The following is a 288,358-nucleotide window of genomic DNA, read 5'->3' on the forward strand; positions in this document are numbered from 1 at the left end:
GGGTGTGGTTGGGAAAGAGACGGGAGTACATGCGCCGTGCGTGCACCTCTTCTCTTCATGCACGTCCCCCACCTACGTGGGTGTGTGTGAGAGGGAATATAGAGATACAAACCTAGACATAATGCACCATCCATCCCCATGCCTCCGCCCAGTCCGACCACCAGTCACCACCACGCCCCACTCCTCACCTTATCTCTCATCTTTCTCCCTCCATTTTTATATACAATGCCACTATCAAAATTACGATTTGCAGATATACAAGGCCACTAACACTAATTGATGCAATATTAGTGGTGTTTGCCTTGTAGTACTACTAGCAAAGGAGGACATTAATTATCCCTTGCATGCATGCGGGAGTGTGAGCATTGGCTTGATGTGCATGAAAGAGAAGAATACCCATTAATTTACACGACAAACAAGGAAACAAGGTGGCTTGCAACATAGAGTTAGAAGACATTAATTTTTGCCTTGGTACCTGTAATATGGGTTTGTGGCCTTGTATACAAAAATGGAGTCTGATAAAATTCTCGAGATACCATTTATCCGATAAAATTCTTGAGCAATCATTAGTTTTTACAAAATGGGATTACTCCTGCATGGGTCAACCAAAACAGGTGTTTTGTAAAAAAATGCATCTTGATGTTCTGTGCAATGCACGGGCATCTTGCTAGTCCATGAAAACAACACATGGCAAAATTCCACGGCGAACGAGGGATTTCAATCTGTTGGAAGGTGCTGTTTGGATCTTGGCCGGGGTAGCCAAAATATAGGCGACCCTTTTGTCCACCGGTGCCTTTACCACCGATGAACGAGGAATGGCTCGAGTTCTCATGCATCCTCCAGCGCGCACGTTGGAGAAGAGCTCGCACGAGCTGTGTTCTTTTTGTCCCACCACGCCGCCCGAGCCGCCCGCAGACCGACTGGCGACCCTCAAATTACGCCATCCAACCGTAGCCGCACACATTATGACAGCAAGTCAACCACCCGGACGAAATTCACGCGAACACGGTGATATTTCATATAAACAACGATGGAAATCATATAAGATACTGGATTTTCATATAAACATGGCGGATTTCATTACATTCAAATGAACTACGTGGTGCTAGTTCTAGACAGCACATGTATATAATACCTAGCCTAAATGGTCGCCCGCCGATCGATTTGTGTTTCTCATGTCCGGCAGCACGATCACCGGACTGCTGGGAGCCCCGGAGGTATATGCGGGGTCGACGAAGGTCCTCGCAACAAAAGGATCCGTCAAGACACCTGCTGTGTACGCCGGCGTCGCCTGCGTGGTGGTCTTCATGGGACCCAAGCGGTGGCGGCCTCCCGTGTTCTACTTCTCCTCGATGATGGCGACAGATGCGGAGGCGCTGGCCACCGACTCGTCGCTCTCCGCACACCTGGCTTCTGTCGCTGCTTGCATGGCGCGGCCGCCGGCATGGGAGTCTCAGCCACAGAAACGGGAGATGCGGTATGAGGCGGCGGCGTGGACGGCAGCAACGACGCCCGTGCGCCGCTCCTCGTCGAGCTGGCCTGGAGCGGCGAGTTGCTGAACCGCGCGCCGGCTTGGGGCGGCAACTGGCTCCATCGGGCGAGGGGAGGGAGGTGGATCAGCGAGCTGCATAGCTTGTATCCGGCGGGCTCAGCGGGCCACCCAGCCGGCTTGGATGCGGAATAACTACTCTTCGTAAGCCATTGTAAGAGTGGACAAAATGGTGAAGGAGGAGATAGGGGAGCGGCGGAGGTGTGCGATTCTTGGCCGGTGTTTGGCCTTGTTTAAATAGGAGATTAAATAGATGGCGGACGGGAGGAGCTCAGCCGGTGCTGCGTTTAATGCCGGCCCGGTCATGAACGGACGTGTGTCCAGAGTGGGTTTCTCGGCTTCCACACGGGTGTCGGTGTCAAAACCGGCGGATCTTGGGTAGGGGGTCCCGAAATGTGCGTCTAAGGCGGATGGTAACAGGAGTCGGGGGACACAATGTTTACCCAGGTTCAGGCCCTCTCGATGGAGGTAATACCCTACTTCCTGCTTGATTGATCTTGATGATATGAGTATTAGAAGAGTTGATCTACCACTAGATCGTAGAGGCTAAGTCCTAGAAGCTACCCTATGGTTATGATTGTTGTTGCCCTATGGACTAAACCCTCAGGTTTATATAGACACCGGAGGGGGCTAGGGTTACACAGAGTCGGTTACAAGGGAGGAGATCTACATATCCGAATTGCCAAGCTTGCCTTCCACGCAAAGGAGAGTCCCATCCGTACACGGGAATATGTCTTCAATCTTGTATCCTCAAAGTCCAATAGTCCGGCCAAAGTATATAGTCCGGCAGTCTGAGGACCCCCTAATCTAGTACTCCCTTAGTAGCCTCTAAACCAGGCTTTAATGACGATGAGTCCGGCGCGCAGATTGTCTTCGGCTTTGCAAGGCGGGTTCTTCCTCCGAATACTCCATAGGACATTTTGAACACAAGGATCGTGTCCGGCTCTGCAAAACAAATTCCCCATACCACCATAGAGAGTATAATATTTCCACAAATCTAATCCGCTGACACATTTCATATCGTGACATCACGCCATGGCCCGGTCATTATTCAAACCGTTTTTCTCAACCAGCTACTGCACATATTGCGTGGTGGTTTCCTTGGCACATCTTGTCAAAGCAGAGATCGTGTCCCCTTATCACGGGATTCTCATCAATACGGGTGTGGGTAACCCAACCGCGCCATCAATTACGGCACTTGGGGAATAAGGGAGTTTACCAGGCAGGTGAGGAGGCGCATAGTTTCCTCCGCCCTTATAAAGGGACAAGGACTCCTTTTTACCCACGCCTTCTTCTTCCCTGCCCATCCATTCCTGCGCGCTCGAGCTCCAGTGCCCAATTTCGCATTTTCTCCACGAAACCACTCCAAACATGTCTGGAGCGGGAGGCAAGTGGATGGTCTCCTCCGTTCCGGAGGAGAACATTACGAAGCTCCGAGAAGCTGGATACCTGGCCGCAGATATCGCGCACCGGCTCCCAGACGCGGGGCAGATCGTCCCCACCCCCGAACCCCACGAAAGGGTTGTATTTCTTACCCATTTCATCCGCGGGCTGGGTTTTGCCCTCCACCAATTTGTCTGCAGGCTCATGTTCTACTACGGGCTGGACTTTCATGATCTGGCCCCCAATTTCATCCTCAACATCTCGACGTTTATCGTCGTGTGCGAGGCCTTCCTCCGCATCAAGCCCCACTTCGGCCTGTGGCTGAAGACCTTCAACGTTAAACCGAAGGTGGTGGTCGGCCAGCAAGCGGAGTGCAGAGGCGCCATGGTGGGCAAGATGCCCAACGTCACCTGGCTCAAAGGCTCCTATGTGGAGACCGTAAAGGGGTGGCAATCGGGGTGGTTCTACATCACCGAGCCGCGCGACACCAACTGGGTGGCGGCCCCCGAATTTCGATCCGGTATCCCCATGCGGCTCACCTCCTAGAAAGAGAAGGGCCTATCCTGGGGTTCATCAATGGAGCTGACCGGACTTCAGAACTGCGTCCAAAACATGATAAGCAAGAAAATCAAGCTTGTCAACGTGGTCCAAGTCATGCTCTTCCACCTGATCCTACCGTGTCAAAGACGGGCATTCAATTTGTGGGAGTTCGGCTCGGCTAAGCACCAGGCGCTGTGAGAGCTTTCGACACAACGCACCAGGACATCTGGAAGGTGCTGTTCAAATCTGCTGAGGTACCTCCTCCCCTTACCGAGGATCGCGGACTCAGCGCAAAGCGCCTCACTAATCTGGTAAGATCCTTATATCACGTAAGATGTTTCTTTCCCCAGTATAATCATGTGAGGGATCTAAGCCTCCACGCCATTTAACAGGACTGGGTCACGACAGCGGAGTGGATCGATTGTCTGGCCCCACTGCCTGAAGATCTAGCAAGGGCTCTCTTAACAGAGATGCTGGTTCCGGCGCCCTATGAGGCACCGGAGAAGAAGGCCACGGGGACCCGGAAAGGTCTCGGCGCAAGGTTATATCGGACTCATCGTCCGATAACACCGAGGCGCCCTCCTCCCACGAAAAGGAGGAGGAGGAAGAGGAAAGTTCTCCCCCCAGCCGGGGGAGACAAGAAAAGGAAGGCCGCCCCGTCAGGGTAGGCCGAAGGGTCCAAGAAGGGAAGGACTCATCTTCCGGACTGCTCCACGGCGGCCGCTTTTAGCGATGAGGAGTGGTTACCCCGGGACAAGCCCCTGGCGAAGTCGTAAGTATCCGAATACCCTAATAGTTCTTGGTGCATTTTATTTTATTGCTTCTTATCATGCCGAACATGATCATGCAGTCCATCCAAAGCCCATATCGACGTATCCTCCTCCGAGGAGTCTTTGGGCCCGTCGGAGTTGAACAGCGATTCACTCCCGATCGCCTCCTCCCCCCGCCCTATGGACGACGTCGAGGTGTTGTCTCAAAGGGCACTGAACCAAGGGGAGATAGTTCCGGAGGCGCCCCAAGGCGACATTCCAGGCGCTGGGCGCACGAGGGGCAAAACTCCCATGGGCCCTAATGCCGGGGGCAGCAAGTCTAGCCTCTAGCCGAATACTGCACCGGAACCTCCAGTGGTTCCGGATTCTGTCAGGCGACCCCTCGCCAAGGGGGGCGAGCCGTCTGTGCCGATGGCCTCTTTCCATCCAGAGGCATCAGACAATTTGTTGGAAGCGCTTCGTGGCGCTTCCATTGACGAAGAGCACCACACTATCATGAGTGCGGTGGTCGAGAAGGTTCGGTCCGCCAAAAGCAGACTGACTGAAGCCTGTGCCTGCCTCCTAACAGGCTTTGAGGTAAGTGATCAAATTATGAGAAAATGTTATAGCATAGACAGTACCCCCTGATGCTCTGTTTGGTGTTCGCGAAGAAAGGCCGAACAAAGGATCAAATAATAATCACAGGAGTCTAATCAGAATATGTCTACGTGAATAAGCAGGCTTCGCTGCTGGCCGCTGCCACTCGCACAGCGGAGGTCGCCGCACTGAAGAGGGACCTTAAGCGGTCCGAAGAAGAGCTCAGCCTTACCAAGAGGCAGCTCGAAGAGAACAAAGGTAAGTAATACCCCGTCTGTTTATTGATAAAGAAGAAGTAAGGTGGTTGTTAGATCACAGGATCATCATGAATTTTGATAGGGCCCATGACTGAAGTGGAGGCCCTGAAGAAGGCGCTATCCGAGGCCGAAGGCAAAGCGGCCAAGGAGCGCGCCGAGCGCGAGAAGCAAGAGGCCCGAGTCGGCGAGGTGCAGCAAGAGCTCGAGGACTTTGTCAAGAAGTACGAGTCCTTGGAGCATGACTCTAAGACGCAAGGGTCCGAGCTTGCAAAGGCCCTCGAGAACGCACAAAATGCCAACGCCGAAGCCCAAAAGGCCCTCCAAGAAATTGAGGCAGTCAAGAAGATAGCGGCGGGTAAGGCATTCATTATGCAAAGCAAGCATGTGAAGGAAACTTTCCTTTTACTTACCCGAATTCGGAGCTCTCCAGGAGCGTTCGCAGATCTACCCAGCAGTGTGTCGGATGCCGCGGAGTTCTACCGGGCCGAGGAAGGGAGCTCGACGGAGAAGTTGTTCTGGTCTCAGTATAGTGGGACCGAACATCCGATGCCCTTGCGCGACCAGTTGAAGCAACTGGTCGAGCTTCACAAGGCGGCCGAACTGGCCATGAAGGGCCTTATAGTCCGGATGTGGCCTGGCGAGCCCCTGCCTGGTAGCTATTTCGGCCTGGTAAGGTGGCTTGTGAACGCCTGCCCATGGTTTGAAGTCATAAAGCGGTCCGTCTGCATTGAGGGTGCGCGCAGGGCTTTTGCCCGGGCGAAAGTGCACTGGGCGAAGATGGACGCTGAAAAGCTGGTGAAGGAGGGGCCGTCGGAGGGCAAGGAGCATCGCCACCCCGAAAATTATTATGACAGTGTCCTGAAGGGTGCTCGCCTTGTGGCAGAGGAATGTGCTAATGATGTAATATTTGAATGAATGTACTCATGTGATCCTGTAATATGAAACGAGTTCGTGAGCGCTATGTAATGCTTGTCAATTTAAAATATTACCTTCTGTGCGGCCGTTTATAAAATTTGAGAGTTGGCGAGTCGTCGGCTTCTACCCCCATGTAACTAGTACTGAGGTGTTCGGGATAAACCTGATCACTCTTTATCCCAGTTTTGGGTCCTTCGAAGGAGGTGTTCAGCACAACGAACCAGGCAATCGGACTATAAAGCTTTATCACTCTCACTTAGCCATAGAAGTCTACAATTTTAAATTTTGGCGAAGCCCCTAGTATTCGGAAGGCCGAGCTTGGGGCGCTATGTAATCCTAAATCAGACAAGGCTGACTCCTCGCCCGAAGCAGAAAAAATCTTTAAGGATTTGAGACCTCTCGAACAGCGACCAGCTCTCGCCTCATCATGACAGTCAGTTTTCGGCTTTCTCTACTGAGGTGTTCGTCTGGTAGAACCGGGACACAATCGCAGTAGTTCTCCTAGCGCTACCTTAGCCGATATAGTGGAACGTAAGGTACCAAAACATGGGAGCCGGGCAAACCCAACTATTGACCCAAGACATGATTCGGAGCTGATTCATATAATGCTATAAGTTTGGGGTGCCGCACTGTCGAAAGTGTTCGGACTTTTCTTGCCGTGTTATGGGGTACCCTGAAGCCCCTGGCGCACTGGACGTATCAGAATGTACGGGTGCAATTTCTCGTAAATAAGAAGACAGGAAAAAAAGATAAAGGAGTGCAATAATGAACTAATGTTGTACGTTTATTAAATGATACGTCAAAGCGTATGCATACATATATTGCAATAAGTAAAAAATAGGACTATTTGACGTGTCCTATCCGAGGGCAAGCTGCGTGTGGGTATGCAAAACAGGTATATCGATCGTTATCAGAGACCACCTGTGGATTCCCTTGTACGTCAAAGCTTCTTGCTTCCTTGGTGTTTCCTTCCTGCGACGGGTCCGATAATCAGACGATCGGAGAGGGCCTTCAAATAATAGGGGCCTGAAAGGAAGAAAATGTTAAAGGTATACGGGTCCTCAGGCGGTTGAGCCGCATTGTGGGCCGTGCCATGGTCGTGCCTCCGCTTATGCCCATGGTATCTTGAGTGCGTAATTATGTACGCGCGGCACAAATTTCGCCGCTTGACTGGGACTAGGACGGAGGCTGGATTGCTAGGCGAGCTCTAAACGTGTCTGGTGATCCTCTTGCAGGGTACTCCGGACTCGCTTGAAGGTGTCTGGGGTCTTTTTCACCGACTTGGCGATTTGCCTAATAAGGCTGCTTTGCGCTTCTGCTGCGAGGGCCGCATTGTGCTCCGTGCGGAGCGAGCGCTCTGTGTTTCCATTAACTGTTATAACCACGCGAGGTCCTGGCATTTTGAGCTTGAGGTATGCACAATGCGGTACCGCATTGAATCTGGCGAATGCGGTTCGCCCGAGCAGTGCGTGGTAGCCATTGCGGAAGGGGACGATATCAAAGATTAAATCCTCGCTTCCGAAGTTATCCGGAGATCCGAAGACCACTTCCAGTGTGATTGAGCCCGTGCAACATGCCTCTACACCTGGGATGACACCTTTAAAGGTGGTTTTGGTGGGTTTGATCCTCGAGGGGTCTATACCCATTTTGCGCACTGTATCCTGATAGAGCAGGTTCAGGCTGCTGCCACCATCCATAAGGACTCGAGTGAGGTGAAATCCATCAATGATGGGGTCCAGGACCAATGCGGCGGAACCGCCATGACGGATACTGGTAGGGTGGTCCCTACGATCGAAGGTGATCGGACAAGAAGACCATGGGTTGAACTTTGGGGTGACTGGCTCCATCGCATAGACGTCCCTCAGTGCACGCTTCCGTTCCCGCTTGGGAATATGGGTTGTGTATATCATGTTTACCGTTTTCACTTGGGGAGGAAATTTCTTCTGTCCTCCTGTGTTCGGCGGCCGGGGCTCCTCCTCATGGTCGCTATGAAGCCCCTTTTCCTTGTTTTTGGCATTCAGCTTGCCGGCCTGTTTGAACACCCAGCACTCTCTGTTGGTATGGTTGGCTGGTTTATCGGGGGTGCCGTGAATTTGACACGAGCGATCGAGTATGCGGTCCAAGCTAGACGGGCCCGGATTGCTTCTTTTGAACGGCTTTTTCCGCTGACCGGATTTAGAGCCGGTGAATCCGGCATTGACTGTCGTACCTTCGGCATTGTCGCCGTTGTTGCGGCGCTTGTGTCTATTGCGCCGTGGCCTACCATTGCTATCTTTGGCATCTGAATTGCCAGGGTTGCTTGCTGTGTTGTTGCTACGGGCCAACCAGCTATCTTCGCCTGCGCAAAAGTGGGTCATGAGTGTTGTGAGGGCTGCCATCGATTTTGGCTTCTCTTGGCCGAGATGTCGGGCGAGCCACTCGTTGCGGATGTTATGTTTAAAGGCTGCTAGGGCTTCGGCATCCGGACAGTCGACGATTTGGTTCTTTTTAGTTAGGAACCGAGTCCAGAATTTCCTGACTGACTCTCCGGGCTGTTGTGTTATGTGACTTAAATTGTCAGCATCCGGTGGCCGCACATAAGTGCTCTGGAAGTTGCCGGCAAGCTATTTTAGCGGGAGATACTTGATGGCGTGTAGATCATCCCCGCGGGCCATGTGAATGTGGAGGAAGAAATCCTCTATCCATACCGCAGGGTCTGTAGTGCCGTCATATGATTCAATGTTTACGAGTTTAAACCCTTATGGGAATTCATGATCCATTACTTCATCAGTGAAGCATAGGGGGTCTGCGGCGCCTCTGTGCCGGGCTATATCATGACGTAGTTCGTACGAGTCTTGTCTGCTGTGTTCGGCCCAGCCGGATTTGCTTGTAGTGTATCCGGCGCGACGGTTGTCGTCACGCGTTGAGGCGCCCCCCCCCCCCGCGATCCATAGATCGATCTTGCATGTCCTGCTTTGTTTTCCAATACGTCTCGCAGGTCCTTCGTATTACCCCGGGCCTTAGTATTTTTGTTGAACTGGCGACAGGGTGCAGGCTGGACTTCGGCCTGATATGCCGCTTTGTGTCGTGCACGAGGTGGCCGGTCAGCCGCATCATACGCTGGAAGCGTAGGCTTTAATGCTTCCTCCTCGAGTTGGGGTAGCAACCTGCGCTTTGGGTAAATTTTGGTTGGGCGCTCGAGTTCGTATTCCTCGACCGCCAGGACCTCAGTCCATCTATCTGCTAGCAGATATTGGTCGGCTTGAAGTTGCTGTTGGTTTTTCTTTAGGCTTTTTGCTGTGGCTATAAGCCGGTGCTTCAAGCGCTCCTGTTCGACGGGATCCTCAGGCACGATAAATTCTTCGTCGCCGAGGCTCACCTCGTCTTCGGAGAGAGGCATGTAATTGTCATCCTCTGATTCTCCGTCTGCTGCCTGTTCCTTAGGGCTAGCTTGCCCATCCTCCCGCTCAAGGTCTGGCTGGAGGGGATTGTCTTCGCCTTCGGCACTATCCGGAGCGTTATTGTCTCTTGTGCCGGTATCGCTGCTTTTGCTATGGCGGGGCTTAGAGCGGCGCCGATGACACCGGTGCTTAGATTGCTTCTCGAGGGGATTATCCTCCATTGCCTTATTGCCATTGTTTTCTTTGGGGGTGTCCACCATGTATATATAATATGACGAGGTGGCAGTCCAGCGCCCTGGGGGCGGTGGTTCCTGTTCTTCTCCTACATCGTCGTCCATACCGTCGATGTCTACGAAGCCAAAATCAAGCATGTCGGTTAAGTCGTCGACAGTGGCTATTAAGTGGGTGGTGGGTGGGGAACGAATTTCTTTGTCGTCCGCTTCCCACTCAAGCTGGACACAGTTCGGCCAAGGGCCTCCTGACAAGGAGAGAGACCTTAATGAATTTAGCACATCGCCCAGGGGCGAGTGCTGAAAGATATCCGCGGAGGAAAACTCCATGATCGGTGCCCAATCAGATTCGATAGGCACTGACATAGGCGGTTTGGAGCCCATGGTCGGGGACGAGTCCAAGAGTCCGGTGACACAGGTTTCATAGGAGGTGAAGTCAGTATTCGGCTCTATCGCCACTGAGTGTGCGGCCTCTGAGGCAGGGTCCATCCACCCGTCCTCGGACGGCGCAATCGGCTCCGGATCGAGGGCTGGAGTAGCCACAGGTGCGATCTCCCGAACACCGTCCGACGGCAGAGCTAAGTCATGCTCGTCGTGACTGTGCGGCGCACCTGACATGGGCTCGAATCCGTCAAAGATCAAGTCTCCGCGGATGTCGGCAGTATAGTTTAAGCTTCCAAACCTGACCTGACGGCCAGGGGCATAGCTTTCGATCTGCTCCAGATGGCCAAGCGAGTTGGCCCGCAGTGTGAAGCCGCCGAATACGAAGATCTATCCGGGGAGAAAAACCTCACCCTGGATCGCATCGTTGCCGATGATCGAGTGAGCCATCAAGCCTTAAGGTGACGGCACAGTGGAACTCTCAATGAAAGCACCAATGTCGATGTCAAAACTGGCGGATCTCGGGTAGGGGGTCCCAAACTGAGCGTCTAAGGCGGATGGTAACAGGAGGCGGGGGACATAATGTTTACCCAGGTTCGGGCCCTCTCAATGGAGGTAATACCCTACTTCCCGCTTGATTGATCTGGATGATATGAGTATTACAAGAGTTGATCTACCACGAGATCGTAGAGGCTAAGCCCTAGAAGCTAGCCTATGGTTATGATTGTTGTTGTCCTACAGACTAAACCCTTAGGTTTATATAGACACCGGAGGGGGTTAGGGTTACACAGAGTCGGTTACAAGGGAGGAGATCTACATATCCGAATTGCCAAGCTTGCCTTCCACGCAAAGGAGAGTCCCATCCAGACACGGGACGAAGTCTTCAATCTTGTATCCTCAAAGTCCAACAGTCCGGCCAAAGTATATAGTCCGGTAGTCCGAGGACCCCCTAATCCAGGACTCCCTCAACGGGCGGGTTTTATGGAGGCGTTTGAATGCGCCAAGGAGGCGTGTTCAGCCGGGCGTGCAGCGAGTGGTGCCCTCGACTCTGACGTAGGACAGCGCGCCGTTCTTCCACTGACGTGTGGGCTCTTTGGGTACATGGCCTGCATGTCAGTGACCCAACGCAGGCAGCGCACATCAGAGGAACCTTTGGTGGGCCAGGGCGGTCAAAACCGGGCATTTCATAAACCGATGAATGTTCATTGAGTGTGACGTCATCCTTTTCATGTAGATAATCCTACTATGTTGATAGCCCGTTCGATACGTTGTGATTCATAAAGACCGCTACAAACATCAATGTTCTGCTTATCACAGATAAGATTGATTAATACCCGTAACAATCCATGTCCTTAACAAAGGGTGCATGCACGTATAGGTTGAGCGTGTGTCTTGCGTCGTGTGCTGTGTGCATGCAGGCGTGCGAGTGTTGCGTGCGTGCAAGGGTACGTTTCAGTGTTGCATGCATGTGTGCGTACGTGCGTGTGTTCGTGAGTGCATGTGTACGCGTCAGTGTTGCACGCCTGCATGCGTGCGTGTGTTCGTTATGTGTACGTGTCAGTGTTGCACGCCTGCATGCGTGCGTGTCTTGCGTGCGTGCATGTGTACGTGCGGGGTGAGGCTACATGTCAGTCGACTGACTTTTTCATCTCTGGTCATTAGATTTTCCAGCCGTTGGATACGAAATCAAGGGCCTGCAGTTTATCATCAAACTCCACCCCCTGAGCCGCCAGCCACCACCGGCCGAACCGCCGGCCCACGCCGCCCGCGGCCGGCCCGCGCCGCCCCGCCCGCCCCCGAAACCACTCCTCACCGCCGGTCCGCCGCCGCACCGGCCATCCCTCTAGCCCCCCCCCGCGCCGAGCTTTTTATCCGGCGATTCCCACCCCACCGCCCAATCAACGTGCCCCCCACCGCCGGCGACTGCCAACCAGAGGTCTCATGACTTCGAGTACCCACAGACCACTAATTTATTACCATTTCTGTCCTTCATATACGCGCTGATGGGTGGGCCCTATGGTAATGTCCGCTGCTGAATGTGGACCGTTTGACTGGTCAATTGATCGTGTCATCAACAAATTACGGAGCTGTATGGTGAGCCAGTGACCGTATGATCACCCTAAAATGTATTTTATTAACACAGTACAGACTCAAACTACCATTTCTTTCTTTCATATACGGGCTGACAGGTGGGCCCCACGGTTACGCGCCCGATGGTGCAACACTAGTTGCGCCACGTGGAACGTTTGACTGGTCAATTGATTGTGTCATCAACAAAATACGGAGTTGTACGGGTGAGCCAGTGACCGTATAATCATGACATGTATTTTTTTAACACGGTACAGACGCAAGGGCTCATATATACGCGCAAGCACTCACCGCTATAAGCGCACACACGCAGACCCTACCCCTATGAGCACCTTCGAGAGAGTGGGCCAGCATATGATCTTGAGATTTTACGAAGTCACCATAGGTGCCTCGTAGTCGAGTGGAACGTCTCCTCCCACTGAACGCACATCGCCGGAAAATACTGAAATTAACCCAGGATAAATGCGAGCACCTGGACTTTAACCCTGGTGGGCTCGAGAAACCACTGTCCTCCTAACCATCCAACCACATGTTGGTTAGCACGACAAAATGTATGTGGTGACCGTGATGAGCTTATTCTGAAGTCCAGTGACCATATCGTGCTTTCGCTTCAAATACAATGACCGTAAGTGTCGTCAACAAAATACGGAGCACGCATCAAATGCAAAGTCCGTCAGTGTCATCAAGAAAATACGGAGACGTATCGTGAGCTAGATACCGTATGATCACCACGAGAATGTATACGGTGACCGTAATGAGCATATTCTGAACTCCAGTGACCGTATAGTGCTTTAGCTTGAAATACAGTGACCGTCATGCGTGAATGTGTCGTGGGCATGCATACTTTTAGAGGGCCGAGAGATAGTTTGTGTGCGTACGTGAAAGTGGTGTAGAAAGAGGGGATGTCCGGTGGAGACAAGGAGAGATATGCCCTTCGTTTCTCTTTCCCGTGACTAATATTTTAGGAGAATATATAAACATTCACAATGCAGAACAAATATTTTTGGATGCACCATGCAATTAACTTTCATGTATAACATTGTACTATTGTATATGCTTATTTTCTTAGTGGCCGATTGCGTGTGTGGTGTGGTGGGCACATCATTTCTAGTTGTGGTGGGTCAACATGAGGACTCATGGGTCGGTTCCATCCTGCGCCACATAGGTTGGATCGAGACGCGTTATACGAAGACCCATGTGGAGGACTCGGCGTACAACACGAAGCTAGCTACCAGAGTCGCGGAGGACTCTATCCCCACTGGTGATAAGCCGACTATATATGATTTGTAACCCTAGGCCCCCAGTATGTTATAGAAGCTTGGGGGCTAGTTCGTCGATAGTATACACACACGCACAATGCCTGGTATTCACGTGTACTTTGTACACACCCCTATCACTAATATACAGTACCAGGAGTAGGCTTTTTCCTCAACTGCAAGGGTCCGAACTAGGGTAAAACTTTGCCTCGTATTACCATCCAGCCTAACAGTCAGGGATATCCTACCGAATGATATGATGGAATCATATCTGCCAACTACTAAGAGAGAGGTGTGTCTGGGGGGGGCAATGTGTGCGAGAGAGGCCTAAAGATAATGTGCGTGCGGGAGACACGTAGGCACATATATGTGCGTATAGAGGGCTAGTAGAGACCGTGCGTGTGTATATATGCATGTGAGAGAAATAGTGTTTTCCAACTGAGATTAGTGAAAAGAGTGGTACATAGTAGTCAGAAAGAGAGAGAGAGAGATACAGAGAGAGCATGTGCGTGAGACTCCCCGACACCCCGAGAGAGATTGTGAGCATGTGTGAAAGAGAAATGCCGATGCATATAAAGTGTGTGCACTTATGCGGTAGATAGAGAGATATATAGCGCGTTTGTGAGAACGGGCCGAGGCATAGTGCATCTACGTGTAAAAGGCGGTTCTACGCATTAAATTAAAATATAAATGGCATTATTATTTTTGGATGAGATCATGAATTTTGCAAATTGCGTATGGACGAAAATCGGTCTATCAGACACCCATACTCTATTGAATTCTAGCATGTGCATGTGTTTATTTCATATTATCGATCCATAGAGTGAGAGCGGTTTGAAATACAGGCAATGGATGCTTTTGCAATTCATATATAAACATTAATTAGTGCACTCCATGTTGTTAGTGTGAAGCACTTTATACATTTGTCACTTGCATGGATACATTCCAAATTGCTAGCTACGAAATAGAATACATGTCGAATTCAACATAAAGGGGGTTTCGAAGATTCGAATTCATAGGAAGTGCATTCATCTATTTGAACCCGAGATAATGGCATTTGTAAATCAGATGTAAAAGGGGGCATCAATCTTTGTTGTGCGTTTGTGAACATGCTATATATATTCATACGCATGTCTAACTTTTTTTTGCAACCAAGGAGATTATATCTGGAACCATGCATGAACTGAGGTAAGTTGCATATTTTTAATATATACTCGTGTACAATGTATATTCAAATGTACCACCTCCATTCCAAAATAATCGTAGCTTTAGGATTTTCAAGAGTAAAGATTTGTGAAGTTTGACAAATCCTGAATGTTCAATTCAAGAGAACCGAAAACGTTAATGCTTCTGCTCCCAAATATTGAACGAAGCGCCAAATAGGCCTCTGGTCACCCGAAACCGCGCGAGACTAATGTTTGGTGGTAGGAAATTACTGTCCTGACTCTGGCCCGTGTAGCCTATCGGCCCGATGTCCAAAGGTCTAAACCGGGGTAGGTTTGTAACTTCACCAAGACGCCAGTCTCAACCGCCTCCGAGAAGCATTCATACGCCGTGGGCGCCTAAACACCCATGCGCTCGGCCGAAATCTATCCCGCCCACATTTGGGACACCTGAGATTACTGTCCTACCCCCAACCCGCAATATGTCCGAAATTTTAGATGGGGGCAAAGTTTGTAACTTTCCCCAAATTTCAAACAAGCGCGTCCCAAACCGAAACATTGTTCCCCCTTAGTTCCCCGCCTCCCTCCGTTTCCCCATTCATACTCCGTGGGCGCCAAAACGCCCTCTCCACCAGCCGCGAAACCCCAGCCTCCTCCGTCCTCCACCCCATAGCGCCCAATCCACCGCCGCCCTCCTCCATCACGCCGGAGCCGCTACCCCGACATCGTCGTCCAACGCAACCGCAACCGCAACGCCCTCAAGGACTTAGCAGCTGAAGCCAAGGTAGAGCTGCCTCCACGACGCCGACGCCGACGTGCGCCGTACCAGAACTACTCCGACCACGCCGTCCTGCGCCTCACTGCTGCCGCTCCACTGTCGCAACCGTCCACCGCACCGGAGCTGTTCCCGCTACGCCGTCGTTCGCCGCCTCGGATCTGCTTCCCCGCCGCCGACAGACGGCCACCGCACCACACTCAACAACTTGGCCATGGGTTCGTCCAAGGCTGCACCGTCCTCCACAACTTCTCGTTTCCAGCGAACCACAAGAAGATCGTTGGAAAAACAGAAGGAGGACACAACACTGCCAGCAGAAAGAGGTACTCCTCTTCCCTTATTCGTGCAAACCTTACGTCTCTGCTCACACCGTATTCATCCCACGAAAGAAACTAGTTGAGCGCTTCTTACTGCATCTTCTTCGTGATACTAAATGCACAAGGTTTCCTCCCTTTACTATTTCACCTTTGCTAGAGGTCAGTAGCCCGCCTGGATTTCAATTCAGGGTCAGTCGAACCGCAATTAAAAGAAGCAGCACCCGCTTAGGCGCGCGGAGCACCTAGTCCGCCTGTTCACCGGGGAAGCGGCGCATCGGTGTCTATCATAGGGGTGTGGGGCGCAGGAGCTGCTTGCGCCCGATCTGGAGGTCGGCGGGGCTTGAATGGATTGGCGGGGGGCGGTGCCAAGCACGGCGGTGCGGTGAGGTCGAGGGGAGGGCGCAGGCAGGGGACTGGGCCGGTGGTCGCTGCCGTTTCGAGGAAGATCGTCAACACTGACTGGCTGGAGGTAGATGAAGGCGATCTGCCCGTTCTTTGTACATCGGACGGTGCAGAAAAAATGGACTGACCTATTTGTTTTCAGTCGAATGTTATTTTCATAGAATCCTGTAGTAATTTAGTGTGCCATGCATGTTGTAGAGCTATCATATGTCTCCCATCATTTATTTCTCACCGACCTGCTATCTGCTACCTTTACACTGTACTAATTGTGCACACACTTCACCCATACTCACACTATTGTTTTTTTATGCATGGGTATTTCAGACTCTGACGCAGTGTTGATGAATGCTGAAAAGAAAAGACAGAAGTCGCTCCAGTGTAATTCGAAGATAAGCACTAAGCGTTTCAGCGCTCTAAAGGATGCAGTGTCAAGCAGTTGGAGACAGTAAACGTAGCTCTGCAGTTGATGATCTCAATTGCCACACACAACCATCCCAGGTGCTTGCTTTAACTTCGCGCTGTCAAATGTGGTTGCATGTTGCATATGGTGTCTAGCTTGTATTGCTTCCAATTTGGTTAAATTGCATCTGCTTACTTTACACATTATACCTTTGATAATGACATGCCTTCCTGTTTTTGATACATACTACATATGTCTATTAACCATGTTCGTACATCAAACTAATGCTCTTTTGTATCCCTCGTCACTCACTTATGATGAGACAGTCACCCGGGTGGGTTACTGTGAGACGCCATACTCGTTTAAAGAGTGCAGTGTCATCCTCCCCACATGATTCTCAAGAAACAGCAAGGCTAAATGAAGATAGTCAACGTAGCTCTCTAGTTGATGACCGCAATTCCCCCACACCACCATCACAGGTGCTTGCTCTAACTTCGCAGTGTGATATGTGGTTGCATGTTGCATACGGTGTCTAGCTTGTAATGCTTCTAATTAGGGTAAATTGCATCTGCTTAGTTTACACATTATACCTGTGAATATGACATGCCTTCCTATTTTTGGTACACACTACATCTATGTGTTAACCTTGTTCTTACATGAAACTACCTCTCTTCTGTATCCTGCATCAATCACTTACGATGAGTCACCTTTATTCGTTGCATATTGCATATTATTTCTAGCCTGTTGCCATGTATTGCTTCTAATTTGGTCAAATACATTTGTTAGGGCACCCTTTTAATTTGGCAGAGTGATATTGGTTTCATCTTTCATATGGTTTCTAGCTTGCATTGATTCTAACAAGTTCAAGCACCTTGTGCTTAGTTTACACTTTATACATCATACATGTCAATATGTCACGCCGTCCTGTTTTTCATACATATTCCATCCTCCTATCATGCGGCTGCCTTACATGAAAGTAGTGTTCGTCAGTATCATGCATCAATGAGTTCTGAAGAGCAAATTTTATTCCTTTTTCTTGTGGGTTTGACTTGACAAGGCAAAATCAAGAAAGAGGAAGGAAAAGAGTAAGGAAGGCGATGATGGTGGTCCTCTGCAGCAACGTAAACGGAGCATCTGTACCGATTCTCCTTGTACTGATAGTGCATTACAAGGTCCAAGTCTCCGCTCCCCTACTCCACCATCCAAGGTGCTTGCTCTAACTTGGCAGTGTGATATCTGGTTGCATGTTGCATATGGTGTCTAGCTTGTATTGCTCCTAATTAGTGTAAACTGCATCTGCTTAGCTTACACATGATACGTGTGAATATGACACGCTTTCCTATTTTTGGTACATACTATATCTGTCTATCACACCATGTTCTTACATGAAACTACTCTTCTTGTGTATCCTGCATCAGTCACTTATGATGGAACACCTTTAAGTTGGCAGTGTGATATTGGTTTGCGTCTTGAATATGATTTCTAGCATGTATTGCTTCTAGTTTGATGAACGCCACCTATGACGAGACAGTTTTAACTTGGCAGAGTGATATTGATTGCACCTTTCATATGGTGTCTAGTTTGTAGTGCTTCTAATTTGTTGAAGTGCCTTCTGCTTAGTTACCACATCATAGGTGTGAATATGTCAAGCCGTCCATTTTTTCGTACATATTCCATCCTCGTATCATGACTTTGCCTTTCATCAGAGTAGTGTTCGTCAGTATCATGCATCAATGAGTTCTGAAGAGCAAATTTTATTCCTTTTTCTTGTGGGTTTGACTTGACAAGGCCAAATCAAGAAAGAGGAAGGAAAAGAGTAAGGAAGGCGATGAGGGTGGTCCTCTGCAGCAACATAAACGGAGCATCTGTACCGATTCTCCTTGTACTGATAGTGCATTACAAGGTCCAAGTCTCCGCTCCCCTACTCCACCATCCAAGGTGCTTGCTATAACTTGGCAGTGTGATATCTGGTTGCATGTTGCATATGGTGTCTAGCTTGTATTGCTCCTAATTAGTGTAAACTGCATCTGCTTAGCTTACACATGATACGTGTGAATATGACACGCTTTCCTGTTTTTGGTTCATACTATATCTGTCTTTTACACCATGTTCTTACATGAAACTACTCTTCTTGTGTATCCTGCATCAGTCACTTATGATGGAACACCTTTAAGTTGGCAGTGTGCTACTGGTTTGCGTCTTGAATATGATTGCTAGCATGTATTGCTTCTAGTTTGATGAACGCCACCTATGACGAGACAGTTTTAACTTGACAGGGTGATATTGATTGCACCTTTCATATGGTGTCTAGTTTGTAGTGCATCTAATTTGTTGAAGTTCCTTGTGCTTAGTTACCACATCATAGGTGTGAATATGTCGAGCCGTCCATTTTTTCGTACATATTCCATCCTCGTATCATGACTTTGCCTTTCATCAGAGTAGTGTTCGTCAGTATCATGCATCAATGAGTTCTGAAGAGCAAATTATATTCCTTTTTCTTGTCGGTTTGACCTCACAATGCAAAATCAATAAAGATGAAGGAAATTGGCAAGGCACTGGATGATGGTGGTCCTTCTGAGCAACTAAAACAGAGGTTCTCTACAGATTCTACTCCGCCATCCTCCCAACAAGATTCGCAAGACAACGCAAGGCTAGACAGTCAACGTAGCTGTATAGATGATGAGCACATCTCCCTTACTCCACCATCACAGGTGCTTGATCTAGCTTGGCACTATTATATGTGGTTGCATCTTGCGTATGATGTCTAGCTTGTATTGCTTCTAACTTTGTTGAATTGCATCTGCTTACTTTACACATAATGCCTGTGAATATGACACGTGTTCCTGTTTCTAGAACATACGTGTACATGATGAGCACATCTCCCCTACTCCACCATCACAGGTGCTTGCTCTAACTTGGCACTATTATATGTGGTTGCATGTTGCATATGATGTCTAGCTTGTATTGCTTCTAACTTTGTTGAATTGCATCTGCTTACTTTACACATAATGCCTGTGAATATGACACGTGTTCCTGTTTCTAGAACATACGTGTACATGATGAGCACATCTCCCCTACTCCACCATCACAGGTGCTTGCTCTAACTTGGCACTATTATATGTGGTTGCATGTTGCATATGATGTCTAGCTTGTATTGCTTCTAACTTTGTTGAATTGCATCTGCTTACTTTACACATAATGCCTGTGAATATGACATGTGTTCCTGTTTCTAGAACATACGTGTACATGATGAGCACATCTCCCCTACTCCACCATCACAGGTGCTTGCTCTAACTTGGCACTATTATATGTGGTTGCATGTTGCGTATGATGTCTAGCTTGTATTGCTTCTAACTTTGTTGAATTGCATCTGCTTACTTTACACATAATGCTTGTGAATATGACACGTGTTCCTGTTTCTAGAACATATGTGTACATGATGAGCACATCTCCCCTACTCCACCATCACAGGTGCTTGCTCTAACTTGGAACTGTTATACGTGGTTGCGTTTTCCGTATGATGTCTAGTTTGTATTGCTTCTGATTATGTTAAATTGCATCTGCGTAGCTTACAACTTATACCTGCAACGATCACTTACCCATAAGACACATTTAACTTGGGACTCTGATGTAGGTTGCATCTTGCATTGCCTTCTAGCTTGTACTGCTTCTAATTTCTTGAAATGGCACTTACGGCGAGACACTTTTTACCTGATAGAGTGATATTGGTTGCATGTTCATATGGTGCCTAGCTTTCGTTTCTTCTAATTTTGTTGAAATGCCTTCCGCTTACTGTTTTTTTATACATATTCCATCCTCCTATCGTACGTGTGAATATGAAACGCTGTCTTTTCTTGTATATATTCCATCCTCCTATCCTGCGCTTGCCTTAGATCAAAGTAGTGTTCGTCTGTATCATGCATCAACCAGTTATGCAGAGCTAATTTTATTCATCTTCTTGTGGTTTTGACTTCATAAGGCCATATCAGACAATAGGAAGGAAAAGAGTAAGTTAGGGGATGTTGGTGGTCCTCCGCACCGATGCAAACAGAGACTCTCTAGATTTGCTACTTCTACTGCTAATGAAGTTGAAGTTCCAAGTCCACATGATGAGTTCATCTCCCGTACTCCACCATCGCAGGTGCTTGCTCTAAGTTGACAGTGTGATAATTGGTTTCATGTTGCATATGTTGTCTAGCCTGTATTTCTTCTATTTTGATTAAATTGCAGCTGCTGAGTTCATACGTTATACATGTGCATATGTCATGGCGTTCTATGTATAGAATACACTACATCTATCTATCATACCATGTTCTTACATCAAAGTACTGCTGTTGTGTATCCCGCATCAGTCACTCATGATTGGACACTTTTAACATGGCAGTTTGATAGTGGTTGCATCTTGCATTGATTTCTACGTTGTACTGCTTCTAATTTTTTGAATTGCCACTTATGACAAGACACTTTTAACTTGGCAGAGTAATATTGGTTGCATCTTTCATATGGTGTCTAGCTTGCATTACTTCTATTTTCTTGAAAATCCTTCTGCTTAGTTTACACATCGCAGCTGTGAATATGTCATGTCGTCCTGTTTTTCTTACATATTCCATCCTCATACGGTTGTCTTACATCAAAGTATTGCTTGTCTGTATCATGCATCAATGAGTTCTGAAGAGCGATTTTATTCTTTTGTGTTGTGGGTACGGCTTGACATGGCAAAGTCAAAAAAGAGCAAGGAAAATAATATAGTAGGGAGTGGTGTTACTCGTCGGGTGAAATGAAAAAGGATCTGCCGTCCAGATTCTGCTGGTACTTATAGTGTAGTAGAAGGTCCAAGTCCACCGGCTATATCTACAAACACAGTATCACCTGCTCCACCAGCTGCAGCATCCGCTTCAACTATACGAGTGTCTCAACGAGTTACTCGTTCGTTTGCTCCGGAACTGGCCAGTTCTCAAGCTGCCTTCACACCTAACACTACTTCCGAAGCACTGCTGACACAACAGGACTTGGCAAGATCAGATGAACCTCATGAGCATCAACACCAAGACGGTACCTGACCGAGTCAAGTTGCAGTTGCATGCTCCTTTATATGTACTCTCACAGTTTGATGTACACTAACACTTTCCATATTCGTTGTTGAACTAGCACCATGACGCAAGCGGAAACAGACATCAGGGATAATGCTTGATAGATTAACACAATCTAAAGGAGGAAGAATGGAGATCCATCAGGGATAATGCTTGACAGATTAACACAATCAAAAAAAGGCCACGTGATGCTACAGAGTGAGCCAAGTTAGTATCAGAGGCAGCCTTTGCTGTTAGGTGTCATGCACGTATCCTCCCAACGTGGATCCAGTTTATCGGTAAGTAATGTTATTCATCGCAATTAGTAATATTGTCTTGCTCTGTCCCATACTTTCTAGCTTCCTCCTAATAAGACTCACATTCTTTTTTCAATAGATGAGGTTCAAGTTGGATCCGAAAGATGATGCAACTAAACAAGCATGCACTCATGTTTTTCAGTCTGGTCTGCGACAGTATCGGTACCACCTTAGAAAATCTCCCTTTGAAGGCAAGGCTAACAATGAAATCGCCCAAACATCTCCAGTGGAATATATTACAGATGAAGACTGGAAAACCCTCGTTAAACACTGGTCTGATCCAAAGTATCAGGTAAGCTATATGTATTTGATCAGACCACATATTGAACTTGTATTTATGTATGTGCCTTACAAGTGTATCTTCTTCTAGGCTAACTGTTTGAAGAACAAGACCAACCGTTCTAAAGTGAAATTCCAACAGACAACAGGATCTCGTAGCTATATTTCACACTGCGAGGCTCTTGTAAATAGCTGCTACTTCCTTCTTTTTCTGTGCCATATTATCGTATCTATATTGACTTGTTCCAAATACAGAGGAAAGCCTGTGCGGACCCAAAAAACCTGAACCGAATGCAGTGCAAATCTTCAAGGATTGCCACACCAGCAAGATGAAGGGCATGCGCACACCAGTTCAAGCCGCTGTTGTAAGTCCTTACTCCTCCTGCCTTTGAACTGATTGGTACTATGATGTGTTCATTTAACTACCTGGTTTGCAACCAATGTCAGTTACTCTGTTCACTTTTATACACAGTTGTCTTAACGTATCATTTCACCTTACATGGTTTGAAAGAGATGAAGGATATTCTTTTGGTCTTGATCTGTATTCTAGTTGTTATGCTCACGTGCGCACGCAATGATAAAATAGCCTGTTTGTTTTATTTCTGTTTGCCCATGATATGAATGATGTCATACTATGTTCACCCTACTTTAAACCATGTCTCTTTATCCTTAGATGTCAAAGAATGTGAGGAAATAGACAATACAGTAGGCATGCTACATGGACTTATGTTCCGAAAGTGATTTTATTATGTAGTAGGCACTACAATACATGCTAATGTATTACAATAGTTCACCAAAATAAGTTATGTATAAACGTGTAACCTACTTTGTTTGTTTTTGTCTCATTAGTAACTTATCTGGTACACTAATCTACAAGTTCAAACTTTCAGGAAGCTATGGAAAAATGATTGAACAGGCACAACCACCTGAAGTTGACGAGGTACCACAGGCACAATGTCACCTCTTGCTGCAGTGCATCAGTATCTCTCCACTAACAGTGCAAAAAGCACCTTCCTGCATAATTCTGGGTTGGTTGTCAAGGTAACCTCGTCCAAATCGCCTACTGAACAAAATCTTCCTGTGAGACAGAGTGATATATCTGTGCTCCAGACACAAGTCCAATCCCTAATGGACGTTGTTTTTGAAACAAGAATAGTGGTTGACAAATGTCTTCAAGATATGAATGGTTTTGAAACCAGACTATCAGACATTCGCTTCGTTGTTCAAGAGAAATGGCAGAAAAAGGTGAAGATCGTGCTGCTCCATCAGATTCTACAGCCTGAACCATTAGCACTCAGGTCAAATGATCTGTGCTTCTATACATCTGATGGTGCTATTATCTGCAAGGACTGTAAACTTTATGCCAACAGGGCTTTTGTTGTGATACATCATTTATGATGCTGCCAAAGGCTGCAATAATTACGACGCTATTTTTGTATAGTGTAGGTTTATCTTAGTAATGTATTCGGCCGAAAGCTTCGTTGGAGCCCAACATGCCAACATTCGTCGGGCCCATTCCAATTGGGCTAAAAACGATTATGGGCCAAAATTTGCATGTAGCCCACTAAAAATACTGAGCCTAAATCAGCATAAGATTTCATATTTTTCTGGTAGGCCTGTGCCCATAGTGGGCCTTTAACAGGCCTAAACATAATTTGGGCCCTCAGTAACAATAGGCCGTTTACATGTGTAAATATCTCAAGCCCATAAAATATGGGCCTTTAAAAGACCGAAAGTGAGATTGGGCCCATTTACGATGCGGATCTTTCACAGGCCGAAATTCGGACGGGCCGTAAATGCACCGACCTAATACACGGGCATTTTACAGGCCGGAAGTTCGGTCGAGCTAGATTATCATCATTTTTATATGGGCCGTTAATGGGCCCGATGTGACGTTGGGCCACATATGGCCAATGGATTTCGTCCGACGTTAACAGGCCGAAAATCACAACAGGCCGAAAGTGGCCCAAATCTATAGTGGGCCTCTAACAGGCCGAATGTCAGACATGGCCGAATATGACCCAAATCCTTCACGGTCGTTTATGGGCCGAACGTTTCAATGGCCTATAAATGGGCCCAAATGAAGCAGGACCTTTAACAGGCCGGAAATACACCGGGTCGTAATTCGGCCCATATACTTAGCGGACTGTAAACGGGCCAGAAGTGACCATGGGCCGCGATGATGACAAGTTTAGGACAGACCGTTGACGGGCCGATTTGACACTAGCCGTACGGGCCTTAACTGAGAATGTTGGGCCTTTAGCTGGCCGGCCCATTATGGTCCTCAAAATTTCGCGGGCCTTTAGCTGGGCTGGCCCATTATGGCCCGCAAAATCACGTGGGCCTTTAGCTGGGCCGGCCCATTATGATACGCAAAATTTCGTGGGCCTTTTGCTGGGCTGGCCGATTATGGACCGCAAAATCTTGTGGGACTTTAGTTGGGACGGCCCATTTAAACTTTATGGGCCACTGTTGGGCCGGTCCACGTGTCAACATATAATAGGCGCATCTCGCCCATTGGATGAGTGACACTGTGCCAACGCGGAGCTGACACGTGCTTCCGTCAGCCAATCAAAATTTTACACGTGGAAAATCCCCATTGGCCCGGGTTGTTAACGGGTTATCGGATCCAAGACCGGACCCGATAGCTTAACGGCGATCCGTTACGGTGGATGCCACATGTCGGTCACCCTTGACGAAAGCACTTCTGTGACGCGTGATTTATCGTCATGGAAGTGGACACTTCCGTGATGATAATTTTGGTAATGTCATGGAACACTTCTACGACAGCACAGGTATGACTATCTTCATTCTGTCATAAATTTGTCATGGATGTAAATGCATGACAGAAAACGTGACCTACTGTGACAAACACGTATCATCACAGAAGTGTATTTTTTTGTAGTGTAGAGTGCAACCCCGTGAAGATCAAAGCCATCGAGAGGATGGAGGTACCCACCCGACTGCTGGACGTGCAAAAATTCAACGGCTGCGTGGCATCCATCAGCCGTTTCATCAGTCGGCTGGGCGAGAAGGCTCTTCCCCTATACCAGCTCATGAAGAAGACCACTTTTTTCGAGTGGAATGAAAAGGCGGACAAAGCTTTTCTCCAGCTCAAGAAGATGTTGACCACTCCGCCTTTCCTGGCGGCTCCGACTGCTAAGGAGCCCATGCTTCTCTACATCGCGGCCACCAGCCGGGTGGTCAGCACAGTCATAGTTGTGGAGCGCAAGCAAGACGGCAAAGCACTACCAGTCCAGAGGCCGGTATATTACCTGAGTGAAGTGTTGTCCGCCTCCAAGCAGAACTACCCCCACTATCAGAAGATGTGCTACGGCGTGCATTTCACCGCCAAGAAGCTGAAGCCATACTTTCAAGAGCACCCAATCACTGTTGTCTGCACTGCTCCACTTGCCGAGATCATTGGAAGACGAGATGCTTCGGGCCGAGTGGCCAAATGGGCCATAGATTTGGCCCCCTACACCATCTACTACCAGCCTCGCACCACCATCAAGTCCCAAGCACTGGCCGACTTCCTTGTCGACTGGGCCGAGACCCAGTACCTGCCGCCAGCGCCGGACTCCACCCATTGGCGGATGCACTTTGATGGTTCCAAGATGCGCACCGGTTTGGGAGCCGGCATTGTCCTCACCTCTCCCAAAGGCGACAAGCTCAGATATGTGTTGCAAATTCACTTTGCCTCCTCCAACAACATAGCTGAATACAAAGCACTCATACACGGGCTCCGGCTTGCCAAGGAACTCGGCATTCTCCGGATCCTCTGCTATGGAGACTCCGACTTGGTGGTCCAGCAGTCATCAGGCAACTGGGACGCCAAGGATGCAAACATGGCAAGCTACCGCTTCCTCGTCCAGCAACTCAGTGGATACTTTGAAGGGTGTGAGTTTGTAACGCCCCGAGTTCGATGCACCAGGTGTCTTCCAGTTATTCGCTGTCATTGACATGTCATTTGCTTGCGTGTTGCATTTTTCCATGTCATCATGTGCATTGCATCATCATGTTTTTCAAACTTGCATCCGTCCCGGTGTCCCAGTTCTCTCCGCTGTCCGTTCTGAGCCCAACCACACACGCACGCGCCCGCGGTACGTCCGAAATATTATTTTTGTAAGTGACCGGAAAATGTTCTCGGAATGGGATGAAAGTTGGCGTGGGCTGTTGTTATGTTGTCAGTAGACCGCCTGCCAAGTTTCATCCCATTGGGAGTTCATTTGATGCCCCAACGGATAACTATAGCGGCAATATAGTCGGTTTATTCGTCGGATGTTTCGGTCTCCGAAACTGCTGTCGGGCCTCTCTCTCTCCTCTCTTCTCAACCCATCTCTTTGTAGCCCAGCCCACTTGCAGCCCACCTAACCCCTCCTCGCATCCGGATCCGTTTGATCGTGATCGGAGGGCTCCGAAACGGCCTCAAACTCCTCTAAACACCTAACCCTAGCCCCCTTTCTATATATAGATGCCTCCCCTGCCATTTTGGCCCCCTACCTACCCCCTCCTCAATTTCCACAGTCAGCCGCCGCCTCCATCCTTGTTTTCAGCGCCGGTGCACTCCCTCGCCACCCCGAGCCACCTGCGCCGCCCGAGCGCCTCGGTGCCGACCCCGGCCATCCTCGCCGCGCCGGCGAGCCGCCGCCGTCCCCAGGCCGGACCCCGTTGCCCTGCTCCTCCTTCTCCTTCGCCTACTCCTTCTCCTTCCTCTCCCCGTACTCATCTCTCTCTCCCGTGGCTGTGCAGAGAACTCCAGGGCGCCGCCGGCCATGGCGCCCCGATCTACGCATCCGCGCCGCCCCAAGCCGCCTTGTCGCCGGGAATCGATTCCCCATGCCCGGATCCACAGATTCCCGGGCTGCCCGACACCTACCGGAGTCCCACGCCACCCCACCGTCGCCGTTGACTTCTGCCGGCGCCATTCTGTAGCAAGATCGAGCTACCCCCGGCGTGGATCCCGTTTCACGCAGGTAGTTTTTCACCAAGTCCCGAGGATTTTCATATTATATGTGCAACTTTGACCTGCCATACGTTCCTGCTCATAGCTCTGTTTTGCATGTATGATATATCAAAATGTTCATGGTGAGATTCTGTACATTTCATTCCATTGTTCCATGCTTTTTTGAGTAAATCTTGATGTCCTAATCTTCATTGCAAGAGTGCTATATGATGTCAACCTGTTGAGACTGTTATAACTTGCTGTTTTGTCTTTTTTGTTGCATTTTGTGTGTGCATCCTTTGAGAATGATGTCTACATGTTTTAGGAGCATATTCATGCCATCTTTACAGGGGTGCAATCCATATATTTTTATATGCCCTGCAGTGAATGCTTCAAGCTTGTGAATTGGGCTACTTGTTGTTCATGTTTTGTCAATGCTGAAACTGCTATATCATGTTGCTATGTTTGATTGACTATACCATCAATTATATGCATAATTTGGAGATGTTCACTAATGATGGTTTGTTATACATGTGATTCTCTATCAAGCCATGCCTTTGGGTGCAATTATAGGGTGCCGTAGATTGTTGTAATCTTGCCCTCAAATTGCTAAATAATGTTGCTGTCAGCCTGTTAACATTAAGTTCAGTTTTGCCATGTGTTTTGCTAGTGGTCCATCCACCCTATGAACTTTCTCTTGCCATGTGTAGCTTCAACATTATGTCATCTTACTGTTGGTTGACTCCACATGCCATGAAATGCTCTTTGGTGAGTTGTACAAGCTCACCAACATGCCTACTTATCGTGTCATATCATTTGCCATGTTTGCATGGATGCTACCATCTTTTCTGTTGATCTTTGGAATAAGTACAGTAAGGGAGTTTTGTTAATTAATTTTAGTACTAGCATGCCATGCCTTTGTTTTCCATGATAAGTTCCCGAAGCATGTTGTTTGATAGCTCTAAACATTGCAACCTGATGTTATCTCTGCCATGTCCAGTGATTTCTACCAAGTCTGTGAACTGTTATTATTTGCAATCTTTCCATGTCCTTTTAAGCATGTTGTAGTGATTTCTGGAGATAGCTCAGTGTTCATGTTTTGTCAGACTTTACCTGTACATCATGTTCATGCATTTTTTTTTCATGTTTAGGTGCTTTGGCATATTGTTTTGATGCTTGCTACATGCCTAGTTGCTGTTTTGGACAGCTTGTCCTTTAAACTTGTTTCATGTGTATGTGTTGAATCGTTGCTCCGTTTTGAGTGTGCTATATATGAAACTTGCTTAGTTTTGCCTGTAGTTTCATGTTACCTTGTTGCATCCATGTTTTGAGTGTGTTTGCTTGATGTTTGAATGCATTTTGCATCAATGCCATGTTTAACTTGTTTTGGTCATATCTTCTAGGCCGTAGCTCCGAATTAAACAAACTTTATATGTAACTTGACTAGAAAACCGTGTAGATCATCTTGATGCATTTTAAACTGATGTTTAACAACTTCAACATTGTGTTCTAATCAGATCTGGACCAATTTCGAAATTTGCATATGAGGACTTACCGAAATTGTTATATGTTGTTTCCGGCCTCATTTAAACTTGCTTTGATGTGTTGTTCTTGTATGCATCATCTCTTGCCTTGAGTAGCTTCATGTAGCCTTGTCATGCATCATACTTGGATGTGCATCAGGTCATGTACCATGTTGTTTGCTTCTTTCCGGTTGTGCTTCTTCTCGATAGTTCCCGTTTCGTTTCTTTGGTTCGTCTTCGTGGCTTCATCTTCTTCATGGACTCGTTCTTCTTCCTAGTGGGATTTCAGGCAAGATGACCGTCACCTTGGATCTCACTACTATCATTGCTATGCTAATTATCTCGATGCTATCGCTATGTCACGCTACCTACCACTTGTTGTCAAGCGTCCCAAATTGCCATGAAAACCTATAACCTTTTCACCCTTCCTAGCAAACCGTTGTTTGGCTATGTTATGCTTTGCTTAGCCCCTCTTATAACGTTGCTAGTTGCAGGTGCAGTTGCAGGTTGTTCCATGTTGGAACATGGATATCATGAACTTTGTTGGGATATCACAATATCTCTTATTCAATTAATGCATCTACATACTTGGTAAAGGGTGGAAGGCTCGGCCTTATGCCTGGTGTTTTGTTCCACTCTTGCCGCCCTAGTTTCCGTCATACCGGTGTTATATTCCTTGATTTTGTGTCCCTAACATGGTGAGGGGTATGGGACCCTCTTGACAGTTCGCTTTGAATAAAACTCTTCCAGCAAGGCCCAACATTGGTTTTCCATTTGCCTACCACCTATACCTTTCCCTTGGGTTCTGGAGACTCAAGGGTCATCTTTATTTTAGCCCCCCCGGGCCAGTGCTCCTCTAAGTGCTGGTCCGAACTAAGTAGACTGCGGGGCCACCTCAGGGAAACTTGAGGGATGGTTCTACTCGTAGGATGTCTCATTCGGATCTGCCCTGAGAACGAGATATGTGCAGCTCCTATCGGGATTTGTCGGCACGTTCGGGCGGTCTTGCTGGTTTTGTTTTACCATTGTCAAAATGTCTTGTGCACCGGGATCCCTAGGTTGATCGGAAATCCCGCGATGGAGGATTGTCTCCATGAATCGTGAGCTTATAATGGGCTATGTTGGGACACCCCTGCAGGGTTTGATCTTTCGAAAGCCATGCCCGCGGTTATGTGGCAGATGGGAATTTTTTAATATCCGGTTGTAGTAAACTTGAAGTAAACTCTTCTAAAATACACCAACCGCGTGCGTAACCGTGATTGTCTCTTTTCGGGGTTGTTCGAGAGGAGAACATGGTTTTTGGGTTATGTTTGACGTAAGTAGGAGTTCAGAATCACTTCTTGATCATTACTAGGTGACGACCGCTTGTTAAGATCCTCTTCTCGCTCTTGTTTCGTAAGTTAGCCACCATACTTTGCTTAGACGCTGCTGCAACCTCAGCACTTTACCCCTTCCTTACCCTTTAAGCTTTGCTAGTCTTGATACCCATGGTAATGGGATTGCTGAGTCCTCGTGGCTTAGAGATTACTACAACCATAGTTGCAGGTACAGGTTATGCGATGATGATGACGTGAGAGCGATGTTTATTTGTGTTGGAGTTCTTCTTCTTCTTCGTCGATCTTGGGTTAGGTTCCTGGTCGGCAGCCTGGGGTAGCAGGGTGGATATTGTTTGAGTTTCTATTTGTGTTTCATCCGTAGTCGGATGTTGATCTCTTGTATGATGTTGATGTAATCTTGTGGCCTTGTAGGCCTTTTGTATGTATCCCGATCTATTATGTAATGTTGATGTAATGATATCCACCTTGCAAAAGCGTGTCAATATGCGGTTCTATCCTTGGTGGGACCTTCGAGTCTATTTAGGATAGTATCGCATATTGGGTGTGACAGAGTTCCTCCATGTGCCACGAAACGACAACGAGCAAGCTGATGCTTTGGCACGGATCGGCTCCACCCGGCAAGCAATACCAGGCGGCGTCGCCCTGCAACACCTCCTCAAGACGTGTGTCAAGCAGTCGGATCCGACTTGGGGACCCCAGCAGCCGGCTCGGGGACTTCGGTAGGCGGCTCGGTGGCTGCAGCAGTCGCACCCGGCCCGGGGACTGCGGCAGTCGGCCTGGGGACTTCATCGACATAGCAAGCGGCAGCCGGCTCCAACCCGCCGCGTCCCAGCGCAACCGCCCTCGTGCAAGTAGCAGTCCTTGCAGTTGAAGAAATAGCAGCACCTTCATGGGTGCAGCCCATCCTCAACTTTCTAGTGAACAAGGAGCTGCCGACCGATGAGATCTCGGCCCAACAAGTGCAACGTCGTGCAACAGCATACACCATTGTCAACAAAGAACTTGTGAGGCGCAGTGTCACTGGTGTGTACCAGCGCTGCCTGGAGCCGAAGAAAGGCCAAGCAATCCTCAAGGATATCCACCAAGGCGAGTGTGGTCACCACGCGGCTTCAAGATCACTTGTTGCCAAAGCTTTCCGCCATGGTTTTTTCTGGCCGACTGCCATAGAAGACGCCAAAGACCTGGTCCAGAAATGTAAGGGATGCAAGAAGTTCCACTCCAAGCCACATTTGCCAGCTTCTGCACACAAGACCATCCCCATTGCCTGTCCCTTTGCCGTCTAGGGGCTGGACATGGTGGGACCATTCAAGACAGCACGCGGCGGCATGACTGATCTGCTTGTCGCCGTGGACAAATTCACCAAGTGGATAGAAGCAAAGCCAATCAACAAGTTGAACTGTCCGACTACTGTGACTTTCATCGCTGACATCACCATTCGGTATGGCATACCACACAACATCATCACAGACAACGACACAAACTTTGCCAAAGGCGCCTTGGCTCGTTTCTGCGTGACGCAGGGCATCCGACTAGACTTAGCGTCTGTTGCCTATCCGTTGTCAAACGGCCAAGTGGAGTGAGAAAACCGCCTCATTTTGTCTGGCATCAAGTCCCGACTAGTCGAGCCTCTGGAACGATCGGCCGGCTGTTGGCTCGATGAGCTGCCGGCCGTCCTCTGGAGCCTGCGCACAACCCCAAACAAGTCAACCGGCTTCACGCCTTTATTCCTCGTCTACGGTGCCGAAGCCGTCATCCCGACGGACATAGAATTCAACTCCCCTCGAGTCACCATGTACACCGTGGAGGAGGCCAAAGAAGCACGAGAAGACGGCGTCGATCTGCTGGAAGAGGGCCGGATGTTGGCACTCAGCTGGTCCACCATCTACCAGCAGAGTCTACGCCGATACTACAATCAGAAGGTCAAGCCAAGATCCTTCCAAGAGGGAGACCTTGTGCTCCGGCTGATCCAGCGAACAGCCGGCCAGCACAAGCTCTCGGCACCTTGGGAAGGCCCCTTCATTATTAGCAAAGTTTTGGGCAACGACTCCTACTACCTGATCGATGCTCAGAAGCCCAGAGCAGGCAAAAGAGACGACTCCAGCAAGGAGACAGAGCGCCCGTGGAATGCAAACCTCCTCCGAAGATTTTACAGTTGAACGAGTATGTACCATGCTACCTTTTATATTAAGTACGAAGACTCCGGGTCCCCCGAGAAGAGCTCGGGGGCTACCCTCTTTTATCTATATGATAAGTATTATGCCCATGAATGTGATATTTCATTATCCCGCGTGGCACCGGGTTCGAACAGTCGGCCCGGGGGCTTGCCGCCTTGTACTATGTGGTGATTCCTGCAGTCGGACAAGTAGTGTGTTGGCACCTAAACCCTCTCCTACCAGTAGCCTCAGCTCGCAGAGCGACTGTCCAGCAGGCAAGAGTTGCAAAAAGGGTGTCCACATGAAAATGGCTAAGGACCCAAAGCATGCAAATAGTCCAGGCCGGTATCCCGCCTCATCGACCGACTGCTGAGCAGCCGGCCGGCCGGCTTCTACTTAACTAGTTAACGCTCTAGTCGGCTAAGTACTTGCTCTCCCGAAAGTAGCTAAGTACTTGACCCAGCCGTAGTCTGCAGAGCGGCTGTTTGGCCAGCAAGACGGCAGCCAAGGGAGGGCGGCAAAGGAAAAAAGCTAAGGAGTAGAAAGCAAGAAAAGTCAGAGCTCGGCAAAAGCACAACTTGTGTGGAAGAATATTTACACGTCAAAAGGCCCTTGGCCAGCATTCAACAGAGTTAGAAATACACCCTGCGGGTGGAATTGTGCAAATTTGACAAAGTTTGTCGAGACTAATAAAACAGGAAAAATAAAGATAAGTCGGCGGCCTAGGGAGCAGCAGAGGAGTCCGGCTTCGTAGGGCGGCAAGTTGATGAAGTCGATTGCCGGATCGATGTTCTCCATGTAAAAATATGATTTCTGCCACAGTTTGACGGACTGTGACAGCTTGATGGCGGGGAAGGCATTCTTCACCGACGGACGGCGCACTGCGACGAAGGCACCGCATTGGGCTGCCTTCTCCCTCGCGGAGGTGCCCAGTTTGGTGTAGAAGAATGCTCCCCACAACTCGATGGTGGGGAGGATGCCAAGATAGCCCTCGCACATCGTGACGAAGGCGGACAACAGCGTCACAGTGTTGGGCGTCAGATGATGCAGCTGAAGATGGTAGAAGTCGAGGAAGGAACGGAAGAATCCACTCGCCGGCAGGCCGAAGCCGCGGAGGAAGTGCGAGCGGAAGATAACCCGCTCGCCTCATTGCGGCACCAGCGAAATCTCCTTCTCCGGCAGCATGCGCACCTTGACGAAGCCCGCGCCGGGCAACCGCCATGTGGCGCGAAGGAAGGCGAGGTGGTCGTCGATCATGACAGAGCCATCCCAATCCCCTCCTCTCTCGCGCGCCATGGAGACCGAGCCGGGCGGAGAAATGGCGCGGCAGCGGAGGCAAAGGCCGTGACAGAGCAAGAGGCTTGGGGCAAAGGAGACTGACGGCGGCGAGCTGCGGCAGCGCCCGGCGGAGAGAGAAGTGCGGCTGCGGCAAGAGGAGGAGAAGGACGAAAATGGCAAAGGGAGAGGAGGGCGCGCGTGCTCTGCCGCTCCCCCTCCTTCCCCTACTTATAGCCCTAGGGCTTCGAAGCCGAGTTGGCGGGGCGCGGGGTCGTGGGATTAACTGCAGCCAGGACCCCATGACCCCGCGATTATTGCACGAATTACTGCGCGCGGTAACTCCGCACGGAATCACAACCATCTGCCTCGGCCGCAGCGGATCCGCCCGCGCGCCGAGGCCCGGTAGTGGCGGGCCCAGCCTGCTTTGCATCCCTTCGCTCGCGTGGGCTGGCTGGCTGGCCCGCCTAGCTGGTGCCCCGTGGCGTGCTTATAGCGGGCGGCGTACCTAGAGGCTTAGCAAGCATGCCACCTAGTTCCCGCTTTGACGTTTCGAAATTATCAGACGAAGCCCGCCTGGTCGCGGCCGACTCCCAGCAGGCGGCACACTAGGAGACGGAAAAAAGCATTCAGCAAGAGCATTCGGAGAAGGAAACTGCTAAGGCTTCTTGACTTATCAGCCGCGATGCCTCACCAGCTTCGGGGACTACTGTCGGAGTAATGGGCCACGGGTAGCCTAACCCGAGTCCTTGAGCATTTCACGACATTGGGTCGGCTGCGCCCCTCAAGCATCAAGGATGGAGCGCCGCCTTCTGGTGGCCGGCTGGCTCATGCGCCGACTGCTAGAAGACTACCAAGCACTAGAAGACGGCCCCAAGACGGGCCGACTCCTAGTAGGTGGCCTCCAGAGAGGCCGGCTCCTAGCAAGTGGCCCACGACGCCCTCAAAGTCTGCGCCCCCATTAAGAGGACAAGACAGGATGTGGCTACAGTGTAGCCCATCGCACCCATATCCAGGGCACAACGCGGCACAGTGCCCCATACAGACGAAGATCTCCGCACGGCGCGGCACTGTTGCCACTCCATCCTTGACGTCACCCCTGTCAGGCAGAGATCTGCTCCCACAACGGCCTGTCGGTACGGCCCCCAGGCGGCGGGCCCTACCAGGTAGCGAGAGCCCGGAGGGCGGCAGAACCTGACCAGTCAGACCCGAGGGAGGCTGGCCTCTAAGCAGGCGGCCCACTCCTCCCTCGGAGTCCACGCACCATTAACCAGATGGGACATGGTGTGGCTACAGCGATCTCCCACTAGACGGCGGGACTGTAGCCATGCCTCCCCGGCCAAGCGTGCGTCGTTAGCATTACGGCTACAGTACCAAGCAGCCGGCAAGACCCGCAATCGGTGGGAGCGGCCTGTCGGCCCCATACCAGACCAGTCGGCGGGGCCCGCTAGGCGGCGGGCCCCAGCAGCTGGCGGAGAAGCTGGCGACCAGAGACGGTGACAGCCGGGTCCTACACCCGGCCTGATTACCATTGTACCCATAGGGGGTAGGCCTATATAAACCCCCCAGGGCACCCATGCAAAGGGTTCCCAACCTGTTAGACCTAGACCCATACATAGAGAAGGGAGAGAGCTAGCCCTACTTTCTTCTACCTCTAGCATACAGCTCGAGGAGCACCATTGTACTCACTAGTGCCTTAGTGATCATGCGGAGACCCCGCAGAGCAGGACTAGGGGTGTTATCTCCTAGGAGAGCCCCGAACCTAGGTAAAGTACGCCGGCGTTCGTGTCTACGCCTCATCCCGCTTCCGGGCACCGGCGACGTTCTACTCACTCCCACCATGATAAGCCATCCCTTGGCATATGTCGCACCCAACCCGCGACACTCTTTGTAGAGGACAAGTTCACGGCATGAACCTGCAGCTTCATGCAGATGGGAGTGATGCAAGATGTGACCTTATCTATATGCATATGCAATGCTCATGGAATGCTTCTGCAATGCTCTTGAAATGCTTATGCATGCATGCAACTCTGTCACCCCCAAGCGCTTCGTTTATTTCTCTGTTACTCAGGGTCTACGCCTGGCTTTGTACAAGGGGTTACATGCAACTGAGGCAAGGACTGTACAAAAGGGTGGCTGCTGGGCAGGGCCGGATAACCGCGCCTTACGGGTAGAACTTGCGGAGATGCTCAATATTCCATGAGTTTTGCAATTGAAAGCCATCTCTGGTCTCCAGACGGACTGCGCTAGGTCTGGTGACTCGAACTACCCGGTAAGGGCCTTCCCACTTCGGCGTTAACTTGTATGTACCCTTGGCGGACTGAACGCGCCTAAGGTCAAGGTCGCCTTCCTCAAAACACCGGGCATGAACCCTGCAGCTGTGATAGCGACGTAGGGCTTGCTGATAGTATGCAGCACGCGTAGCAGCCCGGAGACGGTTCTCCTCGAGTACCACAATGTCATCGTGCCGGTGCTGATCTTGCACTACTTCATCGTAGGCTGGCACTCGAGGCTACCCATAAATGAGTTCCGTGGGGATAACTGCTTCTACCCCATAGATTAGGGAGAAGGGAGTCTGTCCGCTAGCTCGATTTAGTATCATTCTGAGGGACTAGAGAACTACCGGCGACTCATGGATCAACCGCCTACCGTGCTTCTGCAGCGTATCAAAGGTTCTTGTCTTGAGTCCTCGCAGCACTTCAGCGTTCGCCATCTTAGCCTGCCCATTGCTTCTAGGATGTGCAACAGAGGCAAATGAGACCTTGCTTCCGAGGGCATGAACATATTGCATGAAGGCGCGGGTCGTGAACTGGGTGCCGTTGTCGGTAATGATCCATGCCGGGACTCCAAAATGGCCCACCAATTCTTTCAAGAACTTTATAGCTGACTGGGCAGTCACATTTCTCGCGGCAGCTACTTCCGGCCACTTTGTAAACATGTCGATAGCAACGAACAAGAATTCAATGCCCCCGGCAGCACGGGGGAATGGGCCGAGGATATCGAGCCCCCAGACCAAAAACGGCCATGACAAAGGGATTGTCTGAACAGCTTGTGCAGGCAGGTGGATGTTTTTGGAATGTAACTGGCAGGCTTCACATTTGGTGACTAGCTCACACTACTGCAGGATGGTCCAAACGTGACACTACGATCAGAGACCTTCGACAAAACTGTGTGCGATGCCATAATCGCAAACGATGGTGTAAAAAACCGTCAAAAAAGGTGCAAAACGTTTGCGATGACAGATGCATAAAACATGGTTTAGAATTTAGTTGCGTGTGCGATGCAGGGCACACGGTTCAGCTCAATTAACTGTTTGGGATGAGGAGGCACAAAAGAAACGGGTATCCAGATGAAGGCGTGTGCGATATACAGCATACGGTTCACTGGGATGAACTGTGTGTGATTAGGCAACACAATGGAAACGGTTCAACAAAACAAGATGTGCGTGATACATGGCAAACAGGTCCATAATATGAAATGTGTGCAAAGACCAATAATAACACAGACGATTGCTGCTAATAAGCCGTGTGAATTGCTCTATTTACAGTAGAATAACATGTATATATATAACTAAAATAAACATCCAATTACATAAGTGACTATACAGATCATTCGCACACACCTCAATAAACAATTGCATGCATTCTAAAGTAGGAGAAACGATCGTCTAGTCATCTACTTCTTGTGACGCTCCCACCACTGCTATGTGGCTCGATCCCTCGTCTTTGTCAGGAAGAAGACAGTTCCTCATGTCAACGATCCGCCTGTACATCTCGTAGCTTGTGTATGTGTCCATGGCCACGTACTTGACATGTTGTTCATCCAGTCTCTTATGCCACACATTGTGCCAGATGTTCTTGTCCTTGTTGCTCTCTTCCTTCATCTTCGTGTAGTAGGGGTCGATGATGGCCGAGGCAAGGTCAACCAGGGAGTTCAGTTTGTTTTTGTCACTTCCCCAGACCTTGTAATGGTGTTGGATGTTGACAAGATTCGGGCATTTCAAGTCGAAAACCTTGAGAGCTTTTAGATCGTTGGTGGTGTCCACCGTAGCGAAACTGTAGTCGGAGCTGTTGATAAACCTGTAGAAACGCTCGCAAGGCCTTGTGGCAAGGTGGAAGTGGTACACGAGGACGTCATGTCGCGCGCACAACTGAGGGACGGCAAGCTTCTGATCGTGCCCGGCACGACCGATGGTGTACTCGAGGTCGAAGCGGACCACTCGGTACTTGTTCTCGGCAAGGAACTGCTCCATATTTTAGATGGAGCTCTCCACCAAGACCGGATTGTTCGCCACCGAGAGGGCCTTCCCCCTCACGTGGGTGTCCACTACGTGATGCGTGGTGAACTGCCCGCCGTGGTCATCGTCGGCCACTGGGAGCGCCATTGGGGCCATGGGGAGCACCATTGGAACCGCTGGATGTCCTCTCTGTATGTATCCTCGTGGGTGTGCTTATTGTGTCGTGTGAGACGAGAAATGAAGGTAAATGTCCGCAGGAATAAAAGGGGGCCGGGCAGCATGGATTCTCGGCGCGTCTGCATGCAGTTTTTGCAGCGGGTAACTGCATCCTCGCGCCGTGCCCGGCGCAACCGCTTGCACACGAACGTGCGTGATCGTGCGCCGACCCCAAACACTGGCAGTGCACGTGGAGGGACGAGGGCAGAGCACCCGGAGGGAAGCGAGAGCAGAGCGCGCGCAGCGGGACGCAAGCAGAGCGCGCCGCGGCCGCCTGAACCGCAAGCAACCACACACATAGAGCAGTTGAACACGCAGGAAATGGTCTCCTACAAGCCGGCCGACAGTTGCGTTGCTGCGTAGAGAGGGGCCGTGTGGTACCACCCCCGTCTAGTCTATAGTCTCCTTTATATTCTGTGCCATACTTTGCCCTCAAATTTAACCAACAAAATGTTAATGCATGTTTTAAAAATTATATAATTGGAAACTATGTTCAAATACAAATCCAACTATATAATGTTTGGCGACATGCATTCATATTTTATTAGTTAAATCATACTTATAAACCAGGACCATGCTATATTAGGTAATTAAATCGCAAATGTTTTTTTATTAACCGTATGTGTACGTGGCCTTTCGTCCTCCTCTCGCACGTCTTGTCACCCCGCTGCTGCAGACGGCTTACAGCGCAAGCTTGCGCAGCGCGCGGGGGCGTTCTTTTTGCCAAACGGTGGCGCCAATGAATCGTCAGTGAGCCCGTTCCCGCGCAACCTCGCAGGTTCCCGTGCAAGCTTCCCGCCCGACTCGGCTAAATCCTCCAAAATCCCAATACTTACCGGCCTGCTATAAAAACCCTCACGGCTGGCCAGTCCTGCATCGCATTTTCCCCTCCATCCCGGTAGGTTATCTCGTCTGCTTGTCCCACAATCACCAATGGCACCGGTCCGTCATCGTCACTCAGCCACTATGCCGTCATCAGAGGACAGCTCCAGTTGGGAGGCTACACCGCGGCGGCGGCGCAGTCCCCGGCGTAGTGTAGTGCGCGTGGCGTCCCTATTGGGTGTGCGCGGAACACCCACCACACGCTCCGACGCCGGTGCCCGTCGGTAGCTGTTGCCGGCCGCCGTTGCCGCCACGCCACTGTCGAAAGCCAGGGCCAGGGCCATCGCCCGCTCCGCCGCTGCAGCCCGAAGGCGGGAGGTGGCCATCGTGGCCGCAACCCCATTACCGGCCACTCTGGCCATCACCGGCTCCGCCATCGCGGCCCGAAGGCGGGAGGTGGTGGTCGTGGCCGCCACCCTGTCATCGGCCGCCGTGGCCGCCAGGTCACCGTCGACCGCCGGGGTCATCACCCGCTCCACCACCGCGGCCCGAAGGCGGGAGGCGGAGGTGGATGCCCGCACGTGCGTCAGCGACCTTGCGCGCTACACCGAGTTCATGCGGGAGGAGGAGGAGTGCCTCGTCGAGCACCCAAAGAGCCTTACCACCGCCGTGGCTTCGGCACACGCCGCCTCAGAGGCGAGGAATATGGAGATCTATGAGGAGAACCACCGCTTCGAGAGGGGTCGTCTGGAGCGGCAGAGGGCGTTCGAGGTGAGCGTCGCTGAAGCTGCATTAGCGGCAGGCACCGCCTTGCGGTTGCCCAGCTCGTCGGTAGGCTCCTCCTCCTCCGCCTCTTACTGAGCGCGCTCGGCAGAGGAAAGGCAGCCGGAAGTAGTACAAAGCCCCTCCGCAGTAGTAGTAGTATTTAGGGGCTATTTTGTTCAGTTCATCTGACTATAGATGTGGTGGAATTGTACAACGTACTTAAAATTAGCTAGTATATATAGTTGAACTAGCTATTTCTGTACGTGGTTGTCAACAATTGGGGAAAAGTTTGGTCGGTTCAGCTGTCGAGTTGAACTGTTTGTATAAATTAAGAACGACTGCTTAATCTATGAATGAAATCTATGCTTAATTACTGAATTTTAGTTGCAAAAATTAGATACTGCTAGTGATTTTTAGCTTCATATTTTGACAAATCGCAGTGTTACAAGGATTGACAAATCTTACCAAATTGTTTGTACGTGGTTGCACACGGGTCATCCCAAACAACCGTTTGCGTTGAAGGGATGCACAAATCCTGCACTGCTCTCACTTTGCATTCGGGTGTTCTATCTAAAATGTTTGCGATCAAGAGCTGCAGAAATCCTGCTCGACACATTTTCTCTTGGCTTCCTGGGGAAGCTGTCGGTTTGCATACGGGTGTTCTAACTAAAACGTTTGCGATAAGTGTTTTCTATTTAAAAAGCGAATTAAACTACGGCTTGGGCGCCATTAATGGAGAGGATGCGAGCAAGGCGGGCAGCCATGGAAGTCAAAGGGCTCGCTTCCCAGTGAGCTTGCGCAGCGTACAACTCGCACGCTTCCCGGTGAGCCTGCGCAATCGAGGATAGCTTGCACGCCTCACGGTCAGCCTGCGCACGAGACGGCGCTCGCACGCCTCCCGTTCAGTCAAGGTCAAGCAGCTGTCCGCACGGCACCTCCTACAGCCATTAAAACCAAGACACGTGGCGTCACGTGAACGGTTAACAGAATTCTAGATTTACTAGAATTCAAAAGCCAGGCATCTCAATGTTTTACCGGCAATCAACGGTGCCCTGGTGTTTGAAATTCATTCCCATTTCTTGCATGGAGCTAAGCATGCACCCAAGGATACAAATTTGATTTTTCGGCCAATTTATATGCACTGGAGCATGTGCATGTAGTTCCAATTTGAATTATGCATATAAATGCATTGAAAATTAAGTTAATGCACAAAAATGTCCAAACGAACCCCGAAAAATCACAAAAATTCACACAACACTCCTGTTGTTGTACGTTGACACGAGAAAAAAATTGAAAGCAATAAGAGGCAATGGATATCATTTCGTCCCCAAAGGTGGGACGTTCCCTACGGAAAATCATCATGCTTGTTGTTACAAGCTCCGGTTTGTGAGAAGCATATACCCAAACCTGCCCTAAATGGGACAAAATTTGTACCACGACATGTTGATGTCGCTCCATGATAGCACGCCAAGTTTCATGAATTTCAGACGAGTTTTGGATTTACTAGAATTTAAAAACCAGGCATCTCAATGTTTTGACGGCAATCAACGGTATCCTGGTGTTTGAAATTCATTCCCATTTCTTGCATGGGACCTAAGCATGCACACAAGGACACATATTTGATTTTTCGACCAATTTATATGCACTTGAGCATGTGCATGTAGTTCAAATTTAAATTATGCACATAAATGCATTGAAAACTCAGTTACTGCATAAAAATGTCCAAATGAACCACGAAAAATCAAAAAAATTCACACAACACTCCTGTTGTTCTATGTTGACATGAAAAAAAATTTGAAAGCAATAAGAGGCAATGGATATCGTTTCGTCCCCAAAGTTGGGACGTTCCCTACCGAAAACTATCAGGCTTGTTGTGAGAAGCTCCGGTTTGTGAGAAACATATACCCAAACCTGCCCCAAACGGGACAAAATTTGGACCACGACATGTTGATGCTGCTCCATGATAGCATGCCATGTTTTATGAATTTCAGACGAGTTTTGGATTTACTATAATTTAAAAACCAGGCATCTCAATGTTTTGCCTACAATCAACGGTGCCCTGGTGTTTGAAATTCATTCCCATTTCTTGCATGGGACCTAAGCATGCACACAAGGACACATATTTGATTTTTCGACCAATTTATATGCACTCGAGCATGTGCATGTAGGTCAAATTTAAATTATGCGCATAAATGCATTGAAAACTCAGTTAATGCATAAAATGTCCAAACGAACCCCGAAAAATCACAAAAATTCACACAACACTCATGTTGTTCTATGTTGACACGAGAAAAAATTTGAAAGCAATAAGAGGCAATGGATATTGTTTTGTCCCCAAAGGTGGGACGTTCCCTACCGAAAACCATCATGCTTGTTGTGAGAAGTTCCGGTTTGTGAGAAGCATATACCCAAACATGCCCCAAATGGGACAAAATTTGTACCACGACAAGTTGATGCCGCTCCATGATAGCATGCCAAGTTTCTTGAATTTCAGACGAGTTTTGGATTTACTAGAATTCAAAAGCCAGGCATCTCAATGTTTTGCCGGCAATCAACGGTGCCCTGGTGTTTGAAATTCATTCCCATTTCGTGCATGGGACCTAAGCATGCACCCAAGGACACATATTTTATTTTTCGGCCAATTTATATGCACTGGAGCATGTGCATGTAGTTCAAATTTGAATTATGCAAATAAATGCATTGAAAACTCAGTTAATGCATAAAAATGTCCAAACGAACCCCAAAAAATCACAAAAATTCAAACAACACTCCTGTTGTTCTCTGTTGACATGAGAAAAAATTTGAAAGCAATAAGAGGCAATGCATATCGTTTCCTCCCAAAAGGTGGGACGTTCCCTACCGAAAACCATCATGCTTGTTGTGAGAAGCATATACCCAAACCTGCCCCAAATGGGACAAAATTTGTACCACGGCAAGTTGATGCCGCTCCATGATAGCATGCCAAGTTTCTTGAATTTCAGACGAGTTTTGGATTTACTAGAATTTTAAAGCCAGGCATCTCAATGTCTTGCTGGCAATCAACGGTGCCCTGGTGTTTGAAATTCATTCCCATTTCTTGCATGGGACCTAAGCATGCACCCAATGACACATATTTTATTTTTCGGCCAATTTATATGCACTGGAGCATGTGCATGTAGTTCAAATTTGAATTATGCAAATAAATGCATTGAAAACTCAGTTAATGCATAAAAATGTCCAAATGAACCCCGAAAAATCACAAAAATTCAAATAACACTCCTGTTGTTCTCTGTTGACATGAGAAAAAATTTGAAAGCAATAAGAGGCAATGCATATCATTTCCTCCCCAAAGGTGGGACGTTCCCTACCGAAAACCATCATGCTTGTTGTGAGAACCTCAGGTTTGTGAGAAGCATATACCCAAACCTGCCCCATATGGGACAAAAATGTTACCACGGCATGTTGATGCCGCTCCATGATAGCATGCCAAGTTTCATGAATTTCAGACGAGTTTTGGATTTACTAGAATTTAAAAACCAGGCATCTCAATGTTTTGACGGCAATGAACGGTATCCTGGTGTTTGAAATTCATTCCCATTTCTTGCATGGGACCTAAGCATGCACGCAAGGACACAAATTTGATTTTTCGACCAATGTATATGAACTTGAGCATGTGCATGTACTTCAAATTTGAATTATGCACATAAATGCATTGAAAACTCAGTTACTGCATAAAAATGTCCAAATGAACCCCGAAAAATAAAAAAAATCACACAACACTCCTGTTGTTCTATGTTGACATGAGAAAAAAATTAGAAAGCAATATGAGGCAATGGATATTGTTTCGTCCCCAAAGGCAGGACGTTCCCTACCGAAAACCATCATGCTTGTTGTGAGAAGCTCTGGTTTGTGAGAAGCATATACCTAAGCCTGCCCCAAACGGGACAATATTTGTACCGCGACATGTTGATGCCGCTCCATGATAGCATGCCATGTTTAATGAATTTCAGACGAGTTTTGGATTTACTATAATTTGAAAACCAGGCATCTCAATGTTTTGCCTGCAATCAACGGTGCCCTGGTGTTTGAAATTCATTCCCATTTCTTGCATGGGACCTAAGCATGCACACAAGGACACATATTTGATTTTTCGACCAATTTATATGCACTGGAGCATGTGCATGTAGGTCAAATTTAAATTATGCGCATAAATGCATTGAAAACTCAGTTAATGCATAAAAATGTCAAAACGAACCGAGAAAAATCAAAAAAATTCACACAACACTCCTGTTGTTCTATGTTGACACGAGAAAAAAATTGAAAGCAATAAGAGGCAATGGATATTGTTTCGTCCCCAAAGGTGGGACGTTCCGTACTGAAAACCATCATGCTTGTTGTGAGAAGCTCCGGTTTGTGAGAAGCATATACCCAAACATGCCCCAAATGGGACAAAATTTGTACCACGGCAAGTTGATGCCGCTCCATGATAGCATGCCAAGTTTCTTGAATTTCAGACGAGTTTTGGATTTACTAAAATTTAAAAACCAGGCATCTTAATGTTTTGCCGGCAATCAACGGTGCCCTGGTGTTTGAAATTCATTCCCATTTCTTGCATGGGACCAAAGAATGCACCCAAGGACACATATTTGATTTTTCGGCCAATTTATATGCACTGGAGCATGTGCATGTAGTTCAAATTTGAATTATGCAAATAAATGCATTGAAAACTCAGTTAATGCATAAAAATGTCCAAACAAACCCCGAAAAATCAAAAAAATTCAAACAACACTCCTGTTATTCTATGTTGACATGAGAAAAAATTTGAAAGCAATAAGAGGCAATGCATATCGTTTCATCCCCAAAGGTGGGACGTTCCCTACCGAAAACCATCATGCTTGTTGTGAGAAGCTCAGGTTTGTGAGAAGCATATACCCAAACCTGCCCCAAATGGAACAAAAATTTTACCCAGAGTTCGAACCTCAAGGGTTTTGCCGGAACCCGTGATCCGACATTTGGCCCGCTGGTGCACTAAAGCTTTCCTTCCGTCGATCCATGCTCCACCGCTCCACCGCATACATGGCAGACGCGCGTCAAGCTCGCGCCGAGCGTCGGGCCGCCCTCGCCACCTGTGTCACTCAGACAGCCCTGTCGGTGGGCCTCCCCGTCGTTCTCCATCACGCGCCGCCAACGCCGCCACCGGCCCGGTGGAAAACAAGCAGCAAGCATCTTCGCTGCACCCCTCTGTTCGGCGGGACGGACGCACCACCACCCCGTCGCTGACTCCGGCCGGCTCATCGTCCCACGCTCGTCGCGCGCCCACGGACGCGCAGGCCGCGCTGCTCATGGCACGCGAGCTCCTGTGCTACCGCCCGGTCGACGACCTCTACGAGGACTGGCTGGACCGCATCGTCGAGCTCGTCAGCGCCACTGGGGGATCCCCCGCACCGTCCCTTTCGCTGCCTCGCCCTCCTCCAGCTGCGGGCGATGTAGCTCACGGAGCGCCTCCACCGCCTCCGCACCAAGATGGCGCCCCGGCGCCACGACGCGCGGCCCCTCGACGCAACCCGCTGCGCGGGGCACCCGTGCATGAAGAAGGAAGCTACCAAGAAGTTCCCCGATCGCGAGAAGCTGCTCCCGCACTCCCGGCGCCACCACGTCAAGAACGCGTGCCGCCCGCGGTGGCGGTGCGCGGGCATCAGGACCAAGCTCCGCCCCCGCGACGGGCCCCGGAGGCCACAGCAGGCTCCCGCGCCTTCACTCCGGAGCTGCGTAGAGTTGTTTGGCCAGACAAGTTCACGCCAGACCTGCCTCCATGCTACGACGGCACCCCCGACCCTGTGGAGTTCTTGCAGCTCTATGAGCTGAGCATCGAGGTGGCCAACGGCGACGAAAAAGTCATGGTGAACTGGTTTCCCATGGCTCTCAAAGACGGTGCTCGCTCGTGCCTCCTGAATCTGCCCCCAGGATCGATGTCCTCCTGGGGTGAGATGCGCGATCGCTTTGTCGCCAACTTCCAGGGCACTCACGACCGCCCGCCGGCCGCGGGTGACCTACGCCGCATCAAGCAGTAGCCAGGAGAGACCTGTAGAAGTACATCCAGCGCTTCAACAACGTGCGCCTCAAGATCCCCAAGGTGATGGACGAGGCCATCATTTCGGCATTCTCCGATGGCGTCCGCGACGTCACGATGAGGTAGGAGCTCGCCATCCACGAGGAGCTATGCACAGCTCTGGAGATGTTCAACATGGCGACCAAGTGTGCAAGAGCTGAGGAGGGGCGCCTTTCCCTCCTCGAGCTCCCTACTGCCGACCTAGAAGAGAAGAAAGCCAAGGCCAAGGACGTGAAGCGCAAGGGGGTAGCCGTGCTCGCGGCAGAGACAGATACAAAGCGCCGCCGGGACCACTCCGAGTCATCCAAGGGTAGCCGTCCGTTCTGCGCCTTCCACAACGTACACAACCACAACACCAATGAATGCCAAGAGCTCAGGGCCATTCAAGATGGACGCTTCGGTCGACGCCCCGAGCGCAGCGACTGGGGCTATGGCCGAGGAGGAGGACGAAGTGGAGGATGCTGGGACGACCGCAGCCCCCGTCAGGAGTGGCGCGACCGGCCTCGTGAGGACCACTGGCAGGACAAGCCTCGTGAGGGCGCCTAGAGGGACCAGCCTCGTGAGGACCGTCCTCAGGGCAATCCTGGCCTCCCTCCGCTGCCGCCACCGCCAAGAAGGAACGACGACCACCATCAGGACGAGGGGGCTGGAGGCTTCCAGGAGCCGCGCGCTATCGCTTGCATCTTGGGCGGTGCTCGGGCCCCAGCTTCCCAGTGCGTCTTCAAGCAGTTTGCTCGCGAGGTGAACGCGGCCCTTCCCAAGGTCGAGGCCACGCGCCCCCTCAGGTGGTCCAAGTCACCAAGACCCTCATTAACGGCGGCGCAGGGCACAATGTCTTGTCCATCGAGACGTTCGACAACCTCCAGGTGCCATACGATCAGCTACAGCCTACCAAGCCTTTCTCCGGAGCGACCGACGGCTCCACCACCCCGATAGGGCAGGTCCGCCTCCCTATCGCCAGCACGACAACTACCGCACCGAGCTCATTGACTTCGACGTCGCCCACATCCGTCTGCCATACAACACCATCCTTGGGTATCCAGCGTTGGCCAAGTTCATGGCGGTGACCCACCACGACAACAACGTCCTCAAGATGCCAGGGAGTGGTGGCATCATCACGGTTCCGTGTGAAGAAAGAGATGCGGTGTGCTCCCTTGGGCGCGCCTTCCAAGCCGCAGCAATCGAAGACCCCGACAACGAAGGCACACTGTACCCTCCTGAGGCTATCCCCAAGAAGAAGAAGCAGTTACTCCACCCCGCATCTCACGGAAGCAGTGTCTCCAGTGGCACCACCTCAGGATCAGCGCCCGTGGCCGGGGCGCCTCCCTCCCTTGCATAGGAAGGCGCGCCTGGCGCCCTCCTCAGGCTGGGCTCGGGGGCTCTCTTCTAGAGGGCCTCAGACCTAGCCAATGTCACGAGGGAGGCGCTCGGGCACCACGTGGAGGCGTGCTTCGCTGCATGCTTCCCTCAAGAGGGCACAAGGCGAGGGGCGCCTAGTGCTCAGGAGTTCATCACCAAGGCGACCTAGGAGCTTCAGGAAGCAAGAACCATACGCGGCGACCGCCGCCCACCACCCGGCGTAGCTCCCCATCTTGGCGAGGACGGCGGGCTGCGTGTCTGTGTAGACATTCCAGGGCTCAACAAGGCCGCATCTCAGGAGCGCTTATGGCCTTCGAGCATTGGCCGGTGCGAGGGTCCGCCTCATAGCTATGTTTGTATGCCGTTTGGCCTGCCGAACGTGGCTGTCACCTACCAGCGTCACCTATGGAGCATCCTGGCGGCTCAAGAGGCTAGGCATCACGCAGTCCTAGCGAACATGGCAACGGTCCTCAATGAACAGCCCGATCCCCCAGAGCCTCCTGAGGCTCAGGGCCCTGGCGGCTCGTGAGGAGCGGCCTCTCCAGCGCGCACCTTTAGCTACCTCAACACTCCTTCAGCAACGGAACCAGGTGACATTTTCCGGTTTACTCAGCTAGGAGCGCCCCTCGGGCTGCATCATTCCCGGGTCGCGCGGGCCCGTCCCCGCGACGTGTATCTTTTTGCATCTTAGCTTACTCTGTTGGGGGCACCCCTCGGGCTGCGTCATCCCCAGGCCGCTCGGGTCCGTCCTAGTGGCATGTGCCGTTCTTGCATCTACCTAAGCTAGCTTGTCTCCTTGCATAAATTATCTATGGCTATCACCTGCTTATCTGGTACATCGATACCCCACCCGGGACCACCCTCATTGCTACGGGAGCCGCGTGCCGGTCGTTTTCCCTTTGGATTCCTCGCATGAGTAGGCTCATAACAGCTTTTGTGCTCATGTCCGTCCCTACAGCGTCGATAAACCCAATGACTGAGCTTTCTCTGGCAGGCCGGCCCCATTCACGTCACCTCCGGGGGTCGTTGGTGTCTGGCCTTCTCATGGGACCGCCTTAGGAAATTCGTCCGGCGTAGGTTACCTAACCATCTCGCAGGATCACCAAAGCTATCAAGAACCAAGACCAAGCGCAACCCGCCTTGAGGTAGGGCCTCACGAGTCCTGCGCTGGCTCACGAGTGCCCAAACACACCTCATCTAGCCCTACCGTGTAAGCCACGTGTCAGGGCGGGGTTGTACACGCCCCGGGGGCTCCATGCAGAGGGAGCCCTCACCCATGCACCAGTGGAAGCACCATGCTCTGTGCTAGCAGTCGAGACGGTCGAGGAGCGGCTATGCCCATGCAAGTGCGGAAGTGCTACGCTCCGCGCTGGTGATAAACAACTGAGGGCGGCTCCGCGGCCGTACCAACCTCAGGGAGCCACCCGGCTCAGTGTCCAGCCTCACCGCAATGCTTTCCCCTCGGGAGAGTCGCATGAGGGGGCTGGGCACGGGGGCTATGCTTAGGCCCTGCCTAGCATACGCCGCCCTGCCAGGTCCCTCGGACCTGGGCATCACGCGCCACTCCCGAGCGGGACCTCGGCGAGGACAGGTATGAAGGACTGTTAGAGCGTCAAGGGGGACTCCTAAGCATCGTGACTTAGGAGCCTAACTGACCACGTAGCCCCTCACCCCTTGGTCGGTCCTGGTGATCCGGATGGACCAACGGCGGTTGAGGTATGCGTGGGGTCGGGCCCTGCCGACGTAGAACCCTAAGACCTACTTTAGCTGTTTCTTCCCGCAGGACGTTTGTGCGTCAAGGGGACTCCTGAGCATCGCGACTCAGGAGCCTAACTGGCCAGGTATCACGTCACCCCTTGGACCGTCCTGGTGATCCAGATGGCCCGACGGCGGCTGAGGTACGCGAGGGGTCGGGAAGGAAATTGCAGAATCTCAAACAAATATGTCACAGCCCCAGATCAGCCCTTGTTTGACTTTGCTTGTTCCTCATGTCATCATGTTTAATTTTCAAAGAAACTTGAAATGGGGATGTTGAAACCGTAGCACCAAATGCATTCAACTAGGTTCAAATAAACAATATTTTCAATGAACCCAAATGCCCTTTAGAAATGTTCATGATTTTTGATAAAGGTAAAAAAACCTCTGCCAAAAATGATGCACCTATTTCTAGGCCATTCTGGATTTTTGAATTAAGTCTTATTGTATTTAACTTTTGGGCATTTAAATACTATAAATAATTTGAATGTTCAAATAATGTTGGAACTATTTTTGGGCCACTGAAATAATTCAGCAAGTGTCAATGAATATTTTCAGGATTTTAGGAAATGCCTTGGTATTTTTCCTAAGCTCAAAATAGAGGCAAATAATTAGAAAACAAAAAAAATTAGAAAACAGAAGAGAGGGAGAGCTTACCTGGCCTCACCTGTGTAGCCACCAGAGGGGCCAGCCCACCACTGTAGCAGCCCAGCCCACCTCCTCCTCCCCTGTCGCCTTCCTCCCCCTGCCAGGAGGACGGCGCGTGCCCGACGCGCGCACGCACGCGCCCCGGCCACCTCCTGCTTCCTGCCGCTTCCCCCTCGTCGCCCTGGGCCTCCCTCACGACGCCACGCAGCCCTGACCGCTCTCTCCTCTCTCTCACTTTCCCCTCTGGCCCTCTCTCCCGCAAAAACAGAGCGCCACCGAGCGAGCTCGCCGACGCCGATCGCCGTACCCACGGCCACCGCCACCACCTCGCCTCTCCGAGCTGTCCAAGAGCTCCGCCTCATCTGCTTCTTCCTCCTCGACGATCCTCCTGGCCTCGGACGCGCTGCTTCATCGCCACCGTCGCCATTTCCGTCACCGGCCACCGAGGCTCCTCGTCGGTCGATTCGCCGCCGTCTCCGCCTCCCCGAGCCCGCTGAGTCCTTCCTTGAGATCACTGTGAGCCCCTAAACCGTTTCCCCCTACTCCCGTGCTCGATTTCGAGCTCTAGCTAGACTAGCCACCGTGCCCGAAGCTCGCCACCGCATGAGCTCATCGCCGCTGTGGCTCCGGCGACCAAATGGCCCCGCGCGTGCGTCCGTTGCACTCGCGACGTTCCGTAGAGCAACTCTAGCGCGATAGCCCGTTTGTTTGCAAGCCGCAGCGCTAACCCCGCACCCACCCGAACTCCGGCGGCCGCGAAAGAGCTCGCCGCCGTCGACTCCGGTCACCACAGGCCCAGCCACTACCACCATTCGACACGCGCCTGCAAGAGCTCTCCAATGAGCCCAAGAACGGCCTCGTCCGTGCCCTGTGGGCGCTTTCCGAGCCGCGCCGCCGTCTCGGGCCTCGCCGGCGTCGAGTCGCCGGCGGGTTTGACCTTGTTTGACCCGGTTTGACCCTAGTTTGACTCCCCCTGAGTCACTGACGTGTGGGCCCATGCTCCTAACTAAACGAGATTAGTATTAGTTTAGCGCTAATTAATTTGGATTAGTTAGGTTAGTCACTGACAGGCAGGTCCCACGGGTCAGGTTTGACCCTGGCCAGCCCGTTGACTCGCTGACGCAGTGATGACGTCAGGATGACGCAGTAAAGCATTATCTGGATTTAAGTTTATTCAGAAAATTCCAGAAAATAGTATAAACTTCTAAAAATCATATAAAATCAACCGTAGCTCAGAATGAAATAATTTATATATGAAAAATTATCAGAAAAATGCAATCTATCCATCTGTATCATTTTCATGCATGTCAAACTAAGTTATACCTGCTGTATAGGTGAAAACATGATAATGCACTATTTGAATTCATAGTTTGAATTTGAATTTGAATCTTTGGTTCAAATCAACTCAAACCATTCTGTTCTAGCTGGCATTAGCCCAAACACATTCATATTGCCATGTCATAGCATGCATCATATTGTGCATTGCATTGATCGTGCCCTTCTTGTTTGCCGGTAACCGTCCCCTCTCAGTAGCCGATGCTCCGATGACGTGATCGATGACACCGATGAAGAACTATAATATCTTCAGAAGTGCCAGGCAAGCATAACCCCCTTGTTCATTCCGATACAATCCCACTCTCTCGCTCCTGCTCTCTTTTACTACATTAGGACAACAACGATTCAACTGTTACTTGTTGCGGTTAGTTGAACCCCTTATCCTCTGCATGACCTGTCATTGCCACAGTAAATAGATGAAACCCACTAGCATGAGTAGGAGTTGTTTGAGCCCTGATGTGCCTACTCATTCATGCTTGTTTGTCATGCCTGCTATTGCTTAGAGTTGTGTCAGGTCTGATTCATCGGGGATGAATTGGAAAGTTGTGAACATGTCCTACTGTGTGTGAGCTAAGTGTGTGAACACGATTTGGTAAAGGTAGCGGTGAGAGGCCATGTAGGAGTACATGGTGGGTTGTCTCATTGCAGCCGTCCTCAGGAACTGAGTTCTGTGTTTGTGATCCATGATACAGTTACTACCACGCATTGGGCCCGAAACCAATGGACCCTCTCGGCTTCTTAATCACCCTTGTCCTCTGTCCAGGAGTTGCAAGTAGTTTCTGGTGTTTGTAGTATGCTGGAGGCCGTGGGCAGCGCTGACCGGAGGGGTGGGCTGTGATGCGGTAGGCACGTGGCCGGGCATGCCGGGCGCCCGTTTGGTGTCTCGGAACCCCGCACACATCGTTCGGGGCCGTATGTGGAAACCTCGGCCGGACTCCCTGCGGATGGAACCTGAATAGGCGATAAACCTGGACTAGAGACTTGAGTGTTTAGGTAGGCTGTGGCCGACACCCTCGCTGGGCTTCCGCTTGAAGGTTGCCGAGTACATGTCGTGTAAACGGCGGTAAGTGGTGAGAGCGTGTGTGTCGAAGTACACCCCTGCAGGGTTAACATCATCTATTCGAATAGCCGTGTCCGCGGAAATGGACTTCTGGGTTGCCTATAACAGTTCATAGACAAGTGAAAGTGGATACTCTAAAATGCGCAAGATAAGCGTGAGTGCTATGGATGGCGTTCTCGTAGGGAGACGGGAGCGGATCCATAGTGGAGTATTGGTATGGTGAATTTGTGGACTCGTGTGCGCCACCTCAAAAGAGTTACTTGCAGTCGTAGTTCAGGATAGCCACCGAGTCAAAGCTGGCTTGCTGCAGTCAAACTCCACCACCCCCTTTGTTGATACCGATGCATATGTAGCTAGTTCTGATGTAAGTCTTGCTGGGTACATTTGTACTCACGTTTGCCTATTTTATGTTTTGCAGAGAGACGTCAGTCTCGCTAGTAGTTCCGTGTGGACTTCGACGTTTAGCTTGATACCTCAGCTACGATCTTGTGCCCTCGGCAGGATCTAGTAGATAGTCAGGCTTCTCAGCCTTTTTCATTTGTAGATGTCTGTACTCAGACATGTAAAGCTTCCGCATGTGTTTGACTTGTATGCTCTGAATGTTGGGTCATGAGACCCATGTTTGTAATATCTGGCTCTTCGGAGCCTAATGAATAAATACTCTGAGTCGTAGAGTCTTGTTGTGATGCCATGTTGTATTTGCACATATCGAGCATATTGTGTGTATGATTGAAATGCTTGGTATGTGTGGGATCCGACAACCTAGTTGTGTATCCTTGGTAGCCTCTCTTATGGGGAAATGTAGTCTTGTGCTCCATGAGCCATAGTAGTCCGCTACAGCCCGGTTCACCGGAGTCCTGCTAGCCCAGCACTACTGCTCCGGAACACTTGACTGGCCGGCATGTGATTCACTCGTTCCTGTGTCTGTCCCTTCGGGGAAATGTCACGCGGTGACATCCGGAGTCCTGCCTAGCCTGCTACAGCCCGGGTTCCCGGAGTCCTGTTAGCCCAGTGCTACAGCCCGGATTCACACGCTGCTGACCGACATGCTCGATGTTGATTCATGTTTGCCTGTCCCCGTAAGTTAGTGCCACTTTGGGTTCACGACTAGTCATGTCGGCCCGGGTTCTCTGTCATATGGATGCTAGCGACATTATCATATACGTGAGCCAAAAGGCGCAAACGGTCCCGGGCCATGGTAAGGCGACACCCGTGGGAATACCGTGCGTGAGGCCGCAAAGGGATATGAGGTGTTACAGGCTAGATCAGTGTGACTTAGAATCGGGGTCCCGACAGCGTTGGTATCAGAGCCTGACTGCCTGTAGGATTACCAAGCCAAACTGGTCGAAGTTGAGTCTAGAAATGCTTTAGTTATGTAAGGGAATTGATTGTGGAAGGGAACGTAAGGCTCTTTTTACTCCTTTACCTTATGCCCTCTAATCTGAGTCACCCTCTTCTCATTCTACGGGGATTAAGAACTAGGCTTCTCATCTTTCTATCAGGATCACGTGTTACTAATCCGTAGACTCGTAGGATTGTTGGTCTCAAGCCTCAGTTCAGTTTCTACCACTACAGTGTGTTGTTAGTTGGACTTGGAACCTTGATATGATGTTGTTGAGTGGTTATGCCACCATTTTGTAGGATGTCTCAAATCCTTTGAGCATTTACAGCCGTTATGCTGTCCGAGCCATCCCAGGCTTCTAAATAATCTGACGCAGTTGCAAATCCCTTCTTTCCGTTCTCGATGTTCCCTTTGGGCCAGATTAACCACACTAATCGTTGAGTTGAGGTACTCTGCTGCCTTGACATATATGTTGTAGTTATTATTATGACCCTAGGTGTCTTAGAGGACCACTTAGTAATCTAGCAATGCTTGCATCCCCAGTGTGATGATTCTGGCCACTATTCTTGAAAGCATCCCGTGATGCCATTTAGTTAGTAGGCATTCTATTTCTGGGTTCTTGAACCCAAGATTCACTCTACTTAACTCGTGTAGCTAGTGTTTGCTAGTTCCCTTAAGATATTAGTAACCTTTGCATTAGTCCTCGAGGTCCGTGGTATTTCATTCTTCCAATACCATGAACCATCATGGCAGAAGTTCTTTTAACCAAAAGATCACAACCAGGGCGCTCTTGAGGAGTACTCCATTCATATTGTGACTCTGCCAGTCCTACCTTTCTGCATGGGTTATCTAGAAGAAACTTGTTGGACTTGGTTCGACATACTAATCTATGCATCCACAACTCAGAAAAACATATGTTCCTTTGAGTTGTCTCTCTTTAGTTATTTTCTGGCCCTCGTCTATCAATTGATAGTCAGGAGTAATTGTGCATTTGTGTTATCGATGCCTATTATTCTTGTGGTCTGTCAAGCCATTCTAATCCGGAATGACTAGGAGAAACAAACTCCAGTACCTCGTCCATCTCTGGGATTGGGTCAAAGTAGTTGTATTCCGCAGATCAAATGCCTAACCAGCTTTTGTTCTGTTCTACCTACGAGTATTACCCTCTTTATGTCAGGAATCTCATGAGGATTGCACCAACCCTCATGAATTCTTGTTGCAGTGATACTTCTGGCCATCGTTATTCATTCCTCGGTCTCCGTGTTATTGTAACCGGAATACTGACAAGTGAATCGTGGTGTGTGAAATCTATACTCCTAGCAACTCCGTTGCTTGGTAGTTAAAGGACAATAATTTCATCCTTAGCGTGTTGGTTATCGAATCACCATTCTGAGGTTGATCGTGCTACCTAGTCCTTATTTTTGGTGCACTCTTCAATCAATGAGTTAGGATTTTTGTCAACCCTTGCTCAGTTGATCATATCGTCTTGCCCTGAAAAGCAAGATTGTTCTCGATCTTAATAACAAGTCGGTGGATCGTGATTTTCCAAATATCTTCTTGGAAGTACCACCAGGTTGTCCCTGACCGATATGTTGAGTTTGTGAACAAGTTGGTTTTCCAATAAACCACCCCTTCTCCAAGAATCTGTGTTGGATACCCCTGAGCTAGTTGGTCAAGATAAACAACAACTTGGAGAGTTGGAAGATAAAAGGTTGTCTAACTTAGTTCATTTCCAAAGGGGTATCTTATGTCTGTGTGTGTGTTGAAGAAAGATGATATCTTCATTGATTGATCCTCGTGATCAATTGTTGGATCTATTGTCTTACCCAAATCTTTGATTTGAGTATGGGCTATCATCAAGTCAAATCAGAACCAACGATGTTCATAATGTTGTCTTACTCGTGGTTGATCCCTCGAGCATACACCAATATATCTTTTGGGTCTGACCAATGCTATCACTTGTTCACATAATTATGGAATTCCATCTCCATGGAAACCTGGATGAATTGTTGTTGAGCCCATCAGCAACACTGCTACCTTCTCCATGACTCGTGTTGAACATCCAGCTAGTATTGGAAACTTTATAAGCATTATCTTCGTGATCCGTTCATGAAGCCTATGTTTGGATGAAAGGAGTGACTTCCTCTAATTCATGTGCATTTGATGCAAGTTGCCGCCGTGAATCTGAGAAAGCATGTTTCTACCTCCTCTGGAATCGTCCCAAGTCAGTTATGCACGTGCGAAGTATTCCGTGGTCTGTTAGACTGATCATCTTCATTCCATATGAATTCTCTAGCACACCAAGCCACTGATTGATTTGTTCAAGGAGAAGGAGTTCCTTCATAAGAGCTAATCCGGACTTATGAAAGAACTTCGATATCCTCGTTGATGGTTCCCAACCAGAACTCGGTAGTGTTTTATTATAAGACTACCATATGATCATGCTTGTCTGGGACAACGTGCTCACATGTTTGTAGCAGAACCAGCTCATGTTTTGGAGCTTACTACCGTAATCCATCTCCCGAGAATCTTGCAACGTCTTCTCGTCGATTTGTGTTGCAAACCTTAATTTTCTTTCTAGACTTGACGAGTCTGGAATATTCTGACACCAACCAGATCTAAATCTCAGGCAGACATGATGGTTGGAACATTCCCAAGAACTACAATATTGGTCTCTCGTTAATCGGTAAAGTGGATGTCGTGGCCAACACACCCAGCCGGAAGACCTATTATTGTAGTATCTTGATTAAGGAAGTTGGCCACCTCCCCATAAGGATTTCGTAGGATTTACTTCCGTAGTTATTCCTTATGGATTCTTGTGCTCCTGAAGTCCGACCTTTTACTTGATGTTCTAGATACCAAACCATATCAATAAATGGGTTACGCTAGCACATCAAGGAGAACATTAGAAGTGGAGTGCTAAATGTCTCTCGGTCGATCATCCAGATTGCTTCTTTGGCATTGCTAAGGAAAAATCTGAGAAAGTGTTGTCCTCCTTTGCACCTGCATCCTCCATCACTAATCATCATGGTAGTATGATGTGTTGCCAGGATCCTCGACACGGATGTTGGTAAAACCTTGATGAATATGGAAATGCTCAAGTTCTTGAGAGCACGCACAAGCACTAGGTGTTATCATCGGCACTAACTGGAATTGCTCCCAGTTTCCTTCGGTTATGCTAAACCTTTCAAACAGTGGATTCACTCTCTACTGTTGAGCTTCTCCCCTGTTACTAAAATCATTCCAGCATTTGCATTATGTTCCCAGTTTGCACCGTCATTGTGCCATCCTACCTTGGATTACCCTTCCCAGTAATTACTGATAAGGACCATCTTCAAAAGTGGTCCCACCAGGGGTTCCGACCATTTCCGGTGATAAGCAAATCACCCCTTGTGTTGTCTTCAACAAGGTAGTCCACATCGTCCATCCTAGCCCGAGTGTGTCGTTCTCCCGAACTCCCTCGAACGATCGTTTGTGATTGCCTTAGGCTGGCATAAAGAGTTTCAATGATATTTATATCAAAAGTAATTCCTTTTGCCACTTAAGGGAATATTTCTACAAGTCACCTTCCCTAAGGTGCCTCTATGGAATCATGGCAATTATCTCCTCGCTACTTTGAAACCATGCACCATCTTATTCAGCGTGGAATTGTGCTTATCAACTTGAATCTTCGTTCTCTGTTTCACTTCATCCCTCTCTCGATGTATGTGTTGAGTCTCAGCTCAAGAGATACTCAACATCTCATTCCGTGAGTTGATCGTGAGTTGCTCGATCTTTAAGGAGATCGATTTCTATAGAGTTTTCCCTTGTCGTCATCGTGTCGGATGAAGATCTCGAAAGCAAAGACGTCAACGTTAATTGAAGCAACGGATCAACATCTTCGCGAAGAGCAATTGGATCATGAAGATCGTGTTAGCTTTGTGTACCCTCTGTCTTCTTACCTCACGTCTTGAATCTCGGGACGAGATTCTTGTTTAGTGGGGGTGAGCTGTCACAGCCCCAGATCAGCCCTTGTCTGACTTTGCTTGTTCCTCATGTCATCATGTTTAATTTTCAAAGAAACTTGAAATGGGGATGTTGAAACCCTAGCACCAAATGCATTCAACTAGGTTCAAATAAACAATATTTTCAATGAACCCAAATGCCCTTTAGAAATGTTCATGATTTTTGATAAAGGTAAAAAACCTCTGCCAAAAATGATGCACCTATTTCTAGGCCATTCTGGATTTTTGAATTAAGTCTTATTGTATTTAACTTTTGGGCATTTAAATACTATAAATAATTTGAATGTTCAAATAATGTTGGAACTATTTTTGGGCCACTGAAATAATTCAGCAAGTGTCCATGAATATTTTCAGGATTTTAGGAAATGCCTTGGTATTTTTCCTAAGCTCAAAACAGAGGCAAATAATTAGAAAACAAAAAAAATTAGAAAACAGAAGAGAGGGAGAGCTTACCTGGCCTCACCTGTGTAGCCACCAGAGGGGCCAGCCCACCACTGTAGCAGCCGAGCCCACCTCCTCCTCCCCTGTCGCCTTCCTCTCCCTGCCAGGAGGACGGCGCGTGCCCGACGCGCGCACGCACGCGCCCCGGCCACCTCCTGCTTCCTGCCGCTTCCCCCTCGTCGCCCTGGGCCTCCCTCGCGACGCCACGCAGCCCCGACCGCTCTCTCCACTCTCTCACTTTCCCCTCCGGCCCTCTCTCCCGCAAAAACAGAGCGCCACCAAGCGAGCTCGCCGACGCCGATCGCCGTACCCACGGCCACCGCCACCACCTCGCCTCTCCGAGCTGTCCAAGAGCTCCGCCTCATCTGCTTCTTCCTCCTCGACGATCCTCCTGGCCTCGGACGCGCTGCTTCATCGCCACCGTCGCCATTTCCGTCACCGGCCACCGAGGCTCCTCGTCGGTCGATTCGCCGCCGTCTCCGCCTCCCCGAGCCCGCTGAGTCCTTCCTTGAGATCACTGTGAGCCCCTGAACCGTTTCCCCCTACTCCCGTGCTCGATTTAGAGCTCTAGCTAGACTAGCCACCGTGCCCGAAGATCGCCGCCGCATGAGCTCATCACCGCCGTGGCTCCGGCGACCAAATGGCCCCGCGCGTGCGTCCGTTGCACTCGCGACGTTCCGTAGAGCAACTCTAGCGCGATAGCCCGTTTGTTTGCAAGCCGCAGCGCTAACCCCGCACCCACCCGAACTCCGGCGGCCGCGAAAGAGCTCGCCGCCGTCGACTCCGGTCACCACAGGCCCAGCCACTACCACCATTCGACGCGCGCCTGCAAGAGCTCTCCAATGATCCCAAGAACGGCCTCGTCCGTGCCCTCTGGGCGCTTTCCGAGCCGCGCCGCCGTCTCGGGCCTCGCCGGTGTCGAGTCGCCGGCGGGTTTGACCTTGTTTGACCCGGTTTTACCCCAGTTTGACTCCCCCTGAGTCACTGACGTGTGGGCCCATGCTCCTAACTAAACTAGATTAGTATTAGTTTAGCGCTAATTAATTTGGATTAGTTAGGTTAGTCACTGACAGGCAGGTCCCACGGGTCAGGTTTGACCCTGGCCAGCCCGTTGACTCGCTGACGCAGTGATGACGTCAGGCTGACGCAGTAAAGCATTATCTGGATTTAAGTTTATTCAGAAAATTCCAGAAAATAGTATAAACTTCTAAAAATCATATAAAATCAACCGTAGCTCAGAATGAAATAATTTATATATGAAAAATTATCAGAAAAATGCAATCTATCCATCTGTATCATTTTCATGCATGTCAAACTAAGTTATACCTGCTGTATAGGTGAAAACATGATAATGCACTATTTGAATTCATAGTTTGAATTTGAATTTGAATCTTTGGTTCAAATCAACTCAAACCATTCTGTTCTAGCTGGCATTAGCCCAAACACATTCATATTGCCATGTCATAGCATGCATCATATTGTGCATTGCATTGATCGTGCCCTTCTTTGTTTGCCGGTAACCGTCCCCTCTCAGTAGCCGATGCTCCGATGACGTGATCGATGACACCGATGAAGAACTATAATATCTTCAGAAGTGCCAGGCAAGCATAACCCCCTTGTTCATTCCGATACAATCCCACTCTCTCGCTCCTGCTCTCTTTTACTACATTAGGACAACAACGATTCAACTGTTACTTGTTGCGGTAGTTGAACCCCTTATCCTCTGCATGACCTGTCATTGCCACAGTAAATAGATGAAACCCACTAGCATGAGTAGGAGTTGTTTGAGCCCTGATGTGCCTACTCATTCATGCTTGTTTGTCATGCCTGCTATTGCTTAGAGTTGTGTCAGGTCTGATTCATCGGGGATGAATTGGAATGGTGATGAACATGTCCTACTGTGTGTGAGCTAAGTGTGTGAACACGATTTGGTAAAGGTAGCGGTGAGAGGCCATGTAGGAGTACATGGTGGGTTGTCTCATTGCAGCCGTCCTCAGGAACTGAGTTCTGTGTTTGTGATCCATGATACAGTTACTACCACGCATTGGGCCCGAAACCAATGGACCCTCTCGGCTTCTTAATCACCCTTGTCCTCTGTCCAGGAGTTGCAAGTAGTTTCTGTCCGTGGGCAGCGCTGACCGGAGGGGTGGGCTGTGATGCGGTAGGCACGTGGCCGGGCATGCCGGGCGCCCGTTTGGTGTCCCGGAACCCCGCACACATCGTTCGGGGCCGTATGTGGAAACCTCGGCCGGACTCCCTGCGGATGGAACCTGAATAGGCGATAAACCTAGACTAGAGACTTGAGTGTTTAGGTAGGCTGTGGCCGACACCCTCGCTGGGCTTCCGCTTGAAGGTTGCCGAGTACATGTCGTGTAAACGGCGGTAAGTGGTGAGAGCGTGTGTGTCGAAGTACACCCCTGCAGGGTTAACATCATCTATTCGAATAGCCGTGTCCGCGGAAATGGACTTCTGGGTTGCCTATAACAGTTCATAGACAAGTGAAAGTGGATACTCTAAAATGCGCAAGGTAAGCGTGAGTGCTATGGATGGCGTTCTCGTAGGGAGACGGGAGCGGATCCATAGTGGAGTATTGGTATGGTGAATTTGTGGACTCGTGTGCGCCACCTCAAAAGAGTTACTTGCAGTCGTAGTTCAGGATAGCCACCGAGTCAAAGCTGGCTTGCTGCAGTCAAACTCCACCACCCCCCTTTTGTTGATACCGATGCATATGTAGCTAGTTCTGATGTAAGTCTTGCTGGGTACATTTGTACTCACGTTTGCCTATTTTATGTTTTTGCAGAGAGACTTCAGTCTCGCTAGTAGTACCGCTTGGACTTCGACGTTTAGCTTGTTACCTCAGCTACGATCTTGTGCCCTCGGCAGGATCTGGTAGATAGTCGGGCTTCTCAGCCTTTTCATTTGTAGATGTCTGTACTCAGACATGTTAAGCTTCCGCATGTGTTTGACTTGTATGCTCTGAATGTTGGGTCATGAGACCCATGTTTGTAATATCTGGCTCTTCGGAGCCTAATGAATAAATACTCTGAGTCGTAGAGTCTTGTTGTGATGCCATGTTGTATTTGCACATATCGAGCATATTGTGTGTATGATTGAAATGCTTGGTATGTGTGGGATCCGACAACCTAGTTGTGTATCCTTGGTAGCCTCTCTTATGGGGAAATGTAGTCTTGTGCTCCATGAGCCATAGTAGTCCGCTACAGCCCGGTTCACCGGAGTCCTGCTAGCCCAGCACTACTGCTCCGGAACACTTGACTGGCCGGCATGTGATTCACTCCGTTCCTGTGTCTGTCCCTTCGGGGAAATGTCACGCGGTGACATCCGGAGTCCTGCCTAGCCTGCTACAGCCCGGGTTCCCGGAGTCCTGTTAGCCCAGTGCTACAGCCCGGATTCACACGCTGCTGACCGACATGCTCGATGTTGATTCATGTTTGCCTGTCCCCGTAAGTTAGTGCCACTTTGGGTTCACGACTAGTCATGTCGGCCCGGGTTCTCTGTCATATGGATGCTAGCGACATTATCATATACGTGAGCCAAAAGGCGCAAACGGTCCCGGGCCATGGTAGGCGACACCCGTGGGAATACCGTGCGTGAGGCCGCAAAGGGATATGAGGTGTTACAGGCTAGATCAGTGTGACTTAGAATCGGGGTCCCGACAAAATATTACAAAATATACTGTTCTTCAAATACCAAACACAAGTTCAAACACCTCCACGAGGCATGGTGCATGTTGCAGAGGCAAAGCAGGAAAAGGAGCCGTCACCAAGCCATCCCGTCATCCTTGGACACCGCTGTCACTTGCAAGGGGTGCCCCTTTGAGGGCGACGTTGCCCTCACCTGTGCCGCCCGCCGGAGTCGCAGGTTCGGCAGCACCACCGGGCGAGGGAGCAGGGTCGATGGTGCGGAACTTCTTCAGCAAGGCCTCCACCCGGCTCTTCACGGCTTCAGCAGCGGTTGCGCAGTGCTCATCATCCACGGGCTCGAGTAGCTCGTCAAGGTCGGCGTCAGGATCCCGAAGATGGAGGTGGCTGAAGACGCGCGTCAGCGCAGATGAGGAGAGCGCACGTGCTTCCTCCTCCACCAAGGGGCCGATCCCGTTGACGACGTCCTCGAGCACCGCGACAAGATGAGGGAGCAGCTGGGTGGGGCCCTCGTCATCTGTCGCCAGCGGCTCCTCCAAGCCCTTCTCGTAGAGTGCCCGCAGCGCCACGCGGGACTTCTCCTCAAGGGACTTGAAGGCCACACGGTCCTCAGCCAGGACCTTCACATTGGCTTCCAGCTCGGCCTTCTCTGCCTTCATCTCCTACTCCAGCTTCTCCAGCCGGCTGTGCTCCATGGCCTGTGCCCTCGCAAACTTCTCCAGCTCGGCGTCGCGACCTATGACAGCGTCCTCTTGGGCCTTCATCCTCCCCTCCTCCGCCTTGCGGTCTCGAGCCTCGTCTGCGCGCTCATTCCGCATGGTCTCCAGCTCGGCCTCCAGCGACCGGCATCGATCCTGGGCGGCCCTGGCGTCCTTCAGCGCCGCCACGCGAGCACCCGCGGCTTGGGCAGCGGCCTGCTTGTCCTTCTCGAAAGCTTCCACGGCCTAGCTCAGCGCCTCCCAAATGGATGCATCAGAGTGCAACCAGCCAGAGATCAGCTCCAGGCGCCCGGCCACTAGGCGACGGTCGGTGCCTTGAAGGTCACCCCGCAGTCGGGTCAGCGCAGAAAGGGCGTGCTCCAGGGCGTCAGGCGAGGCAGAAGGATCGCGAACTTGCAGTGGGGTGGAAGGAGAAGCAGCGTCATCGCCAAGACCTGTAGGTTAACGGCGGCGGAAGAAGAAGCTGGGAGCTCCGGAGCCTGCGGGGCCTCGGCCAGCGAGCTGGGGACAAGCGCCTCGGGAGTCGACGTAGCATCAGGGGCCGCTGTCCCCTGGAGACGCTCCTTCGGGCCTCGCGAGGAAGACCAGGCCAGAGAGGGGCAGGCGCCATCACTGCCCTTTTGCGCCGGAGGAGGGGCGGCCATGCCAGGCTGCTGGGTCCCCGAGGATGTGGCTGCCCCCTCCTTCTTCTTCTTCTTCGATGATGACGTCGGCCTAGAAGCTCAATGAGGAGGCATCAGGAAGCTACAACGGAAGCAGGAGCAAGGGAAAGGTCAGGGCAGGATACTCACTGGTCGACGGCGATGTAGTCCCGGTGCTTCTTCAGAAGTGTGGAGCTTACGGGCCTCACAGCCTAGGGCACAGATGCGCAGGCCCTAGGAGTCTACGAGGCCGCGGTGGCCCCGGGCGGCGGTGAGGCAGGGGCGTCAACCCGAGAGATCAGCGACGATCTGCTCTTCGTCTGGACACCGGACGGCAGCTTCCCCGAGGGGGAGACCCTGGACCTCGTAGTGACCCCAGTAGTGTGCTGGACTTCCCTCGCTGGGTGGTCACTGGTAGCGTCGTCGTCAGGCAAGGCGCGGAGGAGGTCGGCCTTGCGCGGAGGGGAGGTTTCCCCAGACCCCTCCGGGGTGGCCGCCGAGTCCTGCTCCTCCTCCTCGCCGGACTCGTCGGAGGACACCACCACCGGGACCGTCACCACCGAGGCCTCAGAGGGCGCCGGCGGCACAAGACCATGTCCATCAAAGACAGGCATGGCGGCAGCAATCTTTGCCCCGTCCGGGCGGCGGTACAAGGGAACGAAGCTGTCCTGCGGGTACCCTTGGTCGTCCCCAACCATGGAGCGGAGGGCCGTGCCCAGCTCTTCGTCAGACAGGGCCTCCAGACTAGGCGGAGGTCGTCCCCTTCATCCCCGAGCTTCCACAAGGGGTGCACGGGCGCCTGGAGGGGAGCCACGCACTGCGCCATGAACTCCTTGACGATCATGGCTCCCGTCAGCTTCGCCGCCCTTGGGTCATTAGGCTTCAGGTCGGCGGTCATCCTCTCTAGCACCAACTCCGCCCGAGGGTCGGTGAGCTTCGCGCGGAACAACCCGTCATGACACACGGGCATCTCAGTCGGCAGCACCAGCCGGGGGTGGGAGCACTTGGCATCCATCAGGACCCACTTGCCCCTAAAGCCCTCAGCTTTCTTTCCTGGCCTTCGAGATTGCGTTGGTCTTGTTGGCCGCGACGAAGTTGACGCACCCCGAGCAGAGGTCGTCCTTGACTGGGAGATAGAAGAAGTGGCGCAGCAATGCCACGGACGGCATCACCCTAGCATACGCCTCGCAATAAAAGGCGAAGATCGACAGAAGGAGGATGGAGTTGGGATGAAGATGGAGGGCGTGAAGCTTGTAATGGCTAAGGACGGAATAGAAGAAGCCGGAGAAGGGAGGAACCAACCCCGCTACGATGCTGCTCATGAAGAAGGGATAGAAGGTGCTACCCAAGGCCTCTGGCTCGGCGGAGCCGGCCCAGAGTATAGTCTTCCTCTTCTCATCGCCCTCTGCCATCATCAGGAGCATGGAGGCGAGGTTCTTCTCCGAGACGCTTGGCGCATTCAGCACAGGCTCGTACCAGGATGGCGGAGGGGCGGCCCGAGCTTTGTTGGGTGCCATTGGCTGCAGGCTCAGAGGAGGATTTGGGCGGATCTGGAGTCTTTGGGAACGAGGAGCAAGAAAGGGGATCTGGAGCAAGACGAAGGAAAGCAATGAAGGCAGCGCCGCCCATGCCAGCCTTTTGTCAATCGGGCAGTTGCCGAGGCAGCGTGGGGAAGCGGAGACGCCCATGTCCCGTCAATCGCCACGCGTCAATCAAGGCCGCAGGCGGTTGGGCCCGCGGTGCTCCGCACTTGCCCCTTGGCTTCGCCTCGAAGCCAAGTCCGAGCGCGCCTTGGGCCCGGGGGCTACTGTCGGCGTTCAGGGAACGGGGGTCCCCAGACTTGCCTGCCTGCGGCCCACGGCGTGGCTCCACTAGCGGCCCTATACGACCCTTCTTTACCAGCAAACACTCAAGACCCTCGTGAGGGACCAAGCCTCGCGAGGCGGGCGACACAAGACCTCCTCAGGGGCGGCCTCGCTAGGCTGGCTTGCGAGGAGCGGAGAGATCAAGGCGAGGGGCACCTCGTCAGGTTCCCGTGACGTGAGCCGTGACGACCAAGGCCAAGCGGGCGCTAGGGGGCGCAGAGTACTGGTTTCCTCTTTGGAGCTAAAGGAGTAGGCGCAGGCGAGGAGTCCCGAGGCGTCGGGCAAAGGTTTTCATATCGGTGCAACAAGACCAAGACCAGCGGGATGGCAGGACGGAGGTCATCGCGGAGCCCACGACGGCGTCACCACCATAGCCTTTGGCAGGCAAACACCACCTTTTGTCAAGATAGCTTGTACTAGCTGTCCGCCTTCAAATTGGCCGTTGTGGGATCCCTTCCCGCCTAATATTTGGGGAGAGGACCCAGGCCTCTATAAATAGGACTAGCCACCACGCTAGCAAGGGGACGGATCATTTAGATCATCCTCAACCACACAACCTCACCGAGCTCAAGAACGCCTCTCCTTAGGAGGTAGTTCTTCCCTTGTACTTGTTCATCCCGTCCTACAAGGCAATCCACCACACCACACAGGAGTAGGGTATTACACCACATCGGTGGCCCAAACCAGTATAAACTCTTGTGTCCCTTGTTCTTCGAGTTCGACGAGCTGAGCTTTGAGATCGTGGTGAGAGAGTGAGCTAGGGGGCGAGAGAGATCTTCGTGCGCACCCTAGAGTTTGAACCTCAAGGGTTTTGCCGGAACCCGTGATCCGACACAGTTAATGCATAAAAATGTCCAAACGAACCCCGAAAAATCACAAAAATTCACACAACACTCCTGTTGTTCTATGTTGACACGAGAAAAAAATTAAAAGCAATAAGAGGCAATGGATATCGTTTCGTCCCCAAAGGTGGGACGTTCCCTACCAAAAACCATCATGCTTGCTGTGAGAAGCTCCGGTTTGTGAGAAGCATATACCCAAACCTGCCCCAAATGGGACAAATTTTTTACCAGGGCATGTTGATGCCATTTCATGATAGCATGCCAAGTTTCACGAATTTCAGACGAGTTTTTGATTTACTAGAATTTAAAAACCAGGCATCTCAATGTTTTTCCGGCAATCAACGGTGCCCTGGTGTTTGAAATTCATTCCCATTTCTTGCATGGGACCTAAGCATGCACCCAAGGACACATATTTGATTTTTTAACAAATTTATATGCACTGGAGCATGTGCATGTAGTTCAAATTTGAATTGTTCACCTGAAATGGCTAGAAAACCAATTTAATGTATAAAATGTTCAAACGAACCCTGAATAATTCCAATTCTTTTAAGAAACACATATAGTTGCATGTTCACTCCAGATAAAAGGTCTAGCAATTCAAACACCGTGCATTGCCGATGTGACCCCATTATGTAATTCAAATCAAGAAGAAAAATCAAGTAGATCGCACGCAGTTTATTATCAGCAACCGTGTGAGATGCAGCACAAAATATCGTGGAGCACTGTCGGTGTATAGTACGCCTATGGCTTACGCGAGAAGGTGCGTCGTCTATAGTCCACAGGCGGCGTCTCAAGCACACTAGCTCGCTCCCCAAATATCATTTCACTGTTCAATCGTCGCCGGTCAAAGATGGGCACGTGGACCCGCGTTGTGAGGGCAACTTCGGTGGCCCACTCCGGCGAGAGCGCGACCACAGCCACCATGCGCGTGCTAACAAGGTGCATGAGCGCTGCCCCAATCTATGACCGGGCGGCAAAGGCAGCCCAATCGGCCGCTGTTGCTTCTCAAGTGGCGGCAGCAACATCTGCCTCGGGGATAGCAAGTGGCGAGAGCGGCACACCAGCTGTCCGTTCTGCGGCGGCGGCCTTAGCCCAGATGGAGTCTGCCCACGATGATGGCGGGGCCGCCCACGCCTAGCTCCTGGCGGTCACCGCACAAATCAAACGAAGCTTCTCCGACAACGGTCGGCAACCCACGGCCGAAGAGCTGGTAATCGCCAAGAGCGTTCGAGCAGCCGTCCGTTCCTCTGCCGCATACCTTGCGAAGACGGAGCCCGTCCAAGCCCAGATCGCGTCTGCCCACGCCCAGCTCATGGCGGCCTTTTCCAAAGAGATGGCGGACGCAGATGGCGAGATGCTTGCCGAGTATGGTGCGATGGATGCCATGGAGCCCCTTCCTGAGGAGACTGTCGGGCGCGAGATGGACATGGAGGTGGCGGCAGAGATCGACGAGCACTAGCCGTTGTAGTACTCTTTGTTTTGTTTAATTAAGAGCGCCGGTCTTTAATTTGTTAGAGTAATGTTTAGGTCAGCTAGCTCTGTTTAATTGCTGAACTTGCTCGATTAAGAAGTGTGGGTGTGATGTAGTCTCCCTTGTGTACCCAAATTATGCAATGACGTGGATGACCACTGTAACCATGGAAATTCGAACCAAAACTTTTGACGTTCAAACTCATCACACACGGGTTAAGCTATCTGAATCGTTTGTGATGTCCACATATTGTACACAGTTCTGAATAAGGGATCGGGTCTGATGACACTTTGCGCGCCAGTTTTTCCGCTGCAGCGATTCAAAATTTTCGGCTTCCGCAGAAATATCTACCTCCCTGCACCCTTACCAAAAGCCACATTTCCCCTCTTTCCGCCTTCCTTTCGAAGTTGAAACCTTCACTCCTTGCTTGCAGCGCTGCCTCCTCATCGGTGACCCTCCTTCGCGCTACTCAGCCTCCTCTATCCAAGCAGGTAATCCACACCCGACCCCCATCCTCATCCTCCTTCCACATCCCACATGCCCCGACCGCTGGCGCGAGTGCGACACCTTCCACCCAAATCACCGACCCCTCCACCAAATAAGTGCCGGCCTAAGCCATGGTGCACGTAGTATAGCCAGGACCTCAAGGAGAATTTGGCAGCATAGAAGCAAATTGCGGCCACACACGCGGATGAGGTCGCGATGGCTGCCATTTGTGCCGACCCCCAGATCTTGAAGGAGCACCTTGCCATTTTCTAGCTATGCTAGTTAAGCATGCTCGGTTTACCCGTTGCGTGTGCTGCTCCTGCCTTTCCTTCACAAATTCTACCGAATTGTGCTATCTATTTTACCATGCAATCTGTTGCTCTAGTGCATATGTTTTATATGTCGTGCAGTGTGGTGCTCACTTATTAACTGTTTTGTTAATTAGTTGTCGTCTTGAGTTAACTGTTTGGTTCAATTCTGTAAATATGATGTTCAATTCTTTAGGCTGCAATTTTGTATTGTCTTCCATGTGAGAAATAAATCGAATTTATCTCTACAAAATTGTGGGTGCATTCTGTTATTGTATACCATGTGAGGAATAAATTGAATTTGGCTGTACTAAATACATGAGAAACAAATACAATTGCTACAATTGGCTGTAGTTAACTGTTTGGTTAACTGTCTGATCTTTTATTAGGAGTATGTTATATTGTGCAATGTGGTGCTCAGTTAATGTTTGGTTCATTTTTTGTGGTGCTTAGTTAACCGCTTGGTTCAATTCTGCAATGCAATGTCCAATTGTCGTGGGTAGAATTTTGTATTGTTGTGCATGTGAGGAATAAATCGAATTTGGTTGCACTTAATACATGAGAAACATATACAAGTGCTATATTTCCTAGTTCTTAATCATGCTTAGTTTGGGTAAATGGGTTTTCCGTGTGGCTTGAATTAATCTGATGAATCTGCAATGTGCTTATTTTTCATCAACATATTTTACTGATAGCATGCGAACCCTTACTTAACCTGATGACTAACTACCTTATAGGTGTTGCATGGAAACAATGGGAAGCACTGAGGTTTACAATCAACGTTAGCACGTGTATGGTCCGTTGTCTAATAGCACATTATTGTGCAATTGGATGAACCATTCTAATATTTTGCTTTTTAACAATTTGGTCTTGCACATGTGGGTCCTCCTGTCAGAGGTTTTGACCCACTATTCGACCGTTTTTGCATATGGGGAAACGAGTTGTGCATGAATATCAATCAAATCAAGAAACTCAGAAAGATTGTTAGGATAAAGAAATTAGCGACAAAAAACAACAAGATCTTTGTCTGCACAATGAAGAAGACATCAGTTCACTACAAGATGGTACTAACTATTATACCTTGCCTTTTTTTATTCCTTTGCCCCATTTCCAATATGGAGAAGATATTTATGCACATCCTTGTTTTCAGGCCTTTCCAAAGCAGTTCATTGATGATTACCTCTCAAACCACCTCTAAGGTCAGGAGGCGAGGAAGGTTTTCATACAACACCCACGGTTCAATATTGAAGTGTTCCTAAAGAGGACGAATGATGGACGGTCAATCATCCACAGGCACTGGCCTAAAGTTGCAAAGACCTTCAACATGAATGAAGGCTCAATATTCGCCTTCCGCTTCAGCAGTTTTCCAGATGAGATGCATCTGTCTATATACCGTCTATGATGCTAATTTCGAATGGTTCTACATGTTGCATGTGGAACTTGCTGCTGGTGCAGTTATGTAATGGGGTAGCTGAGTGCTGAAGCTATATCATGTTGTACTCTGATGTATTTCAATTATGAAATTCCGCTTCCTTAATATGGAAATGAAATATATTGTGTGCTTAATACGAAATTTTAATTAGATTAATAAATGGATTATGAATAATCGGATAATTAGCCTGCTAATGGCGAATTTGCCTGCTAATTGGGTTTTGCTATTGCAAACGGTTGTTGAAAAAATACCGTGGGCGATGACCTTAGGCAACGCACACAGTTTCTAGGAATAAACCGTGTTGGATCAATGAAAAATCACACATGACTTTATCTTTAAAACTGTTTGCGTTAGGCCACCTTGTGCAAACGTTTACCACATAAAAACTATGTGTGATGGACAGCCTTTGCCACACAGTTTCTTCTATAGACCGTGTGTGATACATTCAATAACACAAACGATTTAACGGGAAAAATTGTGTGTGATGTACCTGTGAACGGAAACGTTTTCCTTGGAGCGACTGTGTGGGATATGTTTATGAACAGAAACATTTAGCGGGGACTAACTGTGTGGGATATACTTGCGACCGGAACCAATTTCGTTGTATAATTGTAATTTTTTTTAGCTCTAATGTGCGTATTTCCTTATTTGAGCGCTCACCGGTCGCACACGACCTCATTTTGTTGAACGTGTGTGCCAGGAGGGCATATCCCCGACGGTTTCTGGGTCGTGTGGGAAGGACCCCCCTATCGCCCACACTCACTTGGCGACGGTTCCAAATGCTGTCACGGAAAGGGGTTAAAAACCGTTTGTTTAGGACCGACGCGGACCAGTGTCAACCGCATCTTGGAGGGCTATGGGCCAATAGAATCATTGACATAATGCTTTCCCAACTAATGCCCTTGATCCAATGTGGGAGCCGCACATGCCTTTGTGTATCTCAACCAGCAGTTCCTTTCCATCGTCCCAGCTGATGCACTTCAATTTCACTCCGTTGGGCCTCCTTCTGTATAGTGTGTCATTGACAAACTGATACATACTGGCCCTTCGAGCTACTCTTTCCACCTCATCATGGTCATCGGGAAGTTCTTCGATTTGGAGGAAATGGACTATGTGCCTTGCCCAAGTTGGAGCTCGGGGCTCGGCAACAAGGACTAGCGGCACCTGCTCAATTGCGAGGGCATGTTCCTCGTTCGCAGGGACCATGGGCCAGCTAGAGGGTGCGGTCCGGCAAGTGGTGAGGAGTTGTTTCCGGAAGGGTCCCTACCAGGAGCGGAAGGCTCTATCGGGAGAGGCTTACCGGAGTCCATTGTTGGTGGGGATACTGAGGGCTGAGTAAGATGGAGAACAAAACTTCCCGGTTCCACAGGAAGCTTCTGCGCAAACACACTTTGACAGATGATCAGCTATGCTGTTTTCTGCACGGGGTACGTGTTCTGGTTGCAATCCGTCAAAGTGCTCCTCCAATCTTCTCACTTCCTCAACGTATTCCTCCATTAATGGACTTCGGTAATCCTTGTTGACTTGTCTCACCACAAGTTGTGAATATCCTCGAATGATCAGCTTCTTGATTCCCAATTCCGCGACAATCCTCAGCCCGGCAAGGAGCCCTTCATACTCTACCGTAATGTTGGTCGCCTCTTCCCGGGCAAAATGCATCTGGACGACGTACTTCAAGTGCTCCCTGGAGGGGTCAACGAGAAGCATGCCAGCCCCTGCACCTTTTAGGGTAAAGGCACCATCAAAATACATGATCCATTCTTGGGGTGCCTCCTTGTAGGGGATGACTGTTTCTGGTACTTCCTCATCAGGGGTTGGCGTCCATTATGCAGTAAACTCTGCCAATGCCCTGCTCTGGATTGTTGATGTGCTCTCAAACTTCAAGCCAAAACTGGATAACTCCAAAGCCCATTCCACTATTCTGCCGGTAGCCTCAGGGTTTCGGAGTATCCTTTGCAACGGGAAGCGAGTGACAACCGTGATATCATGGGCTTAGAAGTAGTGGTGCAGTTTCCTTGATCTAGCCCCTCGCAGCAGGGAGCTGATGAAGTACACTAGGCGCTGCACCACTTTCTTCTTTGCCGTGTCCTGGGGGTTGCCATCGCTGCCGTGCTCATTTCTATCCTGATCATTATTTAATTCTACTGGACCATGCTCACTTTTTGCTTCTTCCACTTCCCACTACGCCACTAAGGCAGCACTGACCACTTGATTGGTTGCCGCCAAGTATAGCAGCAAGGGTTCTTGTGGTTTGGGGGCAACCAAGGTGGGCAGAGAGGACAAGTAGGCCTTCAACTCTTGCAAAGCCGCATATGCTTCTGGGGTCCACTTCATGGGTCCTGCCTTCTTCAGGATTTTGAAGAACGGTAGGGCGCGCTCGGCAGACTTATAAATGAATCTGCTTAGCGCGGCAACACACCCTGTCCGACGGCTCACATCCTTAACTGTCCTTGGCGCCTGGGATCTGCTCGATAGCCTTGATCTTGTCGGGGTTGGCTTCGATCCCCCGATAGGATACGAAGAACCCAAGTAGCTTGCCAGAGGAAACGCCAAACACACACTTCTCCGGGTTGAGCTTCAAGTTGATCTTGAGTAGATTAGCAAATGTCTCCTCCAAGTCTGGGATGAGGGTTGGTCTGTCCTTGGTCTTGTCCACAATATCATCCATATAAGCCTATATGTTTCTATGTAGCTGTGGCTCAAAACCAATCTGGACTGTCCTTGCAAAAGTAGACCCAACACTCTTTAATCGGAATGGCATGTGGATGAAACATTATGTACCACATGGAGTGATGAACGAAGTCTTCTCTTCGTCTTCTTTGGACATGTGATACGTCTCCAATGTATCTATAATTTTTGATTGTTCCATGTTGTTTTATTATCAATCTTGGATGTTTTATAATCATTTTATAGTCATTTTATATCATTTTTCGGTACTAACCTATTGACATAGTCCCAAGCGCCAGTTGCTATTTTTTCCATGTTTTTTACATCACAGGAAATCAATATCAAATGAAGTCCAAATGCCACGAAACTCCACGATGATTTTTTATGGGCCAGAGGGAAGGCAATGTGCCCTGGTTGCACCTGGGGGTGCCCCGAGGGGGGCACAACCCGCCAGGGCGTGCCAAGAGGCCCAGGCGCGCCCTAGTGGGTTGTGCCCACCTCGGGTGCCCCCCGGACCGCCTCTTTGCTATATAAATACCACAATATTCTAGAAACCCTAGAAGGGGCGTCAAAATATTCATCCAGCCGCCACAGAGTCCAGAACTACCAGATCCAATCTAGACACCATAACGGAGGGGTTCACCACTTCCATTGGTGCCTCTCCGATGATGCGTGAGTAGTTCTTTGTAGACCTTTGGGGTCGTAGTTAGTAGCTAAATTTGATTCTCTTCTTTGACTCGCAATAGCATCGATTCTTGGAACAAGTGTAAAGATGCTTTTATCACTAAGTATTTTCCTCCCGCAAAAATTATTTCCCTTAGAACCCAGATCATGAATTTCAAGCAACTTGAACATGAACATGTTGCACAATCTTGGGAAAGGATGAAAATGATGCTAAGGAATTACCCAACTCATGGGTTAAATCTTTGGATGATCATACAAAATTGTTATGCGGGATTGAATTTTGTTTCTCGTAATCTTTTAGATTCCGCCGAGGGTGGTACTTTTATGGAAATTACTTTGGGAGAAGCCACCAAATTGCTTGATAATATCATGGCAAATTATTCACAATGACATACCGAAAGAGCTCCTACTAGTAAAAAAGTTAATTCCGTTGAAGAAATTTCTTCTTTGAGTGATAAATTGATGATCTTATGAAATTGGTTTCTAGTAAAAGTGCTCCTATTGATTTTAATGATATGCCTTTGTCTAGTTTGATTGAGCAAAATAGTGATGCCATTGATGTGAATTTTATCTCTAGAAATATTTTCAACAACAATTCTTATAGAGGTAATTTTAATCCTAGGCCTTTTCCTAGTAATTCCTCTAAAAATTATGGTAATTCCTATGGAAATCAATCTTACCATAATAATAGGAACACCACTGATCTTGAGAAAAATATTAAAGAATTTATCAACACCCAAAAAGTTTAATAAGAAATGTTGAATAAGATTGATGATTTGTCTAGAAGTGTTGATAGAATTGCTCATGATGTGGAAAATCTCAAGATGAAAATTTTTGTGCCTAAATTAGATGAATAAATTAAAGCTCTTTATGTTTCTATGGATGAAAGTAAGAAAAGAACTGCTATGCTTAGAGCTAAAATAGAATTGTTAGAGAAAGTTTTTTCTAGTGATTATTCCTACAAAAATGATGAAGATCTTAAAATGATTGGTGTTTCTTCTATTGATTCCTTGTGTAGTAAAATTAAGAATGATGAATAAGTGACTGGAGAAGAGTCAACTTTCGGTAGAAGGCGTCCCAATGATGAAGATCTTAAAATGATTGGTGTTTCTTCTATTGATTCCTTGTTGAGAAAATTGATAAAAGTGGGTTTGGAGAGGTCAAAACTTTAGCTAGTGATGTGCCCACTCTTTTGGATTACAAAGACTTTAATTATGATATTTTATCTTTGATTGATTGTATTTCTTTGTTGCAATCCATGATAAATTCACCCCATGCTTATGAACAAAACAAAGCTTTTACTAAACATATTGTTGATGCTATGATGAAAGCTCTTGAAGAAAATTTGGAATTAGAAGTGTCAATTCCTAGAAAATTGCATGATGAATGGGAACCTACTATCAAAGTCAAGATAAAAAATTATGAGTGTTTTGCTTTATGTTACGTGGGTGCTAGTGTTTCTACAATTCCGAAATCCTTATATGATGTGCTTGGTCTTACTAATCTTGAAGAATGTTCTTTGAATTTGCACTTGGCGGATTCTACTATTAAAAAGCCTATGGGAAGAATTAATGATGTTCTTATTCTTGCAAATAGGAATTATGTGCCCATATATTTTATCGTTCTTGATAATGATTGCAATCCGTCTTGTCCAATTATTCTTGGTAGACCGTTCTTACGCACTATCCGTGCCATGATTGATATGAAAGAAGGCTATATTAAGTTCCAATTTCCTTTGAGGAAAGGGATGGAACACTTTACTAGAACTAGAATTAAGCCACCTTATGAATCAATCATGAGGGCATCTTATGGATCTCGAACCAAAGATGACAAAACTTAGATCCTTGCTTTATGCCTAGCTAAGGGCGTAAAACTATAGCGCTTGTTGGGAGGCAACCCAATGAATAAAATTTATTTTTGCTTTTTTCTTCCTGTTCTTGAGTGTTAGAACAATTATTCTACTGTTATGATTGTGTTTTTTGTGTTTTATTTAGTGTTCGTGCCAAGTAGAACCAATAGGGTCTTCTTGGGTTATAGTTGTTTGATCTTGCTGAAAAAGACAGAAACCTTGTGCTCACGAAAATAATTTTCATAAATCACATAAAATAGCTTTTGCTCTGATTCTTTTTGCAGAAGATTAATATGCAAATTACCCTAGTCCTCCTATTTTAGTAGAAATTTTGGAGTTCTAGAAGTATTCGTTTAAATCAGATTGCTATAGACTGTTCTGTTTTGACAGATTCTGTTTTCTTTGTGTTGTGTGCTTATTTTTATGGCTCTATGGTTTTCTTTGATAAGTTTTTGCCGTAGAAAAGTTGGAATACAGTATATATAAGACAAAAACAAAATATGAATTGGTTTGATACAACACTTATAGTAGTGGATTATTTTTCTTACACTAATGGATCTCACGAAGGTTTTGTTGAGTTTTGTGTGATTGAAGTTTTCAAGTTTTGGGTTATCTTATGATGGATGAAGGAAGGATGTAAGAGCCTAAGCTTGGGGATGCCCCGGCATCCCAAGCTATTATGCAAGAATGAGCAACCAACTAAGCTTGGGGATGCCCCCAAGTGGCATCCCCGCTTTCTTCCAACAACTATTGATATTTTACTCGAGGCTATATTTTTATTCGTCACATGATATGTGTTTTGCTTGGAGCGTCTTGTATGATATGTGTCTTTGCTTGTTTTATTTTCTTTTTAAGTCATCAATCCTTGCTGGACACACCTATTTTAGAGAGCCAAAATTATATCATGACTTGTTAGAATTGCTCTCTATGCTTCACTTAAATCTTTTATGAACTAGGACTTGCTCTAGTGCTTCACTTATATCTTTTTGAGCATGGTGTGCTTTGTTATTTTTGAAGAAGTGCTCTCTTGCTTCACTTAGATTTATATGAGAGTTAGTAAAATTTTGAAGAAATTCTCTCTTGCTTCACTTCAATTATTTTGAGAGAAAGAAAATTTGTTATGCTCATGATCTTCACTTATACTTGTTTGAGCTTATGAAAAGCAACACATGAAAATTAGTCCCAAGGTGATAGATATCCAAGAAGGATAAAGTAAAAGAAAACATCATGAAGATCATTGGACAAAATAAACTTGATTCTTAGTAATAGTTTTGAGATATGATGACGTGATATGTGAGTTATGTTGATGAGTAATTGTGCTCTAGTAAGAATATTGGTGTTAAGGTTTTTGATTCCCTATGCATGCACGAAAGTTAATAATCATGCAATGAAAATTATATCCTACTTCTGGTGCATTATTCGGTGTTAATTATGCTTAATGCTTGCTTATGAGATTATTCGTTTCTTGGTTGGTCGCTTCCCAATCCTTTGCTAGCCTTCATTTTGCACTAAGTATGACCTCTACTTGTGCATCCAAAATCCTTTAAACTAGTTTTGCCATATGAGTCCACTATATCTACCTATATGCGATATTCTTTTGCCGTTCTAAGCAAATTTGCATGTGCCATCTCTAATTTTCAAAATAAACTTCACTTTTGTGTGTTTGTTTTGCTTGCGGAACGGTAACGGGTGGCTAACATTTTCCATGCTAGATGTGTTATTCTCACGATGAGTGTTTATTCACTTGTCATTGCACGAGAGTAAGGCAAAGGTCTTAGGTATGTCCAGTCCCGAAATGCAAAACTGAATTTACTTTATGTTGTCAAATAATAAATTCCTTGGAAAGTGTTGGTATGGAGGGCACCCGTGGATACGGCTAGCCATGGAAAGTGAAAGAATGGTGGAAAAAGGAATAAACTTTATTTTCTATTTGGGAACCACTTATGGCATATCTAGCATGGAAAGTGTTCGTAGCTCTAAGTCGTTTTCGTTGGTGGGATGGATACACCTCCCAAAATGTTTTCATCTCTAATTTTTTGCTTTGAGCTCTGGCACCTCTACAAATCCCTACTTCCCTCTGCAAAGGGCATTTCTTTCACTTTATGCAATTTTTATTTTTGTAATTTGAGTCTCCATCTTCTCTCATGAAAAGCACCAACTAGGAGGCAATATGATCGTGCTCAAGTATTGGGTGTAGTTAATATTCGAGTGTGTTTCATGAATGGATCAATGTTTGAGCATGATGGGCTAGGGATAACTTATTTTAGCATTGATATTTTGAAAGACATGGTTTCTTGTTGATATGCTTGAGTATCTAAATTATTATGTCAAAACTAGACTATTGCTTTGAATCACATAAAAGTCCAAATGTCCATGCTATAAAGAAAAGAATATGTTATGACTTGATGAACAACACTCCACATCAAAAATTATGTTTTTATCACTTACCTACTCGGGGACGAGTAGGAGTTAAGCTTGGGGAAGCTGATATGTCTCCAATGTATCTATAATTTTTCATTGTTCCATGCTATTTTATTATCAATCTTGGATGTTTTATAATCATTTTATAGTCATTTTATATCATTTTTTGGTACTAACCTATTGACATAGTGCCAAGTGCCAGTTGCTATTTTTTCCATGTTTTTCACATCGCAGGAAAGCAATATCAAACGAAGTCAAAATGCCACAAAACTCCACATTGATTTTTTATGGGACAGAAGGAAGGCAATGGGCCCTAGTTGCACCTGGGGGTGCCCCGAGGGGGGCACAACCCACCAGTCCGCGCCAGGAGGCCCAGGCGCACCCTGGTGGGTTGTGCCCACCTCGGGTGCCCCCCGGACCTCCTCTTTGCTATATAAATACCACAATATTCCATAAACTCTAGAAGAGGCGTCGAAATATTCATCTAGCCGCCGCAGAGTCCAGAACCACCAGATCCAATCTAGACACCATCACGGAGGGGTTCACCCCTTCATTGGTGCCTCTCCGATGATGCGTGAGTAGTTCTTTGTAGACCTTCGGGGTCCGTAGTTAGTAGCTAGATGGCTTTCTCTCTCTCTCTCTCTCTCTCTCTCTCTCTCTCTCTCTCTCTCTCTCTCTCGCTGGATTCTCAATACAATGGTCTCTTGGAGATCCATATGATGTAACTCTTTTGCGGTGTGTTTGTTGGGATCTGATGAACTTTGAGTTTATGACCAGTCATATCTTTTTATATCCATGAAAGTTATTTGAGTTTCTTTGATCTCTTATATGCATGATCTCTTATAGCCTCATATTTCTTCTCCGGTATTTGGGTTTTGTTTGGCCAACTTGATCTATTTATCTTGCAATGGGAAGAGGTGCCCGGTAGTGGGTTCGATCTTACGGTGCTCGATCCCAGTGACAGAAGGGGAAACGACACGTACGTATCGTTGTTACTAAGGATAAAAAGACGAGATCTATATCTACCGCCATATAGATAAACGGATCTTGTCTACATCATGTCATCATTCTTATTGCATTACTCCGTTTTTCCATGAACTTAATACACTAGATGCATGCTGGATAGCGGTCGATGTGTGGAGTAATAGTAGTAGATGCAGGCAGGAGTTGGTCTGCTAATCTTGGACGTGATGCCTATGTAATGATCATTGCCTGGATATCGTGATAATTATCTGAAGTTCTATCAATTGCCCAACAGTAATTTGTTTACCCACCATTTGCTATTTTTCTCGAGAGAAGCCACTAGTGAAACCTACAGCCACCGGGTCTTCTTTCTCATATATTTGCCTTGCGATCTACTTTTCCTTTGCATTTTTATTCAGATCTATTAAACAATAAGATACAAAAATACCTTGCTGCACTTTATTTATTTGCGATCTATTATTTCAATCTATTACAATTTACCTCATGTCTGCTTGCCAATTTCTGGCGCCATTACCCGAAAGGGATTGACAACCCCTTTAACACGTCGGGTTGCGAGGTGTTGTTATTTGTGTGCAGGTGCTGTTTACGTTGTGTTGCTTAGTTCTCCTACTGGTTCGATACCTTGGTTTCATAACTGAGGGAAAATACTCTATCGTCGTTGTGCTACATTGTCCCTCCCTCTCCGGGGAAATACCGACGTAGTTCTAGCTACCACCAACATGAAGATTTGATGATACCCAGAATATGCATCCAAAAAGGAAAGGAAATCGCAGCCTGAAGTGGAATCCACAATGTTATCGATGTGCGTCAAGGGAAATGGATCCTTCGGGCAATCCTTGTTGAGATCTGTGAAATCTATGCAAAGCCTCCACTCCCCGTTAGGCTTGCGAACAACCACCGGATTTGCTAGCCACGTTGGATTCAGTACTCCTCTGACCAAACAAGCTGCCTCAAGCTTCTTAATCTCTTCTACAATAAATTGTTGCCTCTCCAAGGCCTATTTCCGAACTTTCTGCTTGATAGGTCGGGCATGTGGGCAGACAGCAAGGTGGTGCTCGATTACCTCCCTGGGAACACCAGGGATATTAGATGGTTGCCAGGCAAACACATCGATATTCGCCGGCAGGACGGCAACGAGCGCGCTTGCCTATTTGTCATCAAGGGTGGCGCTGATCATGAAGGTACCATCAACGCCAGCCAGCCCTGCTGAGACCTTCTTCACTTGTGGTGAAGCAACCTTGGATCTCTTGCCGTTGGAGATCTCCGGCAAGTCATCAACGGGCCCAGCACGCTCCAGAGAGGTGCGCTTCCCGGATTCCTTGCTAGCGTCCCTTCTGTCCTTCTTTCCTTTGTTCTCCTTGGCAGGAACTGCTGCTGCCGCTGCCTCTGCCGTGACCGCGTCCCGGTACATCTTGTCCACGCAAATGATTGCGTCCTTCTCGTCTGATGGGATGGAGATGACTCCTACTAGCCCAGGCATCTTTAAGGTGTTGTAGTCATAGTGGGATGCCGCCATGAATTTAGTCAGGGCTGGTCGTCCAAGGATCCCATTGTATGGCAAGGGCAGGTCGACCACATCAAACACAATCTTCTTAGTCTGATAGTTCAGCTCTCCTCCAAACGTCACCGGCAAGGTGATCTTTCCCTTAGGATGACTCCTGCCACGATTAACTCCTTGAAATGCCCCGGTAACCTTCAGCTCTTCCTCTGCTATTTGAAGTTTGCTGATGACCTTTGGGGAAATCAGATTCAACCCAGCCCCGCCGTCAACCAACATCTTTGTGACCTTGAGGTTGCGAATTGTTGGAGAGACAACCAATGGCAAACATCCTACCACAGTAGTACGGTCAGGATGGTCCTCTTCGTCAAAGGTGATGGGCGTGCGCGACCATTTGAGCGACTCTCGGGCCTCTGGCGCTGGTTCCACAACATTGACCTCACGCGCCCACCATTTGAGTTGGCGGTGAGAGGAGTGCCGGGACGCACCCCAGTCAAGGCACAAGGCATTAGTGGCCTTCTGGAACTCCTGCTCACTGGTTTCCTCTTCATCCCCTCCATCACTCTCATCATTGCAAGCTTCCTTCTCCCGACCCCTGGTGTGTTTTCCTTGGTTCCGGAAGGGTTTGCCGGGGCGATTTGCTTCACCGCCTCGGCCCTTCCCACTAGCGGTATTCAGACCTTTTCCCTATCACACTTCTCAAATTCTGCTCTCTGTCTCTTGACAAGCTGCTCAGCAGATGACACTCTTGAAGATCGTGGCCCTTGGTCCGATGAATTTTGCAGTACGGTCCCTCGCCTTTCCCGGCTTTCTCGGCAGCCATAGCTTCCCGGTAGTTAGCGCACATGGCAGCTTCCTTGCCGGGGGCTTCGGCTTTAGCATTCTTGCCGGTACTAGGTGTACCCGATCCTTCAACAGTCATCACTGCCTTATCCTTGCACCTCTTGCTATGCTTCTTGCTCTGCTTCTGACTGGTGGATTCGTCGTCATCCTTTGAGTCGACGTTGATGCAATCCTCCTCTCCATCTAGCCTCCCCTCCTCCATCTGAGCACGCTTGTCCACCAAGGTGTAAAGCTCCTTCATAGTCTTGGGCAACCGCACGTTCATCTTGGAGCGGATCCTGCGGTTGCGCAGATTGGATTGGAAGGCAACTATCACAGCTGCTGGATCGATATTCGGGATGTTCCTGTGCACTCTGCTGAACCTCTGCAAGTACTTTCGAAGAGTCTCTCCTTCTTTCTGCTGGATGAGCTGCAAGTCACTAGGCCGCCCTGGTTCTTGATGGTCGCCAGTGAAGGCGCCAATGAACTCATGGCACAGGCCTGCCCACGACGAGATGGAGTTCTCTGGCAGGTGCATCAGCCAAGACCTCACATTGGATTTGAGCGCCAAACGGGATTGTTGGCAAACACCTTCTCATCCCTTCCCGCGGCAGCTTGAATAGTGATGGTGTAGATGCTTAGAAACTCTGCCGGGTTTAGCCTCCCATCTTATTTCTTGGGTATCTCTAGCTTGAACGTGCGAACGGACGGCCAACGGACTTGCCGCAGCTCACGAGTAAAGGCAGGGCAGCCAACCTTGAAAGGTAGGTAGCCGCCAATCTCGAGCGCAGGCTCATCAACGTCGGGACCATCGTGCCCATTGGCCCAACGGTGGTCATTGCGGCATCGCTCAACGATGACGCATGCGTCCCCCCCCCCCCCCCCGCCGGTCCTCCGGGGCTCGCTGTTGGCCTGGACGTGCTCGACTGTTGGAAGAGGCCATCGATACATCATCAGGTTCTTGATTCTGCCGTGGTTGCGCTGGTTGCCGTGGCGAGGACTGAACCGTGGGGGTGCCCCCTTCCGTACGACCAGCAGCGCGAGCTATCGTTGTCGCTTGGGGAGGCCGTGCCAGGCCAGCTTGTTGTGAGCCCCTAGCCTCGGCAAAACCGAGCAGACTCTGGATGGTGGCACTCTGAAAGTGCAACTATCCCTGGCTGGTTTTGGTAATGATTAACAAGATATAGCTCATTGAGCTAACACTGTTTCAAGATAAATATTTCAGGAAAGCTCAATGATTGGCATGGATTAGAAAGTGGACCCCTCAAAATGCTAAGGACAAAAGATTGGCTCAAGCTCAAAGCACAAGACTCTACATTTTATTTTTAGTGATCCAAGATCACATTGAGTCCATAGGAAAAGCCAATACTATCAAAAGGGGGTGAGGTGTTGCTTAATGAGTTTCTTGCTCAAAATGCTTAGTGATATGCTCCAAAAACCCTCAACTACTTTCTCATATCCACAGATGTCCCAAACCAAAAGTCAAACTCGGCCCCACCGAAACTTTCTATCCGGCGCCACCGACTTCACTTGACATAGCCACTGCCAAAAACCCTAATCAATTCGGTCTCACCGATGGGATCTCGGTCTCACCGAGATTGCCTTGCAAACTCTCTGTTGTCTATTGCATTAATTTTGGTCTCACCGAAATATGAAATCGATACCATCGAGTTTGCTTGGCCAACTGTCTGTTGTGCTTATTACCCAAATCGGTCCCACCGAGTTTGTGTAATCGGTCCAACTGAGATAAGGTTTTACCCTAACCCTAGCACATCGGTCCCACCGAGTTGACATATCGGTCCCACCAAAATGCCTAACGGTCACATTATGAACCAAATCGGTCCGACCGAGTTTTCTGATTCGGTCCCACCGAGTTTGGTGATTTGTGTGTAACGGTTAGATTTTGTGTGGAGGCTATATATACCCCTCCACCCACTCTTCATTCGTGGAGAGAGCCATCAGAACATGCCTACACTTCCAACATACATTTTCTGAGAGAGAACCACCTACACTTGTGTTGAGGTCAAGATATTCCATTCCAACCACATAAATCTTGATCTATAGCCTTCCTCAAGTTGCTTTCCACTCAAATCATCTTTCTACCAAATCCAATCCTATGAGAGAGAGAGCTGAGTGTTGTGGAGACTATGATTTGAAGCACAAGAGCAAGGAGTTCATCATCAACACACCATCTATTACCTTTTGGAGAGTGGTGTCTCCTAGATTGGCTAGGTGTCACTTGGGAGCCTCCGTCAAGATTGTGGAGTTGAACCAAGGAGTTTGTACGGGCAAGGAGATCGCCTACTTCGTGAAGATATGCCCTAGTGAGGCAAGTCCTTCGTGGGCGATGGCCATGGTTGGATAGACAAGGTTGCTTCTTCGTGGACCCTTCGTGGGTGGAGCCCTCCGTGGACTCGCGCAACCGTTACCCTTCATGGGTTGAAGTCTCCATCAACATGGATGTACGATAGCACCACCTATCGGAACCATGGATAAAAATCTCCGTGTCTACATTGCGTTTGGTCCCTCCAAACTCCTCCCTTTACCTTCATATGCAATTGTTTTACATTCCGCTGCTATACTCTTAGAATTGCATGTGTAGGTTGATTACTTGATCTGTGCTAAGTTGCTAAAATCTGCCAAGACTTAAAATTGGGAAAAGGCTAGATTTTTATTTGGTCAAGTAGTCTAATCACCCCCCCTCTAGACATACTTTCGATCCTACACGCTCCACTCATCCATCTGTTCGGCCGCCGGCGGAAACCTTAGCAGCAGCTGGGCCCGTGCCACGACCCCTGTGGCCGTACTTCGCATGGGTGATGATGATGTGGACCGCACCGTCGCTCGGCTTCTGACAGTGCCAACAGCGACATGACCATGTCCTCGCTGTTGCAAGGTAGCCATCTGGATGGCATGGTGACGTGGAGAAGGCGCTCGAGGGCCAATGGCTCTGTTGGGCGTAGCGACCTGGTTGACTCGTCCCGGGGGAGGTGCATGCGGTTCGGTCAATCCCATGGCGGGGGAAGCCGGAAGGCGGCGATTCGCCCTGGACCGAGCACCATCAATGTAGTTGTGCCTGTTGGTGAGAGGAAGGGACATAGATGGAACAATCCCTTCACCCGTACCTCATGGAGGATGGCCGTCAGGATGTTGCTAATGCTACTCTCCTCCGGTGTTTCCTGCTCCTGTTCGGCTGCGTGGGAGGTGGTGATGGTGCTGCTTGCTCGACCACATCCCCAGCAGCGTTCACATCCTTGTGTGCCTCCGCATCCCCTGCGGCGTTGGTGGTTGCGGGCGGCGGAGCCTTCGAGGTCGACGGGTGAGTTGAAGCACCGGATATCTTCTTGGGCGCCATGGTCGATGGCTCCATCGAAGATGAAGATAGCAATGAAAATGACGCGCTGCTCACGCTTTCAGGATCACGCAAGTGATCCCCCTACCTTGCATGCCAAAGATGTCATAGGAAACCACGGCCACCTATGGGACAAAAGGTCCCTTGCTGGTTCAGCGGGGGGATGGCACGTTGCATAAAGAGTAGAAGACCGTGGGGCAGCATGGTAGAAATCACATGGGCAGTTTTGCCACCGCGAGGCGTAAAACCCTACTCCTGCTTTGGTGGATTGATGGTGGAAGAATGGTGGTGGAGCGCAGTACACTTGCCCGGCAGGGTTGCCTTGGGGCGACAGTGGCTACGCGCGTATAAGTGTGTGGGTATCCAACCTTCTAACCCTTTCTACGGTTGCCATGGGCCTCCTTTTATAGATTAACGGGTCGCCACAATGGCAAATTAGTCATTATGCAATGATAAGATAGCGAACAATGCTATCATACCTAACGCTGCAGGCTGATAGAGTGCATTAAATGCGCCGCTCAACGTCACACCGTCGCTTGCCCGACAAGCCTTGCCGGGTTGTTTCGCCAGCTTCGCACATGCTCACTCGACACATCGCAGGACGGGTGTCGTCGAATTGTCACGACAGATGACCTAGTGTGAGGACTTAGTCGTGAGGCCAATGCATCTATGTAGTAGCTTGAGAGGGGTTGATCGGGATGAGAGACGCGAGGCGGATCAACACACAAGACAAGGATTTAGACAGCTTTGGGCCCCGGGAAACATCATCCGGTAACAACCCAACATGCTGTTTGTGGCTAGGTCTCATTATGATCATGAGGGAGTCGCTGTAAACTGGCTCTCCTAGTTGTGTCTAGCCTTAACCATTATTTTCCTCCTCTCTTGGGGTGCCCTGCCCCTCCTTATATAAGTTGAAGGGGCGGGTTACATGTAGAGTCCATCTCGGACTAAGACTTAAACTATTCTGACTTCTCTTCATGGGCTTCTTAACATCTTGGGCTTCTTAACGTCTCGGGCTTATTAAACCCAGGCGACTCTGTCTACTGGGTTATGACTGTCTGCCGGTTTACCATCTGACTTACCATCTGGCTTAACATCTATCGGCTTACCATTTGCCGGGTTACCATTTGACTTAACATCTGCTGGCTTATGATCTGACTTAACATCTGCCGGGTTACCATCTGACTTAACATCTGCCTTATCTTCTGGCTTATCATCTGCCGGCTTACCATATGACTTAACATCTGCTGGCTTACCAATGAAACACCAAGTCCCGGCCGGGTCATATCTCTGGCCGGGTCATACCGCGGGGTATATCCACGACAACAGGTGTCCTCTGTAGGTATTTCCAGCAGAAAGAGGCAGCCATGTGGCAAATGTCTGCCAGTCATTCACTTTGCGGCTTGACACCGCGTCAAACGATGATGTGCGTTATGGCGAAGTGGTCTGGTGAGGTGGCCCTGCCTCCGCAAGTCCCGGCAGGCCCTGCCGGGACGTCTTGGATGTTTTCTTCCGGGGGCGCCCCCGTCCTTGCCAGGCTCGCCTGCCCGGCAAGGGAGGCTCTTCTCCTCGTGGTTTCTTACTTCTCTGGCTTGTCCTTGGTCCTCTCGATCTGCATGTTGGTACTTTGAAGATCTTGATCTCTTGTATCTTGGCCTGATCTTGGTGCCGTAATCTGGCTCCCGTGCCTGTGCACAGTCTGGGCAACGGACCCAGGGTTTGTTGCACCGACACCATCCTTCTTGATGAAGAGGACAGGGCAAGCCCAAGGAGAAGAACTAGGACGAATGAAACCCTTTTGCAATGACTCATCAAGTTTTTTTGGAGTGGTTCCTGTGATAAGGTCTATGACAAACTCTACATCTCTGCCAGGTGGAATGCCTGGTAGTTCCTCTGGAAAGACATTCAGAAAGTCACGGACTGCTGGGATATCTTCAAGGTCTGGGAGAGCGCTGGCATTAAGGGAATAGAGTTGTCGCTTTGCAACTATAGTAGAGATAGTGACTATCTTGCCAGATGGGTGTAAGCTGAACTGACCTAGTGTAACAATCAATCTTCGCATGATGAGCTATCATACATTCCATACCCAAGATGATGTTTATATTTGAAGACTTGAGAGCTATTAGTGAGGCAAGGAATACAAGTCTGTCAACAAGGATTTCATTGCCATAGCTTATTCTGGTAGTTTGCCATCTACACCCTGGAGTTTGGGTTCCAAGTGGAGTTGGCATATCACAGAATGGCATGTCGTGCAAATGAGCATAGCCTTCAGAGATGAAGGAGTGAGATGCTCCAGTATCGAATAGAACTTATGTTGGATGGCAATTGACCAGGAGTGTACCAAGAACGACATTCGGATTATCATGAGTATCTTTAGTTGAGATGTGATGCACACATCCATGTTCAGGGGAAGCTGAATTGGCACTGATCATCTTGCCTGATGGCTTACCATGGCTATTAAACTTCTCAGACTGGGTGGAGCATAACTGGCCTGAGGGCAGTCGCGTGCATAGTGTCCCGGCTCTCCGCATGTGAAGCAAGTTCCTGAACTAGGACATGGACCCGCGTTGGCAGGCGGTCCACCAGTAGACCTAGGTGGAGCATATAGCTGAACTGGTTAAGGCGCCACATAGGATGACCTCGGTGAATATCCGGGTGGAAGAGCAGAGTTCCGAACCCAAATATGACGCTTTTGAGAGCTGGAGCCAGAGTAAGAACCCAATTCACGAGTGTGCTTGCGAGACTCCTTGTAAGTGAACTGAGCTGTCTCTGGATTAATGGCCTTGTTCACAAGAGCCTGGAATGTATCACAATGGTGCAAGTGGAGATCACGATGCAACTTTGGGTTGAGACCCTTACGGAACCTAGCCTGCTTCTTGGCGTCCGTGGGCACCTCCTCTGTGGCATAGCGGGCGAGGTTCTCAACTCTCTAATGTAAGCATCAACAACCATCTTACCCTCGGCAAAACTGTCGGCGTTCTGGAACTGGGGTACCCAGACATGCCTGCCTGCGACCCATGTCTTGGCCCCATCAATGGCCTGGTATGGCCCATCTTCAGCACCAGCAGCACAAGACCCTCGCGAGGGGCCAAGCCTCATGAGGCGCACGACGTCAAGACCTCCAGAAGGAACGACCTCCTGAGGATGGCTCCTGAGGAGCGGACATTTTTATGCAAGCCCTCACCTCGTGAGTTTCAGATGACGCAAGCCATGATGACCAAGGCCAGGCGGGCGCCATCGGGCGCAATACAGCAGGTTTCCTCTTTGGTGCTAAGGAGACAAGCGCAGGCGCGGATTCCCGAGGAATCAATCCAAGGTTTCCATTTCCACGTTACAAGACCAAGACTGCCAGGACGGCAGGAAGGAGGTCATCGCCGAGCCCACCACGGCGTCACGACCAGAAGCTTTGCAGGCGAAGACCACCTTTCTTCAGGATAATATGTACTAGTTGTCTCCCTTCGAATTTGGCTGTTGTGGGATCCCTTCCCGCCTTCATTTTGGGAAGAGGACCAAGGCCACTATAGATAGAGCCTAGCCACCATCGTAGAGAGGGATCCTGGGATCAGATCCAGTCCATCCTCACACCCACCAGCTCACCCAAGAACACACCTCCTGAGGTTGTTCTTCCATTGTACTAGTTCATCCTCAGGCCACATCGAGGCTAATCCACCACAAAGCAAGAGTAGGGTTTTACACCGCAAGGTGGCCTGAGCCTTAGTAAACTGCCGTGTCCCGTTTCCTTCCAGTTCATCGAGCTAGGCCATGGGATCGACGAGTTTGCAGACTGGGGAGGTTGAGTTCTTCCCACACACCCAGAGTTCGAATCTATCCAGGGTCTGTGGAGCCCTGAATCCGACATTTGGCGTGCCAGGTATGGGTGCATGTCGAAGGGTTGCCTTCCCGTCGGCCGCGCTCCGTTCACGCACTTAAGCTTCCATGGCCAACGCCGCTCCACCTGTCGCCTCATTCGGCGCGTCTGGAGACGCTCCGGGCCTTCGGGCCTTCTTCCCCACCCTCCAGCGAGTGCAGTGGCCACCGAAGTTCAGGCCGGACTTGGCGCCGCGGAACGACGGCCCGGCGGACCCCGTGGGGTTGCTCCAGGCATACGAAGGGGCGGTTTGGGCAGCAGGCGGCGATGACAAGGTCGCAGCAAACTGGCTACCCATGGCCCTTACGGGCATGCCACGCGCCTAGCTCCCGGGCTTACCGGAGTCCTCAGTGGCCTCCTGAGAGGAGCTGCGCGACCATTTCATTGCGCGCTTTGCGGCGCCAGCACCCCACGCCGCCACGGCACTCCTTGGCGGCTCGTGGGCGCCAACCTCGGATCGCCACGTCAAGCAGTTCTTTTGCCAGATGGGCGCCGCCCACGTGCAGTGGGGAGCTCCTATGGGCTGGGCGGCGCCTAAGGCTGACCTCACCATTGACTCCAGGGACCACACCACGAATGCGACCAGCGCCGGCGCGCTCCCGATGCTCTACACCTCCACCATCTGCAACTTGGTTGTCACCAGGACCCTCGTCGACGGCGGCGCCGGCCGGTGGCCATGGTTTCCCGTGACATCTTTGGGGTGCCAGGTTGGGGGGTCACTTGCGTGGACCTGAAAGCGTGAGCCGCGCGTCATCTTCACCACCATCTTCATCATCTACGGCTCCATCGACTATGGCGCCCAAGAAGAAACCCGATGCTTCGGCTCACCCATCCAGCTCAAAGGCTCCACCGCCCATGGCCGCCGACGCCGTGGGGGACGCGGAGGCCCACGAGGATGTGGGTGCTGCGGGGGACGCGATCGACACAGGCGGCATCGTCACTACCTCCCCCGCGGCCGAAACAGGAGCGGGAGTCACCGGACGAGAGCAGCATCAGCAACACACCGGTGGTCATGCTCCACGAGGTACAAGCGAAGGGGTTATCCCATCTATACCTCTTCCCCTCGCCGAAGGGCACAACAACAGCTGTGGCGCCTGGTCTGGGGAAAATTGCCGCCTTCCGGCCACCCCCGCCACAGGAGCGATCGCAGCGCGCGCGCCTCCCCCGGAGCGGGTCGACCCAGCCACTGTATCCAATGGAGCCACTGGCCCTCAAGCACCTTCACCATGTCACCGTGCCATCCAAATCGCTGGCTCGCAACAGCGAGGGCGTGACGCCGTCGCCACTGGCACCGTCAAAAGCCGGGCGACGGTACGATCTACATCATCATCACCAATGCCAAGCACTGCTACGGAGTCCATGGCGCGGGCCCAGCTACTGTTAAGGTTCCCGCCAGCGGTCGATCAGATGGATGAGTGGAGAGCCACCATTCAGAGTCTAATTGTTTTCGCTGAGGCTGGGGGCTCATAGCGAGCTGGCCCACCATGGCCTCCTCAAGCAACGACAACCGCCCGCGCTGCTGTCCGTACAGAAGGGGCCACTGGTACGTCCATTTCGCATCATGTTTTCCTACTATTATTTATGATCTTTTTATGCATAATAATGCTTTTTGGAGTAATTCTACTGCCTTTTTCTCTCATAATATGAAAGGTACACACAAAGAGGGAGAATTCCTTCAGCTGGAAATCTGGACCTGGAAAAGCTACGTCAGGCTACCTATTCTGCACAACTCCAAACAAGCTGAAACTTCATGAAGAATGTTGATGGAATATATGATGAATATTAGAGCAAATAAGTACTATAGGGGGCCCACCAGGTGGGCACAACCCACCTGGGCGTGCTAGGGAGCCCAGGCGCGCCCTGATCGGTTGTGCTCACCCAGGACCACCTCCGGTCCCCATCTTCTGGTATATAGGTCATTTTGACCTAGAAAAAAATAAGGAGAGGACTTTCGGGATGGAGGGCCGCCGTCTCGAGGCAGAACTTGGGCAGGAGCACTTTTGCCCTCCAGCGGAGCGATTCCGCCGGAGGAACTTCCCTCCCGAAGGGGGAAATAATTGTCATCATCATCAACAACTCTCCCATCTTGGGGAGGGCAATCTCCATCAACATCTTCAACAACACCATCTCATCTCAAAACCTAGTTCATCTCTTGTATTTTATCTTGTTGCTGGAACTATAGAGTGGTGCTTGTGGGTGACTAGTAGTGTTGATTACATCTTGTAGTTGATTACTATATGGTTTATTTGGTGGAAGATTATATGTTCAGATCCAATATGCTATTTAATAACCCTTTGTTCCTGAGCATGATTATCATTTGTGAGTAGTTACTTTTGTTCTTGAGGTCACGGGAGAAATGATGTTGCTAGTAAACATGTGAACTTGATATGTGTTTGATATTTTGATCGTATGTATGTTGTGATTCCCTTACTGGTGTCATGTGAACGTCGACTACATGACACTTCACCATATTTGGGCCTAAGGTAATGCATTGTGGAGTATCAATTAGATGATGGGTTGCGAGAGTGACAGAAGCTTAAACCCCAGTTTATGCACAATTCTGTAAGGGACCGATTGGATCCAAAAGTTTTATGCTATGGTTACACTACTAGGGAAATGTTTATACACAGAAGCTCAGTAGTAGCACTTTTTATAAGAAAGCGCTGCTGCTAAAGAACAGTAGCGCTTGTCACTGAAGAGCGCTGCTACTATTCATGTAGTAGTAGCGCTTTTGTTATAAAAAAACGCTACAACTATAGTTTCCAACGGTTGCATGGCAGTGTACTAATAGAAAAGCTACTAAGTAGCGCTCGTAATTAAAAAGCGCTACCGCTATTGTACATAGCAATAGAGTTGTCCTTTGACGAGCGCTACTACTAAATAGCAGTAGCGTTTATTCCTAAACAGCGCTACTACTACGCTTACCTTATCCACACCCGGCGCCCCGCGCGCGTCCCTCACTCTCCCTCACACACTCTCACTCGCCGCACGTCGCCTGCCGTTGCCGCCGATGCACTGCCAAGGTATCTGCCTCCCTCCCTCACTCCTCCTCTCGCCGCCCTCCCCTCCCAACCTCCTCCTCCTCTCGCTGCCCTCCTCTCTCCCTCCTCCCACGGCCCTCTTCTCTCCTCCCTCTCCGCCGGCGGCCCCCTCCGATCCTCCTCCTCCCTCTCCGGCAGCCCCCTTCGATCCAAGTCCTCCCTCTCCGGCGGCCCCCTCCTCCTCCTCCTTCGTCCTCCCTCTCCTGCTCTCTCCTCCTCCTCCCTCCTCCTCCTCCTCCTTCCTCCTCCTCCTGGCCTCCTCCCACCTCCTCCTCCCCCTTTCTGTAAATAGGTTTTAGTTTTTGTTAAATGTAGGTTTTTGTTTTTAGTAAATGTAGGTTTTTAGTATATTTTATTTTTAGAAAATTTGAATAAGTAATTTGAAAAGAATAAGTAAATGTAGGTTTTTCGAATAGAATAGGAAATTTTTAGAAATTTTAAATAAGTAAATTTGAATAGAATAAATTATGAAATTGAAAAAAATAAGTAAATGTAGGTCTTTTGAATACAATAGGAAATTTTTAGAAAATTTGAATAAGTAAATTTGAATAGAATAGGAAATTATATGTAAATTTGAATAGAATAATTAAATGTAGCTTATGGAGTTTCACTAAGTCCTAAGATGACAATAATAATGTTTTTGTTTATATTTAATTTTTGCATAAATCAAGGAGCCCCTGCATCATCCCCGCCGTCGTCCCCGCCACCGACCCCCTCCGACCTCGATCGAGGTGAGACCAGCCACCCCATGTTGTTAATTTAATTTAGGTACTTTAGGTGTTTAATCTTTGAATAATGTAGTATGAACCCTAGTTATGATCGAATCATGTTAAAAATATAGGTGTTTAATTAGGTGTAGTTAATAGAATTTAGGTGTTTTAGGTGTCACATTTGTTGTTATTTTTTTAGTTAAAGAAATTATTCCCGCATCGACATCAAGGATGCTTATCCCACATCCTCGTCGTTGACTCGGCGGACGAGGCCTGCCTGATCAGAGGGGCCATATCCGGGATTGGGCTCCGCAAGGCTCGTACTGGGAGGTGCTACCTTTCGGGGGCGCAGCTTGGTGAGGAGCCAGCCCATCATTGACCCGAACCTTCTTTGGTGGCGGCCGCGTGGGCCAATGACGGTGCGGAGGCTTGAGGACCCCGCGGAGGTGGTACGTCACCGTGTCAGCGAGGAGGACGAGCACGTCCGTCGCTACATGGCTGCGTTGGAGGGCAGGTTCTTCAGGGATCTCGCTGGAGCTATGATCCTACGATGGTTCCTTCTCTTTGGGTGTATACCGCCCGCGCCGATACCCATCGTTCGCTAGGGTTTTAGCTGTATTAGTGATGTTATATGTATGATACTATTCGAGATGTATTAGTCATAATATTCGACGATGTACGGACGAAAAAGATGATTTAGTTTTTCTTATTGAGTGAATGCTAATTTGAATACTAATTTATTTTACGATTTGGTTTTGCTTATTGAATGCTCAAATTGGAAAACTACTCCATCAAGTTTGAATGCTCATATGATGTAGATATAAACATGTTTATCTTGTGTTGCTCAAATAGGATATGTGCTTGCCCAAGTGGCCGGCCATGTTTGCAGGTTACACCTCCTATAGTGGCCTATGTTTTGCCGGAGTGTTGATTAATTTCCGTTCCGGCAAATTTTTAGGCGCTCGATATGTCCTTTTTTAGCAAAGGTCATGCCGGATTTTTCCATGAATTCTGGCATGACTTGTGCGAGAATATGTCGGAAATATCGAGTGGCCTGGATTTTCTAGAAAAATAATTAAACGACAATTCGGGTTGACTTTAAGTTTGTGGAGGCTCCATCACCGACGGTCGAAAAATCAGTGAGGGAGTGTATCCACCATATATGAGAGAGGATGAAGAATCCCGACTGTTGTCGTGGGGGTCGTTTCTCCTTCTCCGGGTGCTAGACCTTTGTTATGCACTAGGGGAAGGAGGAGTATGACCATCACCGACGGTCGCAAATGTCAGGGAGGGATCAGTGAGTGAGAGTCTCCACTACATATGAGAGGACGAAAAATCCCGACTGTTGTCGTGGGGGTCGCTTCTCCCTCGTTCCCGTGTGCTAGACATTTTGGTGTTATGCGCTCGGGGACGAAAGGAGGAGCGATCATCACCAACGGTCGAATGTGTACACTGATAGTCAAGAAAAAGACTCGGCAGACCGATAGTCAACCCGTGATGAATAATAATGATCTAATTTAATTTTTTAGTACATATATTGAATTGTACAAGCTTAATCTTTGAATTATGAACCTAGGACATGTCGTACTCGGACAACGTAAGTCTTCCAGGGGAGTGCGACTAGTGCAACGACGACCGGGGTCTGTGCGACAGGCCTCACCTGGACGAAGGTCGGCGCTTCAGCATTAAGCTCCAGGCGACCTTCGATGTTGAAACGGTACGCAACGACGTCAAGTGCCTTTTTTCATAATTAAGCACGACCTCAACTATTTCAACGTGTCATTTTCATCTTTTACAATTCGACTAGATCATCCCATGCCATGCAAGACGCTATGTCTTGGAGAGGATGGGTTTTGAAGACCATGAAAGTTTCGAAAAAAAAAGAAAATTCAGGTACGGACCCATCATGGTATGGATTTTGAAGTAAATATGTACAATTCTAAGAGCGTAACCCATTTTGGTTGCAGAAATTGGGAAGCACTTTGCAAGATGTATGGTTTTTATGAGGGTATGCTTGTCACCATGAATCATGGTGATCCTGAGATCGAGCAAGACAATATGGACATTTGGGTCCTTGTTGATATGCTTCCAATTCTACCGCTATGTGAGTTTCTCAAACATAGTTATTAACTAATTTATATTGTTTATTTCAAAATAATTGATAGCTTATTTCCATTGATAGCTTATTTTCATTCTTCAAACAATGTGTGGAAGATGGTAGACAGAACCTACTACACCGATGGCTCCGAATTAACCTATCAGGAGAAAAATCATATGATCGCATTTTGTACTGAACTTGAGAATTACAATGTGTATTATCAAACTCCTCAACATTATGGTCAATACGTGCCACTAGTGCACGTGTTGAACCACGGTAACATCCATGGAGATGCCATGGTAAGATTTTTTACTATTAAGACATATGTGCATCTTGTGCAGACATCTAAAACTGAACTACATTGCTAACTATGAAGTTATTACTATGTTTTTCAACAGAAAATCCTGAAGGATTGTGTGCCTCATCTGATGTTTCAGAATGGTCGCCTTGATGTTTTGAACATACAGCTAGGTCATCCTACGAATCTCACCTATCCATATCGGATTTCTAAAACCGGTGAACACATGGTAATCAAAGAATGGAAAAAATGTATGGACAGTCGTAAGGAGGTTCTTGGAAGGAACATTGTGCGAAAGGCAAGAATCGGAGACAGGATAATCTCCATTCTCCATAACGGAGAGTCAGGGGCTATCTTGATTTATGCTATTTTACCAAAGAGAAGGTAGTAGGTCCTAGCTAATACTCATGATCATGTGCTAAGAACAACTAAGTAGGATTGGTTAGATGACTATGATGATGATGAGGTATCGAGTAGAAGTTGTATGATCGATGATGATGAGTAGGACTTGTTATTATGATACCAATGATGAGTTATTTATTATTATGATCGATGATGCATGATGCTAAGTTGTTATATGAGCATGATGAGTAATTATATATATCAATAGGTGAAATGAACATGGATTAGATTCAAGTGGAGGCAACATGTGGTGCACATCGAAAGTACTACTAATCCAAACTAGATCAAGTTTGGATTAAAAGTACTTTCGACATGCACCACACATGTTGCCTCCACTTGAATCTACTCCACGTTCATTTCACCCACTGTTATATATAATAACTAATCATGGTCATAAAGTCATATGATGAAATTACTGTATATAAAACCACTATGAAAATATGCTGTATTTCCAAAAATACAGGAAAAGTTAGCAGCAACGCTTTTCTAAAGAAATGCTACTCCTACTTACACTTATCTGTAGCGCTTTCACAAAGAAAGCTCTACTGCTAACTAGGTATAGCAGTAGCGCTGGCATTCCAGCGCTACTGCTAAAAGTTAGATGTAGCGCCTTAGTGGTAGCGCTTGTACAAGCGCTATGGCTAGCTACAAAACAAGCGCTACTACTAGGGTTTTCCCTAGTAGTGTTAGAATTTATTCTTAATACTTTTCTCGTAGTTGCGGATGCTTGCGGGAGGGTTAATCATAAGTAGGAGGCTTGTTCAAGTAAGAACAACACCTAAGTACTGGTCCACCCTAATGTCTACTACACAACCTTCTTCCTGTAGACATTGTTGGGCCTCCAAGTGCAGAGGTTTGTAGGATAGTAGAAAATTTCCCTCCAGTGGATGACCTAAGGTTTATCAATCTATGGGAGGCGTAGGATGAAGATGGTCTCTTTCAAACAACCCTGCAAATAAGTAACAAAGAGTCTCTTGTGTCCCCAACACACCGAATACAATGGTAAATTGTATAGGTGCACTAGTTCGGCGAAGAGATGGTGATACAAGTGCAATATGGATGGTAGATATAGGTTTTTGTAATCTGAAAATATAAAAACAGCAAGGTAGCAAGTGGTAAAAGTGAGTGTAAACGGTATTGCAATGCTAGGAAACAAGGCCTAGGGTTCATACTTTAACTAGTGCAAGTTCTCTTAACAATAATAACATAATTGGATCATATAACTATCCCTCAACATGCAACAAAGAGTCAGTCCAAAGTTTCTAATAGCGGAGAACAAACGAAGAGATTATTGTACGGTACGAAACCACCTCAAAGTTATCCTTTCTGATCGATCTATTCAAGAGTCTGTAGTGAAATAACACGAAGCTATTCTTTCCGTTCGATCTATCCTAGAGTTCGTACTAGAATAACACCTTAAGACACAAATCAACCAAAACCCTAATGTCACCTAGATACTCCAATGTGACCTCAAGTATCCGTGGGTATGATTATACAATATGCATCACACAATCTCAGATTCATCTATTCAACCAACACAAAGAACTTCAAAGAGTGCCCCAAAATTTCTACCGGAGAGTCAAGATGAAAACGTGTGCCAACCCCTATGCATAAGTTCACAAGGTCACTGAACCCACAAGTTGATCACCAAAACATACATCAAGTAGATCACGTGAATATCCCATTGTCACCACAGATAAGCACATGCAAGACATACATCAAGTGTTCTCAAATCCTTAAAGACTCAATCCGATAAGATAACTTCAAAGGGAAAACTCAATCCATTACAAGAGAGTAGAGGGGGAGAAACATCATAAGATCCAACAATAATAGCAAAGCTCGCGGTACATCAAGATCGTGCCAAATCAAGAACATGAGAGAGAGAGAGAGAGATCAAACACATAGCTACTTGTACATACCCTCAGCCCTGAGGGTGAACTACTCCCTCTTTGTCATGGAGAGCACCGAGATGATGAAGATTGCCACCGGTTATGGATCCCCCCTTGGCAGGGTGCCGGAACAGGGTCCCGATCGGTTTTTGGTGGCTACAGGGGCTTGCGGCGGCGAAACTCCCGATCTAGGTTTCTTTTTGGGGGTTTGTGTATTTATAGGAATTTTTGGCATCGTTCTCACGTCAGGGGGGTCTCCAAGTCCATGAGATAGGGGGCGCGCCCGGGGGGTAGGGCGCGCCCTCCACCCTCGTGGACGGCTCGGGACTCTTCTAGCCCAACTCTTTTACTCCGGGGGCTTCTTTTGGTCCATAAAAAATCCACAAAAATTGGCAGGTCAATTGGACTCCGTTTGGTATTCCTTTTCTGTAAAACTCAAAAACAAGGAAAATACAGAAACTGGTACTGGGCTCTAGGTTAATAGGTTAGTCCCAAAAATCATATAAAATAGCATATAAATGCATATAAAACATCCAAGATAGATAATATAATAGCATGGAACAATAAAAAATTATAGATACGTTGCAGACATATCACACCCACATATCAAATTATCAAAGTAACGAACACAAATCGAAAAAACATGATGAAAGTGACTAGATGAAATTCCCGTGTACCCTCAAGAACGCTTTGCTTATCATAAGAGACCGTTTTGGCCTGTCCTTTGCCTCAAAAGGATTGGGCTACCTTGCTGCACTTTTGTTACTACTATCGTTACTTGCTTGTTCAAATTATCTTGCTATCAAACTAGTCTGCGACTTACAATTTCAACACTTGCAGACATTACCTTGCTGAAAACCACTTGTCATTTCCTTCTGCTCCTCGTTAGGTTAGACACTCTTACTTATCGAAAAGTGCTACAATTGATCCCCTATACTTGTGGGTCATCAAGGCTATTTTCTGGCGCCGTTGCCGGGGAGTGAAGCGCCTTTGGTAAGTGGAATTTGGTAAGGAAACATTTATATAGTGTGCTAACATTTATTGCCACTTGTTACTATGGAAAACAATCCTTTGAGGGGTTTGTTCAGGGTATCTTCACCTCGACCGGAACCACAATTATCTACCCCTCAACCTACTGCACCTACTGAAAATATTGAATATGAAATTCCTTCGAGTATGATAGAACAACTGCTAGCTAATCCTTATGCAGGAGATGGAACCGAACATCCTGATATGCACTTGATATATGTGGAACAAATTTGTGGATTGTTTAAGCTTCTAGGTTTACCCGGAGATGAAGTTATGAAAAAGGTTTTCCCTTTATCTTTGAACGGAAAAGCATTGGCATGGTATAGGCAATGCGATGATATTGGATCATGGAATTGGAATCGATTGAAATTGGAGTTCCACCAAAAAAATTATCCTATGCATCTAGTTCATCGTGATCGGAATGACATATATAATTTTTGGCCTCGTGAAGGAGAAAGTATCGCTCTAGCTTGGGGGAGGCTTAAGTTAATGTTATATTCATGCCCCAATCATGAGCTCTCAAGAGAAATTATTATTCAGAATTTTTATGCTCTGCTTTCTCGTGATGATCAATCCATGCTTGATACTTCTTGTACTGGTTCCTTTATGAAGAAGACTATTAAATTCCGGTGGGATATTTTGGAAAGAATTAAAAGCAACTCTGAAGATTGAGAACTCAACGAAGGTAAAGAGTCAGGTATTAAGCTTAAGTATGATTGTGTTAAATCTTTTATGAATACCGAAGCTATTCAAAAGTCTAGCACTAAATATGGACTTGACTCTGAGATAGTAGCCTCCTTTTGTGAATCATTTGCTACTCATGTTGATCTCCCTAAGGAGAAGTGGTTCAATATCACCCACCTATTAAAGAAGAAATTAAAGAACCGGTACCAATTAAAGAAGAAACCATAATTTATAATGTTGATTCAATTGTTCCTACTACTTATATTGAGAAACCACCTTTCCCTATAGGATTAAGGAACATGTTAAATTTTCAACTGTAGTTAACAAAAGCTATATTAGAACACCGAAACCTCATGCACAAATCAACATAGAACGTAGCATTGCTATGGTTAAAGATCTCTTGCAAGAAGATAAGGATGGGCATGTTATTTCCTTCTGTAATGAAGCCACTAGAATTGCCAAACCTAATAAAGAGGATAAACATAGACCTGTTGTTGGCATGCCTGTTGTCTCAGTTAAAATAGGAGATCACTAATGAAGCTATGTACCTAGGGTAGGGTCATAGGCCTGACTTAGACACCCTCCCCTAGGACATCACCTTAAAGTCAGAACTATTCAAAGGATAACAGCATCCACTCGACCAGAAGCATTCCACTCGGAAGGTTCTATGTCACTCGACCGTAACAGAAACCACTCGACAGACATAAGATCTAAAGTCACTCTACACAGCAACGGTCGGGCGTTACTCATAGACTTAATGATGATTTATATCACTTTATTACGGACGTTACCTGTAACGCTCCCTCTTTATGTAAATTGAACTCCTTGTAACGTGGGTTGGCTGGGGTCCTGGCGCACTCTATATAAGCCACCCCCTCCACTGGCACAAGGGTTCGCACCCCTTGTAACACATGACGAGGAGTCTCGAAATGGCCGAGACGTAAAAATCGATATATTGGACGACTATGTTCGGACTTCGGAAAGATTCCGAGTGATTCGGGTATTTTTCGGAGTACCGGAGAGTTACGGGAATTCGTATTGGGCCTTAATGGGCCATACGGGAAAGGAGAGAAAGGCCTCAAAAGGTGGCCGCGCCCCTCCCCATGATCTGGTCCGAATTGGACTAGGGAAGGGGGGCGCCCCCTTCCTTCTTTCTCCTTCTCCCTTCCCTTCTCCTATTCCAACAAGGAAAGGAGGAGTCCTACTCCCGGTGGGAGTAGGACTCCCCCTTCTGGCACGCCTCTCCTCCCTAGGCCGGCGGCCTCCCCCTTGCTCCTTTATATACGGGGGCAGGGGGGCACCCCATGGACACACTTGATATACGATATTTTAGCCGTGTGCGGTGCCCCCCTCCACCATATTACACCTCGATAATACCGTTGCGGAGCTTAGGCAAAGCCCTGCGTCGGTGGAACATCATCATCGTCACCACGCCGTCGTGCTGACGAAACTCTCCCTCAACACTCGGCTAGATCGGAGTTCGAGGGATGTCATCGAGCTGAACGTGTGTAGAACTCGGAGGTGCCGTGTGTTCGGTACTTGATCGGTCGGATCGTGAAGACGTACGACTACATCAACCGCGTTGTGATAACGCTTCCGCTGTCGGTCTACGAGGGTACGTGGACAACACTCTCCCCTCTCGTTGCTATGCATCACCATGATCTTGCGTGTGCGTAGGAATTTTTTTGAAATTACTACGTTCCCCAACAGTGGTATCAGAGCCTGGTTTATGCATTGATGCTATGCACGAATAGAACACAAGTGAGTTGTGGGCGATATAAGTCATACTGCTTACCAGCATATCATACTTTGGTTCAGCGGTATTGTGAGATGAAGCGGCCCGGACCGACATTACGCGTACGCTTACGCGAGACTGGTTTCACCGTTGCGAGCACTCGTTGCTTAAAGGTTACTGGCGGGTGTCTGTCTCTCTCACTTTAGTAGAACCGAGTGTGGCTATGCCCGGTCCTTGCGAAGGTTAAAACAGCACCAACTTGACAAACTATCGTTGTGGTTTTGATGCGTAGGTAAGAACGGTTCTTGCTAAGCCCGTAGCAGCCACGTAAAACTTGTAACAACAAAGTAGAGGACGTCTAACTTGTTTTTGCAGGGCATGTTGTGATGTGATATGGTCAAGACATGATGTGATATAATTTGTTGTATGAGATGATCATGTTTTGTAACCGAGTTATCGGCAACTGGCAGGAGCCATATGGTTGTCGCTTTATTGTATGAAATGCAATCGCCATGTAATAGTTTTACTTTATCACTAAGCGGTAGCGATAGTCGTAAAAGCAATAAGTTGGTGAGACGACAACGATACTACGATGGAGATCAAGTTGTCGCGCCGGTGACGATGGTGATCATGACGGTGCTTCGGAGATGGAGATCACGAGCACGGTGCTTCGGAGATGGAGATCACAAGCACAAGATGATGATGGCCATATCATATCACTTATATTGATTGCATGTGATGTTAATCCTTTATGCATCTTATCTTGCTTTGATTGACGGTAGCATTATAAGATGATCTCTCACTAAAATTTCAAGATAAAAGTGTTCTCCCTGAGTATGCACCATTGCGAAAGTTCTTCGTGCTGAGACACCACGTGATGATCGGGTGTGATAGGCTCTATGTTCAAATACAACGGGTGCAAAACAGTTGCACACGCGGAATACTCAGGTTAAACTTGATGAGCCTAGCATATACAGATATGGCCTCGGAACACAGAGACCGAAAAGTCGAGCGTGAATCATATAGTAGATATGATCAACATAGTGATGTTCACCATTGAAACTACTCCATCTCACGTGTTAATCAGACATGGTTTAGTTGATTTGGATCACGTAATCACTTAGATGATTAGAGGGATATCTATCTAAGTGGGAGTTCTTAAGTAATATGATTAATTGAACTTAAATTTATCATGAACTTAGTCCTGATAGTATTTTTGCAAATTATGTTGTAGATCAATAGCTCGCGTTGTTGCTTCCCTGTATTTATTTTTTATATGTTCCTAGAGAAAATTATGTTGAAAGATGTTAGTAGCAAAGATGCGGATTGGATCCGTGATCTGAGGATTATCCTCATTGCTGCACAGAATAATTATGTCCTTAATGCACCGCTAGGTGACAGACTGATTGCAGGAGCAGATGCAGACGTTATGAACGTTTGGCTAGCTCAATATGATGACTACTTGATAGTTTAGTGCACCATGCTTAACGGCTTAGAATTTGGACTTCAAAGATGTTTTGAACGTCATGGACCATATGAGATGTTCGAGGAGTTGAAGTTAATATTTCAAGCAAATACCCGAGTTGAGAGATATGAAGTCTCCAACAAGTTCTATAGCTAAAAGATGGGGGAGAATCGCTCAACTAGTGAGCATGTGCTCAGATTGTCTGGGTACTACAATCGCTTGAATCAAGTGGGAGTTAGTCTTCCAGATAAAATAGTGATTGACAGAATTCTCTAGTCACCATCACCAAGTTAGTAGAACTTCGTGATGAACTACAGTATGCAAGGGATGACGAAAGTAATTCCCGAGCTCTTCGTGATGCTGAAATCGACGAAGGTAGAAATCAAGAAAAACATCAAGTGTTGATGGTTGACGAGACCACTAGTTTCAAGAAAAGGGCAAAGGGAAGAAGGGAAACTTCAAGAAGAACGGCAAGCAAGTTGCTGCTCAAGTGAAGAAGCCTAAGTCTGGTCCTAAGCCTGAGACTAAGTGCTTCTACTGCAAAGGGACTGGTCACTGGAAGCGGAACTACCCCAACTATTTGGTGGATAAGAAGGATGGCAAAGTGAACAAAGGTATATTGGATATACATGTTATTGATGTGTACTTTACTAGTGTTTATAGCAACCCCTCGATATTTGATACTGGTTCAGTTGCTAAGAGAAGTAACTCGAAACGGGAGTTGCAGAATAAACAGAGACTAGTAAAAAGGTGAGGTGACGATGTGTGTTGGAAGTAGTTCCAAGATTGATATGATCATCATCGCACACTCCCTGTACTTTCGGGATTAGTGTTGAAACTAAATAAGTGTTATTTGGTGTTTGCGTTGAGCATGATATGATTTGATCATGTTTATTGCAATATGGTTATTCATTTAAGTTAGAGAACAATTGTTGTTCTGTTTACATGAATAAAAACCTTCTATGGTCATACACACCAACGAAAATGGTTTGTTGGATCTCGATCGTAGTGATACACATATTCATAATATTGAAGAAAAAAGATGCGAGGTTAATAATGATAGTGCAACTTATTTGTGGCACTGCCGTTTAGGTCATATTGGTGTAAAGCGCATGAAGAAACTCCATACTGATGGGATTTTGGAATCACTTGATGCTTGCGATCCGTGCCTCATGGGCAAGATGACTAAAACGCCGTTCTCCGGAACTATGGAGAGAGCAACAGATTTGTTGGAAATCATACATACAGATGTATGTGGCCCGATGAATATTGAGGCTCGTAGCAGGTATCATTATTTTCTGACCTTCACAGATGATTTGAGCAGATATGGGTATATCTACTTGATGAAACACAAGTCTGAAACATTTGAAAAGTTCAAAGAATTTCAGAGTGAAGTGGAGAATCATCGTAACAAGAAAATAAAAGTTTCTACGATATGATCGCAGAGGTAAAATATTTGAGTTACGAGTTTGGCCTTCAGTTAAAACAATGTGAAATAGTTTCACTACTCACACCACCTGGAACACCATAGTGTAATGGTGTGTCCGAACATCGTAACTGTACTTTATTAGATATGGTGCGATATATGATGTCTCTTACCGATCTACCACTATCGTTTTTGGGGTTATGCATTAGAGACAGCTGCATTCACGTTAAATAGGGTACCATCTAAATCCGTTGAGACGACATCTTATGAACTGTGGTTTGGCAAGAAACCAAAGTTGTCATTTCTTAAAGTTTAGGGTTGCGATGCTTATGTGAAAAGGTTTCATCCTGATAAGCTCAAACCCAAATCGGAGAAATGTGTCTTCATAGGATACCCAAAGGAGACAGTTGGGTACACCTTCTATCACAGATCCGAAGGCAAGACATTAATTGCTAAGAATGGATCCTTTCTAGAGAAGGAGTTTCTCTCGAAAGAAGTGAGTGGGAGGAAAGTAGAACTTGATGAGGTAACTGTACCTGCTTCCTTATTGGAAAGTAGCTCATCACAGAAACCAGTTTCTGCGACACCTACACCAATTAGTGAGGAAGTTAATGATAATGATCATGAAACTTCAGATCAAGTTATTACTGAACCTCGTAGGTCAACCATATTAAGATCCGCACCAGAGTGGTACGGTAATCCTATTCTGGAGGTTATGTTACTAGACCATGACGAACCTACTAACTATGAGGAAGCGATGATGAGCCCAGATTCCGCAAAATGGCTTGAAGCCATGAAATCTGAGATGAGATCCATATATGAGAACAAAGTATGGACTTTGATTGACTTGCCCAATGATCGGCGAGCCATTGGGATTAAATGGATCTTCAAGAGGAAGACAGACAGTGATAGTAGTGTTACTATCTACAAAGCTAGAATTGCGCAAAAAGGTTTTCGACAAGTTCAAGGTGTTGACTACGATGAGAGTTTCTCACTCGTATCTATGCTTAAATCTGTCCGAATCATGTTAGCAATTGCCGCATTTTATGAAATATGGCAAAGGGATAAACAAAACTGCATTCCTTAATGGATTTATTAAAGAAGAGTTGTATATGATGCAACCAGAAGGTTGTGTCAATCCTAAAGGTGCTAACAAAATATGCAAGCTCCAGCGATCCATCAATGGACTGGTGCAAGCATCTCGGAGTTGGAATATACGCTTTGATAAGTTGATCAAAGCATATAGTTATATACAGACTTGCGGTGAAGCCTGTATTTACAAGAAAGTGAGTGGGAGCACTACAGCATTTCTGATAAGTATATGTGAATGACATATTGTTAATCAGAAATAATGTAGAATTATTCTGCAAGCATAAAGGAGTGTTTGAAAGGAGTTTTTCAAAGATGGACCTCGGTGAAGCTGCTTACATATTGAGCATCAAGATCTATAGAGATAGATGAAGATGCTTGATAAGTTTTTCAATGAGTACATACCTTAACAAGATTTTGAAGTAGTTCAAAATAGAACAGTCAAAGAAAGAGTTCTTGCCTGTGTTACAAGGTGTGAAATTGAGTAAAGACTCAAAGCCCGACCACGGCAGAAGATAGAAAGAGAATGAAAGTCATTCCCTATGCCTTGGCCATAGGTTCTATAAAGTATGCCATGCTGTGTACCAGATCTATTGTATACCCTACACTGATTTTGGCAAGGGAGTACAATAGTGATCTAGGAGTAGATCACTGGACAGCGGTCAAAATTATCCTTAGTGGAATAAGGAAATGTTTCTCGATTATGGAAGTGACAAAAGGTTCGTCGTAAAGGGTTACGTCGATGAAAGTTTTGACACTAAATCTAGATGACTCTAAGTCTCGGTCTAGATACATATTGAAAGTGGGAGCAATTAGCTAGAGTAGCTCCGTGCAGAGCATTGTAGACATAGGAATTTGCAAAATCCTTACGGATCTGAATGTGACAGACCCGTTGACTAAAATTATCTCACAATCAAAACATGATCACACCTTAGTACTCTTTGGGTGTTAATCACATAGCGATGTGAACTAGATTATTGACTCTAGTAAACCCTTTGAGTGTTGGTCACATAGAGATGTGAACTATGGGTGTTAATCACATGGTGATGTGAATTATTGATGTTAAATCACATGGCGATGTGAACTAGATTATTGACTCTAGTGCAAGTGGGAGACTGAAGGAAATAATGCCCTATAGGCAATAATAAAGTATTATATATTTCCTTATATCATGATAAATGTTTATTATTCATGCTAGAATTGTATTAACCGAAAACATAATACATGTGTGAATACATAGACAAACAGAGTGTCACTAGTATGCCTCTACTTGACTAGCTCGTTAATCAAAGATGGTTATGTTTCCTAGCCATAGACATGAGTTGTCATTTGATTAACGAGATCACCTCATTAGGAGAATGACGTGATTTACTTGACCCATTCGGTTAGCTTAGCACCCGATCGTTTAGTATGTTGCTATTGCTTTCTTCATGACTTATACATGTTCCTCTGACTATGAGATTATGCAACTCCCGTTTACCGGAGGAACACTTTGTGTGCTACCAAACGTCACAACGTAAATGGGTGATTATAAAGGTGCTCTACAGGTGTCTCCAAAGGTACTTGTTGGGTTGGCGTATTTCGAGATTAGGATTTGTCACTCCGATTGTCGGAGAGGTATCTCTGGGCCCACTCGGTAATGCACATCACTATAAGCCTTGCAAGCATTGTGACTAATGAGTTAGTTGGGGGATGATGTATTACGGAATGAGTAAAGAGACTTGGCAGTAACGAGATTGAACTAGGTATCGAGATACCGACGATCGAATCTCGGGCAAGTAACATACCGATGACAAAGAGAACAACGTATGTTGTTATGCGGTCTGACAGATAAAGATCTTCGTAGAATATGTGGGAGCCAATATGGGCATCCAGGTCCCGCTATTGGTTATTGACCGAAGAGGTGTCTCGGTCATGTCTACATAGTTCTCGAACCCGAAGGGTCCGCACGCTTAACGTTACGATGACAGTTTTATTGAGTTTTGATGTACCGAAGGAGTTCGGAGTCTCGGATGAGATCGGGGACATGACGAGGAGTCTCGAAATGGCCGAGACGTAAAAATCGATATATTGGACGACTATATTCAGACTTCGGAAAGGTTCCGAGTGATTCGGGTATTTTTCGGAGTACCGGAGAGTTACGGGAATTCGTATTGGGCCTTAATGGGCCATACGGGAAAGGACAGAAAGGCCTCAAAAGGTGGCCGCGCCCCTCCCCATGATCTGGTACGAATTGGACTAGGGAAGGGGGGCGCCCCCTTCCTTCTTTCTCCTTCTCCCTTCCCTTCTCCTATTCCAACAATGAAAGGAGGAGTCCTACTCGGACTCCCCCTTCTGGCGCGCCTCTTCTCCCTAGGCCAGCGGCCTCCCCCTTGCTCCTTTATATACGGGAGAAGGGGGGCACCCCATGGACACACTTGATATACGATATTTTAGCCGTGTGCTGTGCCCCCTCCACCATATTACACCTCGATAATACCGTTGCGGAGCTTAGGCGAAGCCCTGCGTCGGTGGAACATCATCATTGTCACCACGCCGTCGTGCTGACGAAACTCTCCCTCAACACTCGGCTGGATCGGAGTTCGAGGGACGTCATCGAGCTGAACGTGTGTAGAACTCGAAGGTGCCGTGCGTTCGGTACTTGATCGGTCGGATCGTGAAGACGTACGACTACATCAACCGCGTTGTGATAACGCTTCCACTGTCGGTCTACGAGGGTACGTGGACAACACTCTCCCCTCTCGTTGCTATGCATCACCATGATCTTGCGTGTGCGTAGGAATTTTTTTGAAATTACTACGTTCCCCAACAGGAAGTGGCCCCGGATAGTTACGGGGAGCTTTTCCTTTCTCTTCGGCGGAAAACCTTCTGATGGGCGCCATTGTTGTCAGCAGTGGAGCAAGGAGGAAGAAGCAAGCGAGGAAGAGATGGGCAACGGGGGTCCCCCCCCCCCGTTTATAGCAAGAGAAGGCCAACCGGCGTCTCCCACGATCGTAGGTAATGATGGTGTTCCTTGCATGTCGTAGGGACATGTCAAGTCAAGCAGTTGTCGAGGCAACGTGGGGAAGCGGAGACGCCCACGTCCAATCAACCGCCACGCGTCAACCGAGGCCGCTGGCCTGTTGGGGCCCGCGGTGCTCCGAACTTGACCCTTGGCTTCGCCGCGAAGCCAAGCCCGAGCGCACCTTGAGCCCGGGGGCTACTGACGGCGTTCTGGGAATGGGGGTCCCCAGACTTGCCTACCTATGGCCCAGAGTGTGGCCAAGCAGCAGGCCGTACGGCCCATCTTCGTCAACAAGGCACCCAAGACCCTTGCGAGGGTCCAAGCCTCACAAGGCGGACAATGCAAGACCTCCTCTGGAGTGTCCTAACCAAGAAGGCTCACAAGGAGCGGAGATATCAAGGCGAGGTAAACCTCACGAGGCTCTCATGACGTGAGCCATGACAAACGATACCAGGCGGGTGCCAGGTGGGCGCCAGTGTGCGCAGGGTCCCTATTTCCTCTTTGGTGCTAAGGAGGCCAGCGCAGGCGAAGAGTACTGAGGCATTGGGCAAAGGTTGCCATATTGGTGCAACGAGACCGAGACCAGGAGGATGGCAAGGCGGAGGTCATCTTGGAGCCCAAGACGACGTCACCCCAGAGCTTTTCGCATGCGAAGACCGCTTTTGTCAGGATAGCTTGTACTAGCTGTCCCCCTTCAAATTTGCCCACCGTTGTTGGCTCCCTTCCCGCTCGATATTTGGGAAGAGGACCAGGGCCTCTATAAATAGGACTAGCCACCACAGTAGGAGGCAACTGATCGTGAACTGGTTCGGATCATCCTCATCTACACAAGCACAAGAACACCTCAACCACAGGAGGCTGTTCTTCCCTTGTACTGTTCATCATCAGCCCAAGAGGCAATCCACCACCACCACACTGGAGTAGGGTATTACACCACAACGGTGGCCCGAACCAGTATAAACCTCGTGTCTTTGTGTGTTGCGAGTTCGTCCGCGAGATCTTAGCGAGCTAGAGTGTAGATCGGTAAGAGGGAGAGACTTCGCGCGCACCCCAGTGTTCGAACCTTAAGGGTTTGCCGGAACCCCACACCCGACAAAAGCCTATAAAGTTCAGCGCCTAGTATGCTATGTTTCTGAAGTTCTGACTCCATCCAAGCAAAGATATCCACATTATCAGAAGCTTGTTTATGGGATTTACATGACCACGAAGAAGGTTGCACATTACTTGTCTGATCACTCCATTACAGTCATCAGCGACGCACCATTGTGAGAGATCCTGAACAACAGAGATGCAACTGGTCGAGTGGCAAACTGGGCGATTGAACTCCTTCCCTTGGATATCAAGTTTGAGGCAAAGAAAGCTATCAAGTCCCAAGCAATAGCAGATTACCTCGCCGAGTGGGTCGAACAACAACTGCCGACTCAGATTCACTCGGAGCATTGGACCATGTTCTTCGATGGAGCCAAGATCCTGAATGGTTCCAGTGCTGGGGTGGTACTAGTATCCCTCCAAGGTGACAAACTCAGTTATGTTCTCCAGATTCATTTTGACTCCTCCAACAACGAAGCTGAATATGAAGCACTTCTGTATGGGTTGCGCATGGCCATTTCACCCGGCGTCCGTCGCCTTATGGTCTATGGCGACTCGGATTTAGTGGTTAATCAAGTGATGAAGCAGTGGGACATCATAAGCCTAGCTATGACTGGCTATTGTAATGTAGTGAGAAAGTTAGAGAAGAAGTTTGAGGGGTTAGAGCTCCATCACATACCCCGACTGAAAAATCAAGCAGCCGATGATCTGGCAAAGATAGGTTCCAAGAGGGAGGCCATTCCCAGCAATGTGTTCTTGGAACATATTCATACACCTTCAGTTCAAGAAGATCCTTTCACTAAAGAGCCCCCGCAACCAAAGAGTGCCACAGATCCGACTGAAGTCGAAGACCCAGCCGTGGTCGACTTGATCATGGAGGTTTTGGTCATCTCTCCCGACTGGACAGTACCGTACATCGCGTACATTCTTAGGAAGGAACTCCTAGAGGATGAAGAAGAGGCCCGACCCGTCGATCCAAAGCCTTTACTGTGATAAGAGGACAGTTGTTCAGATAAAGTGTGACTGGAGTCTGCCAGAAATGCATAACACCAGAAGAAGGTCGAGTGATCCTCAATGACATCCACTTGGGGACCTGTGGTCACCATGCATCCTCTCGGACCATCGTGGCTAAAGCATACCGAGCGGGGTTTTATTGGCCATGAGCAAATGAAATGGCAAAAGAAATAGTCGACATATGTGAAGGTTGCCAGTTTTACTCCAATATGTCTCACAAGCCTGCATCAGCCCTGAAGACCATTCCACTCATCTGGCCCTTTGCTGTTTGGGGATTGGATATGGTCGGGCCTCTGAGGACTGGTAGGAGCGGCTTCACTCATGTGCTCGTGGCAGTCGACAAGTTTACCAAATGGATTGAAGCCAAGCCTATCAAAAATCTTGAAGCCAGTACTGCTGTCAGCTTCATCAGAGAGTTAACATTCAGATATGGTGTTCCGCACAGCATCATCACTGACAATGGGTCGAACTTAGATTCTAATGAGCTCAGAGCCTTCTGTGCTTCCCAAGGCACTCGAGTCGACTATGCTTCAGTCGCCCACCCCCAGTCGAATGGACAAGCTGAAAGAGCAAACGAGTTGATTCTCAAAGGACTGAAACCCCGACTGATGCATGATCTCAAGCACGCAGCAGGCGCCTGGGTCGATGAACTTCCATCAGTGCTTTGGGGATTGAGGACAACTCCCAATCGGTCGACTGACCGAACTCCATTCTTCTTGGTCTATGGAGCTGAGGCTGTACTTCCTAGTGACTTGCTTCACAATGCACGCCGAGTCGAGCTTTTCTCAGAAGATAAAGCAGAACAGGCACAGCAAGACGCGGTAGATCTCCTGGAAGAGGAAAGAGAGATGGCCTTGATCTGGTCGACCATCTATCAGCAAGACCTGCGTCTATTCCATGCCAGAAACGTGAGGGGTCGAGCATTTCAAGAGGGAGACTTGGTTCTTTGATTGGATCAGCAGAAACGACACAAGCTTGCTCCTGGTTGGGAAGGCCCCTTCATTGTCACCAGAGTGCTCCACAACGGAGTGTACCACCTTTACAACGTCGAGCACAAGAAAGAGGAGCCACGCGCTTGGAATGCGGAGCTGCTCCGCCCCTTTTACACTTAAGCATTCAGACTGTTGAGATGTAATAAGAAATACCTTCTAGTTTGATTATCAAAGACAGAGTTTTACAGTCTCCTAAATGATTCCTGTTTCTTTTTTATATGTTTCAAATCCCCAGTGGGTGCCTTAGATGTGAATCCGTTTCGCCTAAGTTTGAAAAAAAATCCTGTTGAGTGAAAAGCAAGCCTCTCACTCGGAGGCTTAGCTACGATTCCGTTTCGCCTAAGTTTAAAGAACCTACCGAGTGGTGAGCAAGCCTCTCACTCGGAGGCTTAGCTGCGAATCCGTTTCGCCTACTTTTAAAAAATCCTACCGAGTGGTGAGCAAGCCTCTCACTCGGGGGCTTAGCTGCAGTCCAGTACTCGCCTAAGTTTGTAGAATCCTACCAAGTGGAGAGCAACCCTCCCACTCGGGGGCTTAGCTGCAGTCCAGTACTCGCCTAAGTTTGTAAAATCCTACCGAGTGGAGAGCAACCCTCTCACTCGGGGGCTTAGTTGTAGTCCAGTACTCGCCTAAGTTACAAAAATCCTACCGAGTGGTGAGCAAGCCTCTCACTCCGAGGCTTAGCTGCAGTCCAGTACTCGCCTAAGTTCAAAAAATCCTGTTGAGTGAAGAGCAAGCCTCTCACTTGGAGGCTTAGCTGCGAATCCGTTTCGCATATATTTGAAAAATCCTACCGAGTGGTGAGCAAGCCTCTCACTCGGAGGCTTAGCTATGAATCCATTTCGCCTAAGTTTAAAAAATCCTACCGAGTGGTGAGCAAGCCTCTCACTCGGAGTCTTAGCTGCAGTCCTGTACTCGCCTAAGCTCAAAAAATCCTACCAAGTGGTGAACAATCCTCTCACTCGGGGGCTTAGCTGCAGTCCAGTACTCGCCTAAGTTTGAAAAATCCAATCGAGTGGTGAGCAATCCTCTCACTCGGAGGCTTAGCTGCAGTCCAGTACTCGCCTAAGTTTAAAAAATCCTACCGAGTGGTGAGCAATCCTCTCACTTGGAGGCTTAGCTGCAGTCCAGTACTCGCCTAAGTTCAAAAAATCCTACCGAGTGGTGAGCAATCCTCTCACTCAGAGGCTTAGCTGCAGTCCAGTACTCACCTAAGTTTGAAAAATCCTACCGAGTGGTGAGCAATCCTCTACCTCGGAGGCTTAGTTGCAGTCCAGTACTCGCCTACGTTTGAAAAATCCTACCAAGTGGTGAGCAATCCTCTCACTCGGAGGCTTAGCTGCAATCCAGTACTCGCCTAAGTTCAAAAAACCCTACAGAGTGGTGAGCAATCCTCTCACTCGGAGGCTTAGCTGCAGTCCAGTACTCGCCGAAGTTCAAAAAACCCTACCGAGTGGTTAGCAAGCCTCTCACTCGGGGGCTTAGCTGCAGTCCAGTACTCGCCTATGTTTGAAACACGTCCTGATCTGCAAGGACGACGAGGCGCAGGTCGACTGCAACCTTCTCTTCGGAGCTGCGCCACAAGTATAACATGCGCTCCATCCTGATCTGCAAGGACGACGAGGTACCGATCGACTACAACCTTCTCTTCAGAGCTGCGTCACAAGTATAACGTGCGCTCCATCCTGATCTGCAAGGACGACGAGGTGCAGGTCGACTACAACCTTCTCTTCGGAGCTGCGTCACAAGTATAACGTGCGCTCCATCCCGATCCGCAAGGACGACGAGATGCAGGTCGACTGCAACCTTCTCTTCGGAGCTGCGTCACAAGTATAACGTGCTCTCCATCCTGATCCGCAAGGACGACAAGGTGCAGGTCGACTGCAACCTTCTCTTTGGAGCTGCGCCACAAGTATAACGTGCGCTCCATCTCGATCCGCAAGGACGACGAGGTGCAGGTGGACTGGGACCTTCTCCTCAGAGCTGCATCTCAAGTACAAAGACTATTCCGAGTGAAGGACAAGTTCCACTCGAAAGCAAACACAAGCATATCCGGATAAATCCTAAGGTTCCGGACCGCGGTTTAAGTACTCGGGCATCAAGCCCGAAGGAGTTTAACAGTTACAAAATCACTCGGCATTCCGAGGTAAATTTAAGGTGAGGCATAAAAGTCCGTTCACTCTGGAGGAGGAGGGCTAGCAGGCTCGATGAATTCATCCAGGTCGATTCCGTCAGCAATCCGAGTGGCAGCAACAATAAAGGTCTCCATGAAAGATTGGAAGTCGTGCCTCTTGGTATTGGCAACCTTGATCGCCGCTAGCTTCTCTTGTGCTTCCTTGCAGTGGACAGGAACCAAGGACAGAGCCACATCAGCGCCGCACCGAGCAGAAGACTTCTTCCATTCTTGCACTCGACCGGCAACCTCATTAAGTCGATTCATCAAAGACTTGAGGTCATTCTGGAGCGTCGCCCTTGGCCAGAGTGCTATGTCGATCCGCGACATTGCGAGTTTCAGTCGAGCAAGATAGTCGACAACACTAGCAACGCGAGATTCCAGTCGGAGTACGTTCATGGCAGCTTCGTCCTTCACTAGAGAGTGGATGGGGTCCAAGCTTGTCTCAACTCGCCCAGTCTCTTCCTCGAAGTTCTGGCAAAATTCTGCACGCACAATTCAAAGATGAGTCTGTGGTTGTATGTCGAGTCGATAGTAACAAGTTAGTCGGGCCGAAGAAAATACCTTCAAGCATGACGAATAGCTTCTTGGCAAGACATCCTAGATAGTTCTCCAGATTGTCCCTCTTGCGAGCAATGCCTTCCATCTTCTCGTTCAGATTGTTCTTGTCCTTCTTCAGGCGAGTCGCTTCCTTATTGGCTTCATCAAGGGCAGTTTTCAGCTTGGCGTTTTCTTCTTCCAGTTTGCCGACTGAAGCTAGCTTCTGTTCAGCAAGTGTAGTTTTCTCATCAGTTGTTTTGTGTGTGGCTGCAAGGTCTTGATCCTTTTACGCCAGAGCTTGGTTCAGGTTCTCTGAAAGAAATAACGCTCGGTTCAGAAAGAGCAAATAACATCCAGTTCAGAGACAAATCAGTCGACAAGTTTTCTCTTACCAGCGGCTTCATCCTTGGCCTTCTGCAGATTTGTCTTGGCCAGCTCCAGATCGAGGCTGAGCTGAATTTGCTTCTTCTCCAGGTCAGCAAAACAAGCTCCAAGTTCACAAGATTTCTGTAATCAAAAGACAGTCAATCAACATATGGAACGATTGGTTACTTCCGAGTAATGATCTGATAAATTCAACATGTTCTAAGACTACTGCCGAATCAAACTTCCAACAGTAGTCTCGAGACTACACCCAGTGGGTGCACTTAGTGTGCCCCCACTGGTCCAGTTTCCACTCGACGTGGTCTATCCAGGTCGAGTGTAAAAAAAGAGGCAAGTTGTTCTCAGACCGTAGCCGACTGCCCGCAGTCGACCACGGTCTCGGGGACTACACCCAGTGGGTGCACTTAGCGTGCCCCCACTAGTTCAGGTTCCATCGACACGGTCCGTCCAGGCCGAGTGGAAAATTTAGCTTCTCAGACCACAGTCGACTGCCCGCAGTCAACTATGGTCTCGGGGACTACACCAAGTGGGTGCACTCAGCGTGCCCCCACTACTTCAAAGATCCAATCGACACAACCTAGTCGACTCAAGATACAAGTTTTCTCAGTGGCAAATCAAAACACCCAGTAGATGTGAAACGCAGACAGATGAAAAGGTTCTTCAAACAAAGTTTTCAGGTAGCATATCCTAACAGAACAAGCGACAAGCTAAAGAGTCAGTCGGTGATCAACCAACCTGGACGTTGCTCTGAAGGGCTGAGCTGGTGTCATAAGCCGCTTGGCTGGCTTCCCGGACCACCTTCATCTGCTCCATCATGATGACCGCCTGGCGTATGGCTTCCTTGGCAGCACCCACTTGGTCCTCTGCGACGTGATGCGCAGTAAAGAGCGAAGATGGATCGGCTGGAGACCGAGCAGTCGACGCTGAAGGCTGAGCACTTGTCAGTGGTACGGCGAAATTTACAGAAGTCCGATTGGCATTGCCACCTTCCTGGATCGCCGTTTCGGTCGCCGATGCTGACAGAGGTGTCTTTCCAGCTGACGCCTTCCTGTTTCTTCTCCCCTGGGACCTCAGTGGCACGTCTTCGTCATCATCTGGAAGATCAATGACATTTGGAGGAGCTGCAAAAAGAATCAATTGCCAGAAATTCAATCGACCAATAAAACAACTAGGTAAATAAGGACAAGATTACGAGAATCGTACCTGGATTGGAGGTGACTGCATCTTCCATTTCTTCGTCTTCATTCTTGTAAGCGGAAGTCTCGGAGGTAGCAGCACTGCAAATTTCAAGATCCAGTCGGTCATATCTATAACAGTGAGTCGACCAAGACCCAGTTCGTACTAAACAAAGAATTCAAGTCCAACTATTACCCGGAAACAGTGGGAATGGTCACTTTGATCTTGGGCAAGGCTTTCTGCGGTTTTGACGGCGCAGCTTTCGGTTGCTTCGGTGCCTTCTCAGTCAGCGCTGGAGAAGACATCCGAGGGCGCTTTGACGACCGCCCGGTTTGCGCGGTCGCTTTGCCGCGGATGCTTGCCAGATCATGAGTGTTCTTGGATCGCCTTTCCCTACGGGGAGGTGAGTCGACCTCTTCTTCATCACTTGGGTCATCACTTGGATCAAAAGTACCAAAGGGGGCCCACCAGGTGGGCACAACACACCTGGGCGCGCCAGGGAACCCAAGCGTACCCTGGTGGGTTGTGCTCACGTAGGCCCACCTCTGTTGCCCATCTTCTGGTATATAGGTCATTTTGACATAGAAAAAATAAGGAGAGGACTTTAGGGACGGAGCGCGGCCGTCTCGAGGCGGAACTTGGGCAGGAGCACTTTTGCCCTCCGGCGGAGCGATTTCGCCGGGGGAACTTCCCTCCCGGAGGGGGAAATCATCGTCATCATCATCATCAACAAATCTCTCATCTTGGGGAGGGAAATCTCCATCAACATCTTCAACAGCACCATCTCATCTCAAACCCTAGTTCATCTCTTGTATTCAATCTTGTTACCGGGACTACAGATTGGTCCTTGTGGGTGACTAGTAGTGTTGATTACATCTTGTAGTTGATTACTATATGGTTTATTTGGTGGAAGATTATTTTTTCAGATCCAATATGCTATTTAATACCCCTCTGATCTTGAGCAAGATTATCATTTGTGAGTAGTTACTTTTGTTCTTGAGGTCACGGGAGAAATCATGTTGCAAGTAATCATGTGAACTTGATATGTGTTTGATATTTTGATAGTATGTATGTTGTGATTCCCTTAGTGGTGTCATGTGAATGTCGACTACATGACACTTCACCATATTTGGGCCTAAGGGAATGCATTGTGGAGTAGCAATTAGATGATGGGTTGCGAGAGTGACAGAAGCTTAAACCCCAGTTTATGCGCTATTCCGTAAGGGACCGATTGGATCCAAAAGTTTTATGCTACGGTTAGAATTTATTCTTAATACTTCTCTCGTAGTTGCGGATGCTTGTGGGATGGTTAATCATAAGTAGGAGGCTTGTTCAAGTAAGAACAACACCTAAGCACCTGTCCACCCAAATATCAAATTATGAAAGTAGCGAACACAAATCGAACCAACATGATGAAAGTGACTAGATGAAATACCCGTGTACCCTCAAGAACGCTTTGCTTATCATGAGAGACCATTTTGGCCTGTCCTTTGCCTCAAAAGGATTGGGCTACCTTGCTGCACTTTTGTTACGAACATCGTTACTTGCTGGTTACAAATTATCTTGCTATCAAACTACTCTGCTACTTACAATTTCAGCACTTGCAGACATTACCTTGCTGAAAACCACTTGTCATTTCCTTCTGCTCCTTGTTGGGTTCGACACTCTTACTTATAAAAAAGAGCTACAATTGATCCCCTATACTTCTGGGTCATCAGCCACCCCCACTGTGCAGTCCCCGCCACGGCAGCCAGTTCGGGCGCAGCAGAATCAAGAACACGATGACATCTCGATGGCCTCTTCCGACCCTCAAGCACATCCAGGCCAACGGCAAGCCCCGGAGGACAGACGGAGGGGAGACGCGCGCCTTGTCATCGAGCAACACCGCGACGACCACCGTCAGACCAATGGGTGCGATGGTACCAACGTCGACGAGCCTGCCCTCGAGGATAGTTGGTGCCTACCTTTTGAGGTTGGGTGCCCTGCCTTTACTCATGAGCTTCGGCTAGTCCGTTGGCCATCCGTTTGCACATTTAAGCCAGAGATACCCGTGAAGTACGATGGAAGGCTGAACCCGGCAGAGTTCTTGAGCATCTACACCATCATTGTTCAAGCTGCTGGATGAAGAGGTGAGAAGGTGTTTGCCAACTACTTCCCTTTGGCACTCAAGTCAATGTGAGGTCTTGGCTGATGCACCTGTCGGAGAACTCCATTTCGTCATTGGCTGACCTGTGCCATGTGTTCATTGGCGCCTTCATGGGTGGCCATCTAGAACCAGGACAGGCAGCGATTTCCAGCTTCTCCAACAGAAAGAAGGAGAAAGTCTCCACAAGTATTTGAAGAGTTTCAGTAGAGTCCAGAGGAATATCACAAATATCCATCCAGCGGCTGTGATAGCTGCCTTCCAGTCCAATGTGCGCAACTGTATGATACATTCTAAGATGAATGTGCGGCTGCCCAAGACTGTGAAGGAGCTTTACACTTTGGAGGATAAGTGTGCCCGGATAGAGGAGGGAAGAAAACTCCCTGGAGAAGAAGATTGCATCGACATCGACTCAGAGGATGATGATGAATCCACCAGTCAGAAGAAGAAGAGCAAGAAGCGCAACAAGAGGCGCAAGGATAAGGCAGTGATGACCGTCAAAGGACCATACTGCAAAATCCATCAGACCAAAGGCCATGATCTTCAAGAGTGTCATCAGGTTGAGCAGCTCGTCTAGAGGCAGAGGACTAAATATGAGAAGCGAGATAAGGAAAAAGGTCAGAATGGCACTAGCGGGAAGAGCTAAGGCGGTGAAGCAAATCGTTTTGGAAAGGCTTTTCGGAACCAAGGAAAACCCTCTAAAGGCCGAGGGAAGGAAGTTAGCAATGATGAGAGTGATGGAGGGGACGAAGAGGAAACCAGCGAGCAGGAATTCCAGAAGGCTACTAACGCCTTGTGCATTGACGGGGGTGCATCTCTGCACTCCTCTCACTGCCAACTTAAACGATGGGCACGTGAGGTCAATCCCGTGGAGCCAGCGGTAGAGTCTCGGAAGCGGCTCAAGTGGTCACGCATGCCATCATTTTTGACGAAGAGGACCATCCTGACCGCACCACCGTAGTAGGATGTTTTCCATTGTTGGTCTCTCCAACGATTCGCAACCTCAAAGTCACAAAGATGTTGGTTGACGGCGGGGCCGGGTTGAATCTAATTTCTCCAAAGGTTATCAGCAAGCTTTAGATATCAGAGGAAGAACTAAAGGTCAGAGGCACGTTTCAACGGATTAACCCCGGCAGGAGTCATCCTAAGGGAAAGATCACGTTGCTAGTGATGTTTGGGGGAGAACTGAACTATCAGACTAAGAAGGTTGTATTTGATGTGGTCGACCTCCCCTTGCCGTACAATGGGATTCTTGGATGCCCAGCTCTGGCAAAATCGATGGCGGCATCCCACTATGCCTATAACACTCTGAAGATGCCAGGGCCAGTAGGAGACATTTCCATCCCGTCAGATGAGAAGGACACAATCATTTGCATGGATAAGATGTACCGGGACGCAGTTGCGGCAGAGGCCATGGCAGTAGCAGTTCCCGCCAAGGAAAACTGAAGAAAGAAGAAGGACAGTAGGGACACTAGCAAGGAATCCAGGAAGGGTACCTCTCCGGAGTGCGCTGCGCATGTTGATGACTTGCCGGAGAGTTCCAACAGCAAGAAATCCAAGGTTGCTGCACCACATGTAAAGAAGGTCCCGGCAGGGCTGGCTGGCATTGAAGGTACTTTCACTATCAGCGCCACCCTTGATGACAAATAGGAAACCGAGCTCGTTACCTTCCCGCGGGCGAATATCAATGTGTTTCTCTGGCAACCATCTGATATCCCCAGCGTTCCCAGGGAGGTAATCGAGCGCCACCTAGCTGTCTGCCCACATGCCTGACCCGTCAAGCAGAAGGTTCGAAAGCAGGCCTTGGAGAGGCAGCAGTTCATTGCCAAAGATATTAAGAAGCTTGAGGTAGCTGGTCTGGTCAGAGGAGTGCTACATCTAACATGGTTAGCAAACCCAGTGGTCGTGCACAGGGCTCACGGGAAATGGAGGCTTTGCATTGATTTCACAGATCTCAACAAAGCTTGCCCGAAGGTCCCATTCCCCTTGACGCGCATCGACCAGATTGTGGATGTCACGCCCCAATATGCGATCCTTTCTGAGAGGAACTCGAAGGTCTCACCATGGACAGAGCCGCATATTGAGGACGCTTTTGCAAGGTGGATATCATTACATCGTACCATTACATATGAGATGGGGATACATACAAAGGCATACAAATGCCACATGAATACATCAAACATCATACATGAGAACAACATCCAACTATGGATGAAACACAAACAGAAACTCAAATGACATCGACCCTGCTAGCCCAGGCTGCCGACCTGGAACCTATCCCTGATCGAAGAAGAATAAGAAGAAGAAGAACTCAAAAACAAGCAAACATCGCTCTCCCATTGGATCATCACATTACCTATAACTGCAACTGCTGTTGTAGTAATCTGTGAGCCACGAGGACTCAGCAATCCCATTACCATGGGTATCAAGACTAGCAAAGCTTAATGTGTATGGAATGGATAGTTGGTGAGGTTGCAACAGCACTAAGCATTGTATGGTGCCTAACTTACAAGTATTAGAGTAAGATGAGAAACTACGCAAGCGGTCGCAAACTAGTAATGATCAATAAGTGATCCTGAGCTACTTGCGTTCAAACATAACCCCACCGTGTTCTCTTATCGACTCACTCAAAAAGAGACGGTCACGGTTACGCACGCGGTTGATGTATTTTATTTCAGATCTGGTGTCAAATTCTCTACAACCGGATATAAAAATTGCCATCAGACACAAAACCGCGGGCACGGCTCTCGAACGTTTAAACCCTGCAGGGGTGTCCCAACTTAGCCCATGACAAGCTCATGATCCGTAGAGACAAACCTCCATCTCGGGACCCTTCGATCAGACTTGGAATCGTGGTGCACAGGACATTTCGGCAATGGTAAAACAAGTCCAGCAAGACCTCCCAACGTGCCGACACCCTGCTAGTAGCCGCGTGTATCTCGTCTCAGGCCACGATCGAATGGGTCAAGATACGAGTAAAACCAGCCCTCGAGTTTCCCCGAGGTGGCCCCGCGGGCTGCCTGTTTGGGACCCACACCATCAGCACTGGCCCCCCATGTATGATATGGAATTAAGAATCCTAGGGTTCATGACGCCCTATGCCAATTAATTATTTAGTTCAATATTATTATGTTGGCAAATGTTAAAACCAATGTTGGGCCTTGCTGGAAGTGTTTTATTCAAAGTGAATTGTCACGAGGGGCCCATGAACCCTCACCGTGTTAGGGACGCAAAATCAAGGAACATAATAGGAGATAAGAGTGGAACAAAATACTAGGCAAAAGGTCGAGCCTTCCACCCTTTACCATATATATAGATGCATTAATTAAATAAGAGATATTGTGATATCCCATAATATCCATGTCCCAACATGGAACAAACTGCAACTGCAACTAGCAACGCTATAAGAGGGGCTGAGAAAAGCGGTAACATAGCCAAACAACGGTCTGCTAGGATGGTGAAAAAGGTTAGAGGCTATCATGGCAATTTGGGAGGCTTGATAAACAAGTGGTATGTAGCGCGACATAGCGATAGCATCGAGACAACTAGGATAGCAAAGAAAGTAGTTGTATCCAGGGTAACGGTCATCTTGCCTGAAATCCCGCTAGGAAGAACATCGAGTCCATGAAGAAGACGAACCAACATAGTCGAACAAATCCTCACTATCGCAATGCATCAGGAACTATCGAGAAGAAGCACAACTGGAAAGAAGTAAACAACACGGTAAACAACCATCACATAAACATGGCATGATGCACAACCAAATATGATGCATGTCTAGTTTAAGTAGGCATGGCAAAGATAGTAGTGAGATCCAAGGTGACGGTCATCTTGCCAAAATGATAGAAAGAAGAAGGAAGGAGGAGGTGATGATGCATGATCATACATGGAGCATTCAACAAACATAATGTATGGGCAATGCACATGATGGACTTGGAAACAACAAGGATGACACAATGCTATAATATGATGCATCAGGCAAAGGATGGCATAATGCAAAATGACAAGAGGCTCAATGCAACAAAATGAAATGGCACAATGCAATATAATAAAAGATGAACATGATGCAATAAACAAAATATGGCAATGGCACTCATCATGATCATTGCATAAACACATCGGAATGAAATAGGCAAAACAATTATGATAATGCAAGAAAACACAATAAACACACGACAACAACTAAAATAAAGGAAGGCATCTGGAGCATCGGTCTCGGGGCGTTGCAACTCTCCTCCACTAACAGAAGATCTCGTCCCGAGATCTTAGGAACGAGACGGATGAGAAAAAGGGTAAGATAAACAAGAGCGCCAGAGAGAAGATTAAGGAAGTCGAGAGCACTCGGGTAGAAAAGAGGAACGGCGATTAAGACGAGAATCAAAAGCTCAAGTCATAAGATAGACTCTGAAACCATTCCGGTTAGAATAAGATAGAAAAGGAATAAGAATGAAACAATTGGGATAGCACCCTGGTATAAGAGAAAAGGCAAGGTAGACAAGATCAAGGATTCGAAAAGAGGACAGCACGCTCCGGTAAAATGGATTAGCAAGGAAAAGAACAAGGTCTTAGTGAAATGAGATGATGGGCGGAAAGAGCAACATCCCAATGCCTTCGGAACGAAAGAATAGAAGCTAAAACATTGAAAGGAAAAGAAGGGGAGAAAGACAACTTCCATCATAATTGAATTAAGGAGCGTCCTTGCAAGGAAGGATTGAACAGAGTTGTTGGAAATTCAACAACGAAAAGAATAAGCTTGTTGTGGGCTTATGGAAAAACATCTCAAAATTATGAGGTGACAACCGACCACAACCAAATGCCTGAATAGCCGAGAAGAACGAAGAAATGCAAAACTCCACTTCAAAAGAATACAAAGAATTAATTGCACTTCGAGATGCAAGAAGAAAAGATACTTGAGATCCTTCAACAAGAATCTTGATGAACACTTGAAGAATGAATTAAATCCTTAACGAACCATCGTGAGGAACTCCGGTAACAAAAGGATGATGAGATAGAACTGAAGGATGAAAAGAACAAGATTAAGCCTTGTAGTTATTTAGATGAAGGTTCCAACGAGAGGGCCGAGGAAATTTTGAACTCCGGAAAAGAAAAGATGAACAACATAGCAACGAGAGATTGTTCATCATGAACAACCTCCAAAAGAAGGAATATTTGACCATGAAGAAATGAGAATAACAATTACGTTATGCTTATCCTCATCACTTAAGTTTATGAAAAGCAATGGATTTGCATACTAATTATTCGCGTTGAAATGATTAAAAGAGATATAGCACGAACTTGGAAAGGTCTTCAACGAACCACCGTAAGAAATGAAAACGAAAGAAGGAAAGAGAATGAATCGCCTGGAAGAATTAGAAGAACAAATATGCTTGAGGGTATTTAGATACAAGAGAATGAAGAGATCACGAGTTGATTAAAGAAAACTTGAACGAAGCACTGGAAGAATTTGAGAACGTTGAAAGAATGTCGTGAATAATGAATTCTTCTGAAGTGACGGGCTCCGTAGAATCGAAAAGGAAAGAACTCATGAAATGCTGCGGATGAGTATGAAATAATTCTCACAATCGAAAACAATTTGAGGATGGCAAGAAGCTAGAACCATGAACCTTCACGTGAACGGACAAGATTTAAGAGAGATTTTTCTTCGGTCTTCAAAGCTGAGAACGATGATGAGGAACACCACCATGAATAGTTGAGATACTCCGGAAGAATGAACAGAGGAAAGGTTGAACCAAGATGAAAAGAATTCGATAGCAATCTTGGAGAAGGAAATTGACTGATGAAAATTCATTCTTACGTCAAACTTGAAAAGAATTGGGAGTAAATCTAGAAAAATTAGAAGAGCCAGGTAAGATCCTGGGGATAAACATGTGGGTTAGGGCCCACTCAAAGAGACACCGTTAAGAATGATCGGTTGAGAGAGAGATTATGCACCGAAACGATTGAAGGACTTGAATGAGATGACAACTTTGAATGAATTGAATGCAAACACGAATCTTCTGAGATGTCTTGAGCACTCCGGAAGAATAAATTGGTGAGAGGCAAACGATCAGGGGGAACATTTGAGCTAAGGGAAAGAATATGATCAATAACGAAAAACTTTAATTGGATCCACCTGAAAAGAAAACGAGACGAATACTGATGAAGTAGACGAGAATTTACCTATTGAAATAATTGAGGAAAGACTGAAGAGGCTCCGCACTAATGAAATTTATGCTCGAATAGAGGCTCAGACTCTAGGAAGAAAAGGGGTGGGAGGGCAGGAAAAACAAAGGCAACTTGGAACAAGGAACCAACGAATAACTTGAAGAGGAAAGCACAGATTGAAATAATTGAGGAAATAATGCGAAGGCTTCGCACGAGTAGGATGGATACTCGATTACGGACTTTGGCTCCGAGAAGAAAAAAAGGGTGGGCGGGTGGGAAAAAGAAAGACAACTTCGAACGACATTGGTTATCTTCGGACGGCATTGTTTATCTTAGGACGACATTGTTTTTCTTCGGACAACATTGCTTCCCCGTCCGAGAAAGAACTGAGGATTGATCTCGCAAAAGGTGAAGATGATCGAATAAACTTGACGAGAAATGCACCGGATAAAAAGAGCGGACATCGCAACGAACGAAAACTAACTGCGTGATCCTAAAAAAATTGAAGGGGAAGAGGAGTATATCAAAACACCTACATCAAGATTCCTTTCCAGAGCAACGAAGGGGCTGAGGAGTAAAAAGAAGTCCTACACTCCGATATAACTAGACTCCGAAAAAGGTTATCTTCTAGACTTGACAACGGCCAACTACGATCAATCAAGAGGGCTCCTAAGGTCGGTCGAGGCTCTGATACCAACTTGTCACGCCCAATATGCGATCCTATTCGAGAGGAACTCGAAGGTCCCACCAAGGATACAGCCGCATATTGAAAACGCTTTTGCAAGGTGGATATCATTACATCGTACCATTACATAATAGCTTGGGATACATACAAAGGCATACAAATGCCACATGAATACATCAAACATCATACATGAGAACAACATACGACTAAGGATAAAAACACAAACAGAAAACTCAAACGACATCCACCCTGCTAGCCCAGGCTGCTGACCCGGAACCTATCCCCTGATCGAAGAAGAACTCCAAAACAAGCAAACATCGCTCTCACATCGGATCATTGCATTACCTGTACCTGCAACTGTTATTGTAGTAATCCGTGAGCCACGAGGACTCAACAATCCCATTACCATGGGTATCAAGACTAGCAAAGCTTAATGGGTATGGAATGCATAAGTGGTGAGGTTGCAACCGCACTAAGCATTGTATGGTGGCTAACTTATGAGTACGAGAGTAAGATGAGAAACTACGCAAGCGATCGCAATCTAGTAATGATCAATAAGTGATCCTGGACTACTTGAGTTCAAACATAACCCCACCGTGTTCAATTCTCGACTCACTCGAAAAGAGACGGTCACGGTTATGCACGCGGTTGATGTATTTTATTTCAGATCTGGTGTCAAATTCTCTACAACCGGATATTAAAAATTCCCATCTACCACATAACCGCCATGACTCTCGAAAGTTTAAACACTGCAGGTGTGTCCCAACTTAGCCCATGACAAGCTCACGATCCGCTGAGACAATCCTCCATCTCGGGACCCTCCGATCAGACTCGGAATCCCGGTGCACAAGACATTTCGACAATGGTAAAACAAGTCCAGGAAAACCTCCCGACGTGCCGACACCCTGATAGTAGATGCGCGTATCTCGTCTCAGGCCACGATCGGATGGGTCAAGCTATGAGTAAAACCAGCCCTCGACTTTCCCCGAGGTGGCCCCGCAGGATGCCCATTTGGGACCCACACCATCAGCACAGGCCCGCTCTATATTATGTGGAATTAAGAATCCTCGGGTTCATGACGCCCTATGCAAATTAATTATGTAGTTCAATATTATTATGTTGGCAAATGTTAAAACCAATGTTGGGCCTTGCTGGAAGATTTTTATTCAAAGCGAACTGTCAAGCGGTGCCCATAAACCCTCACCATGTTAGGGATGCAAAATCAAGGAACATAACACCGTTCTGACAGAAACTAGGGCGGCAAGAGAGGAAAAAAACACTAGGAAAAAGGACGAGCGTTCCACCCTTTACCAGGTATATAGATGCATTAATTAAATAAGAGATATTGTGATATCCCATAATATCCATGTCCCAACATGGAACAAACTGCAGCTGCACCTACAACTAGCAACGCTAGAAGAGGGGCTAAGCAAAGCGGTAACATAGCCAAACAACGGTTTGCTAGGATGGTGAAAAAGGTTAGAGGCTATCATGACAATTTGGGAGGCTTGATAAAAAAGTGGTAGGTAGCGCGACATAGTGATAGCATCGAGACAACTATCATACCAAAGATAGTAGTTGTATCCAGGGTAACGGTCTTCTTGCCTGAAACCCCGCTAGGAAGCAGATCGAGTCCATGAAGAAGACGAACCAACGTAGTTGAACGGATCCTCAGTATCGCAACGAAACAGGAAGTGTCGAGAAGAAGCACAACCGGAAAGAAGCAAACAACACAGTAAACAACCATACCATAGACATGGCATGATGCACAACCAAATATGATGCGTGTCCGGTTTAAATAGGCATGGCAAAGATAGTAGTGAGATCCAAGGTGACGGTCATCTTGCCAAAATGAAAGAAAGAACAAGGAAGGGGGAGGTGATGATGCATGATCATACATGGAGCATTCAACAAACATAATGTATGGGAAATGGACATGATGGACTTAGAAACAAGATGGATGACACAATGTTATAGTATGATGCATCAGGCAAAGGATGGCATAATGCAAAATGACAAGAGGCTCAATGCAGCAAAATGAAATGGCACAATGCAATATAATAAAAGATGAACATGATGCAATAAACAAAATATGGCAATGGCACTCATCATGATCATGGCATAAGCACATCAGAATGAAATATGCAAAACAATTATGATAATGCAACAAACACAATAAAAACATGACAACAACTAAACTAGGAAGGCAGCTGGAGCATCGGTCTCAGGGCGTTACATCTCGCTAGCCCTTTCTCAGACCACAAAACATAAATGCAGAGCACTTCCAAAGTTCAAGCAGCGACTAAACATTGTTATTCATGGTAGAAAAGATCAATTCATGATGCACCTAACATTATCTACACACAATGCATGAGGATGAAAATAGTGCTCTCAGGATCTGGCACTTATTTGAGAAGCTGATGACACAACATAAAAGTAAATAGATAGTCCCTTCCCAGAGGGAAACAGTGATTTGCAGCGGTGCCAGAGCTCAAGTTTTTAAAACACAGGTACATGAAATTTTGAGAAATGCACCCTTATTGTTTACTTCGCGACCATTAGTTATCGATATCTTCCATGCTAAACACATTAGTGGTGGTTCCAAAGCGATAAAAGTAAAGGTTTACTCCCCCTCCACCAACAAACACACACCACGGCTGATCCGAATCCACGGGTACTGTCCATACCAACAACAGTCCTGGGGGAGTTTTGTTTAATTATTTGCAATTTGAATTCGGGACTCGGAATCCCTATTACCACCCCCTCGTGCAAGGACGCGTGAATAAACACTAATCATGAGAATAACCCGCTTAGCATGGACGATACTGACTACCTCCTGTCGCTCTATGAACAATCCGGGCACACAAAAAGGATATTTATTTGATGTTTCTAGACGGCAGGGTAATACTGCATATATCTAGGAATGGTGGACTCATCTGAAATAACTTGGGTTTCAGGATTTTGATGCACAAGCAGTAATTCCGCTTAGTACAGGCAAAGGCTAGCAAATAGGTTGGGAAGTGGCCAGCTAGAGAGCAAAAAAGGTCATGAACATGCACATGCATAAGTAACATTAGATACTTAGTATATGAACACCATGAACATAATCATAGAGGCTATGTTGGTTTTGATTCAACTACATGCATGAACATGTGCCAAGTCAAGACACTCGAACATTTAGAGGAGGATACCATATCATCATACCACATCAGAATCATTTTAACGCAATGTTAACATCCAAGATAAATCATTATCCACTCCTAGCTACTTAAGCATGGCATGAGAAACTATAATCTCTAATCGTCACTGCAAACATGTTCGATCATTATAGGCTGAATCATAGATACTAGGTTAAGCATATTTACAAAAATAGAACAAGTTGAGTTCATACCCGTTTCTCCCTGCCATAGCCAGTTCATCAAATATCGTCATTATTGCCTTTCACTTGCATGACCGAATGATGAGAGAATAATAATGGTGCAAGAGTGTCGTGGACTAAGCTAGAATCTGCAAACATTTTATTCAAAATGAGTAGTCATGGTAATATGGTCTCTTTGTTAGGTCAACAATAATGCATATGAGAGCCACTCAACATTTTCCTCGTGGCATTCTCCTCAGTACGACTCAATAAATAGAAAAGAAATTCAGAGAAACACACTGAAATATTTTTGGAGTTTTTTGGGTATTTTCTAGAAGAAAGCAAATTAAAGGGGAAAACAAAAACGAGAAAAACTATTTACACGGGAAAGCTCCCAACAAGCAAAAGAAGAACCGAGAAATCTTTTTGGGTTTTGTTTTTAACACTACAACTAACTATGCTAGAAAGTAAAACCGAAAAGAAGAAGGAAATATTTTTGGATTTTCTCTAAGATTTTCAAACACACAAGAAGAAGGCGAGAAAAAAAATCTAACATGGATAATACAATGAAAAAGTATGAACACCGACAACTGTAATGAAATGTGTGAACATGAATATAATGTCGGTGGAAATACGTACTCCCCCAAGCTTAGGCTTTTGTCCTAACTTGGTAATCACCACTTGAAAAAGCCATCAGGTCCCACGTTGAAGTGGTGGGTGCGGGCACCTGAGGGTCCCACTCCTGAGGTTCCTCCTCTACTGCTACCTAGGCATTCTGGTAGGCAATGATATCCTCTGTCATGATCCTATATCTGCCCCTTGCAACATGATCAAACAAAGTAGGTGCAGGCAATTGAATAATATCTCGAGTGTTCTCACTGAAAACCAGGTTGTTGGGCGCAGGAATGTCAGTGTTCTCACTATCAATAAACTGATGATGTACCATAGCATGACGATCTAGGTAAACCATGGCTAAGGCATAATCATGTTGGCGTATCTGAACATTAAAGTGACTCACTAAGCGAGTAGCATAAATACCGCCATGAATTTTACCCTTGGACCTATTGATGTGGAGGCGACGTGCCACAATAGCTCCCAAGCTATAAGTGTTATCGCTGTAAAGTGCATGGCGTAAGACAGCGAAATCTGGGGCACTGAGTGCACCTACCTTCTCTCTAGCAAGTAAACACTTCGCAATGAATATAGCAAAATAATGCACAAAAGGAAACTGCAAGCTAGTGGCGGCGACACTCGACACCCTTCTATCATCCCCCACTTTCAAAGTGCTGTAAAAACCATCAAACTCTATGGGCCTAGGATCTATTAAATCCCCGTCAGAAGGGATCAAGCATATGTCACAAAATTCAGTGAGTGGTATCTCATGGGTTTCATCATATAAATTAAACTGTACCTCAGGAGGATTATTCCTACTCCAGAAATGAAAACTTTGCACAAAGGAATTTGTGAGGAGATGATACTGTTCACACTCAGCTGCAATGAAGTCAGTGAGGCCAGCATGAGCAGCAAATTGTGCAAACTCTTGGCGGATCCGGCTCCATCCATGTATCGGTTATGCGGACATTTGCACCGTCGTACCTCCGCCATTCTCTGGGTGTGGAGGTCATTGTCCGACAACTGCCTAATAACTCCCTTGGAGCTCTTCTTGGAAGCAAATTTCCTAAAGAAACTCATATTTTTCCTATGAACAAAATGCTGAAATTTTTAGTCGACAAATTTTTTTCTCAACAAAACTTCGCAAAATCGATAGCAACTACTCATAGGGATGCATAGAGGCCATATCAAGCATTCAAACTACTTAGAACTCTAAGAATTCAACATGCAAGCTCATCTATAGCAGCACAAAGAGTAACTAATTATTCAAAATATAAATCACTAAAGCAAAAACTAATTGGACCAATGGAGGAGTCACATACCAAGCAATAATCCTCCGAAATAGTGTCGTAAACGGAGCTTCGAGCAAAGAGATTGAAATCCGCGGGTTTGAGAGCAAGAACACGAGAGAGAGATAGCAATGGTGTTTTTTTTTCTGGAGGTACGTGCTGACATGGGCTAAAGAGATTAGTGAGGGGGGCCACGTGGAGACCACAACTCACCAGGGCGCGCCTGGGGTGCTGTAGCGCCCAGGTGGGTTGTGCCCACCTGGTGCACCCCCGTCTGAAGTTAGTTGCATCAAAAATTCAAAAATATTAAAAAAACATATTAAATATTCAGAGCGTTCTGAGAACTTTTATGGGTCATTTTTTTATTGCACGGGAAATTCAGAAACAGACAAAACATGGCATTTTATTTTATTTAACTAATAAAAACAGAAAACAAAATGTAAGGACAGAAGGTAGTGCTCACTAAATTCATCAACTTCATACCTCTCAAAAATGATTCATTAATAAGGTTGATCAAGTCTTATTAACAACAACTTCCGGCTAGCATGAAGCCGAAGAACTTTCGTAAAACACTAAGTTACCTCAACAGGGATATGAATGTCCCCAACAATAAGCATATCATATTTCTTTTTGCCAGTAGGTAGAGGTAGTTGAAAACTTCCAATAGTGATAGTCAGAGATTTTTCAATAACATTAATACCATTCACTTGGAATTGTTTCTTCGGAAAGTGCACCGTATGCTCATTACCATTGATATGAAAAGTGACCTTGCTTTTTATTGCAATCGATAACAGCCCCTGCAGTATTCAGAAAGGGTCTACCAAGGATAATCGACATGTTATCGTCCTCGGGCATCTCAAGTATAACAAAGTCGGTTAAGATAGTAACGTTTGCAACAACAATGGCCACATCCTCACAAATACCGATAGGTATGGCAGTTGATTTGTCAGCCTTGTGCAAAGATATTTCGGTAGGTGTGAGTTTATTCAAATCAAGTCTTTTGTATAAAGAGAAATGCATAACACTAACACCACCTCCTAAATCACATAAAGCAGTTTTCACATAGTTTCTTTTGATGGAGCAAGGTATAGTTGGTATTCCCGGATCTCCAAGTTTTTTAGGTACTCCATCCTTAAAAGAATAATTAGCAAGCATGGTGGAGATTTCAGCTTCCGGTATTTTTCTCTTTTTGGTGATGATGTCTTTCATGTACTTTGCATAAGGGGCCATTTTTAAGATATCAGTAAAGCGGGTACGCAAAAAGACTGGCCTAATCATTTCAGCAAACCATTCAAATTCATCATCATCCTTCTTCTTACTTGAATTAGGTGGAAAGGGCATAGGTTTTTTAACCCATGGTTCTCTTTCCTTACCATGTTTTCTAGCAACAAAGTTACTTTTGTCATATCTTTTATTCTTGATGTCGGTGTACAAAAGTAGGGGCTCTCCTTTTGACCCCTTTACATGTGCACGGGCAGTCAGAGCCGCGCCAGCGGACACACTTAGCAGGGCAAAGGAGGGAAGCCGGAGCACAAGACAACCAAGGCAACGCCAAGAACAGAAACACAAAAGAGCAAAGGGGCAAGGTGGACTCCCCCGGCAAGACCCTTGCCAGGGCGACCTCCGCAGCCCCGGCAAGAGCCTTGCCGGGGCAACTTGCCCGACGCCAGCGGGGGGCGCCACCCTTGAGCCCAAGGGTTTCCAACAACCACATTGGGACCAGGGCTCGGGGGGCACCTCCGTGGTGGCATGCAGATCTTCGCCAAGATCATAAACACACAAGATCAAATGAAGACCAGAAGACAACGATCCTCGGCAGGATCCTAGCCGAGGAAATCCACAAGACCCCCGGCAAGACCGTTGTCGGGGACGACCACGGTGCCGCGTTAAGACCCTTGCTGGGGCCCTGGCAAGGCCCTTGCCGAGGACACCTACGAGGCCACAGCAGGGCTCGCGTCTACCAAGGCTCCACCACCGTCCCCATGCAGCTGCCAGCTCAACCAGCTGAGCAGGCTCCTGCGTGGCAATGAGCGGCCTCCACGACCAACCCAGCAAGCACCTGCGTGGTGGCATGCAGATCTTCGTGAAGGCTCCACCACCGCGCCAGCCCAGCAGCCAGCCAAAATGGTGCCACGACACCTTGTCAGCTCGGATGCGTGTTGAAACCAAGTGAGGCGGCGACAGCTGGGACGTGCTTCCTTGCCGTCCCCGATAAAGCGAGAGGGCCACGTCGGCAGCGCATTAAATGCGTTTGTCCGACGGTGCCAGAGGATAGACTCATCCACTGTACACCTTTCCACCTCCTGTGTGCCACTGTGGCAACCGCTTTTGTCTATAAAAGGAGGCCCGAGGCGACCAGGAGAAGGATTCGGATCTTTTGGGCAAGTTACACCCTCTATCTAGCTCAAGAACACAAGAACACTCAAATACATCCACGAAAGGAGGACTAGGGTATTACACATCTCCGTGGCCCGAACCTGGGTAAACGATCTGTGTGCTTCCTGTCAGACCCGCTCTTTGCACAACCTCGCGCCCACCAACCGTAGAAGGGATCCAAGTGATTCCATAGGTGTCGATTTCCCCCGACATCTTTGGCGCGCCAGGTAGGGGGCGCAGTTGTGGAAATCTGGTCTGATTGGAGTAGCGGCTTCATCATGGCCATCATTCCAAGGAAGAAGACGACCAAACTTGACGGCACCATCTGCAGATGCGGTGGACGCCCGTGCAATGACAGAAAAGCTAAGTCATGCGAAACTTTAAGCAATTTCTTTTTATATATAAGGTTATTGTCCTCGACGGTCCTTCCCTATGTATGGAATACCTGCACGCAAAGGGGCCCTTCCACTATTGGCAACGCCCTTGCTCTGTTTCGAGTTCGCTCAACAGCTCAAGCGGCCGCGTCAAGAATGGCGGGGTAGCCTTCCGCAATTGGCAACGCTCTCGATTCTGACTCGAGTCAAGCTCGACAGTTCAAGCGGCCGCGTTGAGAGCGGTAAGGTGGTTCGCCTGGCAGCAAGCACACCCGGCAGGCCATTGGGGATCCGTCCTCAAGGTGTTGCGGCCTGGGTTTACGCGCCAGAAATCCTACCCGATTAATGTAGGGTGAACATACAAGGGGAGATCTAACGGGAAGATAGCATGCATAATATCAAAAGTGCTGCAGAGTTATATTACATCAATTGTTGTTGCGGTTCTAACTAAAGATAAAAATTGTCTTGGTCACGAACCTGCAGCAGCGGTGAGAGACGGGGTGCCTAATCCCGGCGCAGGCCCTCTATCCTCTGAATTCCATCGATGCGGCTGATGATGGGCTCCTTGAGCACCGTGAGGTCCGCATCCTCCAGCAAGCTCTCCCGCGCGGTGTCGAAGTCGAGGTTGGGATTCCAGTGCACCACCTTGGTGAGGACCTTGGTCATGGCACCCCGGCAAAGCCTCCGGGCCTCATCGGCCAGAGAGGCCGCCCGATTGGAGTGGGGCTGCTCCAAGGCCCCGAAGACACCCTTGAAGAATAGAGTCAGCTTGGCGTTGGGACTCACGTTGCGCTCCAGGGTGTACCTCACATTTGGCATCCCCATGGCAGCCAGCTTCGTGGTGATCCTGCCGGCGACGTCTTCGAGGCGTCTGATCCAGCGGTTCTCGCCCTCCACAAAATCCATGTGGTTGGCGGCTTTGTTCTTCCGCAGCTGCTTCTCGGCCTCCAAATCCTTCGCCAGGGTCTCCTCCCGGGCCTTGGTCTCCGAGAGCGTCTCCTCAAGAACCTCCAGATTCAGCTTCAGGTATTTGATGGAGTCGTTAGCCTTGGAGAGCTGCTCAGCCTTGCCAAGGACTGCGCGCTACACCTCCACCAGGGCACCGTTGAGCGTGTCCTTCTCCTTGGCCAGCTTCAGGGCCTGATCCTTCAGCCCGCCCCGCTCCACCTCCAGGTCTTTCACCTTGCCGGCGTGAACCAGAGCCTGGGCATTGAGTGCCTCCTTGTGCCTCTGCTCCAGCTCCTGGGTACGCCGCACGACGAGCTTCTCCACCTCCTCGTCCTTGCCGCGGAGCGTTGCGGCGAGCTTCTCCTCATGTGCTGCAAGGTCCTCCTCCTGGGAGTTCACCGTGGCCTGGTGCTGGGACCGAGCGGCCTCGTCCTTGGCGGCCTGGTTCATCGCCGTCTCCTGGGCCTTCTCGATGTCGGCCTGCTTCATGACGAGCTCCACCTTGCGCTTGGCCAGCTCGTTCGGGGCGATCTTCAGATCCTCACAGGCCTGGCGGAACCAAGCCTGCGTCTGGACAATGCGCCCCTCGAGGTCCGCCTCCGCCTTGTCCACCGCTGCCATCCTAGACTTGGCCTTGTCCAGGTGGGCGCGGTGGAGCGCCTAGAGCTTCCGAAAGCTGGCGCCCATGGCCGGGAGGAGCCGCTCTTCCTGGGAATCGCCACCATGGGCGCTCGGCTCGTGAACGACTCCAAGCCCGACGGCGGCAAGCACCTACTCGTCGAACACCTCTCCCTCGGTGGGCACCCTGGTGCTCGCCGTCCATGGGAGGTGGACGAACAGGTCGTCACTCACCTTCAGGTACTTGCCCGAGCCAGAGGCAGCGGAGGAGGAAGGTTGGTCGTCAACCACCTCCTCCTCGGCAGCAGCCTTGCCGGCCTCCCCGGCAGGTCCCTTGCCGGCCTCCTCGGCAGCAGCCTTGCCAGGCTACCCGGCAGGCCCCTTGGCGGCGTGCTCAGCAGCATCCTTGGTGGCCTCCTCGGCAACGATCTTGTCGGCCTCTGCCGCGGCGTCCTTGGCAACATCCTCGATGACGGTGTCTATGTCCTCCCGGTCCGCCGAGGGAGGATCTGGATATCGAGAAGGGGATGAGGCGAAGCCAAGACTAAGATTTGAAAAGAAAAAGAACAGGGACGGAAGGCGAGTGACTTACCCATGCCAGGATGGGATGAAGTAGCCCCTTCCCCGCCAACATCTGGTGCTGGGACGGAGCCACCAGCGCCCGGGTTTGCCTCCTCCTCCTCCGTGCGCATGGGCTCGACGCTCGGCGCCCTTGCCGGGGATGCCCCTCGGGGCGGCGTGGTTGATGGGGGCGGCGTGTTGGGGGTAGCCCTCAATGGCTCCTCCAGCTGCTGTCCTCCTCCTGCAACCCCGGCAAGGTCAGCATCGAAGGGTCGTGCCCCGACACACGTTGAGGAGGGGCAGCTGGTGAACTTACGCTGGGGCAGCGCCGGGGGCTGCTGTCCGGGCTACTCACTACCACCAGCGGCGTCCTCGAAGTGCCCGCCGGGGACTGGCCGTCCTCCGAGGACCTGGCCCTCTTCACCCTCTGGGCCAGCGTCTCCGCGACCCTATAAAGATGAAAACAAATCAAGATAAGCGGCACATTCCGAGGAGACGGAGATGACCAAAAGGAACAAGACACTTAATCATCCTCCACCTCCTCTTCTGCTACCTTCCTCTTCCTCCTTGGGCTGAGGGACCCAAAGTCGAAGACGACCTCCGCGTCAACATCTGCCAGAGGTGGGGAAGAAGGTGGACTCTGGCCATGCTTGGACGAAGAAGAGGTAGTTGCTTTCTTCTTCGCCACCGCGGCCTTCAGCAACTTCCTCGCCGCCGCGGCCCTTGTCTGGTGCACGGACCCCTCCTGGCTCTGCTATGGCTGCACAGTCCTGCTGGGCCGGACCGGCTCGCCGGAGCTGGCCCGCCGCAGAAATCGCCCTCTCCCCGTGACCGTAGGGTCGACAGTCTCGACTGTAAGGACCCCGATCCTAAGTCACACCGATCTAGCATGTAACACGTCATATCACTTTGCGGCCTCATGCACGGTATTCCCACGGGTGCCACCTTACCTGGACAGGGACCGTTTGCACCTTTTGGCTCACGTATATGATAGTGTCGCTAGCATCCATATGATAGAGAACCCGGGCCGACATGACTAGTCGTAAACCCAAAGTGGCACTAACTTACAGGGATAGGCATACATGACCCAGCAACGAATGTGTCGGTCATCAGCGAGTGAATTCGGGCTGTAGCAACTGGACTAGCAGGACTCCGGGAATCTGGGCTGTAGCAGGCTAACAGGACTCCGAAAGACACCGCGTGACATTTCCCCGAAGGGACAGACACAGGATCAAAGAATGACACATGCCGGCCAGTCTAAGTGTTCCGGAGCAGTAGGAACTAGGATAACAGGACTCCGGGAATCCGGGCTGTAGCAGGCTACCATGGCTCACTAGAAGCACTAGACTACATTTCCCCATAAGAGAGGCTACCAAGGATAGAAAACTAGGTTGTTGGATCCCACACATACCATGCATTTCAATCATACACACAATATGCTCGATATGTGTAAATACAACATGGCATCACAACAAAACTCTACGACTCAAGTATTTATTCATAAGGCTACGAAGAGTCAGATATTACAAACAAGGGTCTCATGACCCAACATACAGAGCATACAAGCAACAAGCACATGCGGAAGCTTAACTTGTCTGAGTACAGACAACTACAAATGAAGAAGGATGAGAAGCCTGACTATCTACAAGACCCTCCCAAGGGTACAAGATCATAGCTGAGGTAACAAGCTAAACATCGAAGTCCACGCGGAACTATTAGTGAGACTGAAGTATCTCTACAAAACATAAATTAAGCAAACGTGAGTACAAATGTACCCAGCAAGACTTACATCTGAACTGTCTACATATGCATCAGTATCAACTAAGGGGGTGGGGAGTTTAACTGCAGCAAGCCAGCTTTGACTCGGTGGCTATCCTAAACTACGACAGCAAGTAACTCTTTTGAGGTGGCGCACACGAGTCCACATATTCACCATATCAATACACCACTATGGATCCGCTCCCGTCTCCCTACGAGAACGCCATCCATAGCACTCACGCTTATCTTGCGCATTTTAGAGTATCCATTTTACAGGCAACCCAGAAGTCCTTTTTCGAGGACACGACTATTCGAATAGATGATGTTAACCCTGATGGGGTGTACTTCTTCACACACGCTCTCGCCACTTACCACCATGTACACGTCGTGTATCTCGGCAACCTTCAAGCGGAAGCCTGGCGAGGGAGTCGGCCATGACCTGACTAACCACACAAGTCTCTAGCCTAGGTTTATCGCCTATTCGGGTTCCATCCGCAAGGAGATCCGGCCGGGGTGTCGCTCACGGCCCCAAACGATGTGAGCAGGGTTCCCAAGCCCAGCATCCGGGTGCCACTTGGTACACCGTGCCACTGTGCCTAGCACTGTGCCTAGTCTGTCCCAAGCCCACTTGTACCGGGTGCCACTTGGTAGACTACTAACACTACCTACAAACACCAGAAACTAGTTGCAACACCTTGACAGAGATCATGTTGATTAATAAGTCGAGAGGGGCCGAGTTACCGGAACCCAATGTGTGGTAGTAGCTGTTCATGGATCACAAACACACAACTCAGTTCCTGAGGACGGCTACATGGCCTCTCACCGCTACCATTACCAAATCGTGTTCACACACCTAGCTCTCAACAGTAGGACATGTTCACCACATTCCAATTCATCCCCAATGAATCAAACCTGACTCAACTCTAAGCAGTAGCAGGCATGACAAACAAGCATGAATGAGTAGGCACATCAGGGCTCAGACAACTCCTACTCATGCTAGTGGGTTACATCTATTTACTGTGGCAATGACAGGTCATGCAGAGGAAAGGGGTTCAACTACCGCAGCATGTAACAGTTGAATCCTTATTGTCCTAATGCAGTAAAAGAGAACATGAGCGAGAGAGTGGGATTGTATCGGAATGAACAAGGGGGTTTTGCTTGCCTGGCACTTCTGAAGATAATATAGCTCTTCATCGGTGTCATCGATCTCATCGTCGGAACCACGTCTACTGTGGGGGAACAGTTACCGGCAACAGAGAGGAAACACAATCAATGCAATGCAACAATATGATGCATGATCATGACATCACAATATGCTGTGATTTGAGCTAATCCAACTAACAACAGGTTAAATGAAGTTGGTTTGAATCCAAGATTCAAATTCAAACTCCATATGTGGATATTCAAATGCCAGTTATATGATTTGTCCTAAACAGCAGCTATAAGTTATTCTAACATGCATTAAAATGGTACAGATGGATATATTGGATTTTTCTGATCATTTTTCATATATAAATTATTTTATTTGGAGTTACGGTTGATTTTATATGATTTTTAGAAGTTTTAACAATTTCCGGAATTTTCCTGAATTATAAATAATTCAGAAAAACACTTATTGCGTTAGGGTGACGTCACTGTGATGTCAGCAGTCAACAGGGCCGGTCCAGGTCAAACCTGACTAGTGGGGTCCACTGGTGAGTGACTCAGTCAACTAACAGGGTTAATTAGCACTAATTAAAAGTTAATCTAAGCTAATTAGTCCCTGGACCCACACGTCAGTGGCTGTGGGTTTAAACTTAAGTTAATGTAACACTTAACTATTTAACAGGGGCCAGGGCCCACTTGTCAGCGGCTAGCCTAACTAACCTAAATAGGATTAGCCCTAACTAACTTAGTTAGCCGGGCAGGGCCCGCGTGTCAGTGAGAGAGAGGGGTCAAACCCCTGGTGAGACAGGGTCAAACCCGGTGGGTTTGGGTCAAACCCACCGGCGGTTAGCCGCCCGTGACCAAAGGCCAGGGCGGAGGGCTTCGGGAGCTGCCGTCCGGCGGCGGTTTGGTGCGCGGGAGGCACCGGTGAGGAGCTCATGCTCTCGCGCATCTTACGGACCGGGCAGGAGATCACGGGGTGGCCGGAATCCATGCCGGCGACGAGCTTTAGCGGTGGCCGTGTTTCGGCTAGTGCGAGCGTGGGGTTGCTGTGGTCTTCGGAGCTAGCTGAGGGTCTCGTCGACCTCCTAGGAGTTCCAGGAGCTCGTCTACGTGCGCGGTTCGGTCAGGCAGAGGCTGCAGCGACGACGGCTACGCGGCGGCGGCGGCGATTGCTCGGATGTGGTGACAGCGCTAGCTAGGTGACACGCTAGAGTGAGGGGGCAAGGGCATAGACAGAGGAGCTCACGTCGGAGTTGTCAGAGGCAACGGCAAGGCTGGGGAGTCCCTCACGGCGACGAAATCAACAGCGGCATTTGGCAGCCGAAGGTGGGAGATGATGGCGAACCCGTCGTTGCAGCGCTTCCCTGCTCGTGTCCGTTGATGAGGCTACTCGGAGGAGCTCGGCTGAGTCGAGGGACATGGTAGTTGGGCGAGTGGACGACGGGTAGCGTGGTAGTAGCGAACGGCGGCGAGGCAGGGCTCTCGGTTCTCTTGGGGACGGGCGCTAGGGAGCGGGAGGCGTCCCGAGGAGAGAGGGGAGAGGGAGAGAGAGCTCTGGGCATCTCCCTGGCGAGGGGAGAGGGATGGGGACGCGCGGGACAGCGCAAAGCAGGAGGTGGCGTCGACGCTCGCGCGTCCAGCACACAGCAGCTTCGGTCGGCGGGGGTTGAAGATGACTGGAAAGCTACTAGTGGGCTGCGCCAGCCAGCTGGGCCGCGAGATGGGTTGCCCGCGTGAGTTCCCTGCCTCTCTCTGTTTTGCTATTTAAGTTGCTGTTTTCTATTGCTTTAACTCTGTTTTGATTTAGTATAATACTAAACCACATCTAAAAATCCTGAAATAAATTGTGGGGACATTTTGAATTATTTCAACAACCCACATTTAGTTTCAGAATAATTTGAGAATTTAAAATAATTATAGCAATTAAATGCCCAAATTCAAATACATAATGATTTAATTCAAATGTCCAGAAATGACCTAAAAATATGTTCATCATTTTTGGCAGAGGTTTTCACCTTTAACAGAAATCATGAACATTTTCAAAGGCATTTTGGGTTCATTGAAAATGATTTTATGTTGAACCTATTTGATTTGACTGGTGCTAGGGTTTGATCAATCCCCATTTCAAATTGAAAATAATTTAAACATGATGCAACACATGACTAGCTAGCTCATAGCATACTAGTACTGGGGATGTGACAACTCACCCCGACTAAACAAGAATCTCGTCCTGAGATTCAAGACGTGAAGTAAGAAGACAGAGGGAACACAAGGCTAACACGATTTCCATGATCCAATTGTCCTTCTCGAAGATGTTGATTCATTGCATCATCTTGATCTCGACGTATTGCTTTGAGAACTTCATCCGACATGACAAGGAGAAGAAAAGGGATAATTTTAGAAAAATCGATCTTCTTGAGGTTCGAGCAACTTAGGATCATCTCAATGATCACAAGATCAACTCACGGAATGAGACGTAGAAACATCTCTGGAGATGAGAGGTAGAACATGCATCAGGAGGGACGGAAGAAACAATTTTACGGGGGTTTCAAAGTAGCGAGGAAACAATTACCATGATCACATAACGGGGCACCTTGGGAGAGGTGACTCGTAGAATTATTCCCTTAAGTAGCGAGGAAACAATTAATTTTGATCCATAGATCATTGAAACTCTTCATACCAGCCTATGGCAAAACACAAGCGATCATTTGAAGGAGTTCGAAAGAATGACATACTCTTACTAGGATGGATGATGTGGACTACCTTGTTGAAGACAACGTAATGGATGACTGTCCTTATCACCGAAAATGGATGGGACCCATGGTAGGACCACTTTTGAAGATGATCATGGACAACAAGAAATTGGCACAACGGTGGTGCAAGCTGGGAACAAAATGCAAATGTTGGGAATGTTCCAACCATCATATCTGCCTGAGATTCAGATCCGATTGGTGACAAGATACTTCAGACTCAGCATGTCTGAAGAGAAAGGTTGCAACACAAATCGACGAGATAACGTTGCGACATTCTCGGGAAATGAACTACGATAGCACGCTCCAAAACATGGGCTGTTTCTGCAACATACATGTGAACACGGTGTCCAAGACAAGCATGACCATGTAGAAGTCTTACAACAAAACACTACCAAGTTCAGGTGGGGAACCATCAACGAGGATATTGGAATCTTGTGCATGAACTAGTATTCGCACAACAACTCCTTTTCCTCGAGCAAATAAGTCAGTGGCTTGGTGTGCTAGGAACACATATGGAGTGGAGGCAGCCAACCTATCAAACCGTAGAGCAATTCGCACGTGCATGACTAACTTGGGATGACTCCAGAAGAGGCAAAAACAAGCTTTCTCGGATTCACGGCGGCAACTTGCACCAAATGCACGTGAATCAAAGGAAGTCACTTCTCTCATCCAAACATATACCTCATGAACTTGCATGAAGAAATGCTTTCAAAAGTTCCCAACACTAGCTTAATGTTCAACATGAATCATGGAGAAGATAAAATGCTGCTGATGGGCTCAACAACAAGTCATCAAGGCTCCCATATAGACGGAATTTAACAATTAAGTGAACACGGTGTTAGCATTGGTCTGACCAAAAGATGTAATGCTGTACGCTCGAGGGATCAACCACGAGTAAGACAACATTACGAACATCGTTGGTTCTGATTTGATTTGACGATAGCCCACACTCAAATCAAGGATTGGATAAGACAATAGCACCGACAATTGATCATGAGGATCAATTGATGAGGATATCATCTTTCTTCAATGCGCGCACACACACACACACAAGGATATCCCTTAGTGATGAACTAAGTTGGACAAGCTTTCATCTTCCAAGTCTCCAAGTTGTTGTTCAGCTTAACCAACCAGTTCAGGGTATCCAACACAAAATCTTGGAAAATGGGTGGTTTATAAGAAAACCAACATGATCACGAGCTCAACATAATAGGAGAACAACCCGGTAATACCTCCAAGAAGATATTCAGAATATCACGAACCACCGGTATGTTATTAAGCTCGAGAACAATCTTGCTTTGAGGGCAAGATGATATGACCAAAAGAGTGAGGAATTAGCACAATCCTAACCCATTGATCGAGGAGTGCACCAGGGAAAATGGACTAGGTAGCACGATCAATCTTAGAATGATAATTCAATACCAACATGCTAAGAATGAGATTATTGTCCATTAACTATCAAGCAACGGGGTTGCTAGGAGTATTGATTTTGCACATCACAGTACACTTGTCAGCATTCCGGTTACAATAACACGGGAACCGATAAATGAATAATGATGGTAAGAAGTATCACTACGGCAAGAATCCATAAGAATTGGTGCAATTCTCACATCATTCTTGATAAGAAAGAGGGTGAAAGCTGGATCGGCATTTGTTCTGCAGAATACAACTACTTTGACCCAATCCCAGAAATGGACGAGGCACTGGAGTTTATTTCTCCTAGTCATTCTGGAATAAAATGGCTTGACAGACCACAAGAATAATAGGCATCGATGAACGAATGCACGCATACTGTTGACTATCAAATGATAGACGGAGGTCAAAATACAATTAAAGAGGAACAACTCAAAGGGACATATAATTTCTTTAAGTTGCAGATGCATAGATTAGTATGTCGAACCAAGTTCAACAGGTTTCTTCCGGATAATTCATGTAGAGAGGTAGGATTGGCAGAGTCACGAACATAACAGAGAACTCATCAAGAGTACTCTGGTTGTGAGCATTGGTTCAAAGAACTCCTGCCATATTGGTTCATGGTATTTGGAAGAAGGAAATACCACAGACCTCGAGGACTATCGCAAAGGTTACTAATATCCTAAAGGAACAACCAACACTATCAACATGAAGTAAGTAGGGTGAATCTTGGGTTCAAGAACCCAGAAATGGAATACCTATTAACTAATAACATCACAGGATGCTTTCGATAATGATGGCTAGAATCATCACACTGGGAACACAAAACATGGCTAGATTACTAGGTGATCCTCTAGGACACCTAGGGTCATAACAATAGCTCCAACATATATGTCGAGGCCACAGAGTACCTCAACTCACCGATTAGTGTAATTAAACTGGCCCAATGAAACATCGGGAACAGGAAGGAAGAATTTGCAAATGCATCAGATTGTTTAGAAACCTGGGATGACTTAGACAACATAACGGCTGTAATTGCTCAAAAAGATTTGAGACATCCGGCAAAATGGTGGCATAACGACTCAACATCATAATATCAAGGTTCTGAGGCCAGCTATGAACATACGGCACTAGTAGAACTGAATTGAGGCTTGAATCCATCAATCCTATGAGTCTACGAATTAGTAACACGTGATTCTGATAGAAAGATGAGAAATCCTAGTTCTTAATCCTCGTAGAAGAGAAGAGGATGATTCAGATCAGAAGGCCATAAGGTAAAGGAGTAAAAAGAGCCTTACGTTCCCTTCCACAATCAATTCCCTTATATAACTAAAGCATTTCTAGACACGAGTTCGACCAGTTTGTCTTGGCAATCCTACAGGCAGTCAGGCTCTGATGCCAAAGCTGTCAGGACCTCGATCCTAAGTCACACCGATCTAGCATGTAACACATCATTACACTTTGCAGCCTCACGCACGATATTCCCACAGGTGCCACCTTACCTGGACCGGGACCGTTTGCACCTTTTGGCTCACGTATATGATACTGTCGCTAGCATCCATATGACAGAGAACCCGGGCCGACATGACTAGTCGTAAACCCAAAGTGGCACTAACTTACAGGGACAAGCATACATGACCCAGCAACGAACATGTCGGTCATCAGCGAGTGAATTCGTGCTGTAGGAACTGGACTAGCAGGTCTCTGGGAATCCGGGCTGTAGCAGGCTAACAGGACTCTGAAAGACACCGCGTGACATTTCCCCGAAGGGACAGACACAGGATCGAAGAAGGACACATGCTGGCCAGTCTAAGTGTTCCGGAGCAGTAGCAACCAGGCTAACAGGACTCCGGGAATCCGGGCTGTAGCAAGCTACCATGGCTCAGTGGAAGTACTAGACTACATTTCCCCATAAGAGAGGCTACCAAGGATAGACAACTAGGTTGTCGGATCCCACACATACCAAGCATTTCAATCATACACACAATATGCTCGATATGTGTAAATACAACATGGCATCACAACAAAACTCTACGACTCAAGTATTTATTCATAAGGCTCCGAAGAGTCAGATATTACAAACGAGGGTCTCATGACCCAACATACAGAGCATACAAGCAACAAGCACATGCGGAAGCTTAACTTGTCTGAGTACAGACAACTACAAATGAAGAAGGCTGAGAAACCTGACAATCTACAAGACCCTCCCAAGGGTACAAGATCGTAGCTGAGGTAACAAGCTAAACGTCGAAGTCCACGCGCAACTATTAGTGAGACTGAAGTCTCTCTACAAAACATAAATTAAGCAAACATGAGTACAAATGTACCCAGCAAGACATACGTCAGAACTATCTACATATGCATCAGTATCAACTAAGGGGGTGGGGAGTTTAACTGCAGCAAGCCAGCTTTGACTCGGTGGCTATCCTAAACTACGACTGCAAGTAACTCTTTTGAGGTGGTGCACACGAGTCCACATATTGACCATATCAATACACCAATATGGATCCGCTCCCATCTCCCTACGAGAACGCCATCCATAGCACTCATGCTTATCTTGCACATTTTAGAGTATCCACTTTTCACTTGTCTATGAATTGTACAGGCAACCCAGAAGTCCTTTTCCGAGGACAGGGCTATTCGAATAGATGATGTTAACCCTGCAGGGGTGTACTTCTTCACACACGCTCTCGCCACTTACCACCGTGTACACGTCGTGTATCTCGGCAACCTTCAAGCGGAAGCCTGGCGAGGGAGTCGGCCACGACCTAACTAACCACACAAGTCTCTAGTCCAGGTTTATCGCCTATTCGGGTTCCATCCGCAAGGAGATCCGGCCGGGCTGTCGCTCACGGCCCCAAACGATGGGAGCAGGGTTCCCAAGCCCACCATCCGGGTGCCACATGGTACACCGTGCCACTGTGCCTAGTCTGTCCCAAGCCCACTTGTACCGGGTGCCACTTGGTAGACTACTAACACTACCTACAAACACCAGAAACTAGTTGCAACTCCTGGACAGAGAGCTGTTCATGGAACCCAATGTGTGGTAGTAGCTGTTCATGGATCACAAACACAGAACTCAGTTGCTGAGGACGTCTGCAATGAGACAACCCACCATGTACTCCTACATGGCCTCTCACCGCTACCTTTACCAAATCGTGTTCACACACCTAGCTCTCAACAGTAGGAGATGTTCACCACATTCCAATTCATCCTCCATGAATCAGACCTGACTCAACTCTAAGCAGTAGCAGGCATGACAAACAAGCATGAATGAGTAGGCACATCAGGGCTCAAACAACTCCTACTCATGCTAGTGGGTTACATCTATTTACTGTGGCAATGACAGGTCATGCAGAGGAAAGGGGTTCAACTACCGCAGCATGTAACAGTTGAATCCTTGTTGTCCTAATATAGTAAAAGAGAGCAGGAGCGAGATAGTGGGATTGTATCGGAATGAACAAGGGGGTTTTGCTTGCCTGGCACTTCTGAAGATAATATAGCTCTTCATCGGTGTCATTGATCTCATCGTCGGAACCACGTCTACTGAGGGGGAACAGTTACCGGCAACAAAGAGGAAGCACAATCAATGCAATGCAACAATATGATGCATGATCATGACATGGCAATATGCTGTGATTTGAGCTAATGCAACTAGCAACAGGTTAAATGAAGTTGGTTTGAATCCAAGATTCAAACTCAAACTCCATCTGTGGATATTCAAATGCCATTTATATGATTTGTCCTAAACAGCAGCTATAAGTTGTTCTAACATGTATGAACATGGTACAAATGTGATTGGATTTTTCTGATCATTTTTAAATATAAATTATTTCCTTTGGAGTTACGGTTGATTTTATATGATTTTTAGAAGTTTTAACAATTTCTGGAATTTTCCTGAATTATAAATAATTTAGAAATACACTTATTGCGTTAGGGTGACGTCACTGTGGTGTCAGCAGTCAACAGGGCCGGTCCAGGTCAAACCTGACCAGTGGGGTCCACTGGTCAGTGACTCAGTCAACTAACAGGGTTAATTAGCACTAACTAAAAGTTAATCTAAGCTAATTAGTCCCTGGACCCACACGTCAGTGGCTGTGGGTTTAAACTTAAGTTAATGTAACACTAGCTACTTAACATGGGCCAGGGCCCACTTGTCAGCGGCTAGCCTAACTAACCTAAATAGGATTAGCCCTAACTAACTTAGTTAGCCGGGCGGGGCGCGCGTGTCAGTGAGAGAGAGGGGTCAAACCCCTGGTCAGACGGGGTAAAACACGGTGGGTTTGGGTCAAACCCACCAGCGGTTAGCCGCCGGTGACCAACGGCCAGGGCGGAGGGCTTCGGGAACCTCCGTCCGGCGGCGGTTTGGCGCGCGGGAGGCACCGAGGAGGAGCTCATGCTCTCGCGCATCTTACGGACCGGGCAGGAGATCACGGGGTGGCCGGAATCCATGCCGGCGACGAGCTTTAGCGGCGATCGTAGTTCGGCTAGCGCGAGCGTGGGGTTGCAGTGGTCTTCGGAGCTAGCTGAGGGTCTCGTCGACCTACTAGGAGTTCCAGGAGCTCGTCTGCGTGCGCGGTTCGGTCAGGCAGAGGCTGCAGCGACGACGGCTATGCGGCGGCGGCGGCGAGCGCTCGGACGTGGTGGCAGGGCTAGCTAGGGGACGCGCTAGAGCGAGGGGGTAGGGGGATAGACAGAGGAGCTCACGTCGGGGTTGTCAGAGGCAGCGGCAAGGCCGGGGAGTCCCTCATGGCGACGAAATCAACGGCGGCATCTAGCGGTCGAAGGTGGGAGATGATGGCGAACCCGGCGTTGCACGCTTCCATGCTCATGTCCATTGATGAGGCGACTCGGAGGAGCTCGGCGGAGTCGAGGGACATGGTAGTTGGGCGAGTGGACGACGGGGAGCAAGGTAGCAGCAAACGGCGGCGAGGCGGGGCTCTCGGTTCTCTTGGGGACGGGCGCTAGGGAGAGGGAGGCGTCCAGAGGAGAGAGGGGAGAGGGAGAGAGAGCTCTGGGCATCTACCTGTCGAGGGGAGAGGGATGGGGACGCGCGCGACAGCGGGAAGCAGGAGGTGGCGTCGACGCTTGCGTGTCCACCACGCAGCTGCTTCGGTCGGCGGGGGTTGAAGATAACTGGCAAGCTACTAGTGGGCTGGGCCAGCCAGCTGGGCCGCGAGATGGGTTGCACGGGTGAGTTCTCTGCCTCTCTCTGTTTTTCTATTTAAGTTTCTGTTTTCTATTGCTTTAATTCTGTTTTGATTTAGTATAATACTAAACCACATCGAAAAATCCTGAAATAAATTGTGGGGACCTTTTGAATTATTTCCAACAACCCACATTTAGTTTCAGAATTATTTGAGCATTTAAAATAATTATAGCAATTAAATGCCCAAATTCAAATACATAATGATTTAATTCAAATGTCGAGAAAAGACCTAAAAATATATTCATCATTTTTGGCAGAGGTTTCCACCTTTAACAAAAATCATGAACATTTTAAAAGGCAATTTGGGTTCATTGAAAATGATTTTATGTTGAAACTATTTGATTTGATCTGGTGCTAGGGTTTGATCAATCCCCATTTCAAATTCAAAAGAATTTAAACATGATGCAACACATGACTAGCTAGCTCAGAGCATACCAGAACTAGGGATGTGACAACGACCTCCGACGACGATGACTCGTCGACCACATCTTTCATGAGAGGGGCCCCGGTGCCGGCGCTGCTGGCCTCCCCAGCGGACACCGCCCACTGGGCGAGCTCCTTTTCCTCCGCTGTCGCTGCGGCCTTGTCCTCCACGCCGCTGGTGCTGCCGGCCTCCCTGGCGAGCTCCGCCTCCGCCGCCCTGGTGGCGATATAGTCTAGCTCCGCCTGGGTGGTGTCCTGGACGAGCAGCGGCTCGTCGCGGACGTACTTCTCCTCCAAGGTATCGAAGAACTCCTGCACCTGATCCGCCAGCGGCTCGGCCCAATTTGGGACGAGGCCGTGCGCGTTGAACTCCGGTATCATGGCGATGATGTTGTTTCGGCGCGAGTTATTGCTCAATGGGACCACCCCCGCCGGCAACCCGAACAAGGGCCCCTTGGCGACCTTGCCGGCCTTCGCAGCCTTGCCGGACCGCTCGACCTTGCCGTTGCAGTTCACGTCGAGCTGGAAGAGCCGCTGGTAGAAGCGGGCATACCCCATCACCGTGAGGTTGTGGTCCAAGCCGGGGCGAAGCCTCATGATGTCGGCCGCATTCGTGAAGAGCCAGGCCGGCCTCCCCTTGTTGTGAAGCGGAGCGATTCGGCGGCGGATGAAATCCGCCCCGGTCATCTCAAGGTTGAGCCTGGCCTCGGTGAGGCAAAAAATCCTGGTGGTGGCTACCGTGAGCTTCACATCGTCAGCATCAACATCACCCCAGTCGTTTCTGCGAAACGGCGGCGCCTGGCGAAACGGCGGTGCCGGTCCTCCTCCTCAATCCAGCACCACCGGCCCCACCACTCCTCCCACCTCTCCTTCTGAGCGCCCTCCGGGTATGTCCCTTTGGTCCTTGGGATCCAGGCGACACAACCAGAGATGGCGCCTCCCTTTTGGATTCCAGGATAAAAGTAGTGGCGGAAGAGCGTCGTGTTGGGGAACACTCCGGGGAAGCCCTCGCAGAGATGGGCAAAGAGAGCCATGCACGCCACAGCGTTTGGAGTGAAATCCAGAAGGTGAAAGCCGTAGGTGTGCATGACGTCATTGAAGAAATCAGAGAAGGGGGTGCAAAGGCCGCAGGAAAAGTAGTCGACGAAGAATGGGTACCGATTCGGGCCGGGATCGGTGAAAGCGGCAGGGATGACGCGCGTGGCCGGGTGCCGCGTCGTCTCCCCCCCCCCCGTCTTGCACCCCCATAGGTGCTTGAAGTAGTCCCGGAGATGGACCGCGTCGACCTTCATGGGGAAGTAGGCGGACTGCGTCCGCCGCGCCGCCAACTCGCTCTCCGGTGGCTCCTTCGCCCTAGCGTCCTTGGCCACTCCCTTGCCTTTACTGGTTTTGGGTACCATGGCGGCTGCAAGAGGCAAAGGGGGAAGGACGACGAAGACACGGCGGCGGCAAGCAAAGGCAAGAGCTTGAGAAGGAGGAAGAAGGGGACGGCGGTTCCGAGATAGGAGAAAGCACAGAGGGTAAAATATCAGCGCACCTGCGGTTATTCCTTTTTATGGGGAATGCGCGGGCCGCCTCTTTACCATTTACTGTGTTGTGACGGATGCGTGCGGAGACTGCCCCACGCATGACCCCCACGTCACGCACGACCCTCCACATCGCGCGTTCAACGAGGGTCGTGGGGAAGAGCAGCGGACGTAAAAGTTACTACGGTAAAAAGATCTGCCCCACCTACCCGCACACCGTTCTGGGCCTCGCCCAACAACGCGTCGCGCTTATGTGTGGCCGAGGCTCGGGGGCTCCTGTCGGTGTACAAAACTAGGGGCTCTCCTTTTGACCCCTTTACTTGTGCACGGGCAGTCAGAGCCGCGCCCGCGGCCACACTTAGCAGGGCAGAGAAGGGAAGCAGGAGGGAAGCCGGAGCACACGACAACCAAGGCAACACCAAGACCAGAAACACAAAAGAGCAAAGGGGCAAGGTGCACTCCCCCGGCAATACCCTTGCCGTGGCGACCTCTACAGCCCCGGCAAGAGCCTTGTCGGGGCAACTTGCCCGACGCCAGCGGGGCGTGCCACCCTTGAGCCCAAGGGTTTCCAAGAACCATATTGGGACCAGGGCTCGCGAGGCAACTCCGTGGTGGCATGCAGATCTTCCTCAAGATCACAAACACACAAGATCAAATGAAGACCAAAAGACGACGCTCCTCGGCAGGATCCTAGCTGAGGAAATCCACAAGCCCCCGGGAAGACCCTTGTCGGGGACGATGACGGTGCCGCGGCAAGACCCTTGCCGGGGCCCCGGCAAGGCCCTTGCCGAGGACACCTACGGGGCCGCAGCACGGCCCGCGTCTGCCAAGGCTCCACCGCCGTCCCCATGTAGCTGCCAGCTCAACCAGCTCAGCAGGCACCTGCGTGGCGACGAGCGGCCTCCACCACCAACCCAGCAAGCACCTGCGTGGTAGCATTCAGATCTTCGTGAAGGCTCCACCACCACGCCAGCCCAGCAGCCAGCCAACGTGGCGCCACGACGCCTCGTCAGCTCGGACGCGTGTCGAAACGAAGCGAGGTGGCGACAGCTGGGACGTGCCTCCTTGCCGTCCCCGATAAAGCAAGAGGGGCACGTCGGCAGCGCATTAAATGCGTTTGTCCGATGGTGCCAGAGGACAAACTCATCCACTGTACACCTTTCCGCCTCCCGTGTGCCAATGTGGCAACCCCTTTTGTCTATAAAAGGAGGCCCGAGGCAACCAGGAGAAGGATTCAGATCTTTTGGGAAGTGACACCCTGTAGCTAGCTCAGGAACACAAGAACACTCAAATACATCCACCAAAGCAGGACTAGAGTATTACGCATCTCCGCGGCCTGAACCTGGCTAAATGAACTGTGTGCTTCCTGTCAGACCCGCTCTTTGCACAACCTCGCGCCCGCCAACCATAGAAGGGATCCCAGTGATTCCATAGGTGTCGATTTCCCCCGACACTTGGGTTGTGGGTTTTCAAGATTAACAGCTGGTTCAATTTCAACATCATTGTCTGGTTCTTTATTATTTGTTTCAGTGTCTTCATGAACCTCATCATTATTATCAGAAGGTGAGTTCATTACCAGATTGAGTTTTAGCATCAGAAATAGAAACATCATTATTATTATCAGGAGGTTTTTCGATTTCAGGTTCACTAATGGCATGCAAAGTCCTATCATTTTTCTTCTTTGTTTTCCTTTTAGAAGGACTAGGTGCATCAGTGTTAAATCTTTGAGAATCTTCTTGAAATCTTTTGGGGTGTCCCTCAAGGTAGAGAGGTTCCTGAGTCATTCTACCTCCTCTAGTCATTACTCTAACAACATGATCATTGATATTATTGTGCATTTCATCAAGCAATTCTCTTTGAGATTTAGCAACTTGTTTTAGTTGAGTTTGCGCCATAGAGGCATGTTTTCCTACACCTCTGACATCATTGGTAATTCTAAATAACAAGTCACTCAAGGGAGCAATCATATCAGAATTGTATTTCAATTGTTTCATAACATGCATTGAAGTGATCTTGCTTTCTAATGTAATTATCAAACTCATAAAGTCACTGACTAGGATGCATATTATAAGGATTGTCATTGTCATTGAATTTCATTAAAGAATTTACCTCTACCACCTTAGGTAGTGGTGGTGTTTCAAACCTATGTATTTCTTCAATAGGAGGTACATTTTTGACATCCTCTGCTTTAATACCTTTTTCCTTCATAGATTTCTTTGCCTCTTGCATATCTTCAGGACTGAGATATAAGATACCCCTCTTCTTCAGAGTAGGTTTAAGCGCTGGTTCGGGAAGAGTCCAATTATCGTAATTTTTCAACATGTTATTCAATAATTCTTCAGCTTGTTCAAAAGTTCGTTCCCTGAAAACACAACCAGCACAACTATCTAGGAAATCCCTAGAAGCATGGGTTACTCCATTATAGAAGATATCAAGTATTTCGTTTCTATCAAGAGGATGATCAGGAAAAGCATTAAGTAATTGGAGAAGCCTCTCCCAAGCTTGTGGGAGACTCTCTTCTTCAATTTGCACAAAGATAAATATTTCTTATAAGGCAGCTTGTTTCTTATGAGCAGGAAAATATTTTTCTGAGAAGTAGTAAATCATATCCTGGGGACTATGCATAGAACCAGGAGCAAGAGTATTATACCAAGTCTTAGAATCACCCTTTACTGAGAATGTAAATAATTTGAGAATATAATAATAGTGAATTTTCTCATCAAGAGCAAAAAGGGTGGCTATGTCATTTAACTTAGTAAGGTGTGCCTCAATTGTTTTAGTTTCATAACCATGGAAGGGATCAGATTCAACCAAAGTAATCAACTCTGGGTCGACAGAGAATTCATAATCCTTGTCATCAACTAAGATAGGTGAAGTCGCAAACTTAGGATCACATTTCATACTAGCATTCAAAGATTATTGTTTTGGTTTGCATAATAATTTCTTAAGACCATCCCTATCATTGCAAGCAAGAAAGTCTCTAGTTGTCTCCTCATCCATAACATAACCTTCTGGTATCTTAGGCAATTCATATCTGGAAGAACTTGATCTAATAGGTGTTTCAAGATTTTCAGTTTCAAGCTCTTCATCAGTTTCAATAATTTCTTCAGTTTCAGCATTCTCAAAAGCTTTAGTTCTAGCAAGTTGTTCATCAGGAAATTCACCTAGTGGTACATTATCATCAAGTAGTTCATCAAGAAATTTGGATTCCCCTTCAATCTCGATGATTTCCCCCTCGAAAGATGAAACTTCCTCGGTGATGGTTCGACTTATGAAGGGCATGCATGACGATATAAGCCAAACCTTCTCAATTTTTTTATGAGGGCACGATGAGGCCATACCATGGCACCATGCCAAGCGTCATGTTTTTCAAGCATGTGTTTCATTTTTCTAGAGTTGAAAAACCAATAAATGAACATTTGTGGTTGACTATTGCCACACATTTCCTTGAAATCTCTGCCCATTCCTTGTAAAAGGTATGAGAATTTACTAAATAGCACAAGCATGGTTTTCCAGATTGTTCTTGTGCACCTTTTCATGCACCGATTGTTTGAATTTAAATTATGTGCTTTAATGCCTAGAAAATGCACATAATCCCCTAAATATGGTAAATGAACCTGGAAAAGTGCCCAATTTGAACACGGTGATTTGAAGGGTGTATGTTCATCGTAGAAAAAAATCGTGGACAAACTAGGGAACGGAATTTGGATTCCCCTTTAGTCTCGGTGATTTCCCCCTAGAAACCATGAAAGTTCCTCGGTGATGGTTCGATTTATGAAGGGCGTGCATGACGACATAAGCCAAACCTTCTCAATTTTTTACAAGGGCGTCGTGAGGCCATACCATGGCAACATGCCAGGTGTCATGCTTTTCAAGCATGTGTTTCATTTTTCTATCGTTGAAAAATCAATAAATGATGCGTTCGTGGTTGACTATTCCCACACATTTCCTTGAAATCTCTGCCCATTCCTTGTAAAAGGCATGAGAATTCACTAAATAACATGAGCATGGTTTTCCGGACCGTTCTTGTGCACCTTTTCATGCACCGATTGTTTGAATTTAAATTATGTGCTTTAATGCCTAGAAAATGCACATAATCACCTAAATATGGTAAATGAACCCGGAGAAGTGCCCAATTTGAACACGGTGATTTGAAGGGTGTATGTTCATCATAGAAAAAAATCATGGACAAACTAGGAACGGAATTTGGATTCCCCTTCAGTCTCGGTGATTTCCGCCTAGAAACCATGAAAGTTCCTCGGTGATGGTTCGATTTATGAAGGGCATGCATGACGACATAAGCCAAACCTTCTCAATTTTTTACAAGGGCATGGTGAGGCCATACCATGGCAACATGCCAGGTGTCATGTTTTTCAAGCATGTGTTTCATTTTTCTATAGTTGAAAAATCAATAAATGACGCGTTCGTGGTTGACTATTCCCACACATTTCCTTGAAATCTCTGCCCATTCCTTGTAAAAGGCATGAGAATTCACTAAATAACATGAGCATGGTTTTCCAGACCGTTCTTGTGTACCTTTTCATGCACCTATTGTTTGAATTTGAATTATGTGCATTAATCCCTAGAAAAAGGCACATAATCACCTAAATATGGTAAATGAGCCCAAAAAAATTCCAAATTTGAACACATTGCATTGGAGGGGGTATGTCGATCGTAGAAGAAAACTTAATGACACACTAGGAAGAAAATTTGGATTCCCCTTCAATCTAGGTGATTTACTATCTCACACGATTCATCTCCACCACCTCTGTGAACCATGTGTGTTCACCCACACATGTAGAAGGAAAAAGAAAACCCTCGCCCGCCCTGCCCACTTCGTCCCCACCGACTCACAGCGGACTCCTCCGCAACTTTGCACCTCATCAAATTCTAACGCGACGGCCACCCTAAGCTCGACGACTGTCATCGTCGGGCGGAGGTCACGCTCCAAACGGCATGGGATTTCGCCCGTACCGCTTGCCGCTGCCTATCTACTTGATTAGGGTTGATTTGGGTTTTCTGCGGGACTGAGCTGGGGATTTTTTCTAATGCAGAAGGTAATCAATTTAGCGAATTTTTCACTCATTTCTAATCGTAGTCCGTCCGTCGTTGTTAGTCAACCGGCGGAAATCACTGTGGATTCATATTTCCTTTACCTGATTTGAGGGTTTTCATTCAAATGTCCACAATGCGAGCACAAATCGGGAAAGTGTGGTCGCGGCCAATCGGAAACAAAGTTATATCTCACCATTCTGGATGACTTCAGGGAGCGCTCAGTATGTTCAATCTCACCCTACCACGGTCGGCATGGCCTAAATTTGTGAAAATATACCGTCTATTGCTACATTTGGATAAAAGGTACGGTACCACATGCAGCCTAGATGTTGAAGCCGATTTTTCCCTATATTAGGAAAATTAATGATGTATTGTTCATTCAGTTACTCTCATATTTGCATCCAATCTTTGTTACATTATGTATTTTTAATTATATATTTTTGTACTTTGCTTTCAGCTATATATAGTTCTGTTCTCTCAGTTACTCCCATATTTGCATATTTCTCTGTTATTTCAATATATCTAATTTACGGTTTTAATTTTCATTTCAAGCAATACATCCCTTGCTTTTTAAGAACACTAGTAGAAGGAAATCTTGGCCTTTATTTTGTTGATGACTCCATGGATGTCATATTAATAATGCAGTGTGGATTTACAATGACAGTTAGCGTAAAACTTGATAAAGATGGTCAATCCTATTTTGTTGCGGACCTTTGGAGAAAAATTTCTAAGTTTTATGAATTGAAAGCTCGCAATAAAATTCTAGTGTGTGCTCCACATGCTAGTATAATTAACATGGATGTTTACTTCCCCCACATCATCAGCTGATCAAAGTCTGATCGAGGTTAATGTTCTTTCAACTTTCTCCATGCTGGCATATTACTTAGCAAAATCGGGGTATTTGTCGTGACTAACTGATCACTATTTAAGCAACCAATTGTGATTTCGTTTTTTGACTCCGTTCCGAGGCAGTAAAAAATAATATTTACCAATTTATGCGCACTATATATTCTTCTGCCATGTTCTGAATAAATAATAACTTTCCACCATTTAAGCATGATTTGGTGGATGCATTGTTTATGATCTGTAGGTTACTCAGCCTACCAAATTTCACTAGAAAGACTTGAAGCATGTCATAAAATTTGTTGATAATCTGAAAGAGGTAGCACAGCGTATGAACACTTGATTTTGGATGGTTTTAATTCTAATTATGGTGCACACATCGAACAAGACCATTTGTGTGCACAAAACTCTGGTACAGTCTTTTTTATGTTGGTGTTCATTAACTATATATATATCTTCAACGATATGTTACAATTGGTTTTGATTCTACATTTCAAAATCAATTGCCTGCTGCAGCTATTCCTGAATTGATTTCCCGGCGTGGTCGAATTACACTTGTGCCTGCTAATAATGCCAAAGAGAATGCAAGGTACTGCATTTCCTGTAGAAATGGAACCATTCAATTTAACAAGTTCTCGCTTGTCGTGGCAATCCATCCACATTGGAAAATTGGATACACTGTTCAACTCATGCTCTACGAAGGCACAAGAGAGTTCTTCCTTTTGAGTGATGAGATGCCGAGTTGCCATGATCAAGCCACTTCTAGTGGGTAGTTGTGGTTGTTGGCCGTCAAAACCATGTTACCAAGATCAACCTTTTGTCGAATAGTGTCACCACTATATATATGTTACACAAATGTTGTTAGCCAAGTTCTTAAATTTTCATGCAAATTATTAGTATCATACACAGTTCATTCAGTTTAAGTGTGTGCCTGGTAGAGTAGAGGATGTCCATGTTTTCGACATGGCGATCAACACCGATGTCCAGAAGGCATTTGCATATTAATTGTCCATATTGCAAATTCAGATAATATACAGATTGGCCAGCCCATACAATTGACATATTTGATATGCATGAAGAAATCAATTGAACGGAGGCAGCCCATAAATATATCGCTAATTTACAAGAATATAAGGAACTGCGCACGCACAAAAGAGCTACACTGTGCACCTGACGCTGACCCAGCACACACATCAGCCATCGTCCAGTCCATCAGCGTGTCGATCATTGGCTTAGTGGGAGCAGAGGCTGCCAAGTCGATAACTTACAAACCCTACTCGATCAAGGCTGGGACAGACTCGGCATCGGGAATCGCCGGTACTGCCTCGGGCCAGCGCTCGCCAGGGCTACCGCGACCGTCGGGTCTGCCCTGACGACTTCCAGCGAGACGATGTTGGTTCTTGCCAGGGCTGCTGTGACGGCCCCCACGAATGCCCCGGCGACGTTCGGTGCTGCGCCCTCCTCCATCTGGAACATAAGATGCGCCTCATGCGGCGTCCGCCACTGCCACAGTTATCCTTTCGTCGTCGCGGTTCCTCCTTCGCTGCCTGCACCATCCGCCGCACTCTACATTGAGCCAGCAGTATCGCCCACTGGCGATCCCTGCTGCCTTTGGTACGACCCTGGCTAACCTGACGGCTTGCTCATACCATGTTTCTTGTTTCCTCTGGCCGTCATCGGGAGAGGCGGCGGCATGGCTGTCAACCGCCAAGCCGACCATAGTTCCTTTAGGCTCGATTCCGCCGTCGCGCGACTCCATCCCATCGTCGGCTATTGGGGGTATGCCTGTATGTGTGGGTAACTAGCTATCAACTGGGTTAGTAGTGAGTCGCTGCTGCCGGCCATTGTTGTGGTTATTTATAGCTAGTAGCCGGCTAGGGGATTGGGGATCTTACAATTCACCCATGTGGAGCGCGGGAAGACTAAGTGGAGCACACAACCGGACAAACCATATGTAGTGTCATGTGTTATTGGACACGTGTTACCATAAGGAAACATACGTGTAACTTACTAATCATCGCACACGAGTACTCGCACACACATCATGTCCGATACTCCTAATCATCGCAAGCAACTAGTTTGTAGTTTTCCAAGTTTTTTCTACACATAGGACCGCACATGAATTAACTCTTTTAACTGTCTGTGTTATATATTCTCATCGCATACAGTTCTTCCGAGTGGGCTGTTTGCCGTGTATCACACACATCTTGTTTACACGGATTGTCTGTGTTCTTTTAGCTCATCGCAAGTAGTTCATCTATGTGAATGGTATGCCGCATATCACACACATCTTGTTAAACTGAACCGTTTCTGTTGTGTTCCCTAATTGAAAACAGATCATCCGAGTGAACCATATGCCATATATCACACACACCCTGATCTGGCTGATCGTTTCCGTTGCATTGCCTAATAGCAAACAGTTCATCTGAGCGAAATGTATGCCGTGTATTGCACACACCTTGATATAGCAGCCCGTTTCTGTTGTTCTGTCTGATCGCAAACAGTTCTTATTGATTAACCGTATGCCACGCATCACAAACATAATTAGAATATGAACTATGTTTGATGTATCTGCCATCGCAAACGTTTTGCATCTTTTTGACAGTTTTTTCCATCATCGTTTGCGATTAATGCATCACACATAGTTTCGTCAAAGGGTCTCTGATTCTAGTGTCGCATTAGCAGCATCCTGCAGTAGTGTAACTGAGGCACTGGAGGCAGAGGCCTGCACAAAAATAAAAACGTAAACATAGAACCCATTGAGGGAGTCCTGTACTAAGGGGTCCTCGGGCGTCTGGCATGTTAGACATGGGTCGGACTGATGGGCTATGAAGATACAATGACCGAAGACTCTACCCGTGTCCGCGTGGGACTCTCCTTGGCGTGGAAGGCAAGCTTGGCGACCAAATATGAAGATTCCCTTCTCTGTAACCGGCTTTATGTAACCCTAGATCCCTCTGGTGTCTATATAAACCGGAGGGCTAGGTCCATAGAGGACAACAATCATAATCATAGTCATAGAGGCTAGACTTCTGGGGTTGTAGACATTACGATCTCGTGGTAGTTAAACTATTGTAATACTCTTATTCATCAAGATCAATCAAGCAGGAAGTAGGGTATTACCTCCATAGAGAGGGCCCGAACCTGGGTAAACATTGTGTCCCCTGTCTCCTGTTACCATCGACCTTAGACGCATAGTTCGGGACCCCCTACACGAGATCCGTCGGTTTTGACACTGACATTGGTTCTTTCATTAAGAGTTCCACTGTGCTGTCCTCAAAAAGTTTGATGGCCCCTTCAACCATCTACAACAATGCTGTCCAAGGAGAAGTCTTCCACTCCGGACAGATCTTCGTGTTCGGCGGCTTCGCCCTGCGGGCCAACTCGCTTGGCCATCTGGAGCAGATCGACAGCTACGCTCCTGGCTGTCAGGTCAGATTCGGGAGCTTGAACTACGTCGTGGATATCCGCGGAGACTTGATCTTCGACGGATTCGAGACCACAGTAGTCGCTCCCTGTCACCACGATGAACATGACTTAAATCTGTCACTAGACCGTACCCAGGAGATAGCACATGTAACTACTCTGGCCTTCGATCCGGAGCAGATCGCGCCATCCGAAGATGGGAAGCTCAACCCCGCCACAGATGACGCAGTCTCAGCGGCGTCGGAGCCACACACAGACCCAACTTTGAGTGGAATCTGTGTCACCGGAGCCTCGGACTCGTTTCCGGCTACAGGTTCCGAACCATGTGCGTCCACGTGCGTCGAGCCCGATCAGTCATCGATCGTCGAATTCAGCTCCGCGGACATTTTTTGGCACTCGCCTTTGGGCGACGTGTTAAACTCGTTAAAAGCACCATCCTTAGCGGGGGGCTCACAACTGAATTATATCTGGTTTGAACTGGAGGCTGATGACAGAGAATTTCGCTTCCCACCCACCGCCCACTTCATAGCCACTGTCGAAGACTTAACCAACATGCTCGATTAAGGCTCCGAAGACATCGACGGTATAGACGACGATGCTGATGAGGAGCAGGGCCAAAACCCGCCGTTTACTGGACGCTGGACGGCCACCTCTTCTTACGACGTGTACATGGTGGATACACCTAAAAGAACTAACGATGATGACAAAGCAGATCCAGTCGAGGATAAACCTCCTGAGATGCAGCCAAAGCGCCGGCGTCAGTGGCACCGCTCTAAGTCACGTCGTGGAAAAGATAGCAATATCGGCACGGGAGAAAACAATACTCCGGAAGATGCCGAAGATAATGAAGACCCCGTTGAGATAACTTCCGAATAGGAGGAACCGAAAAACACGCAAGTTAGCCCTGATGAACAGGCCATACATGACGACTCGGAGGACAGTAATTATCTTCCACTCTCCGAGGATGAGGTGAGCCTCGGCAACGAGGATTTTATCGTGCCTGAGGAGCCTCTCGAGCAGGAGCGCTTTAAGTGCCGACTAATAGCCACTTCAAGGAGCCTGAATAAGAAGCAGCAACAGCTTCAAGCTGACCAGGATCTGCTCAACGATAGATGGACTGATGTCCTAGCAGCCGAAGAATACGGCCTCAAGCGCCCAGCCAAAAGCTACCCGTAGCGCAAATTGCTACATCAGTTCGATGATGAGGCGCTGGAGCCCGTACCATCATCGCGCAATGCGGCTGACCGACCACCACGCTGTCAGGATAAAATGGCAACTCAAGCCAGACACCAGCCTGCCCCACCTCATCGTAAAGACAGAGTTAAAACAGCTCGTGGTTATACATATGATCTTCGGCAGGAACTGGACAATAGAGCAGGGCATACCAGATCGATCTACTGATCGCGAGGACGTGCCCCGACACATGACGACGGCTATCTATTCAGACGTGACAAGGCTAGTCACGCCCGGGCCGAAAACCACAGACGGACTCCATCGGAGCTATGTCGCGATGTGGCCCGATATAGAGGCGCCGCACACCCTCTTTGCTTCACTGACGAAGTAATGGAGCACGAATTCCCAGAAGGGTTTAAACCCGTGAATATTGAATCATACGATGGAACAACTGATCCCGCGGTGTGGATCGAGGATTTTCTTCTCCATATCCATATGGCCCGTGGAGATGACCTCCACTCCATCAAATACCTCCCGTTAAAACTCAAAGGGCCACCTCGGCACTGGTTAAACAGTCTACATGAAAACTGTATTGCCAGCTGGGAGGATTTGGAAGATGCCTTCCACGACAACTTCCAAGGTATATATGTTCGGCCACCAGATGCCGATGACTTAAGCCACATAGTTCAACAGCCCGGAGAGTCAGCCAGGAAATTCTGGACTAAGTTCTTAACTAAAACGAACCAGATCGTCGACAGTCCAGATGCCAAAGCCCTAGCGGCCTTTAAACACAGCATCCGCGACGAATGGTTCACCCGCCACCTCGGCCAAGAGAAGCCAAAGTCCATGGCAGCCCTCACGGCCCTCATGACCCGCTTTTGTGCGGGTGAGGATAGCTGGCTGGCCCGTCGTAAAAACACGGCAAGCAAAGCTGGCACCTCCGAGGTCAAAAACGGCAACAACAAGCTCCGACGCAACAGGCACAAACGTCGAAGCAATGGTGACAACACCGATGACACTACAGTCAACGCCGGATTCAGTGGCTCCAAGTCCGGTCAGCAAAAGAAGCCATATAAAAGAAACAACTCGGGACCATCTAGTTTGGATCGCATACTCGATCGTCCATGCCAGATCCATGGCACCCTAGAAAAACCAGCAAACCATACCAATAGGGAGTGTTGGGTTTTTAAACAGGCCGGCAAGTTAAATGCCGAAAACAAGGAGAGGGGATCACAAAGCGAGGACGAAGATGAGGAGCCCCGGCCACCGAACATAGGGGGATAGAAGAAGTTTCCCCCTCAGGTCAAAACGGTGAACATGATATACGCTACCCACATCCCCAAGAGGGAGCGCAAGCGCGCACTCAGAGACGTCTATGCGATAGAGCCAGTCGCACCAAAATTTAATCCATGGTCGTCATGCCCGATCACCTTTGATCGTCGGGATCATTCGACCAGTATCCGTCACGGCATTTCGATCGCACTGGTCCTTGACCCAATAATTGATGGATTCCACCTGACGCGACTCCTCATGGACGGCGGCAGCTGCCTGAACCAGCTCTATCAGGACACAGTGCCCCAAACGGGCATTAATCCATCACGGATCAAGCCCACAAAGACTACCTTTAAAGGAGTCATACCAGGTGTAGAGGCCTGTTGTACGGGCTCACTCACACTAGAGGTTGTCTTCGGATCTCCGGACAACTTCCGAAGCGAAGAGTTAATCTTCGATGTCGTCCCCTTTTGCAGCGGCTATCATGCACTGCTTGGACGAACCACATTTGCTCGATTCAATGCGGTGCCACACTATGCTTATCTCAAGCTCAAGATGCCCGGGCCACGTGGCGTCATAACAGTTAATGGAAACATGGAACGCTCCCTCCGTACCGAAGAGCACAACGCTGCCTTAGCAGCAGAAGTACAGAGCGGCCTTTTCAAGCAGAACCTTAATTCGGAGGCCGAGCTCCCGGACACTGTCAAGAGAGTTCGGACTATTCTGCAGCAGGACAGCTCGGCTCGTCAAGAGCTCGATTAGCAATTTGGCCTTCGTCCTAATCCCGATCAAGTGGTGGCATTCGTACCGCGCGTACATAACTACGCACTCAAAATACCATGGGCATAGAAGGAGGCATAACTAGCTTGTGATCCACAATACGGCTCGACCGCCCCTGGACACACATACTTTCACTGTTTCCTTTTTCTCCTTTTCAGGTCTCTTTTCCACAGGTCTTCCCTGATGGCCTAATCACCGGTCCTTTCGAAGGACAAATACACCAAGATGGCAGTAAGCATGGTCGTATAGGGGAATTTCTAGGTGGTCTCTTAACGATCACTCTACCTGTTTGTACGACCCACACGCAGCTCTCCCTTGGTTGTGGCATATTAAATATCCTGTTGCTTATTGCACTACTTGTAAAAATGCGCTTTGACGTATTAATCAAATTATAATGGAAACAGTTTGCGGCCAAAATTCTACGACTCTAGCTTACTACCCTTTCTTCTTTCCTTTTTTGATAACTTTATTAAATAGCACCCGTACACTTTGGTAAGTTTCAATTTGCCAGGGGCTTCATAGCACCCCGCAATACGGCAACAAAGTCCGAACAACTTTTACAGTATAGTTTGGCACCCCGAATTTAGCACTATATGCATTGGCTCCGAATCATGTCTTTGGTCAATAGTTGGGTTTCTCAGCTCCTGTGCTTGCTACCTTACGTTCCGTTATATCGGCTAGGGTAGTAAAGGGAGAACTACTACGATTGTGCTCTGGTTTACCCGGATGAGCACCTCAGTAGAGAAAGCCGAAAACTGACTGTCATGATGCGGCGAGAGCCGGTCTGCTCTTCGGAGGTCTCAAATCTTTAGGGATATTTCTGCGCATTACGCGAGGGATCGGTACTTACCCGATCAGGTGTTTACAGCATCCTAGTTCGGATACTAGGGGTTGCGCCTATATTTTTATTGTCGAACTCTTATGGCCAAGTGAGGGTGCTAAAGCCGCAGAGTCCGATTGCCTGGTTTATTGCGCTAAACACATCCTTCAAGGACCAAACAATTGGGTCAAGAGTGTTTAGATTACATCCCGAACACCCGCATACTAGCTACGTGGGGGCAGAAGCCGGCGACTGGCCAACCCTTAGATTTTGCACAACACGGCCGCACAGGAGGTGAATTTTTTAAAAACAAACATTATATTACATAACAACTTTGTTTCATCATACAAGGCAGAAACAACATGAATGTATTCATTCGAAAATATTGTCTTGCACACATTGTGTCGCCACAATACGAGATCCTTCCAGGACGTCTTCAAAATACTGCTCGGGCGTGTGGTGCTCCTTGCCCTCAGGCGGACCCTTGGTCGCAAGCTTGACGGTGTCCATCTTCGCCCACCACACCTTGACGCGGGCAAAGGCCATGCGCGCGCCCTCGATGCAGAACGACTGCTTGACAACGTCCAGCCGAGGGCAGACATCCACCAGCCGCTTCACGAGGCCGAAGTAGCTGCTGGGTATAGCTTCGGTAGGCCACATCCAGATTATTAAATCCTTCATGGCCAGTTCGGCCACCCTATGTAGCTCGACCAGCTCTTTTAGCTGATCGCTAAGCACCGGATGTTCTAGCGCAAGGTATTGCGACCAGAACAGCTTCTCCATTGAGCTCCCTTCCCAGGCTTGGAAGAAGTCCGCAGCATCAGAAACACTGCGCGGTAGATCCGCTAACGTCCCTGGAGAACTCCAAATCTGGGTTAGTAAGAAATACTTCTTCTTTACATACTTGCTTTGCATACTAAACGCCTTACCCGCCGCGATTTTCTTGGCCTCCTTCATCTCCTGGAGGGCGGCCTGGGCTTCAACTCGGGCCTCTTCTACGCTTTGGCGAGCCTTGGCGAGTTCGGAATCTTGAGCCGAAGCATCGCGCTCCAAGGTCTTGCACTTTTTCACGGCATCCTGGAACTCTTGCTGGACCTCATTAAGCCTGGCCTTGAGCTTCGTACGAGCGGCTTGTTCCTTGGTAGCTTTCTCCTCGGCTTCGGCCAGGGCCTTTTTAAGGACCTCCACCTCGGTCGTCGCTCCTACAAGGCCGAGCTGCCTTTTTACAAGGCCGAGCTCTTCTTCAGCCTGCTCTAGACTCTGCTTTAGTCCGGAGACCTCTGCAGCATGAGAGGTTGCGGCCAGGAATGGCGCCTACTCATGCAGATATCTTTAGTTAGTTTCCTGCGAAAATAAATTGATCCTCTGTCCGGCTTTTCTTTCCGAACACCGGACAGTGTCTCAGGGGCTACTTTCTATACTAGGACTTTTTCTTTTGCATCACTTACCTCAAAGCCTGTTAGCAGGCTGCCGCAGGCTTCGGTCAGTCCACTCTTGACGGACTGAACACTCTCAATCACCGTACCCATAAGGATACGGTGTTCTTCCACAATGGAAGCGCCTCGTAGTGCTTCCAGCAGATTATCTGGTGCCTCTGGTTGGACAGAGGTCACCGGCGGGATAGGAACACCTCCTTCTCTCGAAGGAGGCTGCACGCCGGATTCAGGAGCCGTATAGGTCTCCGGAACCGTATCCGGTTGGGGGCCGAACTGAACATGGCCCCCATCGCTAGTCTCCATGGGGACCTGCTCCCCCAGGTGTTCGGCGACCGAGGTTTCACCCTCCGGCGCCACCCTGATGGCCTCCTGAACCTCTCCCTGGCCTGGGAAGGTCCTTTGGGACAGCACCTCGTCATCACCCTTGGCCTTGGTAGAGTTAGCGGCCGACGGTGACTCGCTGGCCATCGCCTTTGAATCCAGCGAACCTCTTGATGAGGATCGTGGGGAGCTGTCGTGGGCCGGACTGCAATAAGATAATTAACCAGGTTTATACCATGAAGAGGAGAGGCCGGATACATGGATGGCTATGGGCTTTTAGTACTTACGATGCGACCAGGGGTTTGCTTCGGGGGCGTCGTTCTGGGCTGCTGTCGACGTCCCACGTGGAGTTATCCGCGAGGGGGCCCTTCCCCCTCTTGGGCGCCCCCGCCTCCACATTTGTGGAGGCCGCCTTGTTCTTCCTCCCCCATCAGGGGAGAGTTGCTTTCTTCCTCCTCGTCCTCGTCGTCTTCGGCGGCAGAGGAGTGAGTCTTGTCTTCGGACGTCACGTTCAAAGCGCCCTTGCGGCGAGGGCCACTTTTGGCCCCCTTGGCCTTCTTCTCCGGCGCCTTGTAGGGCAAAAAAACCAGCATCTTCGCCAGGAGCGGGATGACTGGTTCCTCGGGCAGCGGAGCCGGACACCGAATGCACTCCGCTTTCCCTGTCCATACCTTAAAAAAATGGTGAAGTTTTAGCTATCTTCCTTGAACAAGCAAGTAGAGGATGTACCTTTAGACGAGAAATACTTACCGCACTGGCAGGATGGGCAAGATCGTGCCCGCGGTCCGAGTCTATGGCCGGCGTCGTCTCATTGCCCTTAAAGAGCAACTTCCAGACATCTTCGTGAGTGGTTCCGAACGGTCTTTCCAAGGTTTGGTGCTTCTCCGGATCAAATTCCCATCAAGGGCATGTTCGGCTCTGGCATGGAAGGATCCGGCGAACTAGCATCACCTGGATCACGTGGACGAGCTTGATGGTTTTATCCACCATGCTTTGGATGCGCGTTTGCAGTGCTATCAGCTCGTCCGACGAACACCAATTTGGGCCCTTCTCTATCCAGAAGGTGAGCCGCATTGGAGCTCCGGATTTCAACTCGGGAGCTGCGGCCCAGGTGGCATCGCGAGGCTCTGTGATATAGAACCACAACTTCTGCCACTCCTTGATAGTCTCCACGAAAGTACCTTTGGGCCATGTGACATTGGGCATCTTGCTCACCATGGCACCTCTGCACTCCGTGTGTTGGCCATCCACCACCTTCGGCTTCACATTGAAGAGCTTGAGCCATAGTCCGAAGTGGGGAGGAATGCGGAGGAAGGCCTCGCACACGACAATAAATGCCGAGATGTTGAGGAAGGAGTTTGGGGCTAGATCATGGAAATCTAGCCCATAGTAGAACATAAGTCCGCGGACGAAAGGGTGGAGAGCAAACCCTAACCCGCAGATGAAATGAGGGATGAACACCACCCTCTCGTTGGGCTTCAGGGTGGGGACGACTTGCCCCTTTGCCGGAAGCCGGTGGGCGATTTCTTTCGCCAGATACCCGACCTCCCGAAGCTCAGTGATGTCCTTCTCCTTGACGGAGGAGGTCACCCACTTGCCTTGCCCTCTAGATCCGGACATGGTTGAGTGTTTGCTTGAGGTGGAAAAGATGAGGACTTGGGCGCTGGAGCACGAGAATGGAAGGGCAAAGAGAGAGAAGGCGTGGGTGAAGAAGAGGAATCCTTATCTCCTTATAAAGGCAGTGAATATCAAGCGCCTCCCCACTCGCCTTAAAACTCGCCTGTTTCCAAGGGCTGTGCAAACGGCACAGTTGGATTACCCATGCCCGTAATGATGATAATCCCGCAATAAGGGGACACGATCTCTGCTTTGACAAGACGTGCCAATGAAAACCGCATCTCGAAACATGGAACGACAGATGAAAACAGTTCGAAGTAATGACCGGTCGGACATGATGTCACATTGCAAAAAGTTGTCAGCGGATTGGACTCGTGAAATATAATACTCTCCGCGGTTGTGTGTGTGGTACTTGTGTTGCAGATCTGGACATGTTTGTTGCGTCCGAAGACTATCCTGGACTATTCGGAAAGGGGAACCCGCCTTGCAATGCCGAAGACAATCTGCGCGCCAGACACCTCGTCATTGAAGCCTGGTTCAGGGGCTACTGAGGGAGTTCTGGACTAAGGGGTCCTCGGGCATCTGGCCTGTTAGCCATGGGCTGGACTGATGGGCTGTGAAAATACAAAGACCAAAGACTCTACCCGTGTCCGGGTGGAACTCTCTTTGGCGTGGAAGGCAAGCTTGGCGACCAAATATGAAGATTCCCTTCTATGTGACCGGCTTTATGTAACCCCAGATCCCTCCGGTGTCTATATAAACCAGAGGGCTAGGTCCGTTGAGGACAACAATCATAATCATAGTCATACAGGCTAGACTTCTAGGGTTTTAGCCATTACGATCTCGTGGTAGATCAATTCTTGTAATACTAATATTCATCAAGATCAATCAAGCAGGAAGTAGGGTATTACCTCCATAGAGAGGGCCCGAACCTGGGTAAACATTGTGTCCCCTGTCTCTTGTTACCATCGACCTTAGACGCACAGTTCGGGACCCCCTACCCGAGATCTGCTGGTTTTGACACCGACACCCATGTCCAACTTGATTCGATCCCATGTTAGTTCCTTTGAGAACTAACACGATTCTCAGGGGCTACTTGTAGGATTGAAAGTATGTCCAGAGGGCGGTGATTAGACTACTTGACCAAATAAAACCTAAGTTTTTCCCAATTTTAGTTGTAGATAGATTTTTGCAATTATAACAAGTGAAGTATCACCCTACACATGCAATTCTAAGAGTGTAGCAGCGTTAAGTAAAACATTGCACATGTAAGTAAAGGAGGGGTTTGCAGATTTCAAACACAATGAAGACATGCTGATTCTTGGCATGGTTCCAATAGGTGGTGCTATCATACGTCCACATTGATGGAGACTTCAACCCACGGAGTGTAACGGTTGCACGAGTCCACGGAGGGCTCCACCCTCAAAGGGTCCACGAAGAAGCAACCTTGTCTATTCTAGCATAGCTTATGTCCACGAAGGACTAGGCTCACTCGGGTAGATCTTTACGAAGTAGGCCATCTCATTGCCCTTACAAACTTATTGGTTCAACTCCACATCATGTCGGAGGCTCCCAAGAGACACCTAACCAATCTTGGAGAAACCACTCTTCGAAAGGTAATAGATGTTGTGTTGGTGACGACTCCTTACTCTTGTGCTTCAAATGATAGTCTCATCAACGTTGTATCTCTCTCTCTCTCATAGACATATTTGGCTTGGGTAGGAAAAGGATTGGACCGGAAAGCAACTTGAAGAGGCTAGAAATCAAGGTTCAAATGGAAGGAATGGAATCTTTTGATCTCAAAACATGAGTAGGCAATTCTCTCTTTTAGAAAATGAATGGTGGATGTTATGTTTTGTTCTGATGGATCTCTTTGAGAGTAACCGGTGGTGGAGGGGTATAAATAGGCATCACCAAAAATCCAACCGTTTTAAGCTTTTGACCTAACTCGGTGGAACCGATGTGATAAACTCGGTGAGAGCGACTGGTGCAAAAGACTTGACCGTTAGAGTTTTTGGTGAGACCGATTATACCATCTCGGTGGGACTGAAATGGATTGTACCGATGGGATCGAAATAATGAATTAGGGTTTTGTACAGATGTGTTATGAGAAGGTGACTAAGGGTTTTTGGAACAATATCACGTAGCATTTTGAGCAACAACTTCATCAACAATACCTCACCCACTTTTAATAGTATTGGCTTTCCTAAGGGACTCAATGTGATCTTGGATCACTAAACCAAAAATGTAGTCTTGGGGTAGCCAAATTTGTTCTTCAGATTTTGAGGGGTCCACATCCATTAGTCCATGCCATGCCAATCCACTACAAAAAAACCACTACCGTGATAATACTGTTTGCTGCAGTAGGTCACGTTTTCTGTCATGCATGTACATCCATGATGATTTTATGACAGAATCAAGATAGTCATACCTATGCTGTCATAGAAGTCTTCCATGACAATACCAAAATTTTCATCACGGAAGTGTCCACTTCCATGATGATAAATGGCGCGTCATGGAAGTCCTTTAGTAAAGGGTAACCGACACATGACATCCACCATAACGGGTCACCGTTAAGCTATCGGGTTTCGTTTTTGATCCGGTAACCCATTAACAGCTGGGATGTGACGCTCCCGATTCAATCGTACACTAATCATACACTTAAATGTGTACTATAAAGATTAGGGACTCACGGGAATATATCCCAACACAACTCTAGACACAAATAAAATTAATCAAAGCTTCATATTACAAGCCAGGGGCCTCGAGGGCTCGAATACAAGCTCGATACCAAAGCGTCAGCGGAAGCAACAATATCTGAGTACAGACATAAGGTTAGACAAGACTGCCTTAAGAAGGCAAGCACACAACAAGCATCGATCGAAGAGGCAAGGACTCCTGCCTAGGACCTCCTAACTACTCCTGGTCGTCGGCGGTCTCCATGTAGTAGACGTTGGCGGTGGCATCTGGCTCCTGGGATCCACCAACTGGTTGCAACAACCGAAAAGAAGAAAGAAGGGGGGAAAGGGGTAGCAAAGCAAACGTGAGTACTCATCCAATGCACTCGCAAGCATCAGATCTATACTAAGTATGCATTGGTATCAAAGGAAGGTATGTATCTGTGGACTGAACTTTAGAATGCCAGAATAGAGGGGAAGGCCTAGCCTATTAAATACTAGCATGTTCAACCAGCTCCAAGCATCTTGCAGCAGGTAGAAACGTATAGAATAGCATTTTATAATTAACAAACCTGTTGTAGTATTAACGCCCAGAGATCCTTCCTGGACTCCTGCAAGAAAGCAATCCTGGAGTCACATATCCATCACATGTCTCAAGTAACCAGTTCTAGTTGTAATAGATAGAGATACAAGTCTGAACGCCCATTACTGTGGACACGGTATTCGAATAGATAACTTCCGTGCAGGGGTGCACCACATTACCCAACTTGCTTGATTACTCTTGCCGTACACACTTTTCTGAGTCAATGCAAGGCCTCAGAAGATCAACACGTCGCAGCCTTACCTAGGCTCTGCAGAGAGGTCCCTACCGGTCTACTCCAAAGCACTCCGGGGTCTTGGGCCCCTCGCCCGTTGCACTTCGGGTCGTTGCGTGCAGGGCGATATAGGCCAACTCCACTGGGGCGCCGACCAGGCCGTGCCGCAATGCTGAACTGGATGTGTGATAAAGCTTCAGCTGAAACTGCGACGTCGAGGCCCATAACTATTCTCGCATGGTGGTTAGTGCGTAAAGGCGTGAGGCCAACTCAGAACAAATACCCAAACCAGTTAGTGCACGGGGGGCTCGCACAGAAGAGTAGATACTCACGATAATGTGACCCCATTGCCCCGTCTCATGGACTTACGACAAGGGCCCAGAATGCCCGTTCGTGCCACATAGAAAACTCACGGGTGCTCTATGGGCCCGCCCGACTTTCACATCAACTCGAAGGTACCCCTTAGGGCTGACCCGACTTCCACAATGGTCTCAAGTAAAGATCAGGTAACCGTGTGTCCATAACATCATGGGGGAATCTGAGGCATCACCCTTGATGGATTCCACTCGATGTAATCATCAAGGTGACCATATGAGGAACGACCGTCGAGGTTCACACTTGAGGTGTTGCACAATAGAGCTGTATCGGGAATGGTGAAGGAGGAATCACCCATGTTGACCATGACCGAATAGCTACACTACAGAATTATCATCAAGAGTGCGTTACGAGGTATCACCCTCGGCACTCGATAGTAGCTCTGCAGAGTCCAGCAACAAAAGGGGAGTGCTGTGATGTGAGGTGTCGGGCTCTGGTCGTCGATCATGTTGATCGAGTCGTCGATGATGAAGCAGGGGCAAGAAGGACAAGGTGGGGGTCACTGATGGATCACTAACCAAGCTATACTAAGCAATTTAGGATAAGCAGGTAAGGTACAATTAGTAGGTTACAAAAGTGGGCTATGCATGAGAATAGGAGCAAACAATAATAGTAGCAAAATCTAATGCAAGCATGAGAGAGAATGGAATGGGCAATATCGGAGTGATCAGGGGGGGCTTGCCTGGAAGCTCTGCTGAAAGGGAAGAAGGGTCGCGGCGACATAGTCGATCAAGGGGCATCTTGAGCGGTCTCGGGGTCTACCGGAGAGAAGAGGGGGAAGAAACAATAAATACAGAGCAAACAAGTGCAATACTATGCATGAAAAGACAAAAATCAGCGCTAGTGGTGTTCTAATGTAGTGCAGCACGATACCGGAGAAGGAGGAAAACATCCGGGAATGTTTTCCCGAATTTTGGCATGTTTGGACAGGTGAAACGGAGGGGAACGGTTGCATGCGCTATGCTAGGGGCGTGTGATAGGAAAATGGAGGTCGTATTCGGATTCATCTCGTTTTTCTGAGTAACTTTCATGTATGAAGCATTTTCATCCGATATACAGTTTATTTTATATTAATTTTAGAAGTTTATTTTTCATTTTCAGGAACTAACAGATTAACAAAAAACAATTATTGCATCAGCAAGAGGTCATGCAGATATTAGCAGGGTAAGCAATCAACTCCGACTGGGTTGACTGGTCAAATGGGGCAGTGGGGCCCATCTGTCATTGTCACAGTTTTATCCAAACAGAGCTAAATAGTTTAGTTACTTAATTAAGTTAACTAACATTAATTAGTTTAATTAATCTGGATTAATTAAGTTAATTATGTCACTAATTAACTCGATAATTCATTAATATATTTTTTAATTTCAATTTTCTTTTAAACAAACGTTTTTCATTTTACAAGTGCGGGGCCCAGTTGTCATTAGCCCATAGGGCCAACGGGCGCGGGCGAATAACGGGCACAGGCGCCGGTCCGACCGGGCACTGGCTCAGGCCAGCTGCGGTTGGGCATGTCCAGCACGGCTGCCGGCGAGCGAAGGCCAGGGGCGGGAGCGAGGAAGGGGCGGCCAGGCGTGGTGGAGTGGTGAGCGGCAGCGAGGCGGGGGCACACGAGGGTGCCGCGGTAGGGAGGCGACAGCGCCTGGCAGCGGGGCAGCAGTAGCACGTAGCGGTGTCGCGTGGCTGTGGACGAACAGCGGCAAAAGCAGGCGAGCCACGGGAACGGTCGCGTGCGGCGAGGCACGCACGCGGGGCGTGAGCAAGACAAGCCGGGCCGCGCGGGACGCACGGTGAGCACGGGGCGCGTCCAGGTGTAGTGTTGCGGACGACGTCTATTGGGGGTCGGAAGGTGAGGCGAGGGGGGTTGCTCACCCCCGTTGCAGGGGAGCTGGGCAGCGAGGCGTGATGGCGCCGGTGGGGAGGAGGACAAGGCAGACGGCGGCGAGGACTGGGGTCGGTCGGGATGAAGAGGCGGGGTGGGGCAGTCCGGCAACGTGGCGTCGAGGAGGCGTGGTCGAAGTAGCTACGAGCGGGGTTCAGCTAAGGCGCGGTCGTGGACTTGGCTGCAAGGTGGCGGGGCGCCGGCGTGGCGACAGGCTGCGGCGTCGAACGATGGGGGCGCCGGCTGCCGTCGGGGCAGAGGCGAGGTCGGGGGGTCGTGTCGGGGCGGCGGGTTCGGGTTCCCCCGATCGCGATCTAGATCGGGAGGGAGGCAGAGGGAGGAGTGGGACGTGGGGGAGAGGGGGTCGGGTGGGGGTTAGGGTTTGGGGAGGTGGCCTTGTAGGCCAGAGAGGGGCGGCTGGGCCGGCTGGTTGGCCCAGCGTGGGGGGAGGTTGTTTCTTTCTTTTTCTTTTAAAAAGTTTTCTCTTTAACCTTTCCTACTTCTTTTAGTTCATTTATATTAGTTTTGTTATATATGAAACTAGTTCCATAATTAGTGTTGCCAACGAACCCACTGTGACAACAAGTTTGGCACATCAATAAATAGTATAATTTTGTTTATTAATTAAAAAGAATTTAGGTAAATGTTTTAGCCCCCGTTTCATTCATTAAAGAGCATTTAAAAACTTTATAAAAGTGTGGTTTCAACATGAAAAATATCCAGGGATCATTTGCCACACTTTGAACATTTTAGATTGAATGTTTGAAAACTTTGGCGTTGACTTGATTTTGAATTTTGAAATCGAACGGGATTGAACCATCATAAGATTAACAACAGTAATCATGGTGAAGTGGCACCACTAGCAGAGGGTTACTATAGCTTAATTATTCGGGCGTCACAATTCTCCTCCACTACAAGAAATCTCGTCTCGAGATTTAGAAGGGGAGTAAGGGGTAAAGACTCGGGAAGGACGGAGCTCAACAAAAGATAGGTACCGGGGGGAATATCTTAATGAACATGGCATAGAGGCATCTCTCAAGTTGAAATTCAAGAAAGTCATTGAGAGCAAGGTAAGAAGGTGCAATAAGAAGCTTCAAGCGGGTAGGAAACTGTCCGATGTGTGAAACAGGGTGTGAAAAGGGGTTCAGAGTGACGCGAATAAGTATTGCATCTGATAACATAATATATCGTCTCTCGGAAGGTGGCTCGTGATTAAATACAAAGCCAAGCGCGAGGAACAATTTTGGTAAATAGGGATTTACAGGAGAGTCAGGTTTCAATCCCGTGGAACTGTGGGTTATGGGCCCATCGTGTGTGTTAAATGTAGGGAAAGCGGTGACATCTCGCACGGTCAGGCTAGAAAGGTTTGTCAGAGGATAGCCTGTCACTTATGTTGGTAGCAACGTTGGTACCTAGGGAGAGGGACGGAGAGAACCATTTTCCTGCTCGTTGAGACGAGGCGGACCAGTAGGCAAAGTTCTCGTCCATCGGTGGCTACCGGAATGTCATCAACAATAGTAACAAGTTCTTACTGATGGAGTTTGTACACTGATGTGTTTACATAAGCAGGGAATTATCACTGCTCAGGTATGTTAGGTTACAAGAAAGGTTAAACAAAACAGAAAGAAAAGTGTAGACATGAATCAGTTATCAGTGTTCTCGATTGTCTAAGAACTCAGAACCCATGGAAAATTGGAATTAGCGAGAATTTATAGTTGATGAAGAACTCATAAAAAGTTTTGTAGTTCCGTGACATTCTCAAGGTACCAAAGGGTCATACTCGAAGGTAGAACAGGATAGAGGTTGGACAGGTGCAAAGCTCTGTAGAAGACAAGTATTTTAACTTGTCCGAGCAATGGGATCAAAGAGGAACAATATGGTCGGAACTACAGTTTCAAAGGGCCAAATATAGATACAATATGAACTTATCACAAGGGGATTATTATTATAACAAGAAGCTTCAATGATAAGTTCCACATCGGGTCCACGGGCATGAACAAAAAGGTTCAAGGTTGACTCCCACTTCCCTAATGCACAACCTTCCATTCACTTCTCGCATTCGAAGAAGAAATTTTACCCGACGAAAAGCTAGTAGAGTATAACCCGCATAACAATTGAGTTCACACGAATAGAGGGAAGACATAGATTCAACCCATCGGGCATCTTAGGAACATATAACGCAAACTTCAGGAGTAATTTATACGATCTTGAAAGTAGAACATGGTTGAGAAACCAGAGGATACAATTTACCAATGGCGTTACGTATCCGAGGAAAGGATCACAAGGCTATTGAAAATGAAAGAAGTTGTCGGATAAAATCCCACAAAGGATCTAGTGGTCCACAAGGGATATGATGTGAGCATCGGTACTCAACCAGAAGAAGAAAGAATGCAAGGAGATCTGATTATAGAAACAACTGGCTAATTCAAAGAAGCATTCACAAACATATCGAATCAAATGCTCGAAACATTACGATGACAAAGGATGCTAATGAGTATTGTTAGACATATGGAAGTAACCTTAATGCAAGCACATAAGGAGAACCAGAGCGATAGGCTACTGAGGATTGAATAGTATTCCAAAGAATTTTGTGAAACACGTGAACAACTGTGGTCGAACGGATACTCCACAAGCATGAGTAATTATTTGCAGGGTTATTCATGTGGTAAAGGACTGCAAGGTATTAAGTATAAAGGATCCTCGGAGCATTGGAGAGCATTTCATGACATCTTGCAATAACAAGAGCAACTGGGGATGAAGGTATGAACGATCATCTAGGTAGTTACCCATAATGATTTATCAGAGGTAGGGATGACAACGGCAGAGGGCACAAGTGTCTCGGGAAAACATCAGAGAGTATCTTTAGAATCTTCGGGTGCACCAAGCAATCATCTGGAGTGAGGGGGTTCTCCGGAACAAAGTATTTACGAGAGCCTAGGGTTAGAGTTAGCAAAATCATTGAACCCGAATAGAAGAGAGATCAGAGTCCCAGAGTATAGACGAGGACTAAAAGGTCCTAATACCACCCAATGGCGACGTGGGCCCATAAGCCACACAGCCATGTTAGTAAAACCGTTTTCCAAAGACTGGACTCAACTTCGGCCAAGGAGTTGGAAAGGGGGTTCCTACAAGTAGTCGGTTCTGATACCAACTTGTGACGCCCCCGATTCAATCATACACTAATCCTACACGCAAATGTGTATGATAAAGATCAGGGACTCACGGGAAGATATCACAACACAACTCTAGACACAAATAAAATTAGTACAAGCTTCATATTACAAGCCAGGGGTCTCGAGGGCTCGAATACAAGCTCGATACACAAGCGACAGTGGAAGCGACAATATCTGAGTACAGACATAAGGTTAGACAAGACTGCCTTAAGAAGGCAAGCACAAAACAAGCAACAATCGAAGTGGCAATGCCTCCTGCCTGGGACCTCCTAACTACTCCTGGTCGTCGGCTATTTCCATGTAGTAGTAGGCTCCATCGGGGTAGTACCAGAAGTTGGAGGTGGCATCTGGCTCCTGGGATCCACCAACTGGTTGCAACAATCGGAAAGATGAAAGAAGGGGAAAAGGGGTACCAAAGCAACCGTGGGTACTCATCCAAAGTACTCCCAAGCATCAGATCAATACTAAGTATGCATTGGTATCAAAGTAAGGTATGTATCTGTGGACTGAACTGCAGAATGCCAGAATAGAGGGGAAGACCTAGCCTATCAAAGACTAGCATCTTCAAGCATCTCCAAGCAGCTTGCAGCATGTAGAAGAGTATAGAATAGCAGTTTATAATTAACAAACATGTTGTAGTATTAATGCCCATAGATCCTTCCTCGACTCCGTGTAAGAAAGCAATCCCGGAGCCACATATCCATCACATGTCTCAAGTAACCAGTTCTAGTTGTAACAGATCGGGATACAAGTCTGAACATCCATTAATGTCAACACGGTATTCGAATAGATAACTTCCTTGCAGGGGTGCACCACATTACCCAACACACTTGATTACTCTGGCCGGACACACTTTTCTGTGTCAATACCCAGCCTCGGAAGATCAACACGTCGCAGCCCTACCTAGGCTCAGTAGCGAGGTCCCCGCTGGTGTACATTGTAAGCAATCCGGGGTCTTGGGCCCATCGCCCATTGCACTCCGTGTCGTTGCATGGAGGGTGATACAGGCCACCACCACTTGGGCGCCGACCAGGCCGTGCCGCAATGCTGAGCTGGACATCTGATAAAGCTTCGGCTGATACTACGACATCGAGTCCCATAACTATTCTCACGTGGTGGTTAGTGCATAAAGGCCAGAGGCCAACTCAGAACAAATACCCAAACCTGTTTGTGCATTGGGGGCTCGCGGAGACGAGCAGAGACTCACGATAAGGTGACCTCATCGCCCCGTCTCATAGACTTACGGCAAGGGCCCAGAATGCCCGGCTGTGCCACATAGAAAACTCGCGGGTTCTCTACGGGCCCGCCTGACTTTCACATCAACTCGTAGGAACCCCTCAGGGCCGACCCAACTTCCATAGTGGCCTCAAGTAAAGTTCAGGTAACCGTGTGTCCATAACGTCAAGGGGGAATCCGAGGCATCACCCTCGATGGATTCCACTCGATGTAATCATCAAGGTGAACATATGAGGAACCACCCTCACGGTTCACACTTGAGGTGTTGCACGACACAGCCGTATCGGGAATGGTGAAGGAGGAATCACCCTCGTTGACCACAACCGAATAGCTGCACTACGGAATTATCATCAGGAGTGTGTTACGAGGTATCATCCTCGGCACTCGATAGTAGCTCTGCAGAGTCCAGCAACAAAAGGGGCGCGATGTGCTGTGAGGTGTCGGGCTCTGGTCGTCGACCACGTTCATCAATTTATCAATGATGAAGCAGGGGCAACAAGGACAAGGTGGGGGTCACTGATGGATCACTAACCAACCAATACTAAGCAGTTTTGGATAAGCAGGTAAGGTACAATGAGCAGGTTACAAAATAAGGCTATGCATCAGAATAGGAGCAAACAATAACAGTAGCAAAATCTAATGCAAGCATGAGAGAGAATGGAATGGGCGATATCAGAGTGATCGAGGGGGGGGGGACTTGCCTGGAAGCTCTGCTGAAAGGGAAGAAGGGTCGTCAGTGACGTAGTCGATCACAGGGACATCATCAGTGGTCTCGGGGTCTACCGGAGAGAAGAGGGGAAGAAACAATAAATACAGAGCAAAAAAGTGCAATGCTATGCATGACAATCCAAGTAGCACCGCTAGGGGTGTTCTAATGCAGTGCAACACGATACCGGTAAAGAAGGAAAACATCCGGGAATGTTTTCCCGAAGTTTGGCATTTTCGGATAGGTTAAACAAAGGGGAAGGTTGCATGTTCGCTATGCTAGGGGCGTGTGAGAGGCGAACGGAGGGCGTATTCGGATTCGTCTTGTTTTTTCAGTAACTTTCATGTATAAAGTATTTTCATCTGATATACACTTTATTTTATATTAATTTTAGAAGTTTATTTTTCATTTTCATGAATTAACAGATTAACAAAAAAACAATTATTGCATCAGCAAGACGTCATGCTGATGTCAGCAGGGTCAACAGTCAACTCCGACTGGGATGACTGGTCAAAAGGGGTAGTGGGGCCCATCTGTCATTGTCACAGTTTTATCTAAAGAGAGCTAATAGTTTAGTTACTTAATTAAGTTAACTAACTTTAATTAGTTTAGTTAATAAGAATTAATTAAGTTAATTATATCACTAATTAACTAATTAATTAATATATTTTTATTTCAATTTTCTTAAAAAACGTTTTTCGTTTACAAGGGCGGGGCCGAGTTGTCATTTGCCCATAGGGCCAACAGTTGCGGGCGAATGACGGGCGCAGGCGCCGGGCCGACCGGGCACTGGCTCAGGCCAACTGCGGTTGGGCAAGGCCAGTGTGGCCACCGGCGAGCGAAGGCCAGGGGCGGGCGCGAGGAAGGGGGCGGCCAGGGGCGGCGGAGTGGTGAGAGGCAGCGAGGCGGGGCCGCACCAGGGTGCCGTTGCAGGGAGGTGACGACGCCTGGCAGTGGGGCAGCTGTTGGTGTCAAAACTGGCAGATCTCAGGTAGGGGATCCCGAACTGTGTGTCGGAGGATCCATGGTAACAAGGGACAAGGGGGACATGATGTTTACCAGGTTCGGGCCCTCTTAAAGGAGGTAAAACCCTATGTGCTGCTTGATTATATTCGATGAGGATAGGGGTTACATGAGTTGATCTACGTCAAGATCGTAATGGCTAAAACCTAGTTGTCTAGCCAATGATAATTCTGATGGTCTCGGCAGACTAAACCCTCCGGTTTATATACACACCGGAGGGGCCAAGGGTTGTACAAAGTCGGTTTTCAGAAGAAGGAAATAGCATATCCAGACACCAAACTTGCCGTCCACGCATATAGGAGTCCAACCCAGACACGAGGTATAGTCTTTAGCTTTATCTTCAAGGCCCATCAATCGGGCCCATATCAAATAGTCTAGACACCAGAGGACCCCCTAATCCAGGACTCCCTCAATAGCCCCTGAGCCAGTCTTCGAGGATGATGTGTTCGGCACGCGGATTATCTTTGGCATCGCAAGGCGGGTTCCTTCACTTGAATACTTCAAATTAACTTGCTACACAATGGAATTGTATCCGGCTCTGCACAACCCTTAGCCACGAAGGCAAGATGTCAAAATCGAAACAGTGTCTTTTACTGACAACTTTTTCGGTGAAGCGTCACACTTGACTCTTTAACATTTTGAACCGTTTTCACGTTCCCGTTTCGTGTTTCGAGGCCTAGCCCTCGTTGGCACGTCTTTTCAAAGCAGAGATCGTGCCCGCCTATTATGGGATTCACATAAATGTTGTTTGGGTAGCCCAAACGTGCCATACGCACGATCTCGTTGGGAATAGGCAAGATTTATGGCTTGAGAGGGGACGTTTGGTATTTGTACTATCTATAAGAGGATAAAGATCCCTCCTTTTTCCCCATGCCTTCTTCTAGCTCCTGCCTTCCCACCTCTAAGCTCTAGCGCCCAAAACTTCAATCTTTCCCAACGTGCCGCCCTCCCCAGCAATGGCCAGGTCCGGCTGCAAGGGCAAGTTCGAGGCCTCCTCCGTCACCGAGAAGGACATCAAGGATCTCCGTAGCGTGGGCTATCTGTCCGCGGATATCGCGCATAGGCTCCCTGACAAAGATCAGGTGATCCCTACTCCGGAGCCTGGTGAGAGGGTCGTATTCATCCCTCATTTCCTTCGGGGGCTAGGGTTTCCCCTCCACCCCTACGTCCGTGGTCTCTTGTTCTACTACGGGCTAGATTTCCATGATCTAATCCCAAATTCCTTCCTCCACATATCGGCGTTTATCGTCATGTGTGAGGCTCTTCTTCGCATCGCCCCACACTTCGGCATACGGCTCAAGGTCTTCAATCTGAAGCCGAAGGTGGTCGACAGTTAGCATTTGGACTACGGCGGGGCTATGGTAAGAAAGCTCCCCAACGCCAGCTGGCCCAAAGGTGCATTTGTGGAGACTATCAAGGTGTGGCAGCAAGAGTGGTTCTACATCACCGAACCCCGTGATGCCAAGTGGGCGGCCACACCTGACTTCAGATCCGAACCCCCCACGAGACTCACCTCATGGACCACCAAGGGCCTTGATTGGGGGTCCCAACCAGAGGTGATGATGCTGCAGAAGCGCATCTCCAACATGTTGGGTAAAAAAACTGTTCTCAAAAACGTGATTCAAGTGATGCTCTTCCGCCGTGTCCTTCCCTGCCAACTCCGGGCCTCAGGAATGTGGGAGTTCAATTCGGAAGAACCACAGACCTTGAAGCGCTTCTTTGGCACCTGTGACACCCAAAAAATTTAATTGGCTTTTCCAAACTTCTATTTGATTTGAGGGATGTTATTTAAAATTTTCTTCTAACTCTCCCTCTCAAAAATTTTCTTTTATGACAAATGTTTTGTTTGGATTCACCCAAAAATTGATTTTGGTCTCGGAGGTTTTCCCTTCTTATTTGGACTCAAAACCAAATGCTTTTCATTTGGGAAATTACCTTTGAAAATCTTTTAAATAGCCCTATGGCATTTGGAGTGATCTTTTCCCCTTTCAAAAAATCCCTCTTGCCATGACCCAAGTGGAAATCCCCTCCCAAAAGCCTTTCCCATCTTTGGATCATGATATACTTCAAATCCCGCAGTTTGAACCTCCCCATAAATTTTCTTCCATTTAATTCTTATCAAAAATAATTTCTGCCCTCTACTTTGGCTCTTGGAGATTTACAAAGGAGCTACCCTTTCTACTTTGAGTTCTGCCTCCAAACCAATTTCCCTAGCTAGTCCTCAGAGCCCTCAACCAAGATCCATGAAGATCCACTGGTCTCCAGTTCAAATATTTCAAATTGTACTTGCTGCAAGTTTGGACCTTATTTGCCAAATTTGATGAAATTCATTTGTTTTCTCCTCCCAAAAATCTGAGAAAATTCAGGCAGCCTCTGGATGCATTGAGAGGTCACCTCACTAAGTCCCAGCTCCAGAAAAAAATTTCTTCATGCCAAATCATTTCGTCGAACACCTGATGGACACTGTTGCTGTCAATGTTCAGAGTTCAGTTAAACAGTTTCAGTAACCATTGTCGTTTTCTTCAGAGCTCGTTCTCGATCTCGCCAGTACCCCGGTGGCGCCTTGCTCCCTGTTCCCTCCTTCTTATCCCCTGCGCCGCACGATCGCCTGGAGGTTTGTGGGCGTCGGCGACGAGCAGGAGGAGGTGCGCCACCCGTGAGCGATGGCAGCAGCGGCTTTGCGGCTGCCAGAGAGAGGCGCAGCGTTGCACGGCGCCGTCCAGCGCCGCCCAAGCCACCGGAGGCCGCCGCGTGGCCATCCACTCACCCGTGCACGCTGCCATCCGTCGTCGTGAACTGCTAGGCGCGGAGCGCGCTCTCTACCGCCGCCGTGCCCGTACGGCCGCCCCGTCGAGGACCAGCGCATTACGGCAAGCCCGACCGAGGTTTAGCGCGGGAACGGCACCAGTGATCCTCCCTGATGGTGCCCAGCCTCCTAAATCCCCTGCCCAACCCCTGCCTCGCCGTAATCGCTCACCGGAGCTACCCCGTTCACGGCCACCCCCTCGGATCGCCTATAAAAGGAGGCCCCGAGCTCGAACTCGAACCCACACCACCTCTGCACACCACCAATACCACGCCAAGCCACTTGGAGAGCCACGAGGGAGCCTTCTTCCCCAACTCCGGCCGCCTCGACCCGCCACGGGATCCAGCTCGATTCACCCCCGTGCGTGCACCTCTACCTCTCAGCTCTTGCCAGTAGCTTCCTAATGCATCCACTCTTCTGACCCGCGCTTCAATTTGGAGTTTGCAGCGCCCACCGGAGTTCTCCACCATCGCCCGAACCACCGTCCGCCGGAGAAAGTGTCGCCGTCAACGTGGTGCTCTCCACCGGCCAAGTCCACCACCCACCAACGCGGAAGGACACCCTGAAACTCTTGGTACCCTCCGATCTCCCTGCCTCGCCGTGGTTTGACGCCGGCGACCACCGCAGCCTTCGGGCGCCGGCGAGCCCCATTAGAGTTTTAAACCTGACGGGTGGACCCCCCCGTCAGCCTCTCTTCTTTCCCCCCTCGAACCGTTTTCTGTTGGCGCCTTCAGGCAAATGCGCTTTCTCTTTGGGCTGGCGCATTTCTTTCCGAACTGTTTTCTGGTTTTTCAAACAAGTCCCTGGTTCTTTTCTGTTTCACCACAGATCAGTCCCTGGACTAAAACCCTTATAACTTTTTAATAAAAGATGATTTTTGATTGATTCTTTTGCTGACAATATTTTATTTTTGTCTAGTTTTTCATAGTATTTATTTGTAAAAATTTTGGAACAATTTTTATGCACACTACGATGTTCAGGTTAGTATACGGTTTCGTTATACCGTAGGTTCCGGAGGAGGTGACGGAGCCGCGAACTTCGCCGAGCTAGACTCCGACTTCTCCGAACCAGGCAAGCATGTTTGAACCTTTGATATGATAGGTGTTTTGCATGTTTGCTTGAATGGTTTGTGCATGGCATATGAGCATCGTTGAGTATTGCGTTGCATGCAAGGCAACTATCCGTGTGTTCCGAAGTTACTGTGATCTTGTATGAGAGATGACCTGATCATGTGGTGACATGAAAGGTAGTAAGATGGTATTGTTGTAGCATGCCAGTCTTACATCATCCGATAAACTCCGACGTTAACGTGGACTGAGCCACGTTACCGTTCTTCCCCTTTCGTGCTGCCACATGTTTTCTGCAAAGAATACGGTTTAGTAAGTCGTTAACCTCTTTCCGTGTACACACCAAATAGAGGGGCCGGGATGAGGGTTCCATGGCCCAGGATTAAAGCCAGTCATCCGGTCAGGGGGCATGGGTGTTTCCGGTTGGGACCGAGAGGGGGGCACCCCTTAGAGCGCGCGTATATAAATTTGATCCCATGCTACGCGAGGTTGTAGCCTCCCCATCTCAAAGTTTTTCTTGAACGTTGCCGAGGGTGATTCCTAGCATCGGAATGTTGAATGGGTGTGTACTGGTTAGATGTGTTTCTCCTAAAACACTGTAAACGGAACTATTCCCTGTGACTACTGAAATCCGTTGGCTGTGGTTAAAGTACAAACTCTGCAGAGTCAAATCCTTCCGAGTCATCGTGTCCATGGTCAAGGACCATGGCCAGCATATCCATATCTATGTCAGTCCTCGTGGTAAATATCCGGTGAACAAGCTTGAGTAGTATACCCGTTGAATTGTTATTCCTATGGATGGACTAACCTTTTGTTTATCTCGTACTTGAATATTCCCTTGAAATGAATTAAATTCATGAGCTACTGAAATATTAAGTTGTGAGATATAAGCCCCTTATGTGATGTGGCTCAGACGTCCGACTGTGGCACTCCCGTTATTTACTTTATATATAAGCCCTTTATGTGATGTCGCTCAGACGTCCGACTGTGGCACTCTCGTCTTTTACTTTCAATATAAGCCCTTTATGTGATGTCGCTCAGACGTCCGACTGTGGCACGCCCATTATTTACTTTTGATATAAGCCCTTTATGTGATGTCGCTCAGACGTCCGACTGTGGCACGCCCGTTATTTACTTTTGATACAAGCCCTTTATGTGATGTCGCTTCAGACGTCCGACTGTGGCACGCACTGTTATTTATTTTTCCATTATAAGCCCTTTATGTGGTGTCGCCTTGACGCCCGACTGCGGCATTGTTATTTCATTTGTATCCTTTCGAGGAGTCATTCAGACACTCGATTGGCCTTCAGTATTACTATGGGATTTCTGGAGGACTACCGCCCGACTCCCCTTTTATTTTCCATGCATTGCTATCTCGTTGTTTGACTGCGCTCTATTAATCTGATCATATGCATCATGTTTACATTTGTTATATCTTATGTTCGAACTGTCTTGCGAGTACTTTCATAGTACTCACCTGGCTTGTTGATTTGGCCAGATATTGACGAAGGCGATCTCATGGATGAAGAGTTTGATAGTGAGTCCGACGCCTAGAGGAATCCCAGTCAGTCCCGTGCGATCCTAGATATTGGTCACTTGTATTATATACGCTTCCGCCACCCACAATAAGTATCCTCGAGCCTCACTCCGACGCTCGAAGAGCTGTTAGATTCAGGAGTCATGTCACCCACTTCGCTGTGACATATCCACCACCGCTTTTATCGTGAGTTAGTAGTTATGCCACCCTATCCGCTTTATGTGTAATATCGGCGTGTTTGTAATAAATTATTGAGCAGTCTCCGCTCAACCTTGTATTATATTTAGTACTCCTGGTTTTCCTTCTGTGATCAAGATTTTGTCTACCAGTGAAAAGGATTCTTCTCTACTGGTCCGTAAACGGGATCGATTTCTCAATAAATATTTTTATTGGAAAACCGGTCGTGACAAGCTTGGTATCAGAGCCAGGCTGACTGTAGGAAGCCACTAGGTGCGATCGCTAATCGGTTATTAGCGTCTTTGGTGCTTTTTTAGCTTTTTTGCAAATGTAGATATTTTCTGTTGGTCATCATAAATTTATGATATGACTACTCAGAATTTTTGCCTACTTTTGTAGATGCCTGGCAGCAACTGCGAGACTCGCGTGTTCACTAATGTGCCCGAGGGGTTTGTCAAACTCCTCGTCTCCATCACCAAGCTCGCGATCGGGCCAGCGACTCGTCCGGAGTTCACGCTTTACCAGCACAAGCTCAGCGACGACGTGTCTATGCACCAGGCCGTGGTGCAATTCAAGGGAGGACGTTCTGCGTCTCGCCACTTCCGTTTTGTGGGAAGGGCCATGCCTACGGAGAGGCATGCCATGCACATGGCTGCCCGTGAGGCGATAGCTCGCCTTCGGGACATTCTTCCTTCGATGAAGATTCGTCGCTACCGCTACCTCCCATGCCATGTGCCATATACTTGTCACTATGCATTCGCCTGCCATTGGGGAGAGCGAGATGAAGCTATCGAGATGCTTGTTGAGTATCTCAAAGCTCTGGAGGAAGATTTCGACAACCTCGTGGACGATCTTGTGGCTGCCCGCATGGACTTAGTTCGGGGCGGTTCTGGCAGCAGGAAGGAGCTTCTCCACATGGCACCGCCACTGACGTTCGTCTCGTCCTCAGCGTCCTATTCACCTGCCATTTTGGCCACTGCTCGCCGTCTGCCTACCACTGAGGAGTTCGACCGGGTCATTGCTCCTACTGAAGGAAATATGCCCTAGAGGCAATAATAAAGTATTATATATTTCCTTATATCATGATAAATGTTTATTATTCATGCTAGAATTGTATTAACCGGAAACATAATACATGTGTGAATACATAGACAAACAGAGTGTCACTAGTATGCCTCTGCTTGACTAGCTCGTTAATCAAAGATGGTTATGTTTCCTAGCCATAGACATGAGTTGTCATTTGATTAACGGGATCACCTCATTAGGAGAATGACGTGATTGACATGACCCATTACGTTAGCTTAGCACCCGATCGTTTAGTATGTTGCTATTGCTTTCTTCATGACTTATACATGTTCCTATGACTATGAGATTATGCAACTCCCGTTTACCGGAGGAACACTTTGTGTGCTACCAAACGTCACAACGTAACTGGGTGATTATAAAGGTGCTCTACAGGTGTCTCCAAAGGTACTTGTTGGGTTGGCGTATTTCGAGATTAGGATTTGTCACTCCGATTGTCGGAGAGGAATCTCTGGGCCCACTCGGTAATGCACATCACTATAAGCCTTGCAAGCATTGTGACTAATGAGTTAGTTGCGGGATGATGTATTATGGAACGAGTAAAGAGACTTGCCGGTAACGAGATTGAACTAGGTATCGAGATACCGACGATCGAATCTCGGGCAAGTAACATACCGATGACAAAGGGAACAACGTATGTTGTTATGCGGTCTGACCGATAAAGATCTTCATAGAATATGTGGGAGCCAATATGGGCATCCAGGTCCCGCTATTGGTTATTGACCGAAGAGGTGTCTCGGTCATGTCTACATAGTTCTCGAACCCAAAGGGTCCGCACGCTTAAAGTTACGATGACAGTTTTATTATGAGTTTATATGTTTTGATGTACCGAAGGTTGTTCGGAGTCCCGGATGTGATCACGGACATGACAAGGAGTCTCGAAATGGTCGAGACGTAAAGATTGATATATTGGACGACTATATTCGGACACCGGAAGTGTTCCGGAGAAGTTTCGGATTAAACCGGAGTGCCGGAGGGTTACCGGAACCCCTCGGGGAAGTATTGGGCCTTAGTGGGCCTTGAGGGGAGAGAGAGGGCAGCAGCCAGGAGGTGGTGCGCCCCCTCCCAGGAGGAGTCCTAGTTGGACTAGGAGAGGGGGGCGCAGCCCTCTTTCCCTCTCCCTCTCCCTCTCTTTCCTTTCCCCTTCTTTTCCTAGTAGGACTAGGAAAGGGGAGTCCTACTCCTACTAGGAGGAGGACTCCCCCCTCTCCTTGGCGCGCCCATAGGCAGCCGGCCTCCCCCTTGCTCCTTTATATACGGGGGCAGGGGGCACCTCTAGACACACTTGATATACGATATTTTAGCCGTGTGCGGTGCCCCCCTCCACCAGATTACACCTCGATAATACCGTCGCAGAGCTTAGGCGAAGCCCTGCGTCGGTGGAACATCATCATCGTCACCACGCCGTCGTGCTGACAAAACTCTCCCTCAACACTCGGCTGGATCAGAGTTCGAGGGACGTCATCGAGCTGAACGTGTGTAGAACTTGGAGGTGCCGTACGTTCGGTACTTGATCGGTCAGATCGTGAAGACGTACGACTACACAACCGCGTTGTGATAACGCTTCCGCTGTCGGTCTACGAGGGTACGTGGACAACACTCTCCCCTCTCCTTTGCTATGCATCACCATGATCTTGCGTGTGCGTAGGAATTTTTTTTGAAATTACTACGTTCCCCTACAGTGGCATCCGAGCCTGGTTTTATGCGTTGATGCTATGCACGAGTAGAACACAAGTGAGTTGTGGGCGATATAAGTCATACTGCTTACCAGCATGTCATACTTTGGTTCAGCGGTATTGTGAGATGAAGCGGCCCGGACCGACATTACGCGTATGCTTACGCGAGACTGGTTTCACCGTTCGGAGCACTCGTTGCTTAAAGGTGACTGGCGGGTGTCTGTCTCTCTCACTTTAGTTGAACCGAGTGTGGCTACGCCCGGTCCTTGCGAAGGATAAAACAGAACCAACTTGACAAACTATCGTTGTGGATTTGATGCGTAGGTAAGAACGGTTCTTGCTAAGCCCGTAGCAGCCACGTAAAATATGCAACAACAAAGTAGAGGTCGTCTAACTTGTTTTTGCAGGGCATGTTGTGATGTGATATGGTCAAGACATGATGTGATATAATGTGTTGTATGAGATGATCATGTTTTGTAACCGAGTTATCGGCAACTGGCAGGAGCCATATGGTTGTCGCTTTATTGTATGAGATGCAATCGCCATGTAATAGTTTTACTTTATCACTAAGCGGTAGCGATAGTCGTAAAAGCAATAAGTTGGCGAGACGACAACGATACTACGATGGAGATCAAGGTGTCGAGCCGGTGACGATGGTGATCATGATGGTGCTTCGGAGATGGAGATCACAAGCACGGTGCTTCGGAGATGGAGATCACAAGCACAAGATGAAGATGGCCATATCATATCACTTATATTGATTGCATGTGATGTTAATCCTTTATGCATCTTATCTTGCTTTGATTGACGGTAGCATTATAAGATGATCTCTCACTAAAATTTCAAGATAAAAGTGTTCTCCCTGAGTATGCACCGTTGCAAAAGTTCTTCGTGCTGAGACACCACGTGTTAATCGGGTGTGATAGGCTCTACGTTCAAATACAACGGGTGCAAAACAGTTGCACACGCGGAATACTAAGGTTAAACTTGACGAGCCTAGCATATGTACAGATATGGCCTTGGAACACAGAGACCGAAAGGTCGAGCGTGAATCATATAGTAGATATGATCAACATAGTGATGTTCACCATTGAAACTACTCCATCTCACGTGTTAATCGGACATGGTTTAGTTGCTTTGGATCACGTAATCACTTAGATGATTAGAGAGATGTCTATCTAAGTGGGAGTTCTTAAGTAATATGATTAATTGAACTTAAATTTATCATGAACTTAGTACCTGATAGTATCTTGCTTGTCTACGTTAATGGTAGATATATGGCCCGTGCTGTTGTGCCGTTGAATTTTAATGCGTTCCTTGAGAAAGCTAAGTTGAAAGATGATGGTAGCAATTACACGGACTGGGTCCATAACTTGAGGATTATCCTCATTGCTGCACAGAAGAATTACGTCCTAGAAGCACCGCTAGGTGCCAGGCCTCCTGCAAGAGCTACGCCAGAAGTTATGAACGTCTGGCAAAGCAAAGCTGATGACTACTCAATAGTTCAGTGTGCCATGCTTTACGGCTTAGAACCGGGACTTCAACGACGTTTTGAACGTCATGGAGCATATGAGATGTTCCAGGAGTTGAAGTTAATATTTCAAGCAAATGCCCGGATTGAGAGATATGAAGTCTCCAATAAGTTCTATAGCTGCAAGATGGTAGAAAATAGTTCTGTCAGTGAGCATATACTCAGAATGTCTGGGTATAATAATCACTTGATCCAACTCGGAGTTCAACTTCCGGATGATTGCGTCATTGACAGAATTCTTCAATCACTGCCACCAAGCTACAAGAGCTTCGTGATGAACTATAACATGCAAGGGATGGATAAGACGATTCCCGAGCTCTTCGCAATGCTAAAGGCAGCGGAGGTAGAAATCAAAAAGGAGCATCAAGTGTTGATGGTCAGTAAAACCACTAGTTTCAAGAAAAAGGGCAAAGGGAAGAAGAAAGGGAACTTCAAGAAGAACAGCAAGCAAGTTGTTGTTCAGGAGAAGAAATCCAAGTCTGGACCTAAGCCTGAAACAGAGTGCTTCTACTGTAAGCAGACTGGCCACTGGAAGCGGAACTGCCCCAAGTATTTGGCGGATAAGAAGGATGGCAAGGTTAACAAAGGTATATGTGATATACATGTTATTGATGTGTACCTTACTAATACTCGCAGTAGCACCTGGGTATTTGATACTGGTTCTGTTGCTAATATTTGCAACTCGAAACAGGGGCTATGGATTAAGCGAAGTTTGGCTAAGGACGAGGTGACGATGCGCGTGGGAAATGGTTCCAAAGTCGATGGGATCGCCGTCGGCACGCTACCTCTACATCTACCTTCGGGATTAGTTTTAGACCTAAATAATTGTTATTTGGTGCCAGCGTTGAGCATGAACATTATATCTGGATCTTGTTTAATGCGAGACGGTTATTCATTTAAATCAGCGAATAATGGTTGTTCTATTTATATGAATAATATCTTTTATGGTCATGCACCCTTGAAGAGTGGTCTATTTTTAATGAATCTCGATAGTAGTGATACACATATTCATAATGTTGAAGCCAAAAGATGCAGAGTTAATAATGACAGTGCAACTTATTTGTGGCACTGCCGTTTGGGTCATATCAGTGTAAAGCGCATGAAGAAACTCCATACTGATGGAATTTTGGAATCACTTGATTTTGAATCACTTGGTACTTGCGAACCGTGCCTTATGGGCAAGATGACCAAAACACCATTCTCCGGAACTATGAAGAGAGCAACAGATTTGTTGGAAATCATACATATAGATGTATGTGGTCCGATGAATATTGAAGCTCATGGCGGATATCGTTATTTTCTCACCTTCACAGATGATTTGAGCAGATATGGGTATATCTTCTTAATGAAACATAAGTCTGAAACATTTGAAAAGTTCAAAGAATTTCAGAGTGAAGTTGAAAATCATCGTAACAAGAAAATAAAATTCCTACGATCTGATCGTGGAGGAGAATATTTGAGTTACGAGTTTGGTCTACATTTGAAACAATGCAGAATAGTTTCACAACTCACGCCACCCGGAACACCACAGCGTAATGGTGTGTCTGAACGTCGTAATCGTACTTTATTAGATATGGTGCGAACTATGATGTCTCTTACTGATTTACCGCTATTGTTTTGGGGTTATGCTTTAGAGACGGCTGCATTCACTCTAAATAGGACACCATCGAAATCCGTTGAGACGACGCCTTTTGAACTATGGTTTGGCAAGAAACCGAAGTTGTCGTATCTTAAAGTTTGGGGTTGCGATGCTTATGTGAAGAAACTTCAACCTGATAAGCTCGAGCCTAAATCGGAGAAATGTGTCTTCATAGGATACCCAAAGGAGACCGTTGGGTACACCTTCTATCACAGATCCGAAGGCAAGATATTAGTTGCTAGAAATGGATCCTTTCTAGAGAAGGAGTTTCTCTCGAAAGATGTGAGTGGGAGGAAAGTAGAACTTGATGAGGTAACTGTACCTGTTCCCTTATTGGAAAGTAGATCATCGCAGAAATCAGTTTCTGTGACACCTACACCAAGAAGTGAGGAAGTTAATGATAATGATCATGAAACTTCAGATCAAGTTATTACTGAACTTCGTAGGTCAACTAGATCAAGATCCGCACCAGAGTGGTACGGTAATCCTATTCTGGAGGTCATGTTACTAGACCATGGCGAACCTACGAACTATGAAGAAGCGATGGTGAGCCCAGATTCCGCAAAATGGCTTGAAGCCATGAAATCCGAGATGGGATCCATGTATGAGAACAAAGTATGGAATTTGGTTGACTTGCCCGATGGTCGGCAAGCCATTGAAAATAAATGGATCTTCAAGAAGAAGACTGACGCAGATGGTAATGTTACTGTCTATAAAGCTCGACTTGTTGCGAAAGGTTTTCGACAAGTTCAAGGAATTGACTACGATGAGACCTTCTCACCCGTAGCGATGCTTAAGTCTGTCCGAATCATGTTAGCAATTGCCGCATTTTATGATTATGAAATTTGGCAAATGGATGTCAAAACTGCATTCCTGAATGGATTTCTGGAAGAAGAGTTGTATATGATGCAACCGGAAGGTTTTGTCGACCCAAAGGGAGCTAACAAAGTGTGCAAGCTCCAGCGATCCATTTATGGACTGGTGCAAGCCTCTCGGAGTTGGAATAAACGCTTTGATAGTGTGATCAAAGCATTTGGTTTTATACAGACTTTTGGAGAAGCCTGTATTTACAAGAAAGTGAGTGGGAGCTCGATAGCATTTCTGATATTATATGTGGATGACATATTACTGATTGGAAATGATATAGAATTTCTGGATAGCATAAAGGGATACTTGAATAAGAGTTTTTCAATGAAAGACCTTGGTGAAGCTGCATAAATATTAGGCATTAAGATCTATAGAGATAGATCAAGACGCTTAATTGGACTTTCACAAAGCACATACCTTGACAAAGTTTTGAAGAAGTTCAAAATGGATCAAGCAAAGAAAGGGTTCTTGCCTGTACTACAAGAAATGAGATTGAGTAAGACTCAATGCCCGACCACTGCAGAAGATAGAGAGAAAATGAAAGATGTTCCCTATGCTTCAGCCATAGGCTCTATCATGTATGCAATGCTGTGTACCAGACCTAATGTGTCCCTAGCTATAAGTTTAGCAGGGAGGTACCAAAGTAATCCAGGAGTGGATCACTGGACAGCGGTCAAGAACATCCTGAAATACCTGAAAAGGACTAAGGATATGTTTCTCGTATATGGAGGTGACAAAGAGCTCATCGTAAGGGGTTACGTTGATGCAAGCTTCGACACTGATCCGGACGATTCGAAATCGCAAACCGGATACGTATTTACATTGAACGGTGGAGCTGTCAGTTGGTGCAGTTCCAAGCAAAGTGCCGTGGCGGGATCTACGTGTGAAGCGGAATACATAGCTGCTTCAGAAGCAGCGAATGAAGGAGTCTGGATGAAGGAGTTCATATCCGATCTAGGTGTCATACCTAGTACATCGGGACCAATGAAAATCTTTTGTGATAATACTGGTGCAATTGCATTAGCAAAGGAATCCAGATTTCACAAGAGAACCAAGCACATCAGAAGACGCTTCAATTCCATCCGGGATTTAGTCCAGGTGGGAGACATAGAAATTTGCAAGATACATACGGATCTGAATGTAGCAGATCCGTTGACTAAGCCTCTTCCACGAGCAAAACATGATCAGCACCAAGACTCCATGGGTGTAAGAATCATTACTATGTAATCTAGATTATTGACTCTAGTGCAAGTGGGAGACTGAAGGAAATATGCCCTAGAGGCAATAATAAAGTATTATATATTTCCTTATATCATGATAAATGTTTATTATTCATGCTAGAATTGTATTAACCGGAAACATAATACATGTGTGAATACATAGACAAACAGAGTGTCACTAGTATGCCTCTGCTTGACTAGCTCGTTAATCAAAGATGGCTATGTTTCCTAGCCATAGACATGAGTTGTCATTTGATTAACGGGATCACCTCATTAGGAGAATGACGTGATTGACATGACCCATTACGTTAGCTTAACACCCGATCGTTTAGTATGTTGCTATTGCTTTCTTCATGACTTATACATGTTCCTATGACTATGAGATTATGCAACTCCTGTTTACCGGAGGAACACTTTGTGTGCTACCAAACGTCACAACGTAACTGGGTGATTATAAAGGTGCTCTACAGGTGTCTCCAAAGGTACTTGTTGGGTTGGCGTATTTCGAGATTAGGATTTGTCACTCCGATTGTCGGAGAGGTATCTCTGGGCCCACTCAGTAATGCACATCACTATAAGCCTTGCAAGCATTGTGACTAATGAGTTAGTTGCGGGATGATGTATTACGGAACGAGTAAAGAGACTTGCCGGTAACGAGATTGAACTAGGTATCGAGATACCGACGATCGAATCTCGGGCAAGTAACATACCGATGACAAAGGGAACAACGTATGTTGTTATGCGGTCTGACCAATAAAGATCTTCATAGAATATGTGGGAGCCAATATGGGCATCCAGGTCCCGCTATTGGTTATTGACCAAAGAGGTGTCTCGGTCATGTCTACATAGTTCTCGAACCCAAAGGGTCCGCACGCTTAAAGTTACGATGACAGTTTTATTATGAGTTTATATGTTTTGATGTACCGAAGGTTGTTCGGAGTCCCGGATGTGATCACGGACATGACGAGGAGTCTCGAAATGGTCGAGACGTAAAGATTGATATATTGGACGACTATATTCGGACACCGGAAGTGTTCCGGAGAAGTTTCGGATTAAACCGGAGTGCCGGAGGGTTACCGGAACCCCCTGGGGAAGTATTGGGCCTTAGTGGGCCTTGAGGGGAGAGAGAGGGCAGCAGCCAGGAGGTGGTGCGCCCCCTCCCAGGAGGAGTCCTAGTTGGACTAGGAGAGGGGGTGCAGCCCCCTTTCCCTCTCCCTCTCCCTCTCTTTCCTTCCCCCCCTTCTTTTCCTAGTAGGACTAGGAAAGGGGAGTCCTACTCCTACTAGGAGGAGGACTCCCCCCCTCTCCTTGGCGCGCCCATAGGCAGCCGGCCTCCCCCTTGCTCCTTTATATACGGGGGCAGGGGGGCACCTCTAGACACACTTGATATACGATATTTTAGCCGTGTGCGGTGCCCCCCTCCACCAGATTACACCTCGATAATACCGTCGCAGAGCTTAGGCGAAGCCCTGCGTCGGTGGAACATCATCGTCGTCACCACGCCGTCGTGCTGACGAAACTCTCCCTCAACACTCGGCTGGATCGGAGTTCGAGGGACGTCATCAAGCTGAACGTGTGTAGAACTTGGAGGTGCCGTACGTTCGGTACTTGATTGGTTAGATCGTGAAGACGTACGACTACATCAACCGCGTTGTGATAACGCTTCCGCTGTCGGTCTACGAGGGTACGTGGACAACACTCTCCCCTCTTGTTTGCTATGCATCACCATGATCTTGCGTGTGCATAGGAATTTTTTTTTAAATTACTACGTTCCCCTACACCTACTCCAGTCAGAGCTGCACCGCCTGCCGCACCCGCACTACCGCCTGTCGCACCCGCGCCATCACCTCAGCGCAGTGCTACGCGCCTGGAGCCTTTTAAGGAGGAGGTGGAGGTTGAGTCTCCTGCACCGCTGGGTCTTACCCTCAGCAAGGGGAAGGACATCTTCACCATCTCCGACTGAGTGCGCCTAGTCGCCGCGCGATGTGCCTGCATGTATGATATGTTTTTATGTACGTTAGTTTGTAGTATTTGTGTGCGCGTCATGTAGTATCCCGGAGGAGTGTGCTAGCCTAATAACATGTCAGGAGTGTGTGTGCACATCCTGAGTGATGTATCGTGTGTTTGCGTGTCGCGTGTAAGTTATGTGCTAAGCAGTCCTTCTCCGTGCGCAGTCAAATGTTTTCTTGAAAAATCTTGAGGTCTTTTAAATTTTTGCCTTTGCAAGATTTTCCTTGTGCCACACAGTTCTTCTCATGAGTTTTGCAAAATAATACCCCAAAGTGGAAAATGTCTCGTCCGTGGACTCGTTCCATGCCAAATCCACCAGAAGAAGTTTATGGAACACAGACAAGCAACAACTTCACTCAGGGACAGTCTAGTCAACAGGACAGTGAGGCAGCCTTATCTCAAGTATGCCGTCTTTTCGAACAGAGCCAACAGCAACACCAAGAAATGATGAATCACGTCATCAATATGGGAAATCACCGTGAGCCATACCAACCGCAGTCCAAGTTGTCTGAACTGCAGAAGTCATGCCCTCCAACGTTTGCTCACACTGATAGGCCGTTTGAAGCCGATGATTGGCTTCGTGACATCGAAAGAAAGTTGATTATTGCTCAATGTTCTGATCATGAGAAGGTGCTTTATGCACCTCACTACCTCACTGGAGCAGCTGCAGCATGGTGGGAGAACTTCCTACACATGCATCCCAGTGAACACAACATCACCTGGGAAGAGTTTAAGGAAGGTTTTCGTGGGGCACACATCCCCAGGAGCATCATAAAAATCAAGAAAAGAGAATTTGATGACCTCAAGCAGAGAGGCATGTCAGTGACGGAATACAACAGTCAGTTTACCCAGCTATCTCGTTATGCCTACGACGAGCATATGACTGAGAACAAGAGGATGGAAAAATTCTTGGACGGCCTGGCACCGGCACTAAGATGCCAACTGGTCGTACACACTTTCCCAGATTTCAAAACTCTGGTTGACAAGGCCATTACTTTGTAGAATGAGCGCCGCAGTCTGGAGGATATTCGTAAGCGAAAGAGGGACAAGACAACTCTTGCTCGCAACAACCGAAGTAAGAATGATGTTCAGAGGAATGAAGCGAGAAAATCCACGACTACTGCTCTAAGGCCAACCAGTCAGTTTCATTCAAGGGACAAGGACTTTACATACCGTCCAGGGGTCACTTGCTATGCTTGTGGTGAAGAAGGGCACTATGCCAAACAGTTCCCAAAGCGAAGGAACTCGGCCCCCAAGCCGAACAATGGTGGGAATAATCCAGCCCCCAAGCGCAACAATTTCAATCCCAACAACAACCACAGGAAGGGTCACCTGAACCATGTGACCAGGGAAGAAGCGCAGAATGCCCCAGACATCGTGCTCGGTACGTTCCCTGTCAACACAGTACCTGTCACGGTTTTGTTTGATTCTGGAGCTTCTCACTCGTTCATTTCGAAGAGTTTTGTTTTGCAACATGGTTTTTCGATACTTCCTTTGGAAAAATCTATGATCATCAAGTCCCCCGGAAATAAGGAGATCACTCAGAGTTACTGCCAAGGAGTGATTATTGAATTCGAAGGACTAAAGTTTCAGGCTAATCTCATCGTGTTGGAAAATAAAGGACTGGATGTTATCCTAGGGGTGGACTGGTTGACCACCAACAAAGGATTTATTGGCTGTTTCAATCGGACTGTAATCCTCACTCATCATCACGGCAAGACAATAAAATTTACAACTCAAGAGCGACCACGGTCACGACAACCAAAGCTGAACAAAGTAGACATTTCAGAATTGAGAAAAGTTCCAGTGGTGTGCGAATTTCCCGACGTATTTCCAGAAGAACTACGAGGCATGCCACCAGACCGAGAGATAGAGTTCAGCATTGAACTAGCACCTGGCACCACCCCCATTTATAAGAAGCCTTATAGAATGGCACCATCCGAGTTGGTAGAATTGAAGAAGCAAATAAAGGAATTACTGGACAAGGGATTTATTCGAGCCAGCTCCTCACCATGGGGTTCACCAGTGTTATTCGCCAAGAAAAAGGATGGGACACTGAGATTGTGTATGGACTATCGAGCTCTCAATATGGTCACCATCAAAAACAAATATCCGATGCCACGGATAAATGATTTGTTTGACCAGCTCGCGCAAGCCAAGGTGTTCTCAAAAATTGATTTAAGATCGGGATATCATCAATTGAAAGTACGGACAGAAGATATCCCTAAGACAGCATCCACCTCCAGATACGGATTATATGAGCTCACAGTAATGCCGTTTGGACTGATGAACGCCCCCGCATATTTCGTCCACCTCATGAACAAAGTGTTTATGAAATTCATGGACAAATTTGTTGTGGTGTTCATTGATGACATTCTGGTATATTCAAGGACACCAGAAGAGCATGCTGAACATCTCAGAATTGTTTTGGGAGAATTAAGGAAACATCAATTGTACGCCAAATTTATCAAGTGTGAATTTTGGCTAAGGCAAGTTGGTTTCCTAGGCCATATATTAACCCAAGAAGGCGTGGCCGTAGACCCAGAAAAAGTCAAAGCCATACTTGACTGGAAACCACCAGCCAACGTGACAGATGCGCGGAGTTTCCTGGGAATGGCCGGATATTACAGAAGATTTATTGAAGGATTCTCCACTATGGCAAAACCAATTACACAGTTGCTCAAGAAAGACAAGAAGTTTGTATGGACGGAAGCGTGCGAGAAAAGCTTCCAAGAACTCAAGAAGAAACTAACAACAGCACCAGTTTTGATCGTGCCAGACATACACAAGAGTTTTGAAGTGTATTGTGACGCATCCAGGAAGGGCCTCGGGTGCGTGCTAATGCAGGATGGCAAAGTTGTCGCATATGCTTTCAGGCAACTACGGAAGCATGAGGAAAATTATCCAACTCATGACTTGGAGCTAGCAGCAGTCATCCATGCTCTCAAAGAGTGGAGGCACTTTCTGTTGGGAAATCGTTGTGAAATATATACGGACCATAAGAGCCTTAAATATATTTTCACACAACCAGAGCTAAATTTACGCCAACGACGCTGGTTGGAATTGGTCAAGGACTATGATGTCGGCATTCACTACCATCCAGGGAAAGCAAATGTAGTGGCAGATGCTCTTAGTCAGAACCCCAGCCCGGGCAACGACAGTCCACAGAAATTGAGGCCTGAGTTTCAGCAGGAGTTCGCTAGACTCAACATGGTGTTAGTATCTGAGGGCAATGTATCAAATCTGGAGATACATCCCACCCTAATGGAACAAATTAAGAAGGCACAGCAGGGACATCCCAGCATCGAAGGTATAAAGAGGAAGATGAGCCTTGGCAAGGCTTCAGAGTTCGTCACAGACAATGAAGGAATATTATGGTACGGGGACAGACTTTGCGTACCAAACATTGAGGAACTCTAGCAACAAATCCTAACCGAAAGCCACACCGCTCCATACTCGATCCACCCTGGAGGAACCAAAATGTACAAAGACATACAGGAAAGATTTTGGTGGCACGGTATGAAAAGGGACATAGCCGCATTCATTGCCTATTGCGATTCTTGTCAGCGCATAAAAGTCGAGCATCAAAAGCCAGCAGGGCTACTACAGCCAAACAGGATACCTGAGTGGAAATGGGATGAAATTGAAATGGACTTCATCGTCGGACTACCTCGATCGCAACGCGAAAATGATGCCATATGGGTCATCACAGATAGGCTAACCAAGGTAGCACATTTCATTCCCGTGAAGACGACCTACTCCACTCAAAGGCTAGCCAAGCTTTATCTCTCCCGTATAGTTTGTTTGCATGGAGTCCCAAAGACTATAATATCCGACCGAGGCACTCAATTTGTCTCTAAATTTTGGGATCACTTACAACAAGCTCTGGGCACGCAACTAGCCTTCAGTACAGCGTACCACCCTCAGACTGATGGACAGACGGAACGCGTGAACCAAATCCTAGAGGACATGCTGAGAGCCTGTGTGCTCACCTATGGATCCAGTTGGGAAGAAAGTCTGCCGTATGCCGAGTTTGCTTACAACAAAAGTTACCAAGCCAACCTACAAATGGCACCTTTTGAAGCATTGTACGGGCGGAGATGTCGTACCCCACTAAATTGGTCAGAGACAGGTGACAGTCGTATCTTCGGCCCAGACATGCTCAAGGAAGCCGAGGACAAAGTTAAACAGATCCGGGACAGACTCAAGACAGCCCAAAGCCGACAGAAGAGCTATTACGATCAAAAACATCGCGAGGTCAGCTTTGAACCCGGTGATTACGTATACCTACGAGTATCTCCTATGCGAGGCCTGCAACGGTTCAAAATTAAGGGGAAGCTAGCCCCGAGATTTATTGGACCCTTCTGTATAGTTGCACAGAGAGGCACAGTAGCCTACCAGATAGACCTACCCAAAGAGCTGTCAGACGTCCACGACGTGTTCCACGTCTCACAGTTGAGGAAATGTGTGAGCAACCCGGAAAAGCATGTATCTCATGAAAGCATTGATGTGCAACCAGACCTCACCTACAGAGAGCGGCCAGTAAAGATATTGGAAGAGTCTGAAAGGAGGACCCGTCAGAAGACAACAAAACTTTTCAAGGTTCAGTGGAGCAATCACTCTGAGGATGAAGCAACATGGGAAAGAGAAGATTTTCTTTGGGCAGAATACCCACATCTATTTGAGGATTAGCTGAAATCTCGGGGACGAGATTTTTCCTAAGGGGGTAGGTGTTGTGACACCCAAAAATTTTAATTGGTTTTTCCAAACTTCTATTTGATTTGAGGGATGTTATTTAAAATTTTCTTCTAACTCTCCCTCTCAAAATTTTTCTTTTATGACAAATGTTTTGTTTGGATTCACCCAAAACTTGATTTTGGTCTTGGAGGTTTTCCCTTCTTATTTGGACTCAAAACCAAATGCTTTTCATTTGGGAAATTTCCTTTGAAAATCTTTTAAATAGCCCTATGGCATTTGGAGTGATCTTTTCCCCTTTCAAAAAATCCCTCTTGCCATGACCCAAGTTGAAATCCCCTCCCAAAAGCCTTTCCCCATCTTTGGATCATGATATACTTCAAATCCAGCAGTTTGAACCTCCCCATAAATTTTCTTCCATTTAATTCTTATCAAAAATAATTTCTGCCCTCTACTTTGGCTCTTGGAGATTTACAAAGGAGCTACCCTTTCTACTTTGAGTTCTGCCTCCAAACCAATTTCCCTAGCTAGTCCTTAGAGCCCTCAACCAAGATCCATGAAGATCCACTGGTCTCCAGTTCAAATATTTCAAATTGTACTTGCTGCAAGTTTGGACCTTATTTGCCAAATTTGATGAAATTCATTTGTTTTCTCCTCCCAAAAATCTAAGAAAATTCAGGCAGCCTCTGGATGCATTGAGAGGTCACCTCACCATGTCCCAGCTCCAGAAAAAAATTTCTTCATGCCAAATCATTTCGTCGAACACCTGATGGACACTGTTGCTGTCAATGTTCAGAGTTCAGTTAAACAGTTTCAGTAACCACTGTCGTTTTCTTCAGAGCTCGTTCTCGATCTCGCCAGTACCCCGGTGGCGCCTTGCTCCCTGTTCCCTCCTTCTTATCCCCTGCGCCGCACAATCACCTGGAGGTTTGCGGGCGTCGGCGACGAGCAGGAGGGGGTGCGCCACCCGTGAGCGATGGCAGCAGCGGCTTTGCGGCTGCTAGAGAGAGGCGCAGCGTTGCACGGCACCGTCCAGCGCCGCCCAAGCCACCGGAGGCCGCCGCGTGGCCATCCACTCACCCGTGCACGCTGCCATCCGTCGTCGTGAACTGCTAGGCGCGGAGCGCTCTCTCTGCCACCGCCGTGCCCGTACGGCTGCCCCATCGAGGCCCAGCGCATTACACCCAGCCCGACCGAGGTTTAGCGGGGGAACGGCACCAGTGATCCTCCCTGATGGTGCCCAGCCTCCTAAATCCCCTGCCCAATCCCTGCCTCGCCGTAATCGCTCGCTGGAGCTACCCCGTTCACGGCCACCCCCTCGGATCGCCTATAAAAGGAGGCCTCGAGCTCGAACTCGAACCCACACCACCTCTGCACACCACCAATACCACGCCAAGCCACTGGGAGAGCCACGAGGGAGCCTTCTTCCCCAACTCCGGCCGCCTCGACCCGCCACGGGATCCAGCTCGATTCACCCCCGTGCTTGCACCTCTACCTCTCAGCTCTTGCCAGTAGCTTCCTAATGCATCCACTCTTCTGACCTGCGCTTCAATTTGGAGTTTGCAGCGCCCACCGGAGTTCTCCACCATCGCCCGAACCACCGTCCGCCGGAGAAAGTGTCGTCGTCGACGTGGTGCTCTCCGCCGGCCAAGTCCACCACCCACCGACGCGGAAGGACACCCTGAAACTCTTGGTACCCTCCGATCTCCTTGCCTCGCCGTAGTTCGACGCCGGCAACCACCGCAGCCTTCGGGCGCCGGCGAGCCCCATTGGAGTTTTAAACCTGACGGGTGGACCCCCCCGTCAGCCTCTCTTCTTTCCGCCCTCAAACCGTTTTCTGTTGGCGCCTTCAGGCAAATGCGCTTTCTCTTTGGGCTGGCGCATTTCTTTCCGAACCCCTTTTGTGGTTTTTCAAACAAGTGCCTGGTTCTTTTCTGTTTCATCACAGATCAGTCCCTGGACTAAAACCCTTCTAACTTTTTAATAAAAGATGATTTTTGATTGATTTTTTTCTGACAGTCTTGTATTTTTGTCTAGTTTTTTATAGTATTTATTTGGAAAATTTTGGAACAATTTTTATGCACGCTACGATGTTCACGTTAGTATACGGTTTCGTTATACCGTAGGTTCCGGAGGAGGTGACGGAGCCGCAAACTTCGCCGAGCTAGACTCCAACTTCTCTGAACCAGGCAAGCATGTTTGAACCTTTGATATGATAGGTGTTTTGCTTGTTTGCTTGAATGGTTTGTGCATGGCATATGAGCATCGGTGAGTATTGCGTTGCATGCAAGGCAACTATCCGTGTGTTCCGAAGTTACTGTGATCTTGTATGAGAGATGACCTGATCATGTAGTGACATGAAAGGTAGTAAGATGGTATTGTTGTAGCATGCCAGTCTTATGTCATCCGATAAACTCCGACGTTAACGTGGACTGAGCCACGTTACCGTTCTTCCCCTTTCGTGCTGCCACATGTTTTCTGCAAAGAATACGGTTTAGTAAGTCGTTAACCTCTTTCCGTGTACACACCAAATAGAGGGGCCGGGATGAGGGTTCCATGGCCCTGGATTAAAGCCAGTCATCCGGTCAGGGGGCATGGGTGTTTCCGGTAGGGACCGAGAGGGGGGCACCCCTTAGAGCGCGCGTATATAAATTTGATCCCATGCTACGCGAGGTTGTAGCCTCCCCATCTCAAAGTTTTTCTTGAACGTTGCCGAGGGTGATTCCGAGCATCGGAATGTTGAATGGGTGTGTACTGGTTAGATGTGTTTCTCCTAAAACACCGTAAACGGAACTAGTCCCTGTGACTACTGAAATCCGTTGGCTGTGGTTAAAGTACAAACTCGGCAGAGTCAAATCCTTCCGAGTCATCGTGTCCATGGTCAAGGACCATGGCCAGCATATCCATATCTATGTCAGTCCTCGTGGTAAATCCCCGGTGAACAAGCTTGAGTAGTATACCCGTTGAATTGTTATTCCTATGTGATGTCGCTCAGACGTCCGACTGTGGCACGCCCGTTATTTACTTTTGATATAAGCCCTTTATATGATGTCACTCAGACGTCCGACTGTGGCACGCCCGTTATTTACTTTGATACAAGCCCTTTATGTGATGTCGCTTCAGACGTCCGACTGTGGCACGCACTGTTATTTATTTTTCCATTATAAGCCCTTTATGTGGTGTCGCCTTGACGCCCGACTGCGGCATTGTTATTTCATTTGTATCCTTTCGAGGAGTCATTCAGACACTCGATTGGCCTTCAGTATTACTTTGGGATTTCGGGAGGACTACCGCCCGACTCCCCTTTTTTATTCCATGCATTGCTATCTCGTTGTTTGAGTGCGCTCTATTAATCTGATCATATGCATCATGTTTACATTTGTTATATCTTATGTCCGAACTGTCTTGCGAGTACTTTCATAGTACTCACCTGGCTTGTTGATTTGGCCAGATATTGACGAAGGCGATCTCATGGATGAATAGTTTGATAGTGAGTCCGACGCCTAGAGGAATCCCAGTCAGTCCCGTGCGATCCTGGATATTGGTCACTTGTATTATATACACTTCCGCCACCCACAATAAGTATCCTCGAGCCTCACTCCGACGCTCGAAGAGCTGTTAGATTCAGGAGTCATGTCACCCACTTCGCTGTGACATATCCACCACCGCTTTTATCATGAGTTAGTAGTTAAGCCACCCTATCCGCCTTTATGTGTAATATCGGCGTGTTTGTAATAAATTGTTGAGCAGTCTCCGCTCAACCTTGTATTATATTTAGTACTCCTGGTTTTTCCTTCTGTGATCAAGATTTTGTCTACCAGTGAGAAGGATTCTTCTCTACTGGTCCGTAAAAGGGATCGATTTCTCAATAAATATTTTTATTGGAAAACCGGTCGTGACAGCACCACGCACGAAGATATATGGAACCAGCTCTTAAAGGGCCAGAAGAGTTGGCCGATGAAGACCGAGGACATCGGACTCGATAGCGAGAACCCAGCAGCGGTAAGCATAACCCTTCTAAAGACTTATTCGGCCAACACTTCAGATGCGATGAAGAGTATATTATCCGCTTTCCGTACAGGGCTGGACGTCCAAGGAAGAGCGGATCAACTGTCTGGCGCCACTACCGGAGAACCTAGCCACCCCCTAGCTAACAGAGATGCTGGTCCCGGTGCCGTATAAGGCGCTGAAGAAGAAGGCCAGGAAGAAGAAGGGCAAGGAGGCCAAGGGCGGCCACCACCACAAAGGCCCTTCGGACACAGTATCCGGAGAGACCGAAGCTCTCTCCTCCCAGGAGGTAGACGAGGAAGAAGAGGAGGAGGAGGTGGAAAGTGACTCCCCTCGTAAGGGGAGGAAGAAGAAGAGGGTGGGCTCCGAAAACCCGGAGGGGGAGGCGCCCAAGAGAGGAAAGGTGATCCTACAGGATAGTTCGGACACAGATGCCAAACTAGTCCAAAAAAAACTTCCCAGGGTGAAGCCCCTAGCTGAATTGTAAGTATTCAAAAACGCACTGTTAATCTTCGGTCTTCCCTTTTCCATTATATAAGTTATTTTGCTAAGTGCCTTTCAGCCCTCAACGCGAGCTCCCGCACACTCCGTTATCGGAGGGGAACTCTCTGCCGCCCGAGATGGCAGAGAGTGAGACGCCGCCATGATCCCTCTCGCCTATCACCATGGAGGATACTGAGGTGACATCCTGAAGGACCACTCCGAACCGAGGGGGCGGGCGAGGCCGTCGAGAAGGCGCTCGAGGTTAATACCTTGGTCGCCGAAGAGCTAGGGGATGCGACCCCTATGACCACCAAAGGCGAGGAGCCCCAACAATACTGGCCCCAGCCGAACACCATTCCGAAGACCAATGTGGCTCCGGGATCGGATATGCAACCCCCTTCCAAAGAGGGGGAGGAGCATCAGCTCCCTCGGCGACCTCCACCAATCCGGAGGCACCCAACACTCTGGAGGAAGGACTGCAACGTGCTTCCATCATGGAGGAGCACCGCACCCTAATGGGTGCGTTTGTGGAGAAGGTTCAATCTTCTAAGAGCGGACGAAACGAAGCCTTCCACAGCCTACTAACATGCTTTGAGGTATGTGATGTAATGTTCTAAAAACTTTTCATATAGAGGAACATACCTGTGTACAGACAGTAGCCCCTGAGGCTCTGTCCGGTTTGAAAGAAACCAGACAGAGGATCCACATAGTATTCGGGGGAGTAACATGATGTGTTGTTATTGTAATAGGCTTCCCTGTTGGCGGCAACCGCCCAGGTCGCAGAAGTTTCCGAACTCAATCGGAAGCTTAAGGTGGCCAATGAGGAAATCAACCACATTAATAAGCGGTTTGACAAAACGTAAGGTATGCGTATAATATGTAGAAAGGTGTGTGATTTTATGTCAGAAATATGTATATTTAGAGGTTAACTCATGGGATGCACACGTGGCCGAGGTCGAGACCCTCAAAGGCGCTCTCGCCCAGGCCAAGAAAGAGGTGGAGGCGAATAAGGCAGCCGCTGATAAAGCGGCTGCTGAACTGGAGGCCGAGCAGGTTGCCCGCTGTCGACATGAAGCTCGGGTGGCCAAAGTCAAGCAAGAGTTGAAGGATGCCATCAGCAAGTGCGAGACTTTGGAGGAGAAGACTTCGGGCCAGTCCTCTAAGCTTCCCAAGGCTCTCCGTGATGCCAAAGAGGCGGGAAGCGAGTCCCGGAGCGCTCGCGAAGAGATCCAGCAAAGCGAGGCAGATAGCGGCTAGTAAGGCCTTTCTTTTGCAAAGTATGTTTCGGGGTCAGAGGTACACTTTTCACACACGAGTATGGAGTTCTTCAGGCGCGTTTGTGGATCTTCCGTAGAGTGTCGCCGATGCCGCACAGTTCTTTCGAGCCCAGGAGGGGAAATCGATGGAGAAGCAGTTCTGGTCGCAATATCTCGCGCCGGCACACCCGCCACTTCTGAACAACCATCTGAAGCAGCTGATGCAGCTTCATAGAGTGGCTGGCCTGGCCATGAAGGACTTAATAGTCCAACTCTGGCCGGCCGAGCCGATTCCTAGCAGCTACTTCGGCCTGGTTAAGCGGTTTGTCGACGCGCGGCCTCAGATTGATGCTGTAAAGCGCTCATCCTGCATAGAGGGTGCCCGGATGGCCTTCGCCCACGTCAAGATGCAGTGGGCGAAGATGAAGGCCACCGAAGTGGTGAACGCAGGCCCGCCCGAAGGCAAAGTTCATCGGAAGCTGGAGAGGTACTTCGACGACGTCCTAGAAGGGGCCCGAATAGTACAGGGCCAATGTTCTAAGGACGTAATATTTGATTAAGTGTGTTCGGGTTGTACAAACTGTGTGATGAACCCATGCTATGATATATTTATGCTTGCGCCTTTTGTTTCAAGCAATTTTTCCTTCTGTGCGGCCATTTATTATTGTATTTCTGAAAGTTGCCAGTCGTTGGCTTCAGCCCCCATGTAGATGCTACAGGGGTGTTCGGTATGACGCGTGACCATGCTTTATCCAACGTCTTGGTCTGTAAAGGAGGTGTCCGCGAGGTGAACCTGGTAATAGGACTACGCGGCTTTATTACTTTCACTTAGCCATAGGAGTTTGACTGTGGAGCTAAGTACTAGCCCCTCGTGCGTGTGCAGCTATCCGGATTACGGTGCCTTTTCCACGCGGCCGGACGAAGACCAGCCCCTCGTATAACACGGGGTGAATCGCTAACAATACGTAGTATAATACTAAGTCACTGAATTGCCGACCATCGCTCGCCTATCATGACAATAAGTTTTTGGCTTTATCTACTGAGGTACTTGACCGGATGAACCAGAAATACAATCGCAGTAGTTCTCCCTTTACAACCATTGCTGAACGAGCGGAACGTAAGGTGGTAAGCATAGGAGGCGGGCAACCCAACTATGGACCAAAGACATGATTCGGAGCCAATGCACATAATGCAAAATCCGGGACACCGAAGAGTTCCCTATAGGTGTTCGGACTTTGAGGTGTGCAGGGCCGAATACAGCCCCCGGTGTGAAGGCCAGACTAAAGCACGTGTGGCAACCTGAATCAGGGAGGGAATACAGATGATAATATAAAAATGAAGCGAAGTCCAAACAAAAGTGGAGATCACCTGTTTCCTTCATACCCTGATTAATACGTCGAACCGTGTTTTTATAGAGAATGCCATGAATATCGAGGCCATTTTACATTTCGAGAGTTTACACAAGGGAAAGTTTTACACAGGGCTTAAAAGTAATGGTTTGAAGATACCAATGGTGCCCTGCCGCACGTCTGCGTCATTTCTCCTTGGTGAGAAATCCTTTGAGAGGAGGAGTCAATGGTCGTCTGCAAGGAAGAAGGACCTAGAAAAGACCCCTTGTACTATCGTAGAGTAGGCAGGTTTTTAACGAACCTGCGATTGGAAAAATATTAAGGTACGAATAGGGTCAATCCATACAATAGACCTTTTCCGCGGTGTGCCTCCAACGCTGGCCAAGGTATTTTAAGTGCGTAATTATGTACGCACGGTACATATGCACCGACCTTATGGGGCGATCGGCGGAGGCTCTTCCATTTAAGCTCCGGATCCGCCGAGCTATCACTCTGTAATGCGGATCAGACTCGCTTAGCGGTGTCATGGGTCTTGATGACCGATGAGCTATTCGGCTTAATGAGGCTGCCCTGTACCTCGGCTGCTTGGGCCGTGGTGTGCTCCTCAGTACGGAGGGAGTGCTCCATATTTCCATTTACTGTGATGACGCCATGCGGCCCGGGCATTTTGAGCTTCAAATAAGCATAGTGCGGGACTGCATTAAAGTGGGCGAAAGTAGTTTGTCCAAGCAGTCCATGATAGCCACTGCGGAAAGGGACGATGACGAAGATCAAATCTTCACTTCGGAAGTTGTCTAGAGAGGCGAATACTACTTCCATTTGTTAAGGAACCCATGTAGCGGGCCTCCATGCTGGGTATCCTCCTTTAAAGGTAGTGCCCTGGAATTGTCACGTCAGATGTCCTCGTGCTAGGACTTAGTCGTGGAGCCATCGCAGCTAGGAAGCTTAAAGGGGTTAAGCGGGACAAGGAACACGAGGGTTATACTGGTTCGGCCCCTTACGGTGAAGGTAAAAGCCTACGTCCAGTTTGAGATTGTATTGCTTAGGGTTTCGACCACCAGGAGCTAAACCGTCCTGCCTGGTTATTGATCTTGTCTTTCTTGTCCCCAAACCGCCGCCGGGTCGTCCCTTTATATAGAGAGGTTGACGCCCAGCGGCTCTCAGAGTCCCGGCCGGCTCATAACAGTGTCCGGCTCGGACTCTTAGCTATTCTTGCCTTACACTACAAGTCTTGCCATACGGCCGTTTATCACTATGGGCCTTAAGCCATCTACGGGTTTTAAGCCCATTATCGACCCGCCGTCTTCAAGCTTGGTACTGGGCTTCGCGTGATGACCATTATGACGTAACCCGGCCCCTCCTGGGCGGGTGACTCTAATGGTTATATCCTCAACATTAGGCCCCAGATTGATTTGAACCGGTTCATGTCAATCTTCAATTCCTTTGAGAGAAAAAATCTTCCGGCTTATGGTCGTGCGAAGGTTATAACCCGCCGTGACGTCATCTTCTGGATTCCTGGTAACCCGCCATGACGTCATCTTCCATTAAGTCCATTTTTTATTCTGTTATACTCCAACGGATCTTATCTTTAATGGCCATCCCGGAAATCGAGGCGCTTCTGCGGTGAGATAATCACACCGTGGTCTCCTCGTTTCTCGCGCCCACTTACTAGCCGCACCTTATAAATAAGCCCGGCCCATGAGCCTTCCTTCACCTGTCGCCTCCATCGTCTTCCTCCTCTCGCTACTGTACTGCCGCTCCAGCTCCGCCGCCGCCGCCGCTCTCCTGGCCTTCGTGAACCTCGGCCGCTGCATCACCCTGACCTGTCCAGAGAAACGGCGGCGACCTCCGCCACTCCTCAGCACCGGTAAGTCCCTGCACCTCTCCATCGTAGATCCGCATTTAGGGTTCTGCTGTTCTTCTCGAGTTCCTTGTAGTTCTTCCACTACAGTCATGTTTGATCCAAAAGTAGTACGGAGCTCCTGTGGTAGTTGTTGCGCATCCATTTTTATGCTAGTAGATCCCCTTTGTCTGCAATAAGATCTCGTTCTGAATCCATGAACTTCTTAGTATCAGCTTTCTAGGTCTAGAAATTTTTCCTTTCTAAACGATCGTCTGATCCAAAATAATTACTGCGATCTGTGAAACTTGTTTGTGCCACACTTAGTCAAAAATTGCATATGTTTAGCTATGGCGGCTCATATCTCCGGCTTAAAAGAGGCCACGCGCTATAAAATTTCCGGCTCATTTATGATCAAACTGTAGACAACTTGAATTACTCACGACGCCCACAGCGGCTTAGATAACCCGATGCAATTAGCCATATGTCATTAGGCCCCTTCATAAGCCGCCATTTTGAGTGTTGAACTGTAAATTTCTTCCGGCTTATAATTGAACCGGACATTTCCCTTTTGTCATAGGCTTCATCTTTCACAATGCCACCCAAAGCTCCCAAGGCACCCATCACGTGCAACTGGATGAGATCCAATGTTACTGATGACACTTTAGCCAATTTCGTGAAGACGGGTTACCTGCCCAAGAAGGAGGTCATGTCTTATCGTGCTCCTGACCCGTCAGAGAAAAGACCTCAACCTAGAGATGGCGAGGTGGTGATATTTGCTGATCACATGAGCCGGGGCTTCGCACCGACCGGCTCAAAATTCTTTAGAGAGGTTCTGAACTTCTTTGATCTGCGGCCACAAGACATAGGACCCAATTCCGTGTCGAATATTTGCAATTTTCAAGTATTCTGCGAAGTCTATCTTGGAGAAGAGCCTAGCCTACTGCTCTTTAGGGAGCTGTTTTATCTGAACTGCCAGAACGAGTGCACCAACGGGCCGAGCTTGGAACTTGGTGGAATCTCCATTCAACGACGGAGAGATTGCCTCTTTCCTTACTCTGAGCCGCCAAGCCATCCAAAGGACTGGAACCAGACATGGTTCTACTGCCAGGATACTTCTCCAGCTGACGAGAGCCCTCTGCCCGGCTTTCGTGCCCTGCATCTGGAGCCAAATCACCCCTGCCAGACAAACTATCTCAAGCTGAGCGTCAACCTCTGATCCCCACCATCAATAAGATCAAGGCTCTCCTGGGAAATGGCCTCAACGGCATTGATCTGGTCCGGGTCTAGATCTCTTGGCGGGTGATCCCCTTGAGCCGCCGCCCCGGCTTAATGTGTGATTACACGGGCCAGAAGGATGACCCTCTGCGGCACAGCCCCAACGATCTTCCTGAGGACGTCGTGGACGACATGACCAAGTCTCTCCTGAATGAGAGCTTAGCCGACTGTGGGAGGACCGGCTTAAACCCCTTCTGCCAAGCTAACCCGGCTCCGGCGGTAAGCCACTGACCTGAACACCTTGGTTTTCCTTTTAATAGTTTTCATCTGAACTTTAAGAAATCTTTGTTGTATTTTTCAGGCTAATGACAAGTTCTGGAAGGTCAAATATGACCATGAGGCGGCTAAAAAAGCCAGGAAGGCTAAGAAAGCCGCCAGGAGAGCCGCTCCCCGCAAGAAGGGAAGCAGGCCTACTGCCTCAGAGCTGCTTCAGCTAAGTGATAGCTCCAAGTCAGAGGTAACCCTTGATGCTTTAGGCTCTTCTTTTGTTTCTTATTTATTCCTATCCGCCTTATCGATACTGATTATCAGCAGGAGGACACCGGAGCGAGTAACCCGGTGACTGAAGAGGTAACTACACTTTCCTCTGACTCGGAGCCCTTGCCAAGGCTGAAAGCTCGAAGAGTAACCCGAAAAGTAAGATTTTCACATCCTTTAGCTTATCAAGATCCTCAATTTCTTTTGAAGCGATAGATTCATGAGAGCCGGCGGCACACCCAGACCAACAAGGATGCAGACCTCTCCTCCGGCTTACCTGAAGCATCAAGGAAGCGCCGGACCGAGGTTATCTCCAACTTATATCCTTTTCATCCTTTGGCGGGCGTTACTCGTCAACCGCTCAATTCTTCTGATTCAAATTATCAGGAAACTTCACCTTCCTCTGGTGATTCTATGCAATCTAACCTGCCGGCTTTCAAGACCGCACCCGGGTAATGATGATCATCTTATGTTGTGCTTATCTTTACTCATGCTTTTTTACTAACCTTTTGTCCTTTCAGTGCTCAAGCAAAGCTCAGCAAGAGGGCGAAGAAGAATAAACCGGTCGAAGAACCGGTCCTGACTGAACCAGAAGCTTCAGCTCAAGAACCGCCATCTGCCTCAGCTCCTGAGGCCACCGCTCCAACTGACGAGCCAGTCATAGAGGCTCCAACTAACCCGGAGATCCCCATCCCAGCTCAGCCGGCCGATGACCCGGACGTTGTAATCACCCGGACAGAGTTTGTCGAGCCGGGAAGACCCACTGCGCTGGCCAAATGCTCTGCCAAAGAAGAACTGTTGGAGCGCCACAGGGCCAAGCTGGATATCACCAACTATGCTAACTTGAGCATTGGAGATATCGTCTCCGGCTATGTCAACCAGGTGCACAACAGCCGGGACCTGGAGATTGACATGGTAAAGCAGATACAGCAAAAATCTGAGGTACAACTCTCTTGCTTACTCCATAGCCATCCTTACCATGCTAGCCCCCAAGTCTATTACTTATGATTGAGTACGTTGTAGACTTAGCTTCCGGCTTACCTTCATGACCCGGCAATCTTCAATTGAATCTTTCAGCATACATTAGCCCCCAAGTGCCAAGTGCCTTTGCTTGTAAAGTGCTTGGGACTTTAATGTTGCATAATAGTCACTCATACTGTAACCTGGAATTTGTACAGGCTGCCTGCAAGACATTTGAATCTGAAATCTCTGAGCTAAAGAACCGCCTGAAGACTCAGGAAACTGAGACCCGGAAGGCCAATGCTAAATTCGAGTTCAGTGTTGCTGCACAGGAAAAACTGAAGAAGAAATTTGAAACAGAAAGAAAGACTTGGGCCGAGGAGAGAACCGCCTTGCTGAGCCGGGCCGAAAAAGCAGAGGCTGCTCTAACTGAGAGAACCGCCAAACTGGCCAGCTTAAAGCGCCATGTGTCACAGATGGTCTCCGCAATCTTCGGTAAGTCATTCTGCAAGCTTTTACCAAGTTTTCATTCTTTATGTCTCATAAGTCCCCTACTGTCTCCGGCTTACCTGACCTTGTTTAAACAGGTCCCAGAAGCTCCAATCTTAACCAGAATGTTCTTACTAAGCTAAAGGCCGTGTACACCTTGGTGGAGCAACTCTATACCGGGTCACAGCGTGCGTTAGCCATTGTGGCCATGTCCAACGAGGTTCCGACTCACCTGGCAGATGTACTCAGGCGGCTTGCCGTTCTTCCTCAGCGCTTCCAAGAACTAAGACAGGCCTCTGCAAGAGCCGGAGCGATAGCTGCTTTGAACCGGGCCAAGGCTTTTCTTCCGGAGCTAGACCCGGCCGACATCGCTCTTGGATACCCCAGCCTGAAGGAAGACGGCACCCCCTTCGACCAAAAAGACTTTGCTGCCTGTGTGAAGAGCGTGCGCCTGGTGGCCACCCTGATTGGGAATGACACTGACCTTACCAAGTACCAGCCGGGCTACGACGCGGAAAATCAGAGGATCCCCACTCCACGTTATGAAGCCCGCAGCTTGATCCCGCCGACCCGTAAGCACAACTTTGCCCCAGAAGTTGACTCGGCCGGGTTAATTGATGACGAGGCTCAATTTGAGGCTTTGAGCGGCATTGATTGGAAATCATCAACCTTCCATGTCACGGAATCAGCCGGAGGAGCGGAGAGGGATGAGCCGGAAGCTTCAACTCAACAAGCACCTTGACTTTTAGGCGGCTCATGGTTACACCTTAAAACAATTCCTCACCTTTTGGACTCGGGGAGTCTTGTAATAGAGTAGGACAAACACTTAATTTTGTCGTGCCATCGTGCATGTGTTAAATTCTTAACTCCATTGAAGCTGCTTCTTCTTATTCCTCCGGGTTATAATTGATCAGTTATTTTCCTTAAGCTCGAATAGTTGTATTTAACCGTCCTGCATAGAAAACAAGTCACAAGTCTCTAGGCGGCTTACCGCACTGAGAATCATAAACCTTATATATATAACCCGGAATATGAACAAAAGTCACCAAAGACTGGCCCTCAATTATATCTTTGATGTAACCATAATAGCATACTTACAAGCCTTCAAGTATACGTCCGGGTTATGTAACCCGAATAATGAGTTGAAGATCTAAACTCCGGTTTACCAGCATCAAGAATACTTACTATGTGTTATCATTGTGAATCAAATTTAAGCCTGCGAAGTAAAGCCGCCCTTGCACTCTGTTGATGTGACCAAAAGAACTTGTTGTAAGTCAGAAGATCAAAACTTAGGGGCTTCCGGTTCGAATACGACCAGAGAACCGTCCCAAAGGGGTTAAGCTAAGATTCGAATGCGATCATATAGCCCCCAGTGGCTTTGTCGATGCCGATCAAGAGGGTACCGACACCTATGTTCTCTTTGGTTTGAATACGACCCATGTTTGAACAGGAAGCCCCCAAATGACCTTAAGAGTTGTTTAACAACGCTGATTCGAATACGATCCACGTCGGTTCCCAAAGGGGGTTGAGCTATGATTCAAATATGATCAAAGAAAACTCCCCAATGAGCTCGGCAATTTGCCAATCAAGTGGGTATCGACAGCTATGTTCTCTTTGGTTCGAATACGACCTATGTTTGAACAGGAAGCCCCCAAATGATCATATTGTTTACGGCTAGATTGGAATACGATCACAAGCCGGATCCGCCTCCAAGGGACCATGTGATATTGTAATGGAAATAACACATTTACCTTTGAAGGAGAAAAGGACAGAGGTCCTGCTTTATTATTTATCATAATATATACATGGCTATAGAAATATGTACATTATGAGAGCCGGTGACTCTAATGGTTATATCCTCAACGGGTAGTGTTACTACGCTTTATTCTTGTCGGGTCGATACCCATCTTACGGACAGTGTCTTGATAGATCAAATTGAGGCTGTTGCCACCGTCCATAAGGACTCTAGTGAGATGGTATCCGTCGATGATGGGGTCGAGCACAAGGGCCGCCGAACCTCCGTGACGGATACTGGTTGGGGTTCCCTGCGATCAAAGGTGATCGGACAAGCCGACCATGGGTTGAATTATGGGACGACAGGCTCTACGGCATAGACATCCCTTAATGTGGATTTGTGCTCCCTCTTGGTGATGTGGGTGACATATATCATGTTCACCGTTTTCACCTTAGTGGGAAACTTCTCCTGTCCCCCAGTGTTCGAAGGGCGAGACTCATCATCGTCCTCGCTTTGAGGTCCTTTCCCCTTATGTTCGGTATTTAATTTACCGGCCTGTTTAAAAACCCAGCAGTTTCTGTTGGTGTGGTTGGCAGGCTTGTCAGGGGTGCCATGAATCTAGCAAGGACTATCCTGTATTTTTTCCAAATTGGATGGACCGTCCCTATTTCCTTTGAACGGCTTCTTCCGCTGACCGGGTTTAGATTCACTGATTCCGGGGTTTACTGCCGTATACTCTATTTCATCGTTGTTATTCTGATGCTTGTTTTTACTGCGTCGTAGCCTTCCATTGCTATCCCTGGCCTCAGAAGTGCCGGGGTCGCTGGTACTGTTGCTTCTACAAGCCAACCAGCTATCTTCTCCCGCACAGAAGCGGGTCATGAGTGCAGTAAGAGCTGCCATAGTCTTCGGCTTTTCCTGACCGAGGTGTCGAGCAAGCCATTCGTCACGGACGCTGTGCTTAAATTCCGCTAAGGTTTCGGCGTCCGGACAGTCAACAATTTGGTTATTTTTAGTTAAGAAGTGATTCCAAAGTTTGCGGGCTGACTCTCTGGGTTGCTGGACTATGTGACTCGGGTCATCACCATCCGGTGGCCGGACATAAGTGCCCTGAAAGTTGTCCCGAAAAGCGTCCTCTAGTACTTCCCAACTTCCAATGGAGTTCTCTGGGAGGCTGTTCAACCACTGCCGTGCTGGTCCTTTTAGCTTTAGAGGGAGGTATTTGATGGCGTGGAGATCATCTCCGCGAGCCATGTGAATGTGGAGAAGAAAATCTTCAATCCATATAGCGGGGTCTGTCGTTCCATCGAAAGGCTCGATGTTTATGGGTTTAAACCCTTCCGAAAACTGGTACTGCATTACCTCATCGGTAAAGCACATGGGGTGTGTGGCACCTCTATACCGGGCGACATCACGATGGAGTTCGGATGACATCTGTGTTCGGTGCTGATCCCGTACTTGATTGTGTTTGTCGCGCCAGGCTTGATGGTGGTCGTCTCGTGTTGGGGCACATCCTCTTGATCCGTAGATTGATCTAGTCTGGTCGACTCTATTGGTCAAGTCCTGACGTAGGTCGTACGTGTAGCCCGGAGCCGCTGTCTCCATGCCTCTTAGGCGAGGGGAGCAGGCTAGTATTCTGCATAATTGGTCGTTTTATCTCGTCCACGTGGTGGTCTATCCGGTTGATCAGCATGATTGTATTTTGACGGTGTTGGCTCAAGGGCCTAGTCGTAGAATTGTGGCAGCAACCTGCGTTTGGGGTAACTTTTTGTTTGGCGCTCAAAGCCATATCCTTCTTCAGCGACCAGGACCTGTGTCCATCTGTCATTGAGGGTATCCTGTTCGGCTTGGAGCTACTGTTGTTTCTTTTTCAGACTCCACGCGGTGGCGATGAGCTGTCGCTTAAAGAGTTCTTGTTCAAGGGGTTCCCCTGGACGATGAATTCTTTGTTACCGAGGCTAACATCCTCTTTGGTGACAGGTAAGTAGTTGCTATCTTCCGAATCCTCATGATCGGCGAGTTCGTTAGGGTTGACTTGACCCTCTTCCATCTCATCCTGCTCGAACGCAGGCTCCATGGGGTGGTCGGAGTCTTCGGCGTTGTCCGGAGTGTTATTATCTCCGGTGCTGGTGTTACTTTCCCTTCCCCGACACGATTGTGAGCGGCGCCGCTGACGCCAGCGCTTTGCTGCATCATCGACGAGCTTATCCTCATCTGGGTCTTGAGTGCCATCGTCGTCCTTCTTCTCAGGTGTGTCGACCATGTATATGTCGTAAGTAGAACTGGCCGTCCACCGCGCTGTGATGGGCGGGTTTTGACCTAGTTCGGCCTCTACATCATCGTCCATGGCGTCAATATCATTGGAGGCGTAGTCTAGCTTGTCAGTTAGGTCCTCGACAGTGGCTATCAAGTGGGTGGTGGGTGGGACGTAAAATTCCCTACTCTCAGCCCCCAGTTTAGGATGGGCATAGTATGGAGGTGATATTCCGTGATGGCGAGAGATTGTATTAAGTCCAGTGCTTCGTCTAAGAGCGAAAGCTGGATAGGGGTTGGAGGATCTGTGGAGCTAGGCTTGGAGACGACCACTTGATCGAGCCCGATGGATGCAAACATTAAGAGTTCGGAGTTGACGTCCAGAGGCGAGTCCGGCTTCCCGATGACGGGGAGAGTCCCGTTTGACTCCGGGTCCGCCGACGGCATGGTCGCATCTGGGTCTTTGGCAAGAACCTCCGTAATGGGAGAGAATCCGGCAGAGTTTATCCTCCCGTCTTCAGATGAAGTGGTCCGCCCCAGATCTAAGGCCGAGGTGGGCGTGAGCGTCGACCCCTAGAAGAAAGTTGGTAGTGGGTCCGAATGGCTTCTTTCGTATGGGTGGGGAGAGGCAATCGAGGTCGTGAACCCCTCGAAGATTAGGTCTCCTCGGACATTGGCGATGTAATTCAAGCTTCCAAACCAGATCTAGTGACCAGGGGCGTAGACGTCGACCTGCTCGAGGCGACCGGTCGAGTTGGCACGCAGCATGATGCCGCCAAACACAAAGAGTTGGCCAGGGGAAAGGTCTCCCGGAAACAGCGTCATCATTGATGACGAGGCGAGCCATCGATTCTACTGTTGATAACACTACCGAACTTTCAAAGAAAGCACCAATGTCGGTGTCAAAATCGGCAAATCTCAGGTAGGGGGTCCCGAACTGTGTGTCTGAGGATAAATGGTAACAAGGTACGAGGGGGACACGATGTTTACCCAGGTTCGGGCCCTCTTAAAGGAGGTAAAACCCTACGTCCTGCTTAATTATATTGGATGAGAATAGGGGTTACAAGAGTTGATCTACCTCGAGATCGTCATGGCTAAAACCTAGCTGTCTAGCCTATCATAATTTTGATGCTCTCTACAGACTAAACCCTCCGGTTTATATACACACCTGAGGGGCCTAGGGTTGTACAGAGTCGGTTTGCAAAAGAAGGAAGTAGCATATCCGGACACCAAACTTGTCGTCCACGCATATAGGAGTCCTACCCGGACACGGGAGATAGTCTTTAGCTTTATCTTCACGGCCCATCGGTCCGAACCATATCAAATAGTCCGGACACCCAAGGACCGCCTAATCCAGGCCCCCCTCAACAGCAGCAGCACGCAGCGGCGTCGCGCTGCTGCGGACGAACGGCGGCAGAAGCAGGCGAGCCATGGGGACAGCCGCGTGTGGTGCGGCACGAGCACGGAGCTTGAGGAGGACCAGCCGGGGCGCACGGGACACACGGTGAGCGCGGGGCGCGTCCGGGTGCGGTGCGGCGGACGACGTCTACCGGGGGGGTCGGAAGGTGAGGCAACGGGGGGTTGCTCACCCCCGTTGCAGGTGAGTTAGGCGGCGAGGCACGATGGCACCGGCGGGAAGGAGGACGAGGCGGACGGTGGCGAGGTCCAGGGTCGACCAGCGATGGAGAGGCGGGGTAGGGCAGTCTGGCGACACGACATCGGGCAGGCGGGTCGAAGTAGCTCCGGGCGGGCTCCAGCTACGGCGTGGTGGTGGATGGGACGGCGAGGTGGCAAGGCGCCGGCGGGGCGACGGGCTTCGGCGTCCAGCAACGGGGGTGCCGGCTACCGTCGGGGCAGAGGCAAGGTCAGGGAGGTCGCGACGGGGCGGTGGGCTCGGGTACCCCGATCCCGATCTGGATCGGGCAGGGAGGCAGAGGTTGAAGTGGGACGTGGGGGGAAAGTGGGAGTCAGTTGGGGGTTAGGGTTTGGGGAGGTGGCCTTGTAGGCCAAAGAGGGGCGGCTTGGCCGGCCGGTTGCCTAGCTAGGCCAGTTGGCCTAGTGTGGGGGAGGTTGTTTCTTTCTTTTTCTTTTAGAAAGTTTTCTCTTTAACCTTCCCTATTTCTTTTAGTTCATTTATATTAGTTTTGTTATATATGAAACTAGTTCCATAATTAGTGTTGCCAACGAACCCTCTGTGACAAAAAGTTTTAGGCCTTGTTTTTATTAATTAAAAAGCATTTAGGTAAATGTTTAAGCCCTATTTCATTCATTTAAGAGCATATAGAAACATTATAAAAATGTGGTTTCAACATGACAAATATCCAGGGATCATATGCCACACTTTGAACATTTTAGTTTGAATGTTTGAAAACTTTGGCGTTGCCTTGATTTTGCATTTTAAAATCAAACGGTATTGATCCATCGTGACATTAACAACAGTAATCATGGTGACATGGCATCACTAGCAGAGGGTTACTATAGCTTAATTATCCGGGTGTCACATGGGACCAATGAGGATTTTCCACGTGTAAAATTCTCATTGGCTATAGCAACCACATGTGAGCACCATGAAAGGATAGATGTCAACCGCCTAATGGGCAGGAGGCGCATATGATACATCGACACGTGGCAAGGCCCAACAGCAGCCCATTTAGGTTAAAAAGGCTGGGCCAGTCCAAATTAGCGGGTTGGCCCATTAACGGTCTGCATGTAGACGGCCCATTCACAGTTAAGGCCTATACGACTAGTGTCAAATCGGGCCATCAACGGATCGTTCTAGAGTTGTCATCATAGAGGTCCATTGTCACTTCTGGCCCGTTAACAATCTGCTAAGTATTTGGGCCGAATTATGGTCCGGTGTGTTTCCGGCCTGTTAAAGATCCTGCTTCATTTGGGCCCATTTAATGGCCATTGAAATTTAGGCCCATAAACGACTGTGAAGGAATTGGGTCATATTCAGCCATGTTTGACATTCAGCCTGTTAGAGGCCCACTGTAGATTTGGGCCACTTCCAGAGTGTTGAATTTTTCGGCCTGTTAACGTCGGACGAAATCCATGGGCCATATGTGGCCCAACAACACATCGAGCCTATTAACGACCCATACAAAAATGATACTAATCAAGCCCAACTGCACTTCTGGCCTGGTAAAGGCACGTGTAGTAGGTTGGCGCATTTACGGCCGTTCTGAATTTCAGCCTATGAACGATCCGCATTGTAAATGGGCCACCACGAGCTGAGATACATTTCGACCTGCTAATGACCAATGGATTATTTGGCACAATCAGGGGCCAATCTCACTTTTGTCCTATTAAAGTCCTATGTTATTTATGGTCTCGAGATAATTACACATGTTAGCGACCTGTTGTTACTGAGGGCCCAAATTAAGTTTAGGCCTGTTAAAGGCCCACTGTGGGCACAAGCCTACCAAAAATAAGAAAGCTTATGCTGATTTAGTCCCAGATATTTTTAGTGGACTACATGCAAATTACGTCCCATAATCGTTTTAGCCCAATTGGAATTGTGGTACCGATGAATGTTGGCACATTGGGCTCCTACGAAGCTTTCGGCCGAATACATTACTAAGATAAACCTACACTATACAAAAATAGAGTCGTAATTTCTACAGCCTTTGGCATCACGATAAATGTTTTATCACAACAACATAAATTCCAACCATACAACAAAAGGCCTATTGTCATAAAGTTTACAGTCCTTGCAGATAAAAGCACCATCAGATGTATAGAAGCACAGATCATTTGACCTGAGTGCTAACGTTTCAGGCTATAGAATCTGATGGAGCAGCATGATCTTCCCTTTTTTCCACCATTGCTCTTGAACAACAAAGCAAATGTCTGATAGTCTGGTTCCAAAACCATTCATATCTTGACAACATTTGTCACCACTATTCTTGTTTCCGAAACGGCCACCATTAGGGATTGGACTTATGTCTAGAGCACAGATATATCACTCTATCTAGCCGGAAGATTTTGTTCAGCAGGCGATTTGGACAAGGTTACGTTGACAACCAACCCAGAATTACGCAGGAAGGTGCTTTTTGCACTGTTAGTGGAGAGATACTGACGCACTGCAACAAGAGGTGACATTGTGCCTGTGGTAGCCTCGTCACCTTCAGGTGGTTGTGGCTATTCAATCATTTGTTCCATAGCTTGCTGAAAGTTTGAAATTGTAGATTAGTGTACCAGATAAGTTACTAATGAGATAAAAACAAACAAAGTAGGTTTCACGTTTATACATAACTTATTTTGGTGAACTACTGTAATACATTAGCATGTATTGTAGTTCCAACTACATAATAAAATCACTTTCGAAACATATGTCCATGTAGCATGCCTACTGTATTGTCTATTTCCTCACATTCATTGACATCTAAGGATAAAGAGACATGGTTTAAAGTAGAATGAACATAGTATGACATCATTCATATCATGGGCAAACAGATATCAAACAAATAGGCTATTAAATCATTGGGTGGGCACGTGAACATCACAACTAGATTACAGATCAAGATCAAAAGAATATCCTTCCTCTCTTTTAAACCATGTAAGGTGAAATGGTATGTTAAGACAACTGTGCATAAAAGTGAACAGAGTAGCTGACACTAGCTGCAAACAAAGCAGTTAAATGAACACCTCATAGTGACAAGCAGTTCAAAGGCAGGAGGAGTAAGGACTTACAGCAACGGCTTGGAATGGTGTGCTCATGCCCTTCATCTTGCTGGTGTGGCAATCCTTGAATATTTGCCTGGCATTCGGTTCAGGTTCTTTTTGGTCTACACGGGCTTTCCTCTGTATTTGGAACAAGTCAATATAGATACGATAATATGGGACAGAAAAAATAAGGAACTAGCAGCTATTTACAAGAGCCTCGCAGTGTGCAATATAGCTACGTGATCCTGTTTTCTGTTGGAATTTCACTTTCGAACATTTGGTCTTGTTCGTCAAATAGTTAGCCTAGAAGAAAATAAACTTGTAAGGCACATACGTAAATACGAGTTCTCTAAGTGCATCTAGTGCCACCCCTAGTTGGTTTTGGAGTGTTGATGACAAATGTGGTTGAGGGACTAATGTGTTTGTGAGAATTGCAGGATAACACAGGTAGTAGTCCCTCTTTGATTCGACTTACCTACCAGAGATGACCCCTAAAAATGTATGAAGACATTGAAGACAATAGTGGTTCATGAAGACATTCACATTGAAGATAATGGCGTTTGAAGACATTCACTTGAAGACTATGGAGTGCAAAGACATAGTTTCTTTCGTAGTTTCCTTTTCTTCTTTATTGAGTCATAGAACCACCGAACTGCTAAGGGGTCCAAGTGAATAAAGTCAGAAGACTAACGTGATGCTCAACCCAAATCCTATGTCTTCGTGCAAAGACAATGAGAGAAAATCTTATCCAGAGTTGGATGAGTCAACTTTGCTTGTAGCCCAAGCCAAGCTACCGCGTGTGTTCGAAATCCGACCGTTGGACACGTGTCGGTTCCTTAGTGACCCCGGGTCATTTCAGACATATCATGCCGGGTTGCCTCCTGGCTATAAATAGCCCACCCCCTACTCCATAAATTGGTGGCTGCTCTGAGTTAGTGCACGGTTTTTGTCGTTTGAGAGCAACCCACCTCCGAAGCCTTTGAGAGAGAGGTCCTTGTGAGGACAAAGCCCAAAACACCCAGAGCCAAAGAGTGTTAGGCATCACTGAAGTCTTTCTGTCCACGTGACCTGAAGACTTTTTACACTTGAGGAATGTGTATCCTCTAGCCGGTTAGGCATCATGTTCGGAGGATCCAAGAGTCATTGTGGATTACCGGTGAACGGAGTCTATGAAGGTTTGGAAGTCTACCTTGAAGACTTACCAGAGTGATTGAGCGAGTATTGGGTGTCCTTAGCTGAAGGGGAATAAGGTGAAGACATGGTCTTCTGAGTTCAATCTCAGCCTCCCTAACCAGACGTACAATTGTCACAACAACTGGAACTAGTCTACCAAATCCTTGTCTTCATCAAGCTACAGGTTCTATCCCCCTACTCCTTTATATTCATTTTGTCTTCATGAAGTCACTGCTTGCTTGCCTGATATGTTTGACTTCACTGTGTGAAAACTATCACCTGTTTGGCTTCATACTGTCTTCCATTCCGATCTGTTCTACCTAGTTATCATTAGTCTTTGTGCTTTTACTATATTGCTTACTTGACTATAGTCTGTCTAGAGTATTTTATCTTCCGCTTCATATCATATAGGTTCAACTTGATTGTTCGTCTTCAAAGACCTCGTGTTTTGAAGACTTTCATAAAAAATCACCTATTCACCCCCCTCTAGTCGATAACTAGCACCTTCAATTGGTATTAGAGCAAGGTGCTCCCTTGTTCTATGTGATTCGGTTTAACCACCTGGAGTTTTAGCTATGATGACTGCAATGATAATCAAGGTCTCCATTGCATGCCCCGTCTTCGATGGTACTGATTACCCCTACTGGAAGAAAAAGATGCGCATGCATATTGAAGCCATTGACATCGACCTCTGTTATGTCGTCAAGATAGGCGTTCCCAAGGTCGGTGAAGGTGTCACCGCTACTGAGGTCAAGAGGTTCACACAACTGGATTCAACCGCCAAGAACATCATCTGTGGTCATCTAACGAAAGGACAGTATGGGCCATGCGAGTGCTCTAGAAACTGGAAAGCTAGTCTGGGACTAGCTGTCCAAGGTCGACGAAGGCGTCTCAACTCAGAGAGACTCAAGGATTGATGTACTTTGCAATATCTTCATATGCTTAAAGAGAAATGACAATGAGAATGTCCAGCTCATGTTCGATCGCCTCACTGATATCACCAATGAGCTTCGTGCACTCGGCGCCACTGAGATCACCAAGCATGAAATTATGAAGAAGCTACTCAGATCACCTGACAGGTCATTTGACACTTTGGCCCTAATGATTCAAGAACACCCTAACCTCAGAGATCTCGATCCGTATGACATACTTGAGAGGCTCTACACACATCAGTTCCACCTATCTGAGAAGACAGATATCTATGGCCCCAACTATGGTCGATCCCGTGCTGTCACAGCCCTAGAATCTGATTGCAAATAGTTGCACAAGCATCCATGCATCATGTCTAGATTTAGTTGAAACTTGAAATGAGGATGACCAAACCCTAGCACCAATTTATTTCAAACAAGATCAACCTAAAATAATTCTCAATGATTCCAAAGTGCCCTTCAAAAATGTTCATGATTATGCGAAGTGATTAAAAGCTCCTCCATAAATATTGTACATTTTTCCATGACATTTGTGGACTTTGAGTCAACTCCTAAATATTTGAATTGGGGTTATAAATTCCTATAAATATATTTATAACTCCAATAATTCTGAAAAGTAATGTGGGGCTTTGGATTGGTTCATCTTACACCCACAAGAATTTCCAGAAGCAACTAAAATGATTTAGTGCTGGAACTAAATCAAAACAAACAGAACAAATTAGAAAACAAAACAGAAATAGGAAAAGACAGAGACGAGAGGAATGTCACCGGGGCCTTACCTGGCAGAAGTGGCCCAGCCCACCACCGCTTCCCCCTCTGTCGTCTTCGTCCCCGCGCCAGTCGGACACCGCACGTGGCCGACGCGTGCGAGCACGCGCCCGGCCACCTCCTGCTTGCTTACCGCTAGTGGAGACGGCCCCGAGCACCACGCACCGACCCTGGAAACCCCTCTACCCTCTCTCGCACTCCCAGTGTCCCTCCCCCTCGCTCCTCTGCTTTCTCTTCCCATGGCCGAGCATGCCACCGCCATCGACGCCGTTCGCCGCGGCCAGAGCCACTGCCCCGCCTCTCCGTCATGTCTAGAAGGACCGCCTCGTTCCCCATCCTCACCAAGCCACGATTCGCCGGAAGCTCTGCATTGCCTTCATGCCGTCGTCTTCGTCCTTGGATCGCCGGAGATCGCCGTTGTTGATGCACCACCTCCAGAGCTGCCCCGACCATGCCGCGCCTTCCGTTGCAAGCGCCATGAGCTACTCCCCCTTCCACCCCTGCTCTCGTTGTCGTTTGCATGTCGTAGCGCCGTTCTCGCCGTGACCGGAGCTCACCGCCGCCCGGCTTCGTCGCCGCCGTGGCCTGAGCTCGAACCACCCGCGCCCTTGCACCGCATCGCACTTCTGGTGCCTCCAGGAGGCCGCCTAACCCCTCTACGTGCTCGTCTGCTTGCTCTAGCGCCACGCTTGCACGAAGCCGAGCTCCGGCCGCCGCCTCGCTCGCCGTCGTCGCCAACTCCGGCCACCCCAGCACCCGCCGTTGCCACTGTCTGACGCGCCGGCGGCAAATTGTCATTTAGCCGACGTGGCCGTCAGTAGATTAGGGGCTAACTAACCCTTTTGGATTAACTTTAGGCACTGACAGTGGGACCCACTTTGTTAGGTTACTGGTTAACCAAAATAATTAGGTTAATTAATAAAATAAGTGGACCCACGCGTCAGCATTGACCGTGCTGACGTGGCCTTTGACCGGGGCCACATGTCTGTGAGCCAAGCCATCACTATGAGACTGACTAGTGGGACCCACTGGTCAGGTTTGACCTGGACCTGGCGTGTTGACCTGCTGATGTCATACTGATGTCATGCCGACGCAATAAGCTATTTTCTGGATTTAATTTAATTCAGGAAATTTCAGAAAATGTCCTAAACTTCTAAAAATCATAGAAATTCAACCGTAGCTCAGAATGAAATAATTTATATATGAAAAATTATTAGAAAAATGCAATCTATCTATTTGTGCCATTTTCATGCATATTGGGACAACTTATAGTTTCTGAATAGGGCAAATCATATGTTTGGCATTTAAATAATCACATATGGAGTTTGAATTTGAACCTTCGGTTCAAACCAACTCCATTTAACTTTGTTGCTAGTTGCATTAGCTCAAAACACCAGCATGTTGCCATGTCATGATCATGCATCATATTGTTGCATTGCATTGATTGTGTTTCTTCTCTGTTGCCGGTATTTGTTCCCCCTCAGTAGACGTGGTTCCCACGATGAGTTCGATAACACCGATGAAGAACTATACTATCTTCAGAAGTGCCAGGCAAGCAAACCCCCTTGTTCATTCCGGTACAATACCACTCTCTCGTTCCTGCTCTCTTTTACTGCATTAGGACAACAACGATTCAACTGTTACATGTTGCGGTAGTTGAACCCCTTTCCTCTGCATGACCTGTCATTGCCACAGTAAATAGATGAAACCCACTAGCATGAGTAGGACTTGTTTGAGCCCTGATGTGCCTACTCATTCATGCTTGTTGTCATGCCTGCTATTGATTAGAGTTGAGTCAGGTTTGATTCATCGGGAATGAATTGGAATCTGGTGAACATGTCCTACTGTTGAGAGCTAAGTGTGTGAACACGATTTGGTAAAGGTAGCGGTGAGAGGCCATGTAGGAGTACATGGTGGGTTGTATCATTGCAGTCGTCGTCTGGAACTGAGTTATGTTTTTGTGATCCATGAATAGTTACTACCACACAATGGGTTCCGGTAACTCGACCCCTCTCAGCTTATTAATCGCCTCGATCTCTGTCCAGGAGTTGCAACTAGTTTCTGGTGTTTGTAGGATATGTGTTGGGGGCCGTGCGTAGCGCTGACCCTAGGGGTGGGCTATGATGTAGTAGAGACATGAGGCACGGTGTACCGAGACGCCCGTTTGGTGCCTCGGGAACCTTGCTCTCATCGTTTGGGGCCGTGAGCGAGACCCCGGCCGGATCTCCTCGCAGATGGAACCCGAATAGGCGATAAACCTGGACTAGAGGCTTGTGTGGTTAGTGAGGTCGTGGCCGACTCCCTCGCCAGGATTCCTCTTGAAGGTTGCCGAGATACACGACGTGTACATGGTGGTAAGTGGCGAGACCGTGTGTGAAGAAGTACACCCCTGCAGGGTTAACATCATCTATTCGAATAGCCGCGTCCGCGGTAAAGGACTTCTGGGTTGCCTGTACAGTTCATAGACAAGTGAAAGTGGATACTCTAAAATGCGCAAGATAAGCGTGAGTGCTATGGATGGCATTCTCGTAGGGAGACGGGAGCGGATCCATAGTGTTGTATTGATATGGTGAATATGTGGACTCGTGTGCGCCACCTCAAAAGAGTTACTTGCGGTCGTAGTTCAGGATAGCCAATGAGTCAAAGTTGGCTTGCTGCAGTTAAACTCCACCACCACCTTTGTTGATACCGATGCATGTGTAGTTAGTTCTGATGTAAGTCTTGCTGGGTACATTTGTACTCACGTTTGCTTAATTTATGTTTTGCAGAGAGACTTCCGCCTCGCTAGTAGTTCCGCGTGGACTTCGACGTTTAGCTTGTTACCTCAGCTATGATCTTGTGCCCTCGGCAGGGTCTTGTAGATAGTCAGGCTTCTCAGCCTTCTTCATTTGTAGTTGTCTGTACTCAGACAAGTTAAGCTTCCGCATGTGCTTGTTGCTTGTATGCTATATATGTTGGGTCATGAGACCCATGATTGTAATACTTGGTTCCTCGGAGCCTAATGAATAAATACTTTGAGTCGTAGAGTTTTGTTGTGATGCCATGTTGTATTTACACATATCGAGCATATTGTGTGTATGATTGAAATGCTTGGTATGTGTGGGATCCGACAACCTAGTTGTCTATCCTTGGTAGCCTCTCTTATGGGGAAATGTAGTCTGGTGCTTCCACTGAGCCATGGTAGTCTGCTACAGCCCGGTTTACCGGAGTCCTGTTAGCCTAGTTGCTACTGCTCCGGAACACTTAGACTGTCCGGCATGTGTCCTTCTTCGATCCTGTTTCTGTCCCTTCGGCGAAATGTCACGCGGTGTCTTTCGGAGTCCTGTTAGCCTGCTACAGCCTGGATTCTCGGAGTCCTGCTAGCCCAGTTGCTACAGCCCGGTGTATGCCTGTCCCTGTAAGTTAGTGCCACTTTGGGTTCACAACTAGTCATGTCGGCCAGGGTTCTCTGTCATATGGATGCTAGCGACACTATCATATACGTGAGCCAAAAGGCGCAAATGGTCCCGGGCCAGGTAAGGTGGCACCCGTGGGGATACCGTGCGTGAGGCCGCAAAGTGATATGATGTGTTACATGCTAGATCAATGTGGCTTAGGATCGGGGTCCTGACACGTGCTTTGAAGGCAAAAGTTGTTTCCTCATTTGAATAAGAATTTGATTGCAGTTCTGGTGATCGTGAGGACATTGGCAAAGAGCTAGCAATGCTTGTGACAAACTTCCAAAAGTTCTTCAAGAAGAATCGCTCCAGAAAGTCTTCAAGATCCAGCTCAAGAAATGACGAGGCTTCCTCTCGTGACTACAAGAAGAGAACATGCCAGAATGCAAGAAGCCAGGCCACTACATATCTGAATGTCCTCAATGGGACAAGGAATCTAAGAAAAAGAAGAAGAGCAAGGAATATGATTCTGATGACAAGAAGAAGAAGAAATCCTCAAAGTCTTCTTCGAAGTCTTCATCATACAAGAAGAGATCATCTGGCAAGGCTCATGCATTCACTGGCAAGGAGATGGATTCAGAGGAGGAGTCTGCATCTGAGGAGGCAGAGGTGGAGTCTGAGGAGGATTATGATTCAGGTGTGACAAGCATGGCTCTAGCTTCGGCATTTGTCGCCAAGTCCATCTTCAACACTGAAGATAATGGTCGCGCATCGACGCTGAAGCAAATGATGAGGAAGACTCTGCTCCAACGTACTGCTTCATGGGACAAGGTGCCAAGGTAAACTCATGCGATGCTTACTTTCAAACCTCCAGTGAAGATAACTCTGAATGTGAATCCAAACCTAGCTATAAGATTCTTGCTAAAATTGCAACTGAACAACAAACTGCTATGGAACACATTAAAAAATTGCTAGACAAAAGCTATGACCTGTTGGACGAGGAAATGAATCAAACTCAGTCCTTAATCGAAGACATCAAAAATCTTCAAGTTAAGTACAAAGAACTTGAATGTCATCATGAAACCCTCTCAGCCACTCATGAGAAGCTCTCCTATGATTATCTTCAAAGGAAACAAGATCTAGAGAACCTGAGAGCGTCTCATGAAGATCTTCAAAAAGAGAATGATTCACTACTCGCTCAACAGATCAATTTCGCTTAGGAAGATTTTGTGCCACCATGTTTAAAATGCCTTGAGCGTGACAATGATGTCTCTATTGCTGAATGCTCTACTGCCTCTAATGTTGCAATATCTTCAACTGTCGATGTGGTAACTAACCCCTCTTCTGAGGATACCACTACTATTGTTGATGAGAATGCCAGGTTGAAAACATTGCTTTTAACAGGCATGTACAAAAGCCTCAAAGGGCATCAGACACTATGTGATGTCCTCAAGAAAAAGATTACGAACCGCAACCCTAGGAAAGAGGGTGTTGGGTTCGAGAGGAAAATGGATGTTGGTGGTTCATACTGGAAGCCTGAGCAGTACCCCAAATCCACATGGGTTGCTACAAAGGGCCCTTCAGTGGACCCATCCACCTTATCTGGCTTCACTTGTGTTAACCGCATTATCATTGATGAGTCCTTTGACGTCAATTATAAGTTGTTTAAGAATCAAAATGGTGAAGTGTTTGCCAGGTTTATTGGTACTAACTACAGGAATGTGACACCTTTGAAGAAGATCTGGGTTCCTGAAAGTTGTCTTGAGAAGCTTCCTGTGAATTTCATCATGACACAACCAGGGAACAAGACAAACCCCAAACCAAAGGTTTCATCACATGGCCCAAAGGCTTCATACTAATAGAGGACCTCACAAGGTCACCCTAACGCCAACATTTTGCAGGGAAATTATCATCAGACTCACGAATATGAGCGTGTTTCATCTAACCGCTATGTTCACATATCAAAGGACTTCTCTACATATTCTTTTGAGTATTATTCACCTCCTGCAGAACTATTTGCTAGGGCTCCAAAGCCAAAGTTCTCAGATGCTACACTTAGACTTATTGCTTCTAAGCTACCCATGAAGATGTGGGTGGTTAAGAAGAATTAACTTCTATTGCAGGAAAAGGTCTCCAACCGGAAATCACAGTCTTCTGATGATAATGCTGGGGACCTAAAACATCTTGTGGGACGCAAGATAAAGTGCCAAAATGGTCTTACCATGTATTTGATCCCAGGGTTTCTTGATGAGCATCCTATCTTACCATCCAAGAATCTTAACTTTGATATTATGCTTGCTCATTATATGTTTGTGCTTCACAATACTCTTGGTGAAGCCTATCCTGCTAACTGCACCGTTGGGTATGACTCCAAAAGCTACTGAATGGATAATGGACAGTGTATGCACTAATCACATGACAGGCAATCAAAGTCTTCTCATGGATTCAACCCTACATTCATCTACTAAAAGCCACATCACGTTCGCTGACGCTGGTAAAAGCAAGGTATTGGGCTTAGGTAGAGTTGTTATCTCAAAGGATCAATTCATGGATAAAGTGATGCTTGTTGAATCCCTCGGATACAACTTAATGTCTGTCTCAATACTTTGTAATCTGAACATGATTGTGATATTTGGAAAATATCGTTGCCTTGTGCTTATGGAATCTAACAAATCTCTAGTCTTCAAAGGTTATCGAAGAGGTGATCTGTATATGGTAGATTTCTCCACGGGACCACAGCTTGCCGTATGTCTTCTAGCAAAAGCTTCAGAGTGTTGGCTTTGGCATCAAAGGCTAGGACATGCATGCATGAGGAACATTCACACTCTCGTGAAGAAGAAGCATATCATTTGCATCGAGGATGTCAAGTTCAAGAAAGATCATCTATGTGGTGCTTATGAAGCCAGGTAAATGACTAGGGCCAAGCATCCCTCGAAGAGAATCATGACTAGATCATGCCCCTTCGAGCTGCTACACGAGGAGTAATTCGGTCCTACTCACTACTCTACCCTTACTACCACTTCTCATCTTTATGGCTTCGTTATTGTTGGTGATTATTCAAGATACACCTGGGTGCACATAATTCTCTATAAGACTGAAGTGCTGGATGTCTTCAGCTGATTCGCCAATCGTGCCATGACCAACTATGGCATCAAGATCAAGTACATCAGGAGTGACAATGGCACGGAATTCAAGAACACTGGCCTCGACACTTATCTTGATACACTCGGCATCACTCATGATCTCTCCGCTCCGTACACACCTCAGCAGAATGGCGTCGTGGAGCGCAAGAACAGGATGCTCATTGAGATGGCTCGTACGGTGCTTAAGTACAAGACTCCAAGAAAGTTCTGGCCTGAAACCATTGACACTGCTTGCCATATCATCAGCAGAGTTTATCTTCACAAATTCCTTCAGAAGACATCCTATGAACTGATCACTGGTAAGAAGCCAAACGTTAGCTATTTCAAAGTCTTTGGTGCCAGGTGCTGGATCAAGGATCCATATCACACTTCAAAATTTGCACCGAAAGCACATGAAGGTTTTACGCTTGGTTACGGAAAGGATTCACACACCATAGAGTGTTCAACCTCTTTCATTATAAAGTGGTTGAAACTGTAGATGTGCGGTTCGATGAGACTAATGGGTCACACAGAGAGCACATGCCAAATGTGCTAGATGAGGCTTCCCCTAGTGAATCTATCAAGCTGATGGGTACTGGAGAAATCATACCCACCGAGGAACATGCAGAAGAGGAAATTCTCGTTCCAGCACCCACTACACGTGAAGACAATGCTTAGCCTGAAGATAATGCTGAAGATGAAGATAGCAATCAACAAGACCAAAGTCTTCGCCCTGTTCATCGCCGAGTTGCCAATGAAGTTCAGATTGAGAAAATCATCGATAGTATCAATCCACCTGGTCCTCTCACTCGATCAAGAGCAACACACCTAGCAAATTTTTGTGGGCACTTTGCATTTATCTCTATATCTGAACCCAAGAAAGTTGATAAAGCCTTCATGGAACCTGAATGGATTCAAGCTACGCAAGAAGAGCTTCAACAATTTGAGCTAAACAATGTCTGGGAGCTAGTCAAACGTCCTGATCCTCGCAAGCACAATATTATTGGCACCAAATGGATCTGTCGCAACAAGCAAGATGAACATGGTGAGGTCGTCAGAAACAAGGCTCGTCTCGTTGCCCAAGGTTACACACAAGTGGAAGGAATTGACTTCGATGAAACCTTTTCTCCCGTGGCAAGGCTTGAAGCCATTCGCATACTACTAGCCTATGCTAACCACAACAACATTCTTCTGTATCAAATGGATGTGAAGAGTGCTTTCCTCAAGGGAAAATTGAAGAAGAATTGTATGTATCTCAACCAACTCGTTTGGGAGATCCAAAGCGTCCTGATACATCTCCAACGTATCTACTTTTCCTAGCGCTTTTCCTCTTGTTTTGAACTCTAATTTGCATGATTTGAATGAAACTAACCTCGGACTGACGCTGTTTTAAGCACAACTACCATGGTGTTGTTTTTGTGCAGAAATAAAAGTTCTCAGAATGGAACGAAACTTTGCGAGGATTTTTTATACAATAAAAGAGAATTTTTGGAGGCAAGAGCCACCGGAGGGGGGGGGGCACCTGGGTGGGCACAACCCACCAGGGTGCGCCAGCCCTCCTAGGCGCGCCCAAGTGGGTTCTCCCCACCTGGTGGCCCCGCAGACCCTGAAACCGAAGCTATAAAATCCAATTTTTCCAGAAAAATTAGGGAGAAAGAATTATCTCCTTCCACGAGACGGAGCCTTCGTTACCTCCTGTTCTTCATTGGGAGGCCAGATCTGTAGTCTATTTGGGGCTCCAGAGAGGGGGATCTTCGTTCTTTGTCATCACCAACCCTTCTCCATCGCCAATTCCATGATGCTCCCCAGCGGGAGTGAGTAATTCCTTCGTAGGCTCGCTGGTCGGTGAGGAGTTGGATGAGATTGATGTAATCGAGTTAGTTTTGTTAGGGCTTGATCCCTACTATCCACTATGTTCTAAGCTTGATGTTGCTATGACTTTGCTATGCTTAATGCTTGTCACTTTGGGCCCGGTTGCCATGAACTCAAAGCTGAACCGTTTATGTTATCACCATTATATCCATGTTCTACATCCGATCTTGCAAGTTATACTCACCTACTACGTGTTATGATCCGGTAACCCCGGAGTGATATAGTCGGGACCACTCCCGGTGATGACCGTAGTTTGAGGAGTTCATGTATTCAACGTGTCTTAATGCTTTGTTCCGGTTCTCTATTAAAAGGAGGCCTTAATATCCCTTAGTTTCCAATATGGACCCCGCTGCCACGGCAAGGTAGGAGAAAAGATGTCATGCAGGTTCTTTCCATAAGCACGTATGACTATTTACGGAATACATGCCTACATTATATTTATGAACTGGACCTAGAGCTGTATCGCCCTAGGTTATGACTGTCACATGATGAATATCATCCAACAAATTACTGATCCAATGCCTACGAATTTATCTTATATTGTTCTTGCTAAGTTACTACTACTATCGTTACTGTTGCAATTGCTACAAAAATACTGCTATCAATGTTACCGTTACTATTGCTATTATCACTACTATCAGAACTTCATATTACTTTGCTACTGACCACGTTGCTATAGATAATTAATCTCCAGGTGTGGTTGAATTGACAACTCAGCTGCTAATACCTTCAAATATTCTTTGGCTCCCCTTGTGTTGAATCTATAAATTTGGGTTGAATACTCTACCCTCCAAAACTATTGCGATCACCAATACTTGTGGGTTATCAAGACCTTTTTCTGGCGCCGTTGCTGGGGAGCATAGCTATATTTGTTGAGTAACTTGGGATTATTATCAATTTATCACTATGAAGAATCTAAAGGATGCTAAGACTAAGATTTATCCCTCTAAGACGAGGGGAGGTAAGAAACTGCCATCCAGTTCTGCTTTAGATTCACCTTCTGTTATAAGTAACTTGCAACACCACCACATGCTATTAATCCTGATATGTCGCAAGTTATTGATGATGCTACTTCTACTCTGAATGATACTTATGATGATGCTAGTACCTTGCTTGATGATAATGATGTGCCACTTGGTGAATTTCTTGATGAACAAATTGCTAGAGTAAAACAACATGATGTTGTCGAATCTGATGATGAGCTTGAAACTGAAACTCCTAAAACACCTGCTAGAACTAGCCTTCCTAGATATGAATTGCCTAAGGTACTGGAAGGTTATGTTATGAATGAGGAGACAACTAGAGATATTCTTGCTTGTACGGATAGATATGATCTAGAGAAATTATTATGCAAGTATAAAGAAAAATCTTTGAATGCTAGAATGCAATATGATCCTAAATTTGTTACCTCACCTATCTTTATTGCTGATAAGGATTATGAATTCTCTGCCGACCGAGAGGTAATTACTTTGAATCTGATCCTTTTCATGGTTATGAAACGGAAACTGTTGTGGCACATCTTACTAAGTAGAATGACATAACCACCCTTTTTACCCATGATGAGAAAACTAGCTATTACTTTATTCTCAAACTATTTCCGTTCTCATTAAAGGGTGATGCTAAAGCTTGGTACAATACTCTTGCTCCTGGTTGTGTGTGTAGTCCCCAGGATATGATTTATTACTTCTCTGAAAAATATTTTCCTGCTCATAAGAAACAAGCTGCCTTACATGAAATATTTAACTTTGTGCAAACTAAAGAAGAGAGTCTCCCACAAGCTTGGGGGAGGCTTTGCCTGATCATCCTCTTAAGAAAAATGAAATACTTGATATCTTCTATAATGGACTAACCGATGCTTCTAGGGACTTCCTGGATAGTTGTGCTGGCTGTGTTTTCAGGGAACGATCTATTGGACAAGCTGAGGAATTATTGAACAACATATTGAAAAATTATGATGATTGGACTCTTCCAAAACCACCGCCTAAGCCCACTCCAAAGAAGAGGGGTATATTATATCTCAGTCCTGAAGATATGCAAGAGGCAAAGAAATCTATGAAGGAAAAAGGTATTAAAGCTGAGGATGTTAAAAATTTTACCACCCATTGAAGAAATACATGGGCTTAATACACCACCACTGCCTAAGGTGGTAAAGGTAAATTCTTTGATGAAATTCAATGATAATGATAATGATAATCCTCACCATATGCAACCTAGTCAATGCCTTTAAGAGTTTCAGAATTATATTAGAAAACAAGATCACTTCAATGCAAATGTTATGAAACAATTGAAATACAATTCTGATATGATTGCTCGCTTGAGTGACTTGTTATTTGGAATGTCAAATGATGTTAGAGGTGTTGGAAAACATGCTTGTATGGTACAAACCCAGTTAGAACAAGTTGATAAATCACAAAGAGAATTGCTTGATGAATAACAACATACATGACTTTGCTGTTAGAGTTGCAACTAGAGGGACACCCAAAAATAATTGAACAAGATTCACAACAAATTGAACTAGAGTTGCAACATACATGACTCAGGAACCACTTTATCCTGAGGGACACCCAAAAAGAATTGAACAAGATTCACAAAGGAACAACACCACTGCACCTAGTCCTTCTAAAAAGAAGAAGAAAAAGAAAAATGATAGGACTTTGCATGCTTCGAGTGAACCTGAAGTAGAAAAACCTCCTGATAATGATAATGATGTTTCTATTTCTAATGCTGAAACTCAGTCTGGTAATGAACATTCACCTAGTGATAATGAAAAATATAATGCTGATGTTCATGAAGATACTCAACCAAATAATGAAAAAGAATCAGATAATGATGTTGAGATAGAACCACCAGTTGATCTTGATAACCCACAACCTAAGAATACACGATATGATAAAAGAGACTTCATTGCTAGGAAACACAGTAAAGAAAGAGAACCGTGGGTTCAAAAACCTATGCCTTTTCCACCCAAGTCAACTAAAAAGAAAGCTGATGAAGAATTTGAACGCTTTGCTGAAATGCTGAGGCCGGTCTTTTTGCGTACTCGCTTGACTGATATCTTGAAAATGCGTCCTTATGCAAAGTATATGAAAGACATCATCACCAATAAGAGAAAAATACCAGAAGCTAAAATCTCCACCGTGCTTGCTAATTATACTTTTAAGGATGGAGTACCTAGAAAACATGGAGACCCAGGAATACCAACTATACCAGAATTATGTGAAAACTGCTTTATGTGATTAAGGAGCTGATGTTAGTGTTATGCCTTTCTCTTTATATAAAAGACTTGATTTGAATAAACTCACACCTACCGAAATATCTTTGCAAATGGTTGATAAATCAACTGCCATACATATCGGTATTTGTGAGGATGTGCCCATTGTTGTTGCTAATGTTACTCTTTTGACTAACTTTGTTATACTTGAGATGCCCGAGGATGACATGTCGATTATCCTTGGTAGACCCTTCTTGAATACTGCAGGGGCAGTTATTGATTGCAATAAAAGCATGGTCACTTTTCAGATCAATGGTAATGAGCATACGGTGCTTTCCGAAGAAACATTTCCAAGTGAATGGCATTAATGTTATTGAAAAATCTCCGACAATCACTATTGGAAGTTTTCATCTACCTCTACCCACTGTTAAAAAGAAATATGAATGTAACATCCCAAATTTTAATTTTGGAATGTTATACATAGGTCATTCATGCATATCATATTCTATTGCATTTCGTTTCGCGATCCTGAAAATTCTTAGCAACTCAAGGACCCTCGGAGAGAGTTGGGGATTTCACGTTTTTCATATTTGATTTTTTATCAAATATTGAAAGAAGGATCACTTTGGTTTTAATTTATTTACTCTCCGAAAATATTTCATATTAAAATATATGAGAGGAGATAATATGACTTCTCCAAAATAAATGAAATATTGGAGGAAAATATTAAAATCAAATATTTGATGTTATTCGGATTTTATTGCTATTTATTTGAATTAGGAAAAATAGGCGTTTTTCTAAATTGCATTATAAGCCCAAATAAATGTTCACCTTGTCTGGCATATTTTTAGAGGACGGGGAAAATTTATTTCGGGATTTTTGGAGTCAGTTTATTATTCTGTTTCTTTCTTTTTCTGCACGTCAGAATTATTAAAAAAAAGGTCAAACCTACTTGGGCCGCCGTGGGCGACCCGGACTCCACCTCGCCCAGCCTTTATAAGCCGCCGCCCCACCGCAGCCCACCCCAGCCCGCACCGCCCCTAAACCGCCGGAGTTTGCCGGAGTTGCCGCGTTTTTTTCGTTCATTTTTTTAGGTAAACCCTAGATCTGTATTTTTAATAGACCGGTTCGGGTTTTTTTCGGTTTAGTTATTTAGCGAACGCCCGTTCGTACATTCGTTGAAGCGAACGCCGTTCACCCGTTAGTCACAGACAGCGAACGTTCCTTCGTTAGCCTATTCGTCAGTTTTTTTCTTTTTCTCGGGTTTTTCGCGATTATTTTCGATCGCGATTTATCCGATTTTCGTTCTAGTATAACTTTTCGCTCGTTTATCGGAATCAGGCAATACAAGCGCCTAGATCTTCGTCTCGAAGCCCTCTTTCTGTTTAACCAACTTGCACAAGATTTTGGTACTGTAAAAATTGACTTTAGTCCAGATTAGTAAACGGACCTTGTTTCTTTCGCAGTTTGAGTTTTGTTGCTCCATTTTATTTGATTCTTTTTGCAAACCGGAGTTCTTAAGTTGAACTTTCTGGTTAGATCTTCTTATTTGAGATTTACCTGTGCACCTTTGCTTGGTTGCTTATGTATGCTATTGTTTGTTTGCGATAGAATTCCCAGAGTGCGAAGCGTGCTACTACGAGTCTCTAGGTTTTGCGGATCGTCAGCAAGGCAAGTAACACTTTGATCATATCCCTTTATTACCTAGTTTTTATGCATTAGTTACAATCCTCACACATTGCATGAGTAGGATCTCTTAACATGTGGGTTTGGGAAGTATAGAACCTATTACCTGTTTTAATATCAAACCCTTGGGAGTTACTTCTACGTTACGCTTATATTGCTATGCTGTGCTCGTAGACGGGGATTGGGTTTGAGTGTATTCCATGACAGATGTGAGATTGTTAATTAATGGTTCAACTTAAGGTGGCAACTTTAATACACATCTGGGTGGATTGCTTGTTTGGGCACCTGGAGAATCCAGTGTTGTCCTAGGATATCCCGGAGTACCCGTGTGATCATCCTATGGTCCGCCACCCAGGCTCAAAGGGATCATAAGATTATATGCTAGAAACTTTCATGTGCAGCCACAAGCCATTATGGGCTCTGGCATAGTTGAGTATGTTGCATGACCTCTTTCAGTGGTGGGCTAGCAGATGTAGAGGGAAAGTAGGTGTAACTGTCCACCCAGAGTAAAGAGTTGGTGCTTCTGAAAGACCGTGTCTCGGTCATTCGTTTCTCAAACATCATGTAGTGCGAGAAATCCAACGGAGGTGATCGAGTCTTGTGGGGAAAAGTGCGCAAACCTTTGCAGAGTGTACAAACTAATCATGGTTAGCCGTGTCCCCGGTTATGGACATCTTGAGTATCTAGTACTTGGATTATCCTATTGTATCTCATCACTCTAATTTAATTTGTTGGGTTGATAATTACCTTTAATTGGGTTTGAGTTGGAGGAACCTTCTCAATGATGTTTCAACTACCATGATAGTTAAATAAAACTTATTCCTTTGTTGTAGGGAAAAATTGGCTTTTCGCAAAAACATATAATCATAGAGCCTCCACCAGCCATATATGCATGTAGTGATAGCATTTATTTGTTCATTGCTCTACTGTGTTATATTGCCAGCATATTCCATGTGCTGACCCGTTTTCGGGCTGCAACGTATTATGTTGCAGACTTTTCAGACGAGGAGTAAGGTTCGCTAGGCCGTTGTCTTTCACTCAGCTATGCCGTTGGAGTTGATGGACTCACTTTATCTTCCAAGCCTCCCGCTGTTATCGTATTAGATGGCCTTAAGCCATATTTATTGTAATAAGTTCTGTTATGACACATTCGATGTAATAAGTGTGTGATTGCTACTCTGTTATAAATCCTTGTGTGTCAGCATTACCGATCCAGGGATGACACTGAAGCATAGAGACTTGACCGTTTGAGGTCGGGTCGCTACAATGAAATGCTTATTGTTGGGGACGTTCAGATCCCAGTTGAGGTAACTTAGTGATTTATGTAAGTTCATCGGTTTCATGCTAATCGAAAATGGTTGTTAATAAGACTTGATCAAGCTTATTAATGGATCATTCTTGAGAGGTATGAAGTTGATGAATTTAGTAAGCAGTATCTTCTGTCCCCACCTTTTATTTTCTGTTTTTATTAGTTAAATAAAATAAAACGCCATGTTTTGTCTGTTTTTTGAATTTCCCGTGCAATAAAAAAATGACCCAAAAATAAAAGTTCTCGGAATGCTCTAAAATTTTAATACGATTTTTTTCTAAAGATTTAAGAATTTCTATTGCAAATAATATCAGAGGGAGGTGCACCAGGTGAGCGCAACCCACCTGGGCGCGCTAGGACCCCCAGGCGCGCCTGGTAGGTTGTGGTCCCCATGTGGGCCCCTCACTTATCCCTTCACACCACATCATCACTTACCTCCAGAAAAAATTCTGCATTGCTCTCTCTCCCGTGTTCTTGCTCTCAAACCCTCGGATTTTCATCTCTTTGCTCAAAGCTCCGTTTCCAAAACTGTTTTGGGGGATTGTTTTTGGTACGTGACTCCATCGTTTGTCCAATTAGTTTTTGTTTTAGTGGTTTATATTTTGAATGATTAGCTACTCTTGGTGTTGCTGTAGATGAGCTTGCATGTTGAATTATTAGAGTTCAAAGTAGTTTGAATGCTTGCTATGGCCTCTGCGTATCCCTATGAGTAGTTGCTATCAATTGTATGAAGTTTTGTTGATAAATTTTTGTCACCTAAAAAATTTCAGAAAATTGTACGCGAACATGATGAACCTATTTGGAAGGAGTTCTTCGAGGAGGAAATCCTTGGGGGCATCTTCTAGTGACAATTCCGCTCGCCGGTCTTATGTTGAACCAAGTGAAAGTTCCCTTCGAGATGCAGCTACCAAAACATGCTTATGGCCTTGCGATGATTATATGGTGTGTGTGGGCATTAGGGAGGAATTTGAGCAATATGTTCACAATGCCGGTCTCGGTCCCTACATTGCAGATAAGTGCGAACAACACAACACTCTCACTGAATCTTTTGTCAAAGGATTTAAATTCCATCCCCGTGAGTCTAGGATGTCATTTAAACTTTATGAAAATTCATTTACCATTTCACTAGAGAGTTTTGCTCACCACTGCAAACTCCCATTCTGGGATTCGCTTGACGAACCGCCGAGGGCTGAGTACCAATCATTCTTGACTAGTCTTTGCTACGGTGAGATGAGGTGAGTGACACAAGGTAGAATAAAGAGCATTCATTTTCCCGCAATTCAGTACTATTCATTATTTAACGGGAAATGTATAGTAGGCAAGCAATACTGTAGTACACTTTGTGCTCTAGACTTGAGCCTCATACGCACCGCTCTCACCGGTGAAAGGACTTATAACCTTGGAGCGATTGTTGCACACAGGCTACAGCATAACGCTAATAGTGGCTATGGTGGAATATATGCCACACGTTTAGCATGAGGCCTGGGTGTTTCACCTTTTCCCTTGACCGTATCCTACCCACGCAGTATTTAGACTTTGATGCTTTGAAAAGTCATAAGATCCTCACAGGAAAAAATCATAATTTCACTTACAATCTGTTGTTTAACCAAACATCTGTTGTGCACACATATTTGCCTGCGCCTGCTCTTTTTGGCTATCACAGCAAAGGAAGATATTTTGTTCTTGAGAGCGAGTCCCCAGCTCACAACGCGGCAGTGGAGGCAGCATGGTAGGCCGAGGCATCGACCCCGAGAGCCTCTGTGAGCTACCACGCCGACTACTATCTAGGCTACTGATCGATTACCAAGTAAGGCAAAAAGCCTAAGCTTGGGGGAGTACATGTTTCTCACTGACATTACATTCACGTTCACACATTTTATTCCAGTTGTCGGTATTCACACTTTTTGATTGTATCATCCATGCTTAAATTTATTTTCTTTCTTTCTTCTTGTGTGTTTGAAAAACCTTAGAAAAACAAAAAATTTAGTTGTAGTTAGTTTACTTTCTATGCATGCTTAATTGTAGCACTAAAAAGAAATCCAAAAAGACTTCCTTGTTCTTCTTTTGCTTGTTGGGAGCTTTCCCGTGTAAATAGTTTTCTCGTTTTTGCTTTCCCTTTTATTTTGCTTGTTCAAGAAAACCAAAAACTCCAAAAATATTTCAGTGTGTTTCTATGAATTTCTTTTCTTTTTATTTGAGTCGTACATAGGAGAAGACCACGATGAAAATGTTGAGTGGCTCTCTCATGAATAATTGTTGATCTAATAAAGAGCCCATTTTACCTTGTCTTCTCCTGTTGAATAAAATGTTTGCAGATTCCAGCTTAGTCCACGACACTCTTGCACTATTATTATTTTCATATCGTTTGGTCGTGCAAGTGAAAGGCAATAATGACGATATTCGATGAACTGGCCGTGGTAGAGAGAAACCGGTATGAAATTGACTTGTTCTGTTTTTGTAAATATGTTTAACCTAGTATCCATCATTCAGCCCATTATGATTATACATGTTTGTAATGAGAATTAGAGATTATAGTTTCTCATGCCATGCATAAGTATCTAGGAGTGGATAATGATTTATCTTGGATATCAACATTGCGTTAAAATGATTGTGATGTAGTATGAAGATATGGTATCCTCCTCTGAATGTTCGAGTAGCTTGACTTGGCACATGTTCATGCATGTAGTTGAATCAAAACCAACATAGCCTCTATGATATTTATGTTCATGGTGTTCATATCCTACTCATGCTAGTGTCCAATATTAGTTACACATAATGCATGTTCATGACCGTTGTTGCTCTCTAGCTAGCCGCTTATCAACCTGATTGCTAGCCTTCACCTGTACTAAGTAGGAATTATGTTGTACATCAAAAACCTTTAACCCAAAGTTATACCGAATGAGTCCACCATACCTACCTATATGCGGTATTATCCTGCCGTCCTAAGTAAATTTGCATGTGCCACCTCTAAAAACTTCAGATAAATATCCTTTTTGTGTGCTTGGATCGTTCATGGAACGATAGGAGGTGGTCGGTATCTTCCATGCTAAGCAGGTTATTCTCAGGTCGAGTGTTTATCCACTCAAGATCGCATGAGAAAAGGGCAGTAATAGGGATGCCCAGTCCTAAAATGCAAACAGAAAATGCTTACAAATACTCAAACAAAAACTCGCAATGGAGTCAAAACCTTTACTTTTATCGCTTGGGAACCGCCACTAGCGTGTTTAGCATGGAAGATGTTGATAACTGATGGTCGTGAAGTAAATGAGAAGGGTGCATGCCTCAAAATATCATTTACCTCTGTTTTAAAATCTTGAGCTCTGGCACCTCTGCAAATCACTGCTTCCCTCTGCGAAGGGACTTTCTATTTACTTTTATGTTGTGTCATCACCCTCTAAAATAAGCGCCAGAACATGAGAGCACTACTGTCATGCTGATGCATTGTATGTAGCTAATGTTGGGTGCATCATGACTGGATCTTTTCTACCATGAATTACAATGTTTAGTCGCTGCTTGAACTTTGGAGGTGCTCTGCATTTATGTTTTGCGGTCTCGGAAATGGCTAGCGAGATACCACTATTGTCATATTATATCATGGTTGTTTTGATAACGTGTTGTCGTTTGAGATATCTTATTATTGCTCGCTAGCTGATAATGTCATTGATATGATTTAATTTAATCTTTAAGAGTTATTGTCGGCATGGTCAGTTATAATGTTGGCTATGGTGCTGTTTAAGCTTATTTATGCAAACAAGAGCAAAAGAGTTCGTAAAGTTTTTCTTTTTCACTTTCAGTTTATCAACTGAATTGCTTGAGGACAAGCAAAGGTTTAAGCTTGCGGGAGTTGATACGTCTCCAACGTATCTACTTTTCCTAACGCTTTTTCTCTTGTTTTGCACTCTAATTTGCACGATTTGAATGAAACTAACCCCAGATTGACGCTGTTTTCAGCAGAACTACCATGGTGTTGTTTTTTTGCAGAAATAAAAGTTCTCGGAATGGAAGGAAACTTTGCGAGGATTTTTTATACAATAAAAGAGAATTTCTGGAGCCAAGAGCCACCGGAGGGGGTCACCTGGGTGGGCATAACCCACCAGGGCACGCCAGCCCTCCCAGGCACGCCCAGGTGGGTTGTCCCCACCTGGTGGCCCCGCAGAACCTGAAACCGATGCTATAAAATACTATTTCTCGAACAAATCAGGGAGAAAGAATTATCGCGTTCCACGAGACAGAGCCGCCGTCACCTCCAGTTCTTCATCGGGAGGCCAGATCTGGAATCCGTTTGGGGCTCCGGAGAGGGGGATCTTTGTTCTTCGTCATCACCAACCTTTCTCCATCGCGAATTCCATGATACTCCCCACTAGGAGTGAGTAATTCCTTGATAGGCTCGCTGGTCTGTGAGGAGTTGGTTGAGATTCATCATGTAATCGAGTTAGTTTTGTTAGGGCTTGATCCCTAGTATCCACTATGTTTTGAGATTGATGTTGCTATGACTTTGCTATGCTTAATGCTTGTCACTTTGGGCCCGGCTGCCATGAACACATATCTGAACCATTTATGTTATCACCATTATGTCCATGTTCTAGATCCGATCTTGCAAGTTATACTCACCTACTACGTGTTATGATCCGGCAAACCCCGGAGTGACAATAGTCGGGACCACTCCCGGTGATGACCGTAGTTTGAGGAGTTCATGTATTCACCATGTGTTAATGCTTTGTTCCGGTTCTCTATTAAAAGGAGGCCTTAATATCCCTTAGTTTCCAATATGGACCCCGCTACCATGGGAGGTTAGGACAGAAGATGTCATGCAAGTTCTTTCCATAAGCACGGATGACTATTTACGGAATACATGCCTACATTATATTTATGAACTGGAGCTAGTGCCGTATCGCCCTAGGTTATGTCTGTCACATGATGATTATCATCCAACAAATTACCGATCCAATACCTACGAAATTATCTTATATTGTTCTTGCTAAGTCACTACTGCTATCGTTACTGTTGCACTTGCTACAAAAATACTGCTATCACTGTTACCGTTACTATTGCTGCTGTCACTACTATCAAAACTATCATATTACTTTGCCACTGATCACTTTGCTGCAGATAATTAATCTCCAGGTGTGGTTGAATTGACAACTCAGCTGCTAATACCTTCAAATATTCTTTGGCTCCCCTTGTGTCAAATCTTTAGATTTGGGTTGAATACTCTACCCTCGAAAACTATTGCGATCCCCTATACTTGTGGGTTATCACGTCCTGATATGGTCAACAAACTCAACAACGCACTGTATGGCCTCAAACAAGCACCACGGGCTTGGTATGACACACTCAAAGACTTCCTGAACCGCAAAGGCTTCAAACCTGGTTCTCTTGATCCCACACTCTTCACGAAGACATATGATGGAGAATTGTTTGAATGCCAAATCTACGTGGATGATATTATCTTCGGCTGCACTGACCAGAGATATAGTGATGATTTTGGGCATATGATGCAAGAGCAATATCAGATGTCCATGATGGGAGAGCTGATATTCTTTCATGGTCTTCAAATCCGTCAACAGAGACATGTCATCTTCATATCACAAGAAAAATACCTCAAAGATCACGTGAAGAAGTTTGGAATGCTCGGCAAAGTGTACACGACGCCAATGCCAACAAAAGTCCAATTGGGCCCCGACGACAATGGTAAAGAGTTCGATCAAAAGGTATACCACTCCATGATTGGTTCTTTATTGTACTTATGTGCATCTAGGCCAGATATAATGTTTAGCGTTTGCATGTGTGCCTGATTCCAAGTGGCACCAAAGGAACCGCATCACCTCGCGGTGAAGCGAATACTTTAATATTTGGCTCACACCCCAACACTAGGATGATGGTATCCAAAGGGCTCAGAGTTTGATCTAGTTGGATTCTCAAATGCTGATTATGCTGGTGACAAGGTTGGTCGCAAGTCCACATTAGGAACATGTCATTTTCTTGGACGATCTCTTGTTTGTTGGTCTTCAAAGAAGCAGAACTGTGTATCACTCTCCACTACTGAATCTGAATACATTGCTGCTAGATCTTGCTACGCTCAGCTTCTCTAGATGAAGCAACCCTCAAGGATTATGGCATCAACATGAAGCATGTGCCCCTCTACTGTGACAATAAAAGCACCATCAAGATTTCTCACAATCCAATTCAACACTCGAAGACAAAGCACATTCAGATCCGTCATCACTTTCTCAGAGATCATGTGTTGAAGGAAGAAATTGATATCATTCACATCAACACTGAAGAGCAATTTGCTGATATCTTCATGAAGCCCTTGGATGAGAAAAGGCTTTGCAACCTGCGGTGTGAGCTAAATATCTTAAAATCCTCGAATGTCCTGTGAATTGACACACATCCTAATTCTTATGCATATTGATGACTTTGGTGCGCAACACACAAAATAACGCATATCTTCAATTCATGAAGACTTACCCTCCGAGTGTGATTACATTAATGTGGAATTTGACTTCGGAGCACCACGATAATTGTGCGCCGTCTCTGGGTCTAATATTTCTTATACGGTGGGTAACGCCACCTCCAACTTTTCTTGACGATTTTCATTTGGCGTCATGTTGTATTATCTTCATAGTTGGTTTGTCTTCAACATTGGTTTATCTCCAAGATTTATCTTTGCAATGTTTGATTTATCTTCATAATGTGTGTGTGTGTGTGTTCTGTCCTCTACAGCATTCACATATAGCTATGTCTTCAAGTTGCCATTTTTTGCGCTAAGTGAATGTGATCGGACCCTAACCCTTTCTATGCTTATCTCTCAAATTCTCCCTGTCTCTTCATATGCATTCTATTGACACAGGTCGAATGTCTTCATTGTGTCCCTGTCAGATGAAGATACAGAGACACACATTTAAAACTGCTTTAATCATCTCTATCCATTTTGCATGAATACCGGAGAAGCCGGAACGACCACCCGACAAACCAGGCGCACGTGGGGTCGTGGCTCAACCTTCAATAAGTTTCATGTGTGCCACGTGTCCTTCAGATGTGAACCGCCAGGGGCACCTGAGTAATTGCACTGCGGCGTCCCTCCTCCTTATAAATACTTCACCCCCTATGGTCATTATCTCTTCTCACCTCGCCGTCTCGCTCAAACCCTAGCGCCACCGCTAGCATCGGTCGTCACCGGAGACGAAGCGCTTTGCTGCCACGACCTCTCCAACGCCGTCTTCACGCCAGCCCCGGACTTCTCCCCTCCCCCCATCGCCGCCGCCGTAGCTGTTTTCCGCCGCCAAGTTAGGGCGCGGGAGATTGGACTGCTCGGCCTCCAACTTTCTAGTTTAGCAGTTCTTTGTGCGGTAAATAAGAACTCACTTTTTAGTTTTTATTAGATCTCTTGAAGTATCCACATCCTCCAAAAGTTGTTTTTACACTTCCAAATCTGGATCTTATCTATTCTGAATCTCATATTCTACAAAGTACTTTCACTTATGAATGCTTCACAACTAGTTTGATTCCTCACTTGTGCTTAATTTTGGATTCGTACAAATCTGGAACCGACTTACATCTATAAGTGAATATCTTCGTGCTATGAGGTCATTGTCTTCAAACTGATTTATCTTCAAAATCTTCTGATAATGCATATGACCTCTTCCCCTTCCCTCGCATCTCTAATGTTATCACAGGTACATGTCCGTCGGAGAATCCCTTGGTTCTCATAGTCTGCATTCATTTGCAGAGTTCTTACAACATCACATTGAATCACCTGAAGCGAGCTCCTGTCTGACCAGTCGGCGGAAGCCATACACAGTCGTGAAGCCATTCAGTCTGAAGCCAATGGAAGGAGGAAAATCTTCAAAGAAGGGTGGCAGGCAGCACCGTGGTAACACTGCTAACTTGCCACCAGATCTGTATGAGTTGTACAAGACTGACCCAAAAGAGACCTATGGTGAGCGCAAGTCTCGAGTACAATCGATTCACAGATACTGGGTAGAAGAATGGCTCCTATACCATCTTGTGACTCCAGAGTACGCTGACAAGAACGTTGTGAGGCCTCCTTGGGCGGATATTGTGTACACAAAGCTTCACCCCGTGAACAAGGCTGAAGCCATTGCCCAAGGCTTCTATCCTTGCATGGTCAGAGGCCCAATGCCTGAGATTGCCGACCCATCAAGTCTTTGATGGTGTCGTGAGGATGACCTGTTTGAAGCCAACCTTCAGATTGCAAAGGCTTCAGCGGCTCAAAATAAGAAGGATCCGGGGATCGATTTTAACCTGGGTCCAGCTGCTCCATGGCCAAATGGCAGTCGTAAGGCTGAATAGAATCTCATTGGTCCCTTCAATAGCATCAATGGGCTTCTCACCCACATCGCTGCACATAGGGCCACTGTTGAAGAAGTTGCTGGTGAAGAGGAACATGATGAAGTTCCAGAGCCCCAGAAACCAAAGAAAAAGTCTAAGGCTTCAAAATCTTATACTGCTCCAAAAGCTTCAAGTGTGAAGCCATTGCAATCTGCACCACCTGATTCCAGTATGCAGTCAGAGGACTTGTCTTGCATGTCCAAGAAGTCCAAGAAGCCCAAGAAGATTTTTGGGCATGGCCTCACTCCAGCTAGCATACTGCGCAATGAAGACGATGTCATAGATCTGTCCAGTGAAGAAGATCTGGCTGATGATGCTCTGGAGATGCTGATCAAGAGTAAGCAGGAGGCTGAAATCTTCAAAGATTTGCCTCTATTTGATGCTGACATACTCAACAACTTCATTGATGAATGATTCGAAGATACTACTCTCACCAGTGACTACAGCTGCCAATTGACATCAGCGTCACATTCCAGAGCTTGGGGATGCCCGGTAGGCATCCCACCTTTCTTCTTCAACAATTATCGGTTAGTATCTGTGGAGCCTAAGTTTTGCATCTTCACATGAGTTGTGCTATTCTTAGAATGTCATTTTATTTTATTTTACTTGCTGTTTTAATAAAATACTTAGATCTGAAAGTTTTTAAATAAAATAGAGTCCTCAAATAGTTTCCAGGGAGGCTAAGTAAGCGACATTCACATCCCGTCAACGAAGCTCTTTTTTCGGAATTGCTCTTGTTCTTCACTTATATCCTATGAGTAAATTGTTGAATAAACTAAATGTCATGAAGTTGAAATCATATCATGCCTAGTGGTAGCTTCACATTGGGTTTAGAAAGTGAAATCTTTTGAGGCTTGACAATCATAATATTGGTCATACAAGCAATTCACGAATAATTAGTATAAGGAAGAGAACTTTCACATGCAAATACACTATCTTGGAAATCTTTTGTGAGTGTGAGCCCTGCCAAAATAGTTGATGTTGGACAAGGAATACAACGTAATGGTTTATGTTTGTTCATATTCACATAGAAGTTATATTGTCATAGATCCTTCAATATGTGGTGCTTGCCCCCATCTTTGCTAGCCAAAAATTCCGCACCAAGTAGAGATACTAGTTGTGCATCCAAAAACCCTTAAACCCAAATCTTATTTTCAAGTGTCCACCATACCTACCTAATTATTGAATAAGATTCTTCAAGTAAGTGTCATTGGTGCAATAAGGCAATCAAAATTGCTTCTAAAAGTGTGAGATCATTTAGTGTAAGAGAAAATTGAGCGTTGTACGAACTTGTGATGGCAAAGAATAAAAGCGACAGACTACATAGTAAAGGTTGCTATCATAAGGGGCAATATAACGTGACATTCTTTTGCACTAAGGGGTTGAGCATACAAACAAATAAGTGAATGGCAACCTCTGTTTCCCTCTGCGATGGGCCTATGTTTTACTTTTCAGTATTTACTTTTATGCAAAGAGTCAAAGTTTTTCTCTCTATCCCTTTTTATTTTTCTCCTTTGGCAAGCATCATGTGGTGAGGAAAGATCTAGGCACATATGTCTAGTTGAATATGGGTAGCATGAGTTATTATTGTTGACATCACCCTTGAGGTGAATACGTTGGGAGGCAAAACAATAAGCCCCTATCTTTCTATGTGTCTGGTTGAAATGTTTTGCTCATGTGTATGCAGTGAGTGTTAGCAATCATAGAAGACTATAAGAAGGTTGAGTATGTGGAGCTCTTGCTTAAACTCTGTTGAATAAGTTGAATTACAATTGCTTGGTGACTGAGAACATAGGTTGTTGAGTTTCAAGAGAGTTCATTGTTTGAACCTTAACATGTGAATTGGTTGCTACTATAACATCAGAATTTTTATAATAAAGAATTGCTATTATGATGCTAGGAAAAGTGATTGAAATTGTCATTGATCAAATTTGTGCACTTTGCTAGCATTCACACTTCATAAATTATTTCTTTTGTCATTTACCTACTCGAGGACGAGTAGGAATTAAGCTTGGGGATGCTGAAACGGCTCCAATGTATCTATAATTTATGAAGTATTCATGTTGTTATTTTATCAGTCTTGGATGTTTTACAATCATTTTATAGCAACTTTATATCATTTTTGGGACTAACCTATTGACCCGGTGCCGAGTGCCTGTTGCTCTTTTTTTCTTGTTTTTTACATCGCAGGAAATCAATATCAAACGGAGTCCAAACACCGCGTAACTTGCTGGAGATTTTTTATCGACCAGAACATCCAAGATGGGCCAGAGCAGCACCTGGGGGTGAGCCGAGGGGGGCAGAACCCGCCATGGCGCGCCTGGGCCCCCAGGCGCGCCCAGGTGGGTTGTGCCCACCTCAGTGGCCTCCTGCACCCCCTCTTTACCCTATGAATTCACAATTATTCCAAAACCCTTCGGGGTTAACCTAGATCAGAAGTTCTGCCGCCACAAGGCTCTGTAGCCACCGAAAACCAATCTAGACCCATTCCGGCACCCTGCCAGAGGGGGAATCATCACCGGTGGCCATCTTCATCATCCCGGCGGCCACCACGATGAGGAGGGAATAGTCCACCCTCGGGGCTGAGGGTTTGTACCAGTAGCTATGTGTTTAATCTCTCTCTCTCTTGTGTTCTTGAGATGTCACAATCTTGATGTATCGTGGTCTTTGTTAATATAGTCGGATCATATGGTGTTTTCCCCTCTCTATACTCTTGTTGTGATGAATTGAATCTTTACCCTTTGAAGTTTTGTCTTGTCGGATTGAATATTCAGATATGAGAACACATGATGTATGTCTTGCGGTATGAATACTTGAGGTGACAATGGGATATGATATTTATTCACTTGATGTATGTTATGGCACTCAACTTGCAGATTCCCGAGGTGACATTGGGGTAATATATGCATAGGGGTTGATGCACGTTTTTATTATCTTTTCTCTGATAGAAACTTTGGGGTCTCTTTGTAGTTCTTTGTGTGGATTGAATATTATGATCATGAAGTGTTTGATGCATATCGTAGAATTAACTCACGGATACTCGTGGGGACATTGGAGTATCTAGGTGACATTAGAGTTGGTTGATGTGTGTCATATGGTGTTATTTTAGTATGAACTCTTGATTAGATCGTTCGGAAAGAATAGCTTGCGTTATTTTAGTACGAACTCTAGGATAGATTGATCGGAAAGAATATCTTTGAGGTGGTTTCGTACCCTATAAATAATTTCTATCTTTTGTTCTCCGCTAATAGGAACTCGGGAGTGATTCTTTATTGCACTTTGAGGGATAATCATATGATCCAACTATGTTAGCACTGTTGAGAGATTCCACTACCGAAAGTATGGACCCTAGGCCTCATTTTCAAGCATTGCAATACCGTTTTTGTGCATGTTTAATATTTGCTACCTTGTTGTTTTTATTTATTTAGATTATATAAATATATTTCTACCATCAATATTACACTTTTATCACCAAACTAGTGCACCTATACAATTTTCCGTTGTATTGGGTGTGTTGGGGACACAAGAGATTTCTTGTATTTGGTTGCAGGGCTGTTTGAGAGAGACCATATTCATCCTACACCTCCCACGGATTGATAAACCCTAGGTCATCCACTTGAGAGAAAATGGCTATTGTCTCTGCACTTGGAGGCCTAACACGAGTCTACAAGAATAAAGTTACTTACGCATGGCATGAGAAACTATAATCTCTAATTGTCACTGCAAACACGTTTAATCATAATGGGCCGAATCATGGATACTAGGTTAAACATATTTACAAAAACAGAACAAGTCGAGTTCATACCAGTTTCTCTCTGCCACGGCCAGTTCATCGAATATCGTCATTATTGCCTTTCACTTGCACGACCGAATGGTATGAAAATAATAATAGTGCAAGAGTGTCGTGGACTAAGCTGGAATCTGCAAACATTTTATTCAATAGGAGAGGACAAGGTAAAATGGGCTCTTTATTAGATCAACAATTATTCATAAGAGAGACACTCAACATTTTCATCGTGGTCTTCTCCTCGGTACGACTCAAATAAAAAGAAAATAAATTCAGAGAAACACACTGAAATATTTTTGGAGTTTTTGGTTTTCTTGAACAAGCAAAATAAAAGGGAGAGCGAAAATGAGAAAAACTATTTACACGGGAAAGCTCCCAACAAGCAAAAGAAGAACAAGGAAATATTTTTGTTTTTTTAGTGCTACAATTAAGCATGCATAAAAAGTAAACTAGCTACAACTATTTTTTTTGGTTTTCTAAGGTCTTTCAAACACACAAGAAGAAAGCAAGAAAATAAATTTAAGCATGGATGATACAATCAAAAAGTGTGAATACCGACAACTAGAATGAAATGTGTGAACATGAATGTAATGTTGGTGAGAAACACGTACTCCCCCAAGCTTAGGCTTCTGGCCTAACTTGGTAATCGATCAGTAGCCTCGATAGTAGTTAGGGTGGTGAGGAGCGGGCATCCACGCATCCCATTGCTGAGGCTCCTCCACTGCTACAGCCTGATCGTTCCGGTAGGTGATGATATCTGCAGGCATAATCCTGTATCCGCCCCTGGTAACAGAATCAAACAAAGCAGGAGCAGGCAATGGAATTATATCACGAGTTTCCACGCTGAAAAGTAGGTTATACGGAATAGGAATGTTAGGGTAATCTCGTGCAATAAAATGGTGGTGTTCCATGGCTGTGTGATCTAGGTAAACCTTGGGTAGGGGGTGATCATGAAGGCGTAATTCAACATTAAAGCGAGCCGCCAAACGAGTAGCAAAAATCCCACCATGTATTTTACCCTTGAATTTATTAATATGGAGGCGACGTGCCACAATAGCTCCCAAGCTATAAGTGTTGTCGCCCTCTAGTGCACGACGTAAAACAGCAAGGTCTGGTGAGCTAATTGCACCCACCTTCTCTCTAGCAAGCAAGCATTTTGCAATGAAAAGAGCAAAGTAATGTACAACAGGAAAATGCAAGCCAGTGGCAGTGATAGCCGACACCCCTCTCTCATGCCCCACTATCAATGTACGATAAAAGGCCTCAAACTCTGCCGGACTAGGCTCAACTAAGCTCACGTCAGCAGGAAGCAAGCATATTTCACAAAACTCAGTGAGAGGTATCTGATGGAAATCATTATATAAACTAAACTGCACCTCAAGAGGATTATTCCTAGGAAGGAAATTAAAACTTTGAACAAAGAAGTTTGTGAGGAGATGATACTGTTCCCATTCAGTTGCGATGAAGTCGGTGAGGCCGTGATTAGCAGCATATTGCGTGAACTCCTGAAGGATTTCAGCCTCTTCCTTGAACTGGGTATGCAGCCATTCGCGCGGCCGTACTTCCGCCAACCTCTGAGGATGGAGGTCACTATCAGATGAATCCTCAATAACTCCCTTGGAGTTCTTCTTAGAAGCAAACTTCCTAAAGATATTCATCCTTTTTCTATGAACAAAAATTCTGAAATTTTTAGTCCACAATTTTTTCTCAACAAAACTTCACAAAATCGATAGCAACTACTCATAGGGATACATAGAGGCCATAGCAAGCATTCAAACTACTTAGAACTCTAAGAATTCAACATGCAAGCTCATCTACAACAGCACCAAGAGTAGCTAATTATTCAAAATATAAACCACTAAAACAAAAAATAATTGGACAAATGGTGGAGTCACATACCAAGCAACAATCTCCCGAAACAGTTTCGAAAATGGAGCTTCGAGCAAAGAGATCAAAATCCGCGGGTTTGAGAGCAAGAACACGGGAGAGAGAGCAATGGAGTATTTTTTCTGGAGGTAAGTGATGATGTGGTGTGAAGGGATAAGTGAGGGGGCCCACGTGGGGACCACAACCCACCAGGGTGCGCCTGGGGGTCCTGGCGCGCCCAGGTGGTTTGAGCCCACCTGGTGCACCTCCCTCTGATATTATTTGCACCAGAAATTCTTAAATATTCGGAAGAAATTGTATAAAATTTTCAGGCCATTCTGAGAACTTTTATTTTTGGGTCATTTTTTATTGCACGGGAAATTCAGAAAATAGACAAAACATGGCATTTTATTTTATTTAACTAATAAAAACATAAAATAAATGGTGGGGACAGAAGGTAGTGCTTACTAAATTCTTTAACTTCATACCTCTCAAGAATGATCCATTAATAAGGTTGATCAAGTCTTATTAAGAACCATTTTTGATTAGCATGAAATCGAAGAACCTTCGTAAATCACTAAGTTATGTCAACAGGGATATGAATGTCCCCAACAATAAGCATTTCATATTTGTTTTTAACAATAGGTAGAGGTAGATGAAAACTTCCAATAGTAATTGTCGAAGATTTTTTAATAACATTAATGCCATTCACTTGGAATTGTTTCTTCGGAAAGTGGAACGTATGCACATTACCATTGATATGAAAAGTGACCTTGCTTTTATTGCAATCAATAACTGCCCCTTCAGTATTCAAGAAGGGTCTACCAAGGATAATCGACATGTTGTCGTCCTCGAGCATCTCAAGTATAACAAAGTCAATTAAAATAGTAATATTAGCAACAACAACGGGCACATCCTCACAAATACCGATAGGTATGGAAGTTCATTTATCAGCCATTTGCAAAGATATTTTAGTAGGTGTTCGTTTATTCAAATCAAGTCTTTTATATAAAGAGAAAGGCATGACACTAACACCAAATCCTAAATCACATAAAGCAGTTTTCACATAATTCCTTTTTATGGAGCAAGGTATAGTTACTATTCCTGGGTCTCCAAGTTTTTTAGGTAGTCCATCCTTAAAAGTATAATTAGCAAGCATGGTGGAGATGTCAGCTTCCGGTATTTTTCTCTTATTGGTGATGATGTCTTCCATATACTTTGCATAAGGAGGCATTTTCAAGATATCAGCCAAGCGAGTACGCAAAAAGACTGGCCTCAACATTTCAGCAAAGCGTTCAAATTCTTCATCATCTTTCTTTTTAGTTGACTTGGGTGGAAAAGCAATAGGTTTTTGAGCCCATGGTTCTCTTTCTTTACCGTGTTTCCTAGCAATGAAGTCTCTTTTATCATATCGTCTATTCTTAGGTTGTGGGTTATCAAGCTCAACTACAGGTTCTATCTCTACATCATTATCTGGTACTTTTTCATTGTTTGGTTGTGTATCTTCATAAACATCAGCATTATCTTTTTCATTATCATTATCATATTGAGTTTCAGCATTAGAAAAAGAAACATCAGTATCATTATCAGGAGGTTTTCCTACTTCAGGTTCATTAGAAGCATGCAAAGTCCTACCATTTTTCCTTTTCTTCATCTTTTTAGAAGGTCTAGGTGCAGTGGTGTTATTCTTTTGTGAATCATGTTTAATTCTTTTTGGGTGTCCCTCGGGATAATGTGGTTCCTGAGTCATTTTACCTCCTCTAGTTGCAACTGCAATAGCAAAGTCATGTATGTTGTTATTCATTTCATCAAGATATTCTCTTTGAGATTTAGCAACTTGTTCTAACTAGGTTTGTACCATAGAAGAATGTTTCCAACAACTCTAACATCATTTGAGATTCTAAACAACAAGTCACTCAAGCGAGCAATCATATCAGAATTATATTTCAATTGTTTCATAACATTTGCATTGAAGTGATCTTGTTTTCTAATATAATTCTCAAACTCATAAAGGCATTGACTAGGGTGCATATTGTGAAGATTATCATTATCATTGAATTTCGAAACAATTTACCTCTACCACCTTAGGCAGTGGTGGTGTATTAAGCCCATGTATTTCTTCAATGGGTGGTAAATTTTTAACATCCTCAGCTTTAATACCTTTTTCCTTCATAGATTTCTTTGCCTCTTGTATATCTTCAGGACCGAGATATGATATACCCCTCTTCTTTGGACTGGGCTTAGGCACTGGTTCAGGAAGAGTCCAATCATCATAATTTTTCAATATGTTGTTCAATAATTCCTCAGCTTGTCCAATAGTTCGTTCCCTGACAACACAACCAGCACAACTATCTAGGAAGTCCCTAGAAGCATCGGTTAGTCCATTATAGAAGATATCAAGTATTTCATTTTTCTTAAGAAGATGATCAGGCAAAGCATTAAGTAACTAGCAAAGCCTCCCCCAAGCTTGTGGGAGACTCTCTTCTTTAGTTTGCACAAAGTTAAATATTTCCTGTAAGGAAGCTTGTTTCTTATGAGTAGGAAAATATTTTTCAGAGAAGTAATAAATCATATGCTGGGGACTACGCACACAACGAGGAGCAAGAGTATTGTAGCAAGCTTTAGCATAACCCTTTAATGAGAATGGAAATAGTTTGAGAATAAAGTAATAGCAAGTTTTCTCATCATGAGTATAAAGGGTGGCTATGTCATTCAACTTAGTAAGATGTGCCACAACAGTTTCAGTTTCATAACCATGAAGAGGACCAGATTCAACCAAAGTAATTAACTCTGGGTCGAAAGAGAATTCATAATCCTTATCAGCAATAAAGATAGGTGACGTAGCAAACTTAGGACCATATTGCATTCTAGCATTCAGAGATTTTTCTTTATACTTGCATAGTAATTTCTCTAGATCATCTCTATCCTTACAAGCAAGAATATCTCAAGTTGTCTCCTCATTCATAATGTATCCTTCCGGTACCTTAGGCAATTCATATCTAGGAAGGCCAGTTCGAGCAGGTGTTTCAGGAGTTTCAGTTTCAAGCTCATCATCAGATTCAACAACATCATGTTGTATTTCTCTAGCAATTTGTTCATCAAGAAATTCACCAAGTGGCACATCATTATCATCAAGCAAGGTACTAGCATCATCATAAGTATCATTCAAAGTAGAAGTAGCATCATCAATAACTTGCGACATATCAGGATCAATAACATGTGGTGGTGTTGCAAGTTTACTTATAACAGAAGGTGAATCTAAAGCAGAACTAGATGGTAGTTCCTTTCCTCCCCTCGTCTTAGAGGGATAAATCGTAGTCTTACCATCCTTCAGATTCTTCATAGTGATAAATTGATAATAATCCCAAGTGACTCAACAAATATAGCTATGCTCCCCGGCAATGGTGCCAGAAAGAGGTCTTGATAACCCACAAGTATAGGGAATCACAACAGTTTTCGAGGGTAAAGTATTCAACCCAAATTTATAGATTCGACACAAGGGGAGCCAAAGAATATTCAAGGTATTGTCAGCTCAGTTGTCAATTCAACCACACCCGGAGATTAATTATCTGCAGCAACGTGATCAGTAGCAAAGTAATATGATAGTTTTGATAGTAGTGAGAGCAGCAATAGTAACGGTAACAGTGATAACAGTATTTTTGTAGCAAGTGCAACAGTAACGATAGCAGTAGTGACTTAGCAAGAACAATATAAGATAATTTCGTAGGTATTGGATCGGTAATTTGTTGGATGATAATCATCATGTGACAGACATAACCTAGGGCGATACGGCACTAGCTCCAGTTCATAAATATAATGTAGGCATCTATTCCGTAAATAGTCATACTTGCTTATGGAAACAACTTGCATGACATCTTTTGTCCTGCCCTCCCATGGCAGCGGGCTCGATATTAGAAACTAAGGTATATTAAGTCCTCCTTTTAATAGAGAACCGGAACAAAGCATTAACACATGGTGAATACATGAACTCCTCAAACTACGGTCATCACCGGGAGTGGCCCCGACTATCGTCACTCCGGGGTTGCTGGATCATAACACGTAGTAGGTGAGTGTAACTTGCAAGATCGGATCTAGAACATAGACATAATGGTGATAACATAAACAGTTCAGATCTGAGTTCATGGCACCCGGGCCCAAAGTGACAAGCATTAAGCATAGCAAAGTCATAGCAACATCAATCTCATAACATAGTGGATACTAGGGATCAAGCCCTAACAAAACTAACTCAATGACATGATGAATCTCATCCAAGTACTCACCGACCAGCGAGCCTACGAAGGAATTACACACTCCCGGTGGGAAGCATCATGGAATTGGCTATGGCGAAGGGTTGGTGATGACGAAGAACAAAGATCCCCCTCTCCGGAGCCCCAAACGGACTCCAGATCTGGCCTCCCGATGAAGAATAGGAGGTGATGGCGGCTCCGTGTCGTGGAATGCGATAATTCTTTCTCCCTCATTTTTTCTGGAAAAATAGGAGTTTATAGCATCGGTTTCAGGGTCTGCGGGGCCACTAGGTGGGGACAACCCACCTAGGCATGCCTGGGAGGGCTGACGCGCCCTGGTGGGTTGTGCCCACCCAGGTGCCCCCCTCCGGTGGCTCTTGGCTCCAGAAATTCTCTTTTATTATATAAAAAATCCTCGCAAAGTTTAATTCCATTCCATGAACTTTTATTTCTGCACAAAAAACAACACCATGGTAGTTCTGCTAAAAACAACATCAGTCCGGGGTTAGTTTCATTCAAATCATGCAAATTAGATTCCAAAACAAGAGGAAAAGCATTAGGAAAAGTGGAGACATATCACATATGCCCTGGCGGCTTCAGCCAAGGAGGGTAACAAACTCCAATATAATAGTCTTTGAAGAATTTTATAGAAAGACTAGAGTAAAGGCTATCTAAGCCGAAACATTCTGGCGACTTAAAGTCTAAAGCCAGGGCGGGATACCAAACCCCAAATATTCATACAATTATTGAAAGACATACCTGTAGATTGATACCATGGTGATGCCTTGATAATTATAATCCGAAGCAGGTGTCAATCTGTAGCCATGAAATATCATGATTTTGATTACTCAAGGCAAAAAATATCCTGGCGACTTATAGTTCGCTATCAGGGCGGGTTATCAACCCCAAATATGCTCAAATATGAGTCATATGTTCAGGGCTGCATGGCCCGAATTGCGAAAAACGCATTTTAATAGAAAAATCTTAAAAGGAATCCAAAATATTCAGAAAAACAGAAATCCAGAAAAAAATTTGAGTGCTTTCATAGGCCGCCAAGCTTTAAAACCCAAGTGCTTTCATGGGCCGCACATCCACTGAGTTAATCCTTGCTCACCATAAGCCGGCCCTCACATAACAAACCGCCGTTTTAACCTTTACGAGTTCAGGGTCTTGAAAAAGATTGACTGTTAAGAGTATGTCGGGTCACTCAGGATTACCTGGCAGAGTAGCATCGTGCATACAGGCAGGATAACTCGGGATTCGGCGTTCACGCCTGGTCAAGAGGGTATATAAAGCTAAACCCAGTGGGTTGGAAGCCCCCAAGTGACCGTATGAACAAATATTAAAGACTCAGATGCTTAGAAATGAGACGACAGAGGCCCTGAATTATTAGGGATGTCAGATTTATTATATTGATCATAATATATACATTGATAAAAGTATGTACCACGATAAGAGCTGGTGGCTCAAGTGTAATAAGGCCGAAGATGAGCGATGTTCAAAGGCCGGGGGATCACCTCCTCTGACTTATGTGAGTCCTTGTGATCTCGTATATCAATGAGGTAGTATGACCCATTGTTTAGGTTCTTGTTGACCACAAAAGGTCCTTCGCAAGGTTGATGGCCACAAGCGGAGCACCAAATCGCCTTCTTGAAAGGTTCGGGTCTTGACTCTGCGGGTGTGATAGCGACGCAGATCTTGCTGATATATCGCCGAACGAGCCGCCGCAAGGTCATGCTCCGCATCCAGCACATCAAGCGCATCTTGATGTGCTATCTCATTAGTAGCCTCAACATAAGCCGCCACACGAGGTGAGTCATGACGGAGACCGCTTGGAAGAACCACCTCTGCCGCATAGACCATGTAGAAAGGCGTATAGCCTGTTGATCTGTTGGAGGTGGTGTTGACACTCCAAAGTACTGATGGTGATTCCTCGACCCAACAGCCCGGTGTCCTCTTCAAAGGGACCATAATCCGGGGTTTTATACCTCTTAGGATTTCTTGATTAGCCCTCTCGGCTTGACCATTAGACTATGGATGAGCCACCGAAGAAACGTCAAGACGAATATGCTCTTGTTGACAGAACTCTCTCATAGCACACTTAGAAAGTTTAGTGCCAGGATCAGTTATGATACTATGAGGGTAACAAAATTGGAAGATGACTTTCTTTATGAATTGAACCGCCATTGCCGCATCACACTGGTTGACCGGCTCTGCCTCAACACACTTGGTAAATTTGTCAACCGCCACCAAGAGGTGGGTTTTTTTATCCTTAGACCTCTTGAAAGGCCTAACCATATTGAGCCCCCAGCCTGCAAATGGTCAAGTAAGTGGAATCATCCTCAATTCTTGCGTCAGCACTTGAGCCCCTCGAGAGAATTTTTGACAGCCATCACACTTACTAACAAGATCCTCGGCAACAACATTAGCCGTCAACCAATAAAATCCATGATGGAAAGCTTTAGCCACCAGAGATTTAGAGCTGGCATGATGCCCACAAGGACCTAGATGGATTTCCCTTAGAATCTCACGTCCCTCTTTAGGAGAGACATGACGCTAGAACACGCCTGTGACACTGCGTCGGTGTAACTCGCCATTGACAATGGTCATAGACTTAGACCGCCGGGTAATCTGCCTGGCCAAAGTTTCATCCTCAGGTAACTCTCCCCGGGTCATATAAGCCAAGCAAGGAACTGTCCAATCAGGAATAGCATGGAGAGCCGCCACCAACAGTGCCATCGGGTAAGGAATAGCAAGATCCTCTTCTAATGGGAACTTGAGTGAAGGATTATTCAATACATCAAGAAAAACATTAGGGGGCACCGACTTACCTTGAGACCCAAGCCGACTCAAAGCATCAGCCGCCTCATTCTTCTATTGATCGAGATGCACCACCTGATAACCTTTGAAGTGACCAGCAATAATATCAACCGCACGACGATAAGCCGCCATGAGCGGGTCTTTGGAACCCCAAGTGCCAGAGACCTACTAAGCCACCAAATCTGAGTTGTCGAAGCACTTGACCCGGCTTAAATTCATCTCCTTAGCCATCTGAAGACCGTGGAGTAGAGCCTCGTATTCATCCGCATTATTAGTACAGGGAAACATCAACCTTAAAACATAACAAAACCTATCACCTCGTGGGGAAGTCAAAATAACTCCAGCCCTCGAGCCTTCCAATTGCCTAGACCCATCAAAGTGAATAGTCCAGTATGTGTTATCAGGTCTCTCCTCCGGCGTCTGCAACTCCGTCCAATCATTGATGAAATCCACAAGAGCCTGAGATTTGATAGTTGTCCTTGGCACATATTTCAAACCACGGGGTCCAAGATCAATGGCCCACTTAGCTAGTCGGCCTGTAGCATCTCTGTTTTGAATAGTATCCCCCAAGGGAGCAGAACTGACCATTGTAATAGGATGGCCTTCAGCTAGCGACTAGCCACAAACACCCCATATACCAGTTTCTGCCAATGTGGGTATCGCTGTTTAGACTCAATTAACACCTCACTGACATAATAAGTGGCCCTCTGGACTGGGTACTCCATACCCATCTCCTTTCGTTCCACCACAATTGCCACACTGACAGCTCTGCTGTTAGCCGCCATTTATAAAAGTATAGGCTCTTTCTCCACAGGAGCTGCAAGGACAGGCGGCTCAGCTGATTGCTTTTTGAGCACCTCAAATGCCTCATTAGCAGCATCACTCCAGACAAAGTGATCTGTTTTCTTGATCATCTGGTACAGAGGAATTGCCTTCTCACCTAGGCGGCTTATGAACCGGCTCAATGCTGCAATGCGACCCGCCAATCGCTGCTAAGAGCCGGGCCACCTCTTCTCCAATGGCCTTGCGTCGCTATTCATTAACTGGCTTAAACTTAGGATCAATATTGAGAATGTGCTCAGCGAGTTCTCTCGGTACACCCACATATCTGAAGGCTTCCATGCAAAGTTGTCCCGATTCTCACGGATGAACTCGATGAGTTTGCTTTCCTATTTCGGATCCATATTAGCACTGATAGTGAACTATTGAGATGAGTCGCCATGGACAAAATCAACATGTTTGGTATCATCCGCGAACTTGAACTTTAATAAAGGGTCTTGCTCTGTGGTTGGCTTCTCTAAAGGGGTCATGTCAGCCGGGTCAACTTTATCTTTATAAAACTTGAGCTCCTCCGTGGCACAAGCAGACTCAGCATAAGCGACATCACCTTCTTCACACTCCAAGGCAGTCTTTCTATTGCCATGGTCTGTAATGGTACCTTTACGTCCTGGCATCTTAAGCTGCAAGTATACATAACAAGGTCGTGCCATAAACTTGGCATAAGCCGGCCCACCAAATAGGGCGTGGTAAGGGCTTTAACCACTTCAAACCACAATGTCGCTGCCCTATAATCATAATCATCGCCAAAGGCCACTTCCAAGGCAATCTTACCAACTGGGTACGCCGACTTGCCAGGTACCACACCGTGAAAGACTATAGAGGATGGCTTAAGATCTTTTCTAGTTAAATTCATACGGCGAAAAGTATCATAATAAAGGATATTGATGTTGCTTCCACCATCCATGAGCACTTTAGTGAATTTATAACCCCCAACTTGAGGGGCAACCACCAATGTTAGCTCACCCGGATTATGAACTCGGGTGGGTGATCCTCACGACTCCATACAATTGGTTGTTCGGACCACCGCAAATATCGAGGCACCACCGGCTCAGTTGCACTGACCGCACGTTTATGAACCTTCTGATCTCGCTTGCAAAGGCTTGTGGTGAAAACATCATACTAGCCACTATTAAGCTGCTTGGGATTACTCTGATATCCTGACTGTTGTTGCTGGTTACCCTGACCGGGATTCTGATTATAACTGCCCTGATTACCCTGTCATTGATATCCAGAACTTGACTCGCCGCCCCCAAAGTCGGGCCCGTGTGAGCCGGATCCTGACCCTCCATGCGGACCATTATTGCTATTATGATTCTGATGAAAGTCGGAGTTCTTGTATTCCTTCATTATAAAACAATCCTTCCACAAAAGACTCGATGGTTTATTCGGAAGACTGTGCTTTGGTCAAGGTTCATTCAACATCACCTCAAGGTTAAACCTTGCCCCCCCCCAAACTGTGGAGGTTTTCCCTTACGACGGGTTATGTTGTGCATTTGTATTAGCCACAAAAGCTGACCCACCATCGGTTTGCTTGCGCTTACTATTGTTGCCCTGATTATGTCCTGCTATATTCTGCAGCCGACCCTTACCGTTACCATTCTTTTTTGCTTTGCTAGATTTTTCCTCATCGGACCCCGGCTCCTGAATGGGATCAGAGTCAGCATACTTGATAAAAGCTGCCATGAGCTCTCCCATATCATTGCAATGATGTTTAAGCTGCCCCAATTTCTGCTTGAGAGGTATGAATCGGCAATTCTTCTCTAGAATCAGCACAGCAGAGTCGACATTGATTCTATCTGATGAATGGATAATAGCTGAAACCCGGGGAACCCAATTGTGGGGCGACTCATTCTCTCGCTGGACACAAGCGTCTAGATCAATAATCGACAGGGGATGCTTGCATGTATCTTTAAAATTCTAAATAAAGCGTGCTTTCAACTCAGCCCATGAGTTGATGGATTTGGCAGGCGGCCCTTTCGACCAAGTTCGAGCTGGCCCATCCAACATCATGGTGAAGTATTTGGCGCATACTACATCGCTAACATCCAACATCTCCACAGCCAGCTCATAGCTCTCAATCCAAGACTCAGGCGGGAGATCTGTGGTGTAATTATGCACCATACGAGGGCCCTTGAAGTCCATAGGCAGACGCTCATTGCATAGAGCTGGTCCTAGACACGGTACACCAATAGTTCTGGATGTCATCCCAGCCTCTATAGACGCCGAAGGGTTTAACTGAAGCTGTTGATGAGCCGCTAATTGAGCCGCCAGGTCCGCCTCTCGACATGCTCTAGCCTGATCCATAAGGTCCTGAACATTGTTATCATCATGGGGCAGGTTATGCCCATGGGTCGGGTCATTGTTGCGAGGCGGGTTACGACCCCGCTAGCTGCTGGAAACCGCCAGCGACTAAATGCGCCGGTTGTAACTTTGATTATGGCGTGGAGTTGAATGAATCCGCTCGTGTTGTGCGAGTAAGCTGCCTAATGAGCTACCGCCGTCTGAAGAAGTTCTACAGTGTTCCGGGTTTCTATCGCAGCGGGAGACTCGCCTTCTACTGGAAGAGCTGCCAGCCAGGAAGCTGCGGCAATCATATTATCAAGTGGGTTGGAGTAATGGCCCGATGGTGTTGGCACTTGCTGAGGCGGGGTCAAATCCATACGAGATGGGTCCGGCATATGAGGCTGAGCCGCCGCCCCTGTCACAGGTGCCTCCGCAGCCTGGATCACACCGGGCGGGTTACTCGTTCCTGCTCCGGGTGTATTAAAAAGGTTCCGCCCCTCAAACTGCGAAGGTAAACAGGTCTGGTGCCTCCTCCGAAGGCTAGCATTTGATGCATTTTGATCAAGACTTAAGGGGAAAGCCTTGGACCTTATTCGTTGCATCTCGGCCTCTAAGGTGGCTCGCTCTGTGCCCATCTTGACATTCTCTGCCTCAAGGTCCTCTCGGGCCTTGGTCACCTCATCCCGTAGTTTTGCAACATCCGCTTTATGTTGTACCTGATTTGCCGGAGTCACGTCTGCGACTAATAGAGTCACCAAAGCATCCAAGAGTTTGGATAGGACTTGAGCCGACGGACGCGCAGAGCCTCTAACTCCAGTCGTTGTAGCAGCAGTTGAGCCAGACGTCATGGCCGCAGCAGTTGAAGATTGTAGCACTGGTTGTCTGCCAGCCATAAAAATCGCAGCCCTGCTTGGCGGCTCGTAGGGCTCCGGAATACTATTGCCATCGGAATAGCCCCCATCCCGCCGTCTTGCAGTTTATAGACTGATTCGGTTTCGCCGGTTGAGGACTCATCACCTGAATAGATGGATGTCTCACCACCAGACATAGAACCTTCCTCAAGATCCGCCCCGTGAAAAAAGCCAATGAAAGCACACTTTCGGGCGGGTTGGGCCTTGGCGGGTTGTGCGCTGAGCCATGTCGATGATGTTGGTGGAGGCGTCAGTCTCTGGCTCTGACTCACCGATCTTTCCGATGAAGACGTGAATTCCGCCAAAGGGGACCCGGTACCCGTACTCAATAGAGTCGGCCTCAGGACCCCAGCTAGCGTCGTCGATGTAGATCTTGCCGTGACGACTCTTGGTCATCCGGGCCATGGCGTATCCCTTTATCCCTGAGAAGCTGCCCTTGAAGAACTCGAAACCACCGTGCTCAGGCCCCACGGTGGGCGCCAACTGTCGTGGTTTTGTCACGGCAGATGCCCTTGTGAAAGGACTTAGGTGTGGAGCCATCGCAACGTAGGTTAGCTCGTAGGGGTTGAATGGGACAAAGGACACAAAGGATTTACCCAAGTTCGGCCCCTCACAACGAGGTAAAAGCCTACATCCTACTTCTAGTTGTATTGCTTGAGTTTCGATTACAAGGGAGCGAATACGCTTGACCTAGTTCTCGATGTATTGTTCTCTTGAAGTATCCACATCCTCCAAAAGTTGTTTTTACACTTCCAAATCTGGATCTTATCTATTCTAAATCTCATATTCTACAAAGTACTTTCACTTATGAATGCTTCACAACTAGTTTGATTCCTCACTTGTGCTTAATTTTGGATTCGTACAAATCTGGAACCAACTTACATCTATAAGTGAATATCTTCGTGCTATGAGGTCATTGTCTTCAAACTGATTTATCTTCAAAATCTTCTGATAATGCATATGACCTCTTCCCCTTCCCTCGCATCTCTAATGTTATCACAGGTACATGTCCGTCGGAGAATCCCTTGGTTCTCATAGTCTGCATTCATTTGCAGAGTTCTTACAACATCACATTGAATCACCTGAAGCGAGCTCCTGTCTGACCAGTCAGCGGAAGCCATACACAGTCGTGAAGCCATTCAGTCTGAAGCCAATGGAAGGAGGAAAATCTTCAAAGAAGGGTGGCAGGCAGCACCGTGGTAACACTGCTAACTTGCCACCAGATCTGTATGAGTTGTACAAGACTGACCCAAAAGAGACCTATGGTGAGCGCAAGTCTCGAGTACAATCGATTCACAGATACTGGGTAGAAGAATGGCTCCTATACCATCTTGTGACTCCAGAGTACGCTGACAAGAACGTTGTGAGGCCTCCTTGGGCGGATATTGTGTACAGAAAGCTTCACCCCGTGAACAAGGCTGAAGCCATTGCCCAAGGCTTCTATCCTTGCATGGTCAGAGGCCCAATGCCTGAGATTGCCGACCCATCAAGTCTTTGATGGTGTCGTGAGGATGACCTGTTTGAAGCCAACCTTCAGATTGCAAAGGCTTCAGCGGCTCAAAATAAGAAGGATCCGGGGATCGATTTTAACCTGGGTCCAGCTGCTCCATGGCCAAATGGCAGTCGTAAGGCTGAATAGAATCTCATTGGTCCCTTCAATAGCATCAATGGGCTTCTCACCCACATCGCTGCACATAGGGCCACTGTTGAAGAAGTTGCTGGTGAAGAGGAACATGATGAAGTTCCAGAGCCCCAGAAACCAAAGAAAAAGTCTAAGGCTTCAAAATCTTATACTGCTCCAAAAGCTTCAAGTGTGAAGCCATTGCAATCTGCACCACCTGATTCCAGTATGCAGTCAGAGGACTTGTCTCGCATGTCCAAGAAGTCCAAGAAGCCCAAGAAGATTTTTGGGCATGGCCTCACTCCAGCTAGCATACTGCGCAATGAAGACGATGTCATAGATCTGTCCAGTGAAGAAGATCTGGCTGATGATGCTCTGGAGATGCTGATCAAGAGTAAGCAGGAGGCTGAAATCTTCAAAGATTTGCCTCTATTTGATGCTGACATACTCAACAACTTCATTGATGAATGATTCGAAGATACTACTCTCACCAGTGACTACAGCTGCCAATTCACATCAGCGTCACATTCCAGAGCTTGGGGATGCCCGGTAGGCATCCCACCTTTCTTCTTCAACAATTATCGGTTAGTATCTGTGGAGCCTAAGTTTTGCATCTTCACATGAGTTGTGCTATTCTTAGAATGTCATTTTATTTTATTTTACTTGCTGTTTTAATAAAATACTTAGATCTGAAAGTTTTTAAATAAAATAGAGTCCTCAAATAGTTTCCAGGGAGGCTAAGTAAGCGACATTCACATCCCGTCAACGAAGCTCTTTTTTCGGAATTGCTCTTGTTCTTCACTTATATCCTATGAGTAAATTGTTGAATAAACTGAATGTCATGAAGTTGAAATCATCATGCCTAGTGGTAGCTTCACATTGGGTTTAGAAAGTGAAATCTTTTGAGGCTTGACAATCATAATATTGGTCATACAAGCAATCACGAATAATTAGTATAAGGAAGAGAACTTTCACATGCAAATACACTATCTTGGAAATCTTTTGTGAGTGTGAGCCCTGCCAAAATAGTTGATGTTGGACAAGGAATACAACGTAATGGTTTATGTTTGTTCATATTCACATAGAAGTTATATTGTCATAGATCCTTCAATATGTGGTGCTTGCCCCCATCTTTGCTAGCCAAAAATTCCGCACCAAGTAGAGATACTAGTTGTGCATCCAAAAACCCTTAAACCCAAATCTTATTTTCAAGTGTCCACCATACCTACCTACTTATTGAATAAGATTCTTCAAGTAAGTTGTCATTGGTGCAATAAGGCAATCAAAATTGCTTCTAAAAGTGTGAGATCATTTAGTGTAAGAGAAAATTGAGCGTTGTACGAACTTGTGATGGCAAAGAATAAAAGCGACATACTACATAATAAAGGTTGCTATCATAAGGGGAAATATAACGTGACATTCTTTTGCACTAAGGGGTTGAGCATACAAACAAATAAGTGCATGGCAACCTCTGTTTCCCTCTGCGATGGGCCTATGTTTTACTTTTCAGTATTTACTTTTATGCAAAGAGTCAAAGTTTTTCTCTCTATCCCTTTTTATTTTTCTCCTTTGGCAAGCATCATGTGGTGAGGAAAGATCTAGGCACATATGTCTAGTTGAATATGGGTAGCATGAGTTATTATTGTTGACATCACCCTTGAGGTGAATACGTTGGGAGGCAAAACAATAAGCCCCTATCTTTCTATGTGTCTGGTTGAAATGTTTTGCTCATGTGTATGCAGTGAGTGTTAGCAATCATAGAAGACTATAAGAAGGTTGAGTATGTGGAGCTCTTGCTTAAACTCTGTTGAATAAGTTGAATTACAATTGCTTGGTGACTGAGAACATAGGTTGTTGAGTTTCAAGAGAGTTCATTGTTTGAACCTTAACATGTGAATTGGTTGCTACTATAACATCAGAATTTTTATAATAAAGAATTGCTATTATGATGCTAGGAAAAGTGATTGAAATTGTCATTGATCAAACTTGTGCACTTTGCTAGCATTCACACTTCATAAATTATTTCTTTTGTCATTTACCTTCTCGAGGACGAGTAGGAATTAAGCTTGGGGATGCTGAAACGGCTCCAACGTATCTATAATTTATGAAGTATTCATGCTGTTATTTTATCAGTCTTGGATGTTTTACAATCATTTTATAGCAACTTTATATCATTTTTTAGGACTAACCTATTGACCCGGTGCCCAGTGCCTGTTGCTCTTTTTTTCTTGTTTTTTACATCGCAGTAAATCAATATCAAACGGAGTCCAAACACCGCGAAACTTGCTGGAGATTTTTTATCGACCAGAACATCCAAGATGGGCCAGAGCAGCACCTGGGGGTGCGCCGAGGGGGGCAGAACCCGCCATGGCGCGCCTGGGCCCCCAGGCGCACCCAGGTGGGTTGTGCCCACCTCAGTGGCCTCCTGCACCCCCTGTTTACCCTATGAATTCACAATTATTCCAAAACCCTTCGGGGTTAACCTAGATCAGAAGTTCTGCCGCCAAAAGGCTCTGTAGCCACCGAAAACCAATCTAGACCCATTCCTGCACCCTGCCAGAGGGGGAATCATCACTGGTGGCCATCTTCATCATCCCGGCGGCCACCACGATGAGGAGGGAATAGTTCACCCTCGGGGCTGAGGGTTTGTACCAGTAGCTATGTGTTTAATCTCTCTCTCTCTTGTGTTCTTGAGATGTCACAATCTTGATGTATCGTGGTCTTTGTTAATATAGTCAGATCATATGGTGTTTTCCCCTCTCTATACTCTTGTTGTGATGAATTGAATCTTTACCCTTTGAAGTTTTGTCTTGTCGGATTGAATATTCAGATATGAGAACACATGATGTATGTCTTGCGGTATGAATACTTGAGGTGACAATGGGATATCATATTTATTCACTTGATGTATGTTATGGCACTCAACTTGCAGATTCCCGAGGTGGTTTCGTACCCTATAAATAATTTCTATCTTTTGTTCTCCGCTAATAGGAACTCGGGAGTGATTCTTTATTGCACTTTGAGGGATAATCATATGATCCAACTATGTTAGCACTGTTGAGAGATTCCACTACCGAAAGTATGGACCCTAGGCCTCATTTTCAAGCATTGCAATACCGTTTTTGTGCATGTTTACTATTTGCTACCTTGTTGTTTTTATTTATTTAGATTATATAAATATATTTCTACCATCAATATTACACTTTTAGCACCAAACTAGTGCACCTATACAATTTTCCATTGTATTGGGTGTGTTGGGGACACAAGAGATTTCTTGTATTTGGTTGCAAGGTTGTTTGAGAGAGACCATATTCATCCTACACCTCCCACGGATTGATAAACCTTAGGTCATCCACTTGAGAGAAAATGGCTATTGTCTCTGCACTTGGAGGCCTAACACGAGTCTACAAGAATAAAGTTGCGTAGTAGACATCGGTTTGCGGTTTGGGACTGGGCATCCCTATTACCACCCTTTTCTCGTGCGATGGCGAGTGAATAAACACTCGGCCTGAGAATAACCCGCTTAGCATGGAAGATACCGAGCACCTCCTGTTATTCCATGGACAATCCAGGCACACAAAAATGATATTTATTTGAAGTTTTTAGAGGTGGCACAAGCAAAATTACTTAGGACGGCAGGGTAATACCACATATAGGTAGGTATGGTGGACTCATCTGGCATAACTTCGGGTTCAAGGTTTTTGATGTACAAGCAGAATTCCCACTTAGTACAGGCGAAGGCTAGCAGTTAGGTTGAGAAGCGGCCAGCTAGAGAGCAACAACGGTCATGAACATGCATTAAGTAACATTGGACACTAGCATGAGTAGGATATGAACACCATGAACATAAATATGATAGAGGCTATGTTGGTTTTGATTCAACTACATGCATGAACACGTGCCAAGTCAAGCCACTCGAACATTCAGAGGAGGATACCATATCATCATACTACATCACAATCATTTTAACGCAATGTTGATATCCAAGATAAATCATTATCCACTCCTAGCTACTTACGCATGGCATGAGAAACTATAATCTCTAATTGTCACTTCAAACACGTTTAATCATAATGGGCTGAATCATGGATACTAGGTTAAACATATTTACAAAAACAGAACAAGTCGAGTTCATACCAGTTTCTCTCTGCCACGGCCAGTTCATCGAATATTGTCATTATTGCCTTTCACTTGCACGACCGAATGGTATGAAAATAATAATAGTGCAAGAGTGTCGTGGACTAAGCTGGAATCGGCAAACATTTTATTCAATAGGAGAGGACAAGGTAAAATGGGCTCTTTATTAGATCAACAATTATTCATAAGAGAGCCACTCAACATTTTCATCGTGGTCTTCTCCTCGGTACGACTCAAATAAAAAGAAAATAAATTCAGAGAAACACATTGAAATATTTTTGGAGTTTTTGGTTTTCTTGAACAAGCAAAATAAAAGGGAGAGCGAAAACGAGAAAAACTATTTACACGGGAAAGCTCCCAACAAGCAAAAGAAGAACAAGGAAATATTTTTGTTTTTTTAGTGCTACAATTAAGCATGCATAAAAACTAAACTAGCTACAACTATTTTTTTTGGTTTTCTAAGGTCTTTCAAACACACAAGAAGAAAGCAAGAAAATAAATTTAAGCATGGATGATACAATCAAAAAGTGTGAATACCGACAACTAGAATGAAATGTGTGAACATGAATGTAATGTTGGTGAGAAACACGTACTCCCCCAAGCTTAGGCTTCTGGCCTAACTTGGTAATCGATCAGTGGCCTCGATAGTAGTTAGGGTGCTGAGGAGCGGGCATCCACGCATCCCATTGCTGAGGCTTCTCCACTGCTACAGCCTGATCGTTCCGGTAGGTGATGATATCTGCAGGCATAATCCTGTATCCGCCCCTGGTAACAGAATCAAACAAAGCAGGAGCAGGCAATGGAATTATATCACGAGTTTCCATGCTGAAAAGTAGGTTATACGGAATAGGAATGTTAGGGTAATCTCGTGCAATAAAATGGTGGTGTTCCATGGCTGTGTGATCTAGGTAAACCTTGGGTAGGGGGTGATCATGAAGGCGTAATTCAACATTAAAGCGAGCCGCCAAACGAGTAGCAAAAATCCCACCATGTATTTTACCCTTGAATTTATTAATATGGAGGCGACGTGCCACAATAGCTCCCAAGCTATAAGTGTTGTCGCCCTCTAGTGCACGACGTAAAACAGCAAGGTCTGGTGAGCTGAGTGCACCCACCTTCTCTCTAGCAAGCAAGCATTTTGCAATGAAAAGAGCAAAGTAATGTACAACAGGAAAATGCAAGCCAGTGGTAGTGATAGCCGACACCCCTCTCTCATGCCCCACTATCAATGTACGATAAAAGGCCTCAAACTCTGCCGGACTAGGCTCAACTAAGCTCACGTCAGCAGGAAGCAAGCATATTTCACAAAACTCAGTGAGAGGTATCTGATGGAAATCATTATATAAACTAAACTGCACCTCAAGAGGATTATTCCTAGGAAGGAAATTAAAACTTTGAACAAAGAAGTTTGTGAGGAGATGATACTGTTCACATTCAGTTGCGATGAGGTCGGTGAGGCCGTGATTAGCAGCATATTGCGTGAACTCCTGAAGGATTTCAGCCTCTTCCCTGAACTGGTATGCAGCCATTCGCGCGGCCGTACTTCCGCCAACCTCTGAGGATGGAGATCACTATCAGATGAATCCCCAATAACTCCCTTGGAGTTCTTCTTAGAAGCAAACTTCCTAAAGATATTCATCCTTTTCCTATGAACAAAAATTCTGAAATTTTTAGTCCACAATTTTTTCTCAACAAAACTTCACAAAATCGATAGCAACTACTCATAGGGATACATAGAGGCCATAGCAAGCATTCAAACTACTTAGAACTCTAAGAATTCAACATGCAAGCTCATCTACAACAGCACCAAGAATAGCTAATTATTCAAAATATAAACCACTAAAACAAAAAATAATTGGACAAATGGTGGAGTCACATACCAAGCAACAATCTCCCGAAACAGTTTTGAAAACGGAGCTTCGAGCAAAGAGATCAAAATCCGCGGGTTTGAGAGCAAGAACACGGGAGAGAGAGCAATGGAGTATTTTTTTCTGGAGGTAAGTGATGATGTGGTGTGAAGGGATAAGTGAGGGGGCCCACGTGGGGACCACAACCCACCAGGGTGCGCCTGGGGGTCCTGGCGCGCCCAGGTGGTTTGAGCCCACCTGGTGCACCTCCCTCTGATATTATTTGCACCAGAAATTCTTAAATATTCGGAAAAAATCGTATAAAATTTTCAGGGCATTTTGAGAACTTCTATTTTTGGCTCATTTTTTATTGCACGGGAAATTCAGAAAACAGACAAAACATGGCATTTTATTTTATTTAACTAATAAAAACATAAAATAAAAGGTGGGGACAGAAGGTATTGCTTACTAAATTCATTAACTTCATACCTCTCAAAAATGATCCATTAATAAGGTTGATCAAGTCTTATTAAGAACCATTTTTTATTAGCATGAAATCGAAGAACCTTCGTAAATCACTAAGTTATGTCAACGGGGATATGAATGTCCCCAACAATAAGCATTTCATATTTGTTTTTAACAATAGGTAGAGGTAGATGAAAACTTCCAATAGTAATTGTCGAAGATTTTTCAATAACATTAATGCCATTCACTTGGAATTGTTTCTTTGGAAAGTGGAACGTATGCACATTACCATTGATATGAAAAGTGACCTTGCTTTTATTGCAATCAATAACTGCCCCTTCAGTATTCAAGAAGGGTCTACCAAGGATAATCGACATGTTGTCGTCCTCGAGCATCTCAAGTATAACAAAGTCAATTAAAATAGTAATATTAGCAACAACAACGGGCACATCCTCACAAATACCGATAGGTATGGAAGTTCATTTATCAGCCATTTGCAAAGATATTTTAGTAGGTGTTCGTTTATTCAAATCAAGTCTTTTATATAAAGAGAAAGGCATGACACTAACACCAACTCCTAAATCACATAAAGCAGTTTTCACATAATTCCTTTTGATGGAGCAAGGTATAGTTACTATTCCTGGGTCTCCAAGTTTTTTAGGTAGTCCATCCTTAAAAGTATAATTAGCAAGCATGGTGGAGATGTCAGCTTCCGGTATTTTTCTCTTATTGGTGATGATGTCTTCCATATACTTTGCATAATGAGGCATTTTCAAGATATCAGCCAAGCGAGTACGCAAAAAGACTGGCCTCAACATTTCAGCAAAGCGTTCAAATTCTTCATCATCTTTCTTTTTAGTTGACTTGGGTGGAAAAGCAATAGGTTTTTGAGCCCATGGTGCTCTTTCTTTACCGTGTTTCCTAGCAATGAAGTCTCTTTTATCATATCGTCTATTCTTAGGTTGTGGGTTATCAAGCTCAACTGCAGGTTCTATCTCAACATCATTATCTGGTACTTTTTCATTGTTTGGTTGTGTATCTTCATAGACATCAGCATTATCTTTTTCATTATCATTATCAGATTGAGTTTCAGCATCAGACAAAGAAACATCACTATCATTATCAGGAGGTTTTTCTACTTCAGGTTCATTAGAAGCATGCAAAGTCCTACCATTTTTCCTTTTCTTCGTCTTTTTAGAAGGTCTAGGTGCAGTGGTGTTATTCTTTTGTGAATCATGTTTAATTCTTTTTGGGTGTCCCTCGGGATAATGTGGTTCCTGAGTCATTTTACCTCCTCTAGTTGCAACTGCAATAGCAAAGTCATGTATGTTGTTATTCATTTCATCAAGATATTCTCTTTGAGATTTAGCAACTTGTTCTAACTAGGTTTGTACCATAGAAGAATGTTTTCCAACACCTCTAACATCATTTGAGATTCTAAACAACAAGTCACTCAAGCGAGCAATCATATCAGAATTATATTTCAATTGTTTCATAACATTTGCATTGAAGTGATCTTGTTTTCTAATATAATTCTCAAACTCATAAAGGCATTGACTAGGGTGCATATTGTGAAGATTATCATTATCATTGAATTTCGAAACAATTTACCTCTACCACCTTAGGCAGTGGTGGTGTATTAAGCCCATGTATTTCTTCAATGGGTGGTAAATTTTTAACATCCTCAGCTTTAATACCTTTTTCCTTCATAGATTTCTTTGCCTCTTGTATATCTTCAGGACCGAGATATGATATACCCCTCTTCTTTGGACTGGGCTTAGGCACTGGTTCAGGAAGAGTCGAATCATCATAATTTTTCAATATGTTGTTCAATAATTCCTCAGCTTGTCCAATAGTTCGTTTCCTGACAACACAACCAGCACAACTATCTAGGAAGTCCCTAGAAGCATCGGTTAGTCCATTATAGAAGATATCAAGTATTTCATTTTTCTTAAGAAGATGATCAGGCAAAGCATTAAGTAACTAGCAAAGCCTCCCCCAATCTTGTGGGAGACTCTCTTCTTTAGTTTGCACAAAGTTAAATATTTCCTGTAAGGAAGCTTGTTTCTTATGAGCAGGAAAATATTTTTCAGAGAAGTAATAAATCATATGCTGGGGACTACGCACACAACGAGGAGCAAGAGTATTGTAGCAAGCTTTAGCATAACCCTTTAATGAGAATGGAAATAGTTTGAGAATAAAGTAATAGAAAGTTTTCTCATCATGAGTAAAAAGGGTGGCTATGTCATTCAACTTAGTAAGATGTGCCACAACAGTTTCAGTTTCATAACCATGAAGAGGACCAGATTCAACCAAAGTAATTAACTCTGGGTCGAAAGAGAATTCATAATCCTTATCAGCAATAAAGATAGGTGACGTAGCAAACTTAGGACCATATTGCATTCTAGCATTCAGAGATTTTTCTTTATACTTGCATAGTAATTTCTCTAGATCATCTCCATCCTTACAAGCAAGAATATCTCAAGTTGTCTCCTCATTCATAATGTATCCTTCCGGTACCTTAGGCAATTCATATCTAGGAAGGTCAGTTCTAGCAGGTGTTTCAGGAGTTTCAGTTTCAAGCTCATCATCAGATTCAACAACATCATGTTGTATTTCTCTAGCAATTTGTTCATCAAGAAATTCACCAAGTGGCACATCATTATCATCAAGCAAGGTACTAGCATCATCATAAGTATCATTCAGAGTAGAAGTAGCATCATCAATAACTTGCGACATATCAGGATCAATAACATGTGGTGGTGTTGCAAGTTTACTTATAACAGAAGGTGAATCTAAAGCAGAACTAGATGGTAGTTCCTTACCTCCCCTCGTCTTAGAGGGATAAATCGTAGTCTTACCATCCTTCAGATTCTTCATAGTGATAAATTGATAATAATCCCAAGTGACTCAACAAATATAGCTATGCTCCCCGGCAATGGTGCCAGAGAAAGGTTTTGATAACCCACAAGTATAGGGAATCACAACAGTTTTCGAGGGTAAAGTATTCAACCCAAATTTATAGATTCGACACAAGGGGAGCCAAAGAATATTCAAGGTATTATCAGCTGAGTTGTCAATTCAACCACACCCAGAGATTAATTATCTACAGCAACGTGATCAGTAGCAAAGTAATATGATAGTTTTGATAGTAGTGAGAGCAGCAATAGTAACGGTAACAGTGATAACAGTATTTTTGTAGCAAGTGCAACAGTAACGATAGCAGTAGTGACTTAGCAAGAACAATATAAGATAATTTCGTAGGTATTGGATCGGTAATTTGTTGGATGATAATCATCATGTGACAGACATAACCTAGGGCGATACGGCACTAGCTCCAGTTCATAAATATAATGTAGGCATCTATTCCGTAAATAGTCATACTTGCTTATGGAAACAACTTGCATGACATCTTTTGTCCTGCCCTCCCATGGCAGCGGGCTCGATATTAGAAACTAAGGGATATTAAGTCCTCCTTTTAATAGAGAACCGGAACAAAGCATTAACACATGGTGAATACATGAACTCCTCAAACTACGGTCATCACCGGGAGTGGCCCCGACTATTGTCACTCTGGGTTGCTGGATCATAACACGTAGTAGGTGAGTGTAACTTGCAAGATCGGATCTAGAACATAGACATAATGGTGATAACATAAACGGTTCTGATCTGAGTTCATGGCACCCGGGCCCAAAGTGACAAGCATTAAGCATAGCAAAGTCATAGCAACATCAATCTCAGAACATAGTGGATACTAGGGATCAAGCCCTAACAAAACTAACTCAATGACATGATGAATCTCATCCAAGTACTCACCGACCAGCGAGCCTACGAAGGAATTACACACTCCCGGTGGGAAGCATCATGGAATTGGCGATGGCGAAGGGTTGGTGATGATGAAGAACAAAGATCCCCCTCTCCGGAGCCCCAAACGGACTCCAGATCTGGCCTCCCGATGAAGAACAGGAGGTGACGGCGGCTCCGTCTCGTGGAATGCGATAATTCTTTCTCCCTCATTTTTTCTGGAAAAATAGGAGTTTATAGCATCGGTTTCAGGGTCTGCGGGGCCACTAGGTGGGGACAACCCACCTAGGCATGCCTGGGAGGGCTGACGCGCCCTGGTGGGTTGTGCCCACCCAGGTGCCCCCCTCCGGTGGCTCTTGGCTCCAGAAATTCTCTTTTATTGTATAAAAAATCCTCGCAAAGTTTCATTCCATTCCGTGAACTTTTATTTCTGCACAAAAACAACACCATGGTAGTTCTGCTAAAAACAGCATCAGTCCAGGGTTAGTTTCATTCAAATCATGCAAATTAGATTCCAAAACAAGAGGAAAAGCGTTAGGAAAGGTGGAGACATATCACATATGCCCTGGCGGCTTGAGCCAAGGCGGGTAACAAACTCCAATATAATAGTCTTTGAAGAATTTTATAGAAAGACTAGAGTAAAGGCTATCTAAGCCGAAACATTCTGGCGACTTAAAGTCTAAAGCCAGGGCGGGATACCAAACCCCAAATATTCATACAATTATTGAAAGACATACCTGTAGATTGATACCATGGTGATGCCTTGATAATTATAATCCGAAGCAGGTGTCAATCTGTAGCCATGAAATATCATGATTTTGATTACTCAAGGCAAAAAATATCCTGGCGACTTATAGTTCGCTATCAGGGCGGGTTATCAACCCCAAATATGCTCAAATATGAGTCATATGTTCAGGGCTGCATGGCCCGAATTGCGAAAAACGCATTTTAATAGAAAAATCTTAAAAGATATCCAAAATATTCAGAAAAACAGAAATCCAGAAAAAAATTTGAGTGCTTTCATAGGCCGCCAAGCTTTAAAACCCAAGTGCTTTCATGGGCCGCACATCCACTGAGTTAATCCTTGCTCACCATAAGCCGGCCCTCACATAACAAACCGCCGTTTTAACCTTTACGAGTTCAGGGTCTTGAAAAAGATTGACTGTTAAGAGTATGTCGGGTCACTCAGGATTACCTGGCAGAGTAGCATCATGCATACAGGCAGGATAACTCGGGATTCAGCGTTCACGCCTGGTCAAGAGAGTATATAAAGCTAAACCTAGTGGGTTGGAAGCCCCCAAGTGACCGTATGAACAAATATTAAAGACTCAGATGCTTAGAAATGAGACGACAGAGGCCCTGAATTATTAGGGATGTCAGATTTATTATATTGATCATAATATATACATTGATAAAAGTATGTACCACGATAAGAGCTGGTGGCTCAAGTGTAATAAGGCCGAAGATGAGCGATGTTCAAAGGCCGGGGGATCTCCTCCTCTGACTTATGTGAGTCCTTGTGATCTCGTATATCAATGAGGTAGTATGACCCATTGTTTAGGTTCTTGTTGACCACAAAAGGTCCTTCGCAAGGTTGATGGCCACAAGCGGAGCACCAAATCGCCTTCTTAAAAGGTTCGGGTCTTGACTCTGCGGGTGTGATAGCGACGCAGATCTTGCTGATATATCGCCGAACGAGCCGCCGCAAGGTCATGCTCCGCATCCAGCACATCAAGCGCATCTTGATGTGCTATCTCATTAGTAGCCTCAACATAAGCCGCCACACGAGGTGAGTCATGACGGAGACCGCTTGGAAGAACCACCTCTGCCGCATAGACCATGTAGAAAGGCGTATAGCCTGTTGATCTGTTGGAGGTGGTGTTGACACTCCAAAGTACTGATGGTGATTCCTCGACCCAACAGCCCGGTGTCCTCTTCAAAGGGACCATAAGCCGGGGTTTTATACCTCTTAGGATTTCTTGATTAGCCCTCTCGGCTTGACCATTAGACTGTGGATGAGCCACCGAAGAAACGTCAAGACGAATATGCTCTTGTTGACAGAACTCTCTCATAGCACACTTAGACAGATTAGTGCCAGGATCAGTTATGATACTATGAGGGTAACCAAATTGGAAGATGACTTTCTTTATGAATTGAACCGCCATTGCCGCATCACACTGGTTGACCGGCTCTGCCTCAACCCACTTGGTAAATTTGTCAACCGCCACCAGGAGGTGGGTTTTCTTATCCTTAGACCTCTTGAAAGGCCTAACCATATCGAGCCCCCAGCCTGCAAGTGGTCAAGTAAGTGGAATCATCCTCAATTCTTGCGTCAGCACTTGAGCCCCTCGAGAGAATTTCTGACAGCCATCACACTTACTAACAAGATCCTCGGCAACAACATTAGCCGTCAACCAATAAAATCCATGATGGAAAGCTTTAGCCACCAGAGATTTAGAGCTGGCATGATGCCCACAAGGACCTACATGGATTTCCCTTAGAATCTCACGTCCCTCTTTAGGAGAGACATGACGCTAGAACACGCCTGTGACACTGCATCGGTGTAACTCGCCATTGACAATGGTCATAGACTTAGACCGCCGGGTAATCTGCCTGGCCAAAGTTTCATCCTCAGGTAACTCTCCCCGGCTCATATAAGCCAAGTAAGGAACTGTCCAATCAGGAATAGCATGGAGAGCCGCCACCAACAGTGCCTTCGGGTCAGGAATAGCAAGATCCTCTTCTAATGGGAACTTGAGTGAAGGATTATTCAATACATCAAGAAAAACATTAGGGGCACCGACTTACCTTGAGACCCAAGCCGACTCAAAGCATCAGCCGCCTCATTCTTCTATTGATCGAGATGCACCACCTGATAACCTTTGAAGTGACCAGCAATATTATCAACCGCACGGCAATAAGCCGCCATGAGCGGGTCTTTGGAATCCCAAGTGCCAGAGACCTGCTGAGCCACCAAATCTGAGTCGTCGAAGCACTTGACCCGGCTTAAATTCATCTCCTTAGCCATCCGAAGACCGTGGAGTAGAGCCTCGTATTCATCCGCATTATTAGTACAGGGAAACATCAATCTTAAAACATAACAAAACCTATCACCTCGTGGGGAAGTCAAAATAACTCCAGCCCCCGAGCCTTCCAATTGCCTAGACCCATCAAAGTGAATAGTCCAGTATGTGTTATCAGGTCTCTCCTCCGGCGTCTGCAACTCCGTCCAATCATTGATGAAATCCACAAGAGCCTGAGATTTGATAGTTGTCCTTGGCACATATTTCAAACCACGGGGTCCAAGATCAATGGCCCACTTAGCTAGTCGGCCTGTAGCCTCTCTGTTTTGAATAGTATCCCCCAAGGGAGCATAACTGACCATTGTAATAGGATGGCCTTCAGCTAGCGACTAGCCACAAACACCCCATATACCAGTTTCTGCCAATGTGGGTATCGCTGTTTAGACTCAATTAACACCTCACTGACATAATAAGCGGCCCTCTGGACTGGGTACTCCATACCTGTCTCCTTTCGTTCCACCACAATTGCCACACTGACAGCTCTGCTGTTAGCCTCCATGTATAAAAGTATAGGCTCTTTCTCCAAAGGAGCTGCAAGGACATGCGGCTCAGCTGATTGCTTTTTGAGCACCTCAAATGCCTCATTAGCAGCATCACTCCAGACAAAGTGATCTGTTTTCTTCATCATCTGGTACAGAGGAATTGCCTTCTCACCTAGGCGGCTTATGAACCAGCTCAATGCTGCAATGCGACCCGCCAATCGCTGCTAAGAGCCGGGTCACCTCTTCTCCAATGGCCTTGCGTCGCTATTCATTAAAACGGCGAAGGAATTGCTTAACTGGCTTAAACATAGGATCAATATTGAGAATGTGCTCAGCGAGTTCTCTCGGTACACCCACATATCTGAAGGCTTCCATGCAAAGTTGTCCCGATTCTCACGGATGAACTCGATGAGTTTGCTTTCCTATTTCGGATCCATATTAGCACTGATAGTGAACTATTGAGATGAGTCGCCATGGACAAAATCAACATGTTTGGTATCATCCGCGAACTTGAACTTTAATAAAGGGTCTTGCTCTGTGGTTGGCTTCTCTAAAGGGTCATGTCAGCCGGGTCAACATTATCTTTATAAAACTTGAGCTCCTCCGTGGCACAAGCAGACTCAGCATAAGCAACATCACCTTCTTCACACTCCAAGGCAGTCTTTCTATTGCCATGGTCTGTAATGGTACCTTTACGTCCCGGCATCTTAAGCTGCAAGTATACATAACAAGGTCGTGCCATAAACTTGGCATAAGCTGGCCCACCAAACAGGGCGTGGTAAGGGCTTTAACCACTTCAAACCACAATGTCGCTGCCCTATAATCATAATCATCGCCAAAGGCCACTTCCAAGGCAATCTTACCAACTGGGTAAGCCGACTTGCCAGGTACCACACCGTGAAAGACTATAGAGGATGGCTTAAGATCTTTTCTAGTTAAATTCATACGGCGAAAAGTATCATAATAAAGGATATTGATGTTGCTTCCACCATCCATGAGCACTTTAGTGAATTTATAACCCCCAACTTGAGGGGCAACCACCAATGTTAGCTCACCCGGATTATCAACTCAGGGTGGGTGATCCTCACGACTCCATACAATTGGTTGTTCGGACCACCGCAAATATCGAGGCACCACCGGCTCAGTTGCACTGACCCCACGTTTATGAACCTTCTGATCTCGCTTGCAAAGGCTTGTGGTGAAAACATCATACTAGCCACTATTAAGCTGCTTGGGATTACTTTGATATCCTGACTGTTGTTGCTGGTTACCCTGACCGGGATGCTGATTATAACTGCCCTGATTACCCTATCCTTGATATCCAGAACTTGACTCGCCGCCCCCAAAGTCGGGCCCGTGTGAGCCGGATCCTAACCCTCCATGCGGACCATTATTGCTATTATGATTCTGATGAAAGCCGGAGTTCTTGTATTCCTTCATTATAAAACAATCCTTCCACAAAAGACTCGATGGTTTATTCGGAAGACTGTGCTTTGGTCAAGGTTCATTCAACATCACCTCAAGGTTAAACCTTGCCCCCCCCCCCAAACTGTGGAGGTTTTCCCTTACAACGCTGAATGTTATGCTGTGCATTGGTATTAGCCACAAAATCTGACCCACCATTGGTTTGCTTGCGCTTACTATTGTTGCCCTGATTATGTCCTGCTATATTCTGCAGCTCACCCTTACCGTTACCATTCTTCTTTGCTTTGTTAGATTTTTCCTCATCGGACCCCGGCTCCTGAATGGGATCAGAGTCAGCATACTTGATAAAAGCTACCATGAGCTCTCCCATATCATTGCAATGATGTTTAAGCTGCCCCAATTTCTGCTTGAGAGGTATGAACCGGCAATTCTTCTCTAGAATCAGCACAGCAGAGTCGACATTGATTCTATCTGATGAATGGATAATAGCTGAAACCCGGGAAACCCAATGGTGGGGCAACTCGTTCTCTCGCTGGACACAAGCGTCTAGATCAATAATAGACAGGGGATGCTTGCATGTATCTTTAAAATTCTAAATAAAGCGTGCTTTCAACTCAGCCCATGAGTTGATGGATTTGGCAGGCGGCCCTTTCGACCAAGTTCGAGCTGGCCCATCCAACATCATGGTGAAGTATTTGGCGCATACTACATCGCTAACATCCAACATCTCCACAGCCAGCTCATAGCTCTCAATCCAAGCCTCAGGCGGGAGATCTGTGGTTTAATTATGCACCATACGAGGGCCCTTGAAGTCCATAGGCAGACGCTCATTGCATAGAGCTGGTCCTAGACACGTTACACCAATAGTTTTGGATGTCATCCCAGCCTCTATAGACGCCGAAGGGTTTAACTGAAGCTGTTGATGAGCCGCTAATTGAGCCGCCAGGTCCGCCTCTCGACATGCTCTATCCTGATCCATAAGGTCCTGAACATTGTTATCATCATGGGGCAGGTTATGCCCATGGGTTGGGTCATTGTTGCGAGGCGGGTTACGACCCCGCTAGCTGCTGGAAACCGCCAGCGACTAAATGCGCTGGTTGTAACTTTGACTACGACGTGGAGTTGAATGAATTCGCTCGTGTTGTGCGAGTAAGCCGCCTAATGAGCTACCGCCGTCTGAAGAAGTTCTACAGTGTTCCGGGTTTCTATCGCAGCGGGAGACTCGCCTTCTACTGGAAGAGCTGCCAGCCAGGAAGCTGCGGCAATCATATTATCAAGTGGGTTGGAGTAATGGCCCGGTGGTGTTGGCACTTGCTGAGGCGGGGTCAAATCCATACGAGATGGGTCCGGCATATGAGGCTGAGCCGCCGCCCCTGTCACAGGTGCCTCCTCAGCCCGGATCACACCGGGCGGGTTACTCGTTCCTGCTCCGGGTGTATTAAAAAGGTTCCGCCCCTCAAACTGCGAAGGTAAACAGGTCTGGTGCCTCCTCCGAAGGCTAGCATTTGATGCATTTTGATCAAGACATAAGGGGAAAGCCTTGGACCTTATTCGTTGCATCTCGGCCTCTAAGGTGGCTCGCTCTGTGCCCATCTTGACATTCTCTGCCTCAAGGTCCTCTCGGGCCTTGGTCACCTCATCTCGTAGTTTTGCAACATCCGCTTTATGTTGTACCTGATTTGCCGGAGTCACGTCTGCGGCTAATAGAGTCACCAAAGCATCCAAGAGTTTGGATAGGACTTGAGCCGACGGACGCGCACAGCCTCTCACTCCAGTCGTTGTAGCAGCAGTTGAGCCAGACGTCATGGCCGCAGCAGTTGAAGAGTGTAGCACTGGTTGTCTGCCAGCCATAAAAATCGCAGCCCTGCTTGGCGGCTCGTAGGGCTCCGGAATACTATTGCCATCGGAATAGCCCCCATCCCGCCGTCTTGCAGTTTATAGACTGATTCGGTTTCGCCGGTTGAGGACTCATCACCTGAATAGATGGATGTCTCACCACCAGACATAGAACCTTCCTCAAGATCCGCCCCGTGAAAAAAGCCAATGAAAGCACACTTTCGGGCGGGTTGGACCTTGGCGGGTTGTGCGCTGAGCCATGTCGATGATGTTGGTGGAGGCGTCAGTCTCTGGCTCTGACTCACCGATCTTGCCGATGAAGACGTGAATTCCGCCAAAGGGGACCCGGTACCCGTACTCAATAGAGTCGGCCTCAGGACCCCAGCTAGCGTCGTCGATGTAGATCTTGCCGTGACGACTCTTGGTAATCCGGGCCATGGCGTATCCCTTTATCCCTGAGAAGCTGCCCTTCAAGAACTCGAAACCGCCGTGCTCAGGCCCCACGGTGGGCGCCAACTGTCGTAGGGGTTGAATGGGAGAAAGGACACAAAGGATTTACCCAAGTTCGGCCCCTCACAACGAGGTAAAATCCTACATCCTACTTCTAGTTGTATTGCTTGAGTTTCGATTACAAGGGAGCGAATACGCTTGACCTAGTTCTCGATGTATTGTTCCTTGAGCAAAGCCACAGCCGGGTCTCACCTTTATATACACAGGTCAAAGCCTAGCAGCTTACAAGAGTCCAAGCCCGATCACACAATGTGATGGGCCTGGTTTCCAAATCGCTTTGCCTTAGCAGGCAAGCTGCCATATGGTGGTTCACACGTTCGGGTCTTGGGCCCCCATTAGGCCTGCCTCTGTGAGTCGCCATCTTCATATTTCTTCTTGGGCCTCCTTGAATATTTTTTGTATTAAACCGCCAATGGTGTAACCCGGCCCCAGCATGGCTGGTCACACGTCGGGGTTATATCCCCAACAGATGTTGGTGGGTAGGGGGCTGTTTTGGTAACTACAGGTTCACCCTACCCAGCCAACCCCACCCCGGCACCCAGAGTAGTACACCTGAATACTCCCCATTTCCTATCCCCACCGCAAAATAGACTTCTCCACGACACCACAGCCTTCGTGCTCCTCCGCTTCTACATCGGCACACTCGTCCATCGCAGCGCATCTGCCCCATCAACTACGTTGTACGCCGCACTGGAGTCGGTCCACCGTCGTCATCATACACGAAGCCTCTTCCCCGGCACCGTCTTCCACGGTCTCGGATCTGCTTCCCAGAAGCCGACCATGATGCACAGAGGCCGCCGCGACCATCGTACTCCTCCTTGATTGGTAATGTGTATATTGAATCTCTTAGTAGTACATGTGCAGTTCCAATTTTGTTCATAACTACCCTTCAAATTTTCTGGTTTCTATTGTTCTGGTAAAAGTAATTGGTTATAGCTTGCATTGTCCAACAGAATATCACCTTGTAATTGTGCGTCGCTCCTGTATTGCACTGTCCTTGGGTAGGTTCTTCATCTACAACCAGTAGTGTGGCAAATGATGGAATGTTTTTTAGAACTAGCAAGATCCCCATGCATTGCATGGAACATCAAGATGCATTTGTATGAGTAGTTTATCTTGTGGGAGAAAAGGATGAACAAGGGAAGCCCTTATTTGCAAATGTGGAGAGGGGTGTGGGTATCTTTTTGCAAAATTACCATAGTTTCCTTCCTATCCGTCAGATATAAATCGGACGGCCTATATTGTAGGATGGCAGGCACACCATCATCACCAACTCTGTTTTTATAAGAGTAAAGTAGAGATAGACATAAATATAAATATAAATTAAATATATAATATATAATATATAATATATAGTATATATATAAGAGTAGAGAAGATAGTAGGGATAGCAGGACATCCGGAAAGGATAGCGCGCGCGGCCCTTAGCGCGGCCGGGCACGCGCTAGTTTTGGCGCGTGGGCGTCTGGCGCGCTTTATAAAACCAACGCCCTCCCACCGCTCTGTGCCTCTCCATCGCTATCTCCCCGCTCTTTCTGGCCTTGCCGCCGCTCTTCCTCGCTTCGCCGCTACCGCGCCACTATGTCGCGCGTCGCCGGGAAACTTGGGGCTACCACGGCGTCCACGCGTGCCCCTTCGGCAGCTTCTCCGTCGAGATCCAGTTCGGCGAGATGCGGCTCGGCCTCGACACTTTTCACACCACCCATGAGGCCACCGGCGCATACGACGCGGCGGCGTGGCGCCTCCAGCGGCCTCGTAGGGACATGAACTTCCCCAGCGTGCTGACGCAGGAGTGGGCGGAGGAGCTCGCGCCTCCCCCGCGGCTCATCACCGACGAGGATCATTGCGACAACCGGAGGCGGGAGCATCGTCTCGGCATCGCTGAGATGGACGAGGAAGTCATGGCGCTGTGGCGCCAATGCTTCCCGCGGGACATCATCAACGAGCGCGAGTTCTACGCGCAAAGGAGTGTGGAGAGGGAGAAGAGGAAGGCGGAGCGAGCCGCCTATCGCGAGGACAGGCGTACGCGGAAGGAGGCCGCTCAATTCAACATCCAGCTAGGAACAGCGTCGCCCTAGGACTCCGGTGACGATCGGTATCTTGACAACTACATTGAGACGTCGGAGGAGGACATCACCGAGGCGGAGTCAGACAACGAGGAGTAGTTGGACTATCTATTTTTTTATCTATCTATGCTATATCTGTGCTGTGAACTATCTGTGTTTCTATCTATGCCAGTATCGACTCGGAGTCAAATGTGTATAGAGTCAGAGTAGAATGGAGAAAAAATATAGCACGTCTGCTGGAGCGGCGCGCGCGCGCAATTTTTTGCAGCGGCCGCTGGAGCCAGCACTCCGCGGCCCGTAAAAACTGGCTATTCCGGCGTTGTAAACGCTTTTTTAATGCGCTGCGCATTGCGGGCTTGTTGGAGATGCTCTAACACGGCAGATGAGTGCTTTAATGTTGCCCACAGGATGCGTGAGTATTACTATATTTTTCTTGCCATGTTGAGATTTTAAAACCACGAGTGCGAACATGCAGAGGAGGGATGAAGACGAAACACGGGATATTGGGGACATCTTTAAGGAACATGGCAAGTTAAAGAGGAGCTGCACTAGACCTGTAAAATGAGCTTTGGTAAGTAACACCCTTTCAATTACTTTTGTTTAGCCTCATGTTCTTCGATGTGTATATGTTGTAGTTTCTATTTCTCTTAGCCTCGCGTTCTTCGATGTGTAATAAGAAGAGTCTTAATCATCGTAATGCTTTCATTTTTAGCTTGCTGTAGGAAGTGGGTGTTCTCACCTTGGAGTCTGTTTTTATATTTCTCCTTTTGAATTCACTTCTCCGAGTCCTGTTTATCTTTCTTCTATTTATGGATCTGGATAGCTCTGACTATTGATCTAAAAAGGAAGTAACTTTGTGTCAGGATGTAGTTCCTGCGAGGAGGGAAGTATGGTAAACCTCGAGATCGTGTTTCCAAAATGAGGCTCGATTACACACAAGGAGCCCGTTCCCTAATGATGATGGATTAGAGACAAGGTGCAAATTGCCAGATGATGCTGGATTACACACAAGCCAGGTGGAGTCATCAACTGTTCGTGTGCTCATTGCTCTAGTAAAAGCTGAAAGAAAGCTTGCAGCAGCCCTTGAGAATGTAGCTGAGTTCCTGAAGAAGCGAAATATGGAAGAAGCCAGAAACAAGCTAGCAGAGGCATAGCAGACTAGGCATCTCCTGATATCTAAAACTGTTGTCAATACAAATTTTCATTCATATAGCTAGGTTCAAATATTTATCAAGTCAGCATGCCTGTTGTGATGTCCGTGCATCTACTGATGTGGCACAAAATAATTTTTTTGGGTCATGTAATAACAGCCATTACTTTCCAAACAATAACAGACGAACCATTCCAACATTCCAAGTTCAACTTCCACATCTGAAAGTGCTAGTATCGACTAGAGGGGGGTGAATAGGCAATTTTTATGGAAGTCTTCAAAACACGAGGTCCTTGAAGACAAAAAATAGAAATGAACCTATTTATATGCAGCGGAAGATAGACTACACTAGACAAGCCATCGTCAAGTAAGCAATGTAGTGAAAGCACGAAGACTATCAGCAGCTAGGTAGTATGGATCAGGATGGATGACAGTATGAAGCCAAATAGTAAATAGTCTTCACTCAGTGAAGTCAAACAGATCAGAAAAGCAAGCAATGAATTCACGAAGACAAACTGTAAAGTAAAGGAAAGTGAGGGATAGAACCAGTTGCTTGGTGAAGACAAGGATTTGGTAGACCAGTTCCAGTTGCTGTGACAACTGTACATCTGGTTAGGGAGGCTGAGATTTAACTCAGAAGACCGCGTCTTCACCTTATTCCCCTTGAGCTAAGGACACCCGTCCTCACCCAATCACTCTGGTAAGTCTTCAAGGTAGACTTCCAAACCTTCAGAGACCTTGTTCACGGGCGATCCACAATGACTCTTGGATGCTCAGAACGCGACGCCTAACCGGCTGGAGGATTCACAGTCCTCAAGTGTAACAAGTCTTCAGGTCACGCGGACAGAAAGACTTCAATGATGCCTAATACTCTTTGGCTCTAGGTGTTTTGGGTTTTGTCCTCACAAGGATCTCTCTCTCAAATGCTTCGGAGGTGGGTTACTCTCAAATGACAAAAGCCGTGAACTAACTCTAAGCAGCCACCAATTTATGGTGTAGGGGGTGGGCTATTTATAGCCAGGAGGCAACCCGACCTGATATGCCCGAAATGACCCTGGGTCACTAAGGAACTGACACGTGTCCAACGGTCGTATTTCAAACACAAGCGGCAGCTTTACTTGGGCTACAAGCAAAGCCGACTCATCCATCTCTGGATAAGATTTTCTGTCATTGTCTTCGCTCGAAGACATAGGATTTTGGTTGAGCATCACATCAGTCACTCTGACTTTGTTCACTTGGACCCCACTTAATAGTATGGTGGTTCCTATGACTCAACAAAGAAGAAAAAAAGGAAACTACTAAACAACTATGTCTTCGCACTCCATAGTCTTCAAGTGAATGTCTTCACATGTCATAATCTTCATCGTGAATGTCTTCACGAACCACCATTGTCTTCAATGTCTTCACACATTTTTAGGGGTCATCTTTGGTAGGTAAACCGAATCGATAAGGGACTACTACCTGTGTTATCCTGCAATTCTCACAAACATATTAGTCCCTCAACCAAGTTTGTCGTCAATACTCCAAAACCAACTAGGGTTGGCACTAGATGCACTGAGAATCTCCCCCCTTTTGGTGATTGATGACAAACTGGTTGAAGTTTTCAATGGGGATAAAAGTATGTGAAAGTTAAACATCAAAGTCATTGTCTTCATAAGTTGCAAAAGGCTCCCCCTGAAGATGTGCATATAAGTAGTTTGCTTTTGAATGCAAATGCACATGGCGGGTTTTACTTTGTGGAGATCATCTTCAACTTACGAAGAAAATTCATGATGCATATATAAACATAACGAAGATAATGACATGCACAATGAAAAATGGGCGTCTGCAGAATGACTTCACGCGGAATTTATCATCGCATCACAAAGCAGCAGCAAAAGTATCAGACGACCATCAAGTTTAAGTGTTACAATTCAAGTGCCAAATAGTTTCAAAACAAGAGTTGTAAGAACTTAGCAAAATAATGCAACCACCCATATGGACCCGCTTGAAGACTATCAACCTCATATGCTTCTCCCCCTTTTGTCAGAAATGACGAAAAAGGTTTGAAGACATAGAGGATCTACTCGTTCCAGAAGGTGGAGCAGGGTCGACGTTGGAGTTTGGTGGTGCAGACGGGCCTGACACAGAATCATGGTGTAGTGCAGCTAGAGTTGGTGAAGTGGCGTCATCCTCTTCATCGACGACTCTCGCAACAACAGTTGCAACCGAAGACGAATGTTCGGAATCTTCAATGGATGGTGTGTGATGCTAGCTTGCATTTTGTGGAGGCCTGGAGTCAAATTTGAAGCTCTTTGTGAAGCCATCTTCGCGAAGATCATCTTCAGAGCAGAGCAATGGGAGGCTCTTCCAGGACCGCCGACAGGCTTCATGTGCAACAAATGAGTTTTTGGTGGCCATGTTGCGAATGCGATTAACATGCCCCAAGAGACTCTGCATCTGACGCTTCGGCCCGTCCTGATGCCTATCCTGCTTTTGTTGCAAAGACACCAGAAGATCACGGTCGTTGAGGACACGGGGACGCTTCTGAGGACTTTGAGCAATGGTGCTGGCAGTGGCTTCAGTGTTGGCTCTGTGTGGCATACGCAAGTTGCCAGCCAGAGGATAAGTAGGGGTTGCAGCATTGGGCACATGAATCCCTTCAATTGGCTGCGTGAAGCTCTGGAATTCTGCAGTCTGAAGGTGGAGAGGCTTCTTTGCTGGCTCGGGGTAGATGGCTACAATGGACATACCAACATCAGGCAGAAATACAATGTGGTTGCGCGCTGAGGGTTGATAGTCGATGGTTGAATGAAGCTTGATCAAGCGCATCACCCATGGAGCATAAAATTTCAGGCCAAATAGATCAATCCCAGAAGCAGCAAGCTGTCGGATGAAGAAATCCCGAGTATTGAATCTGATGCCATTGACAATATAGAAAACCAATGTCTTCATGGCGCCTTCAAGTTTAGCTTCAGAGGAATTTCCTTTGATGGGCTAGAGAGTACGCCTCAGAATATGATAGACTGTGCGTGGCAAGTACTCAAGGTCCTGAACAAAGAACTCCTTGTGTTATTCGGCGTCATGGGGCAATGGCTTCATCATGCTCAGCATTTGGCTCATGTTTGGCTCTGGCTTCTGGAAAATGCTTTGCAGCTCGTACTGATGAAGCTGACAACTAGGTTCGTATAGCTCACCTGGAGTGGGCAGGGAAGTAAGCTCGATGATATCCTGAGCTTTGGCTTCATGATGAACATCACCTGTCATCCACTTAAGGACCCAAGTCTCCGGATCCCTGTTGTAGCCTCGAATGTGTAGTGTAGCATAGAACTGCAGCATAAGCTCTTCGTTCCAATGTTCCTTGTCAGTCACAAAAGGCAGAAGCCCAACTCCCCTAAAGAAATCAAGGGCTTCCTCAAGGCATGGCAGCCCAGCCATAGCATCACAATCCAGACGCTTATGTGGAAAAATCCGGTCCTGGTTGTATAAGATGCATAGAGGTTCGCCGCTGATGGCTCCAAAACCTGTCAGAGGAGATCTTGGGCTTCGTGTATCGGTTCTTGGCTCTGTCAAAGAATGTATTGTGCTCTCGGAAGCTGAGCATGCTGAATGAGCCCTGTGTTGTGGCAGCACTTGGGAGCCTTGGCAGTCTTGGCTTTGGCTTCTGAACCTGAGGCCTCTGCTCCACATGATAATCATATTGTGGCCCGGGAGCAGTGGGTGGAACCATGATGTGCCATCTGACAGTCACCAACTCACCACGATTGAACGCGCGTTCCATAGTATGGGGCCTTGGTGGAGGAACGACGTCATCAGAGATGATTGGTGTCACAATGGTGTCAGTAATCACATTGGCTTCGGGCTCCACATCATCTTCAGCCATGACAGTGTCATTGGCTTCAGTGGCGTTGTTGGTGGCAGCCTCATTGTTTTCAACCTCCATCTGTTCAATAACTGGAAGGTCAGGCACGATCACATTCTCTTGAATGACTGGATCACTGGCAAGGGGTGTCGCTTCTCTTTCAGCTTCTTTCTCTCCTTCTTTTTCTTCTTCGGCTGATATAGCCGAAATGTCTTCAGTAGTTTTGGCTTCAGACTCAGAGGCAGACGCAGAAGGGGTGGCTTCAGGAAATACTTGACGTGCTACTAAGCTAGTGTGTTGCACTTCCTCTTCTGGAATGCTTGACATGGAGACATGTGGCCTGAGGCCTTTGCGAAGCCTGTGGAATGCTGGCGACGCCTTTGGAGAAGGGGTGGTCTTTTCCATGAAGTTGTCATCATCAAGCACCGGAGTGGTGACTTGAGGTGGTGGAGTTCTTGGTGTTTCATCTTGTAGAGGGGTGTCTTGTTATTGTTGCTCAGCCCATGAGTCATCTTGAGCAACTTGTGTCATAGGACGACCGATGCTAATAAGTTCACTGCTCGTGAGAGCAGGCGATGATACTGATTGGGGCTCGAGCTGAGGAAGGACTTCATCATCATTTACATTATCTTCATGACCAATGTCTTCAGCTGTGATGGGGTCAACAGCTGGAACTTCTTCACTTTCGGGAGCCTCTGTGGAAGTAGGCTCATGAATCACAAGGCGGCGTTCTTGGTTCGTAGAGGCAGGGAGAGCAACAGAGTTGGTTCAACATTGAGGGGCTATGGGGCAGCAGCACGCTCTTGCTTTAGACTTTGAAGCCTTTGTCTTCAATTTCTTCTTGGAGGGATCACCATCTGAGGTGTCTTTGAGCTTCCTCTTCCTAGCTTTGGCTTCAGCTTGCCTAGTCTTCTTCTGCTCAGAAGCTCCTGAGGGGACCTTTGGCTTCGAGCAATTCATGCTGGCAGGGAAGACTATGCTTAGTCGTTCCTGCCGATGAGCATCGAGTATGGCATCAGCAGACTTCTTCTTTTTCTTGGCAGCCATTCTGGGGTTGATGCCAGGTCACCCAAGAGCCTTTCTCTTCTCAGCTTCATTGTGTGCTTGCACACATTTCTGCGCATAGTACTTCGTGCGCTAGCGTTAGCCTTTGGCTTCATCATGCTTGTTGTTGAACTCTACCTTGAGATCTTGCATCATCTTCTTGAAGATTTCCACATCAGCCACACTGAGCTTGGCCATGTGCTTCTTGAACTGTGCCTTCTCATAATCAATCTTGTTCTTGAGTTCGACGATTTTCTGAGCAAGAGCAAGTTCATTTGCAATGGCTCTGTGAAAGGTGACGCTGATGTGCACTGGCAGCTGCAGATCATGAATGTTGATGCTTTGGTCCTCAAACCATTCATCAATGAAGTTGTTCAGAATATCAGCATCAAAGAGAGGCAGATCTTGAAAGATCTCTGCCTCTTGCTTGCTCTTGATCAGCATCTCTAGAGCTTCATCACCAAGATCTTCATCACTGGACAGATCAATGGTGTGGTCTTCATTGCACAGAATTGCAGCAGCCGTCAGGTCATGCCCTGAAATCTTCATGGACTTCTTGGTCTTCTTAGTCTTCTTGGAGACACGAGACAAGTCTTCTGTCACGCCCAAGATGCAAGGAACTGAGAGCCAACGAACGAAAAACCAAGTGCGTGATCCTAAAGAAAATTTTGAAAGGGAAGAGAAGTAACTCAAAACACCTACGACAAGATTTCTCACCAGAGCAACGAAGGGGCTGAGGAGTAAAAAGAATTCCTACTCTCCGATATAACTAGACTCCGAAAACAGTTTTCTTCTGGACTCGACAACGGCCAAACAACACGATCAATCAAGGGGGGCTCCTAGGGTCGGTCGAGGCTCTGATACCAACTTGTCACGCCCAAGATGCGACCCTATCCTAAAGGAACACAAAGGTCCCACCAAGGATAGAAGCGCATCTTGAAGACGCTTTTGCAAGGTGGATATCATTACATCAACATTACATAATATTTGGGGATACATACAAAGCATACAAATCCCGCAAGAATACATCAATACATGAGAACAACATCCGACAACGGATGAAACATAAACAGAAACTCAACAACATCCACCCTGCTAACCCAGGCTGCCGACCTGGAACCTATCCCCTGATCGAAGAAGAAGCGGAAGAAGAACTCCAAAACAAGACATCGCTCTCGCGTCATGATCATCGCAAAACCTGTACCTGCAACTGGTGGTGTAGTAATCTGTGAGCCACGAGGACTCAGCAATCCCATTACCATGGGTATCAAGACTAGCAAAGCTTAATGGGTAAGGAAGGGGTAAAGTGGTGAGGTTGCAGCAGCGACTAAGCATGTATGGTGGCTAACTTACGCAAATGAGAGCGAGAAGAGAAGCAAAGGAACGGTCGTGAAACTAGCAATGATCAAGAAGTGATCCTGAACGCCTACTTACGTCAAACATAACCCAGAAACCGTGTTCACTTCCCGGACTCCGCCGAGAAGAGACCATCACGGCTACACACACGGTTGATGCGTTTAAATTAAGTCCAGTGTCGAGTTCTCTACAACTGGATATTAACAAATTCCCATCTGCCACATAACCGCGGGCACGGCTTTCGAAAGATAATACCCTGCAGGGGTGTCCCAACTTAGCCCATTATAAGCTCTCACGGTCAACAAAGAATATTCCTTCTCCCGGGAAGACCCGATCAGTCTCGAAATCCCGGTTACAAGACATTTCGACAATGGTAAAACAAAACCAGCAAAGCCGCCCGATGTGTCGACAATCCCGATAGGAGTCGCACGTATCTCGTTCTCAGGACACACCGGATAAGCGAAGCGTACAGGTACCGACGTAACCCAAGTTGCCAAGGGATGGTCCCGCACGGTGCTCTAGTTTGGACCAACACTTAGACAAGCACTGGCCCGGGGGGGGGGGTAAAATAAGATGACCCTCGAGAGAGCGACTCCCTAGGGAAAAGAAATAGGCTAGGCAAATGGTAAAACCAAGGTTGGGCCTTGCTGGAAGAGTTTTATTCAAGGCGAACTGTCAAGGGGGTCCCATAAATCACCCAACCGTGTAAGGAACGCAAAATTCGGGAACATAACACCAGTATGACGGAAACTAGGGCGGCAAGAGTGGAACAAAACACCAGGCATAAGGCCGAGCCTTCCACCCTTTACCAAAAATATATAGATGCATTAATAATATAAGAGATATTGTGATATCCCAACATAAACATAATCCAACATGGAG

Source organism: Triticum aestivum, chromosome 4D (genome assembly GCF_018294505.1).
Source record: "Triticum aestivum cultivar Chinese Spring chromosome 4D, IWGSC CS RefSeq v2.1, whole genome shotgun sequence".
NCBI classification, from domain to species: Eukaryota; Viridiplantae; Streptophyta; class Magnoliopsida; order Poales; family Poaceae; genus Triticum; species Triticum aestivum.